This window comes from Sciurus vulgaris, assembly GCF_902686455.1.
Source record: "Sciurus vulgaris genome assembly, chromosome: 7".
NCBI lineage: Eukaryota > Metazoa > Chordata > Mammalia > Rodentia > Sciuridae > Sciurus > Sciurus vulgaris.
The window spans coordinates 143,148,199-143,436,556 of NC_136467.1; the positions used below are offsets into that span (position 1 = coordinate 143,148,199).

A 288,358-nucleotide genomic window follows, 5' to 3' on the forward strand; every position below is an offset into this window, starting at 1 on the left:
ATCAGTTCTTTTTATGTTTTTCACCTTTGTTTCTCAGAATTAGTCATCACCTCCAATTTATGGAGGTGTGTAATTATGTTTGATACCTCATTCTTCATGCTGACAGTTTTGTCTGTCTACTCACAGTTCACTAACTGTGCCCCGAATTGTGTTCCTGATGAACACTTCCTTGCTGATACTGTAGCCCTTTGGACATACTAAAAGGGAATTCACAGAGCAGAACTACATGTTTGCTAGAGGAAGAGAGTGGAGCGCAGTCATTGTGTTTTCATTTCCTTACTGGATACTGCGTGACTCTAGGGCATAAAAGAGCAGTGACACAGTTTCTAGCATTTATTTCAATGTTGCCAATACCAGCTAAACGTCACATTAAAATGGTCATCAGTTTGAAAGAATAAATGAACGACTGAAGGCATCTTGGTACTAGGGGGATATTTAATTAGGTTTTTTAAAGAGTAGAATGTTCTGGGTGCTGGACTCTGTTTCACACTTATGTTATGGTGGATATATAAGGTGTAGATAATAATTACCAAAAAACTTTTAAGTAGCTGGTGAGTTTCCTGTTGTGTCAGTATTAAAGAATGATAGCTCCCCCCAAATCTGTAGTCACCTCCAATTTAATAGAAATTAATCCATGTAAAGCTATATATGTTGGGCATTATTTATTGGCACTTATGCTTCAATCTTTTCTTATTTTATAGAATTTTAAGAAATGTTCTGCTTAACTTACTTGAGAAATTTACCTAGGAGCATATTAATAGCTCACACTTGCCATGCTGTAACTCACTGGGAGAGAGTGAAGAGAAATTACTGATGCCAATAATGAAGAATCTGCAGACTAATCCTTTATTTTAAACTTTCTTTTCATGCATCCCACTTAACATAGTGCATATTTCTAAGGCCACTAAAAGATGGAAGAGAAATAGTTATTAATGCAGAATTATTTATGTGGTATAGTGTTTTTGTTCTTTTTCCTGTTTTGTTTTATTGTTTTTCTAGCTGAATCTTAACAGAACCACATCCCAATTATATTTTTAGTCTCACTGAAAGTTAGTGTTTCAGTGGGAAGTGGACTATCCTGTGGTTAATTTTCAGGTTGTGAGCATTAAAAACATACAAGTGGTAGACTCTTACCTGAACCCTCTTCAAAATGATGGTTCTGGAGTATGCCTTCTTTTTCAGAATTGATTCTAATCTCAAGGACTTGGGTAGATTGGTTTCATTTCCTTCTCAGCTAATCATTCCCACCCAGATCAGTCTTTCTCGCTTCTGAACCTTTTTGTAAAAATTGCTTGTATGGTAGCATTGTTCAGATTTAAATGCCAAAAACACTAAATATTTGTGTAGCACTGTTAAATGAGGTTTGAAATATTTACATCAAGTTAAATATAGAATGCACTCACTGGATATTCACAGGGGAAGCATTGTTATATATTGGACAGCCATTTCATAGACACGCCAGCCCATTTCTTTAGATGTAATTAGGTTTAAGAACCATTTCAAAATATTTTGTTGAAAGATTGAAAGATATAAAGTAATGGGTTCACACAACATGGCATCTTAAGACATGCTGAAAGATTGAAAGTGGTGCATTGTTCCTTTTAAGAATGACAAGTTTGAAGTCAACAGTGTAATCTTTTTAAAATTCAACCTTTCTCAATAGGTATGTTTTATTGTAACATGTAATCAATGTAGCTGTAGATTTTGACTGGTAATCTAAATGCTTATATATTTGAAGTTGACTTTAAAAGCCAAGGAGCAGTCCTCAAAGGTCATGGACTCTCAGCGACTAATAGAATAGTGTTCAGTTATGGAGTCTGGAGTTAAAGCACCTTGTGTTGTCTGCTTTTAAAGTGTCTCAGAGTTTTACATTTTTAAAGCATAAAAAGTAACATTTTATATTAAAAGTTACATTTCCCATTTGTTGGTGTACCTGTTAGCAGTTTTATGAGGAATGTTCAACATTACCTCCAAGTCAGTTCTATGCATAACCATTCACCACATACTGCTGCTGTGGTTTCTTAAAGGAGCCCTTGTTTGCTGTTGCTATGATGCATTGTCATCCTGCTGCTTGACAAATGAGCATATGAGGAAGTAGACTGTGTGTTCATAGTACCTTTGTACATACAACAAGATGTAACCTTAAAATGAGGAATGTGCATAAATGATCGCTCTGATTTTGTTTAAAAATTGGTCAGTACTCTATCTAAAGCTTCTGTGGTTTGTATGATGTTTTAACTTTAATTTTAAACTGCACAGAATAAATTAAAATGAAAACAAACAAGTTGTGTATTCATTGATAAAGAATAAGCATGAAGGGTACCTTGGATGTGAAGGGGTCTCAAAACAACCATTTTTACTAAAGGTCCACACTTCACCTTGTTTTTCAAACTCTACAAAACTAAGTGAAGAGGATAACAGTAGTATTCCGTAGTGCCATGGCAGTAATTGACTTAGAACCCAAATTAGAACTGAATCGTTACGTTTATCTTACTTAAGCCTTTTTGCTTTCTCATATCCAACACCCTCAAGATTTTTTTTTTTTAATACTCTGTTCACTGTAGATCATGTCCCACATTTTTGTGAGTGTTAACCGACCAGGCTCACTGAGAAAATCACAGACAAGTGAAAAGATCAACCTTTGAGAACCCATTTGGGACAGGAAAGCATGAATTTCAGTGACCCAAGTTGTGATTTTTCTTCAGCACTGCTCAGCTGTTAAGAACAAGTGGATCTGCCACCATCTGGCTGTGTATGACAGGTCCTTCTGAAGACTAGGGTCATTTAGAGATTGCTGGGGATTGGCCCTGGGATTGGGCTGGCTAGTAAGAAGAATCAGAACATGAGGCTCTGGTGAACTGGGTGAAAGGGAGAGGGGTAGGGATTGAAAATAAAATGCGTGCAATGTATGATTGGTAGAATAGGAAGCTTGCGGGGGGGACATAAGGACTCCAGAGGGGACACAGTTCTGAGCAGAGGTGTAAATAGAGCCACAGAAGTGGGGAGGTTGAGAATGGTGACTTATTCTCGGGTCCTATGTGAATCATAGCCACTGTGTGACAAATGAGCATATGAGGAATGGCCACTGACACTTCCACAGGATGGCTAGAGTTGGGTTGGAGATGACCATGAACTGGGGGCTAGGTCAGGGCCTTGGAAGACTGACCTCAAGTTCTGGGGTGTTAGCTGGCTCTTAAAGGAGTTTACTGAAAGCGTAAGAGGAGTTGGAGAAGCTGCGGGGTTGCTCACACCGGGCAGCTCTGCAGGCGTGTACAGGCATGAATTCTAATGAACTCTAAAAATAACAGTTTATGGAGAACTGGGGGCGGGGAGTTGGTGACAGCAAAAGCTTCACTGAGGATCTTGGAGGGAGGAGTAGGAGCTTTCCAGGTAGAGGGGGTGAGGATTTCAGAGAGAAGGAAGAGTGTGTGTGAAGGCAGTCACTGAGTGGAGAACTAGACAGGTTAGAGAACTAGATAGGTTGGAATAGAGAGTGCAAATGGGGACACTCCTTTGAGGCTAGAGAAGTAGGAAAGACCTTGTACGCAACGGCAAAGGCCTTGAAGTCCAAGCCATATGTAATATAGAGTACTGCAGTATTTTAAGTTGCAATATTTTAAACTGATTCACTTTTTTAATATGTGGAGTAATTAACTACTCTTTCAGGCACTTGGACCGGGTGCAAGTGGCTTAGCTTCTGCTACCTGCAGTGAGGATAGGTTGGAGGCACGATGGAAACAGGATGTCTTTTAAGTAGTTCAAGCAAGAAAAGCAACTAGTAGCAAACTGCAAGGGGAATAACCATGGGGAGTTTGAGGATGAAGACTGAGTAGGACTGAGATTGAAAGGCGAGGGCAGGTGAAGGAGAGGGAGCAGCAGAGGAAGATTCCAGCATGTACGTCTGAGGTTGGGAACATCGACCCATGCCCGTAGGAGGAGCAGGTGTGAGACTGGGCCTAGGGAAATGGAAGGTGGGAGTCCAGTTTGGGGCATACATACTTGATTTTGAGGTGCTTTTGGCAATTAGGTAGACAGGCTGAAGGGTATGAGTTGGCACAGACTCGTATGTGGATGCGGTTGAAGCAATACACAACAATAGGGTCCTTTACCATGCCTGCGAAAGGTGGAAGAAGAGACCCAAGGAGTGACTCTGCTGTGGTGGGAATGTTTTCTTCCCCTCTGAAGTGTGTGTGTTGTGAACTTCATCCCGAATGTGGCGGGGATGGGTGGCGGGGTCTTTTGGGGAGGTGTCCAGGTCACGAGAACTCTACTCTCATGGATTAATGCCTCTCTACAAGGGGCTGCAGGAGTGGATTTGCTCTCTTCTGCCATGTGAGGACATTGTTCCTCTCCAGAGGGCACAGCCAAGAAGAATTACTTTTTTTTTTTTTTAAACCCAGTTAGGGATTTTTAACCCAATCCTGGAGATTGAACCCAAGGACCCTCTAAAACTGAACCAAATACCCATTCCTTTAAAAAATTATTTGGAATCAAGGTCTTGCTAAGTTACCTAGTCTGGCCTTAAACTTAACATTTCTCCTGCCTCTGCCTTCTGAGTAGCTGGAATTACAGGCGTGTGCTGTGGTGGCTGGCAGGAGGCAACATCTTGAAACCAGACATGGAATCTGCCAGTACCTTGGTCTTACACTTCCTATCCTCCAGAACTGTGAGAATCAAGTTTCTGTTCTTCATAAATTACCCAGTCTCAAGTATTCTGTAATAGTAGTACAAGCATTCTAAGGTCACTAAAAAATACCAATGTTTGAGAGACTGATAAAAGAAAGAAATTCATTAGGTACTGTTAAATGTACCAATAGTAATGTACCAATAGAAGAGCAATGCACTAGAACTAAAATGAAGAAAGAACTTTTAAGAGCAAGTATTCAATGATGTTGCTCAGATCCAACTATTAAAATTGTGGTAATGGTAAATTACTATAGTAGTCCCTGCAAAAGGTGATAGGAATCAGTACAAGGCTGGTACTATGGTGGAGACACATTAAAGAGATTTTTGATGGGAGTCCATGTGACAGGATATGGTGATTGATGAGTGTGGGAGGTGAGGGACAGGGATGAGTCAATGCGCATCACTGGTGGAGGACACAGGGCAGAATATGTTTGACAGGACAGTTTGGAGATAAGCCCAGTTGCATGTAGAGCAGTGGAGTTGACCAATCTGGATCTCAGGATAAAGATCAAGAGAAAAGGGATTCTGTCCAAACTTGGGAGTTGGCGATTATTTAATCTGTCCGTTTCCTGTTCTCCAAATGAGAATGATAATATCTATCTTATAGGGATGATATTTAAAAAATACCCATTAAGCATTTCAATATATAGGAAGCAACCAGTAATTTAACCACTGTCTTCCTTTTTCCTATTCACCTTTGTATCTGTAGAAGCTTTCTTAATGACACCTTAGCCCAGGAGTTTCTGAGCTCATTGGAAAATGTCAGTTGAAAGTTGGAGTCACAAAAACGTGCACGTTCATCCTACATGAATGGTAAGACCGAGGCTTTTTTCTTTTTTCACAGAATAAAAACGCACTAGAGTTGTATCTCTTCTTTGCAAAAAGCCAGACATAATTCTGTGACTAATGGTGGTGTTCTTCCAAAATTAGAACAAGAATAGGAACTTGCAGAGCAAAGATTTTTACTATTTTTATCATCCATGGTACTAGAGTTCCTTTTTATAATACGGCTAATATAGTACCGTTTTACAGTATTACAGCACGTGTATTTTATAGTTAATCATTGTAAAGTAGGTGTGTATTTGCAGTTGCCTCACTGTGTGCCTAGGATGGGTAGGATCTTTAGCAACTTACCTTTATCAGTTTTTCCCAAAGTATTGAACTGAGTTTTCCTAGAAATAGCAACCCTCATTTCACATGCATTATTTCATTGTAATATTTAATTATATAATTATGACATCAGAGACATTTGGAATAAACAGGGGTGGGAACAGTTTTGGTTAAACATAGAAGTCATTTGGTGAGAACAGAACCCTGTGAGCATACGAGACACTAATCCTGCCTTTGACCGGGCACCCCATTCTGGCAGGGACTGGACATCTTACGTCTGAGCCAATGGACACCTGAGCCTGGCATCTGCTTCCCCTTGTGTGGTGTGTTCACACCTGTCCGTATCTGTTCCCCGTCTCCTTCCCTTCTGGTATGTGAGAACAGACCCCTCTGCCTATCTGAAATGAATCTCTCCTGTGCTTTGGATCTCATCTCCCCCCAACTTTTCAGCCATTGACACCATCAATGATTTCTTCTCCTATATATCCAGTCACTCCCTGACGGTTGGATAGTTCCCTTCAACACTTAAGTATATTCATTAAACATATTCTATTTTGAGAGAATGAAGGAAAGGCCTCCTTCTCTCCCCTCTCCATTTCATGCCAGACCCCCAAAATAGTAATATCTGTGACTCCTCAACACTGAATCTGAAGGACATTTTCTGGTCCTCAGCTTTGCCTGACCATTCGTTATGGTTGCTCATTCCTTCCTGGAAATGTTCTTTTCCTTGGTTTTTGTGACACTCAATTCTCCTGGCTTTACTGATTTTATTCCTGTCCATCTGGTCATACCTCCACCTCATGCTTATCTTACAACTAAGTGTCAGAATTTTCTGAGCCTAAATTCTAGCCTTTCCTCCTTCTGTGCTGTCCCCTCAGGCCATTCTATTTGTGACTTCGGCTATCATCTCTTCACCAGTGGGGCCCACATTTCTCTCTTGAGCCAACTGTCTTCTCAGTATCTCAGCTGTCTTCAATGCTGATCAAGTTCAGCATCTGCAAGGTCAAATCTGTGACCCTGCAAACCTGGTGTTCTTCCAGCGTCCTTACGTAATTGCATAACTCAGCAGCCTAGGTATCATCCTTGACATCTCCCTGTGTGGTGTCCTGTGTCCAGCACATTATCAGGCCTTGTTGATTTACTTCTGAAATAGCTCTTGAAATCATATACTTTTCTCCATTTTCTTATTACTCTCTGCCAGTGATGTAGTGTAGGAGTTTTATAATAATGGTATACATATTTTGGGGTTTTGTCAGGATTACATGAGCCAGTACATTTAGAGTGCCAAGTATTCTCAGCCATTCTGTGCTCACCATTGACTGTGGCAGCTGTGGCTGTCTCAAATCATTGTAGTCCACCTTCAGTCTTTTCTTCTTGTCACCAAGATGACTCTTTTGAAACTCAAATTCGTTGTGTCCTTGCTTATAGCATGTGAATGGTTTCCCACTTGTGTTAGAAAAAAGGTTGGGCATCTTAACACGCCCCGTGACTCGCTGCATGTACATACTGCCAGCCTCTCCTGCATCAGCTCACATCCACTGTGCACATTGACAGCTGAGTCATCTGTTATAAATATGTGGTCCTCATTCCGACACTCACCCTCCATCACTGGGTCCTTCTGCTGGCTGAGAACACTCTCCTCCCTCTCCTTATCTCCTAGTCATTCCTCAGACTTCCACTCACAAATCACTGTCTGAGGAAGCTTTCTTGAACACCCCACCCACCCTTTCCAACCAGTTCCTCTGTTACATGTCCTCATGGAATAGTCTTCCTCTCCTTCAGCAGCCTGATCCCAGACAAGGGTTAGACATTTGCTGATGGGTTTGTGCAATTAAAGGCTATCGTCCCCACTCTGTCAAATCAATCACTATTTCAATAATAGATAGCACTTACATGAAACAACATTTTAATCCGCAAGCTGCCTGTTTTCCATCTTCTTGTTGGAATCTGAGAATCTAAAATCAAAGGCTTGATTTTCACCAGCATCTCCTGGAAATGACTGCCACTTTGTTTTTCAACAAACTCAAAAGGGTGTGATAATGAGATGCTTATTTTGAAAGCCTCTCATCCTTTCTGAATCTTCTGGTTTACTTTACTCCTTACCTCTTAGGTCAAGGTCAAGGGATCCTGTCTGATGTCAAAGCAGCAAACTTTGACCACAAGGTGGCGACAGTTTTCAAGAGTTGCCAGGTCTGTACATTTCCTATGCTGGTCCAGTGTGAGGAGTATGCACTTCTGAACAGTCAGATGGGGTGCATGCCTGTAGTGGCTGGGGAGGCTATGGCAGGAGGATCACAAGTTCAAGGCCAGCCTCAGCAACTTAGCAAGGCCCTGTATACCTTCTTTCAAAGTAGAACAATTAAGTGAAGAAGAACCAGAACTGTTCTGACCACATATGAATGTCTTTTGTCCCCATCTAAAGCTGAGGTAAGTCAGGTGACACTTTATAATCCTGACTTCCACTCCTGAGGGGTTGAGGTCTGAGAAACAGAAGTGCTCCCAAATAGCACTTGAACTTCAGCTCTGAACTTCAGCTCCTAGTGCCGGGCGCCAGAAACTAGACAATTTCAGGAAGTGAAAGGTGAACGGGTGATCCACCCACACGCCCACACGCCTGCTTGTGAGAGTGTTGTGGAAACACTCAGGCTTCGTGTTGAGCAGCGCCTTCAGTTTGCAAAAAAAAAATTTTCATGTATTGTCTCCATCCAAACCTGCAACTTCGTGGTGGATACGGAAGGAGGGAAAGTACTATCCTCTATAGGTAAGGAACTTGAGGTTCCAAGAGGTAGAGTAACTTGACCTTGTTCACAGTCACGGCCAGACCCTGGGCTTCTGCCTTGTTGCTTAGAGAAGGGAAAAACATTTTCTTTTTTATCGGAGGCTTCCCAGTCACTTCATATCATTCAGCACAAAGGAAAACAAATAAATATTCAAATGCAAACACAAGATGAAGCCATATTTCTACGCACATACATGGCAGGATACACTACCGGAGAGAGTCGGCTGTTGATTTCGTTTTGTTTACCCCCAGTCTGTAAACAGAGGAAACAGCTTCTGTGTCCTCCAGCGCGTCTTTGCTTCACTTCACAGGGACTCGACAAGTTCGGGCTCATGGGGATTTTAAATCTGAACTGTCCAGCAAGGGGAAGGACTTGCAGAGGGCTGGGAGAGAAGAGGCATTTAGAGAGACTGAAGCAGTGAACGGTGGGCTGTGGGCTTGGATTCTCGGGTTGATAGCAGGAACCTGCACCCTGCTCACATGGCACTGGAAGGTGGCAGGTCTCTGGTGGGCCCGAGCGCTAACTTCCACCTTGGGAGATGCAATGGGCCTGGGAGTTTTGCTGAGAGGAGGAAGCTAAGCTCCAAGTGACTCTCCGGGAGCCGAATGGTGGCCCTCATGGTGGCATCTCTGGTGGCCCAAGAGCAAAGGCTTTCACTGAGTTTTCTGGGTTGTATAGGATCCTTTCAGCTCATTCTTTGAAGAAATGACTAACATCAAATGTCTCACCAACCCTGGTGCGTAGACTCAGACTCACATTTAATTTGATTCAGAAACCAAACAAAATACATACCAAATCTTGTTCTGAATGTTTTCAAGTTAATTCTTGTGCATTAATGATTACATGTAAAAATAAGTCCTTAGTGATCCTCGCAGAGCGGAAAGTGAAACAGAAAGAAGGCCAGGACCCAGCCAGCTTCCTCCTACCCCACTCCACTAGTCCCTGGCGTTGCTGAGCACCAGGCCCCAGATGCTGGCAAATGCCGTCACCTCTTACCTTCAACTCAGGAGCCACCTCTTCCCTGCAGCCTTCCTTGCACCCTGTGAACCTGTGGCCTCCTGTTGGGATCTCTAGGAAACCACTTTCCATTTGTCTTTCCTGCCAAACACATGTTCTCAATGTAGAGTCCCCCAGGGGCTCGCCAATTGCAGGGGCCTGGCCCTTGTTTCGGTTCACTGAGGCAGCATCTTGGGATGTCAGAGCTGAGAGGCTGTATTTCCAACACATCTCGCCCCTGGTGATGACTATCCTTTCTTTACCTCCTGTGCTGACTGACGTGAAGAGTGTCTCTCCACAACAAGGATCGACAGGGACTGTAACATGCAAGCAGAATTCTCATTTGCAAGCAGAATCTTTGCAGATGTGATCACATTAAGATGAGGGCATATTGACGAGTGTCCTTATCAGAAGAGGGAACATCAAACTCAGGGACCCAGAGCAGCAGCACCACGTGAAGGCAGAGGCAGAGGTTGGGGTGATGTGGCCAGGAGCTGAGGAACCACCAGATTCCAGGAGGAGGCCTGGAACCCATTCCCACCCTGAGCCTCCAAGAGGAATGGAGCCTTCTGACACCCGACTCTGAGCCGTGTCTCCAGACTGTAGAGGATACAGTGTGTGGCACTGAGCCACCAAGTTTGTGGAACTTCGTCATTGAAGCCCTAGGACATAAAAATATCCCTCTTCTCTCTTTTTCTGACTTCTACTGTTTATTTCCCCTTTTCCTCTAGAGCAAGTTATACTTTCTATTTAAATCATTTTAATGAGATGGTGGACACGTGTCAGTTCTTTTGGCAGACCAGTGGACTATCTCTCTGGGGACATTTTCTACCTCATCTCGAAGAGGAGCCTATGTCTCAGTAAAAGTGAGAGAATCCCAGACCTTTGTTTTCCATACCTGCAGTTCCGTAACTGGGCAAGCATATCACCTGTCACCTGTCACAATTTACATATCCCACAGCAATGTCCAAAGCTACTCTTTTCCTTGAATCACAATAAAAAGTAGATATGAATATTTTTAATATTTGCCAGTCTGATCTGTAGAATTACTCACTCTAAATTTTTTTCTTTTGTTGGTACCAGTGATTGAATCCAGGGGTGCTTTACAACTGAGCCATATTCCCAGAACTTTTTATTTTTTATTAGAGACAGTGTCTTACTAAGTTGCTTAGAGCCTCACTAAGTTGCTGAGGCTGGCACTGAACTTGTGATCCTCCTGCCTCAGCCTCCCCAGTCACTGGGATTACTATTGTGCATCACCACACCCAACCACTCTAAATTTGATTTGTGTTTTCTTAAATAATTGCCCATCTTTTCATATATTTGTTGGCAATATGAATTTTTGGCTTCTGTGAGTTATCTTCACATCTGTCAATTTTCTAATTTTTCTTCTCTTCAATGAATAAGGAATACTTGTATATTCCAGATATGAATCCTTTCTCTGCATTGATACTTTTCTGAAACTCTTTTGGCTATTAGTTTTGTTTATGGTATCTTTTTCCATAAGGCATTTTAAAAGGTTCTTTGAGAGTCAAATATTACTCACTGTTTATTAATTGCTCCTCGCTTTCCAGTCTTGATTAAGAAGGTCTATTTCACCCTAAGACTGAATGCATAGCTACCTAGGTTTTCTATATGGAATGCAGGATTTTATTTTTATTTTCATATTTAAGTTCTTCATTCATTTTGAGTTTTTTTTATATTTGAGTTTGTATTCTTTCACATTCACCTATGACAGATAACTGAGACTTTTATTTTAGGTGGGGGTAATTTTCCTGTCATTTCAGTCCCTGCACAGAAGACTACATTTCTTGCCTCTTTCCTGGGCCAGTGTGTGGAAATTGCTAGGCTTTCTTTCATAAGTGGAGGTCCGTGATGCCTACCAGGGTGTGGTTCCAGTTCCTGTGCCTCCTGGAGTTGGAGGTGGCATCTCCTGTCCGTGTGGGATCTTACTACTCCATACCCCAGGGCCTTTGTCAGTCCCCCAACCTCGGTGGACCCCAGTGCCCTCTTACGGCCTTGGTTTGGCCTGTGCCTGCGTGCCCGGCTCCTCACCATCTCCCTCCTCCTTTGGTTAGCTTGGTCATGAAAACGCGGCTCCTGCACCGGGGTGGCTCCAGCCGTCCTGGGTTACTGTAGGAGGGAAGGCCTGTCTGCATCACCGTAGTCTGGTGTCGCCTGGAGAGCTCCCCGAGAATGGGCATGCATTTCTGCACACTGGAAAGCAAATATACAGCCCCACCGGGCCTTGCATGAAGTGGGTGCCCCGACCCGTCACCCCCAGGTGCTCTGCTGCCGTCAGGTGCTGCTCAGCACTGCCAGTTCCCATTAAATGTCAAACCCCGTTCCAGTTACATTAGCCAACCTCCTGCCCAAGGGACTCCTAATCTTCAGGGTAGTTGCTTTTTGAACTGGAACAAAAGTAGGTAGTGTGGGTTCCTAAGTGCTGCTGTTAACCCTATGAGGCACGCCTGGGTGAGATTAACGTGCGTGACAGACGTCGCGCCGGAAACTGGGCGAAGCCACCAAAACTGTGGCCCTGCCGCCGTTCACATCACATCGAGTTGGCTGTTTGCTGTTTTCCTTCTTCTTCTCTCTTGCTCTCTATTTGTGTGTTTATGAAATTTACTTAGATTCAAATCAAAGAATTGCTTTGCATTTTTCAAGGAGAGAGTTGTATTTTTTTTTAAATTTATTTTTATTTTTATTTTTTTTTAAAGAATAACGTTTTCTGAGCCAGAAGGCAAGACTCAGGAAGCTAGATAATGTGTAAATTGGTTAAATTGTAAAACGTGACTATAAATTCATGCTACCTTAGGGGACTCATTATGCAGCAAATTTTATTTATTGTTTAGTCATATGAATTTCCTGTTGTTAGCTGTTTGTAGAAAAAATACCTATTTCTAAAGGTAGTCCAGACACATCTGGAAATCCTTCAAATTTTGAAAAAATGTCACGTCAAACGGTCTGCTTTGGGCTCTGGTTGTGTCTTAGTGGTAGAACTCTTGCTGAGCATGTGTGAGGCACTGAGTTCAATCCTCAGCACACATAAAATTAAATAAATAACATAAAGATATTGGGTCTATCTACAACTAAACATAAAAACAAATAAAAAAAGTAAAGAAGAAATTCAAAAAATTTTTTTAAAGTTCTGCTTTCCCAGGTGCTTAACCACTGAGCCATGTCCCCAGCCCTATTTTGTATTTTATTTAGAGACAGGGTCTCACAGTTGCTTAGCGCCTCACTTTTGCTGAGGCTGGCTTATGAACTTGTGATACTCTTGCCTCAGCCTCCTGATCCACTGGAATAGAGGTGTGTGCCACTGCACCCAGCTAGAGTTTCACCCCACCCCACCATGCTAGGGATTGAACCCAGGGCCTTGTGCTTTCATGACAAGCACTCTACCAACTGAGCTATATCCCCAGCCCTTAGAGTTCCACCTTTTGAAAAAGTAGGAATAGGTACTGCAGACCAACTTGCTTGCTAAAGATAATTAGTAAAGCTAGATAAAATGTAATAAAGTTTTAAAATAATTAAGATAGTGCCCCTGGTTGAGGCACCTGGTGGGAGGGGCAGAAAGAAAGAGTGAGGATGAAGGGTGGGTCCAACTACCTGGAAAGAGACTGATCATTGGGGCTCCAAGTTTGTCTCAAGGCCGAGATTCTCAGAATCAGGCAAGGTGCTGGGCAGGGGCTTTATAGTGCTTCTACTTGGAGGGCAAAGATGATAATTCCCTTCCTGCCCCTTGATACATCCCTAGCCCAGGCCCTAAGTTACCAGAAGTGGCACTTAGGACCTCAGCAGTTGGATTTAATATGCTAGAACAGTCCGGCCCAGCCCAGCCATGCCTGACTCACAAGCGAAGTATTTCCCCTCTTCTCTCTCCCTGCGAGTCATCCCCACAAGTTTAAAGCAGGCAAGGGGCTTCACGGGAGCTGGAAGGCCCCCTGTGCTTCTGACTTTCCAGGGCTTTTAGGGGCCATGATGGTGCTTAGCCCAGAAGAAAGAGTAGGATAGTCAGAATGACCAGAGAGGGAAAGAAACTAAGGACTAAAAAGGTCAGGAGGATTTACAGACCACTATCTGACAGAGACCAAGAGAGTGAACATAGTACTGGGGGCTACTTTTGTCCTGGGAAACATTTTCAGATCTTGAAAGGGCATCTGAAAGATTGAACTGTACTTTTCAAAACCCTTTGGGGCTAGAAAGAAAAAGCGTGGTCCAGGACCTGCCAGGATAGGAGGTATTGGGAGTACCCCACAATTTTGGACCCCTGAAGAGTTGCCCCTTAAAGCAAGGGTGGACTAGAACTAAATTAACCTCCATGTGGACCACAGCCGCTCTTCAAGTGATTCAACAAGCCTAAAAATCTAAAATTCCAAATTCAAATCTAAATTGGAATGGGACAAATCTGGGTGTCAACAGTGTCCCCAGGGTCATGGCATACATAGGGAGAATCCTCTCTTGGGGCAAGATGTATCATCTGAGGCCTCAAATCATTTCTACAAATAATATTTCAAAAACAAATATCTGGAATGCAATTAGGAAAAATAGCATGGTGCTACTTTAACCTTAAAAAGTGTGTGTGTGTGTGTGTGTGTGTGTGTGTGTGTGTCTGTATGTATGTGTGTATCTGTCAATCCAAATGCTAACCTCATACTTAATTTTCCCATGTCAAACCCTGTAACATTTTCCTACACTCAGGAATAAGACAAGGATGTCCACTATCTCTAGTTATTTTACATTGCATTGGAATGTTAGCTAAAGCAGTTAAATAAGAGAAAACAATTAGAAGCATAAAAATCAGAAAGGAAGAGGCAGACTGTCTTCTTTTCAGAAAATACGATTGTATATCTGGAAGCTCTCAACAGAGTCAATGGAAAAGTATTAGATAATAAAATAGGAAAATAGCAGCATATGTAATAAGTTATTGAAATCAATAACCTTCATATATACAAACTGTTTTAAGAGAGGACCCTGTTTATAGTAACAAAATTTAAATACACATAAGCCTAATAAGATAGGCAACAAATAATGCAAAGACTAAAATATTCTTGAAAGACTTCAGAATTATTTTGAAGGAATCGAGATGCATACTGTGCTATTGAGTAGGAAAACTCAACATTATAAAGATGTTTTTCTCCCTACATTAGTTATAGATTCAATGTACCATTAACAAAAACTTCTAGACAAGTTGATTACAAAGTTATATAGAAGAATAAACAAGGAGATACTTGGAAAACAGGAAATACTTGGAAAGAACACCAATGTAGTGCATGGGTAATCCTATCAGAATACAGTAAAACAATGATTTAAAAAAAAGACTCGTATATCACTGCATCAGAATAAGACATCCAGAAATATGTCTAAGGAAAATTTAGTATCATTCAAAGCAAACACTGAAGCCAGAGGATTTTAAATAGTACTGAGGCACCTGGATAGCTGTAAGCAAAAGGTAAATTGGAGTTTTTTCTCAGTGTTTTCCAGGATAAATTACAAATGTATTAGTATTTGAAAAACAAACAAATATTATAATAAAACACAAGTGAATCTTATTTTTATAATCCAAGATTGGAGAATTCTAAATCTGATTAAAAAAATCTAGGTTAATAAGAGATTGATAAATTTGATAGCATTGAGAAAAACAATGTAAGTAAAGTCTTAGTATAATTACCAATTGCAAAAATATACAACTTTTACCACAAAGCATTAGTGAACTTCATGTCATAAGGATTTCCTAAGAATTGAGAAGGAAAAGACCACCCCCCTACCACAATAGCTAAAGGTATGACTAGAGAGGTCACAAAAGAAGTATGCTAATGGCCCTCATTCACAGAGCAGACAGGCATGTCAAAACTCTGAGATACTATCTCAGAAAAAATTCCCAATGTTTGACAATGTAAATTATTAGTGAACTTATGGGAAAACAGTCATTTTATATGTGAGTGAGGATACAAAGTGGTGCAATTTCATGAAAGAAAACTGCGATTTCTGGCAAAATTACTCATGCATTTGCCACTTAATCCAGTCATCATCTTCTAAGATTAGATAGAGCTGAAGAGAGAATTGTAAACTGAACAATAAGTCAGAAGAAGGAAACACAGAGAGAAAAAAGAAATAACTGCAGGGAGTAAGAGACATACATGTCGAGTGAAAACATCTAACTTACATTTAATTCCACAGAAAGGGAAGAGTGGGTGGGGGAGAGAAGAGGGCATAGCAATATTTTAAAAAAGAAATTGTCTGGAAGGTCATGTGTATCCTTGGGGGCTGAGGCTGGCATTTTGGATAAGCACGATGGACCCTACATTAGTAGGTGAGTTAGTGGACTTTTTGAGGACAAAGAATGAATCACGTCAGGACTGTGCCTCCTCCCAGAGGGACAGAGGTAGAGACTTCAAGGCAGTAGCTGGCTCTCTTGTATCCTGGAATTTCAAGTCCTAATTCTAGTACCTTGTGATGTCCACCTCTATTTCCTAACCTTTGGTTTTCTGAATCTGTATACTAAATTCCTCTTTACTTAAGCTTACTTTTTAAATTGTTTTAAGTATTTGGGGGTAATTTATACTAACAGATTCACTGCCATCATACTAGCTTTGCCAAAGTGGAATAAACTTTACTTGGTTATGGCATATTACTCTTGTAGTGCCCTATAGGTACATTCTTCTTTTCATTTACTAGTATTCTCTTTAGAACCTTTGTATTTTTCATTAGATTAGGCAGTATTTTTTTCTTTCTCATGTTTTGATGTCAAGACTATGCAGTCATTGTAAGTTGAAGTAGAAGCTTGATATTTTTCTGTATTCTGGGATAGTTTAACTCATAGAGGGACTAGTCATATCTTCCAAAGGGCTTTGATAAAACTATCTTTAAAATCCATCTGAATCTACTATTTCATTTTTGGGGTAGTTCTTTGAAAACATTTTCATTTTTTTCTCCTAGCGATTGTTTTCCAGGTGGGTTCCTGTTTCCTTCTGATATTGCTCTGATGACTGACTGTTCTAGGAACGATCTCATTTCCTCTTTTCATTCAGATTTGAAGACACTGTGATCACATCTTCAAGTTACAGATTCACAGGGGTGGTGTTATTGTTTCTCTTTCTCTCTGCACACATTTGCCAAGGGTTTTTTTTTTTTTTTTTTTTTAAATCTTATTTTATTTTATTGGACTTTTAAAGGAAAATATCTTGACATTACCCATTGATTCTGAATTTTTATTTTTAAAAATTCATTATTTTCTGCTTTTATCTCTACTAATCTATTGCACTTCATTTTGGTTTATTTTGTTTTCCTTTTCTTACTTTTGAGGGAAAATTAATTTGTTTTGTTTAGTTCCTTAATTTCCAATTGATTTTTTGGGGGTGTTGGTCTAAATTTCTAAATATGACATTAGATGCCTTCTTAAGAAACTTGAAAACATTATTTTCAGATTTCAGACATGGCACTGAATTAATTATATTATTCTAGTCAAGGAATCAATTTGAGATAATGCACATTAAAATATGAAGTTAGATCTGCAAGAGAGAATAGAAAACTGTAGTTAGTCTTGTAAAAAAAAGATGTCTTTCTATAAAAATATTAAAAAAATGTGATGACCTGTTTCTCTTTTGTTATTTCTACTTGAGCTTAGGACCATTCAAATTCCATTTCCTAAACTTGCTAATTCAAAAAAAGTACGTGCCCTGAAGGAACATCTTTCTTTTAAAGACTTCCCACTTTTCCAAAATCTTTCTTATTAAAACCACTTGCCAGCCCTCATTCCTTTCTAACCAACCAGTTTTCCAAGTTCCACCAACGTGTTTAGAAGCATTTAAAATTTTTTATTAATGTGGAAAAGGGATTCATTTCCATTGAAGAGAACTGGCTCAGAATTTCCAAAATGAAACTTGAGCTTGGACAAAGAAAGCTTCAGACAGAAAGGCTAATTTTTCATAAGCTACTGAAAACAGGGGACATAAAATGAAAGTCTGTCTATGACCTTCGCCTCCGTGGTTCCTGCCACGGGACTGAATGACCATTCTTCATTGTTGTTCTGTGACTCAGCCCTTGTGCATGAATCTGGTAGGAGACAGAGCCCACAGCAGGGCGATTCTCCACTAGTTTAAATTGTTTATGGTTCCTTTTGTGCCTGTAATTCACAATTTAAACATTCCTCTGTGTGCATTTGTTCATGTGTCACTCAGGCTTCACACTGGGGCTTTTGAGAAAGTTATGCACGAATACTCTATGAGATGGCTCCTAACCATGGAACAGAAGTGGGACTGGGGATGGGAATATGACCTTCTGCCCTGACAACATGTGCAAAGAACCCAGGGTGACTGTGGGAATCTGGGGAAAGAAGCCATTCCTCCCACGACTGAATGAGACGTAGCAAACAGGTGCTCCAGTATTGGGTAGAGTGTGCAGGAGCTAAGAGTTAGGAATAAGAAGACAGGGCGGGAGGTGATCCATGAATGCAGAGGCAGAATCAGGCCAGTGGGGAAAATGGTAATTATGTGCCAGGTGGAGAATCAGGAGGAGCAAGCCGGGACCGTGTGGAGAGGTTGATGTGTAACAGGGGTGCACACAAGACTGAAGCAAGCAGAGGCAGGACCGATGCAGGAGATGGGCTCTGGCCGAGGAGGGCTTTGTGTGCCACGCCACAGAGGGCATTGGTGGTACCCCTGAGGGGCAGATCGTCACATGGGAATTGGGGTGGGAAAGGGTGGGCTTCCTGGGATCAGGGAGGGCAGTTAGGAGGCCTTGGCAGTTGTCCAGTTGACAACAGTTGTAACGGGCATTCGAAAATTTGCCATGGTGGCGATGAAAAGTGAAAAGATTCTGGGATATTAGAGGCCAACTCCATTACTCTTGGTCGTGGGAGGGATATGGGGCCTGAAGGAATAGAAGGATTTAGGTTTCTGGCTTTGCCAACTGGTATTGCCCTTTGCTAAGCCAGATCATGTAAGTAGAAGTTGTCTGCAAAATGCTAGCAGAGTGGTTACCTGCTGGGAGGCCCAAGAAGAGTGGGTGTGGCTTGAGACGGCCACATAGGAAATGGCAAGCTGACCCTAGATGGGTCAAGAGCACCTGGGTCAGCTGAGGGTGGGGGGCATGTGTGGCAGAGGCTGCGTGCTGTGTGATTTTTGCCCCTGGCTTTGAGAGAGGTGGCTGTTAATGATACCCTGGCTGGAGTAGGTGTCCCTTGGATCGGAGGGGGATGCCCTTAGGTGCCAAAGAGCCCCATCCAATAAGAGTTGGAAGATGGAAATAATCCAAATGTCTATCAGTGAGTGGAGGGATAAACAAAATGCGGTGTGCCCACACCATGGAACCCAGCCCGCAGCTAAGGACATTCTGACGCATGCTGTGAGACTGGCTCCTGGGGGACCCGATGGTAAGTGCAATAAGTCAATCGCGAGAGGAGAAATCCTTTATGACTTCACTCATACAGGCACCTGGATGAGTCAGGTTCACGGAAACAAAGTAAAATGGTGTTTGCCCCTGACACTACCACCCTGGCCACTTAAAAATGGTGGCGATGGTTAACATTTATGTTATGTGTTTTTACCCGGTTAGATTTTCCTTTAAAAATTAAAAAAGACACATTATAGGCAAAAATGATTCTTAGCTTGACTTATAATTAAAAGCCTGCTAATGCAGCCGAGTGGGAGGGTCTCATTTCCCTCTCACCTTATGTCTCTGCTGGTCCTGAGGCAGGCTCAGCCTGGGACCTGTGGTCCTGACAGCAGGGGGAGGGGGGCGGAGGGGGGAGAGACTGACTTTGGTCATGACCTTGGGATTCGCTTGATGGTCCCTGTGGCCTGCCAGCCCTGCCTCAGGTGGGGCGGGCATCTGGTTTTGCTTTGACCAGCTCTTGGTTGGTGGAGAACACAGGGAGCTGATTTCTCTCGTTCTGCACACAAGTCTATTTTGTACAGCTTGACAGAAGTTCACTTGTTTTACGTGTCACACTACATTGTAGGGCTGAGAAGGTCCCCATGATGCATTTAGCTGTGCTGTGCTTTGACTGTGGTTTGTCCCCCAAGGGTTCATGTGTGGGAGCCGGGTGCTCAGGGCCGTGGTCGTGGGAGGTGGTGTGGAAACTCGAAAAGATGGGGGGTCTAAAGAGAGGTCCTTAAGTGGTTGGAGTGTGCCCTTGGGATGGAAAGCTCCTGGGGGACCCCGAAGTGGTTCTTATAAGACGGTTATTATAAAGAAACAAGCCTGGCCCCTCCACAGCCTTTCCGGCTTCCTATGCCCACGTGATTGCTGTCTCCCATTTGTCTCTGTGAAGCCATTCATCATAAGGTCCTCACGAGAGCTGAGCCAATACTGGTGCCATGTCCTCGAACCTTAAAAATGGTAAGCTAACTAAACATCTTTTCTTTACAAGTTGCCCAGGGGGTGGGGCCATAGCTCACAGCTATAGTCCTTGTCTAGTTTGAGCAAGATCCTGGGTTCAATCTCTAGCATAGGAAAAAATAAGTTACCCAGCCTCAGTTATTTTGTTACAATAACAAACAGTGGACAAATATAAGTTCTCTTACAGTGAGTGAAACAGCTCGAGAGGAACATAGCAGAGAAACACAAGGTAGGGCCAGAGCTAAGGATGGCTCTCTCAAACTCATATCGTCTGTACAAGTATGAGAAGTGAGCCCACCTTGACCGTGAATGTCCCAGGGAACACAGCCATCAGAACACCCATGTTACAAGGTCTACCATGTTCCTGGAGGCTCATTCCATAGCCACTGGTTAGCACATATCCTACCTCAGGCAGTATTTTGGCTGTGACAACCCAGCCATGAATAAGATAGGCAAGCATTGCTTCTCACATGGGAGTCATATTTTAGGGGCAAGTAGAAAGAGAAATAAGGTAAGAAATAAGGATTTTGAGAGGACCAGGAAAGGGGAATGCAGCAGAAGGAGGCTGGGGTGGGCGGTGGCTGTGGATTGGGAGTTGAAAGCTGCTGGGTTCTGGGTGTCAATAAAAAGAGCCTGGGCCTGAGGATTTGGGAAGGGACTTTCAGGGCAGGGGCGTCGCCGATACACAGGTTGAGAGTAGTGACTTCAGAGAAGTCGCCCCTGCGGTTGGAACACGCGTGGGAGGCAAAGCGGAGCGTCAGAGGTCAGAGGTCAGTATGATAATGAGGGGCGAAGCAAGACAAGGTTCAGCTCAAAGAGTAAAGAAGAAGAGCAGCAAGCGCCCAGCCAGATGTGCAGAAGCTTTCCAAAGGTCCTTCTCTGGGAGAAGAGAAGGGGCCAGAGCTCTGGGCCCTGCAGTATCGTAGTGGCTGTGCAGAACAACTTAGCTGTTCTCTTTTTAATTGACACGTGACAATGGTGTGCATTTATGGGGCATAGCATGATAAGTCAGTATGTGAATAAATTGTATGATGATCAAGTCAGGGAGATTGGCATGGCCCTCTCTTTAAACATGTATCATTTCTTTGAGTTGGGAAGCTTCAAACTCCTTTCTTCAAGTTCTTTATAAGAGATTCATAAATGGTTGTGAACCGTAGTGCACAATCAGCTCTCTCGCAGCTGATGCCTTCTCTGTTTTGATGCCTACTGTCCAATCTCTCTCTCCTCTCCTCACCCCCTTTCCAGCCTCTAGCCACCCAAGGTCTACTCTCTTCTTCTACAAGGTCAACTATTTTTTAATGAAAAATGAGTGAGAACTTCTGGTATTTGTCTTTCTGTGCTCATTTCACTTAACACAACATTCTCCAATTTCATTTATATTGTTACGAATGACAGAATTTCATTCTTTTTATGACTGAACTATATTCCATTGTGTTTCAATACCACCTTTTCTTCGACCATTCATTCATTCATTCATTGATGTGCACGTCAAAGAAGTCCCTGTCTTGGCCATTGTAAATAGTAGAGCTTTGCTTTTCTTGGTTCTGAGGTCCAAGAGAAATTTCTCAGGATGGGGAGAGATCTTTATGAAGGGACACTCATGTACATTAGAATACTTACAGAAAAATGCCACTACCTTCTGCCTTGTCCTCCACCAACCCCTCTCCACCCCTCCTGAGCCTGCTAGGTCAGACATGGCACCTCTTTTATGTCATGGCAACTGGGGAGTCTCCAGCCCTCACTTATTTTGATGCAAAACCCAAGGAAGAAATGGAGAGAGAATAGAGGGCGAAGGAAATGGAGAGATGTTGGTCAACGGGAACAGTCTCCCTTTGTGATTGCCGACTGCACAGGAAGAGTAAATTCTGGAGATGTACTGGACGGTATGCATGAAGACTACTGCTAATCATAGAGCACTGTATTCTTGAGATTTGCCAAGATGGCAGTTCTTAAGTATTCTCATCACACACACACACACACACACACACACACACACAAATTAGGTGAAGTGGTGTAGATATGTTTAATTAGCTTTATTGTGATAACCATTTTCCAAAACATCACATAGTACTTCACAAATATACAACTTTTATTTGTCAATTGTATCTCAAGTAAACTGGGAGAAAAAGCAACCAAGGAAGGGTCAAGACTGGGAAGAATGATCAGATTAAAAGAAGGTAGGGCAGGATTGTTCTGTTGAAGATCCAGAAGCCAGAATCATAGGAACTGAATAAAACTCAATCTGAATGCCAGGGCACTGAAGCAGATCAGAGTCCAGTTTTTTGATTTTTGGGTTTTGTTTCTGGTACCAGGAATTGAACCCAGGGGCACTTAACCTCTGAACCAAATCTCCAGTCCTTTTTTGTATTTTATTAGAGACAGAGTCTTGCTGAGTTGCTTAGGACCTCACTAAGTTGTTGAGGCTGGCTTTGAAATATTGATCCTCCTGCCTCAGCCTCCTGAGCTGCTGGGATTATAGGTGTGTGCCACTACATCCAGCTCCAGAGTCCAGTCTGATAGGCAGATATATCAGCTTTTCATCACTGTGACCGAAATAACTGACAGGAACTACTACTTAGAGGAGGAAAAGTTTATTTGGGCCTCACAGTGTCAGAGGTTCAGTTCATGGACAGTTGACTCTATTATCTGTGGGCCTGAGGTGAGGCAGAACATCATGGCGGAAGGGTATGGCAGACAAAAGCTTCTCAGCTCATGGCAACTGGGAAGCAGAAAAAGAACTCAAGGAACCAAGGACGAAATATATAATTCCCAAGGCATGCCCCTGTGACCTACTTCCTCCAGCTACACTCTACCTGCCTACAGTTACCACTAAGTAACCCATTTAAATTATTAATCCATTCAATGGATTAATCCACTGATGATGCTGTAGCTCTCATAATCTAATTAACTCACCTCCTGCTTTAACAGAATCTTTTGGGGGACACCTCATTTCCACACCATAATATTAGATAATCAAGGAAACCTGCACATTTGGAAACAAAGTATGAAGCAAACCCCAAGAAAACAGTTAGAAAACCATCAGTGGATTCCCCTGCATCCTGACTGTATATGTGATTTTCTCTATTCTGTCATTTCCCCTCCAACTTTCCTTCCTGGTACATAAAGAAACTGGCACATGTGAGGGGATCTTTTGTACCATTATTTTTTAACTAAATGGTCAGCAGTCTAGCTGGCTGAGAGTGAAAGGAAATGGGTGGAGAAACGCTTTCTGTAAAAAGGCCCCTTAGTGGCACGCTCATTCCACTTTTATTTTCATATGTCATCATGTCACCTCACTTTCATTGTTTGACAAATAATAGCAGCCACAATCACACAATCCTTGGCATGTCTTATTGGATTAGGGAATTTCAGTAAGTTTCAATTTCACTGTAAAACCATAGACAATTTTATGACTTTTTGTATACAGCTGTTCCAGGTAGGGCAATCCATTTTAGAGCTGGGGTAAATTTCTCAAAAATGAACAAATACTAGGGAGCTTTCCTTTCAAGTCAAGAGTCTTTTTAGATGAACTTCTTGTTTTAAAGTATTGGCAGATTGGTGAACCCATTTCTTATAACATGTCCACATGGGCAAGTCTATGATGTCAACTCAGGGCTAAAAGCAGTGTTGTGAGATGTGGGGTCAAGACAAAGGGTTTGAGGCACGTAACTTGCTAGAGACTGGCTTGATCCGGGCCAAGTGTGGCATGGCTAGAGGGACAGATGGGCAGCAGATCTTTGGGGGAACCTCTGGGAACATTCCTTACCACCCCTCCATGGTGCAGCCACCTTGACCTGCTCTCCACCTGGATGATTTTAGGTGGTCAACTTCCTGGAACTTGGGGGAACAACCTGGTGCTTTATCGAAGAGCCCTACAGCACAAGTCTGGGGTGGCTGAAGACAGTGCTTGCTCAGGCCCTGCTAACGTAAGGACTTTCTCAGCAAGAGACTTCAGGAACTCTGCAAAAAAGACTTAGCTGCCCCAGCTCTGCTGTCTTCCAGGAGAAATTAGAGCAGAGACCAAATATGTAAGTTTTTATCTTTCCTTTAGCAGATGTTTGGTAGGTAGTAAGACATTCTGTGAAATTTGAACAAACAAGTTATGGCTGTAAGAAGACTGTTTCTGATTTTCTAATTGCTTTGCATCCCAGAACAGGGTGGGCCATAAATGATATAATCCTATCCTCCACTTACTTCCTGGAAGCTCAATAGAATACCAAAAATGTGCCAGAAGAGTAATGAGTTGTCTTTTTACCTGTGCTTATTTTAACTCAATATCTGATATTTAGTACATCTCACAGCTTTTGAAAAAGCATATTTTCATGAGTAACGTAATCTCTCCCACACTCCCAGTCCTACCTGATGAACTGAACGTGACTTTGGAGGGCTGTCCAACATTTAACATACTATGTTCTTGCTGAGTCTATTAAGACATCGACTAACATTATTTTAACCAGTCAGTGGATCCTGAGAAGGAAGCTTAGATTTGGAAAACTTCTTTTCTTTTTCTTTTTTTTTTTTTAATTTCAGAATTAATGTAGAGTATTCATCAAATGTTTATATAAAGGAGAAGGGGGAATGGAGAGATGAAGATTGAAGGGCACAAAATAGCCACTAGATAGGAGGAATATGGTTTCTTAAATTCTTTGCACAGCATGGTGAATACAGTTCATAAGAGAGTATTGTACATTTCAAAATTGCTGAGAGAGTAAATTTCAACTGTTCTTACCACAAAAAGATGTTAAGCATTTGAGGCGATGGATATGTACACTAGGTTGATTTAATCATTGTACCTCATATTCATAAATCATAACATCACTTTTTACTCTGTGCATTTGTACAATTATAAATTATCAGTGCATAATAAAGAAGGAAGAAAACCCAATCCCCCCCAAAAAGTTTATATGATGATGTTTGTGAGACCCTGTCCAAAATTCTTCACCAATATTCATAAGTTTCAGTTTCAATCTTCTAATTAGTCTCTGATTCTGTTGCTGCTATACCCATTTAGCTGATAGGAAGATCAAGACTTGCAGAGAGATGGGTAGTTCAAGACCACACGGCTAAGAGGCAGAAATGAGAGTGAAACCCAGTTACTGAGGCCAAATTACTACGTGTAATATTGATGCGTTGCCGTTTTTAACTTTATAAATAATTCCGAATTTTCAGAAAAGCTGTAAGATTCAGAATGACATTCACTCTTCACTGAGATTCACTTACTAATGTATATATAATTGTTTTTGGGGTTTCTTTGGAATACAGTGGCATAACTATGTGTATTGAGGCCCTTTAGCCTGGAATACTTCAGGGCATATTAACTAAGAATAGGAACATTCTCTTGCAGAACCACACAGTATTTATCAACTTGATTACATCTAACACTGATCTAATTTATTTAATTTACCATCTGCATTTCCATGTTGACAGTTGACCCAGTGATGCCCTTAGTATTTCCTCCAGGGTGGAATCCAGTCTCAGGCCAGATATTTGTATCCAGTTGTCATGTCCCTCTGGTCTGCTTTAATGGGAAACATTTCCAAAATCTTCCTTTATCTTCTATGACAATGGTACCTTTGCAGAATATGTCCCCCACGCCCCTCCTCTTTTAAAAAATAGAACAAGTATTTGTTTGTGTGTGTCTGATGTTTCCTCAAAATCAAGTGAGGAAATGAAATACGGCATAACTAGGTGACATTGGAATGGTCTTTGGGTTTCACTTCTGGAGGCCACAGTATTTTCTGCCCCTCACTGTTGGTGTAGATCTTGACCACCCTGCACCCTGGACCCAGGGGCCAACCGATCTCCCCACTGTGTAAATGCTATTTTCTCCTTGAACCTAGCCAGCGTCTATGGGGAGACTGAAGCACAGCCGCCAGACCCAGAGAGCAGGGCATGTGCAGGGTGGGGAGAGGGGTGTGGTGACAGAAAGATTCTGAGATGTCCTAGACTTAATTAGGAAGCCTAGGGCATGGAGGAGGAAAGAGATAAGGGAAGTTAATCAGTGAGCAGCTGCAGGAAACCAACACAAGACCTGTTCACATTCCTGAGCATAGAAACCCCAAGTAAATTCCATGGACTGAAATCCTATTGTGGCAACTGCCAGGGCCACCATGTCCCTGCCAGGACCACCAGGCCTCCATCCAACCCAGAAGCAACAAGTACTTCTCCTTGTGGACTGGCCTCCTGTTCCAAACCTTGACCTGCTTCGCCTCATCCTACCCTTTTTATCTATAACCAATGTAATTTTAATGTAGACAACTTGTGTTCTCCTTCCTCAAATTGTTGTGATAAAATACTCTTAGTTCTAGGTCCTGTGGACATTTCCCAGCTGCCATCTGTCCTTGCTCCTGGAAGTTGTGGAGACTTGTCCTGGGATCTAATGCTTTTTCTGGCTAGCATCTGCAAAGGCTAGATGGAGAAATGTCTGTGTCTCATGAGTTTTGGTTTCACCTGCAATTGGGAAGTTTGCATGCCCTTTAGTTGTCATTATATTTTGGATCTGGAATGTTCCCCAAAGGCTCATGTGTTGAAGACTTGTCCTCCAGCTGGTGGCAGATTGGGGAATGGTGGAACCTTAGCTCCCAGTGGGGTCTAGTTGGAGTATTTTAGTTAGCTTTGCATTGCTGTGACCAAAAGACCCAACAAGAACAATTTAGAGGAGGGAAAGTTCATTGGGGCTCACTGTTTCAGAGGTCTCAGTTCATAGATGACCAGCTTCATTGCTCTGGGCTCTACATGAGGCAGAACATCATGGTGGAAGAGTGTGGTGGAGGAAAGCAGCACAGGACATGATACCAGGAAGGGAGAGAGTTCCTCACCAGGGACAAAATAGCACACCCCCAGTGACCCACCTCCTCCAGCCACACGCTACCTACCTATAGTTATCCTCTATCAGGGGATCAATGCACTGATTAGGTTAAAGTTCTCATAACCTAATCATTTCACATCTAAACTTTCTTGCATTGTCTCATACACGAGCTTTTGGGGAACACCTAATATCTAAACCATAATATGGAGGAAGTAGGTCATTGAGTTGTTACCTTGAATGGTATATTGGGTCCTGGCCCTGGCCTTTCCTCTTTCTCTGTCTCTCTGTCTCTCTGTCTTTGTCTGTCTCTGCTTACAGATTGAAACCTCTGAAACTGTGAGCCCAAATAAATCTTTCCTTCTTTAAGTTGCTTTCCTCAGGTATTTTGTCACAACAGTGGAGAGCTTCTCACACAGTCACGAAGTCCTACTGATGTGCAGGCATTTCGGTTAAGCTTAGGCATTGCTCTAGGCAGAACATTTGCGGCTTCAGCATTTCTAGCTCCAATGAGTCAAGCTTGCACCTGTGATATTAGAAAGTAGCAGAGTCACCTCCTGACTCTGAAAGAAAAAGGAATGGACTCTTAACTCTTAAAGCTATATATGAGGGTCAAATATATTAGCATGTGTCTGATTCAGGAAAAAGCATTTGTGCCCTGAGGGGAGATTGGCAGAGGGAAGTCTGGTTGGTATCATTCCAGAGGCTGGAAGAAGTCGCAAGGAAATGTTGATGGAAATACAAGAGAAGTAGACAACAGAAGAACTTGTTCTACCTAGTTTGCTCAGGGCAAGTATACATAGGAGAGAACTGTCTGTGAGCTGCAGTGCTTGGGGCTGGGAGTGTTTATTACAGAACAATTTGACTCAGCATGAAGGCCCGTGCTTCCTGACACACGCAGGGAACATCTGAACTCCTCCATGTGTTCATTGCATGTGACCAACAATAGAAGGTTAAAAAGAAAGGATGGAATAATCTATGTAGAAAAGATGGGAGGAAGAAAACATTGATCCAGATGTTCAAGCTTTACTATTTAGTAATTGACACTGGGCATTGAATTTGCATTTGACCTTCCTATTAGCAGAGTAAAAAAAAAACAAACAGAAAAATGATCAGTTAATGATCAGTTTCTAATTTCCATGAGAAAGAGCTCATCAATTACTTAGGAAAAACAAACATTGCCTGATGGTTAAATATGCAAGCAACTGCCTCTAATGTGCTATTGGTAATAAAACTTTTCTTCCAGTCAGGATCTTGTCAATTTTCTTTGTAATTATTTTACCTGTTGGCACCATGATTTAAAGGTCTGTCAATGCTGTAATGAGGGGAAGACTGGAGTCTGAGGATGGAGAAGTATCAGATATGCCATGTCATGTTGCGAGTGATTAACCTCAGCATTATCCAAAACCATGGATTCTAAATCCAGGGGCAGGGTTTGGTCTGATTCCACTAACTCTGCAAAAGAGTGCATCGAGTTTATAGGGTGCTATAAAACATGAAATCCACCCTCAGAAACTTACAGAAGAGAAATCATGTAGTTGTCCAACAACAACAGAAGAGACTGAAGTAAAAAATGGAAAATTACTTATATTAAAGGAAATGATGCGACAATAGCTTATGGACACTTTAAATCCTGTCCTTAGGAGGCATTTTAGTTTTTCTTTAAGGATCCTGCAAAGTCCTTTTTGCTTTAAAGGGCTCCATCGGTGTGCTAATTGTGTGGGATAGGTAGCAGGTGGATTTATTTATTTGGTTAGTGAGTCGACAAACATAAAATGAGCCCCTGTGTGAGCCAGGCCACGAGATGGAGATGAACTCCTGGTCCGAGATGCCCTAGTTCGGAAATGGAATAGAGACATGCGCAGTCCAGGAAATAGTAATATTGTTTGGAGAACACTGAAAAAATTTTTTAAAACCTTGTTTTCACAGTATTGAGCCAGGTCATTATTAGTATGGCTATTTCCCAGGCAGATAAGTGGAATCCTTTATAAAAGCCAAATTTGTCCTCCTCACCTGACCACAAGGGGGAGCTGTGTGTAGCAGCCCCAAGAAGGGATCCAATCGAACATGGCTGTAGACCAGCCAAGTGCTGGATACTAAAGGAAAAGCTTCAAAGCATCCTAGGTAGAGCCGGAAGACCTTGTTACTGGGCAGTTGAAAGCTTGTCATTTGCACTGGTAGGACAATAAAGGACTCTTGGGGGCTCCCTTCCAACTAGGGCAGCCATCTGGAAGGAGTTAACGCCCAGAAGTTTAGCTCCCTTTGCAAGAAACAGGGGACATGATAATTTGTCTCCGGCAGGCTTTCCACTGCACAACAGGTCCCTGCAAGTCCTCTTCTCATTATTCCTCGCAGATCTGATGTTTTCTTGCTTGTTGATTTTCCTTTTGCAAACAGGACTGGAGGACCTATTATTCAACTAAAACCTTTTGTCAAATCTGAGACCCTTTCTAGTGTTGACTGGACGTCTAGACAGACAGGTAGAAATAATTGCAAGGACAACCCTGCACTCAGCTGTCCCTTTACATTTTTATATCCTCCTAAAACACGCCCACACCGGTCCTTTGTCTGGCTGTTTCAACATTGTACAAGACTCTGAAATAAGTTGCTTCTCCACCAACGTTTAAAATCTCCCATTTGCTACCATTGTTTTAGAGACCGCAACCTCTTTAATAGGTATTTAAGTTACAGAGGGCTCAGATGGTTCTGGAAAACTCTTGCTATGCTGCTGGGGTCATAAAGGAGACTCATAAACTGCTTTTGGACGATGATGTTGGGGGAGGGAGAGCTGGTGTCTTGTGTCTGCTGGTATCTTGACTGCCAGGCAGGCCGGAGAAAATTAGGGGTATGTTTTCATTTAACATCATTCTTTGCTGACTCTCGTCTCCCTGGAAAATTGTCCGTGAGGAGACAAAATAAGGTGCCCTTTCTGTTAACTCAGTTTTCTTTAATTATAGTCATTGGGAGATGACTTAAATCATGTTGTGAGGTATGGAGGTGATTTTTTTTCTACCTCCCAGACTGCAGAGGAATTTGTTTTAGAGACTGGCGTTGGTAAACGCGGAGATAAAAGTCTCTGTGTTAAATTTTTTCAGTTGTTCTTTTTAGAATTTTCTCCCCTGCCTGCTGGCCTCTCTACTCATTAAAACCCTTTCAAAGTTGTTTTTTTTTCTTAAAAAAAAAAAAATCGCCAGAGGATCAGCATGTGCTTTACATGTCACAACCTGGGAGAAGTAAGGCGAGTTGAACTTGGTCTTCTCCTGACACTCTGGGGTTCCTTGCTCAATGTTTTGCCCTCTCTGTGCTCAGTGTGGGGCAGAGACCGTCAGTGAGGACTGTACCCCAGGCTGGCCCATGGAGGTAGACGCATCCTGGCTCATCAATGGATCTGCGTCTGTGCGGATGCCCAAGCCAGAAACCCTTGTCCACGTGCGCCCCTGCAGATGGCCACCACTCCTGTGGCTCTTCCTCCCACGTCTCCAGGACCTTCCTCTTCTCTGCATTACTACCCCTCCATTCCAATCCAAGAGCTTGCGTTTCTCCTGTAGCGGATTTGGTGGCCTTGGAGCTGAGGTCCTGGGCTTCTCCGCAGGGTCCCTCCTTGCCACTCTCCGAGCTGCCAGAGCGCTATTTTCATTACAAAAGTTTGCTCTCACTCATCACACCCCTATTTTAAGCCTTTCAGTTGCTCTCGGGATAGAACTGAAATCCTTCCTGAGGCTTCTAAGGCCCTGCCTGTCCCAGCACCTGCCACCGCTCAGGCTCACCCCTCGTCATCCTCCCTTCCCTGCTGAGCTCCCAGCACACTGGCGGCTTCCCGGTTCTTGAACATGGCAGGGTCCTGGCATCCTCAGACCTTTGCCCTAGTCATCCCTCCACTTAGAATATTCTTTCCTTCTATGCCTAAATAAAGCATTGACTCATCTGATCTCAGATCCAACACCTTTTCCAAAAGGAAGCCGTCCCTGTCCTGTCCCTCCCCTGTCCCTCCAGGTTAGGTCTTAGCATTCCATACAGTTGCAGTTTTCCGTATGCTTTTTTGATTTTTAAAACACACACATATATATGTATATATATATTAGGGAATGTTGGCCGGTGTTCATTTTATGGAGACCTGTGAATCGTGTAATTGATCTCATTTCCTTTATGTCATTGGCTTTCCAGGAAGCTCCAGGCCAAGGTGCACAGGCAGCCCCTCATTGGCTTCACCGACTACATCCGCTACTGACTCAGGTGTCTTTCTTGCCGCTTCTCTCCCTCTCTCTCTCTCCTCTCCCCAGCTTCACTTCTTCTGACTTTGTAAAAATGCAAAGGTGTCATTGTAGCCGGTCCCCTCCCCCTCCCCAGTCACCTCTCATGCCCATTCCTGACCACCAGCCTCGGGCAGCCCTGCAGGTTTCCTCTTCTATCCAGTGACAGCGTCCTCTGTGATCCATCTCTTGGACTCCGCCCTCTGTGTGTGGCTATTTCCACCCAGCCCAGATCACTTTGATTTTTCTCATTCTCTGTACCCTGAAAAGTTTTCCCCTGTAGCTTTCAGGTAGACTTGTGTCTATAATCAGCCTTACATTGTCTAAAGGCCATGTTTACTTTGTGTCTCAAAGAGAGCAGAAACCAGGTCTTCCCTTTCTTTTCTGTTCCTTTGGTCCCAGCCCATGGCCGGCTGGGGGCTGGAAGGCTCCTCTGCCAGGGACATTTTGTGTCTTATTGGTAGGGAGTAGTTGCCTGCTGTGAATCCTTGTTGCTTTTTATGTTGTCTGGTGAATGACAATATTTCTTTTGTCACAATTTCTCAAAAAAGTGAAGACTATAGATATAGTTTATGATCCCTCCCCAATTAACTGTTACTCATGAGGGATTAGGGAAACACATTTGTCTTCATGGTGAGTCGTGAACTACTAGGGAAATACATTTGTCTTCATGGTGGGTTGTCAACTACCTCAGTATTGCCTCTAAAGCAAGAACCTATTGTGGATTCAGAAAGCTGAACTTTCCAACTGGACCTTTTCTTATGGAATTTTCAATGTTCCTGTGAATTGATGATAATATTGATTTTAAAATACTGGAATATTAAAGTTAATTGGCAAATGCTTTACCTCTTTTAAAAATAAACTGTGTTCAAGGAATACAAGAAAATATACCTCTTTTGGTAGGTGCATTGGCTCACACCTGAAATCCCAGCAGCTCTGGAGGCTGAGGCAGGAGGATCACAAGTTCAAAGCTAGCTTCAGCAACTTAATGAGACCCTAAGCAACTCAGCGAGACCCTGTCTCTAAATAAAATATAAAAAAGGGCTGGGGATGTGGCTCGGTGGTTAAGCACCCCTCGGTTCAATCCCTGGTACCACAAAAAGAAAATATACCTACTTAAGCATGTATTTTGGTAAGTTTTGACAAATTTATGCTTTCACATAGTTACCATAACAATCAGGATATGGACACTGTGTTGTCCAATATGGCAGCCACTAACTACACCTGGCTATTTAAATTCAAATGAACTAAAGCTCATTAAAATGAAAAATAGGTCTTCAGTTATACTAGTCACATTTCAAATGTTTGATAGCATTTGAATTATGTGATTATTTGACTGTGCGACTATTGCTTACCATACTGCGCTGTGCAAATTATAAGACACTTCCGTTATTGTAAAGGTTCTGCAGTGTTGGACAATGCTGATATAAAATATGTCCATCACACAAGAGAGTTCCTCTGTGCTCTTTCCCAGGTCATCCTCAGCCCCGTACGCTGGCCTCAGAAATCACAGATCTGAAGTCTGTCTACACAAATTAGGTTTGTGTTTCCTGGAACTCCGTTTGGCTACTTTTGCTCAGCCTGGTTGTGGAGGTTAGTTCACTCCTGCTCTTACCTGCATACCTAGGTCACTCCTCCCTAGTGCTGAACAGCATTCCATTTTATGGATATGCCACCACTTATCCATGATGACATTTGGGCTGTTTTCACTTTGGTATGATTATGAATAAAGCCACTAGCCTCTTGATGACATTTGGGCTGTTTTCACTTTGGTATGAGTATGAATAAAGCAGCTAGATTTGGTGTGCATGTTTTCTTTTTTGGGGGGAAGGGGGGGTGAATGAATGTGACTGGAACTGCTAGGTTGTCTGGAAATTATATTTTTGACTTTATAAAGATCATCAAACTTCACAATAGGTAAGCTATGGAACCAATTTAGGTGCCCTTCAACAGAGGAATGAGTGAATAAAAAAATGTACTACATATACACAATAGAATACTACTCAGACATAAAGAAGAATGAAATTATGGCATTTGCCAGTAAATGGATGGAACTGGAGACTACCATGCTAAGTGAAATAAGCCAATCCTTAAAAAAACAGAGGCTGAATGTTCTCTCTGTTATGCAGATACTGATCCCCAATGTCCAATTTATCAGTTTATTATTAATTAGATTTTTTTTGTTGTTGTTCTACGTATGAAACTTTTGTCTGCTTAAGATCAAGAAGATTTTCTCCTATGTTTTCTTCTAGAAGTTTTAGAATTTTTTGTTTTACATTTAGGTCTATGATCCATTTGAGTTAACTTTTGCGTAGAATGAAAGGTAAATATTCATTGTTTTACCCATAGAGAGATCTAGTTATTTTAGCACCATTTTTTTCAAAAGACATTCCATTCCCCTATTGAAGGGCTTTGACATATTTGTCAAAAATCAATTAATGCATATATGCATGGGCAAAATGATACAAAGTATATGCAAATACTTTTCATTAAATCCCAGTGGGATACATGAATAAAAGAGTGGGTCAGGCAGTAAAAGTAATTTACATGATATTAACCTTTTTTTAATTCAAATATGGTTTGCTTTTAATTATTTATGTCTACTCTAGAAAGAATAGAACTATTTCCTTTGATTGTGAAACTGCATGAATGGTAATATCCGTACCACAAAAGCAGAGGTCCTCCAACTTATCATAGAGCACATAGGCTTTCTGGTGAAGAGAGGCCTCATTTCAGATATTTGAATTTGGTAATGTACACAGGTTTCAGAATTTTCTTCAGATGAAATGCATTCTGAAGTGATCTCGGTCTCTCTGTCTCTCTCTCTCTCTCCCTCTCACATACACAAACTCCTTAATTTTCCTAAAAAAAAAAAAAAAGGATCTATAGTATTGATAAAATGATCATAATTTAACTTTCTGTAGTAGGAGGGCCCAGAACAATCAATATTTAATTCCGTGACAAAGAGAGAAACTATGGAAAAGAAAACCCAATGGCTATGAAAACAGAGATCTAAAAATTTAATGATTTAAAAATAGCTCTACATATAAAATGGTGAAGAGAATAATACAGATTGAACGTTTTGGTTTTGAAAACGTGAAATGTCACCACTTCACTTAGGACAAGTCTGTCATCTGCTAAGAAATACACACCATACAATTGAAATCTACAAGGACACACTAACTTCCTCAAGTGTTAATGTCCAGCAACCCCCTTTCTCCCTACCCATTTCCTCGTCACACGACGACACAGCTTTTAATCTTCCGTTGGCAGCATAGAGCATTGAGAATCACAAATAGTGGTTGTTTTGAAAAGCACCTTCCATATTTATTTCCATTGATGCTTTATCACACTAAAATCGTGCATTCCTCTTAAATCATTTCCTGTTCCGGTAATTTGGTTGTTTAAAACAAAGCAAGCTTAATTTGGTCAAGGCATATATTGCAAAAGAAAATACGTTTCCAAGTAAGCCGGAATAAAATAATTTCTATGGACCCTTTAAAAGACTGTAGAAAACACGCTTCTTGAGTTGGCAATGCTTGGATACATTTACCCACCAGGTAGGGTGCATTCCACTCACCAGGGATACATCTGATGGCTGTGGTGACCCCTCTGTGTCTACACCAGCAGTTATAAGGATGGACTAAGGCCTAGATGCTGTGACTCAGTTGGTGATGGGGTGAATATACAAGGTCATCAGCCACACAGAGTTGTGAAGATCAGATGCATCGTCTGCAGCTGCTGGAAGTGTTGGGTCTGTACCCTGTGAGTTTTAAGAAGGGTGAGAGACCAAGGACATGGCCTGGTGGCTCTAAGGGGCAGTGACCAAGGAACTGGCCAGTTTCCCTCAGGTAATAAGGGAATGTGAAGAGTCAGAAAGTTCTGCTCAGCACTGGCTGATGGAATCATCCCTTCTTTTTGTGAACTATCTCAGTCTGATGCATCTTCATGGATTCCTGCTTCAAATAATGTGGTTTTTTTCTTTTTTCTTTTTTTGCTTTGTTTTTTTACAACTCTAAAAACATTCTTTGGAAAACCTCATGGTTGAATCACTCACAAATGCAGAAGATCAAATAGCCTCGGGGAAACAAGTGTTATCCTTTAATTGTAGCTTCCTCTCAATGTTGGAACAACCCAGTCCCAGCTATGGACATGGCCTCCTAACACAGTACACAGGTCTCTCCTCTCTCCAGCACCTGAAATCTTGGAGCTTGGATTAGCATATATTTCTGAAACTTGCTTTCCAAGAGGGCTTTTCCAACTGGAATGGGAGCATTTTGCCATAATGTGTTCCAGACAGACAATTTTGAAAGAGGCTTCAAAACAAGAATAAAACATACCATGTCTTATGAGATGGTGTGTGGGAGGTGAACACTTGCAAATACACTAGATTTGGGTGTGCCAGGCTCAGAATAATCACTAGTACACATAGAACAATATTACAACCAGTCAATACATTTTCAAAAAAACCCCAAATGCAGCATTAGGAGGTGCCGACTAAGGTGCTTCTTAATTCATGTTGTTGTTGTTGTTTTTTAATGGAATGTATCAGACAAACATCTACAAACAAACATGAATGCAAAGTGATACACAGCACTGGACAAGTTTCTGTACAACTTATGTCTTAGATACTTATATGCATACATAAGAACCACACAGGGAAGAAAAATTTCCCTCTCCAGCTCCCTGAATTTCTGAAAGTTGTCTAACTCATAAAATGTTAAAATATTTCATTTCCATATAAAATATATACAAAAATAGATCATATTTACAAAAACCAGACAGTATTTCCAGTTTTGCTTAGTAACAGTTCACTCAGTTCCCTCCTCCTCCCCTTCCTCTCAGAAAGTTGCCATCTCCAGCAAAGAGCGCTTGAAGAGCTGGGCGTTTCTGGACAGGTCTGTAACTTGGTGGACCATCTCCTGCAGGGCGGTAGTGCTGGGGTAATGCAGGGCCGCCATCTTGGTGGCCATCACTATTGTCTTGAGCTGTTCACAGAGCTGGTTGCTGGAGTTCATGACTTTGTTGCGAATGTCCTGGGCAGACACCTGCCTCGTCAGCGTGTCTCCGATGAACACCAGTTTGTGTGCGCTGAGGATGACAAACTTGCTGTGTGCCACGAAGATCCGCGGTGGCTGGGCCGAGCTGACACAGCTGAAGAGGGCGTCGATGGCATTGAGGAGGGAGATGAAATGGGTCTCACACTGGTCGTAGTAGAAGCAGAGCAGCTGCCGATCCTGAGCACCCGCACCACTGTTTGTGGCTGGGAGGCTCTGAGAGGGCTTCCACTTGGAGATGTCATTCTCCACCGGCTTTGTAATTTCTTGTTCCAACAGCTGGAACTGACTCAGCTGAAAAGAAGACAAAAGCAGGTTTCATTAAGGGGAAGGCATTGCAATGGAAACCACCCTGGATGGAAACAAAAGACAGGGGGTTCAATCCCTGGTAAGGGTCAGACGCCTATAGGCTGGGAGGCCTCGTCTAGTCACCTTGCTTCCCCAGCTGTGCCAGTGGCTCTGGGGAAAGGTGACCTCTGAGGAATCCTCCTGCTCAAACTTGGTACGACTGGACCACCAGTCTCTTCTGCCTCTGGCTGGAAGGCAGCTTAGGGTGTAAACCCTACCCTTGTCCCCTATACCTTTAGGAAGGTTAAGTGGGTTAATATTTAAAAAGTGCTCAGAAGAGTGTCTGGTAGATCCAGGGCCCTGTGTGAATGTTGATTACATGTTGAGTGGCTGCAAGGGGAAATCAAATGTAGGGGTTTTTTTGTCACTTAAATCACCCACGGTTTGTCCTTCTTGGGGAAAGCCTTGGCTCTCTGAGAGAAGCTTAGGCGGAGTAACGATTCATGATTATTGTGTTTCTCCTACTCTTTCTGCCAAGATGTACAGATATATTATACTCCAGCACTAGAGACGCCTAATGCAGACACACTTAGGGAGAAGAACACAGCTAAGGAGACCTGTACGCTAACTGTGCATCACGGTGGTAACAGCCCCAGTGCTGTTAAAAGGGCCTTGGGTAAAGTGGGGTTAGCTTTCTTGGTTTTCTCATTTTCTCCAGCTGGTATATTATTTAAGTTGCAATTGAAATACTTTCTAGCTATTCTTCCAAGATTCCAAAGAGATCTCTCTTTTGTAGGTAAGGACTATTTACGACCTAACTTTAGGACTTGGTTAAACTCTCGTCCTGGTGTAGGAATGAATCAGAGCAGTGATGACCTCATCCAGCTTCTCCCCCAAGAAATGCACAGCCAGCTTGCCCACGGAATCTGCTTACTTCTTAGGAATCACTATGGTTTCAGCAAATTCCCTAAACCCCCACTATCTTCCTTGGTCAAATGCCAATGCAAACATAAACAGATACAGGGTGATGTTCTGAGGCTTTTAATAATGAATTCTATTTTACATAGCTGAGGCTTTTGCAAACATGTTCATCAATATGCTCTCTCATTTAGAAGGGGGGATACTTTTCTGAGTTTTGAGAACTAACTGAAGTTCAGGAGGTTACAAGACTTGCCTAAGGTTACACAGTTGATCAGAAAGCAAGGACTAGAACCCAGGTTTCCCAAAGACTGCATGGCATTTCAGGTCACTTCTCTTAAGAAGGATTATAAATCTTCGATCCATTTCATTTTTTAAAAATGCCCTTATCCTAGTAGTACCCATCATTATCTGACTTACTTTTGAATGTATGCATCTCCCCCAAGGTCCTAGGTAAAATGGTTAGGGTGTATTTTAAAAACACCGAGTCCTACCTTCTTGCCCTTAGATTGGACCATGCATGGCCAAGACATAGGTTGTGTTGCTGGGAAACAGGTAGAGACAGGTGGAGAGACTGCGGTTGGGGAGAAAGACAGTATGAGGTTCAGACTTGCCTAGGAGTTGGATGAACCGCAGAAGAAAGCTGCCATCCGCGGAGGAGGCAGAGGTCTAATGCCATCTCTAGAAAGAATTCAAGTGGCCATTTATAGGATCTGCAAAGAGGCAGAGGGCACTAGTTGAGCGGGTAGGTGGAGGAAATGTCAGAAAATAGGAGAGAATGAAGCAGACATAGAGAGACTCAAAGGAAGTTATACAGTCCTAGTTTTCATGAGCGTGACTGTATCTTCCTTTTCTGTGCTTTAATTCCCTGTGGATGGCCTCAATATAAACCCCATTTGTTTGGGCAAGCTTAAGTGGGCCTTGTGTCTTGAGACCGAAAGTCTTAACCCAAATAGTCCTAATATGCTATATATTAATTGACTTAGCCTTGAAAAATTGTCATTTGGATGTAATCCAGGTGTGCCCAGCTGTACTAGCAAGGCCTTACGCCTTCTCTCTGTCCCTATGCCCTATTGTATGCCCTGGGGCTTATTTATGCCAGCATACTGATAGGATCCAAATCAGAGTCTTTTGAAGTTGTACTTTCTCTGCTAGGTGGGAAACCTGGTCACCACCCAGGAGTGTTTGTTCGAATTGAACTGACCTGGTGGTGTTCCAGCTGCATCTTGTTCTGCTTGATGATATTCTCTTTCTCTAGCAGCTCCTTCTGTTGCCGCTCAAACTCCTCCTTACCCTGTCATTGTTCAAAAAAAGAACACGTTACGTCACTGCTCCCATTCACGCATGCTAATGCTTTCACTGACAAGCACATACGTACTCTTTCATTTTCCACCACTCTGGCCACTTTTGAATGCCCAATTAGGCCCTGAGAACCCCAGATGGGGGTGGCAGGCTCCTTGGCCAGACATCTAGAGTCGCTGTGGAGGGCGAGGTGGAAAACCACAGCAAGGGGTGCCTTGCTCTCTGCTGTTTTACCCTTTTTAGGCAGCTTCCCATGATCCACTTCAAACCTCCTTAAGAAGTCCTGTTTTTCTTGGTTCTTCTTTGACAGATTATATGTGAACCCCTAGATCTCCAAACGCAAGTCTCAATGTGGTCTGCATTTCACTTCCAGTGTTTGTGAATCACTTATATCTCCCTCCTCCAAGATGCAGAGTTGGATGACCAGTGAGGTGCATGTTAAATTCCTCCCTCTCCCCCTCCCTCTGCCCTTCCTAAGCACCAGGTGGCTCTGTTGACATTCCCCTTCTCTCTTGAGTAGTTTAATAATTTTCAGTATCATTCATGGTTCTCAGTCAAATTAAAAATTCAGATAGTAAGCCAATTCTAAATGATGGATGTTGGTAGAGTGTCTTAATCCCTCAAAATGGAAGGGTAAGCTGTTAGGGTACCAGGGCAACTCGGAACTTGGTGGAAATTCCTCCTGTGGGAGGCAGGCTGTGATGGCAGTTTTCCTAATGCCAGGTAAGCTCTAGGCCAATTTCAAATGCCCAGTTGCAGCCAGGTGCCATCCTGGTTGTAATCCCAGTGGCTAAGGAGGCTGAGGCAGGAGGATTGCAAGTTCAAAGCCAGTCTCAGCAACTTCGTGAGACTGTCTCAAAATAAAAAATAAAAAAGGACTGGGGATGTAGCTCAGTGGTAAAGCACCCCTGGGTTCAATACTCAGTACCAACAAAACCAAATGAAATAACCTCGAATGCCCATTCATCTTCTAGGTAAGTCTGAGGTGGGGTCGAGCATCTCTGTGAATAATTAAACACACCCTCCACCCTCACACAAACACACCATAGATTCTAGAAGGGACTATAGAAATTCTCTGTTTAAAGGGGTTTCAATTTTTTTTAACAGTGAATACTTTTTTCCCCAAATAAATATTTATGAAACTGTATCAAAAAATACAAAGAGAAATAGAGTTGGTATGATTATCAGAAGACCTGCAGTCCTATTTGGAGACGCATATCAGTGGGATCTAATCTAGTCCTGTAGGTCATTCATTTTACAAATGACATTAAGGCCCAGGGAGGTTAAAAAATTGGGCATGCAATTAGTGTCAGAGAAAGATCGGATCAGGAAGTCTGAACACTCCCATCCAACATTCTTTTTTGGGGAGTGGGGTACAGGGATTGAACTCAGGGCACTTGACCACTGAGCCACATCCCCAGTCCTATTTTTTGCATTTTATTTAGAGACAGGGTCTCACTGAGTTAGTGCCTTACTTTTGCAGAGGCTGGCTTTGAACTCACAATCCTCCTGCCTCAGCCTCCCAAGCCGCAGGGATTCCGGGCGTGCGCCACGGAGCTTGGTTCCATCCCGCATTCTTTCTGCTGTACAACAGTCCTCCAGTTTTCAAACCAATTGGATAAACACGAATCACATTTGCTCCTTTGGTAACCCAGCGTAACGACCTTGCAGCCTTAGTCCCAGGCTGCCTGTACGCGATTGCAGGTGGTTCATGAGTTCGGTTTCCTTACCTGAAGGTGGACGTAATCATAATCATCCATCCAGCTCCTTTCGGAGCCATCACTGCTGCTACAGTCAGGAGGCTGGTCCTTTCCCAGGGTGGGGGGCAGTGGCTTGCTGTGGGCCTGGGCCTTGCCATCACCAGGATGCAGCAGCTGCACTGGGGAGCCAGAGTGTGGATACTCTGCAGAGTTCATGATGCTGTCGGGCCCGTTCTTCAAAAGGGAACTTCCGGGGCCTGGTCTGAAGAGGGTCTCTGCGTTGGTGTTGATGGTGGTGGTCAGCTGCTTGGCATCGTCGGGCACGGTCTTGGCCACCATCACAAACCTGTCCAGATCATCGCATTTGTTTTGAGGCTTATTGATGGCCAGGACATTCAGGGACCAGCTGCACTCATTCAGGTCATGGCTGGTCTGGCTTAGAATCTGGTGGGAGTCTTCCACTCTTTGGAGCTCTCGCTTCATCTTGTGGTGGAGGACCAGTTCTGGGAGGTAGGAGGCATTGGCTACCGCCCCCTTGGCAAAATGGAGGTACTCCCTCAGAAACAGCTCCACCTTGTCCACCGCGGTGCGGATCGCATTGATGTGTCTCTCCATGTACCTGTAGCACCGCCAGTCGGTGGTGACCAGCGCCATCAGGCTGCAGACTCCCACCTCCAGGGCCTGCTGGAGCCGATGGAGCCTCTCGATGGCTGTGTCCGGATCCAGTAAGAGCCTTTTGTCCTGAGATGGGGAGACCGACAAGGAGGACTCCTTGGAGGAGGTGGAGGAGGTGGACATGTTGCTCCGGGTGCTGCCCGTGCTGGAGAAGGACAACCGGTTGATGCCGTCTACCACGTCCCGAGAGCCCTTAGCATCCGGCGCGTTGTGCAGAGGGACATCATAAACACCGTCTCTTTCTTCGGGGTTTGCTTTCTCGCCGGTTTCTGCTGGTGGCTCCAGAAACTGAACTCCCCGGGGGACGTCATATGCGTCGTTCTGAATGGCCAGGGCCTGTCCCAGCTGCGGGGGCGGGCGGTGCAGGGAAAGGCTTTGGTGCCTTCGCGCCACGGCTTCCGCTGCGCCAGGGGCATCGCAGGTGTATTTCATGAGAAGGTCCTTCCCCACGGGCTTGGTGCTGTTTGGGGGGATGTCATACACCCCCTCGGGTCTGATGTCTGGCCTTGCAGTTTGCTTCACCAGAGGCGGGAAGTCATATTCCTTTTCCCTATGCCCAGCTTCGTCCCGGCACGTGGAGGGTGGAATGGCATAGACCTGTAAAGTGAGGAAAAGGCAAAACTCTGTTCGCTTGGCTCATGGGAGCATCAAGAAATGGACGGCCGTGGAAACTGCCCAGAATTCTCAGGCCCGCCTGCCGGCTCCGCTCCCTGCATCCCTTGCTGGGTATTTCCCACGATGCTGCTGTCCTCACTTGGACAGAGGCATCCATTCCCTGGTCTCAGTGCTGACTCGTCTGTGGAGCCCTCCTGGTCCACAGGCCCTGAGTTGCTTGCCCCTGGGCCCCAGTCCTGGTATCCCTCCCAGCTGACCCACGCCGTGGGGCTGATGATACACTAACATGCTGGCCGAGGGTCAGATGATCGCGGTCTCTTCCTGGTCCCCCTGGTCATCACACAACTGGGTGACTCTGGCAAGCCCCCCGAGTGGCCTGAGGCACAGTTCCCTTATCTGTGAAGCAGGGATACCTGGAATTCCAGTGCAGGTGCACCCCAAAGGGCAACTCCTACCTGTGCACTGCATAAGCTGCAGTCTATAAAGATGAGACCTATTAAACCTTGCCAGTCTGAACTGATTATCTTCCCTTCCAGTCTCCTCTCCTTATTGTTTTCCGCATTTTTAAGGGAGCTTCTAAGTGTGGAACCCCCGATGTCATCTTTAATTATTGCCCTGCCCACAGTCCCTCTTTCCTTCTTTCCTTCCTTTCTTCCCTCACCCAACTCGATTTTCCCCTTTTGGGTCTGCCCTTCTTGTTTTATCCTAATGAACTCACACACACACACACACACACACACACACACACACACACGTCTTGCGGGCTGTTGTGTGTGTGCAGCCTACTCACCCCTTTAGTGGGAGGGATGTCATACACCCCCTGAGGTTTTATCTCTCCCACCGGAACTGAGAACACAGGGCCTTTCACAGAAGAGGGAGGGATGTCATATACCTGAAGAGAAACGCTTGAGTCACCAGGATGGAAATGTCCTGTATTGATCATTTTTTATGCTGCTGTTATTATGGGTTTATTTCCAGGTCGGGTACAGGCTTGATCTTTGGTAGCATTCCATGACATATGGGGCCAGTGGAATTTTTCTTTAGCCACATTGTGCTCTTGGACTTGGGTTGAATATGCACGCAAACTTAAGTGAAATAGCTACACTCTCTAAACTTGAAATTATGATTTGAAATTTGTCCTACCTGAAATGAACTGATAAACTGATAAAGCAACATGAGCTTTCTCAGGAAAAAACTAAGATTTCCTCCTAAGGCAAATCCAGAAAACATAATTTAAAAAACATTGGTTAAGATTGCTCCGAGGCAGACAACCCAAACAAAGCTTCAGGTAAAATGTACATAATTTGTGAATTTCCTTGGCTGAAAGAATGCTACCCCCCATAGCTGCTCCTTCCTGGTGACCACATTCCTGGCACGTACCCCTTGAGTCGTGTGGGAAGGAGGGACATCGTAGACGTCCTTGTGGCACCAGGGTGGGTCCTCGTACACATAGCCGTGGGCTGTCCTCACGGGCGTGATCACCTGTGGGCAGGAACACACAAAGGGGTGAGATTCTAAACCGAGTCCTCCGCAGGGCTCCTGAACTCCCAACCACTTAGCCCTCCTCTCTCCCTTGAAAGAGAAAAAAGAAAGGCAGGGAAGAAAGGAGGAAGAGAGAAAAGGAAAGAGACAATAAGACACCAGGTCAGGAAACTTTTAAATCTCTCCCGGATTCCAAATCATATTGGCAGATCCTGGAAATCTCTATTCTCCTCAAGGTAACAAAATCATCTCCAAGTTCATCACGTAATCTCAATTCCCAATATATACTTGAAGGGAGGTTCAAGTTCTGATGAAAGTCTTTCCTGATCACTTTGGAGAGACCCAAGGCACAGCATGCAGAATTTATTTTTTGGGGGGGGGGCTCTAAAACTTTTGTAAAGTAAATAATGTAAATAGTTTGGCCACTTAAAATTCCTTTCATACCCCTTCCCAGCATGCCTCTTCATCTGACATTATTATTATGATTATAACTAAAATTCCATGGGTCAAGAGACCAAAAAGCCAAGGCTCAACAGTGTGGCCCTTAGAACTTCTAGAGCTTTTTAATTTAACTTATGAAGGAGAGGAAAACAGGGTCCCTCAGTACACACATGGATTGGTTTCAGGACCCCTCGCAGATAGAAAAATGATGGATGCTCAAGTCCCTTATATAAAATGCTAAATAATTGGCATAGAACCTGTGTTCATCATCCGGTATACCTTAAATCACCTCTAGATGACTTAAAGTACCTAATAAATGCAAATGCTACGTCAATAGTTGTTATGCTGACTTGTTAGGGACTAATGACAAGAGTCTAAACATGTTCAGTACAGATACAATTTTTTTTCCTGAATATTTTTGATTTGCAGCTGGTTGACTCCTCAGACACCTAACCTGGGAAGCAGGTCTGACATTGATTCAGGGAGCCACCACCAACAGAGTGCAGGTCTCATGACCTCTGATCTTTCATCATTTTCCCATTTCCACCAGGAAAGCAAACATCCCTGACAGTTTCTGTGTCCAAGGGATGTTACAAATCAAACACACTCATCACAACTCTGCCATCTGGAGCAGTGCCAAAAAATGAATCTCTCAATCTCCTATTTTTATACTACATACTGCATTGATATCCCAAGTTGGGATAGAAGCATTATTTGGGTAGAAGCATTATTTGAACTGAATTCATTCTGAAATATATTTAATCCTCTCAGGGCTTCTAAGTTGCCAGGGTCTTGTTTTTGCCCAACCCCCACACCCAGAATCATGAACAGTGTCCACTTTTAAGCATTGCCCGTGACGTCTTGGGGAACAGACATTGCAAATTAGGAAGAGTTGGTTGTTCCCCAGGAAACCCTCACTCTTTTTCCTTTCTCCAATGTGAAAACTGGCGTCAGGCTGCCTACAAACTATGTGAAAAATGCTCCAAGTCTGTCTTAGGCTGAAATGGGTGGAACACAGCCAAATGTACCAATACCCTTCTCCCTGGGGGCTCAAAAATACCAGAGTTCAATTTTTAAAATCCCTGGTGCTTACAACTGATTATTTCTTGCTGTGAAGGTATCAGAGATTAGTATGCAGTTAACATTTCCATTAAGTCTCTCTGCTCACTTGGGTTTAAAAAGGAACCTATTGCTGTAAGCTTTTTTGGCATGGAGCAAACAGAACCATTTTATACAGTGGCCACTGAATTGTGGACAGCAAAACTTCCCCTTTAAAGCAGACTGCCCTTTGCTAAAGCAAAACATACTGTGGTTCTTTGCATAGCTACAGATTTAGCTATCTACCCCTCTAGATTGTGCTCACCATTGTCCAGGAGAGAAATGAAGATTTTTCTCCCAATCTTCTCATCAGCTCCTCTATTATAAAGCCTCGTTTGGCTTCCTAACAGAACCTGCTCACGTCGCAGCTTTCTTGGGTCTAAAAGTTTCTAAGAGTGGATTCTCTCCAAGCTTGCCCATTTTGGAATAATGCTAATGGACAACCAAGGCTGGTTATGTGGGAGTCCAGCTGGATGTTCATTTTTTTCTTTAATAAAAGGGAGGGGATGGCGCTGGTGTCTGAAAATGGTATGAAATATGAACACAGGGCATGACCCTCAGAAGGGGTCACGGACGAAGCCAGTCCTCGCCTCTGCAGACCTTCCCTGGCTGAGTGTGTGCATGCTTCTCCGCACTTAGCATTTCACTTCCTGACAAATGTCACAGAACCCCAACTTGCTCTCCTTTTCTCATTTAGAGGATGCCTGTGGTCATCTGGTTTTGAAAAACGTCGCATTCCAAACCAGTCATTTTCCTTGTTTATGCATTCAAAGAAACAGATGGTGAAAACCACAGGGGGGGAAGGCCAACAGAACAGCACAGCCCCTGGTTCCAGCTGCCCGATGGTACAATCTGATTCACACTGGTCCACAGTGGCATCTAAGTGGGACCAGCGTTTCCTCATCTGGTCGGACACGGCCGGGATATTTAGTGATTCGCGTTGCGCCATCTGAAAGATCCAAGCGCTGAATGTCTACTTTTGGACATTCTCTGCCTGGACCACTGGGGTCCCTCTGGTGCCAACTGTGTGTTCTCTTCTCAGAGCGAAGTGCTGACGGAGCTGTCCCTTACAAAGTCTCCAGTTTTGTGGTTCATTAAGGCTTTTTCTTCCTGCTTGACTGGAATACACAAAAACCTTCCTACTCTCCCTCCATCTCCCAGAACTACTGAACCTTAGCCTGAGCGGCGCACCCATGTCTGGTGAAGGGAACCTCCAGTTTGGGAGAATGTGCCTGGGCATTTGTGGGGTCAGGTAGGAGTCGCTACACAGCATTTTAGAGCTACCCGTCTCAATGAAATGAAGTCAGGTTTTTCATTTCCTTTTTCTCTTGTGTGTTTTTCTTCTCTGCATTCCTTTCATGCTACGTATTTATTTATAGTTACAAGGGCTTAGCCTTAGGAATTACAAACTGACCTCTTAATTCGTTCGTGTTGCCTCAAAGGGGGCTAAATTGTGAGGTTCCCTGTGGCCTTAGGATCAAATGCTACTGCAATTGCTTCCCTGATTACCGGGGCAGAGAATTTACACTTTCAGATGTGCGTTTTTTTTGTCTCTGCCTCAATGAGGAATCCAACCTTGCTGAGAGGTTAGGACCATTATTGTCAACTAACAGGAGAGTCCCAAGAAAGAGACTTTGGGAAGAACTAAGAAGCAGAGAAGAGGAGCAGACCGCAAGCATTTTTTTTTATATTATTAACTCATGAATAGTACATATTCAATGTGATATTTTCATGCATGAGTATAATATGGTGTGTATTGACTGTAAGCATTTAGAAAAGGAAGAGTTCTAATTTAATAAATATCCAAGGTCAGGCCCTGGAAAGGTAGGATCAAAAGACCAAAGACTGGGGTTATGTTAGTTCTCTAATCTGTTTCCATAAAAACAAGGAAACAACCTCAGCTTGTTGGTGAAAACACTCTAATGGTGTTTGCTTCATGCCATTTTGAGCCTCAGGTCCTGGCTGTATGAGCTGGTTTTGGAGATGTTTTGAATAGAGTTGGCCCTCTGTATCCTTATGTTCTGCACCCTTGGAGTCAACCAACCTTGGATCAAGAATATATGAAAAAGAAAGTCCATCTGTACTGAATATGTGTGAATGCTTTATTAAGTCTTTATTGCCTTAACAACACAGTATAACTATTTACATAGCATTTACCCCGTATGAGGAACTATAAGTCACCTAGAGATAGGTTATATGTAAATATCTAGCATTATCTATAAGGAACTCAAGCACCTGTGGATTTTATAAGCTTAAGGGTCCTGAAACCAATCCCCAGAGTTCAGAGCGATGACTGTACTTTCATGTCTCAGATTTTGAAAGCCATGCATACTGATATTTGTAGGAGAGAGGTTGTGTTTGGATAGTGGGGGCCTGGGGTACCCTGGGCAACAAAGTGTTTGAGAGATAGCAGGTTGGAAGGGAAGTCGGTCGGGTTCCTCACTGATGTGTCCGTGTTTTATCAGCCTGGGCTTGTACTCCCAGCAGAGCAAGGGCCCTGTACTTGGATGCTTGCAGGGCCCAGCAAATAGAGCGTAGGGCAGAAACAGATGGGTTTTTGTGTTGGGGAAACAACTCACATCCTACTAAAGGAGGCAGTTATGCCTCTGTTCCTGCCTACTGTTGTCCTAGCTTTCAAAATTTCAGAAGCCAGAAATCTGGATTTTTATGCGAGATCTGGTTTTCAGAATTGGTTCAAATATTAAAACGGTGTCATGGCCAGATTAAACCTATCTCTGGCCCCAGGCTGCCACTCTTCATCTTCGCCTTCATCTAGGTATTTCTGCCTTCCTTCCTCAGGACCTTGAAAGCCCCAAGGGCAGAGCCCCAAGCTCTCACCAATTCCGTCCCTTGGCTAGACTCCATCTTTCTCCCATGCCCTGCACTGCCATTCCTCTGAGCTTTGATTCATTCTGAATCTTTGTGTAGGATTCTCTTCATTCTTTCTGAATATTAAAATTTTACTCTATTTTCGAGGCCAAGTGGAATGCCTGTCTCCCATGAAGCCTTTCCCAGATTGATCGACTCTCTCCCCTGGAGCTCCCTGGGTAAGTAATACACACATCTCTGACTGTACTCCCACTTGGGATTTGACCATTTCAGTACAGCTCTTCTCTTAGCATTTTAGAATCAGAGACCATTTTTATCCAGTTAGATATAAACACCAGGGCTTACCACTGTGCCTTGAATATACTAGATCTTAGATAAATATATCCACTGAACGCATGAATGAATCAAAGGAAAACACAAGGCTTTTCTTAAGCAAGATGGTGGGGCTAGAGAGGATGCTGAACAGTGGCTGCCTGTTAGAATACACTGGGTACCCAAGTAAGCCAGTTCTAGGTCAGGGACAGTGGGATTAAGGGTAGAACCCTGTCCTATCAGTGAAGGAGCCAAGACAGTAGATGGAAGGGGAGGTAAGGATGAGAAATCAGAAACCATGGGAGGACGCACCTCATGAGAGGCCAAGGAGGGCCTGCAGATGGTTCTCTTCCCCTCAGTTGGGCTTGCATGTGACATGAACACTTGGGTTCTTCCCAGTCAAGCCAGAAACACAAAGGGGAGTGTTTTGGAAAAAGGAAACCCCAACAAACCCTGCTTCCTGCCTTGACATTAGAAAGGAAATGCAATTTAAAGGAATAGGCATCATGCTTGCTATAGTTCTGAGAACATATGACAGCCTCATGTCACAAGAAGCTGGGTACCAATGACCTCAGTCCCATGGGGACTTTGGTTCACTGGAAGAATTAGATCTGAAGGAGAATGGGGGACAGTGTAAGCAGGACTCAGTCAGAGCTAGATCCAACGCCTGGCTTTACTCTTAGCAGCAATGAGAACCCAACCCACAAACTTATTCATGCCAAGCCCGTTTTCTCATTAGTCAAATAGAAACAATAATACTTACCTCCTAGGCTATTATGAGTTTTAAATGGGATCAAGTACATAAGGTTCCTGGTATTAAGTAAATCCTTAACCTCAGCTATCGTTATGGTAATTGTCACCTACTTTATACAGGTTGAACATTTGAACTTTGCCTTCCAGATATCATGGGACTTGGTAATTTAGACTAATCATTCTGCTGAAGACAATTTAAAAAATGTAAAGATAGAGGAAAAAATTTTTGCAGTGCTGGAGATAGCATGCCAGACAAATGGTCTACCACTGAGCCACAACCCAGATCCCCAAGTATTCTTAGGAGCAGCAGCGTTAGAAGATAGTAAAGAATTACTAGGTCAAAATTTGAAGAAGAAATTCATGGTGGCAAGGCATTTTTGTTTTTTTTTGTTTTTTGCCTGTGGGCATCTGCTGGCCTGAAGCAGGGGTCTGAGAAGCTATGTTGTGTTTCTTCTGGTCTTTTGCAAGGAGGGGGACCAAGCCAGGGACCAAGCCAGGACACCAAGCCAGGGACCGTGCTGAATCATCCCCATTTGGGGCTGGAACCCTAAGGACACAGCATCCAAAGGCAAGAATTCTCTGGAAGTAAGCCCACCCCTGCCCAGGTGGTGTGGCCAGGCTTCAGGTCATGAGGGTTGCCCAGAACACCTAGAAGCATGGAATTAGATTTATGTGTGCTTATGAGGCTGACAGAAGAAAATGGAATCCTCTTTGGAGATTGAGAACATTTTCATAGGCCTCAAATCATTTTTACAAATTAAAACAAAAAATAACAATGTCCAACACACAATCAAAGATAACCAGGAACACAGGAGACCAGATAATAGGGATAGAACAAACAACAGACAATTCTTGCTTGCTACATGATAAGGAGTTTGTATCTCAGTAATCACGAATCTCAAGGCTGTTTGCTTTCAAAATGTTTCTTGATTAAACCATAAAAGAAAACAAAATTTAATCATTCTTCAAGTCAGACAGAAAGAAGTTAATCTTCACAAATGCATGAAGGGTTGAAAGTGAGGTCTGAGGGGCACTAGGAATTTCAAATCAAAGCAATAAATGACAAGAGACTTTGGTCCTTGATAAGCATTTGTAGATTTACTTGGGTTATTATTTTATAGTGCTCATATTCATGCCACTATTTTCACAGTTATCGCCATCAAAGTTTAAGATACGCCAGTGGAAAACCCCAGGGGAAAATGTGCTCTGAGACAAAACCATTTACCCAGGAGAAAGATGGCGAGGCTCACACTCAGAATGCCGTTGAAATTCTCGTCAGATGATGCCTTTCCAGTGGAAAACCACAAGCTTCCTCTGTCAACAGGATCTCACCAACAACCAGGACACATACCATCTCCCTGGAATGTGTAGAAGAAAAGCATTTTCTCCTGAAGACAACCTCTGCTCACATGGAGTCACTTGTGCCAGAGTCTCAGCAAGTCTACTTAAGGGCACGTCTTGCTCCGGCGTCCACTTCACCTCCCGAGTGCAGAACTGGCTGGGTGCCTGGGGTCTGGGCAGCACAGCAGCAGCAGGGGCCATGAGGTTAGGAAAACTTTAGCTTCTAGGTTGCAGCTGCCAGCTCAATGGAGCCCTGGGGGAGACTGAACCCTAGCAGCCTTCGGCCATTCACAAAGGCAAATCCCCCTCACTCCCAGGAATACTCAATGCCGCCATGTTTCGCTGTACCTCCTCCTGATGCAATGGCTCATCTACTTATCACAGCTTCTCATCTCTTTTCTCCAACACTCTTCCATTTCAACTCCTTCCCTCCTTTCACAAGATGGTAGCAGCCAGAAGGAAGAACAAATTAGTGGAAGCTAACAATATTGATCTCACAGAACTAGAGAGTAGTGTTGACCACAGGCTGGGAAGGGTTGAGAGACTGGGACTGGGAGGATGCCGGGAAGATGGTTAATGACTACTAGGGTGCAGCTGGATGGGAAGAATAATTTCTAATGTTCTATAGCACAGTAAGGTAACTGTGGTTGACAATTAATTATGTATTATTGTTTTTCTTTTTTGGTACTGGGGATTGAACCCAGGGGCACTTAACCACTGAGTCACATCCCCAGCCATTTAAATTTTTTTTTTTTATTTAGAGACAGGGTCTCACTAAATTGCTGAGGCTGGCTTTGAACTTGTGATCCTCCTGCCTCAGCCTCCCACGCTGCTGGAATTACAGGTGTGCACCACCATGCCCAGCAATTAATTATATATTTCAAAATGGCTTGTAGAGATGATTTCAAATGCTCCCAGCACAAAGAAATAATAAGTGTTTGAGCTGACGGATATGCCAGTTATACTGATTTGATCAATGCACACTGCATACAAAAAGTGAATTAGTGCACTGTACCCCATGAGTATGTACAATTTTTATAGGGGAAGAGTGGACAAAAGATGCAGAGATGGGATGAGAGTGATATAGCAGACTTCAGTAGCATTGCTCTAGTGTCTTGATAGTTCCACTTCATCTTTGTGCATATCAAAAAATGAAAAAAATATAACCTGGTATAATTTTAGCAAAATTAAAAAAAATAATAAGGAATCCCATTTAGAAAAGTTTTCTTCCCATAGAATCATGGTACATAAAAATTAGAACAGTTACAACCTAACTTTTGTAACCATTCTAGTTTTGTCACTAGTCTCTGTGTCCCATGTTTCTCTACATCCAAATCTCTACAATTCAAAGCAACAGGAAGACTGGCTGGTCTTGTGCAATCCTGTCTTTGATATTTAGCAAATGCCTCCATTACTAGCCAGTGGAGCTTGCTCATGGATCCAGCAAAACCAGAATGTGGTATCCAGCTGCTGGGGTTTGGCCTTCTGGCCTGGTCAGGAACTGGGCAACCCAAGTAGGGCTCAGGAAATACAATGTGTAATTGATGAAAGGTTAAAACATGCCGTTGTGCCATATACTGATTACAGCATGCATTTTTAGCCTTGTCCTTCATGGGACCTGAGATTGTCTAAATTCACAAGTATGTTTCACTGATTAGCAGTCTATTTGCTTTTTCTTGGCATATGTGGAAAGTCAAATCAGACTGCTTCCTGTCTACCTCTAACCACACCCCCACCCCTGGCTCTCTGATTTATTTATACTATCTCTCTTTGGGTTTTATACATAAGCAAGAATATTTAGATTTCCAAAACTGCCTATTAGAAATGCCCTTACGAAGCATTAATGGAGCCACCACAGTATTTATTAGGTTTTATAATAACGTCGTTGTCTTAAATGAACTACTTGACCCCTTCCCTTTAAAGAAAGCCCTAGAAGAGAAACATCACCATGATCATTGCCTGCCCATTAGGACTGGGAACTAATTTTTAGAAACTGCCGATTTACAGAGGTTCGTCTGTTTAAAATCCAAGATTACTACTTGCTTTTCTATGACCAGAGGAAAAGCCACATGTTGCCTAGACTGGATTTATTAATTCTCTATAAATTCTCTCTGCCCAGCTTGGGTGTAGCAGTGAGCTCATTTATTTACTTGCATAGCAACGATATAATGAAAACTGAGTCTGGCCTTAAAAATACATCCTCCCCAGCCACGTCCATGGTTAACCCTTCCTAGGGCTGCTCTTGTGCTCTTGAAGATTCTTTTCCTCTATTTTGGGGAGGTGATTTGCTTTCCTTCAAAGACATGTGGATGCCTGGTTTTATGCTAGAGCTGAGGCATCTGCTAGTCACGTTTAAATCCCAGCCAGCCTCTTTCCCCCAGTGAGGAAAAAGTTGCTACTGAAAGCCTGCAAGTGGAACGGGGCTCCTGGGTCACTTTCGTCAGATGCAGCATTGTGTGGCAAACACTCCGTGGAAACAGTGCCCTGATTGTTAGGCCCCCAGCCATCCCCATGCTGCTTTCCGGAAGCTCTTCATGTGGCAAGTGCTAAAGCAATATTTAGTTGTGGAGTGACCAAGCACCCAGGAGCAGCTAGAAGCATTTAACGTGAAAGAATATGCTGGGAAGTGACGTCTGGGCTCAAGCGGTCGAGGTCTCTCTCAGGACAAAGCTGAATACAGCCTGTGACCGCTGGATACAAAAAAGCCATTTTAAAAATATCCTAATGGACTGAAATGCTCTTTTGAATGAACACTAGAAAGGCACATGCATTGGGGCTCTTTTGATGTCCAAATAAATTCAACGGGACACTGAGCACTAAATCTAGATTTTGAAACGGATTTCAGAAAGATGCATACAGAGTGCCTTGAGGGGAGTGTGGTTATGGAAAGGAGGTAAGGGATGAGAATTTGGGGACCCAAATAACTGTTGGTATTGAGACCTCTCGGGGCAGATGCACGGCTGATGGAGCAAATGCTCAGAGAGCAGAACTAAGTGCCAGCTCCAAAGCTGGCTGTTGTGTCAAGAGGCCGAGAGCCGTAAAGGGCCTCTGCCAAGTCCAGGAGGGTTAGATGGGGGAAATGGCAGAAATCCCTAAGTCCCAGGATGACATGCTTTCTTAGCTCTTGATCTCTGGAAGTTTCCCTGGGTACAGGACCCCGGGGCCGCTGCAGCCTGATCCTCCCTGGCTAGGTACACCCTGACCCTCCCGTGTCCCTGCCTGCTCTTGCGGTGTTTGGGAACAGCTCTGCCATCTGAAGGACACTGTGTTTCTGAATGGAAAGGTGGGCTGGACCCTAAAGGAATGGTAGGAAGGACGTGAAAAATCTTAGGAGTCAAGCTGAATTTTTTTTGGAAAGGCTCATGAGTTCAGGTCATTTTATAAAACTTTTCAAGTGATTCTGGGACAGAATCAGATAAGGATGTATGGATCATAAAATGTTAGCCAAGGCCATCTGAGTAAACCCAGCATGGCTTGCCATTTCGCAGTTGGAGGAACTAAAGGTATGGGGAGCTTCTGCAGGCTGTAATAACAAGTGAATGGGGACCTCATTTTGCTGGGTGCTTTCCTCCGTGCCCTGTTGCTACACCAGAACACACACTAGACACTCACTAGACAGTCACCGCTTTCTAAATTTCACAAACACTCTCAGAGAAAGTTACTTCCATCTCTGCGAAACACAACTTGGAAACTAGGTATTGTGATTTTGGGGGTGTCCTTTCATAAACCAGCCGCTTCAAGGAGATTTCACTACGTCTGATTAAACGAAGTAATTCATTTGGAGAAACTCGAAGTCATCTGAGAAGATGTTGTTTCCATATGGTAGAAAAAGCAAACATAGACATGTTCTCAGTGGTATCCCAGCCCTGACATTCCCCAAGTGACCCACCTAGGACTTCTGGATCAGTCAGTTCTCAAACTGACCCCTGAAGCTGGCGGGCAGAAACTTCCACATGCCTCAAGTCTACTCTCTGGATCTGAGGTGAGAACCTTCTGTAGCAACTTTAATTTCTCCTGGCCAACAGAATGCTTTTCAATGCCCAGGATTCTGGAGAGCTGGAATTGCTAATGAAGTGTCTAAATATGTCCTCTTAGTATAGGGCTTGGCGACACCTACCACTAGTTAGGATGTTAAAATCATTAGTGTTGGAATCAGACAGACATGGATTCAGACATCAATCCTGCCTCTTGCTAGAAGCAGCAAGTTAACTTCAGCAGTTAACTTCCTTCTGAGCTCTCAGAATCTTCCTCTAAAAAGGGAAGACTGTAATGCACCTCACAAAGCTGATGAGAAGATCAGATGATATCATGTGTATAATGTCCCTAACATGGAGCGAAGGCTCAGAGGCATTTTAAGGTCACACCTATACTCTAGTTCTGAAACCATCTTGCAGGACAACGTGGGAGACTTGAGTAACTAACAACACGGCTAAAGGTCACATAGTCAATTGCTGGCAAATTTGGAAACAAAAATGATTCCCATACGTAACTGGTTTAAGCATACCATGCTTTAAGAAGACCAAATATCTGACTGGCACTGACTAATGAATATCACAGGTGCACACCTGTAATCCCAGCTAACAGGGAGGTGGAGGCAGAAGGCTGGGCCACTTAGCAAGACCCCGTCTCAAAAAAAAAAAAAAAGCAAAAAGGGCTGGGCATGTAGCTCAGTGGTACAGTTCCCTAATACAAAAAAGAAAAAAAAATAAATAAATAAATAAATAAAAAAGAAAACAATAGTATAAGAATTATTCAAATAAATCAGATGTCACTATGGCATTGCTAAATGCTTCCTTGCCTCCAAAATGGGTGTATTGTGGAGAACCTTTAAAGAGTGGCCTCCTCAGGTCTCTTCTAATGTCACTAGAGTCACATCCTGTCCTACATGTGTCCCACAGGTACTCTTTATCCAGGTGTGGCATATCTCTCCAGACATTACCTTGAAAACAAGGTTCTTTAGAACCAAGTGCTTTAGATTTCTGATGTTTCTCTATTTCTGCGTTTTGCACAATGCACTCAGACAAGTCTGCTTTAAAAGATGTGTTCAACCAATATTAAGTCTCAGCTTTATCATTGAGCAAAAGAAGCAGATTCATTCTTTACTTCGCAAATCGAGCGTCAACCACTCAGTCAGATATCATACTGTGGGTGGTGTCTTACTCCTCACTGTGATAGGCCTGGTCACTTGGCATGTAGTCATTCAAGAAGGAAGATTAGCCTCTATTTGCCTCGGTTGGGGTTTGTCAGGTGTTACGAATGCACTCTTAGAAACAGGCATTATCTATGAGCTTTAGGACAAAGTGCAACTGAGTTTGAAGCTTTTGGCCTTGACCAAACAAGAAAGACCTTTGTCCAGTCCTAACACGGTGTTAGACCATCTCATCCCACTGGCGTGGGTGGCTTGTCTGGGGAGGAACCCTTCTCTTCTTCAGCATGAGGTCATGGTTTGCTTTTGACTGCACAAGGACCTCCAATTTTATGTAAGATTTAAAATGCATCTCAATTCTTCAGGGAAGAAAGTTTAGATGAAATTTGAGTTCTCTGCACAGCCCCTGCAATCTGTGTACGGAGGAAAAAAATTTTTCCAACTGGGTTTATCTTTACATAGAAATGTACAATGCTGGAACCGTAGTTGTACTTTACTGAGTTTATAGGCAGAGAAACTGAAGGTGCCCTCTGCCCTGGAAGTATTTTTTGAGCTCTGTGTGTGTAGGCAGGGAACAGAAGAAAGTGAGATGAAGTCAGAGTTTATCTTCTCCAGGAGTTGTTACTTCCTCTAAATCTATTTTTTACTTGTTAGTGGACAAATCCTACTGCTTAATATATATGGCAGTTAATTGGCTGGTATCTGAGTGTTGCTCTGGGCAACCAGATTTCACAGTGCCTCCAATTTCAATAAGGGAAGTTCTTGTTCCTTAGCCAATGGTTTGGGTGTCTGTGTGTGTGCATGGGAGTCTGTGTGTAATCTGTGATGACTCAGTGTCTAAGAAGGTACAGACATTGTAACTAATGTATTTCTGATTCTTATATTACCTTTCAGGAATGAGCTTAGGAGACCTGGCTAACACCTTTGAATCATTTCCTGGCAACATTTGTTTGTGTCCTATTTTGGAAGGCAGGAAATACTCCATAAAGATGATGCCATGGAGTCCTGGTAAATCTTTGTAATGCTTGAATTTTCGGTGTGTCCTCTCAAAGCAGCCTTTGCCTCTGTCTAGGCCACCAAACACAATAGCAGGCCATTGCATTTTTTAATGATTCCATGAGCTGCCTTGAGAACAGTGAAGTGTTCTGTACATTTTGGGACCAGAGAGGAGGAAAAGAGCTGCTGGGTTGCAGAGGGAAAGTTGCAGAGAGGAGATGAACGTGACAAGGGTTTTAAAGGATGCGTAGGAGTTCACAGGTAGAATAGCTGGGTAGGGCATTCTAGGTAAACCACACCAAATGCAAAGGAAGATCTGAGGCTCAGAAGAAAAAAATATTTTTCCAATTTAAGTATTTTTTCTCTTTAAGTGACTATAAAAAAGACTCAACCAATCTGGCTGTGTATATAGGGAAAAAATGCATAAAATACATCCCCTCAGACAACCCTGACCTTACATCAATTGTACTTTGCTGGTACAATTGTTTGAAGAAGCTGGGTAGTGACTTTCTCAAAGGTCCCTCTGGTAGGAAACCACAGTATATAATCTGATGTGTGTCATACCATGTGATAAAGAGTTGGAGGCTGAGATCTGCATGTGTCACAGCGGGTGGGTGATATGGCCTGAACCACCTTCCCACCTACGCTTGCAGATTAGCTTAAATTTAATACTTGACACTATTTACCTTGCTGGTTCATTCTTGTTGGCCACTGTGTGCTGATACTTTGCTAGGTGACCAGCCCCTGCCTTTTGACCCCAAACTGATCTTCAGAAGGAGGCAAAGTGAATCTAATTCCACCAGTTAGAATTAAAACAACAGGTTCATGGAAAAATCAGAGAAACACATATAACTCCCTATGTAGATCAAGCATGAAATGTGAAATGGGTACACTCTGGTTCAATTTTACTGATCTCTGAAGCTGAAAAATGAGGGTATTTTATACTCTTGTCAGCATTTTCATTTAAGGGCATGTAGAGGCTCCAATCTAAACCGAATACCAAGATTAGGTAGAATTTTTTTCTTTTAAAAGATTGAAAACTTTTTTTCTTTTTTTGTAAACCAACTTTTCAAATGACTGGACTCTCATTTAATTTAGAATTGCCTATGAGTTCCTGGCAATCACGATGCATATTTAGAAATTTTTGCAAAGTGAGAAAAATCTAACTTACAAATTGTTTTCAAATGTAATGGAATAGTCATGAGCCCTAAATATAACAATTAATGAGGCTGACATGATGCTATGTCCTAGACATTTGTCTAAATGTTTATTTCTACTTTGCAGTTTTTGCATTTCATGTTTTGGAGACAAAAATTTATTTTATCTACTCCTTTTTCTTCTTATTTTTATTTTGTTTAAATCAGTTCTTAAACATTCTTGGAGGCCCTGGGCACTCTGCCCACAAGGCCTAAGGGATAAAATGGCACTGATTACAAAACCCAGAGTGAAAAGGACCAATGAAATTAAGTAAAGGTGTCAGCGTTATGATCTTCAGATAACTTGGGGAGTTCTTTTCCACACTCCACAGAATTCCTGCAGAACCTTGTGCTCAAAGGACACAGCATATATACTAGCAATTAGGTGTACGTTCAGTATCTGCAAAGAAGCACGAGACTGACACAGTTTAAGAAGAACTCTGAGAAAAGGGAGGGGGACTCATTTTTAGGTCCCTGCTCTGCTCAGCACTGTGCCCAGGGCTTTCTGGGTATCATCCCATTGACTTCTCACAACAGCCCCTTGAGATAAACACGATTATGCCCATTTTACAGATGAAGGAACCAAAGCTGAGGAAAAGAAGAAACACAGCCAGGAGTGGGGACCCACCCTAGCGAGACCCAGGCTCCTCCTTAGCACTCACGCTGCCCTGTGCGTCATGAAAGGTGGGATGACAGGACTTCCCCTCTCCCACTCCACACTGATGTAATGAGGGATGAATGTGGGGGGATGCAGGAGGGCGGGTAGGGTCTGGGGTTTCCCACAGAGCCACGCTGCAGGGGCAGAAGGCAGAATTCATTGTCTTTTTTTTTTTTTTTTTTCCCTTCAGTGATTCATTGGTACAAAAAACTGTGGTGGGTAAAACTTCTGAAGCCCACGGTCTGTGGCAACACTGAGGGAATTTTGAACTATGGAAAGTCCCGCATCTCAATCAGATTGGAACCTATCCAAGCTCCTGTGTCCTCCCTTTATAGTGTTTCTCAAAGTGTAGTCCTGGGCCACCCCCCACAGAACAATGCAAGGAGTACCATACAGTGCAGATTCCTGGGCCCCCACCTACACCCACCGCCTGGATGGGGCTCTCTGAGGGGAAGGGCCTGGAATCTGCACTTGAACCCACCTCCCCCACCTCTCTGGGTGACTCTATGTTCACTGACATTTTGAAGTGATATTTGTGTGATTCAAAACAAGATGCCAGCTAGGCAGGGTGGTGCACGCTGTAATCCCTGTGACTAGGAAGGCTGAAGCAGAAGGATCACAAGTTTGAGGCCAGCCTCAGCAACTTAGCAAGGCCCTGAGCAACTTAGTGGAACTCTGCCTCAAAATAAAAAAATAAAAAGGGCTGGGGATCTAGCTCAGTGGTAAAGTGCCTCCGGGTTCAATCCCCAGTACAAAGGAAAAACAAAGCAAAACAAGATTCCACTGCGTACTCATTTTCTTGTTGAATGACTCTTACGGACCATGGCTTAAGCTACGAGGAACAACTAGTTCTAGGTTTATCACCATTTCACAGATGGGAAGTTAGAAGAAAAAAATGAGCCAGTGAGCAAGGTTAATGTTAAAAGAGAAAATAAGCAAACTGCTTTATTAGCAAGTTAGTCAAACAACTGAAATAAGACCTCTAAAGCAAAGCAAAGCAGAAGGAAAAACCGCACCTGATCCCCAGGGCAAGGAGATGACCCTTGGGGCCTTGACCAAAGCCACCCCCTGAGAAGGCACAAGGACAGGGAGGATGCTGGCAGAAGGTTTTTAAGGCAGCTCCTTTTACCTGGAAGGTGAAGATCACCTCTTAGCTGCTGAACTTTCCCTACTAGGAGAGGAAAGAAGAGAGGGAGGGAGGGAGGAGGTCGGGGGTGGGACGGCAGGAAGGAAAGAGGGAAAGGAGGAGAGGAAGGAAAAGAAAGGGGAGAGAATTAGAGGAAGAGGTGCGGGGAGAAGGAGAGAGAAGGAGGCAGAGTGGGGGCGGGAAGGGAAGGGAGCAGAGGTCAGCTCACCCCTGGGTGGTGGGAGCCGTGGTCTCTGCGACAGTGTGTGGGGTCAGGCATCCTGAAGATCCAGGGACACTGAGCTGCTTCAGGGGGAGGTCAGGGCATCTCAGGGGTGCTTGGTATTTGGCAGGGATGAAGCCAGGACCTCTCCTCCCGCCCTTCCTGTCCTGGCCACCATCTCATCCCAGCGCCCAAGTGCACGGGGCTCCTGCGCATTCCGCAGGCATCAGCTCCCCCTGTCCCTGAAGGGCTGGCTGGCGGAGGTCCCTTTCATGAGCTGAAGTGCTGGTACAGGACCCCCTACCTTTGGCTAAACACACAACGTTCCACCGAATGTAGAATTAACAAAACAGCAGCACATGGAGTGAGTGCCGGAGAGTCAGCCCAGCCCCGTGGCCCCTGGACATCAACCCAAGGGAAGGCGAGTCACAGCCTCTAGCCTTGGAGAGGCCGCACACCCTGGAGAAATCACGCGCAGTCATGGCGCATGCAAAGAGAAGCCTGAGCTCTCGGACCTCTCAGACTTGGAACTCAAAAGGTTGAGTCTAAAAAGGAAAACACGTCACCTTCCTGCCAAGATAAACTGTGATGAAAGTTCGGGTCCATCACCTTTGAAGCACTTCCCGTCCTGGCCTCGCCGTCTGCCTCCAACCAGCTCCGAGGATGGAGAGCTATTTTTAAGGTGCAAGCAACCAAGACTAAGAATGAGAGAAGCTAGTTATTTATAGTCACACCTTTCAACTGTTCTTTTTCCTGAGAGAGAGAGAGAGAGACACACACACACACACACACACACATGCCAGACCTGGCTTTTCCTTTGCATCCCAAATCACTGGGGCCAGAAGGACTTGGAAAGGTCAAGGTCCTCTGTGGCCCTGGCCATTGATCGAGGTCCTGGGGAATGCAAATGGGAAGTCAGGCACCAGCGTCCTCGAGAATTCCTCCTCGAGGACGCACACTCAGATCTCGTGCGCTTGAGAAGTGTTTTGTCAGAACATACTTTTTGCATCAAAGGTGCTTAGAAAATGCATCCGTGGTTCTGTTATCTAGAGGAAGTGCGAAATGAATCCAACCCAATCACGCTATGCACATGCATAAATATACCTCTGTGAAGTCCACCTCTATGGATATGCACAGCAGCAGTCAACAATAAATAAACGGATGAATGGAAAGAAGATCAGCAGAGAATAGCGAGAGGGAGGAGGGGCAGGTGAGGGGGTCACAGGGGACTGAAAGGGACTAAATCAAATTCCACGCATGTATGATGTTGTCAAAATGAACCCAACTATTATGTATGACTATAATACTCTAATAAAAAAGGTTATATAGATGAAAAAATGAAAGAGGAATCCAACAGTAAGCCTCCCCTCCCCCCGTTTTTCAACAGAAGATTCCAGACACATGCAAGTAGATATTCCCTAATTTACATGGGTTTGAAAATTTACATCTATAACATCTATATTCAGTTTTCTAAGAGCCAATGTGCTCTTTCTGGCATCTAATTCCATCATCCCTTTATAATCTGGAGATATTTTCTTGTTGTATTACATTAGTCCATTCTTAATACCAAAGCTCGGACAGCCCGCTGGAATTTGCTGGTAAATGGAAGAGAAGCTCCCTCCCTGGTAATGCACATGAAAGCACCAGCCTGCTTTGGGCTCTTGTCACCACAAGTCCCCCAACATCTTCACAGCACATGTACCCACCTGGCATTATTGTACTTTACAGTTTCCCTCACTACAGCGTAGATACCACAAGGGCTTTTTCACCCTTTAATTCACGAGCATCAAAAATACACCAGGGGCTGGGGTTGTGGCTCAGTGGTGGAGTACTTGCCTAGCATGTGTGAGGCACTGGGTTTGATTCTCTGCACTGCACATAAATAAATGAATAAAATAAAGGTCTATCAATATCTTAAAAAATATACCAAATGTTCATCATTTGTCTTCAGTTAGCACATTTCTATTTATTTCAAATTGTTGTGGTATGTGGAATTATAAAGGGTGTTGAAAAGCTCCCCACCTGCTATAGTTTGGGTGTGATCTGAGTGTCCCACAAGGGTCCACTGTGATTAAAGTCTTGATCTTCAGTGTGTGAAGTGATGGAAACTTTGGAAGGGGTCCACTAGGAGGTCCTCGGTCCCTGGAGGAGGGTCCTCTGAAGGACTGTGGGACATCATTCTCTCTCTAGCTTCCAGTTTGGCGACATAGACTCTTCCACACAAATGGGCCTGATGTGGCTGCAGCTGAGAGGGACCTCACCAGATCCCAGCCAGTGCCAGTGTCATGCCCTTGATCCTCCCAAATTCCAAGCTTAATAAATGTTTTTCTCTTTATAAAGTTAGCTGCCTCTGATATTTAGTTACAGTACTGACATGCTGATTAATGCATCATTCCTTTCTTGTATATATATTTTTTTACTTGATGTCTTCCCAAATCTCTAGGCTCCACTCTTTTTACCCCCTGGTGTTATTAACAGGAATAACTTCAAGGATGTGGGGATGGCTTCTTTCCAAATCCACTAGTATTTGTGTATTTTAAATGACTCCAACTTCAAGCCAACATCCCTAAAGAATGAGCTGGTGGGTGTGATCTACTTCTGGCTTTTTCTCTTCCTCTACTTCCTTGGGGGGTTCTTTGTTTAGTCAGATCCAGCTTTGGGTCAAGGGAGGATCATTACTCAATCTTAATATTTGGTGCTTTGTGTCCCTCAAAGAAGACATAGAAAAGACTGGAAACTATTTGAGTGCAGAATCCAGGTGTAGAAGCAGATCTATCAGCAAGATGGAGAGAAATAATTCTGTGATCCAGTATGATCCAGAATGACACAGGAATTTATAATGGCTGTGGATCAATACCATTTGGCCCATGGTAGTTCAAGAAAGTTCTGTTGACTGATGAATGGTGAAATGATACAAAAATAAAAGATGTCTGGGTTGAGGCATTTGGCATATTTACTTTTGGGTAGTTTTCATTTATTATTTTTGGAACATTTCTGTCGCTCCAGATGCAATGGAAAAAAAAAAAAAAATAAGTAGGAACAAAAATTCCAGTCAGTCACTTACCTTTTTACTTAAGTGGGGGCCGTTGGTGCCTCCTAAGCTTCTCTGTCCTGAAGGTGGCACTTGATATACGTCCTGCTCTTGGGTGCCATGACCAGTGGGCACTTGGTAAATTCCCTGACTCTGGTAGGAAGGTGGCACTTGGTAGATGGTGTCGCGAGCTGCCGCCTGTGAGTTGGGCACCTGGTAGACTTTCTGTTGCGCAAAGCCCTGGTGCACGGGTCCAGGCTGGTCGTGACTGGGCGGGGCCTCCTGCACAGGACCAATCAGAAGCTTCACGCGGTTGCCAGGGACGATGCCTTGGCGTCCATGGAGGGAGCACAGCCACCATCCTTCCAGGCCCCCGGTGTTCTGCTCTATGACAGTCAGGATGTCCCCCTTGCGAAAGGCCAGCTCCTCAGCACACTCCGGGACATTGTCATATAAGGCCCTTGCCATAAGATTCTAGGAAGAGAAAACAAAACAACAGGGAAATCAGGTTAGAATGTTCACTCAGTCCCTTTTATACCTACAGCCCAAGCTCTGAGGGAGAAGCACACTTCCTGGAAAAAGAGAAGAAGGAATCTGAACAATAGCCCGTGAGGAGAAAAACAGATGGGGCAGACATAAGACAGATACACAGGCCGCGGCTGCCACCAATGACATCAGACTACCTCCTCTGAAAAGCTCAAGACACCGGGAGAGCTCTTCCCTCTAGTTGGAGAAGCTGTGCCAAGGAATCATGAGGCCCGCTGTTGCTGAGTCAGAGAACGATTCACTGAGCAAGACGGTCTCCTTCCTTTTTACAATAAGCTCAAGGGCAAAAAACAAAACTACTCCAAGCCATTTAGATGGACCACAATGGACACTTCTCAATTTTTAAATATACAGTGGAGGAATAAAGTCAAAGAAAATCCTATATAACACACTATAAAAGGCATGGCATCTGTATTCAGTGTTGGAATGTAAACAAAAGTAGTCTCACATGTGCCTTGTCAGGCCCCCCCAAAAATCCTACCCAGAGATGCTCAAGAGGAGCTTGGATATGGGGAGAATCTCAGCAGGGCGGAGGGAGTGCTTGGGGAGTCTAGCAGCAGTCCGCTCTATCTCCCGCTGTGACAGGCGACAAGGAATGTGTTCACAGGCGCAGAGAAGCCAAGGCTTTCCTCCTTCCGTCTTCTGCTCAGACCTCTCCTGAGGGCCCTTCCCCATCCTGCCTTCATCACCTACTTCTTGGATCTTGCCATTCCCATCTGAGAGCTGCGCTCTCCCCTCTCCTGGGCCCACACACTCCCTGCCTTTGCACGAAGGTCCCTCTGGCTCGCTCAGGACCCAGCAGACAGCCCAAGTAGGCAGCGGGCAGGCAGCCTGTGCTCACATTCCTGGAAGCCGTTCAAAGGCTCTGAAGATCTCATTCCTTGGCGTCAGTCACGTTCCCCAGCACACTGGCAGCCAGGACTGCGTGCCTGTCCCCTTCCAGGCACACGGAGAAGTCGGGGAACGCCGTAAATTCATTGCAGGCACTCCAAAAATTAAAAGTGATCCCGAGTGCTTCGTTAAATTGTTTGGACGCACTTAATGTCATTGTGGTGGGGATCATTTATGGAAGAAAGGACTTCTGATGGCTGGGGCATTCTTGTGACTGGCTTTCATAGCGGAACGTATTTGTGGAATTTGGGGCTGTTTTGGGGGGACTTTTACTCACTTTTCTAAAAATGTGGACTTGAGCCTTCAGCCTCGTGCTTTTCATTTCTTTAAAACAGACATACGTTAACCGTCTCCCTGGTACCGTGCCTGTAAGCTCAGGACTCACATATGTGCGTCTGCTGCAGAGTGGCGCTGGATGCAAGGGACCTGCCCTCTGCTCAGTAGTAGGAAGGGATCCAATTCTGCTACCGACAGCCACGCTCCTTTTAGCCAGCACAGCTACTTAAGGAAGGGCGATAAAGCCACAGATGTCAGTCCCCAGGACGCTCTGTGGTGGTCTTGGGAACTGAAATCCTTACGCTTCTGAGAACCAGGAATCCCGTGACCTAGACAGATGAGCTAGCTGCAAGGGAAGTTAAAGGGAAACCGAAGAGTTTGTGTTGCAGATGAAAGTTTTGCTTGGTATATATTCCAGGAAACACTGGGTTCCTTCTAACAATGAGAAGTTCAAATACAAAAAGATAAAATCAGGTCATAGTCTATCCAAGTTTGTGGAACTATTTAAGCAGGTGTCATAATTCTAAAATCTCCTCTGTCTCTCTTCTTTCATCTTTAGGGTGTTTTATAATTAAAAAGAAAAATCATCAGGTTACAGAGGACAAGATGCTGGTGCTTTGTACCAAATGGTCTCAGGGAAGCGACTCCACCAGAGTTATGTTGTGTTGATAGAGCCACAAGGGAGCTGGCCACTTTGTCTCTGTCCCTTTCTCCTGGGCCCATTCAACAACTGGGAATGGCTGGTAAAGAAGCCCCTAGATGAAATCAGAAGTAATGGAACTGGGGCCAGTTGATAGTTGTGCAATTATAGAAGAGAAACAGAAGACAGCAGAAAGGCAAAGTCCCACAGAACTAATCAGCATAATCAGCAGGAGACTCAGCGTTGGGTCACTTCCAACTCTATGGAACACCCTGAGGCACCAAGGAGAATACTGGCATGGCTTGATTAGAGGCAGATAGAAACCCCTTGTGAGAGTTGGATTAGATGCTGTTTCCTGTCCCGGTAGCCTTCCCACCACCTGGTGAGCAGCATGGTGAGCTACAAGACATGGAGAGCTGGTCCTAGGGTAGCTTCAGAGTTCCCTACTCTGTGCTAAGCTGGCACTGTGGGGGAGCTTTCCTGACTGGTTACTTATGACTTCCCTCCAGTCTTCCCACTGCCCACAGAGATTAGGGTTCAGAGCCGACCCAGCTGTTGGCGTCAGGGGCCCTAGTTCCATCCTGACACCTGTCCATACACCGACAGACATTCTCAGTGCTGGCTGAGAGGAGTGTGAGCTATTTAACCTCTGTGCAAGCTTTGGAGAGCCCGTGTCACACCCAGCCACTTTCCTGCACAAAAGGTTACAGCCGTGAAAACCTCCGAGCCCAACAGAGCCCTATACTCTTGTTTCACAGGTGAGGACACAGGTCTGGGGAGCCAGTTCATCATTTGCCTGAGGCCTGTTGGTGTCAGAAATGGAAATAGAACTGGGGTCTAGAAGGCTAAGCTGTCTTAGCTCTTACCTCAGTGTCCTAGCTGGGCTCAATTCCATTGTTGATCCATCGAATCATTATTGATCTAATAGAATTAATGCCTATGGAATAAATGGATTCTTGGTTTGGGGATCCTGTGTTTCCGGGGCTGATTACATCTCTCCTTTGTGTCTTGGCCTCCTCATCCACCCAGTGAGAATGAGGACCATAGATAGTGCCTATCCTGTGGGTTTATTATGAGGATTTTTTTTTTTTTTTTTTTTTTTTTTTTTTTTTGGTACTGGGGATTGAACCTGGGGGTGCTTGACTATTAAGTCACCTATCCAGACCATTTTATTATTTTTATTTTGAGACAGGGTTTTGCTAAGTTGCTTATGGCCTCACTAAGTTTCTGAAGCTGACCTCAAACTTGCAATCCTTCTGCCTCAGCCTCCCGAGCCACTAGGATTACAGACGTGGACCACCAAGCCCAGTTACTATAGGGATTCAAGTGAGTTAACTCCAGGAAAGTACTTCAGAATTGCCCAAGACTTAGCAAGCTATTATGACTTTTTATTGAATTTGCTTGATGGTACTTTGGCCTCAGGAATCTTTCTTTACCCCCTCTCAGTTCTCAAGCAAAAGTTGGTCCTATTCTAAGGGGGCTATTACATATATTTGTGTACCTATCTGGTATTTCTCTTGTTCTCCATGACATTTTGGAAGAACTATATCTCAAAGCAACATTTCTCTGAATTTATCGTGAGTTCTGGTCACTGCTATATCTTTCATGGCATATTGCTCTACAAATGGCAATAATGACACCATGGGGTGCCTTCAGAAGGCCCTCAGAGACAAAATAATAATAGTAAAAATCATAAAATGATATTACTTGATAAAGTACAGATAAATGTCACCAGATCCCAGCAGAATACAATACATTATTAGACAGTAGGGAAAGCCGCTGGTAAAGAGCTTGGTTTCTATGTGCTGTATTTGGTGTTGGAGAAAGAGGTCCGCAGGAAGACGGAAGCCAGATTAACTTCAGCTGGAACACGCCTGAGCAGATATCATTCAAAAGTGGCTAACTCACAAGGCGGTAAATCAAGAGTTAATTCTTCTATAAGAAGGTGTGACTGCTTGAGGCTGTAAAGTCAGAAGCTGATTATCTGAACATCTTAGAAAAACTCCAGAAAGGCAGTTTGTCTCTTCAAGAGCTAATCTTTCTCAACCCCCAGCTCCTTGGATATTTATCTCCAGGGAGGGAAGGTCAACACAGAAACAAATCAGGGAGCGATAAGACAGCCCGAGTAATTCTATACCAGCTGGATGGGAGCCGCCAGAGACTGGCAGAAAGGCAGCCATTGCTGGGCCACGCACCAAGACGGTTATGGCTGGACACCGAGCTTGAAAGCCGGAAGGCACTCACACAGTTAGAGTCCAACTCTTTCACTTTACAAATGAGAAGGAGGAGGTGCAAGAAGTTAACGATTTGCCAAGTCACCTGGCACGAAGGTCTTAGGACTGGGATAGGAGCCGACCACTTGCCTCAAGGTCCAGAATTAGGACAGTATGTAATGAAGTCCAAGGCACGTGCTGCAAAAGTGGCGGCTCTTCCCGGGATTGGAACTGGCATTTAGGGTCCTAAACGCCAGCCGGGGGAAGCCTACTTGCAGTGGCTTCTGACAATGACACCAACTCCAGTCTTTCTTGAAACTCCTCTGCCTTCCATGATACCGCCTCCTGGTTCTTCCTCCTCTCCTGACCGCTCACCTCCTCTTCTGTCAGGTCCACTTCCCCCCATCTCTTAAGTGGTCATGCTCCAAAAGGATCACTCCTTTGCACTTCCTTCTGTATTCCCTGGTTCTGAAGTGAAATCTCATCTTGGGGTGGCATCTGAGCACACAGATCAATACCCAAATCCGCAACACCAGGTTAGGTCTTTCTTCTGACCCTATCTCCCCAGTCATCGAAGGAGCATCTTCATCTCTAACTCATCAGGTACAAAACCCTTTTTTCTCCTGCTTTACCTCTCTTGGGTGACACAGGATGTACCCAGATGCCAAAGGTGGGAACCCAATGGTTGCCGAGTCTCTTCACAACCTGGAAGCCAATCAGCAGGCCCTGTTTACCTCCCCGCCTCTCCGAGTTCTGGTCCTCAGTGACTCTCCAATTCTTTTTCTGGAAGCACAGGAAATTGCTTTCCACTCGATTCTCCTGCATGCAATCTCTTCCCACCTTAAAACTCATCTTCCATATAACCAGAATCTTTCCCAAACCCAGCAGATTCCCTTCCATTTCTCTATCTTTACAGGATAGCTTGTATCATCCCCCTTCAAACTCCTGAAGCGCATTTCCAGAACTTCAGCCCACTATCTGAAATAAAATGCACGCCCATTCAATGTTTGCTATATTGAAGTCTGTTTTCTGGCGTCTGATTTCCTGGTTCTCCTTAGGGAGGGCAAAATTGCTTTTCTAGAGAATTCAGCAAGATATTTGGTTAAAAATTCTCAGATGGAAGAGTGGAAGGAAGATGACCCAAGCAAAAAGACAAATGGTGTGTCCAAGTCACTCAAGCCTGACATCCAGAGAATATTGGAGACAGCAAGCAGGAAAGTGCCTGCCCCTCCCTATTTAAACAGGACAATGACGCACATGGGGAGTCTGACCCCCCTGAACCTTGCGTTCGCAACTACTGAGCAAACAGGAAGGCCAAGAGGAACTGACCATCCCCGCGAGATGAAATACAATGGTCTCTTTAAAGAGGCTTTTCTCCCTGTAGCGTAGCAATCTGCATCTGGGGGTAGGTGACAGAGCACCATTGAAACACTTGGCCAGAAAGTCTGGGTTCTCCTGTTCCTGGTTCCCAAGCTGTGCCTGAGGAGGGGGAAGAGAATACTTTGCAGCTGGCCAGAACTGCCAGTACCAAGAGCTCAGGTCACGTGACAGCATCTCCCACTCCACTCCCCCAACCCCTCCCTGCGTGCCCTCGCCCACTGCTATCAAAATGTCAAGAAAGCTTATTGCTCCGACTGCCAGGGAAATGATCTGCTTTTCCCAATACAGAGAGGTGTGACGTGTAATTTCCATGACCATTCATACTGGCTCTTTGAACCTAAATGAGACACAATGGCTGGTGTGTCACTAAGACTGATAGCATCATCAATGGCTCCGCTTCCTCTTATTATTTTTACTTCATTCTATATTTATGCAGGAGATCCTGCCGAAGCCTCCGGGCTGCCACATTCTTCACAGCGCGTCTTTTCTGCACCCCTCCCCTACAGACTTCAGTCCTGGGCTCTGGTGGACTCACATGCATGGGCCACAGGCACACAGAGGGCAGGCCCTGAGAAGCTGACCCACTAAAGGAAATGGCCATTGTCAAGGAAATCAGTCTTAAAGGAAGCCGCTGAGGGATGAACAGCATCCAGGTCAACCTCTGTGCACACTGGGGAGGAGAGAGAAAGGCTCTAGTGCTTTTGTGGGACCTGACAAAAATCAGCTTTGGCTAAGGACTGGAAAATCACTTGGGTCGTGTTTCTCCTCTCCCTCCCATCTTCACCTTTGGGAAAGAAGGGGATGTAGGCTTCCCCCCAAAGAAGGAAGCAGCCATGCTCAGAACCCATGATATCTACGAGTATCAGGATTTGGATTCTTGGAATACTTGGTTCACAGCTAGGTTCTGGAATGTTGAATTTTGGGGGTTGGGTCCTCTTGATGTTCCTAAGTAGCAGTCACGAAACTTTCAAGTACAGGAATTAGAAGACAGGGTATGATATGGATACGACCTGTGTGTTTCCCGGTACTAGCCGTCAATTGCATTTTGACATACTTTCCAGTAGGTGATCTGAACGAGCACACAGACAGGCAACAGCAGGCTCCGCCAGGTCATACTTCTGACTCTGGGGAGGCGTGATCCCTATTTCCCACCAAAGATTCCTCTGGCACCTGAAATGAGTTTCAACCAATGATTTTTATTTTTAGGAAAATGATTGCAGAGCTTAATGAGGATCTTGGATGCTCCCTGAATCTTCATGGCATCCACTCTGCCACACACACTCAAGTTTTCTTTGATTTCCCAGCCTTGTGAACTTTAGTTACAACATTATCTTTTGAGCCTTTCCTAGTGGGAGGTGCTTTAAGAAATGTGACATTAGACATCTGCCTTCCAAGGTAACCTTTGACAGGGCATGAGACACCATGCATACTCTCTGCACTGCGGGGCAGCTCCCTGTGTGCGGTTGCGCATGGACTCCTGGGTTCAGGAACCTTAGCATTCTTCCACTGACCTATTCCTAGTTGGTGAGGAATCACCAAGAACCCAGCATTATTGTGATAGCTCATATACAAAAGTGATGGTATTTCTTGAGACCTGGTGGAAAGATCCAATGCTCATGGCGAATTGAATATTTGAATCTCTGAAAGAAATTTCAGACTGACATTTAGTAATATGATATGAACAGCATAGCTGAGAGATTAGGCAGCATTTCCTCAAATGGCAGGCTCTTCTTTGCTGCCTTTGAAAGACTCCACCTGTCCTCCTTCGATTTAAGACTGACAGAGGACAGCAAGGTCCACATGCTGAGGTCTGTTGACCACGAAACCAACAAAAGCCTAGAGGAGATCCTTTGCTTGGTATAAGAAACTTTACAAACTGGTTGACAGGTAGGTTGTGCAACTGCACAGCTAACTTTTACTATTTCCTAACTCATGGTGGAGGATTAATCTTGAGCAAAATAAATTAACTTCTCCTTACAAGTCTGATTGATGATCATAAATTATTACATATATTTATATATGTTATATATAAATTATATATATGATATATAATATATTATATTACATATTATATTAGATAATATATATTATGTATATACTATATATAGTATATATGATATATAATATGTTGCTCTATATATGTACATATATATATATATTTGAAGAGTTTAATTCTCTGCTCATCTGTGGTCTTTGAGATTTACCTAAGCAGTTTCTAAGGATCTTAAAGAAGGTGGAAGAGTACCCAGGTTCCTATGGGTATTAGAACCAGAAGTTGCCCAGAGTTGACCAGAACTGACTACAGTAGAATTTTAGAGCAAGAAGGGACCATTTTAATCCTGTCTCTTTGTTTTACAGCCCAGAGGGTCTTAGATTAGTAGTAGAGCCAGAGATAGCATCTGGTTCCCCTTCTCATCTAGGGTTTCCCCCCTCCCGGACCAGGATGCCCTTCATGAGAATCTTTTCCATCTTGGAATTTAGCACTATTGCTATTAAGCCCTGGAATTTATAAGCATTTGTCCCAGGTTGCCTGGTTTTGATAACTTTCAGTACAGCATATTGGCAAGGGATCAAAAACGCGGGGCAGGCACAAACTCTTTTCAGGTTTTGTCCCTAGATAAATCTGACAGGCGCCATATAATGATGAAGGCCTGACACCCACTCACCCAAAAGATAGGTTTTTATTAACAATAAAACAACCACCTGGATTCCAGCCAACATTACGATGCTGGCACCAGATCACATCTATCTGCCTGTCTAGACAAATCCCTCTAACACACAGGTACTTGGGGGAAAGAAATGAAAATTAAGTTATAAAGGAGTAGGAGACGCCAATCTACTCTGTTGTGATTTCCAAAAAATGATATCACTTCTCAAAAGTCAAAATTCACAAGTTATGACATCTAATAAAGGATCTGAAAGAAGGAACATTCTCACGTTCCATCTACTCCTCAATGCCAACGTGAGCACCTACTGGCAAGCTTTGTCCACCTCCCAGGATTCAGTTGGTGAGACAGGGATGCCACCTTTGATGAACCTGTTTTACATGTCACCTGACCTGGGTTTGGTGCCTGATTGCTAATACCTACTCACCCTGCGAGGTCCTCAAAAGTGTTTTAAAACATGGATTCACACTCTTGGCTGAGGGGTGTGTGGTCATATTCTGTTAGCATTACTGCTGCAGAGCTATCTCCAGGAAAAACCTTCAGAAGCTGCAGCTTCTCAGTTAGATGAGAGGAAAGACGACAGGAGCAAACGGGGCAGAAGAAAACCTGAGTGGAACTGTTCAATGCCTAGGCGTGTGGACAAGCTCCTACACGACATACGCCAGCTTAGGAGATAAAATAGCTTTCTTAAAGGGCCAGTGCTAGCTGCATGTTCCAAGATTAGATATATATGCAGAGGAAGACTTTGGAGAATGTGTTACCTTCCAGATGGTTTGGGGGTTTTACACTTGGCCTTGGGAAGACCTTGTGCTTCTTAGTATTTCGTGGTATTCACATGAACACATTGGAGCTAAGCCTCAAAGAGGAAGTTGCTTTTTGCTTGAGACCTGTTACATTAAGCTCAACCTCAGTCATGATAAAATTATAGTGAACACTTGCATGGGGGTAGTTTTATGCTTCCATTACGTAAAACCTGTAAGGCACTTATTTTTAAGCAGAAGAAAGCAAGAGAAATGAGAGCAGTGGTTCTCAGCCCATAGAGGGTTTGTCCAGCCAGATGCATTTGGTAACGTTTGGAGACATGTTTTGGATGTCACAGTGAGAGTGTGTGTGTGTGTGTTGGGGGGTGGGCATCTGGTGGAGAGACACCTGGGATGCTATTAAACTCTACAATGCCCAGGACAGCCTCCCTACACCCACCCCAAAGTATTATCCAACTCTAAATGTCAATTGTGCCAAGGCTGAGAAACCCTGGATGGAGACATGGGCACTGGACTGAATTAGGAGTATCTGGTCTCAGTCCTCACATTGCAAGACCAGTGACAAAGAAATGCCTGCCTTTTATGCCTGTTTTACCCTCTGCAAAGTGGGGATACTAAATATGCTCTTTATAAAAATATCACAAGGATTCATGGAATTATATAGGTGAAACACTCTGATTCCTTCAGAAGAAAAAGTCTCTATAAAATCAGAGCACAGTTATTATTCCCGCATTATGATGAGCTCATGAAATGGTGTCTTAAGAACCATATTCCTCCCCCTCAAAAAAAAAATTCCTCCGGGAAAAGAAAACAAACCAGAAATGATCTCATCATAATTGCACCTGCCACACCAAAAGGCAGACACAGTTCAGAGGAACAAAATTCCTTCCCTTCAGCAATGAAGGGAGTTGCGTCTGTAATTAAGATCTTAATAAGGGAGGCAGGAGGCTTGATGTGGACGCTGCAGGCTACAAGCAGGGAGCCACCTCGCCAGGTTTACAGCAGGAACAACTGAAATACAATCCCCTTCGGCACCTCACACTCTCAGGTGTTCCCAAAGAGTCCCTATTTCAAAATGCGCCTGCTTTCATTTCTAAAGATGTCTATTTTTCTAAAGGAAAAATGAAAGGAGAAACTTATTATTCATAAGCAAATATTATTTATGATTCTCTACAAAGAATTCACCTAAATCTACTTTTTTTTTTAAAGACCTTTAGATAATTTCCTGCAAAAGCCTGCCATAGGGAGATGGGGTGATGCCTTCCATGGTTGATTGATCTCTGGAGCAGCTTGTGCTGACTGTCTATGGAGTGACCATGTGTTCCTGAACTTTCTACGACAGTCCCTGGTTTCAAATATCCTTTCCATGGTCAGACCATATGTCTCATTGTTTGTAAAACATGGTTACATTCCCACAGAAATTACATATATTCTAAATAAAGACCAAGGACAGGCATACAAGTGTTTCTTGCTTGTGGATTTGCCTTGGTTGAATTTAGGATTTGAGAGAAAACAAGACAGGTACTGGTAAAAGTCTGCGGTCCAGGCATTGATTGACAAGATGATCTTTATAAGGAAATGAGATATATGCCCAGGACCTCTGGGCCTCTGGGAGGTTGTCAGGAAGTCCTGCCTCATAGTGAATGGGGTTATGAAGAGAAAGAAGCCCATGGGCTACATAGTTCCGTTTAAAGGCTCATCACACTGAGTTCTGAGCAAAGAGGATCTGCGATTCAAAGACCACTAAAGGGAAAGAGGGCTTTACAGTTTTGCTCTTCCTGTGTGGTTGTGCCAATATAGCAATACTGCTGATCCACAACTAGCAATGAGAACAGTGAACATACTTGACACGTGATTGATGTATCCTGACAACTAAAGACAACGAACTCCAGGAAGCCTCTAGTGTCTATATGTCCATCAACTGCCATTCTCTGTATGCTGCCTGTCCATGTTATGATTATTTAGGGAGGGGGAGGTTGGTATGGCGGCAGAGAAGCCCAGTTCATTATCAGTGGAGTGCAGAGCCTCGGGGACACAGAAGCACGGAGGAGCCTGCAGCCACCTCATCTGTGGGCTGAGGTGCTCAGTTAAGGCAAAAAAACCCAACAACCAGGAATCGATGAGACTAAGGCTAACTCATAAGAGAGAGCATACAGTTTCTGCTTAACGAAAAGGAATTAGGAAAAATATTAATGACATATCATACTTTCTACATACCTATTGCCTTAATACATGATCCAATCTTAACCTTTTATGTGTTTTGGTTACTGCAACTTACTATCAAACTTCACAGATAACTCGCCGCTCACAAGAGTATAGAAAGGAATGAAAATTAATTTCAAAAGGAGCTAGCACATATTTTTGTGGTTTGCGGTGCTTGCACTTTTACATATTCATGGTGGCTCCATGATTTTTCTGGTGAGCATAAACATCAACATGTCACGTAAGGAACATTTTTGGTAACATCTTATAACTATTACCTTGACGTAGTAGAACTATCAGGAGGATTTGAATTTGGAAGACCAAGAAGATTTGCCAAGAAATGTGACTCCTGTAAATCACTGCACCCAGCCTTTGAATAAGGGTCTGGAACTACCTACTTAGACACCATTTAAACACCATTAATGGCTGGGGAAAAGGGGCTAGCTGTTTCTTTTTCTATTTTTTTAAATAAACTTGTATTTGGTAGTCCATGGTGGGGTCCATCCATACACACTGGAAAACTTTCCATTGGCAATTTTAGTATCTCATGATCACCTGCTCCCACTGGTCACCTCAGCCATCCACAAAGCTGTCACACAACGTCACCATCCATGAGTTCTGGTGCCAGTTCCACCTTTATCCAATGATATACCTTGATCCACCTAGATTGCCTGTTTACTAAAGTGCCTTCCGAAAGATTCGCCCTTTCCAGCTGGGGACGGTAAGGTCACCCTTAGGGCCGTTGATCTTAAAATGAAGATTCCTCAGGAGGAATCTGAAGCCAGGCTGCGGTGTTCCCCAGCGAGGAGAGTCCTCATTAGCCAGTAAGAATCACCACAGGGAGATGCCTGGAATGTTCAGAATAAATAAGATGCAAGGCGATGGGGTTGACGAAGTATAAACAGGGCTTTGGGGTTTTTGTCTTCTATCCAGACCCCTGCTCTTTGCCATCATCTATTGCCTAGGAAACCGGCAGCTATACTCTGGCATTTTAAGTTGGAAATATTGTATTTCTTCCCAATGGCCCTGCTGCGTTTGTCTTGGCAGGGAGAGCTGGTAATTAAGGCTATATGTTACTGCCGAGGAGTGGAGGCCCAGGACGCTGGCATTCCAAACCAATTTGTCTAGGTTTCTTTCTAACCCTAAAGTGATCTAAAAATAGAGATTCGAGACCTCTTTCTTTACATTGACGTCACTCTGACTGCAGTAGGCTGGGGGCAGACTTTACCCTGAATTTCTCCTGCTCCTCCCAACGCATCCTCCTGCTACGGTACCTCTGCTTCTCTAAAACGGATGGCTATCTCTTTTCCTCACTGATGTTTTTGTCATGGTGAACAATTCTAGTGAAGGCTCCCGCTGAAACCTGTAGCTATAGAATGCTTCCATATTTATGTGCCTGCATATCTGTGTATGCATCCATCTATCTATCTATCTATCTATCTATCTATCTATCTATCTATCTATCTATCTATCTATCCATCCATCCATCCATCTATCTATCTATCTACCTATCTATCTATCTATCTATGGATACCTGCATGATCAGCGACTTCTAGTCATCTCGGTGACCATGAAAAATTGTTGTCACACGCCATCACTATCTCTGTGTGTGTGTGTGTGGTTTATAACACCACATAATATCTGCCATTTGTCAAAGGCCTACTATGTGCTAGAAACTATTGACTGTTACATACTAAATATCTAATAAGGCAGGCATCATTACTCCTATTTATTAGTAAGGAAATGGAGGTCTGAAGTAGCTTGCTGAAAGTGATGTTGTTCGAAAGAAACAAAAGTGGGCTTTGAAACAAAACCCTGTTTCTTTCTACTGTGTCATACGGTGTTAGAACCCTTCTAAGCGGCTTTTTACCTGGCTATTTGTGTATAGACTTTATGTACTTCAGCACTGAATTAATATTTAATATTTTAAATATTAAATATTTAAATGAATATTTAAATAAATATTAAATTTAAATATTTAAATATTAACATTTTAATATTTAATATTAATATTTAATATTTGCTGAGTACCCATTATGAGCAAGGGCCTGTAATTTCAGGAATATCAGGTCTTATTAGCAACAATGAAGTAACCAAATCAACGGTGTGTTAGGAAGGGGGCCACGGGCCACAGGCATGCCATGCGGCTCCGCACCTGCCATCTGCCTTTCCACAATGCACATCCAGTCAACAATCTGTGCAGGGCATAGTCAACAATCCTCAACTACCTGAGCCTAGTGACCAGGATGTGGACATAATCCTGCCACCAAGTCCATACTACTCTCCCAACCTCTAAGGAGCATTTATTATTGTCTGAGGACAGCTGAGCTGGCTGGCATGGCCTGATTACCCGTTGCCACTGTGTGAATTTTACATTCACTTATTATCTCAGGCCTTAGAACAATAGTAAGAGGCTGTTCCTGTTACCCCTGTTTTACAGGTAAAACTGAGGCCATCAGCCTAACTTGCCCAAGGTCACAGAGCTTTAAGCCACAAGAAGCAAACACCTTTCTCCAAAGCCCACACTTTATCTTTTCTCTAACACAGAGCATATAAAATTAAGTCCCCACCCCTTTGAGGCTTAAACAATCCTAGATCACACTTCAAATTCAAGGACTTTTCTGTCAATCTGCCTCTACATACAATCAAAGCACAATGTGGCTGACTTAAAATGGGACAGCCCAGCAGGCAACCTGAGTTAGTTACAGGTATCCTTTAGGTAGTGATATGATGAAAGGAGTTAATAAGTAAGGTATTGCTAACAGAGTAGGGCAAAGGTAAAAAAACATAAAGCCTATTTAAGAGATTATATAGGACAATCCAGGAGACAAAGGTGTAGGCTTTTGATCGCTTTATACAGGGGATAGATGAGGAGACTTTATTAGAAGGAAGTGACAAGCCACTCAAGTCACGTACACACAGGTCCCGGGGGGGTCAATGAATGGGAACGGTGTGGGAACAGGACTTCCCATAGCAGAGTCCAAGGAGAGGGCAAGATGAGGGCCACATAAAGGGCATATCCGTGTGGGTGGGGAGGTGGGCCTGCAGAAGTCTGGTATCAGAGAAGCAAAGGAAAGGCTTGAAGGAGAAAAAGAGAGATGTTACAAAGACCCCAAGGGGGGAGGGAATTTGCAAAGGAACTTGAAAAGTAGAAGACAGGGGCTGGGGGAAGATAGGAAGCCACTGAAAAATTCTGGGAACAGAACTGAGATGTATTCCAGCAAGAAAAGGATGCTAAAGGAATTCCTGGTATGTTACACACTGCAACTTGCTAAATTTGGTATTACCAGAACACCTACAGTTCTACAAAGACTTCTGTCTCTATGTAAGTCATTTAGCTCTGAAAATGGGTTTGCTAAGTAAATAAATACATCAATGATGAAGTTAATATTTTTCAAAATGTCTTCTGGTGCTTTTACATGCATTGATCTAATGTGAGATTTTAAAAGAAGTGGGAGGGAGGGAACAGGAGTGCCACTTTGGATTGAGTGCAATAAAGCACTTAGAGAAAAACAAAGAATTTAAAGCCACGATATCAAAGTGGAGAAAGAACTAAGAATTCTAAGGGATATAAGTGACCATATTGGGTATACTAAAGATCCTCTATCCTTTTTTCCTCAGGCTAGCTTGAGAAAATAAAAATATGTCAAAGTTCCCCCTCAAAAGCTTTTTATTGATATGAAAAATGGTGGAATGAGACAGACATCATTACCCTATGTACACGTATGACTACACAAATGGTATGAATCTACATGGTGCACAACCAGAGAATGGAAATGATGTACCCATTTGTGTACAATGAATCAAAATATAGTCTGTAAAAGAAAAAGAAAAGAAAAAGCTTTTTATTATACACATTTTCTCCTATCCTTGACCTATTTGGCCCCTAGTCAACCAGAACACAAGAATCTGAAGTTCAGATTGTAGCTTTCTTAATGGTACTGTAAATTCCATCTGTACTTTTTCTTCAGTAAAAAATGTTAAAGAATAGATGTGTTGTACGACGGACTAGATAAATAATTTACAATGTACTTAGGCGCATAAGGGCTCAGAAATTTGGCAAAGCCACAAAAATTGCTGGGGCTTTAGAGTCAGACAGGCAGCCAGGGCCTCCTGAGCACCTTCCAGCTCTGGGGACAAGTGGGCGGGGCCTCAGGGCTGGCCTGCAGGGAGTGGGCGGGGCCTGGAGCTCTGTATCTTAAGAACAAAACAAGTGAATGTTGGTTGTTCACTAGTTGTGATCCCTGAAGTGGCCAAACCAGATCATCTGGTTAACAACAGCAAAACACGTTTTAGGGCCTTATTTATAAATCTCTCAACGAACATTTTTAAGTCTGTATAGTTTATAGAGCAACATAGTGTTTAAGAGGTAATACCTGACTCCTGAATTTTACAATCTCATAATTATCTGGGTTTATTACCTGAGCTGCTCAAATTAATTAACTGCCAAACATGCATTTCACTTTGTTTTGTAGAGTTACTGTCTGAAAAAATAGAATAGGAATACTAGGAATGAAATCATCTTGAACTTTCTGGGAGAAGACAACACTAGTCAGGAGGATATTTTGGGGAGGCCAAAGATGGTTCCTTCTCTTAATAGTGGATAAATCATGAGTTCTGAAGCCAGATTGTCACAGTTCAAATCCAATGCCCACCAGCAGTGTGCCACTGGATAAATTACTTAGCCTCTCTGTGCCACTTCAAATTTCCACATTTAAAGTACATGTAAAAAGAATGCTTCATTGAGTTATGGGGAAAGTTAAATATGACAATCTCTCTACTAAAATGTAGTTTTATTTGTATTTGGCAGAGTGTCCAACATGGGTAAGAACCAGCAAAGACTCCAATGTTCCCCAGGAAAGCCAGTTCCAATTTACATCATCGATCACCATGATATTTTCTTTTTGTAAAGAGTAAAGGTAAACATGATGAGGTCACTGAATAAAAGTGACTTTAGACTGTCACTTTTGTCACCTTCTAGAATACAGCACTTGAAATTAATTTCAGTCATTTAACTTTCCAATAATAAATACATGAACACAACTTCTCTTTTTTCTGCAAGCCCATTTTTATTCAGCAACAGGGAGAGGAAGAGTCAAAAATCACTACAGGCTGAATAACATCTAGTCCTATCACCACTCTAAGTAAGGAAACTCTGGAAAGATGGAGTAAAGAAGTTCAAGAAAGAGAACTTGCCTGCCAGGTAGAAGGATTTGTTCTGTTTGCACCCTGAAGACAAATATTAGCAGTCCTCAAGATCATCCTCTCCCCTGATCTTCCCTACTGATGCAGATAATGGCAAGTTAATAGTATCAGGATAACTGATACCTGTGTCTTCAGACAGTTGTAACCTTTTCAAAAACTATAACACAGGCATCACAGTAATGACGTTTTGGCATTTAGATTTAGAGCTTTTGAACAAGATTTACAGCTATTGAACAAAAGATTTATCACTGAGGTTAGCCAGTGGCTGTTAGCTAGAGCAGGTATTTACAACCTTACATCAAGAAAGGATGGACCAGAAGCTAGATAATATTGAAAGAAAGCAAAATAACCCACAGCTAGCATAATCCAGAAGATGAGCTATTACAAATTGTCAATACAAACGCATAGCCACTTTAATAAAATTCATTTTAATAACAGCACTGTTTAAAAGCACTAGGACTCATATCTGCTCATCATTCAAAAGAAAAAGAGAAGAATTTATGCTCAATTCATTGCAATCTCCTGCTACTGTATTGGGTTCCCTGGAAGTTGCTTGCTTCCTTAGAAGGAATATGCTGAGCAAGTCCTAATTTTTTTTTTTTCCAAGAATGAACACACAAACCGTGATGCAAACGCACTGGAAAATAATGCCTGGAAGTATTATGACTCTGACACTCCAAGTTTCAGACACGATAAGTTGGCTGGAGTCTCTCTGCCTATACACCCCCCTCCCCCAAAAGTGTTCCCGAGAAATGACTAATACTTATTTATTCTTACATCCAATACCATCTAAGGATGTCAGAATTCTCCATCATCAGTCATATAATAGTATCTGGGCTTTTAATTTCTTCCACCAGAAGTACGTATGGCAAACTACTTCTCAGTTCAAATGTTTAAGGCAAAGGCTGAAAAACCTTGCTTTAAGAATCAGTTGAAGAGACTCAGCAGTTCTGAGACCTCTTACTACGACTCCCCAGGGCAGCGGAGGCCAGGCCGCCGGGAGCTGCTGAGACTTGAGCTAATGCGCGCTGCGATTCAGCGAGACACCCTCTAATCTGCAGTGGCTGCTGGCAAGCGGCTCTGTCTAACTTCTCACCACGTCATTTCCACCCCCTCCCGCAACTCTCAGAGCGGCAAGACTGGGATGGACTGTGCACTGCCGGCGTGAGTCTCAAAGACCCGAGTCTCTGCTTGCTTGCCAACCTGCGTGGCTGAGACCCAGCTCAGAACCCTCCCAGGCAGAGATGGGGTCCGGGCAGAATAGCTGTCATAGTGAGAATCATGCACACACATTCAGGCATAGCCTCCAACGTCCAAAGAAACGTTAAGTAAAAAGGAACTCTTACCTTATACTTCATTTCGGCAGCGTTGAATGGAGCCCTTTTCCTACTCTAGTTAGACAGCATTGAGCTTTGGAGAGTCCGCCCCTCCATTGAGCGCAGTGCTAGAGACAAGTGAGAAGGATCCCGGAGTAGAGTCGCCGCGCGCCTTCCCCAGCGTCTGAGCGCACTGTTTTGATTGAGGCAAGCAGATCACAGACTCATTTGCATACCTCCCCACCATTGGCTAGTAGGGGAGGTACCGCCTACGCCCCGCCTACCTTTAACTTGTGAAAAACTCCCGACAAAGGACTTGTAATGTGATCATTTCTTTCTACAAGATCAAGACGGGTGGAAAATAGAAAGTGGGGACCCGTCCCGAACTTCTGCATCCCTCTCCACATACAAAATAAAAAAAATTAAAACGGAAAAGAAAGAGAAAGCAGGAGAGGGGACACATTCCTTTTAAGATTAACCTAACTATTAAAGAATCCGAATGCACAAAGCGGTCTGACAGTCGCGCTTCCTGTGACCTAGCAACTAGTTCATAAACCCATTTCATTTCAAAGCCATTCACCTCGCAATCTCTACATGAAACAAACTCTGGGAACAAAAGGTTTTCTGTCTCCAGGCCCCTTTTTACTAACCACCCCTGCTGATATCGCTGTCTCTTTCTCTTTCCCCTTCCCCCTCCCTTTTCTGTGGCTGTTTGCTTTTTTTGTTCTTTTCAATGTTCAAAGTACTTTGCAACGTCAGTCTGCAAGGAGCTGGAATACAATTCTCCCTCAGTGAGAAGGAGCTCCCTAGCACAGGCACCAGGGGTTCCCTGGACAGCTTCTCTTCAGACCTCCCAGAGTTAAGTGTCAGACACATTGAGCGACCTTCGCTGTCTTTGCGGAGGATAAAGGTTAGATGTGACCCCTGGGATGGGGCGGGTGAGTGCACGCCCTATACATCATCACCGTCCACTGAGCTCTGTGTTCTTTGATGGCCAGCACCACTAGCTCCAGCTTTGAACGTTGGGGATTTTTCCTTCTGACCTCTCTCCCCAAATGACCCATTAACCCAGCAACACTTATTATCCGGGGAAACAACACAAAAGCCTCCCTGGTTGAAAAGACCTCTCTCCAGTGAAGCACAGCAAGTGATTTGCCAGGACAGGACAGAAATGGTCCCCTTCCATGAGGTGAAAGACCCTTCTTATGGGCCTCAGGATGGAGACTGTGTGAATCCAAATGATATCTCTCCCTGGATGGGATCAACCCCAAGCAGACCACAGGATTCAGATGGAAAATCAACCTTTATTTTTAATTTTCCTGACTGAGTTGGATAAGAATCAGTTTGATTTTTTTTCCCTCTCCAAATTCCCAATGTATTTAAACTCTACTTTTATGATCTAAACAAAAGGAGCAGGGAACAACTGTCCTATGAAAGAGATTTGTGCACATGGACAGTGCAGTGGTGGTCACAGTTTAATGTGGCACCTATTCACTGGACATGATACTCTGGCAGTCATAATGAGGTTGACACACCTGTTCTGGCTTCCTCTAGGGCTTGCTCTTTTCTTGTTTGACTTTAAAGCAAATATAAGCCTGAGTGATTTTGTAATTTCTTTCTGAACACAAATTAGGATGCAGTATTGCAAGGATCTTCGCTAATTTGCAGGAAGTTGTTTTTGGTGTCTGCTTGGATAAGGGAGGACTTTGAGTCAGAGACCTTTCTATCTGTAAGATGAGTCCTGGGCTTCCAGGAGATCTAGATAACATTCCTTTGGCCTCCTAAGTGGCCAAGCTGAATCCTCTTTCTGTTTTGTTTGATGAGTACCACCGAGTAAGTGAACACCAACTATCCCACCCCATTGTAATGTTTCAAAACAGTGTCCCAAAGCCCACACTAGGACTTTTAGAAATCTCATTCTCTAGCGTAGAAAACTTGATTCCTACCAAGTGACTTCCTGGTTTTCCTATTTCTCTCCTGTACAGTAAGACACTGTGGTATAGGTTGGTGTATAGTTAGTTGCATAAAGGAAAACACAAGGTTATTGGAATCAGGTAAACTCATTTTGGAATCTCAACAGATTTCTCAACTTCTTCATTTTAGTACTCTTAAGTGTAAAACAGAAAGAATAATAGTACCTCCCTCTAAGGTTATAATGAGATTTAAAGGAAATAATGTGAATAGAAATGAATAGCCAATGATACTTGAAAGACCTTCATCAATAGTTGCGTATTATTACTCTTTTATTATTTTAATATTAATATTAATTTTGTATTATTCTGTTGTCATGTGACATTGTTGTTATAGTATATTATGTAACTAGCATTCATATTTAATCATATTAATCATATGATTCCTAACATTAGGCTGTTGTTGGTATTGTAAGTGTGGCAGGCATTCATGAACAGGTGGAGGAGTCCCGCATCTGTGTGTGGTTCTTTTACAGGTAGAGTTCTAATTTTAACAAATATTACTTGGGCACCAACCATCAGGTACCTTTCTAAATGGGAAGGAGATGATGGCATCCCAGATAGGCATAATTTCTGCTCTCGTGTGGAGCTTAGAGGTGAAAGTAGAGGAAAGTAATAAGTAAATGTACAATACAATTTGCAGAGACAAATACTATGAAGAAAAATGAAGCAGGAAAAATTGCTAGAGGAAAACAGACGTGTGTGTGTGTGTGTGTGTGTGTGTGTGTGTGTGTGTGTTCTTTGGATGTAGTGAACAGGGAAACCCCTCTAAGGAGCAGATACTTAATCAGAAATGTGAATAAAATGAGGATCTCACCACTCACAGATCTGGGAAGAGAATATTCCAGATAGAAGGAGTTACCTGTGGACAGGGCGTGTTGGGGGCATGTTTTAAGGCTGGTGAGCAGCCCGGTGTGGTGAGCGTGGCCTACACATATGGGACAGATGGGGAAAGCGGGCGTGGAGAAGTAGGTGGAAAGCAGCTTGGATTTTTTCCTGAGCGTGACAGGAAGCCATCGGCGTGTTTTGAGTAGGGGATGATCTCTTTCTCTGTTTCCACCCTTTGTTTAAACACTCAAGGACAGCAGGCTATCAGCTCAAACGCTGAGCTCTGGTTTTAATGTGACTTAAGCAAAGCAGATAGTTGTTACTTCATTACTGTCATTCAGTGTGTTTCTTAAAACTCTTTGGGGAAACACAGGTCTCTCAATAAATCTGTGGTCTGAGCTGTTGGGCGTTACAGTGAAGTTTAAACCGGACTGTGTAATTGGTGTCTGCCACAGGCACCTTGGACCCCACTCCTGTGCTCTCCAGCACTGTCCTTAGCGGGTGTATCTGCCCGTCAGCCTTGCCGCCTGCTTGTCTGCCAGGGCCTCTGTGTCCCCAGACCAGCTCCTGTAGGCAGGAGCGAGGGAGGTGAACCCCGGCCATCCAAGTGACTTTCCAGCTGCCATTGTGCATTGGCAGGAATCCAGAACAAAATCAAGAGAATGCTGGAAGGAGGAGATGCTTCAGTCCACAGCTCGGAAGAAGCCTACATGGTTGTTCTCTAAGGGCAAAGTCACAGACCCAGAGCTTGCAAGCCAGGGTGGGGAGCAGCCTTGGAACTCATCTAGCCAGTCTCTCACTGGGGATGAAGCTGGGGGATCCTTGCATGCACCCACCACCAGCTTGAGTCGAGAGGACTTAGCTCGGTCTCTTGAATCTCTTTCTGAGCTATTCTAATGATCTCTTCTTAGTTTCCCCACCCCAAATGACTCCTGCCCCATCTGTGTTCCACGTCTCTACCTGCTTGATCCTGGAGCCTGAGTGGATCATGTTATCATAAACAGCACATCATGTTTCAAACCCTCTAGTGACACTTTAATGGACTGTCCTCTGAGCCCCACCTCCCTTTCTGGCCTCATCTTTCTTCCTCCCTCCTCCTGTTCTACCCTCTAGCCACATGGGGCTGGGGGTGGGGGACTCACTGATTCCAGGACAGGTTTGCACTGTCCTGAATTTGCACAGATGGGTCCCACTGCCTTGAGTGCCCCAGCTCCGGCCTTCTGCTCTGAGCAAGGCCAACACTAAGGCTTTTGTGTATCTTTGTCAACACCCCCACCCTGCCCACCTCGCCCTTTCAGAGCTAATTCCTCCCTCCCTTTACTATGCCACCATTGTGCTCAGAACACGGCTCCATTATGAGGGCTTTTACACATCAGATCATGATTTGTTGATTTGTTGATGTCTGTCTCCCCGGCTTGAATGTAGGCATGATCCAGGGGGCTGGGGTGATGTCTTCTTGGTGGCTGGGTCCCCCTACACCTTACAGATGCTTAAGTGTTTGCTGAATGAATAAGAAGATAAATGGAACTTCCAAGAACCCACTTGTTTGTTTGTTTGTGGTACTGGGGTTTGGACCCAGGGCCTAGCAAGTACTAGGCAAGCACTTCACCACTGAGCTGCTATATCCTCATCCAAAGAACATATGTTGACTCTGAGTTCTGCTTAGTGTCCAGGAAGGGAATGAGGAAAAGACATGAGTTTGTGGGAAACTGTGCAGGTAACATTTATTACCCAAAAGGACCTAGGATGCATCCTTCAGAATCAACACAGGGCCTATTGCCAGTTTCTGTATTCATGAGTTAAGAACAGATTTTACATTTTTAAATGGCTGGAAGGAGAAAAAAAAAATCCAGAAGAAGAATAATTCCTCAGAAGTGAAAATTATTCAAAATTCAAATTTCTGTGTTTATAAAGTTCATTTGTTTGCTCAGGTACTGGTGATTGAACCTAGGGGCACTGTATCACTGAACTACATCCCCAGCTCAATTTTTAATTTTATTTTGAGACAGGGTCTAAGTTGCCGAGGCCTAGAACTTGCAATACTCCTGCCTCAGCCTCCTGAGTCATTGGGATTACCGGTGTGTGCCACTACTCCCAGCTACAAATAAAGCTTATTGGGATGAAGTCACACCTATTCATTTACATGTTGTCTTCTGTACGGTAATGGCAAATTTGAGTGGTTGCCTCAGAAATGACAAAGCCCGCAAAACCAAAAAATATGATCTGACCCTCTACAGAAAAAATGTGCCAACCTTTGTTCTAGAATAACGCAAATTATATCTGGACTGAGTTCAAATTAAAGTATAGATCCTTCCACATCCACAGAGGGATGGTTTAACAGCTTGAATAGCAGAGGAAACAAGCCCGGATCCAAAAAAGCTAAGCATGCTAGGACCATGTTTTACCATGTCTAGTTTGGTATTAATTTTTAAAAAGCAATCTACATATTGCAAAATTATTTAAAAAATAATTGGAGGCAGCAACTTCTCTATTCTCTCACAAGTTTTCAGAAATCTCTCAAACAAAGAGCAGCCAGTGAGAATTTTCTCCAATTCCATATGGGCTTATTCGCCCTTGATAGAAACCCTCCCAGGTGCCAGGCCCTGGACTAGATATTTGCAAACATGATTTCATTTAATATTCACCTCATGTACCAATCCTACAGAGTAGGTCATAGAAGTTCTGTGGCACGTGCAAAGTCAGATGCACCACAGGTCCAGTATATAAACCCAAACTTTCTTTCTTTTTTTTTTTTTTATTGTAAACAAATGGGATACATGTTGTTTCTCTGTTTGTAAAGAATGATAAAATTATGGTATTTGCAGGCAAATGGATGAAATTGGAGAATATCCTGCTAAGTGAGATAAGCCAATCTCAAAAAACCAAAGGACGAATGATCTCGCTATAAACCCAGCCTTTCTCATTCCCAAGTCTCTTGGCACCTGCTGGGTTTCCTCAGGTTGCACTTCCTTCTCGGAGGCCCCCGTTTGTCAGTTCCCTAGGGTTGAGTCTCCCACAAGTGGACCTGGGCCTGGCTGAGATGCAGGCATTGCTCCCAAGCTGTGAAGCTAGCTGGTTAATTGAACGTGAACACACAGATGCTTGTCCCCCCTTTCCAGCTTGCTTCCTCACTCATCTTTCTCCTTACCTCCGCCCCGTCTCGCCCCCGGCTTACTCGTCTCCTTCATGGAATGTTTCCTAGAAAACCTCTCCATCCCCGCTCTCACCTCCTGACATCCTCCTCTGTGCTCTGGACTCTCCCATGGCCCGCGGCCACAGTTAGTGCTCCCACAATCCAGCTTCACCTGAGAAGCAGCCACGACCGCCTCGTCTTCTGCCCTGCACGTGGGATTCAGTGGGCTGAGTGTGAGGCTTTGAACTCCACTCATTTGAAAAGGGCCTTGTGGGATCCATAGTCCACAGGTGCCTTCAGCTCACCATTGAGTGCCTAGTTACTGCCTCCTGTGGTTCATTCATGAGGGTCTCCTCTACAATGAGATTGAAAGCCACTGAGGGAGGATCCTGTCCTGTCTGTGGTCTCCCCTTCTGCACCCATGAGTCTTTTGAAGCCCTATACACAGTCTTCGTGGAATTCAACAGGGAGAAAAATGAAAAACACAAATAAGTCACTTCCCAGCAGGCAAAGGAACGAGCTCCTGTCACTTCCAGGCAATAGCCTCTCCTATCTGTTGCACTGGGCAAGTTCTTGGAATAAATGAGAGTATGCTATTAGAGCAAAGCTCCAAGGACAGTCTTTAGCTTTGAGTTTTTCCTTTTTTCTTGACTGAGGGCTGGAAACTTCACTCACTTTTCCCCCACTAATATTTTGACACAAGAGACCTCACCCCCACTTCCTCTGTTGGCAACTGTGTCCTGGGAAGAAATTACATTTTGTGCAAGAGTTGGTCAGGCAATATTTTTAAACAGTGTTTCTGCAGATAGACGGTGGTGTTTACCAAACAGGCTTGTTGGCTCTTGGCCCCTGCCTTGCTTCTGATTCGATTCCTCCTTATTTCTTTGTTCTCTCTCAGGGACAAGCCACCTGGGGCCTGGTGGGTCTCTAAACATCAAAGAATGGAAATGGCTACTCTAGAGGCTCTGGATCAGTGCGTGACACAGTGGGCGCCACACTGTGAGACGTGGTGGGATCCCACTGCCCCTTAAGACTCACAAGCGTAAGCAGTGCGGCACTGTACAGTCCTTTAAAAACTCCACCCAACCTCAATTCTGGCAGCTGCGTCCTTCATGTTGGATTCCTTGAGGTTGCTTTTTAGTTACCCGAGGGTGGAGTGCTGAAATGGAGTGTCCTGGGTCCCTCTCAGTCCTGATAAACCAGGAAAGAACCAGAAGGTCCCACGACGTCACATCCAGGCGTCCACAAACCCAGGTAGCCCCCTGGAAGGGGGCAAATGACGGGCGATACCTTGACTTGCCTTTTGAAAACCTGTGTGACTGTCAAGTTTTGTTTAGTGTTATTTTAGCTTTGGAATACTCAACGACTACCCCCCAGAACTGTTCACTCAAGTCCAGTGAAAGATGACAAGCCATGTGAAGCTCCTTTTAGCATTCAGTATTTCTTTCTTTGAAAAAGATTTGGAGGAATTCACTTTGGGGTGAAATTATGAGGAAAATTAGCAACACATAATAAAGATTTAGGTTTGTTCATTTCCTTACGTGTGCAAAGGTTTGCATATCTGCCTGGGCGAAGGCCCAGGGTTACGTGGAACAGAGGAGTTTTAATAGTAAAATCGTGCCTGCTGTCTTCTCTTGCTGGGAGGAGCTCTGTATTGCATGCTTTAGTTTGTCCAAATAAACAACTTGTTACATGAAGCTGTCAAGGAAACTGCTTCTGCTGGTAGAAGCTTTAGACTGTGGAGTTTTACAAAGGGTCAAGGTGATCTGCCAAGACCAAATACCCAGGAATCCCACGACTGTGTGGAGACTGATCTCTGCCCAACACAATAATAAATAGGTGCAGAAAACTCACCGGATGAGAAGGGACCAAGGCCCCCGCATCTGCTTCTTGCTAACCCTTCATATAGATTTAGCTTTGCAAATTCTTCTTTTATACATTCTTACATTGAAAAGTCTCCCTGACATCCCCTTGTACTCGGATTGCCACTCTGCAGATGAAATGACGTGATAGGCAAGACCCAATGCCATCATTCGACATGGCATGGCATGCGCAGCCATGAGGAGACTTCCCAGCTCCCTCCCTCCCTCCCTCTCTAGCCTATTGCCCCCGTCCGGCTAAGCAGAACAGGCTATGAACTGAGGGTCCCGATTCCCGGATGGGGCTGGAGGTTCTGCTTCTGGTTTACTTCCGTGATTTGCCATCGCTGATGCCTGAAAGTCATGTTCCACATCTGGCATCCAGCGTGACTCCCTGGGCAGAGATGAGATAGAATAGGGACGTGGTCACCAAACGGCCACTTTCCTAGAGGCACAGGGTGGATCATTTCTTTAGGGCTTGGGCATACATTTTTCCCTCTTGTGCCCTAAGAGAGCCCAACCAATCCAGTCCTCAAAGAAAGCCTCTTCCCTCCTGGGCTGCAAACATCATGCAGGCCTGGTTAAAGCCTTGGGCCTCTCTGACCAGCCCAGGCTGCCGCCAGCTGGCGCTGAGGAGTGAGAAGAAGGAATCCAAGCCATGGGGGGCCTGCTGGAGGAGGGCAAGAGGAGAGGAATGTGGTGGGGGGCCCAGCACACCCTGCACGGTTCCTGTCAAACTTTTGAAGAGTTTGGTTCATTTTAGAAAGCAAACGGAGGGCTCCAGCTATCAGCAATCTTTTATTTGGTCTGCTGAAAGAATGCCTTTCCAGCCTGGGCTTGGGACTGGGTGGTGGGGGGAGGACACCAGTGTCCAGCCTCGGCCTGCCGGGTGGAGTGTGGTCGCCACATTCCTTTCTGCCCACTGATGCTGAGAAACGAAGGGCGTTTTCTCCTCCTCGTACGAAATGCCAAAGGGGCCTGGCTAATGAGGACGCCCAAGACGCACGTTCCTGCTCACTCCACCGCTGAGGTTTTCAGATGTTAAGTATACGTTCCCTTAATTTGCTCAAGTCTTGACACCCTGTGATTTCAGACTTGAAGATGTAGACGAGGGCGTGTTGCAAGGTTTTCTGAAGTTCAGTGCCTGTGGTTCTTGTGACTCATGTGCTAGGCTTGCTTCTGGTCTTAGCAAGGGCAGAGTGTAGCAGCAAGAAGCTGGGCCACGTCCCTGCTGACCCTGGAACACGGAGAACACAGCTTTTCAGGTTTGCTGTCACCATGTCACTCTCCCAAGTTGTCCCTTCGCATTCATGGGAGATAGGTTCTAGGACCTCACATGGATGCTCGAGACCCTGATGTGAAATCGTATCTGTGCCGAAGCTAGGCAGATCCTCCCGTGAACTTTAAATCATCTCTAGATTCCTCTCCTCCTGCACAATGTAAATGGGGTGTGCACAGTTGTTACACTGAACTGTTGATGGAGTCATGAGAACAAAGTCTGCATGTGTCTAGCACAGAGGCAATTTTCCCCCTCCAAGTGTGTCTAATGGACAATGGATTGGATCCAAGCACGAGAGTACCCACGGATCCAGAGCCCTGCCAGCACATTCCAATGCCACCACCTGGATGGGTCTGGTCACTGGAAAAATAGTCCCTCCTCCTGATTCTGGCACCTCTGTTTCTCTTCTTCTCTCGCAAGTCTCTAATCATCCCTTTCTCCTCTCCCTCTAAGCTTTCACACCCTGAGCGAGTAAGTTCAAGTCTTTCTGGTCCTAACTACAGATTTCTCTCTCCTTTTTTAAATCCCTGGGAGCCAGATGAAAGGAGATATTCGGAATGCTTTAGACCATGGAAGAGATTTAGAGGATATCCCACGTATTGCAGAACGCTCCCGTGGAATCTGGGTCTGCCTCCCGCAGCAGGTTCATTCATGACCCGGCAGTCAAATGTACGGAGTCTTACCAAGTGGGACAAATGACAAAAGCATGTCACCTCGGGCCAGTTGACCAGGTCTTGCTGCCAAGTGAGGCATGTCAATTCTCTGGATTTTCACATTGTGTAACTGTGGACGGGTGAACCCTGGTGGTGGATACAGTCCCGGGGGCTTCAGGGTCTCTCCTTTGTCATCTCTCCTTCCCTGGCGCTGACCAAGCCCTCTCTCTTTCTCACTGGCTGAGGTCAGAGGGGGAATGGCCCCAAGACTGGGCCTCCTCTCCATCCCTTACCTCTGCCTCCCTCCCACAACCAGCCAAGCCAGTGGCCACAGTGCTAGGGTTTAAGCTGCCGGAAAAACGAAATGAGAAAGACTTACAAATCCCACGCTTTGGGGACAATGATGACGCTGAATGAATGTGAAACGAGTCCCTGACCCTCACTTCACTGTGGGTCTGTCCAGCGTGTGGCCCGGTGTGGGTGCGCATGTCACATTTTAAGAAGCTCCGTGCCAGGGGGACCCCAGCCTCCAATGCCAAAGCTGGGGCTCCTCTCCTTCTGCCAACTCCTGTGCTTGCCCCTCACTCCCCATGGCCCTCCTTCAGCGGGTGCCTCCCGCCTCCTTCTCGGCCCGTGTTTTCCAGTCTTCTTTTCAGGCAGGCTTTCCCTTGGTTTCCCTCCTCAGCATTGAGCCTCTGTATTTTCTCCTTTCTCTATCACATCCTCTCCAGCGGCTTCTACACTGACGACAATCACATCTCAAGACTTGGGTTCCAGGTTTCAAACTGCTTCAGATCCGTCTTCACCCAGAGGTTCCAAGGTCTTCTCATTCACGGGTCATGATGGTTAATTCCATGTGTCAATTTGGCTAGGCTCTGGTGCCAGGGTACGTAGTCTAGGCCTGGCTATGAAGAGATTTTTTTAGATGAGATTAACATTTACATCAGTAGCCTGAGTAAAGCAAATGGCTTTTTGTAATGCTGGTGGGCCTCATCCAATCAGTCGAAGACCTTAAGAGAAAAGAGACGGAGGTTCTTGAGGAAGAAGGAATCCTGCTTGGGACTGATCATAGCCTGTGCCTACTCGGCAGAATTTGAATCTGTGAGCCAAGTCCTGGAAACAAATCTCTCTTTCTCCACACACACATGCATACCCGTGTGCGTGTGTGTGCACACACATACACACGCTGCTAAGATTTGGATACGTGTCCCCCAAAGGCCCACGTGTTAAAGGCTTGGCTCCCAGCCCATGGAGCTCTTGGGAGATGACGCGATCTTTAGGATGAGGGGCCTCGTGGGAGGAAGTTAGGTCATCGAAGGGGATTGTGAGATACTGATCTCTTCTCTCTCTTTTGTGTACCGACCATGAGGTGAGCAGCTTCCTCTATCATGTGTTCCTTTCACGATGTGTGACCTCACCATGGTCCCTGAAGCAATGGAGGCTCTAGACTGAAACCTCCCAAAGTGTGAGCCGAGATCAACCTTTCTTGTATCAAGTTAATTATCTTAGGTACTTTCTTATAGTAATGGAAAGCTTACTAACACACACACACGTGTGCACGCACACACACACACACACACACACACACACACACACACACCCTGCTGATTCTGTTCCTCTGGAGAACTCTAACACACATGTAAAGGCTCCTTGAACAGCATCTGCTTCAAACTATTGTTTCTAGTTTTGGCACTACCATTGTCCTGGGTACCTAGATTTAAAGTCTGATCTTTCTCCCTCCCTACTTCCCACATCCAATCAGTTGCCAAGCTAGGTCAATTCCATACCCCTGATATTTATGGCACCAATCCCTTGAATTCCATTCATCCACTGAGTCCCAGTGGCCACTCAGACTTGGTTGGCCATAAAACGCACCCCCCTGTCCACAGTGATTGATCGAAGAACTTGGCATGTGACTCAGAGACAGTCAGTCTGAGACCTTTTTTTGAGATTGTTATATGAAGCCTGGGAAAGGGAGACAGCCTTGTTCCTCTTTGGATCTTAGACTAGAAACACATTCAGCCAAGAACATCTTTTCCTCTTCATAGAAAGCATCTATAGCAAGAAAGAATGAGTCCACATATGAAAAGAAGCAGAGACATTTAGGGTAGAGGGATGGAGAGATCCTGGTTCTGGTACTGTGCCTCTGGATCCAGTCATGCCTGCAGTCCACCCTAAGGCAATAAACATACTTCTCTGCCTCACCTCATTTAAGTCAGGTGTCTTTCACTTAGAACTACAGTTTTCAGCTAACCTGCTACCAGGAAGTATTCTCCTGGAAGGAGAAGAGTGCACCTTGTTCATTTTCCCTCCTTGTGGATCCTTAGAGAAGATCTTTTAGATTACAGGTACTCAGTCGATGTGTAGTATTGAGCATCCAGCGTGACTTAAGTTTCAAGCCACACCGTGAAATTGTATGTGAGAGGAGAGGAAGGGAGGACGGCACTGAGCATTGTTTGGGCTACTGAGAAACAGGATGGAGACTTATGTTTTAGGAAGACTCCAAGGTGATGGTAGTTTGGAGCTTGGTGACTTCACAGAGAAGCAGATCTCACCTTAAATTTCAAAGTCATCGATTTAGATACATGACTTTCACATTGGAAGGAAAAGCAGGTTGTGTGTTTCTATGCTGTGTGGGGTGGTGGTGTTTTGTCTACCTGTGGGTCATCACGATACTGTGTTACATTTCCTTCCCAATTAGCTTGGGCTTCGTCGACACTGAGATTTCGTCCCCACTGTCCACCAATACTGACTGATTTCCCAGCGTAATGCCAGGCACTGGGGAGTTGCAAAGATGAGTGATCCCCAGACTCTGCCCTTCTGTCTTAAATACCTGTTACAGTAGCAGCCAAAGCAGCTTCATGAAGATAAACTGTGCAGGGGGTGGAGGGGGAGTTACACCGTCCAGTTATGTAAGTTTCTATTTTAAAATCATCTGGTTCTAATTTACTAAATTTAATGCTTTAGAGACAATGCCAAAGTGCTACATTTGATTTATGGAAATACTTTCGCACATTTTTCCATGGTGCTCTTGTACAATATATTTACCGCCTTTTTGTTATGGTTAGAAAGATTATGGACCTAAAAAAAATCCTGCTGTATAAGCTTGCTGATATTTTATTATAAAATGCCATAAGATGGAATAAGAAGTCTAGTAAACAATAATATTCACTTAGGCGCATTCCACAGAGTTTAGCTTCTTTTTTTTAATTTTTTTTTTTTTTTTTTTTTTTTGTTTAACAAAGAGATCCATCTGGAAAATAGATGTTTAAATGTTCACTATGCCAAACCATTTCTTTTCAGGGCAGACTGTGCTTTTTTTTTTTTTTTTTTTTTTTTTTGATGGCGGGGAGCAGGAGCAGATATTTAAATAGGGGTCATACTCTGCTTCACTGCTCACCAAAAGACACTGCTGGTACCAAAGGCTTAGAGGGTGGTGTAGACCCAGATTTCCATCACAGCAAAGAGGGAGCTTACAAAATATGCCAGTAAGACGGAATGACATAAGGACCGTTGGTGTTGGAAGCCCAGAGGGTGGGCACAGGCCCCTGGGTGAGTTAGTGGCACCACCCGCCTCAGAAAGAGGGGCCCAGCTGCTTTCCTGTCTCCCAACCCTGAGGTGCTCACCCCACAGGGATCCTGGTCCCACTGAGAGGCCAGAGCAGATCCACCCCGGGCCCAGGATGCACCACCTCACTGCTGAGCTCCGCCGGCGGGCCTGGCATGGCAGTTTGTCCCCCTCCCTATGGCATTTTACAGGGTCGAGAGCCTGGGTCGGCATTTGTGAGGGCCCCCGGATGTGCTGTGGCTTAGCCAGCAAAGCCTCCCTGAATCGTCAGGCTGGCGTTGAAGCCCGAGTCTGCACTCATCCTGTTCCTGCTTGGCGGGCTTTGCTGGGCTTGTGGGTCGTGAAGTTTCTCACTTCACACCCACGCAAAGCAAGATGGCTGCCCTCGGCCTCACAGCCTTCTGTTTCTTGAAAATTAAAAAAAAAAAATCTCATTTCTCCAACATGAAAGGCTGCAAAGGTCTGGCCAGTCAGAATGCTGGCTTTCCAGCAAGTTCTGTTTGCCCAAGTGCGAAGGCCCAGGACGCAGGAGGAGTTCAGATGCTCCAGAATGAATGACATGTGAACCCAGCATGGCCTGTGGGCCTCTGCTACTGTGCAGGGTGGCCCTTCCCTGCCCAGCCAAGATGGATTCTCCCAACTCCGCCGTCCCAGAGACCAGTGCTGGGCTTGGGAGATGGTTGGTCCCCAGCAAGACTCATGCTGAGCTTTGGTTCCCAGTGTGGTGGGACAGGTTGGGGCTGGTGGGACCTGCAAGAGGCACTTAGGGCCCTGAAGTGTCACCCTCATGAATGGATTGATGTTTCCCCTGCAGGGAATGTGTTAGCTAATGCTCTTTCTTCCCCTGCTCCCACTTTCCTTTCTGCTGTTTTCCAGGCTAGGATGCAGCTGAGGCCTTCACCAGAAGCCAGGCAGGTGCATCCGCCCAACCCTGGTATTCCAGAACCAAGAGCCAAAGAAAACCTCTTTTCCTTGTAACCACTCAGTCTCAGGCATCCTGTTTTAATAACAGAAAGCCAACTAAGACAACCAGTCCTCCTGTCTCCTCTTGGAGATACTGCATAAGAAATGAAAAACTTAAAACAATGACAAGAAAGTAAAGGGAACACCATGATCTCTCCCTCCTTCTGGATTCTTCTTTGGAATGTCTGTTTCTTACCACCTCTTCTGGTTCATCCATTCCTCCCTGGAGCCTTGGCTCAAGTTTTACCTCCTTTAAATTTACCCCAGCCTCTGCTGATGCATCCTCTTCCGTCACGGTGGGATGTCCTAGCCAATTCCACCTACTGTAACTCTGGGGCATGGCCATTAAGTACCACTGTTAACACCAACAATACCCTGTACGCAGGCAAGTGCCTCATCTTCGTGTAACAGTTGACTTTAGAAGTAAGCAATCCCCTACTTGATCCAGGCAATAGCAATTTGATTTTACTGGGATGTAATTCACACACACAAAATTCACCATGTGGAAGTGTGCTACTTAGTGATTTTTAGTATGTTCACAGAGTTGTACTAACATCATCACTATCTAATGCTAGAACATTTGCCTCATCCCCAAAAGACGCCCCATGCCCGTGAGGGTCCCCCCTCATCCCTGTCCACTAAGCCCCTGGCAAATCACTAATTTTCAACAGCATCAATTTATAATATTTTAATCTTCAACCTAATTTTAAAGCGTAACATCAACACGAGACTGGTTATTAACATTTTTGAATTTATCTAGAAGTATTACTTCAGTGGCATGAACACAGGTATCCTTCAACACCTGTGATGGAACCTGAGGTGATAGCAGCCCTGACGTGATAATAAAGAACAGAAAAGGGAAACAAAATTTGGGGGGCAATGATTGAGACAATGATTGAGAGGATTTTTAGAAAGAGAGGAGAAAAAAATTCCAACAGAGACAGTGAGATTATTCTAGCGTGTTCTATGGAGAGGTCATGGCCAGCTATATACAGTAAGCGATCTGATCTCTATAATTAATCATCAGGGAGGGGTTAGCAACCCCAGCTAAAAACAAGGAGCCTCATGCCCAGAGAGGTGACTGTCTTGCCCAGGATCACAGAGCCAGAATTTCACCAAACCTTATCTGACTTTAAATTCCATGGTCAAACAGGAAAGGGGCTTGACTCACGTTCCTGGTCTCTATGGTTCTCTATTCTTCTTTTGGAGGGAGAGGATGGTTAAACTCTTTATTAAAAATTAGAGACTCCATTGGGGACTGAAATGGAATCAATTAAATTTCCATGCATGTATTATTATGCCAAAATGAACCCAACCATTTTGTACAACTATAATGCACCAATGAAAACAATAAGAGATTCTCAGATTGAGTCTCATATACATAATTGCGTACTCATCTAATTATATGTTATTTGTGAGATCTACATGTAACACAAAAGATCTACTAAAATTAAATATAAAAGTATGCGTAAAATATTTCAGGACAATCTAAACAAAAGTGAAATCAGGATTTATATTATTCATATCCAAGGAATGCAAGTAATAATTATATAATTTTGTATCTAAAACATCCAAATGTGTAAGGAAAAATTATCAGAAAGGGAAAAGATGGACAAAACTACAGTCTAGTGTTCGCTGTAGAAACTGAAGGTGCCTTTGGCCTGCCTGGTGCCTAAGTTCAGTCCTGTCTGGGAGCAGGATGGCCGGGCTCTGGTTGGCAGTAAGCCTCCCTGCATGCCGGCTCTGCTCCGATGTCCCCGGGCTCAGGTAACTTATTCAGTGGGAGCCTGAGGCCCCGCCTGGTCCTGGGTGACCTTGCTGCAGTACCTGGCTGCCCACGGTGTGCTGGTCTCTGAGGACTTGGTCAGATTTCTTCTCCTCTCTTGGCTTTACCTACTTCTCCTCCCCTGACCTTTACCTAGGGATGCTCTGCCTTTCCCTCAGTTCTTCCAGGTCAAGCCATCCCCTGGGGATACTTCCACAGCCAGCCACCCACATGCCAGGGACACCCTGGTCCTCATCCCCATGACAATTAATTGGTGAGTCAATGTGCCTGGGCCATGTTGGCCTGGTATTTGGTGGAGCGTTATTCTGGATATTTCGGTGACAGTGTGCTTTAGGATGAGATTTTTCATTTAGTCTGTGAACTTTGAGTCAAGCAGATGGCTCTCCATGGTGTGGGCGGGCCTCGTCCACAGAGCAGAAGGTTTGGATTGGACTGCGAGTGACAGAAAAGCGCTACAAGAAGGGGCTTAAAGAAGATACAAGTTTGTTTTCTTCTCATTTATTAGAAGTCCGAGGCTGCCAGATTCTGCTGGAATAAGGTAAGGCAGGTTTCTCCAGTGGGGACATCTCTGTATGTCCTTTCCCGTCTTTCTGGTTATACAAGTAGCTCGCCCCCATTGTAAGGCAGACACTCTGAACCATCTTTGGTCTGGAGGGCTGCCTCATTCTAGAACCTTTGTCTTGCTCAAGTTCACATTGGCAAATTGAACTGACCCTGGTTTTTATACTCTGCATGAACACATGTACAAATGGACAGATGTGGAAAGGCAGAGTCAATATCCACCCTGAAAGTAGAAATTACGGACCGAGGAGGAGCCCGGGCCACCCTCCCTCCCAGCTGGCCCTGGTCCCTGGAGGTCACATTCGGTTGTAAGGTTTTGTGAGATGTTGGCCCTGGATGAGAGGAAGGGCCTCAAAACAAACACAGCAGCCGAAGCCTAAATCTAATTCAACACACCATGAAAATGAAGCGGTTGTTCGCTGACTTTGCTGGAGTCCCCACATGTCACCCTCTGTTAGTGTCGCTCTCAGGGTGGCTTCCGAGATATCTTCTTTTCCCAGTATCATAAATGCTAAGGAAAACATCCTGAGTGTCCTTAAGACTCACAGGAACAGAGAGGCTGCCAGATGTCCACAATCAGACTCTGAATCTACCTAAGAGGGCTTCTGTGGACAGAGAGTTCACATCCTGGTAGGCTGTTCTCTGGTGACATTAGCCCAAAGGGAATGACTCCTCCCCAGTTCCCAGGACAGATCTGTTAGCTGGGTCCAGTCATCATTTTTGAGCAACTGTTCCAGAATGGTTCATTCACACTGTTCCAGTGAATGTTCTAGAACCATTCTCAGATCGCCTGGGGATTCTGGAAGTAAGAAGGTACATCTGCCCACATCCCAACTTTTGTTCCAGTAAACCTTACCCTTCTAGGATGTTTTGAAATTCTCATTTGCCAATCAATTTAACAAGAGCCCAGGTAGCACTTAGTTAACAGCATTAAAAATGGTCCTTTTTATTGGAGTAGGGTGTAAAACCACACACCTGTGAATTCCTTACTGCTGTCAGGAATGCACTTTGGACTAGTGTGTGTGCCATCATTTAATCTCTCCAGGTTCTGTGCTGGAGATTTCCCAGGTGTGAACACGTCTGTTGAGTTTTCCTGCTGTAAGGGGACTCACAGAGAGGACAGGGCATGTGATAAGTGGGTGTTTAATTTGGATTTTTTAAAAATATAATTTAAAATGGAACCAGTAAATTCAATCCTAAAAAAATAAAGTTGCATAAAAACTGGTTGGCTATTATTATATTCTCTTGATCCTAATTCTCTCAACATGGAAAAATTAGCTCAAAGGTAACTAATACAGTCAGCCCCAGGCTGACACTTCAGAAAAGATAATGAATGGTTTTAGGGACCAGTGAAGGTGTTTTTGTTTAAATCACCTTCCTGTGTCTCTTGCTCTCCACTCATTGGCTCCTTCTGTTGGGGGACATTCCAGAAGGCTTAGCTTTAAACAATTTTGGATATTGAAATCCAAGGTAGTTAAATAAGGAGCTCAAATCCATATTGCAGAGGAAAATATCAACTTTCCTTATGCAAATGTTATATCCGGATGCATCTTTATGTCTCATGGTTCACTCTTGCCCCCTAAGGTAGGCAAGATGGGAATCATGGTTCAAATATGAGGTGTCCCCTGAACTTTCCTGTGTTGATGCAAAATGTTCAGAGGTGAAATGATCAGTGGATTAATCCATTTGATGGATTAATGCTTTGGAAGGACTATCACACTGGGTGGTAACTGTTGTGGGCGGGGCATGGCTAGAGGGCACTGGGGACATGCGCTGGGGGTGATATCTTGTCCCCATCCCCACCCTACTCCCTGCTTCCTGGCTACCATGAGCTGAGCAGCTTCCCTCCACCATGCCCTTCCGCCATGATGTTCTGCCACATTTGGACCCAGAGCAATGGAGTCAGCCGACCATAGACTGAACCCCTGAAGCACTTTTCCTCCTCTAAGTTGTTCTTGTCAAGTATTTTGGTCACAGTAACAAAAAGCTGACTAACACATCTAGTTCGGTGGTTGAAAAATTTTGGCCCACTCATCTGCTCCAGAAGGGTTGCGCCTGCCAAGACAACAGAGCCAGTTCAGACCCCACTCCAGGTGTCCCTGCTGGGGGATCCTGTTCCCTTCTTTTCACTAGGCCCTTTTCCAATGACCCACAGAGCTGCCTCAGGCAGGTTAGGAACAGTGCTAATGGGGATGCAAGCAAAGAACAGGAGAGACAACCTGAGGGTATGGCCCCTTCCCTGGTGTGGCTCAGTGCCTGATGCCACACTGATCCACACCTCGGTATGAGTGTTTGAGGGGCAAAATTCTCCCCTCAACCCTGCTTGCTCTTCACATCAAAATGCGAGGCAGATCAGTGTGCCCCTGCCGCACCCCAGGATCTGCCCGGGTGCTATTTGCCACCTGTCCAGAGCAGATTGTATTTTGTTGTCTGTGCGGACTGCAGCTCTTGTCTTCCATCCTGGGTCCCGCCGTGCTCTCTTGGCTAACTCCTGGTTTCAGATCTGCCCCAGGACTCATGCCAGGGGAGGCCTGAGATGACTGGGATTCTCATTTTCTACCAGCCTGAGCATGTCACAGACTTTCCAGGCCACTGGCAACCGGGAAAACACACCAACACAAAACCCAAAAAGGACTCTCAGAGGCTCTGCTGGGGTGTCCGTCAAGCAAAGGAGCAGCAGTTTCCTATGGAAATATCCGAGCCAGCTCCCACGTCCCTACGTCATTACTCATTTATTTGCTGTGAGTATTTTAGTGTCTCTCCAAGTCCATGTCCATTTAATTCTCTGGTGCCTGAGTGGGCTCTACTTTTCCTTTAAGGGGAGCAAAATAAATGACACCACCCACAGGTGTCTTCTCCACACTCTGATACACAGTCACGGATGCACATTAAAAGATGATTCCTTGCAAATTGGCATTAAAGATCCTGGACATGATGGTTGACCAGTTGACCTTTTCCCATGCCTCCTGGAAATACCCCTTTCCTGGTCAAAAGAATCCCTACAGAGATCAGAGAGGAGGTGGTAGGAAGCAGACATGCTAGTTTCACGTCACACTGTTTGATCACCGCTCAAGCTTTCTGCACAAGCAGAGCATCATTATCTTAATATGCAAATTTGTAAATGACAGAGCAAATGAATTCCTACAGTTCCATTTTCTCAGGAAATGAAAAATGTCTGTCTTTTAAATTAAGATTTATTTTGTGAGTAAATTGGTTTGGTAACCCAAGGTCTAACCATTCTGAGAAACAAAACCTACTGTGACTATTCTGAAAACAAATAAATAAAAGAATAAATAAAAGAGAGAGAAGTGATACATATATATGTATGTATATATATATATACATTTTTTTCCCCCTTTAATTTCCACTAAGAAACCTTTCCTTTGGGGAAACTGGGCTCATGTCGTGTGGATGTTTTTAGTGCTTTACTGATGGTCGCCTAGGAACAAAACATTATCATTTGTGGAGGCAAGAGGGACACGAGAGTGTTTGAGTTTGTTTTCATGAATTCAGAATCTTGCAAACAGTTGAGTCATGAGGAAGCAGGTCTCCTCCTTTCCAGGACCTCTGGACAAGGATCAGGTTATGTGCTAAAGAAAAGGCAAGGATTTAGTCCTCATAGGCTCTCATCTCGTCGCCACGTGGATGGATAGGTGCGATCACTCAGCTTTCAGAAACCTGTCCATCCGATTGAGTTTTCGACCTTGTTGTTGGCAAAACAGGACAACCTTGCAGGATTGCAAGGCAGGGAAAGATACCCTGACTCAGGCAAGGCCTCCCACCTGTAGGACCCTGGCCCCTCCTCCGAGGCCGCAGGGTGTGAGGGTACAGTAAGGTGACTCCAGGGAGTGCGTCTCACTTTCCACTTCAATGCCACCTTGCTTGAAAAGTCTCCAGGCAAATTACTGGGGCATACATACTTTTCTTTCTCCATACCTGAACTTTCCTGTTCATAGATTTAAAATGTTCAAAATGGCTTTCTGCTTTTCTATTTTATAGCTTGTTTTTGCTGTTTGGATGTAAGATTTTCAGCGTGGGAAACTATGGTATTATTATGGAATTCAAGTCTTCTGTGGGAGCGTTGAAAAAGCCATTACCAAGTCCATTCTTTCTTCCTGGACAGAACATGCAACAATACACGTGTGCTTTAAAAGCACGTGTGCGGGCAACAATGTTCCAAAGATTCTAGAACGAGATAAAAAACGTCCAGCACCTGCCCTTTAAGACAGCAAAGATCCAGGCAGCGATATTATGGGCATATAGGCAGACAAGTAAATGGCGAGGAAGCGTTGCCATATATCGATAAGCTTTTACGGGTATTTGTATTCTTGATGTCATTTGGAACTACCAGTAAATGTGGCATGTTCAGCATATGTTAAAGGCAAGTGGTTAAGGTTGTCAGATAATATGCAAGTGGCCACTTAGGATTGAATTTCAGATAAATCATGAATGATTTTTTATTTTATGGCACTGGGGATTGAACCCAGGGGTGCTTCCACTGAGCCATCTCCCCAGTCCTTTCTATTTTTTTTTTTTTTTTTTTTTTGAGACAGGGTCTTGCTGAGTTGCCTAGGGCTGGTCTTGAACTTGCAATCCTCCTGCTTTAGCCTTTCAAGATGCTGGGATTACAGGCGTGCACCACCACACCCAGCCATGAATGATTTTTTCAGTTTCAGTATAACCTATGAAATATTTGGGACCTATTTATACAAAGGATTACTTGTTGTTTATCTGAAATTTGGATTTAACTGGGAATCTTGTATTTTTATTTGCTAAATCTGACCACCTTACGTGTGGAGAAACAGCTACCGCCATGACAGATTTCTGGAACAAGAGGAGAAATCCCCGTGGACCCCAAAGATGGTGGGTAACCTACTGCTAAATAGGAAGCTTTTTGCCAAATTTCTGGCAAGAAAGAGAACACCTTTCCCGCCTGCATTCTGCATCTTCTCTTTGAAGCCCGCGTTGGTGGCATGTCACTGTTGGAATTGCCACTGGAGGACATTCTGATCACCTGAACTTTCACTAGTGGCATTTCAGTTTAACAAGTATTTACTAAGCATGTGCTGCTTTGCAAAACAGTGTGCTGGGTCAAGTAGTTTACAATCCAAAAGGGCAGACTTGACATGACCGTAGCTGATGCTAAGTTGAGGCCACATGTGAAAAGATTCATGTAAAATGCTGCAGGGTCACAGAGAGGGACCCCTACCTTCTGGGAGGAGTGGCAGGTGAGAGAAGAGTTTGTGGAGGTCCAGGTGTGGTGGCATGTGCCTGTAACCCCAGTGAGTTGGGAGACTGGGGCAGGAGGATCACAGGTCGGAGGCTAGCCTCAGCATCTTAGCCAGGCCCTAAGCAACTTACCATGATCCTGTCTCATAATAAAAATTAAAAAAGGCTGGCATGTGGCTCACAGTAGAGTGCCCTTGGTACCACACACACCCACACACACACACACACACACACACACACGCGCACATACACACACACGCACGCACACACAGAAGAAAGAGTTCATGGAGGAAAGGGAATGACAGCCGCGAGCCAGGGAAGGAAGATTCTCGTGGACAGAGATACAAGTGCAGAGCTTCCATGCTAAGAGGGTGGAACTACCCAAGAGACAGAAACAGGAACGTGTGGTCAGAGAGAGTCACGATTCATCCCCTGCAGGGGATGATTCATTTGTGTGCTTATTGGGTAGATATCGCTTAAACTTCCATGCACAAATTAATGTAAAATTGCAGTTGTGGAAAGAGAATGAAAGAGGACCATGTGTGAGAGAGAACTAAGGGGCCACAAAGGGTGGTAATGAGGAATGATCTAATGAGGAAGATGAACGATCCTCCGTGAGGGAAGCAGTGACTGAGTCCGGCTCTCAAGGGGGAGGAGTATTAACCAGGTAACAAGGGGTGATGCGGGCCTGGGAGGAAGAGAATATGAGGCAGATGAAACAGCATATGCAAAGGCCCTGTGGCAGAAGGGAGCAGGAGCATCCAGCAAACTGAAGGAAAGCCAGCATGCCTGAAGCACAGCGAGGGTGGGTAACCTACTGCTAAATACAAAGCAGTGAGGTATGCATTCAAGTCCTTTTGAGATTGGTTAAGAAACTTGTATCTCAATCTTCAGAGCACCATAAGGAGCCAGCCATTTCATGCATTTAGGCAGAAGAGTAAGGTAATTAGCTTTGAGTGGGAAAGAATCACTCTGGCTGCAGTGGTTGATGATAGAAAGGGAACCAAACGGCCGCGAGGAGACCTTTAGGAGGCCACTGCAGAAATTGGGGCAGAAGTTGAGGGGAACCTGTGTTCTCCACTCTCCTCTAATATTTTCTGCCACATTTGCAGAGGTCCCTGGGAGGGAGACCTCCGCTCAGCATGCCCAGAGAGCGCCTGGGGCTCGATCCGGCAAAGCAAGAAGAACGCCGTGGGCCATGTGTGTTTGTGTGGGGGTGTAGGGCATATGGTATTGGAACTGACCGCCACGTTCAGCAGGGTCCTGAGGGGCTACATCACGCCTCGGAGGGGAACGTGGGCCAGCTCACAAGCTGACTGGCCCTTCAGAACGTCCTCTCCCACGCCGAGCGCCTGAGGAACAGCCCCCTCTGCTCAGGCTGGGATCTGCCCGAGGGCCTCCCCTTGGTTCCTCTGCTCCAGCTGTACCTACAGCAGGTGGGCAGAACAGCACCGTAACCCTTGGCAGACTTGGAAGCTCGGCTTCCAAGGGCTCCTCCACCCCTGTTGGCTCTTCACCATGTGGTGACTAAGAAGCGTGGGTGGAATTCTTCCTGAGCACTCTTGATACCAACTTCTTACATTAGGTACTTATTGCAAACTCTGGGTTTGGCAGAGCCTTTGCTGTGGACTGTTAGCATCAACAAATAGGAGTCTGTTTAGGTGACATTTTCTATCCTCTGTGCGAACTCAGAGAAGTCCCGTGCACAGGGCGTCTTTGCTGACTGGTTCCCTCTCCTGCACCTTCTAACTGTATGGCCTAGCCTCCCTCCGAGTAGCGCTGGTCAACCTCTAGGTCTGTTGGAAATGTGCTCATGCATGCCAGGAAATATGGCAAAGTTTATAAGCAAAATGGGTCACGTTGGCTCCAAAAAAAAATGCAGAGTCTGGCCACTGGACTCTCGGTTGCTGACTGATATACTTTTGGGGGGCTCTGAGCCTGCTGACTCTTTTTCTTTCTTTCTTTTTTTTTTTTTTTGGTACTTGGGATTGAACACAGAGTCACTTAACCACTGAGCCACATGCCCAGTCCTTTTTATGTTTTATTTTGAGACAAGATGTTTCTAAGTTGCTCAGGGCCTCACTAAGTTGCTGAGGCTAGCTTCAAATTCACGATCCTCTTGCCTCAGCCTCCTAGATCTCTGGGATTACAGGTGTGCGCCACAGTGCCCGGCCCCCTGAATCTTATTAGATATCAACAGACCCTTCAAATGGTTTAGCCCACGATTTCTCAACTTTGGCACTACTGATATTCTGAGCCAGATAACTCTTTGTTGTATGTTGGTGGAGAGTAGGATGTATTCTGTGCATTTTAGGAAGTTTTGCGACACCTCTGGTCTCTACACATTAGGTGCCAGTGACAACTCATCTCAGTCAGGTTTGACAACCGAACATGTATTTAGACATTGGCAAATATGCCTGGGGACAAAACTGCCCCCCACTGGGAAACTGGGTGTAGCCTAACTTCCTCTTCTTTTTTCTTAGATACTTTTGTTGTTGTTGATGGACCTTTATTTTATTTATTTACATGCGTTGCTGAGAATCGAACCCAGTGCCTCACACATGCTAGGCAAGCGCTCTACCACTGAGCCACCACCCCAGTCCCCGACCTTCCTCTTGATCTGATGGGAAAACCAAGGTGGAGGAGCACGGGAGGCTTCCTCAGGACCCACAGTTGCTGGGCGGCGACTCTGGCATTGGCCCTGGCTCCCAGGAAGCCTGGTTAAGGTCTGCCTCCACAGCCCCTCAAATGGAGCGTCTTTCTGATCTTGGCTTCTTTCTGTCGATGTCCCCACTCTGAACAGTGTTCCTTCCTTCTTCCTTTTGTTCTAACTCCTTCTTGGGTCCCCAGGCTCCTGAGGTCAACCTGGAAGGGTGAAGGGCTTGGCAAAGACGCATTCCAACTCGGCAGAAGAGTGCTTCTCAGGCAGAACTCTCGACAGTGAGCACCAAGGCTTCTTGTATCTTCTTGCAGCCCAGCACCGCCCGGAGCCTCCCATCCTTGTAAATGAACTTGCTACAACCAAAGACCGCCTTGAGAATAGGCAAACTCAATCTCCCACAGCAGCCCCGTCAGACGCAAGAGTCGATTGCCTGGCCTCACTGCCTTTTTATAGGGCTCAGAGCTGCAGGATGCTCTGAGGGTGGCGTTTGCTGACCAGGCAAGCTCAGGACTTGCCAGGCCACCATGGCTATTTGCTGATGGCTTCAGCATCCGCATTTTTCTTGAGAACAATGGTGAAAACGGGGCCCCAGCACCTTGGCTGGCCCCTCTGTAGAAGGTGTGAACGTTCTTCTCTGAACTGGGCTCAGAGTGGGCCTCACTGAACGCTCTCACATGTTTGATATCAAGAATTTGAAGGGAAGTGGTTTTGTGGGCGCTTTTTTGCTTTTTTTTGAGTGTGTTTTCTTTTACATTTGAGTTTTGAGTCACCCAGATATCAGTTTGAAGAAGCTTTTATTTTTATTTTTATTTTATTTTTTCCTGCCTTACTGTTTTGGAACCTGGTTCACCTCTTGAGGTCTCCTGGACTAAAGGTTGCAGGTTCTGAATCACTTGAAGCCATGCAAGTTGTGAGTCAGCAATGGTGACCAGGCTGGCACTACACTGAGCAAGTGTGAAGCTCACGGAGGTCATTAAACCCCAGAGGGTTATGGCTATCGGGTTGGAGGACACCTCTTGCCTGAAGCAAGACGATGCTTGTCCTCGGTTGGGGGAAAGGTTATTTATTACTCCATAGGTTTCTGGCATTGCAGATGGTGTTTATGGCAGAAGAGGAACCGGAAGAGCTCACAGTGAAACCGGAACATTCTCTCCATGGGCACGCTGGGCAACTGGCTTTTTCTTGGGGATCCAATGGAGGTGCTTTCAGCAGGATTGAGGGGTCAAGCTCTGGGCAGTCCCTGGGAAGAAGCAGGACCCAGTTGCAAGGTCAGGAGGGAATCAGGCTTGGCCTCCATGCTGATCAGGTAAAACATACCTCTCCTTTCCCCACCCGGTGGGTTGGGGCAATTCAGGACCCTCTGCAGGCAGGAGGACGCCTTCCTGTGTCTCCTCTCTGTTTCACAGGTGAAGGTAGCTTGGAAGGTGCTTTACCTGCCACCTGGATACCCAGCAACATGCTCCAGTTCACCTCTGCAGGAAGCCTTTCACTTCCAAAGGTCCACACAGAAGAGGGGCGGAAATAGTGAATCCCAAATTTTTAGAATTAGAATTCCTATAAATTAAGCATCACATGGGATTCTTGAAAAACAGCAGGACCCTACAAGAGTAGGATGTGAAAGAGAGGATTTTGAGGATGAGTTTTAGGCCTGTCCCCAGTGCCAGTACCATGAAGGAATACCATGGTGTGTCATTTTATTGGTTTATATAATAATTAAATCTTAGAGCTCTTGGCATATATTCTTATTAGCAAAATCAAGTGCTTCCACAATGGAATTTTGTCTCAGTTCAAAGAAAAAGCAAAAGCTTAGGTATCCAACAAATAAAAATAACATATAGATGCATGCGTTCTGAAGCATTCTTTCACCCCAGCAAAATGACTGAGATCTTCAGGAATAATCCACACAGCACACAATTTCTGATTCTCCTAATAACAGAGGTAGATATTATTTTAAGATAGACTGATCAGATACTAATATTAATTAGTCATTTATAAATCTAGGGCAAGGGAATTGAGAGTGATGTCAACAAAGTCAAAGCCTTTGAGAAGTTAGATATAGTGTTACTTGTGTGGTGATTATCCCCCTACACACACACACACACACACACACACACATCCCTCCGAGGCAAAGCTCCTTTCCCATCTGCTTGCCTCAGTCAGAAATTGTAGCATTAGGAATACATTCACTTGGCCTCTAGCATGCAACTTTTTAAAAATCAGATAATCTTAGAAAAGCAAACTAAATCATCATCAGTCCCTTACATTACAGAAATAATCTTCATATCCCACCAGATGTGGTATTGCTGACTACATTTGGAAATGGGTTAAAAAAATGTACGTAAGTAGACTGTCAGGAGTTAACAGAGGGTGCGCCTTGAGCAGCTCCCAGGGGTGCCTCTTCCTCCCTGCAGATCTCTACCCAGCAGGACAACAATTCCTGTGATAGAAGAACTTGAGGAGGCCACAGAAGAAGGTGGTTGAAGATAAAGATCTTCAGAATCAAGTGGATTTGATCATTTGGCTTCATACCCAGACTCTGCTTTGGGAAAATGACCCAATTGTTCTGAGTCTCAATTTACCCAACTGTAACATTCATTCCAAATCGAGTTGTCAAGATGGAGAGAGACAGGTATGTAATAAAGCCACATGGTAAGTGTTCACTGAAGGATTAGGATCAGAAGGTGGAGGATAAAGGAGATAATGGGGACTCACCCCGCTCACTGCCGCCCCAGTCCTGGGCATCGAGTGAATGGGCCCCGGGTCAACAGAAAGGGTAGAGGTTTAGGAAGAACCACGGTCCTAAATAATTTGAGGATTATTGGCATCTGGGGACAGGGACAGACTTGAAGAGGAAGAAGACACAGAAAGTTCATTAGCCACAGAACACAAATTATTTCTCCCTTTTTTTCTGGGAGTGGGTTTTTGTACCTATCATCAAACATTCTCAGTGCTGAAATGAGGCCTAGTATCGGTGTGTGTATGTTGCAAAAGAATCCTGGGGTGGGTACCCTGTTGTTCCCAAGTGTGATCATGCCTTCGGTGGCTCACTGTGGGGACAAAGCAGGAAATGTTATGAATTACTTTTTAATTACTATAAAAACTAAACCATTTTGAAAAGCAAGCTCAGATGTGGCGTGCCATCGTGGTAGCTTCTTAGCAGTTTGCTTTTTGGCAGGATCCGGGATGGCTGGGCTCCCAGAACACTGGAGAAGTGATGATTTGTAATAATGATCATCAAGATAGAAATTTCCATTTGTGTGCATCCTTTCAGTTTACCCAGCATTGTGCATTCCAGTGGGTTCATATAAAAACTCTGTAACCTAAGCTAAGTATGAGAAGTCATTATCCCCATTTTATAGATGGCCAAACTGAGTTATTAAGCTTCCTAAGGTTTAATAACTTTCCTAATGGTGCTCTGCAGAGCCAAGATTAAAACCCAAGTCTGCATTCTTTGGTTATGATAAAAATCAGTAATACCAATAAAGCAATACAACTTAAAATAATTGTTATCTTCCCAAATTTCTCTTGATTTTCTTTAGCACCAACGCACAAACATGCGTCCAGTTCTTTTATTTGCTATATGTCATACAAGGCATTAGAAATACAAAGATGAGCTTGACATAATCATCACCCTCCAGGGACAATAAAGTGGCACCTTGTCTTTTGCAAACTATACCTAGTCTATAAGTTTAACTTTCCTAATTAAAAACTAAGGCACACAACCTGGCCTTTATGAGTATCACCAGAGTGATTATATGAGCTTGGATCGTGGAAAACGCAGGATATATGGTTGTCATTGATAACTTGGACCTCATTGTGTCTGCTTCTCTTTGTTCTTGCTCCACTAGAATCTCCAAACCAGTAAAGTCTATGCAGTGAAAGATCACGCAGGCCCAGTGGCCAAGTTTGCAGACTGTCCCACAGTCATTACTGCTGCCATGTGTTAGATTTTTGTCCTATGCTGAGGATTTTGTCTTATGCTGAGATTTTTGTGCTATGCTGAGGATGTCAAATCTGGAACTCAATTTAAAATTACGCCTCATGCAAACCTCCACCTTAAACATTTCTCAATGTCCTCAACTCTGATTTTAGAGCATTTCTTTTAAAGAAAAAGGCAAGTCGAAAATCATCAGTGTTCTGGAATGTTCCTCTTGTGGAATATTAGTGCTGAACCTGTGTCCAGACAGATTTGCAAAGGTCTGTGGTATAAGGAGACACTTTGTTTTGCAGCTCACTGGCCCAGTTCTATTTGCTGGGAGTTGGTGATGCATGAATTCCAGCTGTCAGATCGCCTGGGAAGCACAGGCGGAAATTAGCAAGAAACCCCTGAAAAGACAGCACTGAGAGGCTCTGCCTTAAGGACTTACTTTTTCCACACCTTGAAACTTTTGGCAGGCATGTCAGTGACAGATTGGTGGCAACCTTCTACTGGCCTCGCTCAATATTTACTCTCCCTCCCTTTCAGTTCGTGTGATCCAAGCTTATGGGTCTCCATTCCCTCCCTGCCCTCGGAGCACAGAAGGAAAGCGCAGGCTTTCTTCCCTTCCCACATTCTCGGCTTGAAGCAAGTTTAGGAATTTATATGTGGTTGGAATGGGGAACTAGGACTATTCCCAAATCTGGAGAGCAGCATGGATCCACATTTCCAATTTGGCTCCGATGGTCATCCCAGGATGAGGTTCTGAGAGGAAAGCATTTCCATGCACAGAGCCCAGAACCAAAATAGAAAACTCAAGTTAAGCACAGTATAGATTCGTTAAAAGAATAAAATCTGTTAAAGCGTAGGAAATACTGTACACGGAAAATAGGTAGGTGGATGAGCAAAGAGGAGAAGCAACTGTGGACTGCAGAAAGGCGTGGTTTCATAAACCATGACATCTGTTCTATGGGACGGGCACAAATAAGACCAGATGACATTCCAAATGCAAAATCGTACATTTAAGTGTAAACTCCAGGCCAAATTCTCACTCAATAAAATTTGGTGGAAACTGTCTTCTAAAAGATTTTTTCCCATTAGTTTTCCTGATGGTGAAAACATGGGGTGACCTGTGTTTTAACAGGGAATCTAAAGGAAATGAACAAATAAGTCCTTGGCTAATTTTTAATTCTGATTTCATGATATGGTAGTAATTGCAGCTTTGGTTTTTGTCTGAGTCCATCTCAGAGCTTTTAAATGCATGTTCAATGTGAGGTATATATTCCAGGTAAATCATTGCTTAAATGTTAAAAATAATTTAAATCAGATAACCAGGCAGGATTTTGTAGCTTTTTATTTTTTTGGAAGGGGAAGGATTTTGATTAAATGCAAAATGATTCAAAGAGGTTCAAGAGTCTGGTCTGCATGATTAATAGTCTGTAGCAGATATTAGAAATCCAGACAGACTGAGAGCAAAATGCCTTCTCGGAGTAGACAGACTGTATTCTAACCTCCAAGGACTCTGCATATTTAGTCACTTTCTCAGTGCAACTGTCTTTGCCAGCCCAGGCTTCATTGGATTAGAAAGTAGTGGAAAAATCCCTCCCCGGTGTATTTGGATCAAATTCCCTGAGTGTTTAATCTGTCTGGCACAGGGATGGCCCCCTTGAGCTGCAGAGCCTTCTTGGGCTGGCTGGCTGGCTGGCACTTGGAAAGTGAAAGCAAGCTGTTATTTTCACCTCCCCAATCACATTCCTGGCCTTTGACATCATGAGGTCATGGTTTGGTTGGAAGAGTGCTAAGGTCACAAATGGATAGGTGCCATTTTTGTCTGACATTTACACAAAGAGAGAGAGTTCGTAACCTCTCTTGGTAGATAGGACCCTATCGCTTTCCAAAAAGGAAGCTCATATTTAGTCTTCACCCAGATTTTAATGAATGCTTTGGTAAGCTTATATCCTTGCAAACCATGGTGAAGATGGACCACATTCCATTTCCCTCATGATAGTCCATGGTGATGACTCCTAGTCCAGATGCTGTCCCAGAGCATGTCCTAAGTGACAGATTCAAGTCCAGACTTTACCACTCATTAGCTGTATGGCTCTGGGGCAAATTCCTTAACTCCTCTGTATCTCAGTGTCCTCATCTTTAAAACAGGGACAATAATAGTGCCTTTTCCCTAGGGTCATTACATGGTTGAACAAGATCACTTATACAAACCACTTTTAGCCATGCTGTTCACAGGGCCCCTTAGTTAACATTAATTATTATAGTCACATGCCTCAAAACAATGTTTTGGTCAAGGAGGAACTGAATATACAATTGGGCATCCCGTAAAATTATGTTGCCATAGCCATCTTAGTTTGGATATACGTACTCCATGACGTTCACACAAAATCACCTAACAACATATTTCTTGAACCGTATCTCCAATGTTAAGTGATGCCTGGTTGTGTTATTAAAATCTTATCTTGATCCTTCATTAATTTTTGGTATACCCTTATATGTCCTTTTCCCTTGAGCACTGGAACACACTAACAGAATTCTCAGTACATCCCCTTTGTTGACAAATATTTATTGAATACTGCCACGTGTAGGGAATTCTGTTTTGAGATGATTCTTGGAAACAATCTAAAAGTGATAGCTGCTCATAGAGACTGACCTTTCTATATGCTAAGATGTATAAAGCAGACTAAAAATACAATCAACATTTAGAGAGGTGAGGATAGGGAAGAGCAAATTGGATGATACATTTGAAGAGGCCGGAGATTTCCCTGCCTAGAAGGAAAGTACTTCCTCCTCCATATCAATAAGTCTATATGGAATCATTGGTTACTTCATACATACTTATTTTGAATGAGTGAAGATATTAAGTATGCAGAAAGACCTCTTTAGTACCCAGTACAGTCACCAGGAGCCCCCAAAAGACAGAACTAAATTGCAGATCCCGAATGGGAAACAGGCAGAAAGAAGATGGGAGAAGATAGAAATGGTGGCCTCTTTGGGGAAAAGGGATGAAGTGACTTTACTGAGCCTTCTAGACCCTGTGGGAAGAGAGTGGAAGAAAGGAAGACGGCTATCAAAGTCCCCTGTGGAAGAGGGACTGGGTGAGGAATAAGGATCTGCTCCTGTCGCCATCTTGAGAAGTGAAGAGGTAGTTTTGCATGTGGCCCCAGGGGCTGGGCCTAGAGAAGAAGGGGACCCACCCCAGAGGTACATCACTGTCATCTCCTTTTGTGGCCTTGAGGTGATCTGAGCAAGCCAAGGCTATAGCCTCAGTAAGATGATGATCCTGAGAGGTGGAGTCAGGGAGGCAGGGAAAGCCACAATGCCCAGCATCCTGTGTAGGTTTGGAGGTCACCACAGTAGGAACTGGCCAGTGACAGGGAAAGTGTGGTGTCTGTAAAGCTTGAGAGAAAGAAATGGTCACCAGGAATCTGATATCCAGCCAAGTTGTCTTTTGAGTAAGAAAGTAGGGGGCAGATATTATCAAGTATTCACAAACTCATGAAATAGAGCATCTATGGGTCTTCCTTGCAAATAAATATGTGTCTTGAATATCAATCTAGGCAAACAAACAAACAAACAAAGTAAAAATAAAGAATGCAGGACCTGAAAGGCTGTGGATTCATTTAAAACAGAACAGAGACCAAACAAATGTGGAAAATAAGGCTAAAAAAAGAGGATTGAAAGGTCACATATGAATGCAGACAGTGCCAACTTGCAGTGGTTCGCCCTTTGATTTTTTGACTCTACGATGGTGTGAAATGGATACAAAGGCAGTAGAAGCCCTGCTTAGAATTTTGAATTTGGATCTTTTCCCAGGATCGCTAGTGATCCTACAAGCAGTTGGATTCTCTCTGGCGACACCTGGTAGCGTCGCCACTACCAGGTGTTGCAGAAAGCAACTGCAGCTCCCTGTCAGCCCCAAGGTAACGAGGGGACACAATCAACAATCTAAAATACAGAGTGCTGCTAAGCTAGGATAGTTGGCAGATTAGATGCAGGAAATGCACTTTCAACTTACAGTGTTTTTCATTTATGATGAGTTTATTGGGGTGAGGAGCATGTCTGTCACTAATCACATTAGTCACATTAGCAATGAAAAGAAGAGAGATATGAAGCTACCCAACTTCCTCATCTTTCCCATCGAGGAGTTGACAGATGCCATCTAACATTGAAAGGGACAGTTTAAAAATAGTGACAATTTCAGCTCAATTTTTGCCAAAGCATTTCCTTAATTTAGGAGACCTTTTGAGAAGTAATACTCCTAGCAGTGGAAAAACATCTGAAATTCATCAGTTTCTTCAGTTGTCAGCTTCTCTCTCTCTTTTTGAAGACAGGGTCTCAAAAGTGGACTCAAAAGTGTCTCCCAGGTGGACTTAAACTTTGGGGCTAATTCATCCTCCCAACTCTGCCTCCTGAGTAGCTGGGACTACAGGCACGTACCACCTGGTCCAATCATTTTTCATTTGTTAATTCACAGAAAATTAAATCCAATATGGTAATTTTAGTTTGAAATTGTGTGAGTACAATCTCATGGTAAATGTCCATATGGATTCATGCACTAATTCATCTTTCATTTTTCTCTGTAGAAGTTCTAGGTATCTACCAGGATTTATACTTGGATTCAGGCACAGAGAAATATCTGGAAAAATGTTTACCAAATACCAGTAATGGTTATTTCCTGTGTGGTGAAATAACTGTTAAGTGATTTGAAATATTCTTTTCTTCCCTGACTTTATTACTTGACATTTTCTATATTATTTCCTGGACTTATTTTATTCTTCCAACAGATCTATGCTTTACGTTTTCAATTCTAGTTTTCCAGGATTTGTGGATGGAAATACTGTTCTCTAAGAATTACGTCCTGGAATAACAATTGAATCAATCAGTGTGTTGTCTTTAGGACCAGGGTGATATTGGTGGGAAGCCCATTTAAAGCTGTTCACCTTTTGACAGAACAAGAGGCAATTCCTTTGGAAGACTTGGGCCTGAGGAGTTGAGGAAGAGGCATCCTTGGTAGAGAAGAACTGTGTTTATTTAAATAACGCTGCAAACCATTGTTTCTCCACAGGGGTTGATTTTGTGAACCCTCCTTCCTTGGGGATCTTTGGCAATGTCTGGTGGATTTTGTTTTGTTTTGTTTCTGTGCTGACAATTGAACCCAGGGCCTCACACACGATAGGGAAGTGCTTCCACACTGAACTTCACTTCCAGCCTATGGAGATTGGAGATATTTTTGAATTGAATAACTGGAGGCTGGCGTGTGTATGGGTAAAGCTACCCATAGCTAATATCCTCTTTCACTTTCAGGACCATCAATCACTGTGAATCAGGAGCAAAGCACCAAGAGAAAGGAGAGGTTATTGCTTTGGTTTGAGTAGAGATTTTGCTCTCAGCCCAATAGTTTTTACAGCACCATGCCAAAGAAAACTGCACACACTGGAAGTACCTGTCTGGCTTATGATTGCAAACAGACCTCATATGAAAATCTCAGGGCTCCTAGCTGCTGACTTTGACTATACTTTTTGAAATCGGTATCCCTTGATGTCAATTATTTTATTTCAGCCACAGCCATTTCTCTTAGGCAGTGCTTCCTGCAAATGGGTCTTTTCAAGAAAACTTAGGCTGGAAATGGCTTGTGACATACCATCTGATTTTACCATGCAAAGGACAAATGACTCTTGTGTCTATGGGGTGCCAGATGCACTGAATTCATAGTCCACATCTTTGACAAGGTCAGAAGACTTTGCAAATATAAGAAGCCACCACTTGCTTGGCTACAAGAAAGTCGTTCCTAAATATCTTTTCACAATGTCTTAAGAACCATACTTTGATTTATTATATATAGCTTAGGAAATATATGTAACTTAAAAGATGACATTATAGGAAGAGAGAATACTTTGATATTGGAGGAGAGAGTGAGGCTTCTAGGATGTGAGAAGCACTGGTTTTCAACCAACTATAGTGATTACTGCATTTATACCAATTGGCAACAAAGATCCTAGAGGTAAAGATGGGGGATGGGTAATTCAGCAGATATTTAGATCCATTTCCATTATCCTCAATGTCCTGTTTAGCCCTCAAAGAAATATTAGTTGATGTAAAGCATTATAATATTTGAAACCTCAGGTGTCTTATGTTATGATAACACCCACTTGAATGACACTATATGGTTTACAAAGCATGTTCGTACGAAGGCCTTTTTTTGATCTGATTCAGTGTAAGGGTACAGGAAGTCAAGTGGGGAGGATAGAATAGCCCCCTCATTTCCCCCATCAGTCCTGGTGTTTATATGTGGGCAAACACACCTGCCCTTGGATTAGGTGGTCTTGTCATTCGAGGGCTGTCCCTAGGCAGCTGGGAGAAAAGCAATCACACAGCAGCTTTGAAGTCCTTTTCAGCAAGTGTGAGCCTCTGGAGGCTATAGAAATAAGTATTCTTAGAAGCGTTCTGCATCTTGATCTTATTTAACTCTCAAGTAGCAATCTCATTTTTTTGATTTACAAATTATTCTAGGGCACCTTCCAGAAGCTTCTACATACTTGAGACATAGCCAATATGTCAGTTTACTGATATACAACAGATTTAGTCCTTCTAGGTGAATTGTTCACTCTTTGGGGAACCCCATTTCCAGAGCAGGGTGTGCAGGGGGCAGAACTGGGACTGTGTATGGAATTAGGGAAAATGGACTTGAATTCAGGCTTTGGTCTAAGTCTTAGAAAATTTTGATGGAAAATTCTTGAGTCGACAATGTACGTTTCCATTGCAAAAATCACCTGCAGGAGAATCTACAGCTCCCAGCATAGGCCTTGGGACGATGTTCCATTAGTATCATGGATGTAGAGAAAGGAGAGGTAGAGATATTGATCTCATGGACAGTGTACATCAAAACACTACCTAGGGGAAAGACAGCCTGGACTTGAGCCTTGTGGACTTTCCATTTTTAAGGAAGTCCATAATGCAGAAGTAGCTGAAGAGAACAGTGGAGTCTTTGGACTCTGTTTATGACATGGCGGGCGAGACTATTCTTGTCCTTCGATGGCTCCTTAAACTCTTTTGACTCAACCTGTTCATGTTCTCTTCATGTAAGTCTCTTGCCCTGATTCTAGAAGCACATTCTCCCTCGGGTTCTTCCACAGGTTTTTTTTTGGTGAAAATTACTATGGAATTCCTGCACGCTGTCTCTTATGACAATAGCCAGGACACATCAATAAAGTGGTTTCTGATTATGATATCAATTCCAGGGAGTTAGTCATGATCGCATATCCCAGTCCACTGTATTTTGAATAAATTAGACATTCTGCAGGATACCCGAAGCATATCACCATTTTGGTTGATGTGACTGTTGGACAGAGATAACATGTTTCTGGAATTTCAAGGCAAAACACCAGTTGCTGGAGTATGACTACCTTCCAGAAGCACCATCCTGGGCTCTACTAGGTTTCTTAGATTTCCTGAAATCTTTCTCATCTGATTTCTACAAGTTGCCCATTAGTCTCTCATGGATTTGGTTCATTGGAATCCCTTCCAAAGAGTGTGATTAGCTCTGGGAACAAGGATTAAATTTATTTCTGTTTTGGATTTCCTAGAAACATGTCCAGAATGTGTTGACCGCACCTGAAACTGGAGTCTAAGGTTTCTCCACCTCCAGGGATTCCCACGTATCTTCACACTGTGCTGATTTAAAGAGTCTCCCCGTCCCTTCAGTAGCATCTCTATTTCTGTGACTCTAATCAAAACATGGGGCAAATTTAAAAAATGAGAAGGCAAATTTTCTGGAATACGGATAGCAATGGAAGAAGTAGTTGTTCTTGTGTTTGGTGAAGTGTGGTAGAATATTAAAGAAGAACTTTCATTAATTTATATTGGATTATTCCAGGACTTATAAACTATCTGCTAGCAATTTTAATATGGAATATCTGAGAATCAAGGTAAACAATAGAGTCAAGGTACTTAGAAAAGGCACTTACTGAAAACACAAGAGGAATAAAAGAGCCAATAGATAAAATAAGACTCAGTTTAAGTTGTTGGTTCTTAAAAAAAGGAACTAGCCAGTATTTGGGAAAAAGGACTAAAATTGTATTTATTTCAACAGTCTAAAGTGGGAGCTCTTTATTATAACTCATGCTTTTAACCTTATTTCAGAGATATTTAAATCTGCTTGAAATTGGGAAAAAAAATTTCCTGATTATAAAAAATTTTGGTAAAGGTGAAAATTGAAAAATTAGAATTTGTGAATTTTGGGAAATTCCTTAGCATGCAAAATTGGCATTTTCTTCTAGTTTTAAAACCCAAGCACGTGCATTCTAAGGACAACTCAGTGTGTGCAAGCCTATTATTCACTATAAACTGAGTATCTGTTAAAAGTTTGGGACTGAGGAAGAAAGTTTAGTGTCGGTATCTGGGACAGACCCTTGCTGCCCATGACAAATCTTCTTTGGAACCTCCCCTCTTACTAGAGTCCTGTTTGGGACTCTGTCTGGTTAGGTAATAGGGAATTCTTGCTGCCATGAACAATTTCAACAGTTGTTGACCTTCTCTGGTGTCTTGGGTTATTTAGAGATCTGCTGAAAATTTTGGAGTGAGGCTGGAGAGACTGGACTTGTTCCACTTGTTCCAATCTATTTTTATTCCTTCCCAGAGATAAATTCGACTTATGATGGTAAAATGGGTCACTTATTAGTTGATTTGTGACAGCTGAAGTCCTGAGATAAGGCTTGACGCAAGTCTTTGGACTTTCCCCCTCAAGGACTTTCTTAAGATGAGTCTCTAACTTCCTTGGAATTAGATTCAGGTGAACCCATTAAAAAGAAATAAACACACACTTACTGATAAACAAAGGCAAACACTCTCATGGAAGGGGTCTGCCAGGGCTCTTGTGAGCATTCTGTCACCTTCAATTTACAGACCAAGCTGCAGTGTTCATTACCCTTAGGTGACAAAATAGCAAGCAGTGATTAGCTACAATTACAGCATCTCCAAAGGGACACTAAGTGGTTTCTCCATCCTCACTTCTTTGGGTGCCAGGGATTCCCACATATCTTCACACTGTGCTGATTTAGAGAGTCTCTAGCCTCTAGCATTTCCTCCCCCTCAAGAATAATAGCAACATTTATCTAAAATAAACAGTCAGAGGCTTTCAGAACAGCTGAGACCTTGAACGAACTTGGCTTATCAGCTACCAGTGACGTAGCTGGAAAAGCAAGGAAACTGCTGGGTGGTGAACTTCAGCATGAATAACGGCATCACCAGAGTGTCACGTCTGCATACAGGCGCTGGGGACCTAGAGGGCAGCTGCTCCAATGCTGCCCTCTGACTCTGCGAGGTGCGGTCACCCTGCTAACGAGGTACCTGGGTGCAGGCCACTTGCCCTCAGTGCTGTTCCCCATTCCTCTGGTTGGTGGCTTACATTCGGCCTAACTGCATAGATGCACCAAAAGAGGGAAGTCAAAGAAAGCATTGCTTGAGGATTTCAGGCAGGCTCAGGATCAACCACGCTCCCTTTTGCACACTTGGGGAGTGTGCAATGAAGTGTGAAAAGGACAAAACCAGAAAGAAGGAATGGCACTTCTTACTGCAGCTCCCAGCGTGTCTCTCTCCCACTTGGGGACTCCTCTCAGTCCAGCTCTGTGAGCTCTGCCCCTGGATCACACACCTGGAGGACTGGGGAAGGGAGGAAGCAGAGGCACTTGGGGTGGGAGGCCGGGCATTCCCAGGCAAGGTGACAGCACAGACCAAGGCCTGTTGATAAATGGCAATTGAGTAGACCCAATCCTAAGAGTTTGGCTTCCTTTACTGCTCTGTTCTTTAGCAGGGTCGCAAAACCTGCACCCGTGGCTTTGATCATCCTGCTGCAGAGGGATTTGGTAGCAAAGCTGGATCAGGTCTTAGCCGTTAGCAGGTACAGCCCGAGCTCTTGTGATTCTTGGAGGGAAACAATCCAGGAAGGGACAACAGGTGCATTCTAAGGAATTACAAAGCAGCACACAGAAAAAATGGGGGCAGGGTGGGTAGGGGATCAACAGGCTTGAAGATATCAAGGCAAAAATCCTCTGATCTCGTCTGCGCCATTTCCCGGTCCACTCCTCCTTCTTCTGTTTGGAGGAGAAAATGTTCTCAGGACCCTGTGACACCAGTTCTATGGGATGGGATCCCCATCTTCTTTTATCACGGAAGTGTAGCTCATCCTTTCTGTTGGCTGGACTCCTTCTCTCCCTCCACTCCATCCTTCCCAATCTTACTTGGCTCTTTTCTCCAGCTGTTGCTGGTAAGACAAGATAAACATGCATGCAGCTGCAGCACGGCTGTGTTATATGGAGCGGCATTCGAGTCCTGCGGTGTAGACGAGGCTCCTGGATTGAAAACCAGAGCAGGACCAGGAGGCGGCCCTGCCCTTGAGGCACCTGCCCTGGTATGGTTCTGGTATGGAGATAATTCCCCAGAACACTTCTCAGGTGGTCCCACCACAGGGGGCAGATGCCCTTTTGAAGGACAGGCCCATGCAGAACTGGCATGCCGAGTCAGGAGGCTGCTTTCTCCCACGGGTCTGGGCCTCGAACTCGGTTTACCATTTCTCCCAAACCTGAAGATGAGGGTCTCCGTAAGTTAAGGATTACAGGTCATGTGCAGAAAATAAATTGGTCTTGCACTTTCTCCAAATCTTTCCTTCATCAGTCACAAACTATGGTTCCTCCCATGTGCCAAACCTCGTAGAGCAAAGGAGAGATTGGGTGCAAGATGTAAGAGTAGCATTCAACACTTGATGGGTATTATCATGCTTTAAAAAAATTCAGGCTGGGTGCAGTGGGGCACGCCTGTAATCCCAGAGGCTCTGAGGCTGAGGCAGGAGGATTGTGAGTTGAAAGCCAGCCTCAGCCAATTAGTGAGGCCCTAAGCAACTCAGCAAGTCCCTGTCTCAAAATATAAAATAAAAAGGGCTGGGGATGTGGCTCAGTGGTTAAGAGCCCCTGGGTTCATTCCCCAGTTTAAAAAAAAAAAAAAAAAAAAAAAATTCAGACATCACAAAACAATCTCCTCCTACTTTTAGCTTCTGGCTGCATGCTCAATTGAATGCAGATTGGCAGATTTGCTGCCTTGGTTTGTCTTTCATGGCAATGTTTTAAATGACAATAGTAGGCTGTATCAGCCAAAGGAGGGGCCAAATTGATGAATTTATCTCAGAATGGTACACTGAGAAAATTCGGACTTTTCACCAACAACAGACAGTGTTTCCTTTTTGTCTGCCTGACCTTAGGTTGCTTGTGTGCTTGCCTCCCCTTCCTGCAAGGGTGCGAGCCCACAGTACTGGACTGCAGAGGCGTCTCCAAGTGGGAGAGAGACCTGGGAGCGGCAGCAAGAAGTGCCTTTCTTCACACTTCATTGCACACTCCCCAAGTGTGCAAAAGGGAGCCATGTGGATCATACGGATATGGGATTGTTATTCTTCTTTTCCTGTTTTTATAACTGTTGGCTTGATTTTTCCTTCTCTTCTTCCCAGTTTGATGAATCCCTTCTCTCTTGACCCTGAACCGATCAGTCTGTCCACGGCAAAACAGCCTCCCACAGTGAGCGGGCCTGGGGAACAGTACCATCGCCGGGGCTGCTTGCTTCTTTGTCTTCATTATTAGCAGATCATCAAAGGGACAATGGGCTTGGTCCTGGCCAAGGAAAAAAGACATAGCTTAACTATTGCCTAATTTAACTCAGTGGAGGGAGTGGTTTCTTAGCAGGCAAGGTGAAGGTGTACTGAAAGAAGCGCCCCAAATGACAATGACATGAACTAGCCACGGGATTGCCTGTCTGCCTTTCCCTCTGTAAGGCTGCTTTACCCAACAGACACATTCCTGAAAATGTGTGTGTAAGTTGACATTTTAAGAAACTGAATTTGCCTCAAGCCTGGGCAACCTGGATGGGGACAAAGCCACACACCGTGCGCTTGTCTTGCAGAGAGGCTGAGGAATAAAGGGCGCGGGCACCGCCCGTCACCCGCCGGCTCCCTCTGCCCTGCACGCAGCCTCCGCCTGTGGCCAAACGCGCGGCTCTATTTCTGGCTGGCAGAGCCCGTCCTGCTGGTGACTCAGAATGACTTCATTTATTTGAGGGTTTTGAGTCAATGTTATCAGGATCCAAATGACCCGAGGCATTGTTCTTACAACTGAAGGCAGAAATGGACGCTGAGGACCTGCAGGGTCCCTGTGCGTTCTTCTCAGTGCGCTCACTGGGCCTGTGCCCGGATCGTTACTCCATCCACGCAGACAGCCTGGCCTCCAGGCGGGTGACTCTGGTGTCAGGATTAGAGAAAGCGACTATGTGGGCGGTAGCCACAGCGAAGGGCCCCACTTCTTCCGTGTGACCAGTTTCCTCTTCGTTAGCCAAGAGACGCTGCCCTCCTGAAGAGCCAAATGCGCTTCTCCTGATCTAAGGGTGGCACCCAGCCAGGGGCTCCCGGGAGGTCAGAAAACACAGTGGGGGTTATGGTCCTTGACAGTTTCCTTGAAATAATTTCCAAGCAAAACCAAATGGTTCTTTTGAGACCAGATTCTTCTTTCACCTTCTTTCTGTGTCAGGTCTGAGAACCAGGTTTGAATTTCTTACAAGTTTTTTTTTTTTTCTTTTTTTTTTTTTAAATCCCTAGTGGTGCCACTGCAGCTGGGGTCACATGCTGGGCCCTTTTACCAGGGAAGATTCTGGGCACTGGAGAGAGCCCTCGCTTTCTTGCAGTTATTCCTAGGTCTGTCTGTGCTCTCTGGGAGGATTCATGCCTCTGACTTCCTGTTAAACAGTCACTTGATTGACTCCTTAACCTACCCTTCCCTGGGCCTGCTGGGCGCAGAGCACCGGGCTCCATGTGGGGAATGCCAGGTGGAGCAATGCCTACTGTACCATGATGCTCTCACTACACACCTGTCAGATGGCTGTTATCAAAAAGAGAAGAAAGCAAAGGCTGGCAATGACCTGAAGAAAGGACAGCGTGGGTGGGAATGCAAACTGGTAAGGTCATATGGGAAGCAGAATGGAACTTTCTCAAAACATGAAAAATGGGATCTAATAATCCCACCATCGGGTGTCCATCCAGAGGAAATGCATTCAGCGCACCAACAAGATATCTGTATCCCCCTGTCCGTTGCAGGATCTCTCACAACAGATAGGATACAGAAACCAACCGAGTGTCCGTCGATGATGAATTGATAAATGTGGCACACGCACGGAAGTGGAATAGACTCATCCTTAAAAAAGGAGGGAATTCTGTCATCTGTGACTGCACAGATGAACCTGAAGGACATTAGGCTAAGTGAGATAAACTGGCACAGAAAGACAGATATAGATGAGCTCACTTATATTTGAAATCTGGAAAATCAGAGAGTAGAAGGCAGGTCACCATGGGCGGGGGAATGGAGAAATATTGGTGAGAGAATACAAAGCAAAAGGAAGAGGTACTGAGATGCATTGTATATCTGGTGACCATGGTTAACACCAATATATGGAATCCTGGGACATTGCCAAAACGGGTGGGTGTTGAGTCCTCATCACACAAAATGATCAGTATGATAATGTGAGGTCACAGATTTGTTAATTAACTTGATTTAATCCTTTTGTAATGCATATGTATTTCAAAGCATCATGTTGTAAACCATATATATATGTACATATATATATATATGACATTTCTACTTGTCAAAGTTAAGTAAATAGATAAATAATTTAAAAAATATGAGGCACAAGAACTGTCTGTTCTTATGAGTACATGGTCTACAGAGGTGATAGATGTGATCACAGGCTGCAGGTTCAGCTCTCATCAAATATGCTAGGACAGACACAAGGACTGAGGGGCAGGCAAACAGAATAGTTGTCACTATGGCAAGTTCACGGTGGACTTGTATTCATGTTCATTGGAACAGGCTGGGAGTGGAGATGTTCCTCAAAATTCTTCACCAGATTTTGCTTTTTTTTTTTTTTTTTTTCCTAGTGGCACAGGTGACCCAAAGGGGAGAATGTTCTTGGAGTCACTGGCTTTGCTGAAGTAGCAAGCCCCCTCCCCCCTTGCAAAAAATGAGAATTGAAGATTGGAAGCACCTACTTCAACCTCCACAAACAGGGAGAAAGTCAGAGAATTTCTACTTTGAGATACTTGCATCATAAGAAGACCTGACCTCAGACATGGTTGGGTCCTTCTTTTGTGGATTTGTGGATACCTCATAAATTCAAAATGTCAAGAAATACACAAGATTTGGAGGTAGGAGAAATCTTTCAGCCACCCAAATTATACATATGGAAATAGAGATAGATTAAGAAATCTTGTAAAACCTCCACAGAGACCAACAGAAATGGAAATCACCTGCATAGGAAATGAATCTTGATTAAGGGAAATGTCAGATTCTTTCAAACACAATTTAACTATTATTATTTATGTCCCACTCACTTGGCATTTATCCTATGCATGCCTGCATTATTGGTGTGTGTGTGTGTGTGTGTGTGTGTGTGTGTGTGTGTGTGTGTGTGTGTATGTGTCTCCTCTCTTCTTATGTAAAATGAAAGTTCAGCACAGGGATCTGCAGGCCCCGGGGGGCTTGGTGGGTTCTGCGGCACCTGTGACTGAAACTTCTGGCACGACTCCAACCCAAATCACTGGTTAGCATCCTCCCTAGTCAGATTTCCCCAGACATCCTTTAACTTCAGTCCCCAGCTCCTCCGGGGGGTCTTGGTTGTCTGATTATGAAGCTGAAGTCACCTCGGTACTGAAAGGGCAGAGAAGCCGTGTCATCCTTCTTTACCCAGAAACGCTCTGCAATGGTTGCTGGGCTTCTAAGGGTGACAGAGCAGAATAGGACTGTCACAGAGCACCATGCTCATGGGGGGAGGCTGTGGATCCAAAGGAATTTGGATGGAACATAATGGGATTACAGGAAGAATAGTCCAATTAAATCTGTAAAGAAATACCTGGTATTTGATTTGGAAAAAGCCGTAATGTTGGAATGAAGATAGGGTCCCTGCTGGGTTTCCAGTGAACCAAGTGTATGTATCTGCACAAAACGAGACGGGGCTGACGCATCCGGGCAAGAATCTGAGCGTCACGATGTTTGCTTGTCATATAGCACAGAAGCAAAACCTGCAGAGGAGCTGGTGGGTGTCTACTGGAAAAGCCACCTGTCACACTGAGTGCCTTCTCTCCACCCTTATGCTTAGCATGGAAGCTTCTGGAAGATGGGCTTCTACCTCTGCTTACACCGCTTGGTACTTGATCTTGGAACCTTGGAGCGTGGCTTTGCAGAGCAAATGAAGCACAGGCAAGAATGGCCATTAAGTCGCTGGCGGGATGTTGGAAGACTGAAGTGTCTGCTGGACCAAAGGTCAGCATTCATGAGTGGAAGGACAAAGGTGGCATTTGAGGGTGGGGGAGCCGCAGAGGAGGACATTCCAGAGCTGCTGCAGGTCAGGCTCAGGCATGTGTTTCCACCAACACAGCTTGGAGGTCCGGGTTGTGTGGTGCAGGGGTCGGGGTGGAGAGAGACCAGGGAGCAGGGGCGGAGAGGGCTCCAGGGGAGCAGGAGCTGGTCCGCAGCCATGAGGCGCTCTCCCCAGAGCCCCAGGTCCCAGGGAGCTCGGGTTTTTTAAAAATGGAACATTTGACCCACAGCTGAGCCCTCTCAGCTTGGTGCTAAGGTCTGCGGGGGAGGCACCTCTCTCCCAGAATGAGTGTGGCTCGAGGGGCAATTCTCTTTCAGATTCCACAGCTGACGTGCAAAGTTTGCCCACACCAGGGCAACCGGGACTTTTTCTGGTGACTTCCCAGCCCTGGGGACTCATGAAAAGCTGCTCATTGTGCTGGTTATTCTCTGCCTCCCACCCACTTGATTCGTTCTCTGCCTTCCTTGCTTTGCTCTGTGCCCTGAGAGCCTGTCCCTGCAGGCTGCTTCCCTGGCTCTCCAGTTCAGCAGTGGAGGCTGTATTGGGAGACTGGAGGCTAGCATGAGGGAGGAGTAGAGGCTGGGCTCCACGACTTACACCCTCTCCTGCTGCTGCTGCTGCATCTCTCCACAATCTCAGTTTTTCCTGAGTTAAACACTATTTCTTCTCCTTCTGGAGACACAGCTTCCAACTGTCACCAGTCTCTGTGTCCCATGACACCCTGGATTGTGGTTTTATTCCTTCCTGTCCACACCTGTCTGTCTCTCCATCTTAGCTATCAGAAGCAGATTCTGTTCTTGACAGCCCCTATGTTCAGTCCTCTCTTTACACTAACTCATTTAATCCTTCTACTACTTCTCTGATGAGGCTGAGGCACAGAAAGGTTAAGACACTTGCCCAAGGTCACACAGTAAGTGACAGAGTCAAGGTCTGAACCCAGATAACTGAGCTCTAGACTCCAAGCACCTCACCACTGATACTGTCTGCCTCTCTCCTAGCTTGAGGCCACATCCCTGGAACACAGCAGGAACAAGAAAGTAAGACCCAAAGAAGTCTAAAACATGATGAGAAGCTCATACATTATTTGTAGGAAAACCTCTGAGATCATATTAACTCTTATTTTATGCACAGTTTTCACAGATATCTGCTGTCCTTTTCCAGCGGTTCTCAGCCCTTGACAGCACAACAGAATCATCTTGTAGGGGCGGGGGCAGTAAACTGTCCCAAAGCCCAGGCCTTAACCCAGGCTAATGAAATCACAACTCTGGAGCTGGGACCCAGGCACAAATAATATTTTTTTAAGTTTCCAGGAGATATCAGTATACTTCTCCCATGGCACCATTACCAGGAGGGAGGGATTACCAGGAGGGAGGACAGGCCTGGTGATGAGTGACAGCTGATCCCCACGGGAATGGAGGATAAAGGAGAGCTTCGAGAGTGGGCCGGAACTGGAAAACATCAACAGGACAACACGAAGCAACGGTTAGGAACTGGGTTCACTTAATGCCCGAGCAAACTGCTCCCAGGTCTGTGGGTAACTTACTACTTCACTTTTTAAAGTACAGTCATTGTCCTGAGTCACTTAAAATAGAATCATTGTCCATATACCCGGTGGAAGCAAAGGAAATGGATAGCTGTTTAGAAAGTTTCTCTCTCCCCAAGGATCATGGTGTCAAGGTCCTCCTTCAGCAGGGTAAACTTGAGGTGTCTGGAAGGTTCACATAAAATACAAAGTTTCCAGTGGATCTGGAGATGCCAAAAAAAAAAAAAAAAAAAAAATGATGAACTGCCCTGTGTCAGGGCAGCAAATATTTGTCAAAATACTTACACCAGCTGACCTTCAGCAGAGCTGAAGTTCAGCTGCTCTTGATTCATGGCCGCAGATGACATTTCCATATTTTTTGGTCCTAGTACGGCTGCTTGGATAGACGAGAGCTCAGCAGGCCATGGCGAAGGTGCAGGATGAGCCAGTGGATTGGACTCTTGGAGTTGGTCCCCGGCACCAGGCAGACGAGGCTTCGTGAATCCAGGTGCGGGCACGGTCCCTAGTGGTGGCGGTTGGTCGGTCGTTCCCTTTGGACAGGGCTGTCGCGTTCAGCGATCTGTTCTCGACCGCAGGCCGAACGACTCTCCTTTCTGTCTTCTGCTTCTCAGGGCTGACCTTCTGGTTTGTATGCTTGATTGCAAGAAGCTGACGCGGTGATGTGACAGTGGTCCCAGAGCCCCCGGTGGGGCCTGCTCTCTGCTCCCTGCTCAGCCACCCTGAGCTCCACAGCCAGGGCACTGGGCAAGGGGAAATCCAGTGGTCCCCATACCTAGTTCAGACAAGTAGCTGCCTGCTTCACGCCCTGGCCCTGAAATGCTACTCCTGCAAGTTCCTTCCCTCCCTGTTCTTAACAGGATCAAGGATGTTTTGAGTCACTCACCCCAAAATCAAAGCTGTCATCTGGGTGTGGGGGGAGCCTGGAGTGGGCTCCTGGGGAGGTTTCTCGGCCTTGCACTGTTGGGGTTGGATCATTCCCTGTGGTGGAAACTCCCGTTCATGATAAGAATTCTGGTGACATCCCTGGTGTCTACCCACGACACCTCAGCAAGAGTGAGGTGCTAATAACTCAGTGAGACCCTGTCTCTAAATAAAATACAAAATGGGGCTGGGGATGTGGCTCAGGGATCGAGTGCCCCTGAGTTCAATCCCCAGTACCAAAAAAAAAAAAGAAAAACCAAGTTGTTAGTTTATGGAAACAGGTTTATGTGTGTTTCTAGGGCACAAAGCACACAGATCCTCTCTAGACGCACAGGCAAAAACACCAAAAAAAAAAAAAAAGCTCAGAGACCAGAGATCAGGCTCTTGTGTTTCTAGGTAATATTTGCAAAACATTTTCTATTTCAAATTTACATAGACTTGTACCTATTTATGGGGTGCAGCGTGACACTTCCATACAGGTATAATTGGCAGATCTGTCCCTCAGGCATTGGTCATTTCTTCATGTTGAGAACATTAGAAATCCTCTCGACTAGCTGTTTGGAAATACGCAATGAACTGTTTTCAACCCGAGTTTCCTACTGTGCTGTAGAACTTCAGAAGTCGTCCTCTTACCCAGGTGCACCTCTGTCCCCACTAACCACCCACTCTCCACGGCTCCCTCCCCCCTACCATCTCTGGTCTGATAACCATTGTTCTCTCCTGATAGGAGATCAGCTTTTTACCTTCCACACAGAAGTGAGGATATGCAGTTCTTCTCTTCCTCTCCCCGACTGACTTCACTTAACATCCTGTCCTCTAGTTCTACCCACCGTGCTGCAAATGACAGGATTTTGTTCTTTTTCATGGTTGAATAGTCTTCCACTGTGTGTCTTAGGTCATCTGCTTTCACCACTATTCACTGACCTTTATTGACTATCTGGCATATTCCTACATGAACTTGTGTAATGAGTCTTTTGACTCCATTTCTCACTTCAACAGGGTTTGAGTGAAATCCAATGCCTAAAATACACAAGATTCCAGACAGAGTTGGGGCTGGGTGAAGAATACGGAGGAGAAAGGACAAGGCTAAGATGCTAACCCGTCGCCCAGCAGGTGAGAGGTGCAATTTAACCTTCCGCCTTCTGGAAGCTGAATTTGGTAATGAGCTGTCACAGTATTTATCACCTAACAATTACTGCAACTGGAGAATGTGTGCAAAAACCTGGAACACATCATCCTGTCGACTCCTGGTATCTCGGATGAAGCTGTGCGTGGTGGGGTCCTGGATACAACCGAATAACAGCGCGTGGCCTGCTGAAATTTGTTCTGCAGACCATGTCTGGCCTACAATATGGCATTTATTGTCAGACACCAAACGCATTCGCATTATTTGAACGTCCTGATCTTGACTTTCTATATGTTCCAGTCAAAATAACCTGGGGCTGGGTCAGCAGCAGTTCAAGGGGGTGGAGTGAGGGCGGAGGTCTTACAGGGCAAACTTCTGCCTGCCCAGGTGCCTCCCATAGAGGGGCATTTACCTGGAAGAGTACTGCTGGCACAGCTTGAAATACTGCTGTCGTGATGAGCCTCTCTTGTCCACAACAGGGGTTCAGTATTCTATCAGGGGAACCATCACGCTTTGGGCAACACTGTTAAGACTGTCCTTCCTAGCTACTTCCAGGTCAATGGGCTCTGCCATCCAGAGGGCCACTATGACCCTCTAGTTCTCTCTTTTTACTGCTTCCTTGGTAACTAATTCCTGTTCACACCACCTTCGTGCAGTCAGGCAGCCACCTGGCTTTTTGCTTCCCGACTTGCACCCCACATTGTCCTCATTACTTCACCCAGATCGGTAGGTCCGAAGTTGGGGGTGCTCCACACCAAACTCTCTTTAACGTATAGATGGATGATATTCATAGCAGGCTAATTGTATCCACTTCGTTTTACCAGTGTGTATGTATCTCATGCGTGTAAGTCTGAAAGTTACCTCTTCTTGATTCTTTGGAGGTGTCTAACTGACCAGCTTCCTCTTCCTGCTCGCTGTACTGACCACTGATTTGAGCCCAGCCTTTGCCGTAAACTAACCAAACCCATTCATCTTATTGACTTCAATGGCTGTCAATAAAATGGGCACAGCCTTTCTCCAACTGACACGGGTAAGCATATGTTTTTAAAAGAGAGGGAAAAGTTAGCTTGGAAATGAAGACACCTGTCATTGGCTTTTGTCGTTTTACCATGTTTTGCATATGATCCATAAAATCTAGAGAATGTGATTATTTTGGAGGGGGAGGGGGAAAGGGGCAACTAAATCAAGCATTTAATTCTGGTACTTCTATAAATTTATTTTCTATTATTGTTATTAAATCTTATTTTAAAAATGTTTAAGTTAAATCAACACCATATTTAGTAGCCAAGTGGTAGATACTCCTTTATTTCTTTTTCCCTCTGAGCTGGTATGGGTGGGTCAGAGTATTAAAATATTTGTCCTTGCTCCTTAAAAACAGAAGCACTAACGTGCAGTCTTCAACTAGTTCATGCCAGATTTCCAGAGGAAAGTGAAAACATTCAAGCAAAAGATCCTGTTCGTGTATAAATTCTGTGATGGCAAAATCAGAATTTTTAAAGATAGGTCTGTAACCAACTGCCCAGCGAGCATGATGTAGACAGAGGTGATGCAAAATTATATGCAGAATTTCTAAACTGTAAAGGAGTGGTCTCCACTGGTGGAATCTTACCCTCCCAGGCAGGTTTCGGTGCCCACCAGGGAGACCTCGCTTGCCTGTGCCCATTTCCTCAGCTTTATCCGGGATTTTCTAAGCTTCTGTTACCCCTCACATTTGATCCCAACTGAGGACAAGCCTTCTAGATGCATTGCCTTTCAGCCAACCCGGGTGCTGCAAAGCAGGCTGACACCTTCCAGAACTTCTTTCCCCACCAACACTGTCTCCATTCTCTAAAAGTTATCTTGACACAATCAAGTACAAAACCCAAGACTTTGTAGGTGATATTTGGCCTCTGAATGAAACATCACAGGGTGTTCTGTTTCTGCTTTCCTTGACTCTTCCCGAAGTAATTTTATGTCTCTTAGGAGCCAAGAAGCATTTCCCATAATTAGGGTTTACTACTGGCCCTTGCTCCCTGAAACACTCCTCAGCCTGGCTCTCAGACCCAGAGGCTCTGCCTCAGAACTTTGGGTTTCAGAGCAGGATGGCCATGTCCCTCCTTATCCTGGAGTACTGGATAGAAAGGTCTGGAAACTAATCTCCAATCATATTTGGCACTTTTTGAATGCTTTTACACGTTAATAATAATTAATAGGAATGGGTAGGCGGGGGTCCTTGGCAAATACCAGCAAGCAGAGCTGTCTCTGATTAGCTGTACATAACTTAAATGTTCTCTGGGTCTGAGTTGCCTCAACTAAAATATCTTAAAGAAGTGGAAAGAAAAGGACCTTTAAATTCTCTCTGAGGCTACCAGTATTGTCATCTGTGCACTCTCTCAGCATTTCTCTGCCTTATTTGAGTTTATATTGATCATACAACTGAGTTCTTACCAACAGAAGGCTAGGGAAATGATTCATTCTACTTTCCAGACTGCTACCTAAAATGTCTCACACCACTCTCATTTACACTGTGGAAGTGAAGGACTTGTAGATGCTGAAGTCACAGGATGGAAGAAACCCAGATTCCTGAGGATAGCTACCCAGGAGAGTGATGGGCTGTCCCACAAGGGAGAACTCACTTGTATTGTATAGAGCCACTGAGATTATAGGGCTTACTTGTTACTGCAGCTTCCTGGAGTACTATCCTGACTAATATGCCTTTAAGTTCTGAAATTCTGTGCATCTAACAAATGACACAGTACAGGGCAGAGGCAGAAAGAGATTAGAACATGGGCAAGAAGCACTCGTCAACTATATACTCAAAGATGGTTCTCTAAAATGAGCCTGTAAAAAACCAAGAGGGCTCTGGATAATACTTAAAGGACAGGGGATGCATACTTCTTTTTAATGTAATGGTGAGTTCATGTGGGTTATGACACCCTGGCCAAAACTGAAGAAAGAGTTTTTAAAGAGAATGAAGGAAAACTGTGGAGAAACAATAATGAAAATCTCAATAAGAAGAGCACTCAGAATAGGTCTTGGTATTGGCAGTGCTAGTCTAAGGACCAAAGAAAGGACTCAGCTCTGCCTTTGTAATGTCTGGATGGAGACGGCAAGAAAGGTCACCCAAGGGTTCTCAGTGATGGAAAGATTTTTGTTGTGCTGCTTCCAGAATTTTCTTTTCCCTGCTATGGAAAGCGGTTAGGTCTGGGTGGCTGCTGATCAGCGGGGGAGAGTAGATTGTTTCTGTGATGCTCTTACTTTAATCTTTATGCAGAATGGATTCCCACGGACAGAGTTTTCATCTTTATTTTTACTGAGTGAAAGTACCATTTTCAAGAAACCTCCAAAGCTGCATATCTTAGAATAAATGAAGCCTATTTGTGGGAAAAGAAAGCCACAGAAGACACTGAAAAACCACTGTCCCAGTGTCCAATCAGGAAGTGTCTGGCAGGAACAGGAAAGCCCGCCTGAGCTTTGGGGTCACTTTGTGCATTGCAGCTCCCGTTTACTTCTGGGACATTGGTCAGTGTCTTCTTGGCAGTCTGCAATACAGCTGGGCTTTGTGACCCATAAACAAACACAGAGAGCCGTCAGCAATCCCATCTGGAGGAGTTGCTGTCCTTCATCAAAATGGGACGGTGAAGTCTCCCTCCAGATGCGCCTCTTTGCAGGCTTAGCCACTCTGGCACCTGCATCTTCGAATATGCTTCTCATTTTCCAGGCAAGCCCAGGGGATCTGCATCCCCCATAAGAAACCTGTCTGCACTAGATTGCCTTTTAGTGCTGATTTATATCTTAATAAAACTACATGTCAAAAAGGAGAACTGGTTTGACTGACATGATTTACGCAGGTTTGAGTTTTGGAATATGCAGTATTTGTGAAGAGGGAGAGGTTTTGGCAACGTGACGTGATGTGACGATCCACGTCCAAAGACCTCATGACAACGAGGCGGAAAGGTCCACAAGCATCCCCTAAGCACAGGACCACCCGAACTTTGGCATGAAGAGTACTTCTAGGAGATGGGCATCCGCAGCTTCAAGCAGGAAGCCTCAAGATTTTCTGGGTATCAGGAACCCCCATGGAACCTGCTAAGATGATACATATTGCACCCCACCCTAGACTCTCTAGTTAGATTTGCTGAGAATGAGCAACTTGTATTTGAGCAACCTTCGTAGGTGACTCTGAGCACAAAGGATTCATGAAGCACTCTCCTTCAAACTAGGAAATAAAACCTCTATTTCTCTCTCGTTGTAACTATTTACCACCAATGAACTATGGGCTGCAAAGAAGAAAAGGGAACTAATGAGTTTTTGGATGCACTTACGTGTTTCTATGTGTGTGTGTGTGTGTGTGTGTGTATGTGAAGAATCATGCTAAACATGATGATATATTTTAAAAATATTTTTTACTTGTAGATGGGCACATTATTTTATTTATTTATTTTTATGTGGTGCTGAGGATCGAACCCAAGTCCTCACATGTGCAAAGCAAGCGCTCTACCCCAGGCCACGTGATGATACTTTGAGTCTAAGTGTCAAGATACTTCTTGTTTAAATCTTGTAACAGTCCGACAAACTTGGGGTTATCCTTATTTTGCAAAAGATAAGGATAATAATTGGCGATTGTGGATAATGCTGCCAGGGACATGGGTATACAAAAGAGAAATTGGAAGTTCAGAGAGATCAGAGAGATCCCGGGATGTAAGATTAGTAAGTAGCAGGGCAGAGATTTGCATCCAACTCTCTTTGGATCTACCTTTCCTACTAAGCCACATGGGCTGACCTGCCACCTGGCCACTCTTCTATGTGCCTGGTGTTGGGCCGAATATTTTAGGGTTCATAATAGGTTATACTTTCATCTACTGAGACTTTATGAGAAATTCTTCGCCTCAGTTTTCTTGAAGCATAACTGGCAAATAAAAATTGTGTATATGTAAGGTGTATACATGATATTTTGATGTACACATCAATATATATCAGCCTTTTGAGACATATATATATATGTGTGTGTATGTATACATGCACACACATATCCTTTTTTTGAAAGGCTGAATGGGATTCCACTGTATGCATGGGTATGTATACATATGCCACCGTTTCTTCATCTATTCCTGTGTCCATGGACACATAGGTGGTTTAAATTTCTCCGTGATTGCAGATAATGCTGCCATGAACAGATGTCTCTTTAACATACAGATTTCTATTCCTTTGGATATATGCACAGAAGTGGGTTTCTGGGTCATGTGGTGGTAATTCCATTTTTACTTTTTTGGGGAAACCTCCATGGTTTTCCATAATTGCTGTACCAGTTAACTTTCCCACTAAGAGTGCGGGAAAGGGGCCCCTTGTCTGCATATCCTCGCCCACACATCTTACCTTTTGACTAAAATCCTTCCTAACCGGTGTGGGGCGATGTCCCATGATGGCTTTGATTTGCATTTCCCTGATGATTAGTGATGTCTATTTGGATCTTTTGCCCATTTTAAAATCCAGGCTATTTTCTTGCTACTAAGTTGTATGAGTCACTTATAAATTTTGGATATTAAATGTTTATTAGAATTCTGATTTGCAAATATCTGTTCTCATTGCATAGATTGTGAAAATTTCCGAAGAAAATAATATTTCACTTGGGGAAAATTCACTGGGGAAAAGTAAACTTCCTACTTGTAGTGACCAGACCAGAGAACTCACTTCAGACTGCACGGCCATTCACTCTGCCAGCTACTGTAGGGTTGGCAACTAGCAACCTGCAGAGCTTCCCCTACCAAGGAGGAGAACTGCTTCCTGCACACCGTGCCTCCTCCTGGGGCTGCTCACATCCATCTTCCTGTCCAGGCAGAGCATAAAGTCCCGCCCCCTTACATCACTTCTGGACAAGTTAAAGGACTGACCAGTCAGCTCCAGAGGGCCCTTGTGATGAGCTGTGGCCTTTATTTTGACTTTGATGTCTCTCTCTGTCTAATCCTGCTCATTTTGCTACCTTAACAGTGAGGACTCTTCATAAACCACCTGCATTCCTGTTCCTGTCTCCATCCCAGAACTTGACTGGGGATGTGATTAGATGGAGTTGCCCTGTGGATGCCTTAGGCTCCCGTTTAGGCAGGGTGAACTGGGCCTGCGGTTCTCGTGCTCAAGTGTGCACCTGTACCAGCTTAGAATGCCGCTGAATTTGGAGACCGGGTCTTAAAGGAAGTAATCAAGCTCAAGCGAGGAGGTTGGGCTCTAATCCAGATGACTAGTGTCCTTCTGAAAAGATGAAGATAGGACCCAGCCACGTGCAGAGGGGAGACCACATGAAGACACAGCATCTAAAAACCATCTTTTAGAGAAAGCCTCAGGAGAAAACAACCCTGCCAAAACCTTGATCTTGGACTTCCAGCCTCCAGAACGGCCAGAAAATAGATCTGTTGTGCAAGCCACCCAGGCTGCGGTCCCTTGTTACAGTAGCCTGGGCACAAATACAGGCAGATTCAGGGGTGCTTCTTCATTTTGATTCCTACTCTTTCATCTTCACTCTTAAGGAAGCACCTAGAAATCCAAACAAGTTAAATTATCTTTTAAGCATAATGATGCACAGTGGTAATTTTCACTAGGTAGAGTTTTCATAGTCCTTAAAAGATGTCAGAATAATCATATTTTAAAGGGGTAATTAGAGGGTGTGCGAATTACCCCTCTTCATCGCATCTCCCTTTTAGGACATTTACCACAGACCCATGGAAGATGTAGATTCACAGTGTAGATGACTACTTGGACCTGTGTTTAACCCGTATTTAGTTGGGGGAGGTAAAATTCTCAAATTCTCAATCAACAATTTTTGGTCTTTTGTGAAGCAAGAGTTCAATTCGGCTGTTTTTTTTTTTTTTTTTTTTTTTTTTTAATAAACCAAAACACAACATGCCCAATGGCCAGCTTCCTGCCCTAGGAGAGGATAAAGGGAAAGAATACTAGAGAAAAAGGTTTGCAGTTTAAAAGATTCTTTCTGGAAGCCTCCAGTCTCTCCAAGCCAGCCTCCTCCTCCTGGCCAGTGTGGCCTTGGACAATGTTTAACTTGGGCTCTCTGCAGAGGGCAAACCAAACAGCTCGGGTGGGACGTGGGGGACCCCCCCTCAGCACCCCCGAGTGGCCTGCAGGTGTGGGCGCCACCTTTCCCGCCTCTGCCCACATTTGTATTTGCACAGTGGCCTCAGGGCTGGCTTCTTTTGTTTTCTGAGGGTTTTCATAGGGAACTCACTTTTAAGAGAATTTATGGGTTAAGCACGGTTTTCCCAAGGGTCAACCCGGCAGTGCCTGCACCTGCAGGTCTTCAGTGTTGCTTCTGGAACCAGGAACCGGCAGCTCAGGAGTCACCCAGTGTAACCTGCACCTGTGCACCAGGTTCCCAGGGCCTGTCCCTCACCAGGACTTCCGTGCACCCTGCTTCTCCTGGCGTTTCCTGTCAGTGATTTCTGTGAGCTGCTAGGGTGGAAGCCAGGGCTTCATGCATGCCAGGCAAGCCCTGTACCCAGTTCACCAATCCCTGATTGTACCTCTCATGTGCTGCCTATGTAACTCAGGGTGTCCCTGGAAGGATCTATTGAGGCTTAGTAGGTGGGGATGACATTCTAAATAATTTACGTATTTAATCATCACAACTTAAAGTGGGTGCTATTCTCACACTCATTTTATGGGTAAAGGAACCCAGGCCCAGAGAGGTTAAGGTACCTTGTTTGAGGTCTTACTACCTGTTAGAGGCAGGGCTGGCTTTGAGTCAAGCAATATGGCTTCCCTTCTGTATTCTTGAGCTGTATGCTGCTCCCGCCCCTAAAGTATCAGAAATATATCTTTAGGAAGCACTAATGACAGAAATAAATGTCCTTGTTCATTAGGTGATAATGAAAGCGACTAGATATTTGCATTCTACTTTGACTAGTATGGTGTGTGTGTGTGTGCGTCTGTGTATACACTGAATGAAGTTCAATGATGAGGGGAAAATACACAGAAGTCCCGATATTACAGAGCTCAAGGGACATTCCCACTCTGCTCATAGATAATTTGAAACTAACTTAAGATTTCAGGAGGTGGAGTTGTCTGGTGTTTAGATCTTGAGCGCTAAACATTGAGAACCAACATGTGTTAGAAATAACTCCTTGCTAGTGTTCATTGCAGGGACTCAGATGGAATGAAACAGGGGCTTCCAGCAGAGAATACTTGTTTTTTTTTTGTCTGTTTTTGTCTATATTTAACAAAGCTGGCTGAGTAGGTTTTAACAAATGAGAAGAGATGACTTTATCTCACTATCGACACAAAGAAATGAATATTTATGTTGAATGGCTTGGAGAGTCACAGATCAATGTAATTAATTCCACTTCGAATTAGTAATTTGGTTACTGAAGCATCCAATTCTGTGACAGAATTTTGTCCCAGAATTCTAGGACTGAAGGAGGTTTTTAAAAAGAATTTTTATTTTTATAGACTGCATTTTGATTCATTGTACACAAATGGGGTACAACTTTTTTGTTTCTATGGCTGTACATGATGTAGACTCACACCATTTATGTTATCATACATGTACATAAGGTAATGATGTTTTTCTACCATTTTTCATACCCCCTGAAGGAGATTTGTTTTTTTGAAGGAGATTTTTAAGAGATCAATTACTTTAACTTAAGACATCACAGTAATGTGAAAATTGAACTTTAAAAAAATTACTTTCAGGGGAATCTTTTAATTATTTATCAAAATGTTTAAAGAAAACATTTGTTATTATATTGAACTTACAGCTTTTTTCCTGCAAATAAAATAAAGCTTTCTTTGGAAGTCTTCTTTTGGCTTCTCAGTACTTTATTTTTATTTTTTTCCTTTTTTTTTTTTTTTTTTTTTTTTTTACTGGTTTATTTGTGTGTGTGCGTGCGTGTGTGTGTGTGTGTGTGTGTGTGTAATTGATGGTTGTTTCTCTCTGTGATACATACAATAGATTATCAATCTCAGTGCATATAGGAATTAACCTTTTTCTTTTGAGCATGTTACTTTAAGTACATTTTCTCATTTCATCCTCTAAACAATCTTCCTATCACCATTTTATAAATGTAGAAACAGACTCAAAAGGTCAAGTAACAGGATGATGGCCAACCTTACTACCAAGGGTAAGAGCGAGGACATAAATCCATACCTCCATGATTCCCAATGCCACCACATCATGCCATGATGCCTGTCTCCCTTGGAAACCAATTAATAGGTCCAGTTGCATGTATTTTTCCATTTAATTTTCATAAAACCTTTAAGAAACTGTAGTTACGTAGGGGAATTGACTATTTTTAACTCTAACTTCTATCTCAGGCCAAGTCAATTTTCTTGTGGAATGGTAAAATGGAAGTCCAGTAGCTTAAGGTGATTGATTGGCAGAAAAAAGAGGACTCAAGGACAGGCTGAGCCTTAATTGGGTGATCAGCTTCTGCATAGTTCATGAACATAACTTCAGACTCACTCAGGCATTAGATACACTATAAGTGTCATGTTCCACCAGTATCCCAGAAGATGCCCTCCCCAGAGATTTCTGGATGAAACAGGATTCCTTGTGACCACCAGCCTATCCATGTTAATAATTCACCTAATGGCAAAATCTCATAGCCTAAAATTAATGTACTTTTATGACAATGGAACACCATTCATATTGTTGTTTTAGAAGAATTAGTCCACATGGGGAGGAAAGGGGGTCAGAAAATGTACATTTTTTTCTGCCCCTTCTTACCCTTGACCACATTTTCTCCCAATGGATGTTGGAGTTCTGGAACTCAAGGAGGGCAATTCCAGTGTATCAGTCTGCTGACCAGTTTCCTCCTCTTCATAACTCTGCTTGAAGAATACGGGATGCGCTCCTGCCAGTGTCTCATGATATGGAACTCACAGCTCACTGAATCTGAAAATAGAAGTTAGAAAGAGCAAGGTGGGTAAACTCTGGAAGGGTTAAGGCCAATTCATTATTTAAGAATTGTATCATAGCAGTCGTGAAAGTCAAATCCATAGACTCATGAATGGAACCCAACATTCATTCAATATGGAAACCATATCTGGCGCTTTCGCTATGTGAGCTTGAGCTTCAAAGAGGTCTAAAGTATGGTCCTGCCCACATGAAGCCCAGAGTCAAGTTGGGCAAACTAAAGAAATGCAGCACCAAAAAATGATACCACTACTCTGGTCAGATATGCCTAAGGTCCGGTTAAAGCACAGAGGGAGATGATTGACATTAGGTTGAGTCTTGAATGATGAGTGGATGTTTCTAGATGTCCCTCATCACGAGTGCAGGTGAGGAGGATTCTTCATTGGCTGCCTCTAAAGCTTTGGTCATTGATTTAGCTTGTTTTTTAGCTTGTTTTCAGCTCTGAGTCTCATTAGCCCCCTTTAATCCATTTGAATATGTTGCTGCTTTTATCAATTTGAAGAGACCAAATCCACCTGACTCTACCTCTCAGAAGTCACTTCTGAAGATCACTTGAACTATAAGCTTTCATGGTTTCCAAAAAAGGAGGAAAACTGGTATTTTGGAAATGTGACTTTCAAATAGCTAAAAGCCCAGAATTTGATTTTTTGGAAGGAAAATCAACTGGACTTTTGGTTGGCTAGTACTGGTCAATTTGTGCTTTCTATTTCATCTTCTTACATCTGTTAAGAGTCAGTTTTGAAGTGGTGTGTGTTTGTGTGTGCGCGTGTGCACATGTACATGTGTGTATTTGTGCACTATCGGTGAAATATATATTCTTAGAACATATGAACCTGATCTTTAAATGACTTGGGATACATGGAAATCTGTTTGAGTATTGGTTATCTGAATCTTTGCATAAGCAGTGTTTTTCCTATCAAGAATGAAAAATCAAAACTACGTGGGATGGTAGAGCAGAAAAATAAGGAGCATGTCTGGTACACAGTAGATGCTCAGCCAACTGTTTCATGAACCCACCCAGCTGCCCTTATGAGGAGGAAAAGAAGCCTTCCTAGAACTGCATTCCAAACAGAGGGTAATTGGGACTGGTCTCCTTTTGCTTCTACTGGGATGGGAAGAGTCTTCTGTAATTTTGGTTTGATAAACATAGTATTTATAATCTTGGCAAAGAGGAGGGAAAGGAATTTTCCTCTGAGGCACTTGCCGTGGTAAGAGTACATGGGCCCATGACTCATTTGCTCTGCCTGAATCCATGCACAGCTACCCAAGCATCCTCACCCCAGATGGGCAGAGGACCAGCAGGAGGGTCACTGTCCCCAGCAATCTATTGGTTTCCCCTAGGTGCTCACGCCATGAGGGAGTTTACTGTCCAAGTCGTCTGCACTTGTAAGTGCACTCAGAGCTGATTTTTCTTTGGGGATCCCATCTTCTACAGCACCAGGAAACACACAGGTGTGCATGTGTGCACACACACATTTCACACATTTCATTAATTCTTTACTGGGAGATATAATATGCATCAAGAAACTGCTTAATAAAGTGCTATAAATGTACCTGCCACTCAGATAAAGACACAAATTTCTGCCAGGACCCCAGAAGCCTTCTGAGCGCTCCCTCCAATATAATCCCTCTTTTTCCCTTAAAGGAAGCACTGTCCTTAGCCCCATGCAAGGGGAACCCTAGGCCCTGAGGCCTTGGACTCTGGGAACTTCTGGCTTTCTTTCAGCCATATACCTTCTCGATGGGAGAGGAGTCTGGAGTCAAGAGTCTGTGTGCGCCTGAAACCCACATCTCCCTTTGTGTACAGTGCACCAAGCCCTGGGACATTGGGACTCTCTATTCAAATGATTCTAAACCCACTTCCGGGTCTTCATGGACATTTCTCTTGGGCTATAGGGTGGGAAGTGAAGGTGGATGCCTGGGCTTGAGAGCCAGTTCTGCTTGTGTTACGAACTCCAGCGAGAAACTCCAAGGGGTCCAAGAGTTCAGAGGTGCAACATGGCCTCCCAGGTGCATGAAGAGATGGGCGTCCAGGTAGGAGGAGAGAACACTTTTATTTAACAGCTTCTTAGCATGAGTGACAATTCCTAAAATTTAGGCCCATAATATGCAGTTCTCCATTTGCACTTTTACCTTAATTTCCATATTTATTCTCTTGGTTAATGCTTCTGTAAATTCTGAAATTTTATTATATGGAAGAATATCAGATAGTAATCCTTTATAGCCCATAATAGAGATCAGAAAAAGGTGAAACAGAAACAAAAAGAAAACATTAATTACATATAAGACCAAATACTGAGTTTAATTTACATATAATCCAATAGACCTAAAAGCATATTTATGGGTACACCATTAATAAATGTGGCAATTTTCTGCCTAAATTTTCTGTCAGGGGTGGGTCTGCTGAAAGGTAACTACACTAACTTATGGTTTTCTCTTCCTTGCTTTTCTGTATACTTTGTCCCATAAGTCTGCACACCTATATAATCATTTTTTTTCTGTTTTGAATTTGGTATAAACAGATCTGACAGTATGTGGCTTCTGCTCAGCATTATGTTCATGAAATTCATCTATGTTGTAGCCTATAGCTATAGCTTAACATTTTCATTGTTATGTGGTATTCCATTTTATGGATAGACCAGCATTTACCCATCCATATTTACACTGATGGACAATGGAGTTGTTTCTAGTGCTAGACGATGATTAATAATGCTGCTATAGAGATCTTTACCTAATTTTTTTGTGTGTACTTGGGAATAGAATTGCTCTTTCATACATGTGCACAGTTTCAACCTTAGAGGAAAATACCAAGCCATTTTCCAAAGCGGTATAAATGAATTTATATTCTCAACAGCACAGTATAATAGTTCCTGTGAATTCTGATAATTTTGATATTTCATTTAGTTTAACCATTTTTTTTTTTTTTAGTATGGCTTGACCCTCTAAAACATTTCTGGGTTCAATGCAATCTCTATCCAAATACTAATGATATTTTTCACAGAACTAGAAAAAAAAATCCTAAAATTCATTTGGAAGAATAAAAGACCCAGAATAGTCAAAGGAATTCTAAGCCAAAAAAGCAATACTGGAGGAATCACAGTATCTGACTTCAAATTACACTACAGACCTGTAGTAACACAAACTGCATGGTACTGATATAAAACAGACACATAGATCAATGGTACAGAATGGAAGGCACAGAGACAAACCCACACAGATACAGTCATCTGATCCTTGACAGAGGTGTGGAAAATATGCTGGAGAAAAGGTGACCTCTTTAATAAATGTGCCGGAAAAACTGGTCATCCATACGTAGAAGAATGAAACTAGACCCTTAGCTCTCACTCTGAACAAATACCAACTCCAAATGGACCAAAGACATAGGAATTAGATCAGAAACTATGAAACTCCAATAAGAAAACACAGGATCAATACTTCATCATATAGAAACAGGGAGATCCAAGATGGCGGTCTAGAGGGAGGCTGCGTTCCTCGTCGCTCGGCAACGCCGGATTCAAGCAGAGGATATCTGTTTCTCGGTGAGGCAGTTTTTGCTGCTTATCAATCCCCTGCTCTTCACCCCATTTGTCTGCTGTGATCACCTGCAATCTGCCAACATATTGACGCCTTTTTTGAGAGCAGATGCTCACTGTCAGGCGTTTGTCATCTGCCATTTGCCTGCCTCTCACCGGTCCATCACCTGCCTTACCCCTATCCATCACCCAACGCTCGAGGTTCACCTCCCGATCGTCCGACAGCTGCCAGCAGATTGACCGCAGACCGCCAGTGGAGAACCAGCTGCCTGCTGCTGCCTGGAAGTTCACTTTTACAGTACCTGCAGGATTCCTCAGCCCGACCGATCACTCCCTGCCTCTGGGGCCCTCACATCAACTGACTACTCCCTGCCACCAGGACCCCCAGACCAACTGACTGTGCCCTATCACCAGGAACCCAGATCAACTGATTGAACCCGGCCTCCTGGATCCCACAACCACACCAAACACACCTGACTTCCAGGACCACTGCAGGACCAACTGCATCCTGTCTCCAGGACCTCCAGCTGACCACGTCCACCCCTGAGCTGCAGCTCCCCATTTGCCAACACATTTGGAAGCCAGAGCAGCCATCTTAGATAATCCTGGAAGCCGTAGCCCCGATCTTCGGGTGGGGCAAATCCCATCTTGGGACGCCTGCTGGAGGCTTGAAGCCCATTGTCAGGTACCTCTCATACATCAGGAGGTTTCATTAGTATATGACTGTTATACAGTAGATTTTCTTTTTTCTCCTTTTTAAAAAAAAATTTAAGTTTTTATTTCTTTACGTTTCTTGCTTTCTTTTCCTTCTGTTTACCTGTTCCCTCAGAGTCACTTTCTCCCTTATTTACATGATGTTATTGTCCCCATAGGGGCTATTTGGTCTAGGATTGCATAGTGTCTGATTTGGGTACTGCTAATATTGATCTCCCCTTAAAGAAAGGGTTTTGGACACCTATAGGGCCACTATAAGCCTATAGGGGGAAATTTGCAATACCCCAGATCTGCAGCGCTAGAGGGGAAGATACATGAACAACATGAAAAAACAAGGGAAGAAAATGATCAGAAGAAATGTCAGAAAAGGACTTCAGATTATACATGATTAAGATGATTCGCGAAGCAAAGGATGAGATAAGTGAGCAAATGCAGGCAATGAATGATAATACCAATAAGCTGAAAGAACACCTGCAGGAAGCAAAAGATCATTTCAAAAAAGAGATAGCGATTCTCAAAAAAAAAAAAACAGAAATCCTTGAAATGAAGGAGACAAAAAACCAAATAAAAAACTCAATGGAAAGCATCACCAACAGACTAGACCACTTGGAAGACAGAACCTCAGACAATGAAGACAAAATATTTAATCTTGAAAATAAAGTCACCCAAACAGAGAAGATGGTAAGAAATCATGAACAGAATCTCCAAGAACTATGGGACATCATGAAAAGACCAAATTTAAGAATTATTGGGATTGAGGAAGGCACAGAGATACAAACCAAAGGAATGAACAACCTATTTAATGAAATAATATCAGAAAATTTCCCAAACCTGAAGAATGAAATGGAAAATCAAATACAAGAGGCTTACAGAACACCAAATGCACAGAATCACAACAGATCCACACCAAGGCACATTATAATGAAAATGCCTAACATTCAAAATAAAGATAGGATTTTGAAGGCCGCGAGAGAAAAGCATCAGATTACATATAGGGGGAGACCAATACAGATAGCAGCATCATATAGGCACAGGTAACCACTTTCTCAATAGGACTCCTAAAACTCAGAACATATTGTCAAGAGTTAGTAAATGATATGGCATCAAGTTAAAAAGCTTCTGCAAAGGAAACAGTTAAGAATATAAAGAGAAAAGCTACTCTTCTGACAGAAGATTACTGTCTAAAACATATAAAGAACTTAAAAATCTTTTTAGCATAAAAACAAATAACCCAATTAATAAATGGGCATGTGATACTTCTCAAAGTAAGAAAAACAAATAGCCAATAAATTCAAGAAAAAATATTCAACATCATTATCAATCAGCCAAGTGTAAATCAAAGTGACACTGACATCTCATCTCACTCTAGTCAGAATGGCAGCCATCAAGAATACAAGCGATACACATGCTGGAGAGAATGTGGAGAAAAAGAAACACTTCTACACTGTTGGTGGAATTGTCCATTAGTATAATCACTGTGGAAATCAGTGTTGAGGTTCCTCAAAAGACTAGGTATGGAACCACCGTAGGACCTAGTTATACCATTCTTTGGTATTTATCCTAGAGAACCAAAGTCAGCATACTACAGAGCTACGTGCATACCCGTGTTCAAAGCAGCACAATTCACAATAACCAAACTGTAGAACCAGTCTGTGTTTGTCAGTGGATGAATGGATCAAGAAAATATGGTACATATTAACAATGAAATTTTATTCAGTCATAAAGGAGAATGAAATCATAGCATTTGCAGGAAAATGGAAGGAACTTGAGAACATTATGTTAAGCGAAATAAGCCAAACTCAGAAAGTGAAGGTTCGTATGTTTTTTCTCATCTGTGGAAGCGAGAGAGTAAAAGGGAAAAGAAAAGGTGGGGAGAGGGCAGATCTCATGAAAATTAAAGGGAGACCTGCACAGTAGAGGAAAGGGATCAGGAAGTGAGGAGGGAAATACTAGGGAATGACATGGGTCAAATCATATTGTTAATATTGCACGCTTGTATGAACATGTAACATGAATTCCACCATTATGTACAATTTTAATGCACCCCCCCCAAATATGGGAAAAATAAAAGTGAGATGTTTCTGGGTTTCCCCACATGATGTGTCCATGAAGACACCAACATGATCATAGTAATTAGGAGTTCCAAGTTCACCGTTTATAATATCAGTATAGGTACATAACGATCATAACAATAATATTGTACTAAGGACCGTAGGTTTCATCTTAAATATGGAATTTTAGGGAAGGTCTGTAACCTTAGAAAATCTGTCGTAATAAAATTCAAGAGTTAAACAGACTTGGCCAGTATGCTAATGTAAAGCACCACAGAGACTGGCAGATGAACCTGGGGTAAGCCGTCATGCCAACTGGGCAAGCCAACCTCATCTTCTCTGGGCCAGTTTGGATTTGGACGTCCCCCTCAAAGGCTCATGTGTTGATGGCTTGGTCCCCACAGTGACACCACTAGACATAGCGGGCGGAAGCTTTTGGAGGTGGGGCCTTGTGGGAATTCCTTCGGTCATTGAGGGTATGCTCTCAAAGGGGACTGTGGAATTTGGGTCTCTTCCGCTTCCTGGCAAGAGATGTGCACTCCCTCTGACAGGGCTCCTGCCTGAGAGGCTGATTTCATCAGAGGCTCAAATAGCAGAGTCTCCTATTCTTGGACTTGAACCTCCCAAACTGTGTACCAAGTAAAAATTGTTTTTCTTCACAGGTAGCTTGTCTAAGGTATTTTGCTGCAGTGCTGTGGAGCTGACTGGTGTATCACAGGGATAGTCGCGGCAGAGCTGGACACAAATTGCTGAATTTGTCCAGCACACTGTGGAGGAGGAAGAGCAGCTGGGGAGCCCAACAGCTTGCAGCTCGTGAGCATGGCACATCTGGCAGCATCTGTTCCTTCTGGAGATAACAATTACCACGTGCTCTGGCTGCTTGGGTGTGAGGACACAAACCAGCCTCTGTAGCAGAAACAGGCACAGCCTCCTCATCTGCCCTCTTCCGTCTCTACCTGCTCAAGTCCCTGAGCTTCCTCAACTCGCTTCCGCTTGCCAATGTGTTCCTCCTCCTCGCCCCTTTGCCCTCTCAATGCATTCACCTGGCTGAAGCCCAGCCTGGGAGAAACCCAGTTGTTTACTTTCTCTACATCAACTGCCCAGCTGTTGAGCATTGCTGGAAAAACCGCACACTCTGCAGATGGTGCCACTATAAACCCAGTCACTAACATCATCTGGGCCCTTGATACTGCCAAGCAGTCCTTCCCTAGTCCCTGGCCAGCTCCCTTCCATCTATTTTTCTATTAAACTCCTAATAGATCTTCTTTTATAGTGATCAAGTGTCTGCTCTAGACATAGCGGGCTGCTGCAATTTAGAGTCGGTGGCTATTTCAGACTTTCCCCTCTCTCCTCAGAATTTTTGATTTATTGTCTGTGTCTCTCTTGAACCGCGATCCCAGATCCCACGGCTAGATCCCTCAGTAGCCAGTCTCCTTCCTGCTTCAAGAAGACAGCAGGAACGGTCTGAAGGGGACTTCCACAGCTTCCCTCCTCCACGTCTGCAGATTCACTTTGCATCCAAACTCATCCCCACCCACTTCTCTTGACAATATTGGAAGTGTCTTCCCCTGTGCCCAAGTGAATTCCTCCACCTGTCCCTGGATGCCATCTCCTGTACTTCTGAGGGACATTGCTCTCCTAAATTCTTCCCACAGAGGTCAAGTTGGCTTGTAGCTCTCCCTTAGGAACTTGGAGTCAGGTGCTTCCCTCAGTAGGCAAATCCTTCTGCTCACATGGCCTTTGCCCAAGCAGGGCACCAGGTAGTGTTATGGGTTGAAACATATTGGAGTCCTAACCCCCAGGACATCAGATTGGATCTTATTTGGACGCAGGGCCATTACAGATGGATTAGTTAAGATGAGGTGGTATCTCAGTGGGATGGGCCTCTTAGCAACCATGTAATTTTATAAAAGGAGAATTTGAACACAGATGTAGGGAAATGGATGAAGAGTAACAGAAAGAAGATGGTCATCTATAAGCCAAGGAGAGAAGGCTGGGACAACTTCTTTCCTCACAACCCTTGCAGGAACCAATCCTTCCTACACCTCAAGCCCAGATTTCCAGTCTCTGGATCTCGGAGAGCGTAAGAGAGTAAGTTTCTGTGGTTTAAGCCACCCAGTCTGTGCTACTTTATCACTGTATCCCTAGGAGACTGCATTGTGATGTTTTGTTCAGTAACTTTATGAACTGCTACCTCGGGCAAGTGAGTTTATACACACTGCCAAGCTTTAGTTTCTTTGTCTATAAAAGGGATACAGGAGCAGGTGCCTCATGAGATCTTTGTGAATATTGAAGAAAAAGAAGCAGAAAACATACTGATCCCAGGGTCCAGCTATATTAGTTTGCTAGGGCTAACACAAGGAAGTACAACAGACCATGTGGCTAAACAACAGACGATTATATCTCACACTCTGGAATTTGGAAGTTCAAGGTCAAAGTTCCAGCAGGTAGGTTTCACTTAAGGTCCCTTCTCTTGGCTGTAGGTGGCTATCATCCTTCTGTGTCCACATGACCCTTCTTGAGCGCATGCTCTCAGCAGGTGAAGGCAGGGGGAGAAGGAGAAAGAGATTTCTGGTGTCTTTGATGAGGACACTAATCCTGTTAGATCAGACCCTCATCCTTATGACCCCATTCAATCACAACGATGTTTTTAGAGGACTTATCTTCACATACAGCTAGCCTGGAGGATAGGGATTCAACCCAAGACTTACAGGGTGAAGGGAAGTTTTGGTCTGCAACATTGGTAGATGCTAAGGGCCCAACACTGTTATTCTGGAAAGTCCTGCGGGAACTCTGCTCTTCCCTCAGCTTTGCTTTAGCTCTCTCCTCCCCTTCATAGCCAAGTTCACCCAAGTTTACACCCCAGGTTCTCTTCCCCTCTTAGGACAGGCTGGTGTTCACCCTCCCTCTCGCCAAGGTGGCTCTCCCTGACATCTTCGAAATCCTTGCTCCTGAATCCAGCAGGTCTCTTCCAAGTCTTCCTTCACTGGGGAACATTTGCCACCATTGAAAACTTCTGCTTTTTCGAATCTGCTCTTTCCTTGGGGTGATCTGTCTGGGTGTTCCTCCTGCCTCTGTCTCTGCCTCCCCTCATGGCGTCGGGGTGGGGTCCCCCCTCAGCCTCCTCTGCTCTGACTGCACACAGGCTTCCTGGACGCCCACTTGCCATACCAACCTCATTTCCCCTGGGAGACCTTTTCAGGAGCCCCCCATCTTACCCTCCACCTGGCCCAGAGACAGGGAATGGGCTCTCAGTGGATGGCCCCACCACCCAGGCGACAGGCTGGGTGTCCTCCCATGCCTTCCACTGCTCATCTTCCCCTTGGGTCTCTCACTGTGTTCCCTCAGTGACACTCCCGTGCTCTTGTCCCGCTCTCTTCCTCTCTGTCCTTACTGCTGTCCTCTTAGTCCAGGCCACCTGCCTTCTCATCTGGATTGCTGAGTTGGCCCTTGACACTTGGGTCCCCTTGTCTCTCTATATTCCCTCTGTGCCTTAGGGAGAAGTAAAGTCTCGGAAACAGAAAATCACAGGAGCTCTTGATGGAAAGATATTTTTTAATTCAAAAAAATTTTAAAAATTTGTTCTAATTAGTTATACATGACAGTAGAATGCATTTATGCATTTTGATAAAGCATACATAATGGAGAAATTATTTCTCATTTTTCTTATTGTACATATTGCAGTATCACATCGGCCATGCAGTCATAGCATCTGCATATCAGAGAAAATATTTAGCCTAAAGTTTTTTAATTGGAAAAATATTGCATGTTAAGAAATTATTGCAAAATGCTGTTATGAAATGCATTAGACATGGTAATGGTATCATGTGTGGGGGGTGATATTTGTGTGTATCTATGTATGTATATGAGTATTTCTGGAGATACTAAACATACACAGGGGAATAACCGAGTGGGCTAGAGAAAGTGAAACAAAACTTTTCATGTACTGATAATTGTTAAAGTCAGTCGATTGATCAATATCCTGTCCACTTTTGGTAATTTCTATAACAAGATGTTTTTTAAAAGTGAATCTCCAAATTCAAGCCAAAGAATAACAACAACAAAACAAAAACAAAAACACTACAATGTGAAAGAAAAAGAAAAGCTTTTCTTGTTAAGACTTAAGATGACTCATAAGACCCTTCATGAACTGGCCTTTGCTTACCTTTCTTCTAAGTGCAGGATGCTCCTAAGCTCAGTTCTTCCTGATGGATGGATGGATGGATGAATGGATAGATGGATGGATGGATGGATAGATGGATGGATGGATGGATGGATGGATGGATGGATAGATGGATGGATGGATGGATGGATGGATGGATGGATGGATGAATGGATAGATGGATGGATGGATGGATAGATGGATGGATGGATGGATGGATGGATGGATGGATGAATGGATAGATGGATGGATGGATGGATGGATGGATGGATGGATGGATGGATGAATGGATAGATGGATGGATGGATGGATAGATGGATGGATGGATGGATGGATGGATGGATGGATAGATGGATGGATGGATGGATGGATGGATGGATGGATGGATGGATGGATGGAGAGACGGATGAATAGATGGCTGAATGGAGAATAGGGAAGTAGTCTCAGAAAGCCTATATTCTCACTCACATTTTGTAAGTAACTTTCCCTGAGACCTGTGATCTCTCACTTCCTCTCTTTGGGTCTCAGTTGCCTCATCTTCAACATGGGGAGCAGACAAGTCATTATTTTGGGGGCAAGTTCCAAGTTCCATGAGGAGTGGAGGCAGAGGGATGGGGGTGGTGGTGAGAGGAGGGCCTCCCAGCTCCCCAACCTCTCCTTTGCCCAAAGCAGCTTCACAGTTTTAATGGTTTTGTATTTTGGAATTCTTGGTAATATTTGTTTTTAAAATGTTTCATTGTTTAAAAAATAAAAGAAAAATTTCAAATCTGGGTTGGGTGATATCTCAGATTCTTTCCAAATGCAATAGACTATGCTTATGAGGAGGTTTTACAAGATAAAACATATGGGTTTGGTGAAAATGTAGCACATACTTTCCTCCAAAAAGCCTGATTTAATAAAATTTATTTCTTTCCAGTAAAGGAAATTTGTCATAGGACTTACTAATGCAATTTAATTTGTAAGCCTTTAAAGACTTATATATAGAACATTCACAAATTAGAAAAGCAGTCTCTTGTTGGACCACATGTTGAGATTTGGGGTTTTGAAGTATGCTCACTGTCCACGTGGGGCTGTGAGACCCTGGAGCCAATTACTGTGGGTGCCCCCTCTTTATTTTCCCCAGGAATAGCTTGGCACCTGGAGTATAGTAAGTGCTCAGTAAATGTTTATTGAAAGAAGACCTAAGGTGAAGTAGACTCTCACTGGGCCTGTGTCAGAATTCTTGGTGATAGGAAAAGAAAAGAGCTTCCTTTCAAAGAAAGGGTGGATAGAGAAGAATTCAGAAATACAGATTAAGAGCTGACAGTACTCTTGGCTTAGGGGTGGGTAAAAATGGCAGGGCTTGTCTGTAGAATTGTTCTCTGTAGGTTAGAATGAGCAGGATTGAGGAAAGTAGTTCTTATGGCCCTCCCAGGCAGGCTGTCTAAATTTCAGGTCTCCTGGCAAGCCACTTCATTCCCCTCACTGAAGCTGGTGGGTTATCAAATCTACTTTTCCCCCTCTCTTCTTGGAGGCCTCTCTAGTCTGGTATCTGATCCTTATATTTAAGGTATTTGATGGGAAGGAACATAGGTAACCACTGAGGTGAACCATGTTCTCCAGCCTTCTAGAATTCCCTTCCAGACACATGCAGCTGGCACCTGTGAGGATATTCACAGTAGGAGCCACCAGACATGCCATCTAGGAGACCCAGGCCCCAGTCCCAGACCTCAGGCAACTCAGCTATTTCTGGCCTCATGTTAAATAAAGGAATCAGACAAAAATACATACTCAATTCTGTTTCTTATTTAGGTTATTCCATTGAAATAGAATTGGGGGGACCCCAGGAGTGACCCACAGACACTTGTGCCTGTGTGGTAAGGTCCTGGAGGAGGCCTTGGAGAACTCCCAACACCTTCAGCTCAAAGCACAAAGTGAGACACCTATCAGCCATGAACGTTGCTTTAGTCAGCTTTTTTGCCATGGTGACCAAAAGACCTGACAAGAGCCACTGGAGGAGAAAAAGTTTATTTGGGGGCTCACAGTTTCAGAGGTCTCAATTTACAGAGGGCTGATTCCATTCCTTGGGGCATAGGATGAGGTGAGGCAGAACATCAGAGCAGAAGAGTGGGTTGGAGGAAGAGAGCTAGGAACATGGCACCCAGGAAGCAGAGAGAGCTCCTCACCATGATAAAATATAAACCCGAAGGCATGCCCTCAGTGACCCACCTCCTCCAGCCACACCCCACCTGCCTACAGTTACCACTCGGTTAATCCCTATCAGGGGATTAATTCACCCATTGGGTTAAGGCTGTCATAACCTAATCATCTCACCTCTAAACCTTGCTTTGCCTCACACATGAGCTTTCAGAGGGACACCGCATGTCCAAACCGTAACAAAATCATCAGTATAGTGCCGCTCTCTGCTAGACTGTCCTAAGGAAATGGAGACTGACCCACGTCAGATTTATGGAGAAAGGTGTCAGAAAGACCCTGATGGGTGCAGACAATGTTCACGTAGGACAGAAGGAGAAGCAGAACGCAGGGCTGAAACTAACTCTGTCCCATGTATGGTTCTGCCTGAGGGCAGTTCTGGGCCCAGGAACAGAGCTAAACACACTTCTCGAGTGCCCTGAAGTAGATGTCTCTTGAACTATAGACTCACTACCTTTTCTTCCTTAGCAATTTCACTTCTCCAGACTGCAGAACCCGACTAAGGTTTTGCTTGTGCATTGATGGTGGAATCCTTCTACCATGTTGGGATTTACTTTGGTGGGTGACTAAGACAGAACGAAGTAATTAAACCCTTCATAAAACAGTCCATCAGCCACCTGCATGCAGAGCAAAGAGTCAGAGTTTGGCTGCTTTTTGGCAAGAAAGGTTGAGTTCTTCGGCTTTCCCGTGGGTCCCTTACAGGCTTCTAGCCAAATTACCTGTGAAAACTTCTTGGTTGTGGTATCATTTTTTCCATTTGTATAAAAACAATAAGTACTGTTGGTCTTGTCAGGCCATGCCAAAGAAGAATTTGTTGAGGATTTAAGACCCTAATTGCACCAGACACACTTGAATTTGGCTGAACAGTCAAATCGGATGGGTTGGCTCAATTTAACCAGTTCAAATGTGGTGTGTAGCTCTTACAGAAAGATTCTTGGAAGGGATTGGCCTTTAAGTGGATTGGCAATCCTCAGGTGTGTTTTCAACATCTACAAAATAAGGCTTTCCTTTGTTTTAAATGGGTAAGACTCAAGGAGAGAGATGAAAAGAGATATTAGTTCATCTATTTGGGCATCCAATGTGTGCCCTGGAGGCATAGCAACAAAATAATTCACGTTTTAACGTTTTCTATGAACAGCAAAATATTCCAACTGACGACCAATAATCTGACCAAGGAAAAAACACATGTTCGTGAATAAATGAAAATCAGAATTTTACATCCTCTAAGTCCTTCTGCACTTGGGTGACATAGGGTAGGTGCGTAGCTCTGATTCTTCCCCTGGCTTTTCAGGAATCTACTGGCAGAGAAAGGAACCGCTTGTGGCACCTTCTACTCCTGTGGAGTTCTTGGATGGTGACTTACAACTGTCTCCTTTGCCCATCTGGTTCTCATTTTTATTTCTTCTTTACAAGGTCTCTGACTCATCTCCACCCAGACCTTTGGGTTTCCTGAAGGCCTTGCTTCTCCAGACGTGTGCCCCACCCAGGTATCTCAACTTGCTGTTGCCCATCGCAGGGAAGGGCAGAGAGAGTGGGACCACAATTCACACAACCAACTGAGCAAGGCACAAAAAGCTTTTTCTTCATCCTCTTTGACTTTAACACCCATAGCTATCAGTCCTGGGGTTTTGCCCTTTCAAGCCCGCTAGGATCTCCCAGGGGCTTCCTCCACCTCTCCACCACTGTTGCCACTGTCTGAGCTCCTTCTCTTTCCTGGACTATCGTAACCAGCTTCACACTGTCTCCTGAAGGCACTGGGGGAAGATCTGGAAGAATTTTCATTGGAAAGTAACTCAATTGTATTCTTTTTGCCAGAAAAATAATACCCAACCCAGTAGAGGAGTCCAAAGATGGCAGGAGGGGTAATGGAGAGAAATCCATTACTAAGCTTTGTTAGTTCAGTGGTTCTCCCTTATCTATGGTTTTAGCTAAAATATGAAATGGAAAAATCCAGAAATAAACAATTCATGAATTTTAAATAACTTTATAACAGTGTGAAAATTTTATTATTAGTTATCATCAATTTACTCTTTCTATTTTATAAACTGAACTTTATCAGAGGATGCATGTGTGTTCAGGAAAAGCATAGTATGTATAGGGTTTGGTACTAGCCATGGTTTCAGGAGTCCACTGGGGGCCTTGGAATATATCCCCCATAGATAAGAGGGGGACCGCTGTAATCCAGATGAGAAACACGAAGGGTTTGGATTAAGCTGGTGACAGAGACAATGAAAGGAAGAGGAGATGGGTATTCAGCAAGTAGAATAGAAAGCATATAGTCACTGAAGAGAAATGGAAGGTGAGGGAGAGGGAACAATTTGGAATGAAAGTCTTCCAGTTAGAATCTCAGGAGACTGGGTGAGGGGCTAGAGTTATTCTGAGAAAGAGCAAATTAAAAAATCAGTCTGGGAAAATGATGACTTTAATGGGACATGTCAAAGTCTAGGTTCACGTGGGGAAAGTCATATGGTGAGAGAATCCAACCAGTTATGTTTACTGATAGTTCCTGAGTAACCAGCAAACCAGCCAAGCTAGGGAAGCCCACTTACACAGCACAGCCAGTCTGAAGGCTAATACAGAGGTGAACCTGGAGGATACAGATCGTGAAGTCACGAGGTTAGAGATTGTGATGCCAAAGCAAGAGTGCTTCTGATGTCAGCTGAACAGAGCCCGTTAAATAAGAGGGAAATGGCAGGACCTGGGGACAACCACGCCTTGGAGGGCACGGGAGAAGAAAAGGCCAGAGGAGTAGGAGGAAATTCAGGGAGGTGTGGTGTTACAGAAAGCAAGAGAGGAAAGAACGGGACAGTTAGGAGACTGGTTTCAGTGGAATGATGGGGACACATGGCAGAGGCCACTGGGGTGAACAGTGAATGAACAGCACAGGACGGAAGAGAAAAGAAGGGAATCAAAAGCAAGGAATGAAGGGAGAAAGGAGGGTGTGTGGAGCTGCAGCCCACGTGTTTTGACAACCGGAGAGCAGGCGGGTCGCTGTCTGTATCTCTGACGACAGTGATGAGTCACCGGCTTATGTAATTAGAATTAGCCTACAGACTTCGCTGTCCTGTAGAAGTGGGGCTTCCTAGTTTGGCTCGTTTGCTGGTAACTCGGGAGCTGTTCCTACATAAGGTCATACTTATAAAACCGAACCCTCAATAAGATTACTCAGAGACTTGGCTGCTTCCTCCCTGACCATTTTGTCCTTAAGTTGAAAAAAGAAACAGCTCACTCTTCTAAAATAACATTATACATCACTTTGAAATATGTCCTGTAGGTCAGCCTTGAAATCTAGTCTTTCTGAATACCCATGAAAGAAAAGCTTTTATATTAAAAAACATAAAAAAGAAAATTCTTTTCTTTAGAATCTCAGGAGGGTGAGATTCTAAAAAAGAAAATTCTTGGTTTCCCCTCAAAAGCTTTGGTGTTTAGAAACCTACCTGCCGAAAGGGAACAACAGCAGAGGTGACAATTCATCCAGTTCACACCTGATTTATCTCTGCTGTGGTGATACGACAACTTCAAGAATCACTGGTGTTCTTTAAAGGAGAGATTTATTGGGCACTTAGACTTTAGTTTCTGCTCTGTTTTTATAATCCGTTTTGTTATCATATTAAAGTGACAAAGATAAACCCACTTATCTGTGGTTGCACAGGCACCATTTGGAATATCTACTCAGCTCAAAAACATTCCAGTGTGCTCTCCTCGCTGAGAGCAGCAGAGCCTGCGTTTCAGTTTGGACAATCGGGTCAAACTCTCTTGTTCCAGGCTCCCCAGACCAGGGGTGGATGCCTGACCCCAAGGTCAGGGCTGACGCTTTTCTCTAGGAACAGGGAACTAAGGCAGAGAGGTACGAGTGTCTCTTCATTCCCTCTCCAAGTGTGAATTGGGCTGTAGTAAGCAGATGTCTCTTACTAGTGTGAAGGCCGAGCAGAAGAGAGAAAAAAAGACTTTCAGTAAAGAAGATTGAAATGGAAGTGGTGATGGGTGACAGGGAAGAGCATTTCATGACTTTCTGGCTCCTGGATGCTGTCCCTTCTAGAAGCAAGACCCTGTGCCTGCTCTGGCACATTGGGATGTGTTCTTGTCCTTATAGTGACCAGCTCAGCTTTGAAACGTTGTAGCAACTCCAGATAGCACCACACTGGGGACTGAGTCAAGGTTCACGTGGACATTGGGGAGACACTCCAGACCCAAACTATAGCAACTTCTTAAGAGGTTTAAAAAATGTTAGAGTGTGTGTTGCCTACTATGAGAGAGAGAGAGAGAGAGAGAGAGAGGGAGGGAGAGGAGGCAGGCGAGGAAGGTGAAGAGGAGGGAGGAGAAGAAGAAGAATGAATCAAGGAAACTGGGAAGGGAGCAAATCAGAAGCTATCACCAAACATGACACCGTCATTGTATCAGAATCTTAGTGGGTTATTAGTAAAGAAACTATTGACACTGCTTTTTTCTGCAGCCACAGGTATTGCTGTGGCCAGGGTGTCCTGACCATCACTCCTTTCCTCACTCCCCGAGAGTTCCTGAAGTGTGAGGAGTCAGGCAGAACTAGGAGCTGGGCTTCTCCAGCTGCATCGACCATGGCCAGCAGTAATCTCCCCCTTGAGGGAGGAGGGGCACCGAAGCCTCTATGGAGCATGACAGACGTGAGACTGGAAATTCCTTCCCTGGGGATAACGCCTCTTATTCCTCATATTCTGCAAAGGACAACAATGTCACCATATCTAAGAGAGAAAACAGGGACTTGAAACTCACACTAAGGTACAAAAACTGCAATTGCTATTTTCCTTGGAATAGATTTCCAAGAAATAGATTCCCCCCTCTCATCACCAAAGACAGAACCTGAAGGGGACAATTTACAAATTACTTGCCCCCCATTAGTGTTGACAGATAAAACACAGGGCACCCAGCAAATTTGAATTTCAGATAAACAACAAGAAATCTGCATATTAAGATACATATTAAATTGTTAAAATGGCCATACTATCACAAGTAATATACAGATTTAATGCAATCCCCATCAAAATACCAATGACATTCTTCAGAGAGCTAGAAACAAAAAACAGTCCTTGTTATGGTTTGGAGGTGAGGTGTCCTCCAAAAGCTCATGATTGAGACAATGCAAGAAGGTTTAGAGGAGAAATGATTGGGTTATGAGAGTCTAAACCCAATCAGTGAATTAATCCCCTGACAGGGATTAACTGAGTGGTAACTGAAGGCAAGAAGGGTGTGGCTGGAGGAGGTGGGCACTAGGGGTGGGTGTGCTGCCATTGGGGCATTTATTTGGTATCTGGTGAATGGAATCTCTCTCTGCTCCTTGGTTGTTTTGTGAGCCACTTCCCTCCCCACAATCTTCCGCCATGATGTTCCGCCTCACCTAGAGCCCCAAGGAATGGAGCCTGCTGCCTCATGGACTGAAACCTCTGAAACTATGGGCACCTATGTAAACTTTTCCTCCTCTCCAATTGTCTGGTTGGGTCTTATAATCATGACAGTGAAAAATCTGACTAAAACAGTCCTAAAATTCATCTGGAAGAATAAAAGACCCAGAATAACCAAAGTAATTTTAAGCCAAAAAAAACCCCCATACAATACCAGAGGTATCACAATACCTGACTTCAAATTCTACTACAGAGCTAGAGTAACACAAACTGCATGGTACTGGCAGAAACATAGATACATAGGCCAATGGAACAGAACAGAAGACAGAGACACACCCACACAGATACAGTCATCTGATCCTCGACAAAGGTGCCAAAAACATACACTGGAGAAAAGACAGCCTTTCTAACAAATGGTGCTGGGAAAACTGGTTATCCATATGTAGAAGAATGAAACTAGACCCTTATCTCACACCCTGCACAAAAGTCGACACAAAATGCTTCAAATACCTAGGCATTAGATCTGAAACGATGCAACTTCTAGAAGAAAATGTAGGGTCAACACTCCACCATGTAGGCAAGGGCAATGAGTTTCTTGATAGACACCTAAAGCTCAGGAAATAATGTCCAGAGTTAATAAATGGTATGACATCAAATTAAAAAGCTTCTGCACAGCAAAGGAAACAATTAGGAATGTGAAGAATGAACCCTCAGATTGGGAGAAAATCTTTGTTAGCTACTCTTCTGATAGAAGATTAATGTCTAGAATACATGAAAAACTCAAAAAACTTCACAAAAATCAAATAACCCAGTTTAATAAATGGGTAAAGGAACTAAACAGATACTACTCAAAAGAAGAAATATAAATGGTCAACAGGTATTTGAAAAAATGTTCAACATAGTTAGCAATTAGGGAAATGCAAATCAAAACGACACTGAGATTTCATCTAACACCAGTCAGAAGGGCAGTCATCAAGAATACAAACAATAATAAGTGCTGGAGAGGATGTGGAGGAAAAGGAACACTTTTACACTGTTTATGGAATTGTAAATTAGTACAACCACTATGGAAATCAGTATTGAGGTTCCTCAAAAGACAAGGCATAGAACCACCATGTGACCCAAATATACCACTCCTCGGTATTTATCCTAAAGAATTAAAGTCAGCATGCTATAGTGATACATGCATATCCATGTTTATAGCAGCACAATTCACAATAGCCAAACCATGCAACCAGCCTACTTGTCTGTCAGTGGATGATGGATAAAGAAAATGTGTTATATATTCTCAATGAAGTTTTATTCAGCCATAAAGAAAAATGAAATTATGTCATTTGAAGGAAAATGGATGGAGCTAGAGACCATTTATGTTAAGTGAAATAGGTCAATTAAGAAATTCAATGGTTGTATGTTTTCTCTCCTACAAAGAGACGCTATAGAGGAAAAGGGAAAATAAGGGGGGACAGGGATCTCTTGAAAATTAGAGGGAGATCAATAGAGGAAAGGGGCCAGAGGGTGGGAGGAGGAGAGGGAGGGCAAGTGCTAGGGAGTGAGTTAGCCATATTATAATGTCACACCGTGTGCGTGTATGAATGTGCGACAACAAACTCCATCATTATGTACGGCTAAAATGCACTGATGAAAATGTGGAAAGAGAAAAAAGTACACACATATTTTGCTAAATCAGGCAACTCCGGCCCCAGGGACTGACCTGCCAGAGTAGGAGGTTTGGCCTCCAAGGTTTATGTCACAAGTGTGCAGACCCATTTGTCCCCATCATTCCCATGGAAGCACGACCACCATGCACCCTTCCCTCCAAAGGTCAGTCCAATGCCCTGGATGGAGGCTCCCAGCATGGAGATCACTATCAACTTATCTGCTGAGTCTGGTCCTAACAATGAACATCATTCAGTCCTAGGCTGCTGCTCCAATCCCAGAGGGAAAACATGAGTGTCCCCTTCTCTACGAGCACAAGATGCCTACTGCCCTGCCCCTGGAAGGACATTTGTTTGACCCTGTGTTTCTGACGTGGAATATGGATATGTGCTGCTCTACCAAACTTCCTCACCCAGTCTTCCCATTCTCTGGACTTGAAAATACACAATAGTGTATCGAGTCAAGAACTCCCCTTCTGCTAACCAGAATGTGGCCCAAGACTGCCCCGTCTAGGTGTCAAGATACATGGCAGCCTGAGAGGGTGGAGAGTGAACTGTTGTGAACTGTGTGCAGTGGGGGAGGGCCTCTGAGAAACATTCCCCCCACCACAGACACCATCTTTCTGGTTATAAAGTAGCTAGCACAGGTGACGGCCACGACCTTGGTCAGAGCATGAGAGCAAGGCTGACTCCAGAGATAAGTCAGTCCTAAATCCACCCGACATCAATTTAAGACTCAGATCATATGCATGAATATTGCTCAGGCTTCCCCTTTGGTGCCTTGGAAGGATGCTCTTGGGATACATGAGCCTACAGTGTGCAGCTGGCTCTGTGGTGGCAACACACCCAACAACCAGCGGCGTAGCGACAGAGAGCAGGGTTCCCAGCGCCCCACCTCCCAGGGACAGAGGAGATGTGCCACCATCTGTGGCACCGTCCTGTCTGAACGTCCTCTGTTTACAGCTCTGAGTGGGGCAAGAGCCTCCCTTTCATCTGAATGGTCAGGTTAGAGACCCAGTCATGGAAGGTCTGGAAGAGATGAAATCACGGAAGAACAATTAAGGACAACAGCTGCGCTAGAATCTGGGCCACAGGAGTTGGCTCTTCCTGAAGCTGTGGCTCCCTAAATAAAAGACAGAGTCACCAGCAGCAATGGCTTGAGCAGGGAGGAAAGACGAAATCATGAGTCAGAGGCACTGAATTCCCTGCAGACGGTGCTGGTGAAAACCTGGGTGTGTTACATTACAGAGCCCTCGTTACCAGTGCCAGGGCCAGCGAGGTTTGTAGGGCAGACCGACAATGGCTTGCTCACAGATGGCAGACACAATGGGCAGCGCTTGGGGTTTCTCTGCGGGTTTTCTTTTACATCTCTCCAGGGAACAGGGAGAAACTCAGGTCTGAAAGTCAAACCCGTTTCAGCCCTTCTCTTCCCTTCAGCTAGATCTGACCCTTAGGAGGGTCTCTGGATTATTGGCTGAATTCTAATGGGAACGGAATCCTCCAAATATCATCGTCATATCCTGAGAATAGTTTCAGTGGAAAGCACTTCTATCCGGGGTGTCTTATACCCCTTGACGTGTCATGCTATTTCAAAGCTAAGGTGACCGGGTATCTAATTTCAGAGTTTTAAAAACTTAGCCTGAGAAGAAAAGATTCCACGAAAAATCTCTAGGGAAGGCCAAGGATTTTTGAAAGTTTCTGTGGACAAACAAATGTACCGTCTCAGGGCTACTTGCCATAACTGAACCAAGCTGATAAAAGTGTTCAGTGAATTACTGTCAGGCAGGCTGGTGATGGCCTGGGTCCTGGCACCCATGCCCTGAGCTGGGGGAACCTGCCAACTGTCCAAATGCTCCTGCTTCTGTGCAGTGGAGGTCAAGGTGCATCTAACTAGGAGTGAATTTTTGGATACCATATTGTCATTGTCAAACACATAGCTGAGGCTTCTTCTCTTAATTCCATGCCCAGAATTCCCTCCATCTCCCAACCCGCCTCCCCTGAACTCTTTCCTCTTCTTTTTGCAATAACTCACTGGGGACCACAGCCTAAGGATGAAGTTCAGGGTGTTCCTAGTAACAACCACAGGCCACCAGAATCAGAATCGCCAGATGTGCTTATTTGAAACCCTTTTTCTTGGGAGCTGCCCTAGACCTGCTACCCTGCCTCTAGACTGAGGCTTGGGGACCTGCACTGCGCACAAACACCCCTGGTGAGTCCCACACACACTCCTTTCAAGAAGCCTTGGTAGAAGTGAGGGGGTCTTAGATGAGCAGCCAAAAAACTGTTTCTACCTGGGTGGTCTTGGGCAAGTTCCTGATTAACATCCAGTCTCATTTTCCCATCTGTAAAAATGGATGTTCTGTTTTATAGAATTTTTTTTTCTCTTTGAGGATTTAATCAGACAAGACATATAACACAGTGGCAGACACTGAACTACTGCTAAATATCCGTACACAGTACCCCAGGGAGTCAGAGAAGGGATGGTGTACTTATGTAGGCCTCGAGATACATATACTGTGCTGTAATTTCAAAGGTTGACATAATTCTCTTTGGGTGGACAGAAAGCTTGGAGACCTACCACCAGTGGCTTTACTGCCCATGGAGGACTTACATGTTCAGGAATCAGGGCTGCAGGACTCTGAGGAAGACCAGGCCATAAAGAGACCTTTCAGAAAAGCAGACACTGGCTAGTATAATAGGTAAACAATAAATCCATCTAAAATCACATGGCAAAAGTGGGATCCCAGATATCTTGTTAGAGGGGACACACGCTTCTGTCATTGGTTCTTACCTAGGGTGACTAGGTCCCCCAGGGAACATTTGGCAATGTCTGGAGACACTGGATGATCACACAGTGGGCTGAAGGGGTTGCTACTGGTATATAGTAAGCAGAGGCCACAGATGCTACCAAGTGTCCTATAGGGCATAGGACAGTCTCTCACAACACAGAATTATCTGGCCCCAAATGTCAACGGTGCCTCAGATGAGGTAACTTGTTTCCAGGTGGCTAAGCACCTCTCCAGGAGGCTCCTGCTGTTATGTTGCTGTCCTATGGGGTTGACACTGAGGAGCTGTGTGTGTGCCATGCAATGTACCTCGAAGCTCACAAGGATGCTGCAGAGAGCCAGCGTTCATTGTGGTACCAAATGCAAATGGCTATTGGTTTTTGATAACTATTTGCCATAGTTATATGTTATATAGGCTGGGAATCTCCATTTCAAAAATCCAAAATCCAAAAATGCTTCAAGATCCAAAATCTTTTCAGTGCCAACCTGATGCCACAAGTGGAAAATTTGACACCATGAATCTCTGTTTCATGCACAAAATTATTGAAAACTATCACATAAAATTATCTTCAGGTTCTGGGTATAAGGTATATATGAAACACAGATGAGTTTCCTGTTTACACTTGGGTTTCATCCCCAAGTTATCATACGGAACTCTTCCAGAATTTGAAATTAAAAATCTGAAACACTTGGTTTTAAGCATTTTGCATAAGGGATACTCAACCCATATCCCTTTCTGTGATCCTCGTCTTCATTTCATGGTTCCTCCTGATACTTCCAGTTTAGAGTCTTGGTTAACCAGTTGCCTGGTTCTTCCTCTTTCTATTTTGATCTCCTCGTCTCCCTACTCACCCGCTTTCCCAGTAGGGCTAGCACTTTGGGGCTGTACCTCTGCTAATAAATCTCACTGGTTGCCCTGGAGCTCAGCTCTCCTGTGTGACAGTCTGGCTCTCAGCGTTCTTCCTCAGTGCACCTTCCACATACCCTGGGATCTCTGGCATTTTCTTGTCTGCTGCCATCCCATGTACAAGGCCAGCTTCTTGGCGTGTCACTTATGTGGTCACCTAGGACCACATGCTCAAGGGCCCCGGGATGGGGTCAATGCTCTGCTACTACCAGGTTAAATTTCTTATAATTTTCGGTTTGAACTTGAATTTGGTAAGTGAATTCTGATGGACCCAATCACACATGTGCAAGAACAGAAGACACGTGAACAATTTTCATGTCCATCCATTCCTGCTGTTCCATTTGCATGGAGTGATTGTCATGAGCACAGAATTCTGGCATGTCCTTGACATGTGGGAGTTCAAGGAAATTCAGAATGAATAAAAAATAAGAGTGTTTTGTCTACAGTGGAGTAAGCTGGGGAGGGGAAGGGATGCCCACAGCCTCAGGAGGCCTCCCTTTCCACTGGGGAATGAAAACTTGCTTCAAACATAAAGAAGATGGTGGCATTCTGAGAAACACAAATGACTGAGGAACTCTGTCTTGTTCTTTCTTACTCATGACTTTGGCCTGAAAAATGAAGACACAGCAGGGAACTGTGGTTCCTTTCCTTAGAATTTTTCCCCACTCATCAGTCAGCCCGTGGTATGGAACGTTGGTAGAATGTGCATGTGTCAGGAAGCAAAATCAAAGCAGGCAGATTAGGTTTTGTGTAGTGTTTCCACTGTGGCAGGAGTGAGCTATGCAAATTTTGGCCATTTAGCACATGGGTTCAGTATTCTTTGCATTTAAAGCTGATTACTGCACAATATGTAGATGAAAGGTGAGTTTCATGGTGATACTTAAAATTTTTAATTTTCCTTTAGAATGTCATGAAATAGCAAATAACAATAATTTTTTAAACCATATGACAGGTCAAGAGACTATGGAAGAAAAGGAGAAGATTTCATTTTAGAGCCTCTTGAGGCACATTTTTCCTTCTTTTATGAAAAAAAAAATGACATCCACATTTTATTTTGCCCTGGCCCTGGCTGCGTGTCAACCACTGTTGACATAGAGAGAAACTGTGTATCTTGTTGGCACCTGGTTCTTGGTTAGATGAGGCCACTTGCCTAGGTGCTCAGAGAATAGGTGTGCCAAGGAGCTGATGCTGCCCGGGAGCTGGGCTGCACTAAAGACTAAGGGACTTGGAGGTCCAATACTGCAGCTCCTGTCTTACTCACCAGGACAGCCCTGAAATGTGGCCGACATGGACTCCACACTCCCTCATGGGGTCAGCTCCAAGTCACCTTCCATGCAACGATGTTTGCAAGGCCTTCTTTTCTTTTCTCACCTCCCTCATCCCAACTCCCCACTCCTGGACCTATTTCCTAAACAACCACTTTCACTCAACCTAAAGTCCAATGTCTATGTGTCCAGAGATTTGTGGAGGTGTTCAAGTGGTGCTGTGGACAAGCTCACCTGTCCTTTCCAGTTCTGTGACCCCTCTATGTCCAGGTCATTGTTTTTATGAAGAGTCAACCTCAATGAGATCAAAAATCAATGAAAGAACAGTCCCAAAGGAGTCATCTATGCAAGTTGAATTTCAAGACTTAGGGATGAAACTTTTGATAGAAAAATCTTGCCAGGACGATCAGAGGGAATTTGGAGAGCAGTGTGAAGAGCTGGTTCATTATGGGCAATATTCTTGGCAGATCTTGGCCAGTCCTCAAACGAGCAAATGGCCAGTGTCTTGGACCTCAGGAAAGTGGACTTAATTTACTTAAGAGGCCCCCTGATACCAGTGTCCCCAGCTCTACTTGTTTTTATAGAGGAAGTGAAAATTAAACTAACAAACAACAAACATTGTTTTACCATTTAAAGTTAGTCATAATTTGTTCTGCAAGAACCAGAGTTATGGTTTAGATGTGAGGTGTCCCCAAGAGCTCATGTGTGAGAAAATGCAAGAAGGTTTAGAGGAGAAATGATTGGGTTATAAGAGCCTTAACCCAGTCAGTGAACTAATCCCCTGATGGGGATTAACTGAGTGATAACTGAAGGTCGGTAGGGTGTAGCTGGAGGAGGTAGGCATTGGGGGTGTGCCTTTGGGGTATATATTCTGGATCTGGCAAGTAGAGATCTCTCTCTCACTCTTCTACCTGATCATCATGTGAGCTGCTTCCCTCCATCACAATCTTCTGCCATGATGTTCTGCTTCACCTTGAGCCCTGAGGAATGGAGCCTGCTGTCTATGGATCAAGACCTCTGAAACCGTGAGCCCCCAAATAAACTTTTCCTCCTCTATAACTGTTCTTGTCAGGTCTTTTAGTCACAGCAGGGGGAAAATCTGACTAAAACAACCAGGCTGGGATGAAAACCAGGTCATATCATCTTTTCCACGCATCCAGGTAGTTGGTTACTCAACCTGAGTAATCTCGGAATGCCTTTCACCTTCTCTACCTGGAAAGTTTTTATTCACTCTTCAAAACTCAGCATAAACACTAATTGCTAAGAACAGTCCATACCATCTCTCCAAGGATAGTCTCTCTTTCCTATGCTGCATAAAATTCCTGTATAAATATTTGTCTGTGTCTTTGCTACTTTCCTTAGTCTGTAAGATCCTGAAGTAAAAATTTTTGTCTTTTCACTTTTGAAGCCCACTGCCTTGTGCAATACTGATCTCAAAGTATTTGATTAAATAATAACAATGGCTGTTGGTATGAGCCAGACACAGTATTGGACACTTCATATGTGTTATTTGACTTTCCTTTTCACCACAACACAGTGGTATCTGCAAAGTGAGCACCAGTATCTTCATTTTATAATTGGAGCAACTGAGACTAAGGAAGGTTCAGTAACTTGCCCAAGACCTCACATCCTCCCTGCCAGTAGAACGGACTCAAAGCCAGGTTTGCTGGCGCCAGAATCTGTGTTGTTAACTTACTGATGTCGGTGAATTGATGCTTCCAAGGCTGTCAGGAAGAGTGCTCATTAGACAGACTCATCTGTACAACACCTTTTAATTAAGCAGCATCGCAAAGTTCCTTTTGTTAAAAAGAACTTATTTTTATCTCCCAATTCTACATGGAACCAATTTTCTTCTTAACAAGTTTCTCTCATGTCCATCGGACTTTATTATCAGGTCTTGTGACACACGTATTAGCTCTGGTGCAAGTTAAAAATAATACAGGGACCATGCACAGCTGCAGAGCTAGGCCCACACCCGCCCCCTGCCCTGCCCTAGACTCCTGATTACAGTTTGCACTGGACTCCACCAAAGTTATATTGCATGTTTTTGGCATGTAAGAAATCCTCTAGAGCAGTACTGGTATACCAAAGACACTAAGATGTTCTGCCTCATGGGACAGAAAAGGAAAACTGTTTTCACTTTGTTATGGGAAACTCTTTCTTATGCAGAGCTTTCATTGTTCACAGAGGATTTCACAGTATTATCTAAGTCTATGAACCCCATACTGAGTCATCTGGATATATGGGAGGGACTTTCATAGCCCAAATGGGTGCTATTTTAAGTTATTTTTTTCTTTTCAATTCAGTGTGGATTCATTCTTTAAAAATCAGAATTTGCCATCTTCCCTGCCCCCTACCCATCCTGGTCTTTGTCACAGAACACAGGAACATGTGGGTGGCTGTCTAAGGCACGATGGAGGCTGTGGGCTTGCTTGGTGACCCGCTGATCCTACCCCTCTGCTCTCTTCCTTCCTCCTCTTCTTGAGAACAAAAGGCCCATAGTTCAGGCAGTCTGGATTTGGAGTTGTCATTTACAGTCACCAAAACTTTGAGGATGACTAAATTGCCAAAGCATAAGAGATGAAATCAGATAGGAGGAACCGTTTTGAGAACCACAAAAGAGGGGGGTGGGCAGAGTTGTGTAATGGCAAAAGTGACGAATTGGCAGTTAGGAGACTTGGGTTTTAGATAGCATGACATAAAAGTCCTTGTCCAACATGGAACTCCTTTGAGAGTGATAAAAATTGCTATTGATAATTATGCTGGGATGACAGGTACCCCCTGGGACTGTCCTGGTCTTGTCACCATGGGTCTAGGACACTCACTAACCTTTAGCAAGTCACCTAATGCATCTGGGTCTCAACCTCTTTATTTTATTTTTTTTTCATTTTATTTATTTTTTATTTTTATTTTTTATATTGAAATTTTAAATTTGTTCTGATTAGTTATACATGATATGGATTGCATTTATGCATTTTGATAAATCATACATAAATGGAGTATAATTTCTCATTTTTCAGATTGTACATATTGTAGGATCACGTCAGTTGTGCAGTCGTATATGTACATGAGCTGATCTCAACCCCTTTTGAAGAGAGGAACAACTGGAAGTTTCTCCAGGTTCACCATCCAGGACCTCATTGAGTTTCTCCCTATAGTCTCCATGTTTTCAAAATGATCATTTCAAGTAATACTGAGTCACATATCATGAGAAGATCTGTCAATCAATCTTTTGCCAACCTGAAATAATGCAGTTTTAGGCAAAAGAAAAACAGGAAATATTTTTTGACATTTTAATATAACTATGATTTTTAATTAAAGGAAACCTAAGAGTTCTGGTATCATTTTTGAAAATGGCAAGAGCTTTTGGGACCCATTCAATATCAATAGACCTCTAAGTATGGGGGTTGAAAAGCACCTGACTGGATGCCCCAACAATCCCATGTGCTTCTGACCTTCTCTTATCATCTGACAACTCTGGAGCCTCTCTCTATGACCTATGGACAGAGAGAGGAGGTGGACTGTGCAACAGGGCATCTGGGAGTTGGAATCTGTTGGCATTAATGTGGGTCTGGAAGGGACTCATATAAGGATGTTAGTTGGGGATTGAAGCCTTCATCTGAGGGCCCTGCAGAGAGGTCCTACAGGGATAGAAGAGGGCTAATCTCCTTCCCTCAGAAGGCTTCTTGCTCCACACTGGGAGAATCCATAGGGTACATTCCCAACATTAGGAAATAAAATAACTGGACAGTTGGTCATTCCTGCCTCACCTCTTCCATGCATGATCTCAGTCTTAGGGAAGGAAAGGGGAGTCAGTACCCTCCCATTCAGATTCATCTGCAGAATCACATAGAAAAATAAATAAAGGACAGGCCTGCTGCCTAAATGTCTCATGGGAGTACTGACATTTCATTTCTAAGGCAATAATCTTGTGATGTGCTACCCACCCAGTGGGAAATGTGTGTGTTGGTGCGTGATGGTTGTGACAATGACTGGACATAGACACCTTTATCACCCTCTTCCTGGGATCTGGGGATGCTAAGTGCCCTGCCATGTGCTGGAGACCCTCCCAAAAGATGAATCATCCCTTCCAATATGTCAAGAGCACCTCCACTGAATCCAAGGATTGCTTTTTAATTCTTAGATATACAGAACTACTTGCATCCTCTAAGATGGTTCTGGTCACACTGGACAACTTCTTACGGTGCCAGATCAATGGCAGAACTTTCCAATGGAGCATGTTGATTCTAACAGCTCTTAGATAAGAGGAAAGAGTAGGAGTCATCTTAGAAGGGACCAGGAAATCATTCCCACCACAAGCTAAAGTACATGAAGTATTTTGTCGGTGGCTTCTCTTGCCTCTCAATGTTGACAGAATCGCTGAATCATTGTCTTTTTGTGCTTATGAGATAATTGGCATTGTCCCTCAAAGCAGAAGAACAACTTGAGCTAAATTCAGGCACCAAGCCACAGGGTGGGCCCTCCTCTCTGCTTTGCCTTCCATGGTAAACTTAAACGTATCCTGAGTTCAGTTCCATTCACTTTCAGCTACAAGTGTGTGGCGAATAAACTTTTCACCAGTCTTCCTCTGGAATGGATGACTGAGCTCTGCTGTGAGTTAGTGGTCCCAGCGGGGAGCAGGCCAGGGGCTCCTTCTCCACAGATGCCTCCTAAAAAGAAAGAGGTCACCGACAACTCACAAAGGAAGCTGTGACCATAAATATTTCAGAATTGGGTTTCCTTAAGATCTTAAATAATGAGAAACATTTGCTTGTTTAAGACTCTCAAGGCCTCCATCCTTGGTATTCGGCCCTCGGTGCCTTGTTTTGGAATTCCGTGGCAGGGAAGGAACATGACATCATGTGAAGGAGGGAGGCAGAGCACAGGAAGTCTGGTCTGGGTCAGAGGGAAGTGCTAAGCTCTGAAGAGGGCCCTAGGACGGATACCCGCATGTGGCCCAGCAATGCCAAAGACCCGCGCAAGGGCAAATGTCTTTATGACTGTAGTCCTGGGAAGAGAGACCCCCGACCCCCAGTCTGGTATTTGAATTTATAGTCAAGAAGCTGCTGATGGAGCGGTAATGGCCATTTAGTGTGTGAATGGCCTCTTTGGGAACTGGGAGCTTAGCACACCAGGCTAGAAATCGCAGAGAGAAGCCCAGGACCAGCCCCCTTCGCCTTTGCTGGAATAAGTTAACACGCCCCACAATCTGTCCCTTGGGCATTTTCTCTGCATTGCTTTGGATTTACAACCTTCCCAGCAGTTCTTTATAGCTTTGACGCACATGACAATTTGGCATCAAGGGATTCCCATAGTCAGGGGAAGAATATCTTTCCTGGCTATAAACACCACCTAAAATTCTTCTCATCTGTTCTAAGAGCACTTATACTGTGTCTAACCTGCCCCCTGCATTGTCCCCACCCTCTGAGAGTTTACAAGTCTCTGAACTCATTTTGCTTATAAGCTTGTCTACAAATGTCCTCTCTGACCTCCAAAGTTTCTGTGATCTTTAGTGCAGAGATTCTAAATTGGGGTCACTTTATCTCCTAGAGGACACTTGGCAATGTCTGGAGACATTTCTGATGGCCACAACTGGGTGGGTGGGGAATCTCATTACTGGTATGTAGGGGATTGAGCCAGGTATGCTTCCTAGTACCTTCCAATGACAGGACAGCATCCCAAAACAGCAAAGAAAGATCTAGTTCAAAAATGCCAATAATGCCAAAGTTGAGAAACACCTCCCTAGGGCAAGGGGTAGGCCTGGCTTCTGCACAGGTCAAGAAGGTAACTGTGTAGATGTGCTCTCTCCACTGGAATGTTCCGTGATGTGCTCCATACTGGTGCTGTCCAATATGGTCACCACTGGACACATGGTAACTTAGCCCTTCAAAGTGACCAGTGTGACTAAAGAACTGAGTGTTAAATTTTATGTGATTTTAAGTAATTAAGTTTTAATTGTGTCATGTAACCAGTAGCTACCATATTGGACAGTGCAAGTCCATATAATGGGAGCCTAGGAGCACTGAGCAGCTCGCCCCTGGTCAGCTGTCTCTTCTGTTGGTTTATAACTGAAATTCAACAGTAGACACCATTTTTTTAGCTAAAATTTTTATTCATATCAATATGACATATCCCTGGGAGAGAGATAACCTCTGAATTATAAAGAGTTGCTGCTACTCTAATATGACTAATGAACCAGGAAGATATTTTGATAGGAGCAGAGAGCACTGGAGGCCTGGAGATGAAAGAGGGAATAAAATGATCAGGGGCCAGACTTCGGGGGGTTATCTAGAATAAACCGGAGGAGGTGGAGACATGGTCTGGAGATAGCAAAGGCAAGCTGGGCTTACTTTAATCATGCAAAGTCTGGTGAGAACAGAAGCCAAATACCCAGCATTCCCATTCAGACACAGGTCTATGCAAACCAGAGCCAAAGAGAGGAGAAAAGGCAAGGTGTAGTGCAGAGGAGAGTCTGTTTCCTAGCTCCTCTCTACCTGCCTACGGCTCTCAGGCCAAGTCCTTACACACTGAAATATAATGACTTCCCCTCCCACATATAAGCACAAATAGAAGCAATACTAAACCACGAAACACAATGTGTGTTTTTGCATTCGTTGATTATAAAATGCTGGATAAATCCACCAAAGCCTTATTCTGATTTTCTTTCCCCAGTGCTGGGGATGGTATCCAGGGCCTTGCATGTGCTCGGTAGACACTCTAACCATTGAGCTACATCCCCAGACCCACTGTTCTGATTTTTCTTGGTGCCCTAAGCAAATATATGTCTCTTTGTTAACCTTGCACAGTGTTAAGATCTGAGTGTGAGGGTTTATTTTCTTCCAAACTCATTGTATAGCTATCCTATTGTACAATTTTTAATAGGTAGAATATTGGGAAGATTTCTAGAGTGGAAATCACCCTAAGCTCACTGGGTAAGACATAGCTACCCACTTTACTAAGTCAAATGGCAGTATAAGCCCTCTCTTCCTAAATGTTCTATAGGGTTCACATTGGAGCTCCTGGTGGCATTAGTTTTACTGACTGCCAAGGATGATGGTGGTTGAACGGAAAGAGTGAACAACCAAAATGGCAGAGCAAAATGGTAGCACACTGTGATATGTGGTATACGGAATCTTATACAACAATTTTTTTTTTTTTTTTTTTTTTTTGCCAGAAAGACCAAGTTGGGAGAGATGTAGATAGAGAATGATAGTTATGAGCATTTATTCACTCACAAATCACATGGCAAGGGTGAAGAGGTTGGCGAGGGCAAAGTAGGTAAACGTGGGACTATAAAAGAAAGTATTGAAACGATTTCTGACTTAGGATTTCTGACTTAATGATTTCTTGACTTTCTGATGGGACAAAAACTAACATGCATTCAGTTGAAAGCACAGTTGGATTTTGAATTTGGATCTGTTTTTCTGTACTGGCAACATGAAGTCTGATCCTCTCTTGGGATTTTGAGTGGCAGTTGGAACTGCAGCTCACTTGGTAGTGTAGGAGTATTCCGTGTACTTTCAAATGAAGATATTTTCAACTTAGTCTGGCTTTTCTGGAATGCAAGGCCATTGGAAGTTGAGGAGCATCTGTACTTCATACAGTGTGGTGGTAGTGGTAAAAATATGCTAAGGAGTTGGAATGTTTAAATGAGTGGTGACAAATCTGTAGTGAATTATGGACTGGTGAAAATCAGGATGTTTAAGGAATTCTTGAAAGCAGGAGAGAGAGGTATTTCACTTTCTTCCTAAAGTGAGTCTCTATGCAAGTCTCTGACATGGGATGCTAGGTCAGCCTGACCACACGCCTTTTGGTTAATTGCATATGGCGACTCTCGCTGTGCAATGTGGGGCTGTTCTTGTGGGACAGTTTGCAATTTACTGATATCTGACATAAGCAGCTTTCACATGTTGATGCTAAAACAGCCCAAGAAACACAATACCTCTCTGGGTAGAACTGAGAGACTTCCCGTGACAGAAGCAAGCCCAGACACCTGGGGCAGGGGCTGCAGTTCACATGCAGTAATAGCTGTTTTTAAAACGTTCTGTTCTAAGTCTTTGAGTGCAATGACTGATTATTGGGTCAACAAACATGAAAAGCTTTGTTATCAGCCCAAGTTTGAACCAGAAGCAACATGTCTTTCATGAGCATTTAGGATGAAAGATGTAAAGAGTTTTTAAAAAGTTGATGTTAGTGAGTAACATTTGAGGGTCTTCATTATGTGTGTTTTGCCCTAAGAGAAAAGTAAGGCAGGAAGATCTGTGAAATACTACCCTTGATCTTTCTTCAACCTCAAGTTGGAATCCCTGCATTTATCTTCATGTCTCCATTGCAAGAGGGGAGGCTGGGTTTCCAATAAGACTTTCAAATCATAGATTAATAAGCCTGGATATGATGTTGTAGAGTGGATATGGCTCAAGGAATACTTTTTTGAGTGATTTTGACTACATCCTCCCCTTTCCTAAAGTCCTTAAAATTCAGCAATTCCTCATTACCTCTGGAATAGGCAGTCTCCTTGTCAGGACATACAGTGCTCATGTCCACCTCTGCTACTGGCACTTTGAGCTACTTCCAGTTCTCTGAATGCTCCTCTCTCTCTCTCTCTCTCTCTCTCTCTCTCTCTCTCTCTCTCTCTCTCTCTCTCTCTCTCTCTCTCTCTCTCTCTCCCCGCCCCCTCTCCCTCCTTCAGCACCAGGGATTTAACACAGGGTTGCTTAACCACACAGCCAGTCCTTTTTTATTTAGAGACAAGATCTCACTAAGTTGCTTAGGGCCTTGCTAAGTTATTGAGGCTGGCTTTGAACTCTCAATCCTCCTGCCTCAGCCTCCGGAGCCGCTAGGATTACAGGCGTGTGCCACCTTGCCCAGCTCCACATTCTCTTATAATGCCACACCCTGGCAATGCTGTTTCCTCATTTTGGAACAGTATGTACCTCTCTGAGACACCACCCTCAACAATCTTTGGATCAGATTCTCCTCTGCCCTCTCTGCTTGACTTTATTGTAGCACACCTCATGTCCTATTTAAGTGACCTCCCAACTGATCTCTGAGATCCCAGAGGTGAGGAGGCAGGTGCTCTGTCATAAGCATCCCCGAGTTCACAGCACGTAGCCCCATACCAGCCACACGTTTAGTAATGTGTAGATGATTGCTTAATGACTGAATGGATGAGATTCACTGGACAGTGAAGGACAGGGAATTTTTCAGCAAAGGAACATCCTATATTTTCTCTGCCACAAGATAAATGCTGCCTAGAAGCAGTTAATGGTCCCTTTATAACAGATCTACATAAAGATATATATAGTCAGTCCTCTGGTCCCTGGTTTCCATGCCCACTAATTCAATCAACTGTGGATGAAAAACGTATATTTTAAAATTACTTATCAAACATAGACATTTTTAGTCATTATTTGATCATTTTATGAATATTATATAAATATTTGGTCATTATATTATATAAATAATATAGTGTAACAGCTATTTATATTTGTATACATTTACATTGTATTGAGTTTTATAAGTAATCTAGAGATGATTTAAAGTGTATGGGGGTGTTCATGCATTATATGTAAATACAGCACCATTCTGTATAAGGAACTTGGGCATCCGAGGGTTTTGGTTTCCATGAGGGGGCCTCCTCAGATACAGGGGTACAACGATTCTAAACCCCATGGTTTTCTTTAAGACAAATGAAAAGAAAAAGTAAGATCAGAAGTAGTTCATACACTTCAGAAAAAGGAAGGGAGGGAGAGAGAGAGAAGGAAAGGAGGAAGGGGAAGATTTTCAGCTGGAAGTCTACTTCAGGTGAAAGGGAGAGATGTTTGATGTTTTGTTCTGAGGCTTGGTCCATAAGCAAAAAGAAGAAAGTGACTGGAGCTTATGGCGGGTGGTGAAAAGGAACATTCTTTAGTCCCCAGTCAGTCACAAGACAAGATCTGTGTTTCCTCCAGAAACCTTTTGAAGAGGCTCAGGGCGTTGGAGAGCTGCATTAGTCAATGGAAACCAAACCGAACCCAACACGGAGGGCCTGATTAATTAGTCAGTTTATTTCCCAACACCTCCCCAACACTGCCTTTTGATTTTTTAGAAATGAATAAGCTTTCTTATTCACGTCAGATGGACTTAATGTGCTGCACAGGTTGATGCCTCTCTTGGAAAACATCCCTTTTCTGTTTCCTCCCATTGCTGTGGAAAGATCTGGAACGAGGAACATGAGGCCCAGAGGCCTCCCAGGATGTGGGGGAGACATCAGGTGAGTGGCAGGTGGAGAGGCCTCGGCCAGGGCCTCCCAGCTGGGAGAGCGTTCCCTCCTGACAGGGCAGGCTGTCTCTACTTGCTTCTCCCTGAGATTGCTCATCAAGCGCGGCTGGGGATTTTGGCAACCTGCAGCTGTGTTTAAGAGTGCATTTGCTTTATCTCCCACATCCTTTGAGGATTTCATCACAGGCCATTTTATCTACTTTAATGAATGCTCTGGCAGTTTCTGAACACGGGCTGTGTCTGCATGCTCTGAATGGGATCACTGTCCCCATTGTTGGGGTTGAATACATATATCCATATATCTCCACTTATCCATTTGCCATGTCTTTTCCTAGCCTGGGTTTTCTACTTGTTCTCCAAACAAGGAAGAGAAAAAATTATAGAGAGAAGTGCTAAACATCAAATTTTACAAAATTACTTAACGGACTAGGAAAATAAGGTATATAAAGTACGACAACCTGGTAGCACAACAGTTTGAACAAATTACTACATATGCACATGAATATGATTTGGAAAAGAAATTAATCAGATGCATACTTATTGTTGATCATATTGATGCCTAGAGTGGAATGAAGAGGCATTTTTGTTGTATTTCTCACCTCCAACTGGTCTCTATCCCTGGTAACCAGAAGTCTGTTTGGGCTCTGCTCTGAACATGATATGCCCTAGGATCCAACCCCTCTGCTCTTCCCCCATCCTGATAAATACATTCACAAACAGTCCAGAGACCTCAACGTCAAATCCAAGGATGGACATCCATAAACAGACCAAAGATAACTAAACGGAAACAGTCCAGATAGCTAAAATTCTAGGACATACAGCCACATGTTGGAATTGTAGTTGTTTCCCCTAGTGACCTCATGGCTGACTGCGGCTACAGTTTGCTGCTGCTGCTCTGTCCAGGGGAGAGAGGATCACACTGTCCAGGGCTGGACTGAGAAGTCAGTCCCCTGCCAGCTCCCCAGTTCCCCTCCGCAGAGGCAACCTACTTTATCCACGCGCACATGTACATTTCCTTCTTTACATAAACGGTCCTATTCTGTAAGGGTGGTTCTCCTGTGATTTTTCTCCCTTTGTTACAGATGTCGAAGATGATTCCCCATTAGAATATACAAACCTGCTTCATTCATTTTGAGGACTGTGTGGTATTTCTTTCATGGATGTATTTTTTCTGCCCACTTTTAGTAAATTCTCAGGCAACTTCCTCAATCAAAACCATTCCCAGAGTAATCCCTTCACAGCCTGCATGGGACTGAGCCTGTCCATTGCTCTTGATCTCATTTCTTTGCTACTTAATGTTGTAAGACATGTTTTAAACTTGGTGAAAACCTGCCTGTCCTCATTTTTCGTAGGAGTGTCTAAAGCAGAATAGCCTATGTTTGGTGTGGGATCTACCCCTTCTGGCTAATTGGGTTGAGCCCAAATAGTTGATAAACTATTTTCTCAAGTTTTTCTCCTCTAGTGAGCTAAGCTAGAAATGATCGATTGGATGCAGGTTGGACCAGAGGAAATGTGAGATGACCCGTGTCAATCAAACACTTGCTGTAGATAGCTATTCCCTGTCTGTGGCCATGTCTGAATTCACTGCCTAAATGCTGTGGCACTGGATTTCACTTCAGATCTTCCTTCTTGCACTTGCCTTTCTTAAATTCTTGCCGGGACAACAGGGAAATGCTTTTTTTGAACTTTTTTTTTTTTTTTTTTTTGGTGCTGGGGATCGAACCCATGGCCTTGTGCTTGCAAGGCAAGCACTCTACCAACTGAGCTATATCCCTAGCCCGGAAATGCTTTTTTTGAAAAAAAAAAAAAGACCATATTTACATTCCTAGTCTAATTTTCAAAAACTAGCTCATAAATCCATTCAGCTGTAACAGAATTATATCCCACCTAGTTCATACAGCTCATTCTGACTAGGAGCCTAAGGAGGTAACAAACATGTCTAACTCACAATTTTTCACTTTGAATCTAAGAAGTTCTTTAAATATTAGCTCTGGCCACAAGTTCAGGGCTTCTTCAGAAGCCACACTCATGTAGAACATCATTTGTAGTAGGTCTATAGTTTTCAAATGGGCCAGGAAGCACATGTCGTGATATGAATCTCCTTCTCTTTTCAGAGTGCTGTGTCTTATGCATTCTTCAAACTCTGATTTCCTCTAAATAGTGTTCAACAATCTCCCCTGTTTGCATGAATATCTTTCCTTCCTTCTTCAAGAGCTGGCAATCTGTACCTCTGCTTAGCTCCTATTTCCTTTGGCGTTATTTTAAGATATTGCTTCTGTGCCAGCTTCCTTTACTAAGACACCTTGGGAACAATAACTGAGTGTCTGGAACCCTCATTCACAGAGTAGAAGATCAGTCAATGTCTATAGGGTAAAGAAATAATCATCAGACATTCAGATTCTCAGAGAGTTAATTATAGTGTTTACTATGTGTATATCAACACCATCTAGAGAATTTTACATGAATTATCCCATATTGTTACAATACCTTTAGGTGAGAGGCATTGTTTTCATGCCCATTTCATAGAAATAAAGACACAAAATAAATCTAGCTTCAGATGACATATTCTTACACACTAAGGTAGCACTTCTTAATAAGGTCCAAACTCTTAAAATTGATAAAAACCCAATCATCAACATTGAAGTTTAATTAATTTGCAAGGTAGATGATGTCAACAGCTTACTAACTGGGCTCCTTTGGGGTCTGTTTCAATAACCAGAGGAATCTTATTAAAACCCAATCAGTTCTTGGTCCAAAACTTTCTGGTGGGTTCTCATCTCACGAGTAAAAGTCGGAGTTCTTTGAATAACCCATAAAGCTAAGCAGTATCTTCCTCCAGCCGCACCCCTCTCTGACCTTCATCCTCCCCTCTGTTCTTTCTTCACTGAACTCCAGCCATGTTCTTCTAAAAAGTTGGGCATGCTTCTGCCTCCTGACTCTTTCCATTGGTCTTTCCCTTGTTTGGAACTCTTTCTACAGATGCTTTTCATTTTCTTCATATTGTTTTTTAAAAGGACTCCTCCAAGTCTGCTGTCCATGAGGGGTTTGTGTCAGACTAGCCCATCCCCTGTAGCAAGTAGAAAACTAGACTGGATATGTGAAGGTAAGATAGTCTCAGGCAATGGAAAACATGGGAGAGGTGGGCTTGAGGTTGTCCAGATGTGAACCTGGAGGTCTGTTCCACAGAGCACCGTAAAACTACTGAGCCAAGAAGTCAGGGACTAGAGTTTGTGGCAACTGAAATGACTGGAACTTGTGCAGACAGAAGGCCCTCAGTCTGCGTATGGGTGTGGGGCCTCCTCTCTGAGTTCACAAGCAGGTCACCCAAGACTATCCCCATGCCAGCTGCTATCGGGTCGAGATTGAAATAGATAAAATAGACATTGAGTAGTTTGGAGGGTAAATATATGAGTGTTTAAATTTAAATTGACAAAAATAAGCAAAACTCAAAATTCTTGTCATGCTGATCACACCCAAGTGTTCAAAAGCTACATGTGAGTAGTGGCAGCCCTACTGGACATAGAACACCTTCCTCACAGTGGGAGGTCCTGTTGAGCAGTGTCCAGCATTCAATCATAAATCACTAGACATGTCAACCAACAGACCAGGATAATAAAAAATAAGAGAATTCAAAAGAGAAAAAACAAACCCAAACCAACATTAGACCTATAACAGATCAAATGTTGGACTTTGGAAATAAAAGACTATAAAACCTACATGTTTTGTTCAAGTAATTGGAACATATTCACTAATTAAAGATGATCCTAACGTGCAAATAGATAAGGCATTTTTTAGCAGAGAAATGGGAACCATAAAAAGAAACAAATGGAAATTCTAGAATTGCACAATTCCCCAAGTGAATCATTCACTGGAGGAGCTCACTAGCAGAGTGGAGATGTGGGAGATAGTGAAGTTGGAGACAGATCAGTAGAAATGATCAAAGCTGAGGAACAGAGAGAAAAAATATTAAGGAAAAATGAACAGGGGGTTGAAGAATTGCAGAACAATATCAAACAATCTAACATATGTGTGATTGGTGTTCCAGAAAGAGAAGAAAGTGAGAGCAGAAAAAGCATTTGAAGAAATATTAGCCAAGAATTTCCCACATTCTTACACCAATGGTTTAAAATTCAAGAAGCTCAAGCAGGATGGAGATAAAGAACACTCTATTTAGGTCTATCAGAACTGAGCTAATGAATACCCCAGGTGAAGGCAAAATCCTGAGAGCAGTCAGAGAAGAAAGACTGTGTAGTCAAGGCCAGACATGGTGAAACAACATCTCTCAAGGGTTGAATCAGACATAGAATTCTGCACTGAGCAAAAGTCATCTTCCAATTGAAGGCAAAATGAAGACATTTTCAGATAAGCAAAACCTGAGATGATTCATGACCAGCAGATCTGAACTATAAGAAGAGCTAAAGGAAGTTTTTCTTTTAGCAAATAATACCAGCTAGAAACCACAGAAAAGATAGAGGAGAAATAATAAATAACAGAATAAATAAATTACAGTATATTCATACAATGGACTACTGCTCAGTTATTAAAAAAATGTAGCTGATGATAGATGTGATAATAAGGCTCAAGGTGACTACAAGAAGGCATACAAGTCCTGTAGGATTCCATTTGTGTGGAATTCTCAAACAGGAGGTACTAATCTATAGTGAAGTAAATCGTAACTTTGGTAGCTTGGGTTGGGAGTGAGAGACTGAGTATAAAAGAGCAAGGGGAGCTTTCTGGGGAGATGGAAATTTTCTATAGATTGATCAAAGTAGTGAATGCATACATATGTCAAAAGTCATGTACTAGCGGGGTGTGGTAGCACATGCCTGTAATCCCAGGGGTTAGGGAGGTGGAAGCAGAAGGATAGAAAGTTCAAAGTCAGCCTTAGCAACTGAGCAACTTAGTAAGACCCTGTTTCAAAATAAAAAAAATAAAAAGGGCTGGGGATGTGGCCCAGTGGTTAGCCCCTGGGTTCAATCCCTGGTACCAAAAAAAAAAAAAAGAGTCATTTACCTGTGCACTTCGAATGTGTAAATTTTACATCAGATAAATTACAATAATGTTTTTATAAAACCTGAAAGAAGTTAACTTCTCAGTGAGTCTCCCCCTAAGTAGCCTATTTAAAGCTATACCCCAACACTACTTATCTTTAATCTCTCTCTAACACATATTTTCTAGCACACTAGATGTTTATCTTTCCTCCTAGAATGAGCCTTCCATGTAAGCAAGTATTTTATTTTTACCTATAATGCTCACTGCTGTGAACCTTATCACATGCCTGGTACATAGTATGTGCTCAACAGATCTTATGTGAGTACATAAATGAATTTGCTTTCTCTAAGACTGAGTGGACAAGCTAAAATGACACAATGCTAACATGTTGTGAAAGTTGAGACACCAAACTTTAGTCTCACTCAGGCCAGAAACTTGAGTAAAAAAGACATTGGTCATGAACTAGACACGGGGGCCAGTAGCTGGCATCTGTGTTAGCCATATCTGCAAGGCTCTGAGATGAACTGTAGATGTTTACTATCAATATACTTACTCATTTAAAATAGGGGCATACAAGGGATTTGGGGTAGACGAGAGGAGAGAAGGGGGACTGGCTGGTAGGAGATGGGGTGAGCTGTCGGCTGTCCATCATCTAGCAACCTACCACTCCAAAGCTCCATTTGGATTCTTCCAGGGAATTAGTAAATATAAACTCTTGAGAAGAGTGATCTCATGACACTCAAGGCTAGCTACAAAAATGTCTGAGGTGCACTTGTAATAGACAATATTTAATTATGAATTTGGCCTCAGAGTGAGGTGTCACATTTAGCATCAGATTACAGACAGTTAAAAAAAAAATCCACCTGATTCCCTCCATCGGAAGAGCCACCGTACTGGAAGTGTCTATCTCGGAGAGGGAGGGCACAGCCAGAGGCTCAGCAGGTAAACAGGAGAGCAGCAGCAGCATGGGAACACGCTTCCGAGTGCCACACCTTTCCAAAGGGAAGAGCCATCAGAATTCCTGGTTCCAGGTGACAGAACGTCTACTCCCAGAAAACAGTTGATGAAATAAGATTCCAGCCTACAAAGCCATGTGGATGACTGGAGAGTGCCACCTCCATGTCACTTCCTCCCAGGAAACCTCTGATCTCTTCTGCATTGGGATGGCTTAGCTCACATTCCAACATGCACCCCTTCTGCCTGGGACTGTGCCCCGGCGCCTAGCCAGGCCTAGCCCTCATCTCCTTAACACGATGGTGACTATCAGCCCACGGAGTTCTGAAATTCAGAAAAAGATACCCTATCTCTTTATTTTTACTATTATAAAAACAACAACGTGTTTTTCATCCTCCTTTGCTTTCCACTATTTTCCACTATTTCCCCCCCTGCCCCGCCCCCGCCATTGGAGTCCGTATTCCAAAAAAAAAAAAAAAAAAAAAAACCTGAGAATTTGAGAATTGGGTCACAGAGTGGGAGTGTTCATACTTCTCATTCCAAGTCCTTCTGGCTTCTAGAATTATACATGCCCTAAGTCAGCCCTTTCAGCGCAAAGAAAAGGAATCTGGGGGAATTTTTGTGGAAGGAGAGAAGATACTAACAAGGAAAGATATTTTCATAAAAGATCTTCTTGTCAGGAATAGGGTGACTAAGAAGGAGGCTTGGAAAGAGGAGGCAGGGCCAGCAGGATGGGAAGGGGTTAGGGAGGTGGACTGGCTGCTAGGGGGAAGGGGGTGAGAGTGAGTTTATAGAAACTGGAAAATTTTGAGGGAAGAGAGAGGGAGAAGCAATCCACCCCTGAGAACATTTCAGATTTCATAGGCAGGAACTGGGAGGAGGAGGGATGGAGAAGACGGGCTGATTAATACTTTGAACCTGAGCTAAGAAAATTAAGTAAGGAGAGACCATGGCATTTGTGACTTATTTTGCATGTAGATTGTATATAGCTTTGGACAGCGAGAGGGAATTTCAGGGTTTCAAATTACTTGGGTATGCAGCTATCTTGATGTCCGAGGATGAGATGGAGCATCGAATACCAAGGTAGTAGATGTGGTGTGTGAGGTGTGTGTGTGCACACGTGCGTGCGTGTGTGAGTGCTGCATCTGGAGACCTCCTCCTGCCAACTTCAGCTCCTCCTGTGGAGCCAAGGTCTGTCCCCTCCCTGATGTCAAGCAACACTGGACTGCGGCTGCCTTTCCAGCTGAACCTCAGATCATCCCAGATGGATCCTGCTCTTAGTCCTGTCCTCCAGTTCCAGAGACTTCCTGAAGGAGGGATTATCTTCTCATCAACAGGCCTTTCCTCTGAGTAGAAAGCCACAGAGTGACATGCATTGTGCTGTAAATCTCAGTAGGGAATAAATGGAGCAGCATTAGTGAAAGGGATTTTTAGCTGAGATCACAAGGCCAGGTAGTGTGACAGAAGGGTTGTCAACAATTAGCAGAGTCATCTCACAGTACCTTCCCCGGGTTCATGCCCTGCAGTTTCGCTGGCCTCCTTGCTATTCCCCAAACACTTTCTGCACCTGCCTGAAGGCTCTGGCCCTGTACCTCTAGGGACTTGGAGATCTCCTTATCTCAATTGTCTCCTGCACCACAACTTTAATCTTTTTTATGGCGTTTATTATTACCTGACCCAATCTGGTGCATCTTTTGTATTTCCTACAAGGGAGTTTTCTGCCTCAGCTCTACTATTCTATGACCAAGAGGAGAGCCTTTAAAACAGCAAAGAATGAGGGAGATCAGTTTCAACAAAGACCCGCCCCAGAAGAGCAGAGCTTTTTATTAAGGAAGTAAATATCCGAGGGTTTGCTTTTGTTGTGTGATTCTAAGAAGGCTCAGAGGCCCCCAGGTGAGTTCAAAGTCCCCTCTGTTTACCGGGTAGAATAAATCTTATTATAATGGACACACTAGAATTAGCAGACAGAGAGGGCTTGGCTCCCTCTTTGACCCATCTCCATAGAGATGGTCATCTGTGTGCAGCTGGCCTGGACTCTGGTGGGGGTCAGGGCTGGGTGCACTGGAGTTAAGACACTTCCAAGGCTCCCTGGTTTGCTTTGATCACTGGCCAGCAGCTGCTGCAGGTGGCAGCCCTGAGTTTGTGCTCAGCAGGGTCCCAGCTCTGGGGTGCCCAGGTGGAGAGGGTGTGGGAACATTTTTCTGTGGAACCCAGGTTCAGACAGCAGCCAGCCTGGAGGTGTTCCTTAGTCAGGGCCAGGCCCATGGCCTCAATGGGGCGGCTCTGCCCACTTCCCCTGTGTCAGCTCCTCACCACCAGCTCCATGTCCACGCCCAGGCCCTGCCCCTTCACCTTTCTGCACCCCAGTGCGCCTGAGGACTCTCCTGGCACGGCTCACCCTGCCTCCTCTGCTCAGTCCCCATTTCCCAACTCCTCAGCTTCATCCTGGGGCCCTCTTGCTTCCAGAAGAACAGCAGCCAGGACCACTGGATACCAAGATTTGATGCCAGGCCACTTATCTTTATGAGCTACAATTTTGGGCAAGTCACTTCTCGATACTCCATTTCTGTATTTGTAAATATTGGATAAATTCCCCAGTTCAGCTCAGAGCATCTCTTGGTTTCAAAAAGACAATGAACTGTGTATACGCTGGTCTCACAAATCATCAATTCCCAGTTCTTTGGGAGCTAGTCCAGGCAATACAATTTGACCAAACCGATAGCAGACTTGTTGTCAATCATTCCACAGCTAAAGTATCCAAGGGGTCCACCATTTAGCAATAGGACTTCATTCACATCCAAGCTTTGCCTATATCCAGTCTTAAATTGTTGACGAAGAGACTGTTGGCGTCAGGCTGAGCTCTAGAGCAATACTTTGAGGGAAAAAAAAACTTTTGAACACTCAAACCACAATTTTGACAATTTTCCCCTTGTCCCATGCATGCTGGCCCAATTATATACAAAGTCTCATAATCTGGGTGTGGCCAAATGCGGCCCCAGAGGCTACCATCACTGTTACACAACTAATTATTTTGCAAGTCTTGCCTCATCAAAACTATGTTTTTCTCTTTGTTTTGTCTTTCAAGCACCCCTATTACAAATTGCAGACCTGGGCAACCCCAAACAGAGGGTTCAGCAGCTGACTTTGGCAATTTCCTCTCTGACTAACTGTGGGAACAGAAAAGTAGACCCACAGGTGCAGGGTAGATGGGATCTTGGAGGTCAGGGGACTTAGCCTTCCATCCCCATCAGGGTCCTCAGCCAGTCAACATGATCATTGGCTTAGAATTTCCTACTTGGTGTCAGATGCTATAGTGGGTGCTGGAGGGGACTTGGTCAAGACGCTGAGCAAGACACTGTCTCTAATTTCACAGAGGCATGTCAATAAGCAAAAGGGCTGCATCTGTGAATATAGTCTGGTTGTACACTTAGGGGTCCTAGGGACCCAGGGAGGGAATGTTACCTAGGGTTGGGGGGGTGCTCAAAAGGCTTCTTGGGAGAGGTGAACTCTTTCTTCCAGCCCCATCTTTCCTGAGGTATAACTGACAAAAATATTCTGCATACTTAAGGTGCACAACTTGATGTACTGATGTACCTACACATTGTGGAACGATCGCCACTATGGAGGTAATTAGCATATCTATCACTGCTTGATTTTGAGAAGTGGAGTTTCTCAGGGAAAAAGGAGTGAGTTAGAAGGAAGATGTTCCAGGAAAAGCTCACAACGTGTTGGGAGAGTGGGAGGCCAGAAAGGAAGGATAGGAAAAAGGAAGGGAAGGGCAAGTAAGGGAGCCGGCCAGGGTCAGGGGAGGTACTTGTGCTCAGTGTTTATTTAGAGAACTGCCAGGAGTCTCCAGCCTGCAGTAAGAAGTTCAAGGTGAGGGGTGGTAGGAGTGAGGCTGGAGCAGGAAGCAGGGTCCAGCCAGGAGGAGCCTCGCTATGGAGTTGGGACTTCCTCCTGATGGGGTTCAGGATGCGCCACTTCCAAACACGGCACCCGGCCTTTAAGAAAACAGCAGAAGCAGGAAGGCTGCTCTCACCATCCCCAACTTTGAAGCAGGTCCTGAGATCCTCACATGGGAGGTGCCCTGCTTGAACTTGGAGGAGAAAAACATCCTTATCTCTGAAGACCCAGGGACACAGAGAAGTCTGAACAGTAGACATTGCTGAGATCCCCAAGTTCACTGCCATCGGATCCCACTGCTTGGTCCACGCATGCTCCTCGGTGCCTCTCCACTCTTCTCCACAGTGAAGCATGAACATACACAAGTTTTCCTATTTCCTTTTGGAAAACTTGCATCAAATAACTTACATGCCTTTTCCTTGCGGCTGTCTTTTGTCCTCGGGACCTCAGGCAAAAACCTAGCAAGGAGTGAAGAAACGAGATTTTTCCTGCGCTGGGCTCCCCAAGACAACAAGGAGATGCTGCCCGCGGCAAAAGCACGGCCGTCGGAGGACTCTGGGTGAGTCCTCCGGTTTCTTCCGGGGTCCCATGGCAGGCAGTTTGTTCCACCGTGATGCAGGCCAGGTTGTCGGCAAAATGTGCGTTCAAACGAAGCCCAAAACTGCCTCCGAGAGGACAGGCGGTTCCAAGAGCAGCGTTCTCCATGTCTGAAGACCCTCCCGGCCCATCCCACTTTCTCTTCTTCAGGCGTGAGCAGCCCCCTCTCCCACTTCTCCCTGGATGCAGGAGGGCTTCTCCTGGGAAGCATGGGATTTGGAAAATCCAGGTTCTCCCTCTTACCTCTCCTCTAGAGAAGCGAGCTGTCTGCACCACCGGGGTTCCACTGGGGTAGGGAGCTCAGATGGGCCCACCTTGCTCTGCCTCTTCACCATTGTCTCTGGCATTTGCCTTGGTGAGTGTCCTTTCCTGCTGCCTCTTAGTTGCCCAAACACTTCCTCTCTGCTCTTGCCTGTTCCCCCAGGAGCATCCTCTTTCCATCTTGTGTGTTGTGCTAAGCTTCAAGTCCAGTTACCGGGGTTCTTTTTACAACACCTTGCTCTGAACCCACGTAAATCTTAAGTCAAACTGGCAACAGGATAAGAAGAGCGTCCAGAGTCACAAAGATCTGGACTGGAAATGTGGCTCAGGTGATGACCATCTGTGTGACTTCAGGTAAGTGACTTCCCTTCTCTGAGCTTCTGTTTTCTTCATATGTTTAATGCTTACAATTCCTGGCTTTCCAGGCTGTGAAGCTCTTCAGTAATGTCTTTAGTATTGTGGGAAGTTCAAACTTTCCCACTAAAGGTTTAATATTGATCCTGGCGATAGGCAGGTTAAAGGAGTAAAGCATGATACGTTTGTTGAATCATAGCTTTATGGGACCCCGGAGCCTTCAGACTGAAAGGCCCAGAGTGAACTATCCAGGTTTATGTGTAGTTTTGACAAAGCATGAGTAGCCATGTAAAAATGTGTTTGGACAGAAGAGGTAGGTTCTCCTGCTAACGGAGTGAGGCGGGTGATCCCGTGAAGCACATCTGTTCAGATTCTTCTCGGCCTTGCAGGTAAGGGGCAGGACCCTTTCTAGAACCAGGATCTTATGACCTATAATTAAATATGCTATGTCAAAGGACTTCTCTCTGGTAAGATTTTCACAGAAAGGTGGGGGAAGGTCATAGTAATATTTTTAGGTTTTTATGATTGGCTTTGGGGGAGATGGAGTCTGGTTTCTCTGACCCACCTTGGGGAAGAGAAATTCTAATACCTGAGGCTTACCTCAGGGAGAATGGGAAGTGAGAGACAGGAGGGCAGGAGAAAGAGAGAAATTTCAAGTCACTTCCCAGGCTACTTCTGAGACCATCACTAGAGTTACCATTTTCTGAGCCCCCAACAGTAAATGGCAGGTCCACATCGATGACTGTGAAATTGACCGTGGTGGTCACGATGGTGATCTTGCTCTTTTATACACCTCCTGTGTGATCTGGCTCTGACTGCTTACTAGGAGCCTCGGTTTCCTCATCTGCTTAGACCAGTAACAAGGATTTGCAGAGCTATTTAAAATCCAAGCATACAGTAGATGGTGAAGCACATTTACTTTCTTTCTTATTTTTTAAATATTTCTTTTAGATGTTGATAGACCTCATTTTATTCATTTATTCGTATGTGGTGTTGAGAATCGAACCCAGTGCCTCACACATGCCAGGCAAGTGTTCTACCACTGAGCCACAACCACAACCCCAGCCCCAATGTTTACTTTCTTGCCTCCCACCTCCAGTGAATCCCTGGCCGCTAGAGGCCCCTTCCTTCTATCTCGAGATGTTCCTATCAGGGTCCCAAATCTCTCTGGGTAAACATCCTGGGAGAACACGAGGATCTTCCTTTTGGCTGTCGAGGATCAAAGTGTCACACCCTGCTCCTGTTTTATCTCTTGTTCTCTTTTCTTGCTGCTATGGGCTAAATCATGTCCACCCACCCCCACCCCAACACACATACACACCAAAAAGGAATGTGGAAGCCCCAGTCCCCAGTTCCTGTGAAGGGGAAAAAACGGTCACCGTGGACATCATCAAGTTAAGATGAAGTCCAGTCTAACCGCTATCCTTGTAAGAGAAGACAAAAACATACAGAGACAGAGACACAGGGAGAAGAGGGTCATGTGAAGATGGGGGCAGATGGAAGTCATGCTGCCACAAGCCAAGGAACTCCTGTGGCCATCGGCATCTTTTTCTAGAAGCTTCCAAGGGAGCACGGCTCTGCACACAATGATGTCAGACTTCTGGCCTCCAAAACTGTAGGTCTTTGCTACAGAAAACTAATGCACAGCCTCCATGACTAGTTAGAGTCCAAGTGGCAGAAAGTTTTATTAATTGATCAAGTAAACATTCCTAAAGTCCCCTTTTAAAATGACCAGCTGGTTACCCGAATTAGGATTTAGGAATACATTATGGTGAGTATGTATAAGATAAAATGAATGTGGGCTGGGGGTATAGCTCAGGGGTAAAGCACTCACCTAGTGTGTCTAAGACCCTGGGACCCATCCCAAGCAACACACACACACACACACACACACACACACACACACACAGTGTAGATGGAAAAGGGTCAGAGTGATCAAAAAGGAAAGAAAACTGCTTAAGTAGGTTTAAAACACTGCCTCTTAATGGATAAGAGAAAGCAACTTGTAAAAGTTGGAACAGTCTTCAATGAATGTCAGGGCAGCAAGAATAATACAGGGCCATAATTCAGGGGTCTTGGGGGGCTGGCATTTTTGTGCTGATTTAATCTAAGATTTCAGCTTTAACAAGGGATAAGGTTTACAGTCCAAAAATTAGCCACAAGGTATAACTTTACTCCTGACTTAACAGGGAACTTGAAGAATAAAGCAAGCAGCTCTGTCAGAACTTGCCGAGCAACTGCAGAACACTGTGTTTGAACAAAGCAGAGTTGGCCTGCCTGTGAGTTCCAGGAAGAAAGGAAGGCAGAAAAAGAAAGAGCTCAAGGGCTATTTATTCTTTTTCTATGGGATGCATTGAAGAAAAGGCCAAATCACAAGTCACAGACCCAGCTGGAAAACATAGAACCGACCCAAGCACAGGGTCACGGTCACCATCCCACCTTTCAGAAGCCCCGCATCTGGGAGCACATTCAAAGGCACAATTCTGATGGAGTCCCCTTGGATCTGGGCTTCTGAAAGATTCATTCAAAAATCATGTGTGTCTTAAAAACCAGAACTGACAGGGATGGCTTGGAGTCATGCAGCCTCGTGTTTCAGGGTGAAAGAGTACTCAGATCTCTGCTGGTGGGAATGGAGAAAGAATTGGGGCCATGCACAGTGGACAGAACCCCAACCCAATTCTGTTGAAGTGGATCATGGCTCCCTTTAAGGACCTTTAAGACTACCTGGACATCTGCTGTTTTCACCACCCACCATCAGTTCCTCCCCTGCTTTGAGGAACCATGGTCTGACTTCCTCTTGGGGACTCGGCTTTCCTTATTCTTGGTCCCTGGTTGTAGGTGACCACAGCCTGGCCAATTAGGGTATTCCATTGTCCTGGAGGTAGGTAGTAATTGGTTTAGGGAAGGCACATGACCACAGCCTGGCCAATCAGAGTATTTCATTGTCCTGGTAGCAATCGTTGATTTAGGGATGGGCAAATGTTATAAGTCAGCCCAAAGAGGTTTTGTTAAGGAGGAAAAAATATAATAAAATGGAGTAGAATTGGTTCAGGGGACTTAGAAAAGAGTTTTAAATCTATGTCTGAAGCTGAACCTTTGAATTGGGCCAAAGACACGTGGACTCTGACCTTTGAAACAACACTAATCTCTGCTGGCCTTGTGTACAGCAGACCCCTTGTCCCACACTACCCAGAGACTGAGGCTATACCTAATCCTTTTCTTAGAAACCAGTGTCACTTCTGCCAGCACCAATCATAATTCCTGACCAACAAATGATGTCATTACCAGCCCCCTTGTAGCTTAAAGCTATAATCACAGCTGCCATCTTGCAAAACCTCAGAGCACATTCTCAAGACTGCTGGAATCTGTGTTTGCCTGCACTGTGATCCTACTAAGCCCAATCTCAGGCCATCTTCTTTTTTCTTGACTAGACTGACTCCATCTTGGCTCACAGGTTGATCCTAAGAACTTCTGCAGAAGCTGTTGGGAATGAGATGAAGGTAGCTGGGATGCTGAGGGGACCAGGGGGCATGTGGAGCTGCTGGCCATCTTGCCTTCACAGGAGAAGGGGTGAGTTGAGGGAGAAGTAGCAATGAGACTGAGCCCTTGTATTCAGATACAATGGAAGCTTTTTCCTGTTATATGAACTGATATACTTCCTCCTTTGGTTTACTTAAGCCTTTGGAAGTTCAGTATCTTTTACTGGCAACTTAAAGAGTTATAACACACAGATCTTAAGATGGTAAGGTGCAATGGCAACTGTCACGGAGAGCAGACAGAGAAGACGTGTGCTTTATATGCATCTGGCATGGAGGATCTGAAGGCTTGTAAGATAGAGATGACATGAACAAGGGAATACAGTACTAAGAAGATTTGGAAAACAAAATAATGGTATGATTCCTTTAAGTCCTTCTGGAGTGAGGGAATAGAAACAAAGTCGTTGAAAGAAAACGACAGTAATCTGATTCTTCTTGCAGTGATAAGGCATCATAAAGACCTGCCCCCAAAGCAAGAACTGTGAGTGAGTATAGACTCCGAACTAGGGAGACCAACTCTTCCTAGTTCCTGTTTTAATACTGAATGTCCCTTGTCTTGGGAACCCCTTTGTCCCTGGCAAACCTGGATGTCATTCATGTGCTTTTCTCACCTGATCAGGTCACTTTCGTTTTCTGAACCTCAGTAAATAGGGTGTATGTGGCAGGGGAGTGGGTGGTGGTGGAACCAGCTGTGGTTTTCAAGTCATGTTTTGGGGAACTGCAGGTTTTTGTGAAGGGCCACCACAGCTGCTCCAGAAGGGGAAGGCACCCTCTTCTGCTGCTGTCAGAGGAATTTTTCTGCATGTTTTAAAAATAAGGCTCTCCCTAAGATTGTCTGGGGGTGGGGGCTGCCTACCGGGGAATATGAATTCCATGGTTTCTTTTCTTTCTTAAGAGGCAAATGGCTCTTATAGACCAGTGTTCATGCACCTGGCTGTTCCTAAGAGCCACCAAGGAGCTTTAAAACTGTGTACATTCCTGGCTACCGCACCTGGAGGTTTTGGCTCCACTGGAATTGAGTGGAGCTTGGGACCTGTTATTTTTTTTTTTTTAAATCTTTGCAGGTGACATATATATAAATTATTCACAAATGTCAATATGTTAACTATAATTAATAATAAATTACTTTCCACACACCTCACAAACGGCCAAGACACATCATTGTACCAGAACATCTTGAACTTGCCCTGCATCAGGAAATCTCCTTCAAACACCGACCTGTGGGCCCCATCTCCAGGGTTTCTATTACAGAAGGAACTAGAAGGGCCCAGAAATTTGCATTTCTAAAGCGCCCCCAGGAAGGTATCAGCTACCTTCAGTAGCATCATTTTGTGCCACCAACTTGAATAACTTGCCCGGTCTCTTTAAATTCTGTCATGGCTGAACCATCCCTCTTTCACCTCCCCCCAGCACAGCACTTAGCAAATTACTGATGAATAAATGAGTGGATAAGGGCTTTATAGGCTTCAGGGATGGCTGACTTTCTTTTTTTATTTTTTAGAATAAAATTTAAATAAAAGTTTTAATTGCTAAGTAACGATCACGTGTATTTGTGGGGTACAGTGTGGTATTTCAATGCATGTATACAATATAAAATGATCTGATCAGCGTAGTTGGTATGTCCATCGCCTCAAACATTTATTATTTCTTTTCAACTGACTTTCTAAAGAACCTTGGGACCTACACCCTTTAGCATGTGAGACAGATTTCTACAGGCTCTCTACAGGATATTGTCTCCTGGAACTGTGGTTGAGGACATGGGTGGGAACAACAGGATTTCCTGCTCTCGGCTTTAGGGACTTTGTGCTAAATACACAGAAGCAACTGCTTCAGTCTGTCCTGGAGCCTTCAGCCAAGTCCACTGGGCTTTCTCAAAGACTCCATTTTGCTTTGTTTTTCACTAAGGCCAGAAGACTTAATTTTAACTACCAATTCCTTTCTGGCTATCTTTAGCTTGTTGTTGTATTTAAGTTTTTAAATCAATTCGCTGGGACGTTATGCAAGCAATTCTTGTTGCTCCAACTCTCTATTCCTGTGGCTAAGCTTGTCACGATTCCTCTGGAAGCTCTAAATGACCACTCTGGTCTCTGCTCCGACTCTACCAGGGTCCCCCATCATCCTGCATCCACCACTTTGTTCTGGGGCTCTGTTGGGGCTGGAACAGCTGTGGGCAGCTTGGCACTATCTTTCCACCCATCATTAGTACAAGAAATGTTTCTTGGACTCCAGAACCTACTCATGGCCACATCCCAGACCTCAAGGCCAGACACACCCCATATAAAGTTAGAAAGGAAGAGAAACCACTGACCATCATTAACCACTAAATAGGGGGTGTTCCGTCCAAGTTCTGGAGGAACATTCAGATGGTTAAGTGGCTTTACAGCTTTTATGTAACTGCTGGAAATAAGAAACAGCATTCAGAAAATAAACACAAATAACAATAATAGAATTGAAAGAGAGATTCCCTCTATTTCAGATCCTGCTTCTGTGATCGTGACACAGACAGCCGATTCACTGGCATAAGGTCCCATGATCGCCAGGAAAATAAGATTGTGCCAAACAGGCAGGAAATAGAGGACCTTCCCAACTCCTTCCTGGAGAGAGGGATTGCTTGTGGCCAGAACCTGTGCTTATGGAGAAATAATCCCTTCTAAATAAGTTCTATAAAATCCACCTAACTGAATGGCCAGGTCTATGGTGAAGTGCAAAAGCAGTTTTCTCTACCATCCTGCTCAGGGGCCCCTAGGTCCCTTCTCCAGAGTGACTGTCCAACATCAGCAGCAGTTGCCCAGCTATTGCCCAGTGGTAGTTGGCAGCCCTGCAGGAACTGTGCATTTGCCCCGATGCCATGTGTGGCAGAGACACCTGCTAGAGAGGACTTGTACCCTGGTGCACACTGGTCTAGGAGGCTTGGCCACATGTGCTTTAGAAACTTCCAAAACCTTCTTTGTGTTGTGTTAATGACATTTTTGTTTCAGGAAACACCTTTGAATCTTGCTGACAGGAAACTGTCTTGCTAGATAATTATACGATGGAGGATTCAAAAAGTTTCCCACTTAGAAGCCTTGTGCCGAGGTGAGCCACTCCATACTTTTCTTGTAGGGAGTCTATTCAGTTTTCACAGCATGGTAAGGGGTGGAGGGCAGGGCACCTGGAGGAGGGAGGGAGAGTGACCTGTGTGTCACTCTTGACAATTGCCACTGATCCTGGAATTGGGACATTTTTTTTCTTTTTTTCTGATTTACAAAATGTATGTAAAGATTGTGTAATCAGGGGAAAGAGTTACTGCAAGGAGAGATTGAAACCCATTCTTGCCATTTGTAGAGACAGAGGAGATTCAAATACTGAGAGAGAAAGGCCAAGTTCACACCCTTGCAGGCAACAGAGAATGGGAAAGGCAGACTTTTTGTGGCCCCAGATGCACATTCTTGCTATGAGGGGGAGACTCGGTGGTCTTCAGAGTTCATCTTTCTAATGGTGGGTTGGAAAAGAAAACTTTGTAAGAAACACGTTGAGTTAAAAAAACTTAGAGAGCGTGAGAGAATCCCTGTATGTGGGGAGAGAAGAGAAAGTTCCCACTGCATGGGGCAGCAGCCCCTAGGAGTCTGAAGGTCAGATCCATTAGGGAGAGAGAGCTAGCAGGGGAAAGGGGTGTTGAGAGGAGGATCCATGTTTACCTCTTCAAAGGAAAATTGCTGGAGAAACAAGCCAGAGCTTTCCATAAAGACTTCCTGTTTACACTTGGAAGAATCCAGAAGCAAATCCAATTTTGCCCAGGAGTTTACAGGTGCCAATTGCTATGTTTGGATTTCTTCAAGGAAGAAAGGCCAAGTCTGCCTAATGTTCTGGCACCATGAAGACACACCCAACCAACCTAGAGAGAAAAGACCACCAGTTCCTATTTGACAGGATTGGCTAGTTTTTTTTTTTTTTTTTAATTTTTTGGTAAATTCACATTGACAGAAAGTAACTATGTATCTAACAGTTTAAAGTGACCTAGAAGTTCTTTTCATTCTCTGTGCGAATTTTACTTTTGCCCCATGTCCTTCTAGACATCCTCCTCTATGCTGATGGTTGGATTCATTTCAGCGGTTCCTCAAGAGGTGCTTCAGTCACTGTGAGGCAGAGTTGAAAGTTCTTCTCTTTCATAATGTCCCAAAGAAGTTGCCACGTGGAGCCCAGTTCTCAAGGAGATCCAGCAAATAAGGTTGGCGTCCCATCCACTGAACATTGTCCTTGTCGGGAAGATATTCTCTGGTTGAGACCCCTTGATATGTGGGTGTTTCCTTTGGTCATCAGATCCCAGTCTCCTGAGAGTCGTCTCATGCCTTCGAGAGGTAAACCATATCTTGAAGCACTCTGGTTGACAGCAGTGTCAAAATAATTATCAAACAGTGTTCTATAATCTCTGCCTGTATCATGACAGGAGGATGTTGTCTTCTTAGCAGAGGTCAATGTGGAAATCACAGCTGAACCTAAATGGTGGCAGAATTCCATAGGCTTTAGTTGATAGCAGGTCACTCAGTGGAGGGAGACTAGTCCTTCCCATCTCTGATTCTGTGATTCCAGGGCACTGCCAATGGAACAAGACTCAGTCTCCAAAACCACAAAAAGGGAACGTGTAGATACATTAAAAAAGAAATTGGAAGGAGAGAAATGGATTCATCTTGAGTTGTACCCACCATGGTTCCCCCAGGGTGGCTGTAATTTTTCCTGCACAGTTTCCCAGCAAACTATAAATAAAGCAAACCATTAGAATGGTATATGGAGCTTTATAAGTGGACCCTGGCACCAGGAATGTGCCTGACTCTTTGACATTTTCATAAGACAAAAAAGGTATAGATTGACTAAGATAAAGTCATTTACACACACACACACACACACACACACACACACACACACACACACACACACACATTTCTTTTTTCTTCTCAGCCACATTGCAGGGATCCACTTGGACTTCGTTCCTGCCACCCAGCACAGTGCTTCTCATTAAGGCCCCCAGTAAGTTGCACTCTGTGCCGTCCTGGCTCTGTCTGCCTCTTCGGTCTCCTGGGCCAGTTCTCACTCCCTGGGACCAGGTTGCTCCAGAACATCCCCTTAGGACAAGGAAGGTATGACACACGAGGAAGGAGAAAGCATCGAGGCTGGAGTGAGCTGGAGTGTTCAAGAGAAGATGTCGGGAAGATGCGGGAATGTGAGCTAAGTCTGGTACCGCAGGTGGGAGAGAAATCATTCTGAGCAATGCAGAGGCACGGATAGCCAGGGTGCATTAGGAAACAAAAATGTTTTAATGAATTATGTTATGCTGGCTGCAAGGACCTGAAGGCTTCTGTATGCACCAAATTTGCACATTGGAACTTAACCCCCAGTGGAGCATTATTGGAACCTTCAGAAGGTGACTGGATCATGAGGTAGAGCCCTCATGGATGGGGACCTCAAAAAGCGACCTCACAGAGCTTCCTTGCCCCCTTTTCTGCCATGCAAGGATACAGTCAGTGACAAGGCGGGCCTGGAAGAGGGATCTCACTAGAACTCAACCAAGCTGGCACCCTGATCTTGGACTTCCAGTCTCCAGAACTGTGAGAAATAAATTTGTTGTTGGTAAGCCACACAGACTTGGGTCCTTTGTTAGAGCAGTGGAACTAAGACCCCAGCCTCACACCATCTGCATCTCTCATCTCTTACTTTTTCTCTCTTTCTGGTATGTTCTGCTTCTTGCACATCTTAAGTCATTAGTAGTGACTAGAGGTCCAGCCACTAGCAACCAGCGCTTTGACCTCCATGTCCCATGAAATTCATGGAGTGTTTCATTTAGATTCCATTAATTGCTCTTCAAAGGATATCAAACAACCCAATTCACTTGTGTTTTCATTTTAGTTCCCTTCTCTTGCTTAATTTTCTCACTGGAAGAAGAAATGTGTGTAGGTGTCAAGTTTTGGCCTTATGTTGGTGGCAGCCATCCAAGAAATACCCACCTACTCACTTGGGATTCGTCCTAATCCACCAAGCTCAGAGATGGATCTCTATCCTTTATATAAATGTACTAGGATTGGGTGTTCATGGGACAGACCTTTATTGAACATCTACCATGTGTGAGCTCTATGCTAGGCTCTATGGCACTAGAACCAAGACATTTTCACAAAATCTTCATTTACTGGAATAGACAGAGCATAATAACTAATCATGTTAACATTGAAATAAACTATTGCTCTAAAATGTTTTGCACTGTGCTCTGTGTCCACATGGCAATCCGCATTGATGATGCATCTTTTATCAAATTTATCTCAAATTCAAAGGATTCTTCTAGTCCTGGTCCCGTTTCTAAATCCCCCTCAACACATTTTTTTTTAACTAAAATATTTTCTTTAATTGGTTATAAAAATGAATTAATGGGTTTCTATGGGAGGAGGTGGGTAGGAGAAATTTTTTTCTGGAAAATTTTTAAGCCTAAAAATGATTTATAGTTGAATGGTTTCAGTTGTCATGTGAAATTTACTATCTAGCTCTTACAAAAGAAAATTCTTGGGAGCACTATGGATACATATCCTAAAAAATAAAAGGATTGTCCTAAATCCAAAACATATTCATGTGAGGCACTGAGGCACTAGAACATGAATATACTCTAAGAATTGCTTTAACACTCAAACATTGCTGGTGGGGTTGCAAAAATTAGTGCAGCCACTCTGGAAAGCAGTGTGGAGATTCCTCAGAAAGCTTGGAATGGAACCACCATTTGACCCAGCTATTCCACTCCTTGGCCTATACCCAAAGGACTTAAAATCAGCATACTACAGAGATACAGCCACATCAATGTTCATAGCTGCTCAATTCACAATAGCCAGATTGTGGAACCAACCTAGATGTCCTTCAATTGATGAATGGATAAAGAAACTGTGGTATATATATACAATGGAATATTACTCAGCTATAAAGAATAATAAAATTATGGCATTTGAGGCAAATGGATGAAATTGGAGAATATCATGCTAAGTGAGATAAGCCAATCTCAAAAATCCAAAAGGCGAATGATCTCACTGATAAGCGGATGATGACATATAATGGGGGGTGAGAGGGGGGCAAGAATGGAGGAAGGAGGGACTGTATAGAGGGAAAAGAGAGGTGGGAGGGGTGGGAGGAAGGAAAAAATAACAGAATGAATCAAACACCATTACCCTATGTAGATGTATGATTACACAAATGGTATGCCTCTACTTCATGTACAAACAGAAACAACGTGTATCTCATTTGTTTACAATAAAAATAAATTTAAAAAAAAGAATTGCTTTAATCAGTGAGGATCCTTTACCATTTAGTGTGATATGGCTATGATTTGAGGAGATACGTATTCAGCATAGTCAAACCGTAGGGAAAGCTTCCACCCACTGCGAACCTGAGAATAGAGGAATACACCATTCCCATTATCCAGTCATGGTTTAAGGGGACCATTTTGAGGAATGGCCAAGTGTGTGGTACTGTTGTAAGCAATGGATACATATTACTCATCTAATTTCACAATCCAGTAAGACAGTGTGCAGAAAAGAGTTAACATGGGGGCCTGAGACTGCTGTCCTTAGAAGATCTGCTTGCATGGTTGGCCCTTGCTGGCATCAGGGAACTCGTAGAGCATCCCCATTATTCCATGAGATGCTCCATGTTGAAACTGTGTGCCTAAGATGTAGTTTATGCTGAGCACCTGCTTCCCTTCCTGGAGTCTGGAATTTGGGTATTTGATAGACAGAGGGTGTCTAAATAACCAGCTCCCAACTCAAGCTCTGATGAGTTTCCCAGGTTGACATTTCACACTTGTCATAATTCATTGTTGGAGGAGATTCATGCATCCAGTGTGACCCCATGGGGACAGGGCTCGTGGTAGCTCACGCCTGGGTTCTTGCACATGCCTTTCCCTTTGTTGGTCTTGATGAATGCCCTTTTGATGTAATGGAACTTAGCTGTGGGTATGACTATATGCTGAACCCTTGTGGGTCCTCCCACTGACTCACTGGGCCTGAGGATGATCTTGGGAATCCCCCCCTGACAGGTGTGTGGCATTATCCTTATCTTCATTTTAAATATGAGGAGGCTGATTCATGGAAAGTTTAAGTAACTATCCCAAGGCCACACAGCAGGTCCACGGCACAATCAGGACTTGAACCCAAGTAGGCTGGCTGCACAGCCCTAGCTTCTTACCTCTGTGGAGGATCAAAAATTCTATTAATTCCCTCATTGGGAGGCTGTGAATCAGAGGAGGCAGGTTTGCTCAGAACATACTAGGTACTCAACAAAATATATTTGTCCTATTATTATATTATTATGCAGAACCCTGATCCTTTCTACCTACTAAGAAAACCTACCAGATATTTTTTATTTTACAATTTTATCTGTTATGATACCTTTTCTTTATAAGATAAATGAAGTCCCTGTATCACTGCCTCCTATGTGGCCTCCTGGCCTCCAGCTGGGGGGAGCTACTAGGTGTAGTAGGTGATGGTGATAAAGTGTACAGTGGGCTGGGTGTTTAGAAGAACCGATGGGGACAGAGATAGGAGAGGTGACTGGATTCTGGGGAGCCCCACTCATTACAGGGCCACAATGTGTACAACCCATCTCCTAACTGGGGACACTTTAGTTAATGCTCTGTTTGCTGCAATTATTTATTTCTCTATCATCTTCATCTCTTCCTACCTTCCCAGGCTTCTGATTAATGCAGAAATGCCTTGTATCTTTTCACCGAGGAAACCAAATGAGCCCAGCGTTCCATAGATGTTCTTGCATTTCTTTCAAAGAAACACAGCTCTCCCTGCTGAATGCCTGCTGGTGATATCTCATAACTTGGAAGATCAAGATGTCCCAGGTAGAGGTGAGCTGGTGAAAGCACAGTGCATCTTGGGTAGAATTGGGTGGCATTTGGGGGGTAAAATAAAAAGAAACCCCTTCATTTAAAACTTCACCATCTGCATCTGTTTCTTGAAATGTTCTTCACTAGAGAAGCGATCTCCTTGTTCACAGTATAAAATAGGATTTAAACAGGAAATAGCAGGGGTGAGGTGGCATGCAGGTCCACCAACCAATCAATGAGAGCGAACCCTTCCTTGCAAGCCCAGTTTTGATGATGTTAAGATTGGAGGGAACCTATAGATATTAGGGACTTGAAAAGGGGGCTTGATCCTGATAAGTGCTTAAAAAAAAAAAAAAAAAAAAGGAAAGAAAAGGAAAGGGAAGGAAAGTGGAATATTTAGGATGGAAAAATAGTGGTATCAAAGGATTAGTTATATGATGCATTTTCCATGGGATTACCCTGCTGCATGTGAGAGGTAGAAATAAAAAGAAAACCTCCTGTCTTTAAAAGGTTTCAGTCTGAGGAAAACTGGTGTCTTCACATCAGATGGGAAAGTTGCAAGGATCTGCAGCAAGGAGCCCCCAGAGACCGAAGACCTTTAAGCAGATGACCCAGGCAGGAGACCTGGGTTTTGGTCCCAAGTGCATCACTTGGTCAGTTGTCCTGTCTTAGCGAAGTCACCTCATCATTCCTCTGCGGGCACCTCCATGTCATGACTTGCAGAGTGGGACATATAATAAAAACTCCCTAAGCCAGTCCCCCAAAAGCAAAGGCTGAATGTTCTCCCTGATATGTGGATGCTAACCCACAGGGGAAGAACAGCAGTTCATTGGATTCGACATAGGGGAATGAAGGGACGTGGGGGAGGGGAAGAGGAAAGACAGTGGAATGAATCGGACGCAACTTTCCTATGTTCATACATGAATATACGACCAGTGAAAGTCCACATCATGTAGAACTTCAAGAATGGGATCCTAATTAGAATAAGTTATTCTCCATGTATGTATACTATGTCAAACTACACTCTACTGTCATGTCTATACAAAAATAACAACAACAAGACCCCTCTCTGGGATCTTTGTGAAAATTAAATAGGATGGTATGGTTTACAGTGCCAAGTGAATTATAAATTAATATCTAAATGTTGGCTATTAATATTTTGACTCCATGATGTTTATTAGCACCAAGATTGAAGAGAAAAAACAGATGACAAATAAGAACCTAGTATCAAACATCAAGCAAGGAGGGCCACCGAATCAGGAGAGTCTTCTACAGCTAAATTACAGGTGGAAGGCAGACTCACTGTATGATGGCTTTATGATGTTAGCCTTTTCCTGTTACAGAAAGCTCACCCCCTCCTCCTGGGCTTGTCTGGCTAAACTCACACACCGTGGTCCAAACAGACAGTGGACATCAATTAAGATTTAGGTCGAAGTCTCCGAAGTAGCCAGTGATTTAGTTTCTGGGATTAAGAAAGACAAAACCAAAGCGATGGCTGGATAAGAACATTCCTTTCTATTGTGATCATCCTACATCAAGGAAATGTTTGAACTTTGGGCAGCAGAGTGTGATGTGCCTGTTAAAGTTATTATACGGCTGAACTTCTGAAAAGCACCCCAGCATGAATGTGTTTTAACCATCTCTGCTGTGGGTAAGAATCTTGGAGGAAGGACATTTGACAGATCTCCTGACGCAGTTGGCTCCTGAACAGATCACCCTCTTAAAGGGCCCCTGGGGACTGCTGGATTCAGAGTTTTCAGATCTCTGCTAGGAGCTTCCTCACCTACAACCATCAGCCATCATTAGAACCTTATGATTTCCTTTTTTTTTTTTTTTTTCTTTTTGTAAATACTACAGACTGTTATTAGATTTAGAGTAAGCTGCAATTAGCAAGTCTCTCTGCTTCTCTTAGAAGAAAATTATTTTGGGGTGAAAATTTGTGTAATGGTTCCTGTCTGATTTTTAACTCTTCTGCAGAGACCAGACTCCCAGCTCAGTCCTTTGATACATGATTCCAAGAGTGAAGGGTTCCGCCTTTGAACCAACTGACGACTATAACGTCTGAAATTTAGCTGCTAGCCTTCTGGCACCTTCTGCAAGACTTTCCTTGCAAATAAATCCTGCAGTGCCCTGAGATTCTGGTTTTCTGTTTGAACACTCAGGGGTTAACAGGACTGAGCCTTGGCTCTCACAAGGGCTGTTCACTGTGGTCCGGGTAGTAAGCAAAAGCCTCAGAGTCACAGGGACCTGGCCACATTTATTATAACTGGTGAGACTGGCAAGATATTTGCCAAGGTCGACCAGCTGAATTACCAAGGTCAGCTTAGAACATATCATGGGCAGCCTGACCCTCAGCTCTTCTTCTCCCCTCATTCTCTGATGACCCTTTGCATGTTGAGAGGGAGAGATGGGGATGGAGGATAATCAGAAATCCAAGCAGATGGAGGAAGGATTTAAACTTAAAAAGCAAAACAGTGAAGATTTGTTGAATTTACAGATGAAATAAGCATAATTGAATCTATCAACTTTATCCTGTGATTCTCCATTAGCATAGAAAATGAAGAACTGTCCATGTCTTAGGGTACTATCGTGGTTTTTTTCTTTTTCCAAGTTATTACTGAGTTAGATTGAGGCAACTGTCGCAGCCCCCGGGTACTTTGCAAGTCATCAAATGAACCCAATAGTTTTCTGACATGCAGTCCACTTGAAAAAGTTCATGCTGGTGGGCACGACATGTGTCTTGGTCCCAGGAATATCTAGAACTCGGGAGGGACTCAGTACTTCTTTGGTGACCAACAACTGATAGGCAGACTGGGCGACGTGAGACCAAACAAAAGCTACTTTAAAACATCCTCTTCAATTTCATTGTAATGCTTGGACCCATCTGTTCCTGTTTATCACCTAGTTAATAAAATGTCATTTTGACTTTCTTTACAGAGGTCAAGCTGAACTGAACTGGATGGTCACATTCATCTTAGAAGCATTTGGGTTTTGCTTTTGGTTTTCCACGTTCTCTTCTGAAATCCTACTTATTCTTTCTCATGTATGAAACCATATTCTTTGTGCTTCTCTCCTCCTACGAGGGAATAGGAACCGAGCACTTACTGTATCAGATCCAGCTGACAGCACTTCCTGCACATTGACTCACTCGGCCCTCCAACCACCTATGGACTCATAAAAGCTTCGGATCTGCCCAGGGAGGTAGGCGTCTCCTCCTCTCCTTTGTGCAGGTGAGGAAGTCGCTGGCTGCAGAGCCCATAGCTGGTGGGTGGCTCTGGACCCAGACAGCTGGCCCCAGAACCAGTTACTCTGGCCCTCTGGGATCTGCCCAGTGCCCGAATTCCAGTGACCACGTCTCCCATGTAGGTTGCTTGCTAATTGCTTCGCGCCTGTTCCCACGCAGCAGAGAGAGGATCTCCTTAGATGGAATGCACGTTACTGCTTCTTACAGTGCTTAGAAATTATTCTCACTTTACTGTTTATTTTTGGCAATTACTTAGAAACGAATGAACCGGGTGACCCAACAAACCTGGACAGAAACAACCAGGAGATGAGCCTGATTGTAAGTTGAAACTATTATTTTGTATTGTTTTGTGGGGGAGGGTACTAGGGATTGAACCCTTGGTCACTTTACTGCTGAGCTACACTTCCAGACCCTTTCATTTCTTGAGACAGGGTCTCGCTAAATTGTTGAGGCTGGCCTTGAACTTGTGATCCTCCTTCTCAGCCTCTTAAGGTCCTGGGATTATAGGTGTGTGCCACGGTGCCCCGCTTAAACTGCCTGAGCACATTCCTAATATCACACACTCACTTGCACATAAATGTACATGCATGTGCACATTCATACTCGTACCTCAATATAGGATTAAAAGGTGATTTAACCTATTTTTAATCACAAAAGCAATTTAAACTTATTTGGAAGCATTCAAAGGCTGACATTTCTACTGTAAAAAGTGGGCCTGCTTAATAATCCTAGCTCAAGAGAAATATATTAAAATAATTCAGTGTCTATATTTTCCTCGACTTTTGTTTCATGTGGAGATACACAAAGGTAATCATTTTGTTTATAGTGGACTTATGTTGTATGTACTGTTATCTCCATTGCTTTAAATTTGGTATACATCTTTGCCTATCTCTGTGTATAGATCCCCATTATTCCTTTTTAACAGTAGTATAGTATTCCAATGTGGATTGACAACGTGTAATATTTGTTAGGACTGTGCTGACGGTCATTCAGATCGTTGACTGTGCTGATGTTGTGCATTTCAACCTCATGCACAATTGCTCGTCACATAGACTCAAAAGAAACCCAGGCGAAGTTGAACTCAAATAGGGAGTGTTGAACCGAGTAGCTCTTCCATGGTGATAGAAAGAAATCATTGAGCAGAGATACAAGTTGACATAGCAGAGGCCCATACTTCTCAAACTGGGTGTTTGGGGAATATCATTGCTGGGGATGTTAAGTTAAAGACTCATTTCTCCAGGAAACACAGTTTACGAAACAGATACATTTCCCTGCTAAATTGTCCTCCCAAGAACCCAGGAGGCCTAGCCCTGAATCACAGGCCTGCCTAGAGTAAGAAACTACCCAAAAGCATTACTGAAGTTTTCCTCTGGCTGAAGCAAGCAGTCTGTAGCATTTTCTTTGAAAAATGCTCAAGCCAAAAACATTCTTTGCTCTCCTATGTCAAGTAGAGCTCTGTTTTTCAACCAGGCTGTTATTCAGATTCTGGAACAGATCCAGATTTCTTTCCTGAGGAAAAGTCTGTCTTCATCCGCTTCGGGAGGGGTAGGTTCGCCTCTCACCGTGACAGCCAGGCTGTTGGTCCTCCTGTCCAGGGAGCTGGATGGATGGCTCCCCCCTTTGTCCCCCCACAGTCCTCCCTCCAGACAGGATCCTCTTCCAAGCCCCAAAGTGCGCCCACCTCTGTTCAAGCCGCCCTTCTTCCCTTCCCCATCTCCTGGCACCTTCCTGGGTCCACCCTACTCTGGCAAAGCCGTCCTGAGCCGCCCTCTCCTGAGCAGGCCTAGGGAGCCCCTCTTCCCCCTACGAGGCTCTAGTCCCTACTACCCACTCCCTTGCTTGCTCATTCCTACAGACGGTGGCCTCCCATGTGCCAGATGTGCAGCAAAGCCCGAGGCTCAGGAAGCTGACAGTCCAGGTGAGGAAACAGAGCACAAGGAGAGAGACAGGTCTGATTTACCTCGTTGGTGGTGCTAAGCACAGGTAGCAGGCAGAGTGAGCGAGGCGGGGCCGGGCCTGGCACCGTGAGGGAGGGCAGCCATGGTAAGGTATCACGTGGCCACAGAACTGACTGAGGAAGGGGAGGGAGCCCTTCAGGTGTCTCTCGAAGGTCCTTCCAGAGGGGACCACAGATGTCAAAGTCCTGATTAGGCACATTTTTGGTCTCATGGGAAAACATCAAAGAGGTCCCTTAGCTTATTTTTAAGACTTTATTTTTTGAGAAGTTTTAGGCTCTCAGCAAAATTAAGAGGAAGGTGCAGAGATTCCCATATACCTCAGCCCCACCTCTGTACCGCCTCCCTCGCTACCCTCCGTCTGTACCGGAGGAGTCGTTCGTACAGCTGATGAGCCTTAGTGACCCCCGGCTCTCACCCTAGAGCCCCAGGGTACATGAGGGGTCACTTTGGTGCTGAACCTTCTGTGGGTCTGAACAGAGGGACAGTGGTCTGTGGCCACCACTGTGGTAGCACATGGAATAGTGTCACCGACCCAGAAGTCCTCTGTGTTCCACTGTCCATTCTCCTTCCACACTAACCACTGGCCACCACTGAAACCTCTGCTCCACCATAACTGTACCTTTTCTAGAATGTCACATATTCATTCCATGGGCACCCTTTTCAGATTGACTTCTTCCATCTGGCCACATACTTAAGATACACTTTTTGAATGTGATTTTTGTTTTGCAAACGTGTGCTCTCTCCTCAGCTCAAATGTAGGATTCTTGAGTGGGGGCTGCATGCTGGAGACAACAGGGATACAGGGTGACAATGTTGGTTTAATAAAATTCCCCTTTCTGAAGCCACGCCAAGATGGAGTGTGCCTCCCTGGGTTTACCCCAGTCCTTACTGAAAATGGGATGATGTGTTCATCTGCTTTCTGTCTCTATGACAAAATACCTGAGGTCACCAACTTTTAAAGAGGAAAGGTTGATATGGGCTCATGGTTTCAAAGGTTCCACTCCACGATCACTTGGCCCTGTTGCTTTGGACCTGTTGCAAGGCAGCGCGTCATGACGGGACTGTGTAAAGCTGTTCCTTGTAAAGCTGCTCACTCATGGCCAGGAAGCAAAAGAGGAAGGAAAGGGGGCTGGGTCCTCATATCCTCTTCAAGGGCATGCCTCAGTGACCTCACTTCCTCCCCCGAAGCCCCACCTCCTAAAAGCTCCACCACTTCCCAATAGACCACAGGCTGGGCCCCAAGCCTCCAACCTGCAAGACTTTGGGGGACACTTATCCAAGCCAGAACAGATGATCACCTGCAGCTTGTGACACTCAGATATTCTAAAAAAGACTGGTGCTCTTTTGGTAGACTCCTATGCCAGGGGCCATGAATACCACTTCCCATTAAGCTGGCACAGAAATGAACATTTTAAGAAAACAAACTCTTAGTTCTCAACAACATAAACTCATGTCTGATGCCCACAATTTTTTCAGACAACAGCAACAAAACCACATGCACCATGAAATAAAAAAGAGGCCAATAAAGCAACACTGTGAACAAAGAACCAAACGCACACCATCAAGTCATTCTAAGCCTCCCTGAATTAACCCTTCTGAAATCACAACACCATGCAGTGGTTTGTTCAAGTGTTCTGCCAGAAGAAGGAGGAGGAGGAGGAGGAGGAGGAGAAGATGAATTCATATGAACCAAAGTCCTTAGCCCTTTTAATTGAAATGTGATGGTATGCAATTTGTTCATCTTCCTGTCCCTTGTAACTGAATTACAGGTGCTTTTAAAAGCTGTGTAACAGATAGCACATTGTCTCTAATTGTAGAATGTGTTTATAGTTACCATATATTTTAGATCCAAGGTTCCTGAGTAGACAATAAAGTCCCCAAACTCATAATCTTTCTTCCTCTTACCAAATCCCAATACCATATTTAGAAGGGAAAATTAGGTTTGATTGACTTGAGTTGTGTCTGCAGTGCTTCTTGAAGGCATAAAACCGACATACTTTAAATTTTTAATGAGAATTTTTAATTACCTGCACCCTCACCTTCCTGTGTGAGCATGTGAAGACGGGCCTTGTCTGCAGCTGGTGACACTCAGATATTCTAAGAAAGACTGGCGCTCTTTTTTTGAACTCCAGCCCCTGGCATGTGGCCTGGCCCATGCTGGACCCTTAACAAACACTGGATTAATAACTACTAAATTATTTTCTGAAATGAGATACAGAATCTGTGATGGTTAATTTTATGCATCACCTTGGCCAGGCCAAGATACCTGGATAATATTGTTCAGTCAAAAATTATTCTGGATGTTATTGCTGTGGAGTTATTTTATTTTACATTTTGGGGGATGGGCAGCAGGGGTGCTGGCGATTGAACCTGGGGCTCCTGCATGCTACACACGCTCTCTACCACCAAGTCACACTGTGCCCTAGCCCTTTTTATATTTTTATTTTAAGACAGGTTCTCGTGAACTTGCCAGAATTGACCTTGAACCTATGGTCTTCCTGCCTCAGTCTCTGGAGCAGCTGAGATTACAGGTGCATCTCACCAAATTTGGTTTTATTTTACCTTCCTTTGTCTATTTTTTAGATGATTTTTTAACATTTAAATCAGTGAACTCTGAGCAAAATACATGACGGTCCATAATGTGGCTGGTCCTTGTCCAATCAGGCAAAAGCCTTAACAGAAAAAAGACTGACCTCTCTGAGCAAGAAGGAATTCTGTCAGCAAATGGCTTTCAGACTTGAACTGCAACATCCTCTCTTCCCTGGGTCTCCAGCCTGCTGATTTGAGACTTGTCAGCCACCATACTTGTGTGAGTCAATTCTATACACACACACACACCCACCCACACACACACCTGTATATATAAGATGGTCCCTAACTAACAATGGTTTTTAACTTAGGACTTTTCAGCTTTACAATGGTGTGAAATTATTACACATTTAGCACTTTAAATTTGAAATTTGTATCTTTTTCCCAGCTAGTGACATGTGGTCCCATCCTCTCTTTAGATGCTGGGCAGGAGTGGACAGTCACAGCTTCCACTCAGCCATGTGATCATAGGGGAAAACCAGACCATTGTACAGTGTGCTGTGTGCTACCATGGTCTGCAGCTCAAGAGAGAATCAAATGCATTATTGACTTAATGTATTTTCAGCTTATGTTGGGTCTATCAGGACATAACCCTGGCATAGTCAAGACACACACACTCACACACACACACACACCCTATTGGGTCTGTCTGTCTGAAGAACCCTGACTAATAGACTATTCCTCATTTATTTCTTCCCAGTTTGTGTCTCATATCTCCTGTGGTGCACAGCACCTGCATGAGAAATGGGCTGGAGAGGGCATCCTACCTGCCAAAGCCACGCCATGCTGTGTGCCACGGGCAACGGCTCACTGCCTTCTCATTTCCCATGGTGATGCTGAACTGCTGATGGTCTCACTTCCTCTAAATATTTCCACTCAGTACAAGTGAGGCTGTGGGTGGGGAATCAGAGTCATGGAAACGAGTCCAAAGTTTATGTGTGGTTCACAGACACGACCATTTGAGGACTGTGTGGTAGCTAAATGGTCCCCTACACTGTAAGGAGGAGGTGACTGTAGAAAATACGTCACTAGGAAGCTGATGGGGTGGGGGGGGGCAGCACAGGAAGTGCTTTATTGAACATCAAGCAAAGTGATTGACACTTGTGGAACCCATTGCTAGTCTGGGGGTTGTGCTTCCGTAAACCGAGTACTCATATAGATCCTTCCCCAGGGCCCATGAGGAGAGGAAGTGCACTGGATGCTGAGAGTGAAAGTCTAAACTCGCCCCCAAGGGCTGACCCAGGGACAGTTTTATCTCTTCTTATTTCTGGGAGTCACTTGCATCTCGGGGAGTCTTTCAATCTCTTCCTTCCCAGTCCATTTAAGGCCCCACCCCTCCTGTGATGTCCCCCTCCACTTGGCTCTTGGGTTGCTAATTCATTCCTCTCTGACCCCCAGTTCAAACACGTTCCTATCTTGACCTTAAGCTTCACGTCTCCACTGGTGGTATTGTGTACAAGAGAGAGGGAGAAATTTGAGACCCACTGTGCTTTCCCAAACTCATAATTCTGGGCCCTTGTCCTTAACAGTTACTTAATGCTGTCATTTGATAGCAAGATCCATTGTCATATATTCATGGAACAGAACGCTACACAGCATGAGAACAAATCATCAACCCCTCCGCCCCTCTTGTTGCGTGAGGGATGGAGCCCAGGACCTCGCACATGCTAGGCAGCTGCTCACCTGCTCATCTCCTCCTCCAGCTCCTCACTGGTACCTCTCCATCCAGATGGAAGCCCTCGCATAGTGTTGAATCAAACAGCAAGTCGTGGAGGAGTGCATAGGTAAGATCGCATTTATTTACAGTTCCCACCCAGGCGAAAACAAAACCAAACAAAACCAGACACACACACATGCACACACACACACAACTGTATGTAAATTGTTATATCATATGCATAAATGTACATGCATACGCAAAGACGTGACGCCCAGGTGTTTCCAGATCAGGCCAGAGTCAGAGGACCAAAAGAGAAAAAGGGGAAATGTTACTCTCTCTAACTCAGGTGAATTAATGCCCTATCAATGCATCTTGAACCATGTAAAATTATCCTATTTATGCCCACATTTTGGAAATTTGGATCAACTCAGCTGGGGGGAGACAGTTACGTAGGGCAAGGTAGAGGTCATTTACTGCACAATGCCCTTCATGCCCTGCAGTTTCCTGGGGAGACTTGTTGCATCTAGAAGGAAGTATGCTAGGGCTGTGTGCTTCTCCAAGCTGAGGTCAGAGGGGATGAGAACTCCCCACCCCATACACTATGCCCTGGAATGAATATAGGGGATATCAATGCACAGATGTCTAAGGTCAAGGGCAGTTGATCATTGGAGAGCAGAGGACTAAACTACAGGGATGTGCTGCATACCAACTTGGTCAGTGATGGGCTGCATATACAATAAGATCACAGTGGAGCTGAAAACTTCCTGTTGCTTAGTGATGTCCTATTTGTCACCTCGCCATAGCACAGCAGGTTACTCAGGTGTGGACAAACTTACTGCACTGCCAGTCAGACAAAAGCACAACACATCCAATTAGGTACAGTACATGGTACTTGCTAAATCTAATAAGTGACTAAGTTAACGTTTATGCACTTACTATACTAGACTTTTTATCATTATTTTAGAGTGATGATTTGCTGTAAAACAACCTGCTATGTGACGCCAACAGCAGCCTCACACATCTCTGGTGCATCTCTTGATGGCATTATTTTCTCTCATGCTTGATTTAATCTTGCATTGTTCTGTTCAGCCTGGCCCCCAGAGCAATAGGCTCGAGCAGGCTGCACCGTCTAGGTTTGTGTAAGTGGGTAAGAGTGCTACAATGGCCACACCGTGAAACTGCCTAATGATACACTTCTCAGAATACTCCCTGTCATTAGGCAAGACATGGCTGTATTTGAATATCCACGGCATCATGACTCTTAGGTCGGGTTCCTCCTGAAGTGGATTCTGATTCAGGATTCAAGGGCTGTTGTTTAAGAAACTGTTCTGGCCAGATGTGGTGATGCATCTGGCCTGGAAGCCCAGTGGCTGGAGGTTGAAGCAGGAGGATCACAAGTTCAAAGCCAGCTTCAGCAACTTGGCAAGACCCGAAGCAACAAGCAACTTAATAAGACCCAATCTCTAAATAAGTTATTTAAAATGGCTGGGGATGTGGTTCAGTGGTTGAGTGCCCTTGGGTTCAATCCCCAGTACAGAAAGAAAGAAAGAAAGAAAGAAAGAAAGAAAGAAAGAAAGAAAGAAAGAAAGAAAGAAAGAAAATTAATTCTAAGAAATATTCATGGAGAATGAGGGACTGGAGGGTGAAAAGAGAAGGGAAGGAAGCTATAAAGGGCATTAGCCCTGTGAGCCACTGCAGGTAAACGCTTGTGAAACTTTGGGCAAAGGTAAGACATAGACCTTAGTGCTAGTCCACTCGGGAATGAGCAAGTGGGGAAATTAATTCTGGGGCATTTTTACTGGTCTTTGGGCAACTGCAGTTGGCTTTAGTTGGCTTGGGGAAAGCCCTGAGGTCAGGAGATAAAAATTCATGCTGTTAGAGGTCAGCACAGTCACCGTGCATGCGCAAGGCACTGATTGCTTCTAGACACCAGCTCTGTGCTAGAAGCTTCAAGCCTGTGGTATCGACTTTAACCCTCCCTAGTCCTTCCTTTCCCCTTATTTACATGTAGAGGAAGAGGCCTTTCGTTTTAACAAAGTCATGCAGTCTGTCGCCTTCTACACTGCTGGTTACTCCTGCCTAATCTTCTCTCCCCAGCACGTTTTCCAAATACCAAGCTGAAATCCATGGAATATAAAATTAACCATTGAAAAGAACAATTCCATGACATTCCATTTACACACAATGTTACACAAGTGCCACCTCTGGAACATTTTTATCTCCCCAGAAAGAAATGGGGAACCACAGCTCCCCATTTTCCCCTGCCCACAACCCCTGGTAACCACCAATCTGCATTCTGTCTCTGTGGATTTACCTCTCTGGGGCATTTGATATAAATGAGATCATGTGACATGTTGTGACTGGCTTCTTTCACTTTTATACCTGTTTTCCAGGTTCGTCCATGTCATGGCAGGTCTCAGTACTTTATTCCTTATGACGGATGAGTGATATTTCATTATATGGATATTCTGCTATTTGTTGATCCATTCATCTGTTGATGGACATTTAAGCCATTTCTATTTGGGGGCTATTATAAATAGTGCACCTATGAAAATGGAGGTGCATACACTTGAATCCCTGTCTTCAATTCTTTTGGATATATATGTGTGTCTTGGTATCCATGAGGAACTGGCTCCAGGACCCAAACACGTGGATGCTCAGGTCTCTTATATAAATGACATAGTATTTGCATAGAATCCTGTGCACATCTTCCTGTATGCTTTGTCATCTCTAGATTACTTACAACACCTAACCCAATGCAAACGCCAGGTAAATAGTTGTTCTACTGCATTGTTTAGGAAACAATAAGGAGAAAAAAGTTTGTACATGTTTAGCGTGGATGCAATTTCCCCCTCAATGATCAAATCCTCAGGTGCAAAACCAGCAGATGGAATTGCTAGATTGTATGTTAATTCTGTGTCTAACTTTTTGATGAGCCATCTTAGACTTCTTGGGGAGTTCATTTCCCTCTGCCTCTATTGAAATGTTAGCATGTTTTGCGTTCAGTCCCAGGCCACTCCCTTTTTTCCCACTTGAAATCTCTGTTCCAAAGCCTATCATCCATACCCATGGCTTGAATTACCACGAACATGCCACAGGTCTGCACCAACTGACAAGTTGACTCTAGACCAGTTTGTCAACTGCCTGGCTGACATCTGTCCTCGGATGTCTACCAGACCCTCCGAAATCACTCATCCAGAGCTGGTCACCAGCTTTGTCGGTCTCCGATGGGCAGGCAGCACTGCCATCTGTTTGGACACCCCATTGGGAAACTGGGGGCCATCTTTGACTCCCTCCTCATTCTTTTTTCCTGTCCACCACTAAGTCCTGTTTACTTTCCTTCTAGATGACCCTTCAGTTTGTCCACATCTGTCTCTACCACCCTCATCCTTGTACACCCATGGCTACCTCACTTGAAGGAGCTGCATCAAACTTCTTCTGGTCTCCCTAAGAGATGGTTCCCTCTGATCCTTCCTCTGCACCATAGTAAAAAGGATTCCTTACAAATGCAGATCAGATCACAACATACCTAGCATCTCCATGATGAGAACGCTTAGCGGCTCAATGCCAGCTCACACTTCCCCTCTCTAGGCTACCTTAAGTCACTCTCCTCTTCACTCTGGCTGCATGCCTAACTTTTCCAGATGATGTCCCACCTCAGAGCTCAGTAGGCCTGTGCCCTGTGCCTGGAACTCCAGCCAGCCCATTGCCTCACGAACCCTTCAGCCCTTTGGGTTCTAATCTCCATCTTCTTTATGGAATCTCCTGACTCCAAGACACAGTCAGAGGTTCCCACTATGTATTCTGGTCCTTATCGCATTTATGTAATTATCAGTGGTGTTCAGAACCCGACACCCCCACATATGACCACAGGAAGCCAAAGTACGCCACCCCAAAATATACCTCTATCACTGGTTATTTTGAAAAACCACAGACACAGAAGCAGAAGCTCTAAAAGTTGCTTGTCTGGAGGGGAAATATACATCTGTCAAAGGAGTTGCCATTTGTAAGCTTTCTCTCTCTCTCTCTCTCTCTCTCTCTCTCTCTCTCTCTCCACCAGAAGGAGGATGGCTAAATGAACAGATTCCAGATCAAATGGAGAAGGCACCATGTCAATCTGCCTCAAGACCTTCCCCCTCCCCTACCAGGCTTCTCTGGCCATCTAGGCATAACCAGGTCTTTCCCTTCACCATCCCATAATTTGCCTCCACCAGCCTCTAGATTCATGGATTCCCTAATTCCTCTCTGCAGTTCAGGATATTGTATAAGCCGCAATGATCTGGGCACCTCCTTGAATTCCATGATTTTAGTACATATGTAATTAAATGGGTTTGCTCTGATTCATGTCTTACGTCAATTTCATTCATAGACCAGTTGGTCAAAGAACCTAGAAGGGTAAAAAAAGAAATTTTCCTCCTCTGTATTTATTAAGGTCTGCTTCTCCTTTGGACTGTAACCCTTTGGGCACAGGGCAAGGCCAGTTTTTTCCCTCTTCTGTAGTTCTGCCTAACAAAGTGAGTACTCTCTAGAGTACTCACTAGAGAGTTGAGTACTCTCTAGAGAGTTGTTAAGTGGATCAACTCATTAACGAGAAATGGCGGAGCTCTAATTCCAAACTGATTTCACAACCTTCCCTTTCCATGGTACCACATTTCCCCATCCTTGGAATGGGTGTGTCCTTGAAAACAACCGAGCTTGGAAGGAAACAGATGTGAGGAGGAAAACCATTTGGCTAGGTCCCAGAATCCTGCCACTCAGTTCTGGGTGGGAAACCAACTTCTGGAGGGGAAGAAGGGGCGTCCCCCCGCAGGAGGTGGAAAGATCAGAGCACCACCCTCACACGCCTTGCTAGCGCAGGGACAGGCTGCTCAGCCATCTCCATGTAGCTTGATGCCATCTTAGGACCCTTGCAGAATGGCTTTCCCCTTTATGTGTTCTCCATTTGGAAGTCATTTTGGCAAGGAGAAAAACTTCCTCAAATCCTTTCTGGAAGAAGCAATTGAATGAATGAAAGGACGAATGAGTTAAATGAATAAATCAATAGAAAGAAAAGTAAGCAGCTCTGAGGTTGGCCCTGTGTGGAGGCAGAGCACAGTTTGATTGGTCCCCAGCCCCTCCGAGGTGATGCTGGTGACGGATGGAGCTGGCCCGACACACAGCCCCATTCTCAGTCACCATTTCTTGCCCTCAGAAGCCATCCCCCAGGAGGCTGAAAACAAGGTGGATGTAAATGACTACAATCCACACTCTGAAGTACTGAAATAGTGTAGGAAAATAAAAGCTTAGCTCCTGGCCTTAAGGTCTCTGAGGACAGCAGGAAGAGAGGAGGAGCCAGGTACCTCCACACCAGGAAGCATCTACCCAGATGATTTCAAAAGTAGAAATGGGGCTTAAGATGTACGAAGGCCACAGCCTCCAGGTCAACGCAAAGAAGAACAGGGGTCACTCATTCCTCCTTCAGGGCACGTCGAGCCCTCCCAGCCCCAGCTAAGGGTGTCAGGAGTGGGGGACAGTGCCCCATGTCTGACATCAACTCAGGAAGTAGGAGTCTGAGCAAGCGGCACCCCTGCCCGCACCCCAGGCTCCAGCGAGGGGCTGAGACTCACCCAAGGGTGCACCACTGCCGATGGATCCTGCAGGGCCCTGGCCTTCCTGCCCTCTCAGGGCTGGGCGGTCAGGGAGGAGGTGACCGCTATTCCCTCTGCATGCTTAGGCTTCTCTTTCTCGCTGCAGCACCCAGACTTGCTTCTATAGGCAGCTGTAAGCTTCTCTCTGCTGGGCAACCACACACGTAGGATGTGATGGCGTGAGGGGGGTTTCCTTCCGGTTGCTGTGAAGTGAGGTTGTCTCGGTTCATTTCCTCTCTGGGCCTCTTCTTTTTTTCCTCTCTCAAAACTTCAGATGGGCTGAGGACACTTTGTAGTGTGGGGACAGGTAAGAAATCTAGTTCTTAGGGGACCCATTTGCTTTTATTAGATCTTTAAATTAGCTTGACAATGAAGTTCTGTGGGACTTCTTTTTCTCAGTGGTATAAACTTTCTAGGCTGCATTAAGGCAAATTACGGGCAATTTAAAAGTCAACTGAATTGGGATTTTGTGTTTTTTTGGGCTCAATTTGTTCTAGAAGTTTCCACTGTAAACTGATGTGAAACATTCTCTCATATGACAAGTATATATTGAACTTATCTACTAGAATAGGCTCCATGCTAAGGACTACATACCCAAACAGAGAATCTCCCTGGGGTTGTAGCTCAGTGTATCTAGCATGTGCAAGGTCCTGGGTTCAAATCCTAGGACTAGAAAAAAACAAAACCAAGCACATGAAGAATCTCCTATTTAAAATGTTGTATAGAAGATTAGATTTGTGTGTGTGGAAGGGAATTTTAAAGTCACCCAGCACCAACCTTTTGACCTCTTCTGTGCTTTTGAGTGGTGAACAAGTCCACTCTCAGAACATTTCCTTCTTTTTGTGGCTCAGAGTTCCTCATCTGTGAAATGGGAACAACCAGAGGAGTGTTGTGAGAACTAAATGAATTAGTGTCTGGCACAAATAAAAAGAGCACTAAATAAGCGTTTGCTATTATCATCAATGGCAAATTCGTATTACTATCAGTGGAGGCCCTTGTTTTTTTCCCTACCCTTCCTCATTTTCCACTCCTTGCTGGTGACTAGAAAGTGACTTGGCAACATAGCAGGTTGAGAACAAAAAGAAAGAGGGTTTGAAAGACAAATGATCCCAAAATAACCCAGAGGTGCTGGCTGCTCCTGCTTCAGCTCCTGCTTGCTCTATCGTCAATTCCAGGAAGGGGCTGCCTTGGTCCTGCCTACCTGGGTCCTGTCCATCACACTCAGCTCATGGTGGATGCTAAATTCTTGTGACTTCTCCTCCTCCTCCTTCTCCTCTTCCTCCTTCTTCTTCTTTGTGGCACTGGGGATCAAATCCAGAGCCTTGCACAGGCTAAGCAGGCACTCTATCATGGAGCTACATCCCAAGATCCTATTTGGTTATTTTGTTTTAATTTTGTAAGACTTGGCTAAAATTCAGATTTATATAATTTATCTTAAATGTTTGAGCTGGCAAGAATCTTGCTAAAGAATATTCCACCCATAAAAAGATGCTTCTTTGAGCAAATAAAGAAATAATACTTGGCTCAAGACCTGTGCGGTTGGGACTTATCAATATACCAATAACAAGAACATCCGTACCAATGGTCAGACATGTCCGTCTCTCATAGGAAACTTCCAGTATACATCAAGGCACTGTGTCCTATTTCTCACTTCCTCTTCCTCTCACAAAACCACTCTAGAGTACATGCCATGTGTCAGGAGCTCTTCCAGATCCCAGGTAGAAGTATTCTGTTCCCAAATTTTTATTTTATATTGCAGACTCATCTTAATACATTGATGAGGGAGAGGAAAAATCCAGTTTCATATCAAAATATCCCTCTATGTATTTCCTGTTATACATTTATCTATATGCCATTATTTTCTTCATCAGGCATTTATGCTTGGTATATGATTTAAATGTATAAATTTTAGTAAATATAATCTATGATTTCATGGCATACCGTACCATGGGTATTGATACCCATTAGATTGCCTCTGTAAGTCAACGACCCCAGATAGGCCTGGAAAGCTCAGCTCAGTTTCTTTTTATGTAAAGTTCTTGTGTCTTACAATTTGATTCTCCTTAACTCTCTTCTTCCTGCTTCCTGGTTTCTTTTCCCACTTTGAGCTGTCTGAATCTCTCACTGTTGAATTTTTCAGAATGAGGCTAGAACAGTGTTTTAAGTCAAACTAAGGAACTAAGACTCTGACCAAAAACGGATCAGTTATTTTAGAAAGACAAGTGAAATGTTTTTCTATTTGGAAAGATATAAGGTTTCTATGTCCATTTTCTTATTTATAATCTTAGGTATGTCTTCTTCTCCTTTGATATCTTTTCTTCCTTCCTTCCATTCTTCCTTCTTTCCTTCCTTCCTCCATTCCTTCCTTCCTTTCTCTATTTGACTTGTGACAGGTTAGGTTGCATGTCAAAACTTTGACAAACCCCAGATGGTTCTGACAAAAACCAAGCAGCTGTAATTGCTAATCACTGTATCCAATGAGGACAGCATTTCCATTCCCATTTTCATTTGGACAGTCTCCTTGACTGCTTTAATTAGCTTCTTCATGCCATCTCAGTGAGCTGGAATCTCTGCTTGCACCACAAAATGGTTTATAACTACCTGTTAAGCAGTAGCCAAACCCCCAGCGACTGCTTTGAATTTGCCACGATGTTTGGTCTAAGGTGTGCCTGCTGCGTGGAGCAGAGGAGAAGGGGCAGGAGAAGGAGAAGTAGGGAAATTTAAGGTTAAAAGTTTGAAGTCCATGGCCAAGGTGTATGTGTGTTTATGATTCCATTCGGTTGACTCATTTCCTTCCATGATTGAAGCCAGTGTTAGCCATGGGGAATCAGCTGCCCACTAAGGAATTTAAATGAGTATGCTCAAGAGTTGATTTGGCAAGTTTTAAGAGCAAAATTCCCCAGCATTTTAAAGCCTGCCTCATTCCTGCTTGGGAATACAGTGGGTCTTGTGATTTTCATTTTTAGATGAGGAGATCAGAACTCAAAGAAAGATCTCGTCTGATTGTTCATTTGGTAACTATGTGACCCTGTGAACTCCCTTGAGCTTTCCCGGGCATTTCTGATATAGCATTTGATAAGATACAGACACTCCCTCAAGCAACTCATTTCATGAGGAGATAACCTAGGAAGAAAACTGTTCCCGTTAATGGGTTCACTCCCGATTTACAAGCACTTATTTAACAGGCACTGTGATAAATGAAAAAAAAAAAAAAAAACGGAGGTGTAGGTTAGGGGAATGAGAATCCACTTCTTCCTAAGAAAGGTTACAGTGTACAACTGTCAGGATTGGGATGTGTCACCTGGAATTCATGTTTCGGAAACTTAATCCCTAAATTCCTGTTAACGGTATTTGGGGGCAGAGCCTCTGGGAGGTAGTTAGGATTAGATGAGGTCATGAGGGTAGGCCCCATGATGTCATTAGTGGCTTTACATGAAGAAGAGAGACCCAGACTAACACTCTTGCTCTGCCTTATCATGTGATCCCCTCCGCCATGTTATGAAGCAGCAAAAAAAGTCTTCACAGAAGCCAGACTTTCCAGCCTCCAGATCTGAGCCTAATAAACTTCTATTTTTCATAAAATACTTGATGTCAACTGTGTGTGTGTGCTTTTTTTTTTTTTTTTTTTTTTTTACACAGCAGTTGAAAATGGACTACAACTAATAGGCACGGCAGAATGAATCTCCTCCACCTTTCTCTTCTGTTCTCTTACCACCCACAATCCTCTGTTCCCCTCTTCTGTAACACAGCATCTTGGTCATTTGCCACTTCTGGTCTCCCAGTCCATCAGCAGAACCCTGGAGTCCCTGGGCCTCACATTGCCAGACCCATGACCAACTATTTTGGCAGCACATGGAGTGTTGGTTTCCTCGTTCTTGTTCTGGATGTTGACCTTGCCCATTTGCTGCCTTGCGTAGAGGATCAATCCACCTCCTTTTATTCTCCAGAGCTACTCAGACTCACGGGGGAAAGTGAACTAAGGCCTATTTGTTCCCTTGCAAACTGTCCTCCAAAGACCTCAACTGAGGCCCTTTTGCTGTTAAGAATCTTCTTCCTTATCTCTCAGTGACTACCTGTCAGAACTTCCAGAGCATCCTTCCCAAACTTTTCTGTCTCCAGAAGTTCTGGCTCAGCCCTCACCTCCTAAGCCTAGGCGTGGATAAGCACTGCTGACTCAGCTCTTTGAGGATCCCTCGTGGTCCCCGCAGGATTTCACTCTTCCTGATACCCTGTTCCCATCCTCTGCTCGTTCTTCAGTCCTTTGAATTATAGCTTCAACCATTACCACTGAGCTCATAATGGTAATAATAGCTACCATTTTTTAAAATGTGCATCATTAACCTTTAGAAAGATGAAAAAACTTTCCATTCTTCTAACTTACAGAACAGCGCTTTGAAAAAACACGATCACCTAGAAGAGTGAAAGGAAGGAAGCCAGCTTTTAAGAGACAACTGGTGATGGCAAATTTAAGATTCCGTTGAAGGGGAGCATTCTTTATACGCTGGCATCTGGCGAGGACAGATTTCTGCATATTCTATTCACCTCTCCCTCTTTTTGGTTGATTGCTTTTTAAGAACATCAACATTTATTTAACACAATAAAAAAAGCAGTGGGATATGAACATTTGTGCTTAAATCATAACAAGTAGTCTTTAACACATTACGATGCTCATTGAATAACCCACACACAATGAACATAATCCCATTTGCACTCCAGTTAAGTACTGGATTAAAAACCTGCTCATTAATGTGCATATCCATTCCAATGAAGGGTAAGCCTATTACTTCAAAATACCAGGCTGGGGAGATAGCTCAGTTGGTAGAGTGCTTGCCTTGCAAGCACGAGGCCCTGGGTTTGATCCCCAGTACCACACACAAAAAAAAAAAAAAAAAAAAAAAAGAGACAAAATACCTACACTTTTTAAAAAAAATAAAATCACCCACTTTTTTTTTAACTGGATGATAACCATCTTTAATTTCCCAAAAATATGATTGGGAGAATCTTGTTACTATTGATTTTTGTATGATTTTCAAAATCTAAAATAATAAATGTGTCTTGTCAAAAATTGACATTGCAGGTAAAGCTTATTTAACTACCTACTGATCATCCGCCCTGATTTTGGTTCCCTTCCCTGTTTTTCCCACAGTGAACCCTGTTTTGGGGTATATTCTATCAAGACAGTCTCTTGGCATCAATAGAAATGTACGCAACCGCTGTCAAGTTGCAGTCGTGCGCATGCGCAGTCTTGCCCTGGGGGGTGCATGTGCACAGAGCAATCGCCTGCGACCATTACGCTCGATTTCAGCGGGAACTGTATAAACTGCCGTTCTGCTTTCACATGAAACAGTAACTTGAAAACAACATCTGATTCATGAGAACATAAAAAACAAAACTGCATTACTGCTTCCAGCGGTGGAAAAGGTTAGACGACTCCTCAGTGTACTTGATTTTGCTCAAGTGTTTTCTGAATACTCAGAAATGTGGCTTTACATCCAGCTGGTTTACCTCGGAGTAGAGATACCCAGATCAAACACCAAAGGCCCATCAGCATTTGAAAAAGTGATTGTCTGGCTTTCCCTTTTTTGCCTCCGTGACCTGAAAACTCAAGTCGAATCCAGCCTCTCCTTGGATACAGTGGCCCTGACCATCACAGGGAGGGACCACCAGGTGCTGTGATCCTTTGTGTCCACACTGGCTGATCAGTTACCTCTCCTTTTCTTAGCCATTTGCCTCCCTCTGACTCCTACCGCAGTTCCACATCGAGGGGTTAGTTCTTCCTAAATTGAGGTTTTTTTTTTTTTCTTTTTACTGATCCCCAGGAGTTGAAGCCATTGCAATGTCCGTTTATTCCCTTCAGTTTTTATGTAATGATTTGACTCTAGATAGTAGCAATTTAAAACTGAAATAAAACTCCTCTGTTTTCAGCTTAACTTTTCCTATCATATGATAGAAGCCTGGGGTCTACATTTTCATGGGGGCCCTGACTCATTCCTTGGTTCCATTTACCTTTCTAACTTTACCTTCTTTTCTTCCTTTCATATCCAAGTGACCTAAAAGAGCAGTGAACACTCAGTGCCTCCACTTCTACAGCTTCCAGGCCCCCTTTCCTCGCTGCATTTCTTCTGCCCTGGTATCTGGCTCCTGTCCACAGCTCTCCACTGACATTGTCCTTGGTAATGTCATTCTCATAATGGAGATGTTGGAGCCTGCAGATGTGGTGGTGCACACCTATAATCCCAGCTGTTCAGGAGGCTGAGGCAGGAGAATTGCAAGTTCAAGGCCAGCCTCGGCAATTTAGTGAGACCCTGACTCAAAATAAAGAATAAAAAGACTGGGGATGGAGCTCAGTAGCAGAGCCCTGGGTTCCATCCCAGGTACCACAATCAGTCATTCAATCAATACAAGTTGATCACTTCTCTCATACCCCTCCTTTCTTCCTTGGAGGATACCGTTCAACCTTGGGGCACCTCCCCCTTATTCAATGCACCTTCTCCACTATTGCTACTCAAGTCTCACAGACCTCACATGTTTTTACTCTGCTGTGGTCTCTGGGTGAGCCAGCCCATTTAGATTAGGGGCAAACCTTCTCTTTGTGCACGCTCCCATTTACATTAGTACCGTATACTTAGTCTTTCATTGCCCCCAAATATTGCAAAACTTCTCCCAACACTGCTCTTAAATCCAACCAGTCACCAATTTCTCTTTATAAGAAGCATTAAATCTCAAATCCTGTTGATTCATTTATTTTCTACTGTGCATGTCCCCTGCCACTACCTGAGTTCAGATGTTCATTGCTTGGATTGTTAAGATTCCTAACTGTGACAATCCTCTTCTAACCTCTAATGCTTAAAGGGGCACATGGCAGGGACACAGACGTTTATGTTCTTCCAAAATTCCCATTCTGAAATCTAACCTCCAGTGGGATCATGGTATGAGGTGGGACCTCAGGGAGGTGACCAGGTCATGAGGGCTCTACTCTCAGAATTGGAATTAGCGTCCTTATAAAAGAGATCTGAAGGAAGTTATTTGCCTCTCCCACCACGTGACTACACAGTAGGAAGGCACCGTCCATGAGGACACTGAATCTGTCAGCCCCCTGACCTTTGACTTTCCTCCAGAACTGTGAGTCACTGTGAGCATTTATCATGTAAAAACACAATGGCGTTTCTTCTTCCCCTGAACTTCAAGGCACTGAGAGCAAGGAAGTGTGGCTTATTCCTTCTGGGGACCAAACTAAACATTTCATGAAGTGGTCTTTGGAGTCCCTATGAGGTTGGTTAATATAGACTCCAAGGTCTCATCTGTGAACTGCTGAATCCTTATTTATCTGGGGAGTGGAATATTTCTAAATCTCCTCTTCTCTCCTCTCCTCTCCTCTTCTCTTTCTTCCTCCTCCTCCTCCTCCTCCTCCTCCTCCTCCTCCTCTTCTTCTTCTTCTTCTTCTTCTTCTCTCTCTCTCTCTCTCTCTCTCTTTCTCTCTCCTGCAGTACTAGGGTAGAACCCAGAGTCTCACACATGCTAAGCAAGGACTCTACCACTGAGCAACCCTCCCAGCCCTAGATAATGTTACATAATACATCCAGAATGTCCAACAAACATTTGATGACTAGCAAAACGATGAAAACTACTGAGATCTCTAATCTTGCTCTATTTCCTTCTTTCCTTCATTCATTCCTTTTGGGTGCAGTTTAGCTGGGGACAGGCCCAGGGTTTTGGCTCAGCATACGTCAAAGTAACCTAATGGGAAACAGCTTAGCATTATTCTCTAACCAAGTCATGCAAAGTACCTATTGTCCTGTCCAAATGCCCAAATTACATTTGGGGTCATTCAGAGTCCAGAAGATGGTTGGCTGTGATAAGTACTAAGACATTCTTGCTCAAGTGGGAACTGGTATTTGCGAGCATATTCTGCATTATTAACTCACCAAAGCCAAGTTCTTAAGTTGAAGTGGCTCACAAGTGTCTTCTAATGAGCTAAATAAACTCTTCCACTTACAGTGTGGGTAACTCTCCTATCAGTTAACAACCATCTCTTGTTGACGTTGGGTGGACTGCAAATGTGCCTTGAAAGATTTTAGCCGTTAAGTGAGGTTGATAAACCATTGCGAAGACTGGCAAGCTTTATGTTGGTCACAAGGTCTCTTAAAGGTCCTTTTTAATATCTTTAAGTTTTGAACTTTATCAACATAATCTTGAGATCTGTTCTAAAGCATCACACAAAACCTAACTAAAACTTTACTAGGTATGCACTCCCTGAAAGCTCTCAGGAGCACACAAATTACATATACTATAAAAAAAATTGGATTTATTTTACCAAAGAAGGAAGTGCTTTTAAAGGTACATATAGATTCAGCAGTCCCACTTCTGGGTATATATCCTAAGGACATAATATCATTATCTTGTATTCCTGCACTCATGGCAATATTGCCTACAATTGCTAAAATATGGAATCTCCCTAAATGTCCATCGACAGATGAATGGATAGAGAAAATGTAGTTTAGATACACAATGGATACTATTCAGACTGAAAGGAGAAGGAGATTCTTCCATTTGGGACAACGTGGATGGACATGGAGGACATTATGCTAAATAAAATGAGGTGCTTTCTTACTTAAATGTAGAGTCTAAAACCATGGAACTTACAGATGCAGAGAGAAGGGTGATCACCAGGGGCTGGATGGTAGGGAAATGGGGAGACGGAAAGATGTTGGTCAAAGAGCAGAAAGTTGCAGTTAGGGAGAATAAATGATAAGCATTTAAGGTGAGAGATGTATCCATCAGTTTGACTAGACCATTCCAGACTTTACACATTTACCAAAACATCATCATGTATTCCCATGATCATGTATGACTATAAATTGTCAGAAAATAAGAGAAAAAAAAAGGTGCATATAACAGAAGTCTATGCTGATACCATATATAGGTAAATGCAAATGTATATACCCAAGAGGCAAAAAAGAAAGACAGCAGGAGTGATGTGAAATTACTCTTTGTGGCTCTTTGTAGAGTAGTTGAGGACTTGGTATAGCTTCCAAGAGGCAAGACACAGACTGGTAACTAAGCCACCTCCCAGATGGTTCATATGATGCCTCTGTGGGGCATGGCATTAGAAGTCATCTCTTCTATTTTAGTGGACATTATTTCTTTTCTAATACTTCCATATTTCATACCTGAACAACACATACTCATTGTTTACACTAGAAAAACAGTAATAAAAGTGATGTAACTCATGGCACATTGGAATTCTTGTGGACACTTTCCTATGAATATGAGCTGTGATCTAGTGTAGTGTTTTAGTGTTCAACTGCTGCTATGTCAAATTATTACAAAAACAACAGTTTCAAACAACACCAGTGTATCCTCTGACAGTTCTACTGGCCAGGAGTCCAACACTGTCTAACTGAGCTTAATTAGGAGGTCCGCAGGGCTGTGTTCCTCTTCTCTGGGTTGGGGAGGATCGTCTCCCTGTCTTCTGGCACTGGAGGCTGCCCACATTCCCTGGTCCACAGTCCCCTTCTTTTGTCTTCAAAGCCAGCAACTTTGCCTCTGTTCATGCTTTCCCACCCGCATCTCCCCTTTACTCTAACTGGGAAGAGTTCTTTCTTATTTTAAGGACTCATGTAACTAGACTTGACCTCACATCCATAAAGTCCCCTTTGTCACCTAAGGCACATAGTCCTGCAAATCAGGAAAAGGACATGTTGGGGTCATTATCTCCCTATCTCATATGGAAACCAAACAGCTAATGTCCATAGAAGTTAAGTGACTTACCCACGGTCACAAAGCTGGTAAATCTTGGATCTATTTGCAAGCACTTTTGGATTATAAGCTCTGAATCAATGAGATTTTTGACTAATGAAAATGTATGATAAAAAGGAAGTAAGGAAGAACTGCAAAGAACTCAGATGGACTTAGAATGGATCCTTCCAGAGATGGGGACTTTATTCTTGGTCTGCGGACACCATGATCTTGTGTATCTCTCAATAGCAGGCATCCGTGGCAGCAGACAAGACCACTGACTGTTCCTTCTGCCACTTGTGACACTTTTCATATCCTTACCAGCTTTTCCCAACGTCTCTCTTTTACTACTTGACATGACTCATGGCTTCCATCTCCTCCCTCTCCCTTAGTGTCTTGACTAATGGGCACTGTTGCCTCTCTGTGGGTCACCTTCAAGCTTCCTAAAGGAAAATGTCCTTGGCATAGTCTGTGGTGGCTACAGGGCACTGGACATTCCTGTCATGTAGAAATAACCCATCAGGTTATCTCACTAGTCAGTCAGCTTATGGATGGCTATCGTCCATCAGCCAGGATCACGGGATCAAACATAACCATCTGCTTGTAAGGAACAGAGAAGTAGCTATACTTATGTCAGTTGAAACGGACTTCAGATTAAAAACCATAAAAGGAGATACAGAAGTTCATCATCTAATGAGAAAGGGGTCAACTCAACAAGAGGCTATAACAATCATAAATATATATCCACCCAAGATCAGGGCACCTAAACAGAAACATCAAATATTAGCAGGTCTAAAGGAAGAGATGGACTGTGATAGAACAGCAGGACAGTTCGGCACCCCCGTTACAGCAAGGACTGGTCACCCAGATCACCCATACCGTAGACAAGCATCCTATTGAACTGCACTCAGAACAAGGGGATGAATTGTGTAGATCTGCGCATGAGAGGTCTGCTTCCCCTGGAGCAGGGCTGTGAGCAAGGACTTTCTTCCCAACATGTTCCTGCATGGGCTGAAGAGGTACCTTAGCTGGGTTGCACAACCAGAATGATCTAGCTGAGTGAAGGAGCGGAGAGAATGACCCAGAGCTAATACTGAATATGGGCATTTTGGAAACAGTTTAGGTAATTGCCTTCAGTACTTCCAAGACTATTTACTGGTCTTTAACGAAGAGGCCACACAGGCTTATGAAAGTTCTAAAATTATATCATTTTTATCAGCAACCAGGACCTCAAGTTACCCCCACAAACCACATAGAATTTCGCAACAAGGCTTTGGAAAGAGCTCTATGCTCCCAAATCGTGCTCTCATTGGTTCCTGCAGCTGCATTTGCTCTGACCAGGGAGTTGGCACGGGGAGGACGTGGTCTCATTAACTGAGAAAGAATGAATGTCAACAAGTTTCAGAAGAAAACTCCCTGGGGGACCCTGATCTCTGCCCCTACCATGCCCACCTTCCTCGGGAAAGAATATTGCCGTAAACATTTCATCTGGTATTTCCCACAAAAATGTGTGCTGTGGTCACAGCTCAGAGATGTCAACCCAAATCTCAAACAGCCCCTCCTGATTGAGAATACATTCTGGGCTGTTTATAGTTTGAACTTTGGTAACCAGGGACAAAACCTGATTTTAATTTTAATTAATTATGTGGGGGGAGGGGCAATGGACATCTGAGAGAGTCACAGTACATAATGTCCCTGGTGGCACAGTGTCACAGTGTTGAGCAGTACTGGATATATGTTCAGGGATTTTCCACTGTGGTATGCAACTTTTTCTCCTGGTTTTTTTTTTTTTTTTTAATTAATTAATTTTGTGGTTCTAGGGTCTTGTGCCTGCTAGGCAAGTGCTATACCACCGGGTGCTCTCTGCCTCCAAACCCCCATTAGGCTTTTATAGAGAATTCCGATGGTGTGTTATCGTCCGGACCTCCTATACTTTGTAATAATTAGTGGAATTTATTCATTTTTTATTTTGATATATGCAGCAGCCTTCCTGTAATCAAAGTATATTTTCTGAGCATTTATCACTGTAAGAAGTAAGAATAAAGTGTGATTAAAAACATATAGTATGGCATGTAAGTTAGATATTCTGACTCCAAATAATGTAAAAATAACACTTATAAAGGATTGAATAATAGACAGAGAGGGGACATGATCTCAGAGAGCAGCAAGGAGAGGTCAGGGGAGATCGTGTGGGTAATGTTAGGGTTTAACTGCTTTCAGTGGAATGGGATTCATGTCACTGAGTGATGTGATCTGACGGATGCTTTTAGAGGTCATTGCAATAATCAAGGTCAGAGAGGGTGAAGATCTGGGTCAGGGTGATAGCAGTGGAATAGCAAAAAATGGAGGAATGTAAACATTCATCGTGTGATCAACAGGGTCTTCTGCTGGGTTTGAGAAGTAAGAGAAAGAAATCAAGATTGAGTGCAAAGAATTTTTTTTGTCCTTTTCAGAGTTGAAGAAGACCAAACAGGAGCTGGTGGGGAATGGAACACAGAATTAGATTTGAAGAAGGAGGTTGAATGTTCAAAGGTGGAGTTTGGGGAAGACGCGTGGGCTAGAGATGGGACTTTGAGAGTCATCAGTGTCTAGATGACCTTCAAGGCAGGGATGCTGGATGAGATCACCAAGAGCCCATAGTGCAGAGAAGCAGACTGAGGATTGGGCAGGTCAATATGGAGAAGGTGGGGAAAGGAGAGGAACCAGCCAAGGAAACTGGAAAGAAGTGATCTCAGGGGAAGGAGAACAACCACGAGTCATGGGAGTCTCGGAGGAGGTGAAAAATGTATCATCTGCAGACAGGAAGTGTGATGGGGCTCTGTGGTTTGAGTGTGTGCCCCAGAAGTTCATGCGTTGGAAACCTAATCCTCGAGATCACATGGTAAGGACATTGGGAGGTGGAGCCCTTGGGAGGTGAGTAGGATCAGATGACATTGTGAGGGTGGAGCCCCTATGATGGCATTAGTGGCTTTATAAGAAGAGGAAGAGAGATGTGACTAGCACACATACTCTGTCTGGCCATGTGGTGCCCTCTGCCATAACAAAACAGCAAGAAGGTCCTCATCAGATGCTGGCACCATGCTCTTGAACTTCCAAGCTTCCAGACAGAGCCAGGAGATGAATAAACATTTATTGTTTGTAAATTTCCTGGTTTCTGGTACTTTGTTATAGCAACAGAAAATGGATAATGATGGGGCTGAGTACAGAATGATAGACTGAGTCATCAGTGACCTGGACAAAGAAGTTATAGTAGCAGGGACAAGGGAGAATGGGAACAGAGGAGTTGAAGGCAGCACTGTAAACAACCCTTGTAGGAACTTTCTTGTAAATGGGAGCAGCAGAATGGAGTGCTAGCCAAAGGAGGGTATGGAGGCAAAGAAGACTTTTTTTTTTTTAAGATAAAAGATCTAATATACTCAAATAATAATTAAACTGCATGCTCTTTGCCACTTAGCTATACCCCCAGAAACTGGCATTCTATTGATGCAGCAGAAAAGGGATAGAATTATTGGAATCCTCCGGAAGAGGGGAAAGAATAGGACACAGGAAACTAGCAAGAAATGTTGACTTCAATTCAGGAGAAAGGCCAGACCTCAAGGGTGGGTGTGTGAGTTCACGTACATTCTCTCCAAACAGCGCTTTTCCCAGGAAATAAGAAACAAGTGATCAGGTACGGCTGAAGCTGTGCCAGAGGAGATGCAGGCTCAAGGAGGGAGAACGGGAGTGGACTGGCCACTTGGAGGGTGAGCAGGTGGGGGGCTGGGAAGCGTGCTAGGATCGCTGCCAGTGGACAGGGAGACCACGTGGCTACTGGGGTAACCCCACAGTCTGTCTTCTGATATCTGATCTTTCCCAAGTTCCAAGCTTAGTCTCCCCTCACCCCGGTTCAGAGAATGTCACCCCTTGCACCTAATTTCCAAAGCAGAAAGCTGGGAGTCTACCCTGATCCCTCCCTGGGCCCCATTCTGTCATTCCTACCTCCTTGGCCTCTCTTAACTTTCCTCCCAAGTTCAGAACTGCACGATTTTTCACTGGGTTGATTAACTAGACTCTCACACTGCTGTTGCTTGGACCATCTCCCGCAGCAGGTTATAAGCTTTTAGAATTCAGCTCGACAAACATTAAGGCCATGAAAATGAGGTAAATAATCAAGAATTCCTTTGTGCCTTTGAATAACTCACAACCTAGTATAAGACAGTAGTTCTCATTTTCTGAGAATGAAAATACTAGAAAAGAATCATGCTTTTTGGATGAACATTATTAGTTCAGTTTTCAACATCATCGACTTGAGTTGCCAGTGAGAGATTTAATCAAGGATGTTCAATAATTTGGCTGGTACATATTAGGTGGCTATGTGGCCTGATGTTACTCTTCTGGCAGTTATGAGGTGTGGATATGGCTCAGTGTGCATTCGATTTATCCTGGACTCTTGTTAAAATACAGAACATGATTCAGCAGGCCAAGTGCCAGGATGCATATTTTATAGTTTAACAAACTTCCAAGTGATGCTAATTAATACTGATCCACAAATTTCATCTTGAGGATAACAGGTTAGAAGACAGGCCCATTCAGAAAATTTAGTGTGCTAATTGTTATAATAACAAGGGAGCTACATCAACTTAGGTCAGGAAATGGATTAAGGCAAAGCCACGCAGATGGTTCACTCAGCAGGACAAGGAACATGTACTTGATTCTGAAAATGAAATAGGACCCTGGGAGGATTTTAACAGAGAGATGACTTGGTTTTGTGCTAAATGCGTATTGAAAGCCGACAAGGTCTCAACCACTGTTTAGGCAGCGGAGATACAGCAGAAAGTAGAGAACAAGAAAACTAAGGAGTTCAGTCCTGGAGGGGGTTGGACAGGTGATAGCAAGAAAGCAAGTGAACTAAGTAATTTTAGTTTATAGAAGCACTATAAATAAATAGTAATGTGATTGAGCACAAGGGCTTGCTCAAGTGGGAGATGATTTTTGAGCCAAGAACTAACTAGGCAATGGAGGCAGTCATATAAGAATCTGGGGAAGAACATTCTGGAAACAGGAGAGCAGAAGGCAGCAGGCAGGAATTCTTTCAGGATCAAAGTCAGTGTGATTGGAGTCTAGGGAGCAAGAAGAGAAAATGCTCATAAATCCAGCAGGGGCCAAGTCATGGAAAGGCTTTGAAAGTTGCCATGGCGTTTGCATTTCCATTTAAATGTGAGAACAAAGTTAAAAAAAAAAAAAAAAAAAACAATTAATTGCATTTTTAAAATGCAACTGAGTGAAGATAGGATGGGGAGTGTGGATTCCTGGGCATGCTCAGAACTGTTCCCCAGAAAGATGAATCTGTCAGCAGCATGAAAAATGACTGGGAGAAAAGAGAAGTTCTTTTGCAATGCTGTGATTGACAGCTAAGAGTGCACAGTGGGGAAGTCAGACTCACCCTTCACAGGAGCTACGAGGAAGTGAGACCAAGATTCAAATCATACCTAACTCTCCTGAGCCCAGCTGTGGAAAGCAGGAGCCTCTCCTTTTAATCTTGTCCATAATCCCGGAATGCTTGTAACAAAAGCCAGTTTCCCAGGTGATAATGCAGAAAGGGACATCCTGTGACATACGATTGTCAATATATAAATACTTTGGGTGATTTTCAAAGTCAAGAGAGGCTGGGATGACCAAGAATGTCTCCACCTCCCTCTTGCCAAACCCAGTGAAGATGCTTGCCAGTTTTTGAGGACCAGTATAACCCTCCCTGAGTTTTTGCATCTTTTAAAAAGATGCTGCTGAGTAGTTGACAACTCAGGTCATGAGATTTCAGGAATTTCCGGATGAATCTGCCTTTCAAAACACCAACTAGCAAGGCCAGGGTACCTTCCCTGGAAGCTCTGAAAGTCCTTGCTGCCATGGGCTGGAAACTTAGCTGTGAAAGTTAGAGCAACCCTAGAGGTGAGCACACTTTCAGCTGGAGAACCTCATTTGTATTTTCGTAAATGAGTTTCAGATCCTTCTCTGGAGAGAAGACAGTGCCTGAGAAACAATGGATGCTTGGGTCCCAGAGTCAGGGCAAAGGGCTGGGGTGGGGGAGGGGGGCAGAATGGGGAAGGGGAAAGGGGAAGAGGTGGCAGAGGCACTGTCCTTGGCTCCCTTCACACATGCACCCAGGGCCAGTCTGCAGCCTCCCACCCTCTTCCTGAGCAGAGTGCACTAAAATTGCTGAATGACAGCAAAGAAGAAAATCTGATTTCACGACTTTGCATCATCTGAACTCGATGGGATTCTGCTGTGCATCTGGATGGCTGCCTGAAAAGTATGTATTTCTTTCCAAGGGAAACTCTTTGATCTGCATTTTGGACCATTTTCCCTTGTAGCTGCTGGGCTGTGTTCAGCCATGTCCAGATCAGAGAAGGGTTTGAAGGTCCAGGGAAGCTACACGGTACAGCAGGGAGAATTGTGCACTTCACATCCAATTTCTTTTCTTTTTTTTAAATTTACTTTATTTGTTCTGTTTAGATATACATGACAGGAGAATGTATTTTGGCACCTTATACGTATAGGGAGTATGACTTATTCTCGTTAGGATCCATTCTCGTGGTCGTACATGATGTGGATTTACTGGGTCCTGTGGGAAAGATACGTCCAATTCATTCTATTGTCCTTGTTCTTCTCCTCCCCCGCTTCCCTTCATTCCCCTTTGTTGAATCCAATGGACTTCTATTCTTCCCTTGCTGTGGATTAGCATCCACATATCAGAGAGAATATTTGGCCTTTGGTTTTTTGGGATTGACTCATTTCACTTAGCACGATATCCTCCAGTTCCATCCATTTAATGGCAAACGCCATAATTATATTCTTCTTTATGGCTGAGTAATATTCAATTGTGTGTATAGACCACATTTTCTTTACCCATTCATCTGTTGAAGGATACAAAGACTTAAAATCAACATACTAACAGTAATGCAGCCACATCAACATTTATAGCAGCTCAGTTCACAATAGCCAAGCCATGGAACCAACCAAGGTGCCCTTCAACAGATCCAATTTCTTAGAGATAAGGAGATGACAGAAGTGGAAAGAGTCATCACTTATTGGGCACCAATGATGTGCTCCACTCTGCTTGGCCATCTCTCCTGTAGGTTCTCTCAGAGGCTCCTGATCTTCCTGGGGTTCTCCTTGGAATCTTTAGGGCTGTTCATGGGCCCAAAGAGTGAACACACCTTCTGCCAAGGCATGTGTGCGGGCAGGGTGATACCTAATACGTGTTGTCTTGCCACACATCCCAGGTGCTTCACCAGGATTCCCTTAGTAACACTCCCAACACCTCAAGAAATGGGATCCCCCGAATCTTCATTTTCAGTGAAAATAACTGACCCTTAGAGATGCAAAGTGATTTGTCCAGAATCAACAGTGTCATGATCAAAACCAGGCCAATGAGTCTAGAGATCACGTTGGGCCATTATGTGATATCGTCTTTTACTTTAAGAAGGCATAGAATTACACCTGCTCTGGGTAAAATTTTGCCATGAATTTGTTTGAGGTCTTTGGGTTCCTCAATGTTTGCTGCTTTTTCTTCCTCTTTAAAAGCATTTTTAATTTTTAAGTGCCTTAAAAGCATTTTTTTCTCTTTTAAAAGCTGGGTGCAGTGGCACGTACCTGTTATCCCAGTGGCTGGGGAAGCTGAGACAAGGGGATCTCGTGTTCAAAGCCAGCCTCAGCAACAGTGAGGCGCTAAGCAACTCAGTGAGACCCTGTCTCTAAATAAAATACAAAAAAGGGCTGGGGATGTGGCTCAGTGGTCGAGTGCCCCTAGTTCAATCCCTGGTACCAAAAAAACAAAACAAAACAAAAAAAAGCATTAAGTAACTTCAGTGAAAACTGGGTAGGTCTCATCCCTTTTTATCCTTTTCCTTCCTCTTCCTTTCTCACTTTTCTAACACCACTTTGTCCCAAGTCTCCCAGATTTCCTGAATCGACACTCTCCCTGCCTGCTTGGAGCCATTTGGACCCATTTGGGACCTCCCTATTCCATTTTTTTCTAGTGGGTGATCATCATATCTAGCCCTGCATATGCCAGCCAGGAAACCCGTGGCTCAGTGGCCCCTTATTTCAGATAGAAAGGCGACTCCACACAACGTGGAATGTTGCACTCAGGTTGTCAAAATGTGAAGCTTCTCCCCACCAATATCTAGTTCTCCAGGGGACACTAACAAGGTGTCCTCTAGCTCAACTCAATCTGGATGCTATCTACCTGGAGAGAGCATCAGGTCCCACAGGTTAAGGGGCCAGCCCCACTGGACAGCCCCCACATCAGATGCCAGTTAACAGCTCCAGGTTGCAGATTGAGCTTCTGATCAAATGAGCCATAAATCACGGCTCCCATAACTCCTTTCTTGGGTTTGATTTACTGTCCAGAGCAGCTCACAGAACTTAGGGACACTTTACTTACATTCACTGACTTATGAGAAAGGATATTACAAAGGATGCATGGGAACAGCCAGAGGGAAGAGATGCTCAGAGCAAGGCCTAGGAAGAGACCCAGAACTTCCATGCCCCTTCCAGCACGCCTCCTCCAGGAACTCTAATATGTTCAGCAGCCAGAAGGCTCTCCAAACCCTATCCCTTTGAGTTTTCATGGAGACCTCATTATGTAGGAATAACTGATTAAAACATTGGCCATTGACAATCAACTCAACCTTCATTCTCTCTCCCCTTCACAGAGGTTGGGAATGTGGCTCAAAGTCCAAACCCTATAATCATGCCTTGGTCTTTCTGGTGATCAATCCCATCCTGAAGCTACCTAAAGACTCCTGATCACCACCAAATCATTAGCATGCAAAAATCGCTCTCCATGGCTCCAGAGAGTCCAAGGATTTTAGGAGCTGTGTGACAAGAACCAGAGCCAGAGACCAAATATATATATTTCTCATTGTATCACAGTATCACCCTCATTTTTCTTGGCCATCAACCTTGGGTCATTCCAAACACATAAGATTAGGGGCAGCAGTAAGAACAGGAAGTAGTTGATGGTCAAGTTCACGGTCTGCTAATGAACTCAGGTTGTCCCTTTGCCAATATTTATTTTGCACCTGATATCTGCCAGGAATAGAGATATGGAAAGAAAAAGCAGGTACTTTCTGTATAGATTAAAACAAACAAACAAAAACAAAACCTATAAATTCCTTTTATTTTTCTTGTCTTTGTGGACTTTATATTCTAATGAAGGAGACAGAAAAAAAAAAGTTGTAAATTTCCAAAGGTAAGAATCTCTTTTATTTTCTTTATGTCTCTGATATTGAACTCGCTTTTTCACACAAGGTGAACACAAATATTTGTGAAATAAAAGGGTGAACTTATATTTTGACAGACAAGTCAGGCAAATAGGGAGCTATACTAAAATGGGATCACCTTTTATTCAGTAAATATTGGTTGAGAACCTACTAAGTGAAAGGTCCTATGTCAAGTTAACCAGATGTAGTCCTTGCTCTTTATGACCTTTACAGTCAGAATTTGCACAAATAAGTATTAGAGTTGTGATAAGTAACATAGATACATAAGAAGCTCCTGACGAGAGGTCTCCCTGGCTCACGTGAAAATCTGGTGGCCTCCAAAAAGTCAAATCACTTTTGAAAAGCTGAAAGGCTGATACAGTTTAAATGTTCTGAGTGAGAGGAAAGGAAGAGCAGGGAAAGGTAAGGAGAGGAGACAAAGCATAAATCAGGACCAGGGGAAAGATTCAGGGTTTAAGAGCAATGGAAGCTTTTCTAAGGTGGTTTTTTGTTTGTTTTGTTTTGTTTTGTTTTTGCTTTTTTTTTAGTATCAGGGATTGAACTCAGGGACACTCAACCACTGAGCCACATCCCCAGTCCTATTTTGTATTTTATTTAGAGACAGGGTCTCCCTGAGTTGCTTAGTGCTTCGCTTTTGCTGAGCCTGGCTTTGAACTCACGATCCTCCTGCCTCAGCCTCCTGAGCTGCTGGGATTACAGGCATGCGCCACTGCACCTGGCTTTTCTGAGGTTTTAAGCAAGATCAAAGTATGGTAAGTTTTTATTTTTAGGAAATCACTCTGCTTTGAGGATAAAAACTGTGAAGGGATCAAGAGGGAGTGGACAGATCAACCTGAAAGCTCTTGCAGTAGTCTAGGTATGAGAGGCCATCGACTTGAACTGTAAGGGTGTTCTCGGGAAGAAAGAAGTGAACAGATCTAAAACAGATCTCACAGGATGCACAGGCTATGATAATAGGTTGATGGGCGGGTAGGTGTTAACAGCAAGGGAGACTGTCGAATATGACTCTTAAGTGTGTGGCCTGAGTATTTCATAAATGCTATCATTTTCTGGGATTAAAGGTAGAGTCGTTTAAAAGATATAATACCATGTATTAATTGTGCACATCATTGGGGTTCATTGTGATAATTCTACGTGTGCAAAAAGTGGGCACTGATCAGATCTAAGCACCCTTTTCCACCCTCCCAATCCCAATCTCTGTTAGTCGCTATTTTACTTCATAGATGCTTTTTTTTTCAATCTTCCACATATGAGAGAGAACGCGTAGCCCTTGTCTTTCTGTGTCTGACTTTCTTCACTTAACAGTGTCCTCCTGTTCCATCCATTTTGATGCAAATGACAGGATTTCACTCTTCCCTGTGGCTGGTAACACTCTGCTGTGTTTGTATGCCACACTTTTTGTGCCCATTCACCTGTCGAAGGGCACCTAGGCTGATTGTGTAGCTCAGCTGTTGTGAATAGCGCTGCCGTGAACACGCCCGCGCAGGCATCTCTTTGGTATGCCAACCTCGTTTCCTACAGCTCTGTATTCAGAAGTGGGGTGGCTGGATCGTATGGTTGATCCATTTTTAGTTTCTCGAGGGAACTCCATCCTGCCAACCTGCATCACAGCTGTGATAATTTACATTCCCACCACCAGCATCTAGAAGTCCATTTTTCTCCACATCCTCATCAGTGTTTATTACTATGATTTTTCAGAATAGTCACTCTAACTGGGCTAATATAGTATCTTATTGTAGTTTTGATTTGCATTTCTCTGATGCCAAGAATCATGTTTCTTGAAGGAATAGTAGAGGTTAGGTTTTAGACACGACCAACTGGCTATACTTGTAAGAGATCATCAGATGAATGCCTGACCCGAGATTATTCCTCTAGTAATTATGAAGTGCGTGTATGACCCAATACAAATCAGTTCCAATATCCTGACCCCCAAAGGACAGGGGCTGATTCAAGAAAATCCACATGAGCCTTGCTGGACCAATCAAATTCCTTTTCTTAATCTGAATGGGGGGGAAGAGAGATTTTTTATACTCTGGCAGAGCTGGGAGCCTATAAATTCAGGGTTGTTGATGAATATGTCTCCTCTTATAGGGATCATGTTGGCTAGAAAGAATGAAGATGATAGACTGAGAAAGAAGAGAGAAAGAAAGCATCCTGAGAATACCAGTGCTTCCTCTGCTCTGCCTCTGGTTTGGTTTCACAAGCTTAGAGTCAGTATTTTTAGTGAAATTTTATCATGTACAATCATGACAGTGCTATTAACACAGATAAGCGGTTGGATTGACAATCTAGAACTCAGAGAGGGGGGGGGGAGGAAAAGAGAGGGAGGGAGGGAGAGAGAGAGAGAGAGAGAGAGAGAGAGAGAGAGAGAGATTTTTCCTATAGACTTATGGTTGAGGTAGATAAAGAATTTGAAGCCAGGGAGTGGACAAGATAACCAAAGCAAAACAAAAAGCAACTGTTGAAGCCGAAGCTCTGAGGAACTCTAAAGATCCAGGAGAGGAGGATGAACTCCCAAGGAGATTGAGGGAAATGCTTCTGGTGCATTTCTCTTCTTGGTTTCTGGAAAACCAAGAGAGCGTGGTGTCCTAGAAGCCAAGTGGCCAGCTCGGGAGAGGACAAGTACATTCAGAACTGAAGCAGCCAGTGGAACGGGCAGCATCGAAGTCATTGCTGTCTTTACCACAAACAATTTCAGTAAAGTAGAGGGGACAGAAGTCAGCTGGACGGAATTCAAGAGTAAATGGAAGTGAGGAAGTAAAAACTGAGTAGGAAAACAATTCTTTTGAAACACTTAGCTATAAAAGGGAGAAAATGGAAAGGAAAATGGCTGGAGACAGTTCATGAAAGGATTTGGTTTTCTGGGGGGGTTTGCTTGTTTGTTTGTTTGTTTGTTTTTGAGGACGAAAAGGACTAAAACAAAGTTATATTTAAAGATCAATTAGGACACAGAGCAAGAAGGAGCTAACTCTGCCTGCTTGAATAGAGAAAGGTTTCCCCAGGAACATGACTTTGAGGTCTTGAATAGTGGAGTAAAATTTTTCCAACTGAGGAAAGCATTACATGCAAAAGGAAAGCTGTAAGCAAAGACATGGTGGTGTGTTTGGAGGATCATGAATAGCTCATAGGGAAAACTTTGGCGTAGAGAAAACTTCAGCTCTGGACGTGACTACTACAGAAAAAGGAAGAGAGAACTTTCTGTACCTTTTATCTTTGTTCTCAATTCCATCTTTAAAATAATTTGATTGGGCCAGATTATCTTTAAGGCCTATTTCAATACCTAAATCCATAGCTAATGGTGATCTGTCTTGAATGTTTTGTTATATTAACACAAACACTCCCCCAAATGAATAATCCAACATAGACATTTCCTGAAACTTTACTTTATAATGTATGGTGAGAGGCTTCCAAGAGATTAGAGGCTCAGCCCAAAGTGGCCCACTTAGGAAAAGATAACCATAAAATGTCTTTGCTTTAAAAGTCTATGTGTTTTACCTAAAAAGGTCATATGCATTTCATTTTGTAATGTATTTGACAAGGTTTTATTATCGTTTTATTAGCATTTATCTGTGCACCAGAAAATAGGCCAGTTTCACCTTCTAGACTTAGGTATTTCCTGGTGCCTGCAGAAACTGGGAGCAAGGATGATGGTCCATGCCTGATGCCTCCTCCCTGGTCTCTAGGTGTCTTCCCTGGCCCTTCTACTGCTGTCTTCACAGAGGTAGAATCTGAGCAACAGCTCTCTGCAGCAAGTGAAATATGGTGGAACCTGGGTAGAGACAGGAAGAGAGCATTAAGAGGAGCTTCGCTGAGTTAATGGGTCTTTACAAATGTCCTGGGCTTCAGGGAATTAAGTAACAGCATTAGGAGACTTAACATCTCAGTTTCTCACATATCATATTATTCATATCCATTCAGCTGCATGAATATTCTATATAAAAGAATGAGAGATAGAAAAAAACCACATAAAATTGCCTGAAAGAAAAAAGCAACACATATTAATTGGATTCTTGGCAAAAGACTGAAAAAATGTCCCAGAACTGATGAAACAGCTATTTTTTAGAAAACTTCACTCTAAAATATACCAGTTCCTCTGTGAATGAGTTCATACACATGCCACAAACTACTTTGGCCTGATCCTTTTGGTGGGGGGGAACCCTTCATTTTTCCCTTCTATTATGTAATAAAATAAAATGAACCCCTTTCCCAGAGCTGTTTTGAAAGCACTCCTCAATGGACAGCCGTTTTTCATCCACATCTGTCCACGTGTTTGCTTTCCCATGAGTCCTCTGCTCTACTTTTTGTAACCTAAAGACCCTAATAGAAAGAAATAGAAGTTCTTTCCACCATTCATTAGTATTTTAGTCGTTCCCATTTTTAACCCGTGAGCTCACCCTCATGATTCATCAGATTTCCGATACTACAACCCTCTGCTATTTTTTTTTTTTTTGGGGGGGGGGATGGAAAAAAAAAAAGTGTTAGCAGAGGACTAACACTTAATATGGTATTGGGAGGTAGGAAGGATTAAGCCACTGGAAGTTACAGAATTCTGACTTTGTGATAAGAGATTGGCCAGTGATTAGAAGACCTCACCTAGTTTGTCTTAAAATGGAATTAGTCCAAATGGTGCCAGTGGGATTTAAGGGACTGCATGGTCCCAGAGCAAACACAATACCTGTCTTTTGGATGCTGTTAATCTCAGGGGTAAATGAGGGAAATGGGGTTTAGGAGTCCCAGCAACACATTCCCCAGTGATTATAGTGCTAAATACTGGTGACTTGAGATGACTATGCATCAGATAGGAGAAAGGTCTCCTAAATCATTAAAGGATTATAAAGTCTGCTTGAGAATCCCTTGTCATTGAAATTAACAGGCATTTTAAAGTCATTTGCGCATATTTCTGAGACTTTATCTACTGAGGTTTCTAATAGTCTTTGTTTTGTAGATCTATTTATCTCTCTCTTGGAAGCAAAGGCAAGTTTTCTTTTAGAAAGCAAGACATGCATACAGATGTTTCCTTTGTGTCTTGTGTATTTTGCTTGTAGAAACACTCCTGTGCACATCCTGGACAAATTTTAGGGACTATTTTAAGCAAGCAACCTATAGGTCTTACTTTTTTATGTCTCTACTAGTCTCAATTTAACATCAGGGTTAAAGTAGATTCTTGGTAAATGTACTCCTGTTAGGGACTAGGAAAATCCAGAGGCCCTCTGTTCTCACAAGATCTTATCCCCTGAATTATTCTCTATAGAATTGTCCGATTGCAAAAATGATTAATCCCAGACTTTAGCTTTAAACTTGATTCTGGTGAAGTGCATATCAACTGATTGAAATGTTCAGTGTGTGTGTGTGTGTGTTATTATCAATCCCCTTGCCTTAATGTGAATGAAGGTTCTCAGGTTTCAACATGGAGTAGTGGAGAAGAATGCTAAGGCTTCTGAGTTGCTGTGCCTAAGATGGCCTGGTTCTCACTCATGAAATGAGTGCATTTTCTTCAAAGGACAGAAACTTCCAAACTTTTACACACTGTTTCTGCAAATAGGAATGGAGTATACAGTGTTATGGAGGAAGCTGTGAACAGCTCCCATTTCTAGAGGTTTCTTCTCATTGACTTGCATCAAAATGCGTCCATGTGGGCAAATTGAAATGGCCACCATGAAGAGGTTTTAGGTGTCTGCCTCTATTGCCCAGTCTACATGATTAACTCTCTTGACTTTCAAGGCGGAATGATGCGAAAACTTGGCATCACATCCTACAGTTTACATGTAGTTTTCCTTTCTTGTGATATTTTTGACTGGTTTAGTATTGAGTAATACTGGTTTCATTGAATAAGTCTCCTCTTATTTTTGGCAAAGCTTAGAAAAGAGTGGCATTCTTTTAAAAATATTTGGTAGAATTTACCAGTGAAGGCACTTGAACATGAACTTTTCAATGTGGGAAAAATGTTTATTAGTACATGAATAGAGAAAAATGACCTGTAAGTAGTGACTGCCTAGTGATGGCTAAGGATCACATGACTTCTTCTTCCTATTTTTGCAGGGGCGGGGGGTACCAGTACTCAACCACTGAGCCACATTCCTGGCCCTTTTTTAAGAATGTGTTTTATTTAGAGACAGGGTCTCCCTAAGTTGCTTAGGGCCTCACTAAGTTGCTGAAGCGGGTTTGAACTTGCAATCCTCCTGCCTCAGCCTCTCAAGCAGCTGGGATTATAGACATGTGCCACTGTTCCTGGGTTCACATGACTTCTTTTGGGAGTAATGAAAATATTTTATAATTAGACCATGGTGATGGTTGAACAACTATGTGAATATACCAAAAAGACTGAGTTGTTCTTGTTAAATCACTATCTTGCTTTTCTGGTCCACGCACTTGGTCCATGTAAATGCTCATCTGGTTTTCAGTCTGTTTCTATCATTTTACTTATTTATTTCATGCATTATCTGTCATTCTTGTTTGAAGCAGAAAAGGTATGCAGAGCTTGTATTTACTAATCTTGATGCTTCCTTACAATGAGTCTTTCTAAAATAGAATTTACAAGGTGCTTTAAAATTTCTTTGGGATCCTATGAATTAAACATTTTCTCTGTCAGCATAGGATGTTTCAGTGCCTGTTTTCCCACAGAAACACCAATTTGAACAACTGCCCATGCATGAAAATATCTTCACAAGAGCTAAGGATACCAGGAGAGAGATCAGAGATCCTGTATGTGGGATAGACATAATAGGTATATTGTAAACAGTAGGAAGGACAGTTTGACACTGTTTAGCCATTTCTCCCCAAACCCCAGATAATGCACAGTGCAGAAAGACACCCTGCACTTGAGGGAAGAACCTGGGGCTGCACATGTGACATTGCCTCAACTCCCAACACTGGATCTGGTTCAGTAAACTTCAGTGCTGACCAGACCCCCACAGCCTCAGACTTCAAGCTGGTACCCGAGGACTGAGCCTCCAGGTCCGCTCCAGTGCCAGGACGGATCTCACAACCCCAAGCTCCAGTCCTGCCCAATAGGTTCAGCCAACAGTTCTGTTCTACCATCAGCCAAAGCCAGTAGCCTTGGGCTCTAGATTAGCCACAGTGACCTTGGGCTTTGGACCTACCCCAGAGCAAGAGCAGGCCCCATAGACTCAGTGGTCAGGCCCTCCCAAAGACCAGACCAGACCAGTAGACCCCAGTACCAGGCTGGCTCCCATGGTCCCAGGCTTCATGCTTGCCCCAGTACCAGGCTGGACCTTCCAGTACTAGCCATCAATTTGGAACCCCCACCACAGAATCCAGTTGTACCCTATGTATATATACTCTAGGCCTATCCCAGGACTGGACAGTCCCAGGTTCCAGATCAACCCAGAGCCAGGTTGGTCACATAACCCCAGGCCATAGGCCCATTCAGAGCCAGGATGATACCCCTGGCCCCAGCCACTAAGCAGCACCCATGTACACAGGCTCTAGGCACCTGCCCACTAACAGGCCAGCCTAAGCTCCAAGTCAGCCCTGTGACCCTAGGTTCCAGTGGACTCAGGGTCTAGGCCTGCACCAGCATACCCAGAGCCAAGGTTTACCCCTATAGATCCAGAATATAGGCCATTCACCATAAACCCCCAGGCTCCAGTGTGTACAGGGTCTAAGACTGCTCCAGAATAACTAAGGCCAAGGACTACCCTACCCAAGATCCAGGAGAGTCCCTATAAACTAGGATCGCAGCCTATGTACATGGACTTAGAGTCAGACCTGACTCAGTGCCAGACCGATCTCTATGGACTCAGGTCTAGTGGATCCATGCGTCAGACCCATCTCAGCACCCAGCCAACCCCTATACACTCACGATCAAGGCCTACCCAAAACCAGATAAGTCCCTATGAACTCAAACTTCAGATCAGCCTCAGGTGGATTATAGGCTCTACTTGTGCAGACCCAGACTCCAGGTTTCAGGTTGATCCACATTTCAGGCCCATCTCATGGACCCAGGCACCATGCCTGCCTGAGGACTCCAACAGCAAACCTGACCATGGACCTGGTATGGCGACCTGCCAAGAATCTCTGAAGACACTGACTAATGAAGAGCTTTCATAGACAAAGTCAGTCTGCGAAGAATGGAATAAATTCCTACTTATTCAAATAAGCATACACCAACGTTCAACCACAAGAACCAAGAGGAATCAGGGAAATATCCCTACCAAAGAAACAAAATAAAGCACCAGCTACCAACCCTAAGAAAATAGACGTTCATGACCCTTCTTACAAAGAATTCAAAATACTAGCTTTAAGGAAGCTCAGCAAACTTCAACAAAATATGGATAAACAATTTGACAGTATCTGAAAAAGAATAAATGGCCAAAGTGAAAAATGTAATAGAGATTTAAATTTTTTTTTAAAGTCTAAGAGGAACCGGGGTGTGTAACTCAGTGACAGAGCACATGATTAACATGAGCTAGGTTCTGGGTTCGATTCCTAACATTCACACATGCATGTGCACACACAAGTCAAACAGAAATTGTGGAGCTGAAATATAAAATGAAAATGGAAAAATGCAATGGAGAGTGTCAATAGGAAAAATGATTAAGCAGAGAGAATTTGTGAATTTTAAAAAGTAGATTATTTAAAAATACTGTCAGAGGGGGAAAACAACCAAAAAAAAAAAAAAAAAGAAAAGAAAAAGAAAAAAAGAAATGAAGGAAACTTATGAGATTAATAAGAGCATGAAAAGAGTAAATATTTCAGTTATAGAAGTTTAAGAAGTAGAAGAGAGAAAACAAAGAGATGGAAAGCTTGAAGAAATAATTGCAGAAATCTTTCTAAATCTGAGGAAAGTTAAAAATATCCATACACAAGAAGGTTCAAGGCCTCTAATCATATTTTATCCAAATCAGACTATATCAAGACGTTATAATCAAACTGTCAATAATCAAAGAAGGGATCCTAATAGTAGCAAGAAAAGAGAAGTGCATCCCATATAAGAGAGTTTCAGTAAGGCTACAGTCAGATTTCTCAGCCTAAACCCTATAGGCCAGGAGAGAGTAAAATAATATATTCAAAATGTTGAAGGCAAAAAATCCTCAAACAAACAGAAACTTCCAATCAAGAATACTGTACCCTGCCAAGCTGTCCTTCAGAAATGAAGGAAAAATAAAGACTTTCCAAGACAACAAAAACTGAAGGAGTTCATCACTATTAGATGTATCTTAAAAAAAATTTCTGAAGGGAGTCAAAAGGTAAGGATGTTAATTAGTGACAGAAAAACATACAACAGTGTAAAACTCATTAGTGAAAGTAAGATCACAGTTTAGTTACTCTAAAGCTGTAATGTTGTACAAATCACATGTCTTTAGTACAAAGGTTAAGACAAAACAATTAGAAGTAATAAGATCTACAACAATTTGTTAAGGGATATGCAACATGTAAAGATATAAATGGTGACATCCAAGACATAAATTGTGGGGGTGGTGGAGTAAAAGTGTAATGTTTTATGGGCTCCAAGATAAGTTGTTATCAGCTTACAGCACCCCAGTATATAAGCCTCATGCTAACCACAAAGAAAAGATCTATGTAGATAACAAAAGAGTTTTAAAAATTAAGGAGTCAAGCATAACACTAGACAAAATCATCTAATCACCAAAGAAGAGAGCAGATGAGGAAGAAAGAAACAAAAGATTTGAGAATAACCAGAAAACAGTTAACAAAATGGTAGCAGTAAGTACTGATCTATCAGTAATTACTGTGAATGTAAATGGATTAAATTTTCTAATCAAAAGACATAGAGTGGTTAAATGGATAAAAAAATCAAGACCCAAGTATATCCTGACTGTTAGAGAATCACTTCACCTTTAAGACATACATAGACTGAAAGTGAAAGGATGGAAAAAAATTATCTATGCTAATGGAAACCAAAACATAGCAGAAGTAGCTATTTTTACATAAAATAGGTTTTAGGTGAAGCACACTTTTTTTGTACTTTCTTGTGTTTGAGAACAATACAGGCAAATCGAAAGGAAATGCAAGTTACATATATATTTTAACTATTCTAACAGCTCCACTAGAAATATAAAAAGGAACAGGCAAAATTAACTTTAGTAAACTATTTTATTTAATCCAATATTGCCCACATATTACCATTACCAAATGTAATCAATATGGAAATTATTAAGATACTTTTAATTATCTTTTTATACTGTCATTAGAATCTGATATGCACTTTATAGCACATCTGGATTCAGAGCAGGGACCTTTCAAATGTTCAGTAGCCACCTATGACCAGTGACATCTCTGTTGGATGATGGAGATTTCGAGTTTTCATAAAACAAGAGCAAATTTAATCATTACTATCACCAATTTGGATCTTTTTGGATTTTTAAAAATAATTTCACTAGGAAATTAAGATAAAAAGAGCAAAATTAAGACAGTCTCAATAGTTGTGTTTTACTCTGTGTTATGTGTATAATTACAATTACTCTGGTTGACATGGGGAACTCACCTTGGCTTCTCTTTCTGAATTAAGGAAAAAATGTGAAAAGTCTTAGGTATACAAGCTTATGTAGAAATAAGACCACTTCTATTTTTAATTCTGAAAAACCAGCTTCTGCAAAATTAAAGTTTTAGTTTCTCCCAAGTGACATGGAATGGAAATATATAAGATTTGAAATGGTCAGGACATTAATTGCTTAATAAATTAATTAAGGATTTAAATTTACTTTCTATCAAAAAACATCTTGAAGTGCTGGAAATACCTAGAAGGGAGTAAAATACAATAGAGTTTTATGGGTTGATATGAAATCAATTTGACTTAGGTTCACTCTCAGTTCCCTCTGGACAAAGAAATTTGGTTCTGCGAGGGTTCTAACATGATTTTGGTAGATTGTTTACAGTCTGATGTCCCAGGTACCTTAGGAAGCCAGGTAGACCCATTTGGATGGGGAACTTCTGTTCTCTAGCTACTAGTAACAAACCTTGCTACTTATGGGGAAAGTGATCATTTCCAAAATGCATTGTTCTGATCTTAGATCACTTGTTTTCTAAAGCAGGGGGCCCTCTTCTTGCTAGATCTCTAAACCATACTATTTACAAAACTGTCTGTTTATATAGCTTAGAAACATCGATAGTTCCTCAACCTCCTGATTTTGTGGCCGGTCTTTGGACATGCTAATTTGTCACATCCTTTGAAACTCCAATTGTTCATTGGTAGTGGTTTTACCCGATAATTCCCAATCATGTCATAGTTAATGAAAACAAAACCAGTAATCAGTTGGGTACATAGTCCTTTCCTCGTGGGAATCTCCAAATGGATTCCAGATTGGTGGGGTCTGTTTCCAAAACCTCCTTGTGAGCAAGAAGGAGAGGGGATCCCTTTCCAATCAAGGAGGGAGGGACGAAGGCTGGCAGGATTAAGTCATCACCTGGGTCATCAGCCGAGGGCGCCCTGACCCTGCCATTCTGACTGCATGTCCGAAAAGCTGAAGCACAGGACCTATTGGCCAGGGGCTGCTCTTGGGCTGGCGGGGGAGCCGTCATATGGTCATCCCAGCTGGCTGTGGCGGGTTCCAGGGTTTAGAAATTGTTCTTGACGTGGTGGCAAGCATTTTTAATGTCCTGTCACCAGACACGCATTATTTCCTGGTAAGTAGTACTGCCCCACCCCCAGCTCTTGCTATCTAATTTCATGGGTTTTTTTTTCCCCCTGTGACACTTGCTATGGTTTAGAGGTTGAGTGTTCCCCAGAGGCCCCTTTGTTAATGGCTTGGTCCCCAGCTGCTGGGGGGCGGTGCTGTTGAGAGGTGGTGGAACCACCAGTAGGCGGGGCCGACTAATGGAGGAGACTGGGTGCTGGTCCTTGAAGGGGTTTATGGGACCCTGGTCTCTTCCTCTTTTGCTTCCTGGCCTTGAGGTGAGCAGTTTGCTGGGCCACATGCTCCTGCAGTCTGGTACCCCCACCAGAAGCCTAAAAGCAGTGAGTCCACCTGATTATGGACTGGAACCTCCAAAACTATGAGTCAAAATCTACCTTTTCTCTCTATAAGTTAATTATCTTGGGTGTTTTATTATAGTGACAGATCCCTGACTAACCTAACACTTACCAGCACATAGCATGCTATATATTTGTGAAATCTCCTGTCTCTAACCACCAGCATGTCACCTCCACAAAACCATAGCTTGGTTTATTCACAGGTGGGTTTTCAGCCCCAAGAACTTAAAAGGAACTCAGTTAACATTTATTGAAGGAACAAATTTACATACGAGAAGCATACTTTCCTTCAAATAGGTTAAGTGGAGTTAGAGAAATCCAGATAAACATTGCAGTGCTGTGGATTACCAGCTGCAGGAGCTTGAATAAGTTGCTGAAGCTCTCAGGTTTTCAGGTGTCTCAAATGTGAACCAGACCAATAATGTGCACCCTGTAGGGTTAGGATTAGATGATGTCAAATGTTCAGCCATGCCTAGGGCTTGGCTTACACTAGGCAATCATGTATTTGAGGGACTGGGATGTAGCCAAGTGGGTAGAGCACCTGCCTAGCATGCACAAGGCCCTGGGTTCCATCCTCAGTACCACCAAAATAAAAAAAGTACTTGACAATATGCTTTACTACTCCAGTGGTTCCTTACCTGGAAAGTTGTAGTTGCTCTTTAACTGGAGGGTTCGGCTCCAGGCTGGTCACAGAGACCTGGACATGGGCAAGAGTTAAGAGCTTTGAGGGGCAGTGGGCACATGCCCAGCAGCCTCGCAGCAAATCTAAACACAACCTTCCAGGATACCTTGCCGAGCACACAGGGGACACAGGCCTGCTTCTAATCATAGCCCAGAAGGACAGTTTCTGAGAAAGGAGGGCATGCTCAAGCTACCCCACAGCATGTGACTTTCAACAAACAGAAGGGAAGAATGTGGGTTCAGCCCTAGCAGGGGGTTGTGAGTTGGAGGTACCTAATGATGCTTTTTCCTTATTTGGATGAGGTGGGAAGTCGGAGGGGGTGGTTGCATTCCTAGACCCCTGATTACCAGTTCTTTCCCACCCAGAGTGTTGAAATAGAAGATTTAGAGTGAAAACAGCTGACTAACCCAGCCCCACCCCTGGACTTTTGAAAAAGAGATTCCAGACCATTCTCACCTCTTCTCCTCACGCATTCTGGAGGAAGTGTACTTCTGACAGCCAGTGGGCGTTCAGTGCAGAATCTTATCAGCTTCTTGGAGTACAGAAGGAATATTCTAGAAATCGCTTTAGGTAAATGGTATTTTAATAATGCAATATTAAAGTGATAAGCACTGCACACACCTCAGGGAGCGGGTATCTTAGAGTGCTTTGGATGAGCTAATGATACAACACCATCAATGAGTAAAGATATGGACACTCAGTTGTGTGCACTTTTAGGCGTGTGAGACGTTGCTGTCTTCCTAATACTCTGGCTATATTTTTCTGATTAAGGAAAGAGGGTAAAAAGATTTCAGAGGCCAGGGTGCAATTAAAGATTTCTATTCAAATGCGTGTGTAGCATGCACGCACCTTCACACGTGTTCATACACACGTGTGCAAGGCTCACGTGTTTGCAAGGCTCTTTGGACCTGACTTCTTCCTCTCTGGACTCCTGGATGAGGTGGGGGGGCGGGTCCTATGGAAGTCCTGACCCCAAAACTGATTTCCCAGCACTGGCCTTTGCTGACACTTCACTCTGGAACGCTAGGAATGCCCTCCCTCCCTTTCCCTGCTCGCTGCCCACCTGCTCAAATCCTGCTCAATTCTGGGCTCCAACTCTAGTGCCCAGGGACTCCCAAAGCATATCACAGTAACCTACCCTCTACCTTCTCCAAACTTCTGGAAAGAGTTGGTGCTACCCTGTTTTTATAATTAGTGGTTTGCATTGTACCTGAAGAGTTGGGTAAACCAACGCCTCTCGCTGCACTCCTCGCTGCCCCCACCTTCAGCGAGGTTGGGAACGGGGTGCTTCTTGCAGGGAAGGGTTATAAATTCCTATACTCCCTCTTCCTCTAGAAGAAAGAAAGTCTCTGAGATGTCTCCCTAAGAAAGTGACGTACCCGACAGAAAAGCAGTCTTCAAAAACTTCCACGGGGTCTTGGGTGCCCTCTCTGGTTCTCACTGACCATGAGTTTTTAACCTGGAGTTTGGGGAAGGAGTCCAGAGGACAGCATGGAGTCCCCAAGAGGGGAAGCAGACTTGGGGTTGGAGTGGAAGGAGAGGGGGAGACACTGGCATCTTTCATGACAAGAATGTAATGCATGAACTCCTTACATGAGAATTCTTAGCAAGGCATAGATTATGCTACATTAAGATGCTTCTTTAGCTGGACATCGTGATACATGCCTGTAATCCCAGAGACTCAGGAGGCTGAGGCAGGAAGATGGGAAGTTCGAAGCCAGCCTTAGCAACTTAGCAAGGCCCCAAGCAACTTAGTGAGACCCTGTCTCCAAATAATAAAAAATAAAAAATTTAAAGGGTTGGGGATGTGACTTGGCAGTTAAGCATCCCTGGGTTCAGACACAGTTTCTAGTACCAAACAACAACAACAAACCAACTTATTCCTTGATATTGAAATATACCACACGATTTCAAAACATGATAGCTGTTTTCTGGAAGGGTGTGTGTGTGTGTTTGTATGTATACACACACATGTGATTCCATAGTTGTTTGTGGGATAATGAGCAAGTCCATCTTCTGTAGCTTATGCTGGTAGGTAGACCCCCAAGGATACTGCACTTCTGAGTCCTTCTTGGCCAAAATTCTGTTTAGTCCCTACTCTGTGCCAAGCGATGTTCTTGTAAATGAATCAGTTTCTGTCCTCCAGGAAGCCACAACTCACCCAAGACAAGAGAAATTGACAAAGGTCAAGACCTGGGGATGCTCAGTGTGGTGGGTGCTGGTCATTCCAATGGAGATGAACAACACAATTATGACATCCATGTGAAGGTTAATTATAGAACAACATCTCTCTCCTGACTGTAGTATCAACAATTTCCTGTAAGTATCTCATTGAGAAATCTAATCTCATGAGGTTCTATGGCCAGCTTTTGACAAGATCTTTGTGATTGTCAAGCTTTGCTGAAGATCCTGTAGTTCCACAGAGATGGAAAGAGAAGACTGAACTCTGAGTTCGCAGAGGCTGCTGGGGAGAGACGTAGCATAGTCTGGGTGCCATACTGCTTTTGCTCTTACGTTACCATTGGGATGTCCAGTCCAAGTCCAGGTTCTTGGTGTCCCAAACAAAGAATTGAGCGAGACACACAGAAGTAACAGGTAGAGTACAGATTTACTGAAGGTGAAGATAGCTCTTTGTTAGGTAGAACAGTGGGGGGTCAAGCCAGAGACAGAGAGAGAGAGAGGTGCTCAAGGCCCCAAATTAGGGTCTTATATCCTGAACTGTGGGGCCTTCTCTTCCCTATATGGTCCTGATTGAAGACTTTACCCCATTTCTCCCATTAGTTATCTTATGATACCTGATCAGACTGTTTTCCAATTTCCTCCCACCATTGGTTACTTTAGAAAACCAAATTAGAATACTTCCCACTTTACCCCCACTAGGCATTTTAAAATTTGAACCTGTGGCAGGATTTGTCATGGTGATAAGTCCTCGGTGGCGGGAGTTACCATGGTGACGGGACTTATCCTAAACAGGGACAGAACTCCTTTCCTTCTCTTGTCCTCTGGCGGCTTCTTTCTGATACCCTATCTCTGCAATCCTGGTGTCTCGGAACTCCTACCTAACAATTAGAGGGGCCAAAAATCTTTCTCTTTCTCCCTGTGGAGAATTGGTTTAAGTCTGAGAATAAACTGGGAGAAGACAGATTAACAGGAGAAAAAGTTTGCAAATTAATTTTTGCACAGAGACCTCATGGGAAGGTGGGCACCTAACAGCCCAGTAAGATTCAGAAGCTCAAATACCCTTCTTTATAGGGGAGAGGGAGGCGGGGGATGTAGATCATATAGTGCCTGGGACACAGTTCCTCAGGGCTCTGAGTATGACATTTGAGTTTCGGTATCGTGCTCTGTGAGAAGAGTGTACTTTTTCTTGGTTAATAAAATTTCAGTGGGAGAAGCCGAGGCCATTATGGAAGGATCTGGTCTTTAGGAGAGAAGGGACCTTCAGGGGAAGCCTTCCGGCATTCCATGCCCCCCAGTGCTCTCAGTGTGACGTCCAAGGGGTCATGTTTGGGGGTGTCGTTTTCTCAGCCCCAAACTCTTCCTCAAACCCTTTTGGTGCCCAGACATCATCCCTTCTCTCCCTCTCTCTCTCTCTCTCTCTCTCTCTCTCTCTCTCTCTCTCTCTCTCTCTCTCTCTCTCTCTCCCTCCCTGTAAAGCTCTCACATTGTGAGGCCCTACAGCACAATGCTCTGTGCCTAGCCAGGCATAGTGGTGCACACCTATAATCCTAGCAACTTGGGAGGCTGAGGCAGGAGGTTCGCAAGTTCAAAGCCAGCCTTGGCAACTTAGTGAGCCCTAAGCAACTTAGCAAGATCCTGTCTCAAAATAAAATTAAAAAGGGCTGGGGACGTGGCTCAGGGGTTAAGCACCCCTGGGTTCAATCCCCAGTACCAAAAAAAAAAAAAGTTCTGTGCCTATCAGGTGCCAGGCACCCCTCAGGCTTCCATCTCATGACGTGACCAAAAAGAAAGAGCATGTGGGGCGCCGTTTCTTCCTCCAGCAACTCCCCACTTGTTTTTGGTTAGGAGCACCCTCCTGGGAGGGGGTACCAGAACATGGTCTTCCTACTCATATTTTGACATCAAGATTGGCTGTGAACATATGACCCTATGATTGAGAAAAGTACATAGGAAGTCAGGGGTTTTCAAATATCTTTTCTAGGGGTTAAAAGTAAGGCAGGAAGGAGCAGGGCAGACTACCCTCGATGCTGCAGCTGGGTCTCCCCCCAGGTCTCCCAGGTTTCCCGCGTCCTTCTCCTTGGCCACATCTCTCCTTAGTTCTCTTTTATCAACTACAGGTGAAGTCAATCTGGAGGTGGTTTCGGATGCCCTCGTCACCCTGCCCACTCTTTCCTGGCCTGTCCGACTTCAGTCCACCTTTCTCAGCCTTTCTCCCTTCTTGCCCGCCTCTTCTATTCCAGCCTGTCTCCTGAGAATGTTCGCTGGCTGGACTCGCCCTCACCCGAATCACCCCTTCCCCGTCTCTCTCCAGCTGCTGCCTGGACTCTTAGCCTTCCTGAAAGCAGTGTTAAAATTCCAGCTTCTCATCCCAGTGGCTCAGGAGGCAGGAGCATCGCAAGTGCGAGGCCAGCCTGAGCAACTTAGCAAGAGTGCCTGTGGGTTCAATCCCTGGTATAAAAAAAGAAAAAGGGAAAAGAAAAAAGAAGAAAAAAATATGCAGCTCCTTTCCTACTTACCTCAGCCAGGAGTGTCCCTTCTTGGCTTGAAAAGGACTTGCTGTTCTTGTGAGAGTTTGATCTTAATCATGTATTTGACAAATGTTTGCTGAACACCTAGAATTTACTAAATAAACTCTGTGAGGTGTGGGTGATAGAGTGATGAAGGCAATACCATGAATAAACTTTCTGGGCCTGGTCGTAGGATCTTTGTAGAGTCAAACTGGGTTTCATGGTTTTTTGTAACCCCCAGAAGATAGTTAAATTTTTCAATAGAATTAACTGGTCTGGTTGATTAATGAATGAATGCTTTATTCTTTTCCATGCAGAGTTTGAATCAAAACTCTAAACGGCCTTTCTAAATAACTAAGGTTGCATGTGGAAAGAAGAGAAAAACATTTAGTTCCTATTATAAATATCAAGTGATTGTTTTCTGCATCAAATTTAGAATTCTGCTTTTACCAAACACATAGAGAAACACCCCAGCCCCCAAACCAGACAGCAGTTGTAAACATCTCTTTTTCCTGTTTAGAGACAGTGCTGAATTCCAGAGGCTGATCTAGGAAATACCAGCTCTTCTCTCCCTCTTGTCGGGTGGAAGCTAAGCTCAAGTGTATGTGTGTATTTAGCCCCTGGCCGTGCCTGGTGCTGGCCCAGTGGTTGGCTCACCCACAAACCACGAGGGGAGGATTGAGAACACAACAGATGGGCTCAAAGCAAAGGAACACAGTTGCTCAGTGGCCCAAATATCTCCATCCTACAAGCCAACTGGTGGTCAACTCCATCACTTTGGTACTGACCTTGCTCTTTGGTACAGATTTTATTACTTGTACACTGTGTCTTTTCCTTTTCCTACTCAGCCTCCTCTTTCCCACCAACATGGGTTATGCTAAAAGATGACAAATGGTGCATAAAACTGGTATTTTCCAAGGGTTTAAGATACAGTCAAGGTTCTGGATGACTTAAAAGAAAAACAAATGACATCAGTGACTTCTATCCTAATAGCCATACTATTTTAAAGGAGCACTGAGATTTTATTTATAAAAATACACTGATAATTATGTAACCAATGAGATCTATATTTCCACTGTATTTTGTTGAGACTCAATTGAAATTTTCAACCCTTGAAGTTTTGCACTTCCTTGAAGGGCAGATGCACCCTTGATTTGAAGGCATCAGGGGATGACGACTTCTCTTCGAGGCAAAGAAGGCAGCATGAGGAGGGGTAGGTTTCCTCGCTTAAATTAGCATTAGGTCATAGGCTTGTGGGGGTGGGGATTCCATGAATCACAGGACAGCAGGGAAGAAAGCCAACAGTTCTCTAAAGTCTAGTGGTGACTGTTAACAGCCATGCTGAGGAAGCCGTGTCTTCAGTCTATAGCCCTGAACTGGGCAGGAGGTAAGTTTCTGGAGAAGCCTCAGTTTGCATGACTAAATGATAAATTACGGTCTTAGATAGGTTTACACTTACATTGTATGACCAGCCATTATCAGGGGCCTGTTAACTAATCACAGAGAAGCCTTGTGATTTCCAGGGATCCATTCCATGAGCATCCAGGGAGGGCCTTAGCTTGCTGCTCTTCACTGCTCCTCTTAATAACAATGAAAACTGCAATGGACTGAATATTTCTGCCCCCTTGCCCACTTCTCCAATCCACATATTGAAGCCCTAATCACCAATGCAATGATATTTGGAGGTGGGTCATGGGGGTGGAGCCCACCTGGTGAGATTAGTGTTCTTGTAGGAAGAGGAAGAGATAAGAGTTCTTGTTCTCTCTGGGGACAGAGAACAAACCAGGAAGTGAGTCCTTACCAGTGGCCAAATCTGCCACTACCTTGATCTCAGACTCCACAGGTTCTAAAAGTGTGATAAATAAATGTCTGTTGTTTAAACTACTCAGTCTGTGGTTGTTTTGTTATAGCAGCCTGATCTAACGAGACCTGTCAAAAACAAAACTATTCATACCAATTCTTTTAAACACAGAATCCTCTCTTCTCCTTATTTACTTTAATTCACGTAGAATTTTTAGTATTTAGTTAGCATCTTTTTATCTATCTCCGTATAGCTTATTCCTTTACTCACCTTCTGCACTTTTCTATCATTACCTGGGTAAGTCCTACCGCATCAGCTCAGATGTCGCCTCTTACAGGAAGCCCTCCCTGCCCTTCTCCTCACCCAACCTGGATTTGGAGTTGATTCTATGCATGCCCAGCGCACCTGTCTCAGTCCTACTAACACCTCCATTCGTCTGTGACTCCTCGTCACTGTTCTTCACTGAATGGTTGGGATGTGTGCTGGGCTGCAGGAAGTAGAACTTACAGCAGAAGGTACAATAGATGTTTATTGTATGAAAACTTTTTGTCAGTGAGCCTAGAAGCTCAGATCATTGATACCATGAAGTGTCTGCCCAGAAAATGACTAGAGTAAAGAAGGCAAGGGCAAGGGCCAGGAGTTTAGCATGGACTTTGAAGTCAAAATGGAATCCCAAATGCTCCTGGAATAGTTGAGACAAAGTCAGTGAAGTAGCAGTGGATCAGGGCTGAACTGGGTGGTATCAGAGATTGTAAGATATAAGACCATCTTTCTCTCCCATGATAGGAATTTCCCACCTCCCAACGACCTGTCAATCTGCGTTTCCCCGCCTCTCACATTACAGGAATTTCCGGCTTACGTCGCTTCCTGCCTGTCCCACTATGTCATTGGCCCATCAGTCAGTCTGTAAGAATTCTCCTCCGATTGGTTCCTCTCAGTCCGCGAAGTTCCTATTTCCCAGACGAGCCCTCCGCCATCTCTCTCTCTCTGCTTTTTCTCCCGTCCCCCATGCAGACGTGAATTCATCTGCACAATAAATGGTTCCTTGTATGAGACCTGCATCTGTGGAGCGTTTCTGGGAGCTAGCAGCGAACCATATGGTGCGCCTCTTTTTCCAAGCTAACAGAGATGAAGTTCAATACAGAAGATTAGAGACTACAAATATTTCTCTATTTGAACAACAAGAGTTGTGCCCCTAACATAAGAGTCCCTGTGTCTGTGAGCATGGCCTTATTTGGAAGTAGGGTCTTTGCAGAGGATGGAGTTAAGAAGAGGTGACAAGAGTCGGCCCTAGTCCAGCATGACTGGAGTCATGCACGAAGAGGAGAGTTGGACATATAGACACACATGTGCAGAGAGAAGAGGCTGTGAAGTCCCAGGGAGAAGGCCGTCTACAAGCTGCTAGACGCCGGGAGAGAGGAATGGAAGGACTCTTCTCTCACAGACCTCAGAAGGAACTAACCCCGTCCATACTTTGGACTTTCAGTCTCCAGACCTGTAAAGCAACACATTTCTGTTGTTTAAACCACTCTGTCTGTGGCACTTTGCTATGGCAACTCTAGAAGACTAACACCCCCTCCTCCACTGGACTCAATCACCCGTGGGCAAAGGGGCTTGACCACTCATGCTGGGACCTCCAGCCCCTGGCAGCGCACCCTCAATAGAAGTCTGTGGGAGACTGAGGATTAACATGCGATCCAGTGCTGCTCAGACTTCAGTCGGGGCAGGAGCCATAGTGGGTAGAAAACTAGGAGGCTGGAATTGGTACATTCCAGGATTTCGCTGAGCAATTATTTTCTCCCTGTCTCCTCCCCACCCCAGATCATGATGTCTCCTTCTCCTCTGGGTAGGGAAGCCCCAGCAAAGCTCCGATACTCAAGAAGGCCACTTGTGTGCAAAATCCTCTGCTAATGGGATGATTGAGAACACCATGTCCTCACCCTGAGTCACACGGCTCCCTACCCTGGGGTTTAGCTACCCCACAATTTCGTAGGGAACGCTTGTTTCTTATTATCTAAAGGTTAACTTGAAATTCATTTCTGATGAAAAAAGTATGAAAACTATGGAGAGCTGAGTTTGGGTGAATGTTCTACCTTAGGTTAGTTTCCAATTCCAGAAATTTTGCAAACTATAAATCTGAAATGATGGATTTATGTGGTTCCCTGACCAATACAGATATTTGTAATAGTAATAATAATAGAGGCAAAGATAGCACAGCCTCAGAATTTTTTCCCTTTACTCAGCTGAAAATTAAACCAGACAGGCAATTACTAAGGTTTTGCCATAATATATAATATGCGTACACCACATTTGTGGCACATTACATATTACATGGTTATTATTCTGCATTTTTCATCCAATCATCTTATTAGTCCTGGTATTTTTATGTGGTGAATGACTATAAGCAAAGTCAAGTGAGAAAGGCATTCGTAGAAAATAAAGTACAGATTCAATAAAGTCAGACCTATTAAAGCATGACCACCACTACAGTGGACCACAGTGGGGGGCGTTGGCAATGAACCCTTGAATACTGGAAAAGCACTAAGGTAAGAGCCGTCCTCCATAGCAGGGTGACTGCCTGACTCGTTCTGTAAGTCATTCTACTATCATGCTGCAGTCACACCTCATCTCTCTCAAACGCCATGACTGGACAGCTTCATGAGTGCTTTTGGGTCACACTTTGTACTTAACTATGAAAAATAATCACAAGTGAGCACCACATTAAAATAGAATTCACTCTAATTCTAAATATATCTGGGGGCCCCTGGAGAATATCATTGTATATTCTGACTTATTATTAGCAGAAAAGGAAACAGCCCTATTAATAACTTGGGTCCCTTGTGACAGCCCATTCAACTGATTTTCTAAGTTGTGAGTCACTTGTTGCTTTTGGTGTTTGCTGTCATTTGCTTGGAACTAAATGGAATATCCTATTTTGGTTATGCCAGCGAAACTTGATACTAAATCGGACTGTTGGCCAGCGTTTCTCTTTTTTAGTAATAAGTCTTTTTTCCTCTTCTTTCCTTTTCCCTTCTTTCCCTAATATCCCCCTCTGTCTTTTCATTTGGAGCTAATGTTTTGGTTCCTTTATTTATTTCTTACTTCCTACAACACCCCCTTTTCTCTTTTGGGGAGAATGTAAAAGTTCACCACTGAGGAGTCTGAATTTTCCAGCCTCAAATCGAGTTCTGCTGCTCAGCTGAGCAGCTCTCAGGGAACATCATACCCTAAAGTTTTAGAGAGAAACTTGGTAGCTTTTTCCCCCAATGAGATGGACGACCACATAATGTATATTAAAACTGAAGGGTCTAAGTACAGCTTTATAATACAGTAACTTATTTGTAAGTTATCATTTATCGTAATTATATATTAGACCATATATTCTGACTTTGAGAACTAAAAATCAGTCTGCAAATATTATGAGCAATTATGTTCTGACCCATCCAAGATCTGTAAATGAGAAAGCAATCTGTTGAAATATATAACTTTTCTGCAATTGCTAGGTATCATAAGCTAGTTAAACTCGGGTTATAAGGCCAATTATATCTGCAGTATAAGTAAATATGTACTTTACAGTGAGGCTTCAAAGGTAGCACTGAACTAAACCATCAGAGTAAAATGACAGTCAATATCAAGTGTGTAACTGCCTGTTGGAATAGATTTCTGTCTGCTCTGTGCTCCCCTTCTGTCTTGGGAGTGTCCTAGGGTCTAGCTAATCCTCCCATTGGGGTTCCTGCTGATTGACTACTGATTTTGGTTCCAATGTAATATTCTAAAGGCAGTGAACATGTTTCCTGCTTCTTGGTGTCCTCTATAGTGCCAAGTGGCCAAGCAGGGTGCTTTGCAACAGCAGATGGTCAGGAAATAGTTGCCGAATTGGAAAAATAAAGAAAAAACAATTAGGATGAGTTTTGAGGGGTGGTGGGCGTCACTCTTTGCTTTACGGTTCTGGAATGTGGCAATCGGTTATAGAGCCCTGGTTGTGTTCCCAGTAGCCCAAGACTTATTTCAAGAATGCATACTCCTGAAGCTACGAAGTGCCACCAGGAATTCCTGGTGACCTTGGAGTAGCTTGATGGAGAGCCTAAGCACTTGATTGTGGTCCTTCATTTTCTTATCACTTACTGTAAACACTAAAGAAATCGCTGGCTCTGTGTTGTCTGAGCAAACAGAGCTTACGTACACACCCTGTCATGGGAGGTCAACAAAACCCACTGAGCTCACGGTAGCTGCTATGTCAGTCAGACTAACATGGTGGACCAGAAGGGATTTTAGGGAGTCACTTTGATTTTGCCAAAAACACATGCATTTTGGGGCATGAAATAATGTATAGCTAAAGCCATCAATTGGATTATTCCACCATCTCTTCTATAGTGCAATGCACTGTGTTGGAACCTCTTGGCCGGAATTCTTTCTTTTTTTCTTTTTTTAATTTATTTTTATTGTAAACAAATGGGATACATGTTGTTTCTGATTGTACATGGAGGAACAGCATACCATTTGTGTAATCATACATTCACATAGGGTAATGATGTTTGATTCATTCTGTTATTTTTTCCTTCCCCCCACCCCTCCCACCCCTCTTTTCCCTCTATACAGTCCCTCCTTCCTCCATTCTGGCCCACCTCCCACCCCCCATTATGTGTCATCATCCGCTTATCAGTGAGATCATTCGCCTTTTGGATTTTTGAGATTGGCTTATCTCACTTAGCATGATATTCTCCAATTTCATCCATTTGCCTGCAAATTTGGCGGGAATTCTCGAACCTCAAGGAATGGCCAGGGCACTGGACTCCTGGTTGTTAGGAGATCCTGACTGTTTGTAGGAGTCCAGGGATGGGGTGGGAGGGGCAGGAGTCCAATTCAAGCAGATGGTTTATAATAGGTGGTTCAATGCTTCTGATCACATCAGAATCAAAGTGACCCCTCCAGGTCACAGTCCTGTTTGAACACTGCTCTTTTTGGGCTACTTTGGTGAAAATAGAACTGCCTAGATCCTACTCGAATATTAAAGAGCATGGAATTTAGAGGCAGCCAGACTTGTCTAAAAATTCTGGCTTCAATGTATACTAACTATGTGACCTTGACTGACTTACTTTAAGCATTGGTTTCCTCATCTATGAATTGGAAATTGTATGTATCTTGCAAGTTGTTTTTGTTTTAGATTACATGAGATTCTGCAAAAATGTTTATATCATAATTCATGACATTCAGCAAGCACCAAATAAAAGAGAGCTCTTCCTCCTCTTCCTCTTATTTTTACTTGTATTCCTATTCTTCTTCCTTCTAATCTGTCTCCATAACTGGGGAATTACTCCAGCATGGAAAGGTGCACCCATTCTGCATTGAACCGGGTGTGGTTAGGCACTGACTAGGCTTCCTCTGGGCTGTGCGTGTGGGCATGCATGGGCACACGTGGACATATACACAGGTGTGTGTACGCAAAGGAAAGAAAATGGTTTGAGGGAGAGGGGGAAATGGTGTCGACTCTTAAAGCCAAGAACATCCTCTCAGTCAGCTCAGCACCTGAATCGCCCTCCTCACCTTCATTCCCCCGCCCCACCAGCTCACACTCCTTGAGAATGGAGTTGACGATGCTTTGTGTGTGACTGTGACTTCTGCTGTCTCCTCAAGTCCTGTGTCCTGGAGTGTGTATATGGGTTGGGGGAGGGGGAGTGTCAGTTTTCATTGCTCTGAACAAAGTACCTGACAAGAACAACTTAGAGAAAGGATTTACTTGGGCTTATGGTTTTAGAAGCTTCCATGATGGTGGAAGAAAGCTTTCAGTTCATGGCAGCTGGGAAGGAGAGAGAGAAAGAGAGTGCACACACAGGGACAAGATACGGTCTCCAAGACCAACACCCCCAGTAACCTACTTCCTTCAGCCACACCTACCTGCCTAGAGTTACCACCCAGTAATCCATTCAAATTATCAATCCATCAAATGGATTAACCCACTGAGGAGATTACAGTTCTTATCATTCAATCTTTTCACCCATGAACATTGCTGCTCTTCCTAACACATAAGTTTTCAGGAGACATTAAAGACCCACACCATGACAGGGGACAGAAAGAGAGAGGCCGCATGTTTTCAGCGAATAGTTCTGCATCCTGGTGAAGTCAGCTATGAGTTACTACAACGAAATATCCAAAGAAGCTAACTTTATAAAGAAAAAAGTATTTAGCTCACAGTTTTGGAGGCTAAAAGTCCAAATGACACAGTGCAGGTTGGGTTGTCACTCCTCCTCTGTATCACCTCATAATGTGGCTGACAATGCAGCTGCATGTGTGGAAAGTAAGCCAGTGACAACATATTAAGACAGGAGAGAAAGAGTGAGCCCAGGGTCCCACGATCCTCTTTAAGGTCCTTCTCCCAATAACACGAGGAACTCCCACCAGCCACCCCCGCACAGGTTCACCACATCCCTGTAGTGCCAACCAAGAACCAGGCCTTTACCACATGGGTTTTTGGGGTCATTTAACATCTAAACCACAACAACCACCCTCAAGTTTGGGGCCTTCAGAAAAGTGCTGCCCCAGCATCTCCACCTGACTCCAGTCCCCTATAATCCCACTCCAGCAACTGTACCCATGGGTGTTCTAAGTCCCAAACGACATCAAATCTTCCTCTTGGTCACTTCACTGGGGCAAGGAAAGGTCAAGAGAAAACAGGAGGAATTAATGATGTAGACACCGATGGAAAGAAAACCAGTCTCCTAGGCACACCAGCCCTCTGGGTCACCAAACTTAAGTTCAAAAGAAGAGGGAGATAAATGCAAAGTTAGAGGAGAAAATACTCCTCCCATTCATTCTCTATTCATTCAGTTAAGATTATTAATTACATTTCTGCTATGTAATGGTCATGGGGCTGATCGCTGAAGTTATAATGGTAAACAGTGGCTGCTCTCATGCTTTACAGTTTTTATCACCTAGATGAATAAGCATCCAACTATCTAATAATATTTCAGTTCCTGGTGCTGGGTAACAAATTATCCCCAAACTTAGCAGCTTGGACCAACCATGTGTATTATGCTCATGACTTTGAATCTTCCAACCTGCAGGGGGCACAGGATTCCATGATGTCTGGGCCTCAACTGGGAGACGCAAGGCCTGGAAGTGACCTGATGACTGGGGCCTGGGTTTTTCTGGAGATGTCCTCATTCATTGGCTGAGTTCTTGCAGACTGTCACCTGGGAGCCCTTCTGAGGTGCTGCTGGGAACACCTACAGCATGTGACCACCATGATGGCCTTAGGTAACTAGAATTCTAAAAAGGTGGCTGGCTTCCCTCTGAGCTAGCCTTTCAATGGAAGCAGACAAGAGCTGCATTTCTTTCTCTGATTCCGTCTTGGAAATCATGGACCACTGGGTGGCCCCTCCCCCATTCTGGTGGTGAGTAAAGACCAGTCTGGGATCCAGGGGAGGGAGAACAAGAGACCTCCAATCTCTGTCTCCAATTCTTGATGAGCGGCAAGGTAGGAGTATGTGGGATGGGCGATACAGCTGTGGGCATCTTTGAAAATAAGATCCGCCAAAAGACAGTGGAATACGTGTTACGAAAGGCAAGGCCCTAGGAGAGGAACACATGAGGAGACTTAATCCTCACTGGCAGAGCCAATCAGGAATTTTTCTAAGAAAGTGGCCACTAAGCTGAGCATCAGTGGAAGTTAGCCAAAGACCGTGTGTGCAATGGTATTTTAAGCAAACGGAACATGGCAAAGGCCCAGAGTCTATTGGAAGCCCAGACCAGATTTAGTACTGAAATACTTTCCATATGGCTCTTTTGTAGGTTGTGAGTGTGGTACCAGCTGGATACAGCCTATGTGGGGACTGGCCCTGACCCCTACACCCCACGTGTGCTGTGTTGATATGTCGCACTGACCACCTAGAACTTGGGCATACTTTCTCTCAACCTACCAATTAGAACTTCCCTCAGGAAACCTGCTTAGGTAACATCCTGGACCCCAAGAACAGCTTCAGTCCACAGGTGACCACTCCCTTCTCTCTCTCTCTTTGCTCCCCGCCTGCAGGTTGAACAGGCATGTTCTGAACAACTTCCCTTTGTCCTTGGCCCCACGAGGCACCTGCCCTCTTCTCTCTGGGATCTATGAGTAATAAACTCCCTCTGGTATTTCCTGTGTTCCCCTGTGCTGCCTCTTCCGTGCCTCACCTGGCTAACACACCCGAACCTGATTTCTTTCCTGGTCAGGGCCCGCCTAGGGAGTGGGTATTTTGATAGGAGTAAACTGGACACAGGTCAGACAAGAGCCACAAAAGCATCTGCCAGTACAAACAGGTTTCTGTGAGAAGGACACCTAGGCATTAGGCTGTCTGCCAGGATAAAAAAAGTCACGTTATAAACAGTCATGACCAAATATCCTGGAGTCCCATCATGGCAGAGCGAGAGTTTAAAGCCACAGTCCAGAGGGGTTCCTCAAGACCAAATCAGAGAAAAGTACAACGTGTGTGAATGTTTGCATGTTTCTGGAGGACAAAGAAATGTAGACATAAACAAGAGCTCAATTATGAAGGTCCTGGTGAAAAGCACCAGGGATTTGAACAATAGCGGGAGGCAGAAGGAAAACGTCATCTGTGTTTAGAAAGGACATGACAGGCGGCATAAAAATGAGGACAGAATTCAAATGGAGTCAGCCCTTCATTTTCCAAATTCCAAATTCTGCAAAAGGCAATGATGCTCGGCAGTGGGGAAAAAAAAAAAGTAGGTGGTGTTTGTCTCTTTTATTTTTATTTTAAAAATTTAAATGGAGATTCCTCTTCATTATCCCACAGAAATATACACAAGGCTCTTAGACTCAGGCATCACTGCATTTCCCTCGACTTCTCAACCTACAAGAGTCACACAGAAGAGATCTTTTTCTGAGTCCTCTCAAGAGCAGCAGCATTACCTGAAATACTAACCCAAGGTCTTCTGTTAGGAATCATTCGTCGCTACTAATATTGTTCATAAACAGAGAAAATCTCTCCTAGAGAACATGTAAATCCCCAGTCACCAATTTCTTCTCGGGAATGAACCAAACTTTCCTCAGGAAGGGACGATGCTGAGCAGGAGATGGCATCCCGGTAAGACATTTGATGACAGTGTGGTCTGCGTGGCCAATAGCCATTTAGACGAAACCGTTCATTTCCTGTGGTGTGGTTCCCAAGTGTTTGCCTTCTTGGAACAATGATGGGAACTTTCCGAACATCAGAAGGATCATGAGGCCAGCTCCAGTTAGGCGACATTACTCTTCCTGGTCTTGGAAAATGTCCCATTGTACTTCATGCATTAGCCGGATCTAAAATAAGCAAGAAGTCTAGACAGTGGCAAGCATATATAAGCCCTTTGGTTTTCCCTCCACTACTTAGTAAAGTACAATGGAAGTCACTCAGTAATCTCCCCTCTGATCAAAGAGTTGCAGGAGTGTGTAAGTATAAAATATATATGGAAGGTCATTCATCTTTGGCTGTTTTCCTAGATCATTATTAGCTACTTCAAGTCTTTTAGAAGTGGGTGGGATAAAAATAACGTGTCAGTGAATGGATTTGCTTTTATGAAGTTTAAGAGCAGCTTGTTTCTAACAGGACTTCAACATTCAAGCCTCATCACTGCCCAGATGATTTTATTACACCCAGCAGATATTGATTGGGCTTTGTCTGGTATTTTCCAGTCCATATGGTGGGATTGATCTGTTTTGATCCCACGTGGATCTATTTTGTCTTTTACTACGTCCTAACACACAAGTGTTTTATACCCTTTCTTTTTGAAAACTTAACTGTTAGCCTTCTTTTTCTCTATCCTTACCCCCACTTCTTATGCTTGACATCTCAAGATCAAATACTGGTGATTGAGTTTATTCTTCTTTGCTTTGGATTTTCTAGAACATTTGCATTTCCAGATGAATTTTAGAAGCAGCTTTCATTTTTCTACCAAAAAGAAAGAAACATGAAAGACAGACAGCAGACAGACAGAAAGGAAAAGAAAGCCTCTGGGATTTGGATTGTATTTGTATTGATACTAAGGAGAAATTTGGGGAATTGATAACTTGATAATATTGAAACCCTGAACTCATGAGCAAAGGGGATTTCTCCATTTATTCTGAACCTCTAATTTCTAATTTCTCTCAGCAAAATTTGATAGTTTTCATTATACATTCCTTGTCAGATTTCTCCCTAAGCATTTCATATTTTTCATGCTATTGTAAATGGTATTGATTTCCTAATTTTCAGTTTCTAGTTGTCCATTGCTAGCTTATAGAAATAGAATCAATTTTTGCATATTGAGCTTGGACCTTTCAAACTTGAGAAACTGACTTATGAGTTCTAGTAGCTTTCTTATGGGTTACACTGAATTTTTTAATAGGGATCACCAGACCGTACTTTGTTTCCTTTCTAATTTCAAAACGTAACCAGAGGCCCACAGCACAGAAAATATGAGTTCTGCATATTTAGCTTTTTCAAATTGCAGAGCTATGTGCCAGGGGTCTGTCCTCTGGCCACAGAGAGACTTTGACTTTGATGTAGAGCTTTTTCGTACTTTAGGTCAAGCATGTTTTCAAACAGAGCATATTAGTTTTTTTGTATCAAATAGCAAATCATAAAGTATTTTCCTGATTTCCTAAGCAGCTCTCAGTGGTCAAGGATGCGACACTATATGGAGTCAGAGGGTATATGTGGGGGATTGCTGCTCATGATGTATTTAGATGAATGGAAGTGGGGGAAATTGAGTGGGTGATAAAATAATCCTTAGAGAAAAGGATCCTGTTTGATGGGCAGAGTCCTAAGTATAAATGAAAGAAGTCAGACCTCGCCATAATAAAGATTTATTATTTTCAGCTTCATGATTTCAGCTGGAGCTTTTGATCTTGCTGTGAAAGACCCTGCAAATATTTTAAAGGCAAAACGTTTCATGTAATCGATTGTCCAGACTTCAGTGAACCTGGAGTGGTGGCTACAGGGCCTTTAAAGTGTGCCATCGACGTAAAGTTCACACTTGATTTTAAGGGCTTAATATGAAGAAAGGAGAATGATACATGTTAATGAAGACATTTTGCATACATTGGGTTAAATGTTATTAAAATTAATTTTATCAGTTTCTTTTTACTTATTTCCTGGGACAACTAGCACATTTGAAATTGCTTACGTGACTTGCCTTTGTGGCTCACATTGCATTGCTGTTCTCACTGGTTTAAAACCCACTTTGTTTTTTTGATACAAAGTAGATTTGGTATTCTCAGATATAGTCTCATCCCCAAGATCCAAGGCATCGGCACAGTTCTAGCATGTTCCAGAGCAAGTCATATGTACACTGGAGAAAGACCCTAGCCCAAACCGCACGTTCTCGCCTCTGCCCCTCCAGAGCTGTCTCCTGCACGTGCCTTGGGCGAGGGAAGAATCGTTTTATTTCTTTGAGGAAGAGAACTCTCAACCAAGTTGGGGTTCCCAACCATTTTTTGGAAAAACTAAAATTGAGGAAAGAGTAAGGAGTGAAGGGCCAAATTGGGCAGAGTCTTTTTTTTTTTTTAATTATTTTTTAATTTGTTCTAATTAGTTATACATGACAGTAGAATGCATTTACACATTTTGGTAGATCATACATAAACAGAGTGTAATCTCTCATTTTTCTGATTGTGTCTATCGCAGGATCACATGGCTCATGCAGTCATACATGTACATGAGGTGATCATGTCTGTTTCACTCTATCATCCCCTCCCTGTACCCCTTCCCCTCCCTTCACTCCCCTCTACCTAAAATAAAGTAACTCTATTCTTCCCCATCCCCCCCATTGTGAATTAGCCTCTGCATATCAGAAAAAACACAGAGCTTTTCTTTATTAATGAGTTTATCATTCACGCTGTAAATAAATAAGTGACTGAAAGCCTTCCCAAATGCGTTGGCAGAGCAGAAAATACTAATGAAGGAAGAGTGGCAACTTTGGCAAAAGCAAGATTTCTGCTAGGCTGTCATTCATAACAAGGCAGCTAATTTTTAATGTGATGAAAATCACAGAAAATATTTGGTTCTCTGAGCTCAGGAGACACTTATTTAATGGATATAAAACTTCCTCGGTTACTGGAAGCCAAAAGGCAGAGAAAAGAGAGAGGGGGAGATGAAGGGAGCGATAAGAGGCATGAGAATACATTTTGCAGGATTTTATTAATTATGTATGCTAAGGACGTGTGTGTGTGTGTGTGTGTGTGTGTGTGTGTGTGTGTGTGTAGAGCGAGAGGAAAAAAATATGCCTTAACTTTTCATTTTCCAAATCAAGCATTTTCAATTTGGTAGCTAGTTAATGAATAAATAGTAGGTGTAGTTTTTCAATATTTTGAGTATTTAAAATTTATTTGAGGGACTGGGGTTGTGGCTCAGGGGTACAGCTCTTGCCTGGCATGTGTGAAGCACTGGGTTCAATTCTCAGCACCACATATAAATAAATAAAGGTCCATCAACAACTAAAAAGTATATATTTAAAATACTCATTTGATGTTATATTGAACAAAAAATATATAAAAGGGTATATACTCAATTTTTACTATTAATTATATTAAATAACGTTCAAGTATTGGACTTGATTTGAGCTCATAAATTAAAGCATTCTATCATGTGCAAAAGTTTTGGAGTCATACTTTTCTGCAGTCATATTATCTAAGCATAAAAATCCTTAAAATTTTATTTTTAATTTGATGTTTCTAGAAAGTTGTTATTTGATTAGTTTTTTTTCCTAAACAGATTTAGAAACTTTGGATACATCTTGAATTCTTTTTTAATAAACCCATTTTTTTTTGTTTTTTAATAAACCCATTTGTTGCTATAGAACACTCTGATATTCTTAAAATATAAGTATATAAAAAAAACTAACATCTTTGTGGAAACTGCTTCTCTTGTGTAGTTACTTTATTGTGTCTGGGAACAGTCATAGATTTTTATGGATGTTATCCAAATGTCTTTACCAGTGTTTAACATTATAATAGGAGTCAAGTCTTTTTTTCCATTATAATTTCAACTCTTGAATGTGCTCCAGAATAAATGTCGTGCACGATTTGTCATGGCAATGAAAGACATGGGTCATGCAGGTCCCACCCCTCCTGAGAGTTAATACCAGGAATTACAGAAAGCCGAGGAAATACGGGAACCTGTTTCCTGACCTCGTTCATGGTCTACTTGACAGCATCTGAAATAACTACCAAGAAATACTGTTGTTATTTATCTTAATGCTGCTAACGTGAATGTGATAATTGTATTGCTCTACTAGGTAAACCAACTATTTAGAATATAAGCCTAGATTGAATCCTGCTTCCTTTAATCTATTTGATGTGTCTTTAACATCGAATCAGTATTACAGTTTTGGTTATCACTGCTGCACTATAACCTCAGCTTTAGTATCAGATTCATATCTGATCGTGTGGGTGACAGCTCTCCACGTTGAGGGCTGCTATTGGCTAAAACTTTGGTTTTCTCTCTGGGGACTTTCTTTCTGGCCACTGAAGCATGAATGTTCTGGCCACACAGAGGCCAAGTCAAAGAGGCAAAACCCTCAGAAATAGCTCACGACCAATGCCAAATGGGGACCTGGACAAGTACACAGTTCTCTTGTCTTTTCATCTGATTAACTTTGAGACATTCTCCAAACAGTACTTAACAAATGATATCATTTGGGGATTCTGTTAAAAATGTACATTCTGATTCAGTGGATCTGAGATGAGCTTGAGATCTCCCAGTCTCTGGGTTTCGGTCCACCATCAGTTGCTTGGAGCAAGGCAGATCATCATGGTCATGCACTGTAAGTTCTATGCAGTTGCCCAGAATGCCCCAGTGAGATTTAGCTAGGCGATAACTTAGGTGATCATTCTCCTTTGCCTAGTTATCTTCACTTCCTGTTTCTGTATTCCTTCACTTCTCTGTTCCTCTACCAGTTTTCTATTTACGTATGAATTCTTATCTCATCATACTTCTGGGGAAACCCAAAACTAGAATGAATATCCATTCATCCATCAATCCATCCAGACCATAACAACATAGCGCAGCCTCTTAAAGAATCCAGCAAATTGAAGATCTGGAAGAGAAAAAGTGAAGGCAAGGAGTGGGTTGGGGGAGAGGAGGCAAAATGATGACAATCAGCTGAGCCAACTTTTCCTTCCTCCTTATGGAATTCTTGGAAGGACTAGATATTGTGGAGCTCTGGTGAAAGAGGGAACCAAGCAGTTGGTCACGATGAGGAATTCCCAGAGACACAGCCATTCTACCAGGAAAGATGGGGAAGGATCTTAAGCTTCATTGTTATTTCATGCACATGGTTGGTTGGGAACATTGGCCAGCATGGGTACTATGAGAGGTGCAGGTCAAATGTTAATCTTGGAAAGGACAGAAATTAAGGAAAGGGACACTGTATGAGTTAAAGTGGGGGAATGTCACCCTTCTCCAGATTGTAAATCAAAATGTAAAGGAGAGAAAAATTAGTGAATGGGCTTTGGAGATGGTTACCCAGGATTTTTGAGTGACTTTGTGCAGCTGGTGTGATGTGTGCCACTTATCTTGTGGGAGCAAAGCTCTGGAATCTCCCAGTTCAAACCCAACTCTGCCACTTCCTGATTGTGCTACCTAGCATGTTATTCAATCCCTTTAAGTATCAGTCTTCCCATCTGTATAGTGGGGATGAAATGCCTATCTTATGACATCATAACAAAAATTAAATGAGATGTTGTATTAGTCAGCTTTCTGTCAGAGTGACAAAACACCTGAGGAAATCAATTTAAATGGATGAAAGATTTATTTTGCCTCATAGTCTCAAAGGTCAGCCCATCGTCTGTTGTTTTCATTACTTTTGGGCCTGTAGAGAGGCAGAGCATCATGGTGGGGAGCACGTGGTGGAGGAAATGACTCACCTCAGGGTACCTGGAAGCAAAACCGAGGGAGGAAAAGCCAGGGACCCAATGTCCCTTTAAGAGCATAGCCCAAATGGTCCCACTCCTTCCACCAGGCCCCACCTCCCAAATGTGCCACAGGTTGGGGACCAAGCTTTTAGCACATGGCCTTTGGCAGACAATCAGATCCAAACCATAAGAGATGATGTGTAGAAAGCGTTTCTGTTATTATAACCAGAGGATAGGAGAGTTATCCTGATACTGCAAATATTTCCAAGAATGCTGTGGAAATGGGCTGTCCTTTTGCTTGATTCCAAAGTTGGGAACACACACAACATACACACACACACTCATATACACACTCAATATACGTGTCCAAAGCTTCTGGAGTGATCTTATAAAGCAAGCAAACAAACAGAAACCCCCATGATTGCTCTCAGCTATGCCTGAAATTGCCCCTGTGAAATTTCTCCTTGAGTAAAGCAAACACCTGTTCATGGTGGAACTTAAAAGGGAAACCCCATTTGAAGCTCCTGCTTCCCCTTCTCATGAAAACTGAAATAGCTCCTGCCAAGGGCCCTTCCGGTTTCTTCAGCTCAGTTGCCTGAGATCCAACCCTGATTCTCCTAGCGAAGGCTCCGTCTCAGGAGTGTCCTATCATACCTGTGAGGCTGGTGTCTGAAATTGCTTTATTTTTGTCATCCAGACCCACTGGTCACATCCCATGGTCTCACCTGCTGTGGTTTCTCTCCAGGTGCTTGACAGGTTGATTTTCTGGAAGTAACATTTGAAAAGGTCAAGGACAGGTCATTTCTTAGAACTGTGCGTAGAGAATCCGCCATTGCCTAAGCCGTTGATTCCAGTGTTCCTTTCATCTGTCTTTTGAAAGCAGCTTCCTCACTTAACCGACATCTGCCCGGGCTCTTCGTGGAAGGTGGTGGGCGCTGATGGGAATCACAGATGTGGCCCAAACTCCCCAGTGACAGTCAGGTCAGAGGTCACTTGGCCCCACTCCAGTAACAGGTGGCACTTGATCTTTAGAGTGGCCTCTCCTTTTCATGAGGGTTTGAATCATGAGACGGGCAGGGTAAAAACTGTCACTATGCATTTTGATTTCTGTAATCACCAATGAGCTATTTGATAGCTGTGTTTTAAAAGTAACAGTGTAATAACAGGTGTAATAGGTATCAGGGCAAAGTGTCCACTCTTTCAACTGCAAGCACTGCTGTTATTTCAAATTACATTTTATTTTACAACATAGTAGGTGCACTACACACAGGCTATTTCACACACACTCAACATATCTATGCATGTATCAATGTATCAGTGGTCACAGAGGGAAGAACAAAGAATTTATGCAAATGTATAAATAAAGCAATAGCTATTAGTAAAATAAATAGATTCCTATTTACACTACGTTACTATTTTGAAGAATAATCATTTGTTAATTAACTGGTATGCTGGACTTGAAGGTGGCTCTCGTTTGTGTTGAAACTCAGACTGTTTGTCTTCTCTCCTTCTTTCTCCAGCCTAGAAAAAAAAAAAAATCACAGTTATTCAATCCACACCCCTGTGAAGTTCAAACACACCTTAGAAGAATTCATTGGCAGCAACTTTAACCTGAAGGGTTGAAACCAGAAATCGAAGTAAATTCCATTCTCAAAAGGGCTCATTCATTTCCTGCTAAGCCCTGAGTTATAAACTGCAAACTTGACTTTCGCATACCAGGAAAATACATGCATGCAAAAACTGACCGCTGGGATACCGCCTAGAGTTCCAACAATGTCATCAAGAACAAAAACACCGCATCTGACAACCGTGAGATTCAGCACAACTGCCCTATGATGAAGACTTCAGCGCTCAACTCCCATATGCACAGGGCTCCAGCAGGGCAGCCCCTCGGGGTGCGCACACGTATGTTCCCCACACACAGCGCTTCATTCACGGGTCAGATTTGTAGCTCCCCTGGGACAGAATCAAAGGCCAAGGGTGGGTGGCCCAGACTCTTGTTTGGATTGGAGAGCAGAGACCACATCTGCAGCACATCACCAGACCTGGCTGCTGACAGGGAGAGGCACTGATAATTCCTTCAGATCCTACAGATCAGTCACAGCAGGACACCTCCTGCTAATTGGTGGCCCCCAGGGCAGCCTCCAGTTGATTTGATTGAAATCAGCATTTTAAAGATTTTTAATCATAGCAGAATACTTATAACATGAAATTCACCATCTTAACCATTTTTTAAATGTGTACTTCAGTAATGTTAAGGACAATGATATCTCTGGGTAACTCATCTCTAAATATTTTTCATCTTGTAAAACTCTGTAACCATTAAACAGCTCGTCACCGCCCTCAGATCCTGATGGTCACCAGCTTACTTATTTTTCTGTGAGTTTTATGAGTCCCTCCTACATGCAGACTCAGCCGGTGTTTGTCCTTTTGTGACAGTCCCTCAGGTTCATCCACCATTCAGCACGGGTCAGAATCTCCTCCTTTTAAAAGCTGAACCCTATTCTGTTCTATGTCTGTATCACATTCCATTTATTCTTTCACCAGACACTCGTTGATGTACTTTTGAGTAATTTCCACCTCTTGGCTATTGTGAATAATGCTACAAAGAACGTGAGGGTCTCCAACTAGAATTTTTAATTACAAGATAAAAGGATCACATCCCATTTCATGACTGAACTACTCCCTGATTCTCAATAAGTCATGTATTTTACAGAGCATACACATATATTTCTAATTTGGGAATCGTGAATGACCCATGATAGTCATTATGTTGGGATTAGGGAATGGAGCAAAAATGAAACTACCTGCTTTTGGTAGACCTACATTTGAATGTTGGCCTCCTTGGCACTAAGTTTTCATTGCCTAAACTTTTCGGGCCAAGGAACCCTGAACAAACAATATTACTCAAAAATTGTACCCTTATTGATATGTCAGTTAGGACTAATATTTGCACAATATTTAAAATATCCCTGACACCAGTTTTTATTTTACTGTTAAAATTTTAGTTGATTTTTATTCTAAAGCAAGAAAATGATATGACAATTTAAAGATCTTAATTGGCTTTATTTCTAATTCAAGATGGGGACAACACTTCACTTTAAAAAACTGAGTAACCATTCCTGAGCTCTGATATGAACACTGTTAGTGTAACTTTTACAAAAGAGAAACTGAGTCACAGAGTGCCTGGGCATCTTGTCCACTGGGCAGTCAGGGTTAGTATTTGGGTTTCATTCCAGAGTTCCTGCACTTGGCCATCGAGGTGTGGACAGGTGTGTATGTGCGGGGTGGAGTAGTAGTATTTTTTGGCAATCAGCAACAAGAGGAGACATTAAAACCCCACATTGATATTGCTAGAAAATGGCGCAATCACATATTATGGGAAGAACTCTATTTTTTAACTCTTCACGACTAAGTCTAGGAAATGCTGTTATTGTCTCCGTTTTCAGATTAAGAAACTGAAGCTTAATCAGTTCAAGAATAAAAACACTTCAGTCCGTGTTACTGGAATCTGGTGGCAGATTTGGGATTTAAAAATGTTGGGTACAATGACAAAACCAAATTTAAAAATGTTGGGTACAATGACAAAAACAAATTTTAAAATGTTGGGTACAATGACAAAACCAAATTTAAAAATGTTGGGTACAATGACAAAAACAAATTTTAAAATGTTGGGTACAATGACAAAACCAACATTTTTAAATCCCAAATCTGCCACCAACTTCCAGTAATGCGGACTGAAGGGTTTTTATTCTTGAACTGATTTTCAGTTTCTTAATCTGAAAAAAGGAGACAATAACAGCATTTCCTAGACTTAGTCGTGAAGAGTTAAAAAAAATAATTCCTGTGAGTTACTTAACTCGTGGTAAGCGTTCAATACACAGTTTTTCCGATTCTTATCAGGCAAGAAAAGAATGTAATCTCACAAAGGTATGAGCCTCCATGAAGGCATGGGGTGCACAAACACACTCATTACCACTCTGTTTTTCTTGTGTACGGAGGCACTTGGCGCTTTCTTTTGCAGTCTTCCCATTCTTCAGAGTCTATTCATAAATACCAGAGACGTGGTATGCTGGAATCCAGACTGTGAAACCAACCTTGTATTTACCTTGAGTGGAGAAGGCTCTCCAAATGCCAGGACTGGGGACACTATTGATGGCCTACATGGGTCCCCTTTTCTTTTAGCTCCATAATCTCACAGTTTTGAGATCCTAAGTCAGCCCAGGAAACGCTCTCTCCATCTTGACCCCAGATCATCACTGGGTAACGAGTCAGTGGCAGCCACACTGAAGTCTTGCCTCATCCCTGGATCTGTTTTTTAATGGTGAAGCAACTTGATGAATGGGAAATGCCCTAATTCCAGAGTTTTATTAATAAAACAATTCTTGCAGGGAAGCCTGGAGATTATTAGTCCACTTCGCTGTGCTGATTTGAGAATGATCCTCATGAACTCTGTCGATTCAAGAGATCATGCTTAGTGTGACAGTGTCACCCAAGGGAAAATGTCTCCTGCTGCCCCAGCACTCTTTGCTTTGAAGATGTGCACAGGGAGTTACCACGTGCAGCAAAGAGAGATACTTTCAAATCCAGTCCTCCCACTCCAGGGAAGGCAGAGAAGGATTTTCCACCTGGTGACTGAAGGACAGCTTGCGCCCTTACGTGGATATACTTGTGTCTGTACAGAGGTACAGAAAACAAACATTTCCATGTGGTTTGCCACTATCCCCTTGACTTCCTTTGTAATGCTCTCTTTGAGCAAAAAATCTTCATTCCTCGATTTGTTTTCCTTGCATGAGGCTTAATCATGCATTAATGATAAGACACTTCATATCAAATGAAAGATGAGTACAAACAAGCCTAAGAAGCTTTGCAACTTCCTGTAAGATGGACTGTATTCTCACTCATGAACCAGATACCTTGTCAAACACTTTACTGGACCCTCCAACCTACAGACAGGCGGGAATAGAGGTGAGACTCTTTCTTGTTTATTTCCTGAGATGAAGAAATGAAGTTAGTTAAGCTTCATGGGAGACTCATGTTTTCCTGAACAGAAGTGTTAACTGGAGACACTGACCTTACCTGGAAATAAATCATTCTGTGGCTCTGAAGATGTGCCTGGCAGATCTTTTTTGTGTGTTGAGGTAGTTTTGCTTTCAGATATCTTTTCTTGAATAAGCAATTCCCTCCTTGGAAGTGGGTGCAAGTCTCCTGATGTTTGGGTCAGATCATATTTTCCTTTGGACCAACCAACTCTGCAGTTGCTCTCAAATTTTTCCATTATTGCTGTTGAATATTCTTCATGAATTCTAAAATGGAACTACTAAGCATTCGCATCTCTAAGTTTCCAGGTCCACTTTTCTTAATTATCATGCACTCTGTAATATTCAGATATATTCTTATTTCAGAGAAGGAACCAAGTGTGCTAGGGTACTGACTGGTTGAGAAGTGAGTGGCGAATTGTGGTTCGAGGTGAGACTTCACAGACCTTGCTCCATTGAGCCATGTTTCCCATATCCGTGAAGCAGTTGCTGTGAATTGAAACTCAAAAAATATTCTCAGCAAAGTGGAAGATTGTTAAAGAACTCTAATCTCCCTTGGCCTGTCTTCTCTTGATATAAGAATCTGCCCCATTCTTCACATCTACCAGTCCTTGTTGGCTTGGGGACCCTGTGCTGGGCACCTCCCAAGCAGCTCATCCCAGATCTCAATACCTCTTCTTGACCAAAGGTGTCCCCTTTGTTGGGGAGAATCCTGTGTCCTTAAGAGTCTAGTTCTTGGTTCTTGATACTTGGCCAGAATTTGGGGACAAATATTTTCACAAATCATTTTTTTAATGGGAAAATTTTCTTTCGTTTATTCATTTGTTTGCTTGTTTTGGGTATGGGGGATTTACTTTTTATTTTGAGACAGGTTTTCTCTAAGTTGCTGAGGCTGGCCTCAAACTGATGATCCTCCTGCCTCAACCTCCAGAGTTGCTGGGATTACGGGTGTGAAAAAGTTTTGCTCCTTAGTAGTTAGTTGATGGAACTTGAAGTTACTCCTAGAGTTTGTGAATCAGCTTAGTTCCTTGTGTCTCAGGTATCATCCTGGTGCTTACTAACCCATGTCATTTTCTAACCCACGTCATTTTCTTCTATTGTCACCGTGGTGTCTTCCTTCTCTAGGAACAGCCATCTCTTCGCAGCCATGGGGCTGTGGGTCCAGGAGCCCCTGAGGATACCAGACTCCTCAGAGACTCTGATTAAAGCAGCATAGCACTTGCATAGGACCTGTCTACGTTCATGTTCCCCTACACTTTAAATCACCTCTAGATGACTTACGATACCTCGTACTATGGAAATGCTACGTGAATAGTTGTTACACTGTATTGTTTGGGAAATAACATCAAGAAAAAAGAGGTCAGGAAATGTTCAGAACAGATGCAATTAAAACAATTTTCCATCAATGATCTGTGGAATCATGTGTGCTGAGCCTGCCGATGCAGAGGGCAACTGTATATTTCTATCTTCTTCTCGTCTTTCATTTATATTTCTTCCTGGACTGTTTTTTTTTTTTTTTTTTTTTTTTAACTTCTCTCTTTGCCTTTATGTACTTTTTGACTTATTTAAGGAGGGAGGGAGGTACAAAAGGGGTGCCGGGGTGTCCTGAAAGTCTATGCCCTTTAAGGAAATCAGCTCTGCTGTAGAATCTGGAGCCTTTCTTTCAAACTATAATAGACATCGGTGCTATTTTTCCTGGCTTTGTTTTATGTTCCTTGTAGTTAACTGAAGAAGAAAGAGAAAAGTAAATATGCCGTATTTCATATGGTAGAGAAGAAAAAGGTAATCTAAGTGGGTTTATTTTTTTACCTTTCTGTGACACTCAATGGATTTTATGCCTTTGATGTCACTAGGACTTAGCTGAAAAGAACAATTTCTTTGTGTCCACATCATTCCCTTTTCTGAAGGTAGGAATAGGGTTTATGTGCTCCAGAGATTCTTTGGCTCACCTCTCTCCTCGTAAGCCACGCCATGTTGCTGGCTTGTGTTCAGACACCTGGTGGTCTTAGGAGTATGAAATCAGTGATCCTCAAAGGTGATTCTGCACCAGAATCACCTGCAGGGCTTGTTCCGCACCTGCTTCTGGATCCTTTCCCCAGGGTTTCGGATGCATCAAGCCTGGGCAGGTGCCTGAGAATTTACATTCCTGACGATCCCAGGGTGACAGGGTACTGCTGTCCTGGAACCACCGCGGGGGAATCGCTGCATGGAACTTGACTTTGAATATGCCAGAGCCAATTCTGCTGCCAGGGGATTGGTGCACATCTCTTCTCCCATCCTTCTTTTGTCCTTGTTCAGAACAATGAATCTTAATACATTTGTTATGGTTTGGATACAGAGTGTCCCCCCAGAAGTTCATGTGTTGGAAACAAGATATCCAGGGTGGAATGTTCGCAGGTGAGACTATTAGATTCTCAGTTGTAACCTCATCCGTGGATTAACCCATTTGATGGATTAATTTTTGAATGGACTACTGGGTAGTAACTCTGGGCAGGTGGGCATGGCTGGAGGAAGTAGGTCACTGGGGGTGAGCTTTTGGGCACTGTGTCTTGTTTCTGGTGCCTCTCTCTCCCGCTCCCTCTCTCTCCCTCCCTCTGTCTCTCTCTCCCTCCCTCTGTCTCTCTCTCCCCCCTCTGTCTCTCTCTCTCCCTCCCTCCCTCTCTGTCTCTGCATCCCCTGCATCCCAGCCAGCATGAGCTGAGCAGCTTTCCTCCCCCACACACTTCCGCCATGATGCTCTGCCTGACCTCCAGCCCAGAGCGATGGAGTTGGCCAACCATGCACTGAACCTCTGAAACCACGAGCCAAAATAAACCTTCCTTCCTCTAAGTTGTTCTTGTTGGGTATTTTAATCAGAGGGACCAAAAGATGACTAACACACTGTTGAATGACAACACTATTTAACACACTGTTCTTAGTAGATATTTTTCTGCGAGTGAAGACAGTGAAGATTGTTCTCCAAGGTCTCAGGGCTTCCAGGCTTGGCACGAGTCCAGAGGGCAGGAGGACCCCTCCTGGACCCTCCTCTTGGTCTGCAAGCCTCTCCCCAGCGGTAGTGTGCACTGCTGGGGAGGTTTCAGGGCGACTCTGAGGACACTGTTTTTCTAACCAAAGGAGTAAAACCAGCAGCGTGACTCAGATTATTAAATGTTGACTTTAAAGGTCTCCTGCTCTCACTGTCTTTGTCATTTGAAGACATCTAATCTTCAACTGCCCGGCTGTGGCTCTCCCTGACATCATGTTTGCTTGAGCTTTGGATTCAATATTAAGACCATGATTTAAAAGAAAAAGAAAATAGCCATTTGAAAAGCCAGAGTTTCTTTTAGCGCCAGGCTGGGGAGAGCTCAGCTGGGTGGCAAACGTGTACCTCCCCACAAAGCTCCTGCGTGCGGGAGTGAGGGACAGCCCTGGGGCCACCTAACTCACAGAGGGTACCCATGCTTAAAGGTGGAAGAACCCTGAGGGTCAGACGGACAGGGGGACTGGATGACTCAAGGAAGACAATTAGAAGTTTAAAATTTCTCCCAGATGTTTGAACGTTATTTACTATATTTAAACCTCCAGGAAGACAGGCTCATTAACTCCCTGGTTTCCTGTCTGTCACACTTCTGTCACAGAGGTTGTCAAATGAGAACCTGTTTGATTTCTTGAGACAAAACATAAGCCATTACGATATTTTTCAATTCAAACCATCAAAGAGAATTTATTGTGCGTATTAGGAGTTTTTCACTTATAGCTACGCTTTGCTTATTTAGTTTTTTAGCAGACTTAACCTTCGGGTCCCAATGTGTGGGCGGAGAGAACTCTTGACTTCCACTCATCTGGTGCCTTCCACATATCCGCAGGACATGGTGGAAACTTCCTGAGGCGCTGCTCTGACTGGGAAGCAGAAGAGCTCTTCCCCCAACTCCGTTCTATGTACGGAGCGATTTCCCCAGAGGGGACCGGGGAAGATGGCTTTTTAGCATCTCCTTCATTCTTTCAAAGAAACACAGCTTTTCTGGGACATGGACAGAGACCCCAGAGACAATGGAGCCAATCAAGAGGGTAGATCTTTGTCCTCGAATCAGGTTAACCCAGAAAAAAGTCAGCCATACTCTCACTGTGCACTGCCTGCGGCCTCTTTAAATAAATGGATCCATCTACACTGCAGCACACCGCTGTGACCCTCAGCAAGGGGGAAGTTAACTGCCTGTGTGTCTCATCCCCGGGGAGACTTCCTGCTGGGCCACACGGTAAAGACCAACCTACTCCTCTTCTCCCCTCCCTCCCTCCCTTCCTTCCTTTCTCTCTCTTTCTCCTTCCTTCTCTTTCCTTCCTTCCTTGCTTCCTTGCTTCCTTCCTTCCTTCCTTCCTTCCTTCCTTCCTTCCTTCCTTCCTTCCTTCTTCCCTTTTCTTGATACAAATAGTGTTTTATGTTGATTTATTTTTTATTTTTGACAGAGCTGGGCATGGCGCACTGACCAGTGCTCTACCGCTGAACTCCATCCCCAGCCACAAACAGTGTTTTCTTAAAATCCTTTTTAGTTCTACGTACCAGGAGGATACATTTTGACAGAATCACAAAAGCATGGACCATAATTTGCTCCAACTCAGCACTTTTCCCCCTCCCTGACCCCTCCCTCTACTCTGCTGCTCTTTCTGCAATTTATTTAAAGTATCTTTTAAAATTAGTGCCTTGTGGATACACTTGATGTTGGGATTTGCTGTGCTAAATTCATGTAGGAACACATGAAAGTTCAGTCAGAGTCATTCCACCGTCTTCCCTTCCCTGTTCCTCCTTCCTGCCTCTCAATTCCCTCGTCTACTCTCCTGATCTTTCTTCTGTTTTGTTGAAATTTCCTCTCCCTTTCATTCCTTTTTCTTTCTTTCTCTGTGCACCAACACCCCCATTGTGGATTACCTTCAGCCTTTGACTTTTGGGGACTGGCTTATTTTACTTAGCACAGTAGTCTCTAGTTCCATCCATTTACCCACAAATGCCATAATTCCATTCTTCTTTATGACTGAGTAATATTCCATTGTGTCTGTGTACCACATTTTCTTTATTCATGTGTTGAAGGGCACCTTGTTTGGTTCCATAGCTTAGCTATTGTGAATTGTGCTACTGTAAACATGGATGTGGCCACATCACTGTAGTATGCTGGTTGTAGATCTTTTAGAAATATATCAAGGAGTGGAATAGCTGATCATATGGTGGATCCATTCTTAGTTCTTGAGGAGTCTCTGTACTGCTTTCCAGAGTGGTTACATCCATTCACAGTCCCACCAACAATGTTCTGGATTCCATACTATTTCTATGTTGTGATTTCACTAAGCCCCAGTTCTGCTGCCCCAGTTGGCAAAGGTTAAAGATACCAGGGAAATTTTATTTTGATTTGTTCTTTTCTCTGTGTAGTTTTTCATGCACCAACCATAGCAACATCGCTAGCTCTCCTTTGCCATTATTAAGATAAATGCTCCCTAGGGGAGTGAACAGAGACAAGACAGAGATGGCAAATCCACAGTTAGGGATTGGGGAAACAGCTCTAAAAGAATGACTTAAGACCAGAGAAAGATGAGAAGAGACTGTCCCCAGCGAGCAGATGAGCATCCAGGGACTGGAGAATCACCTGGGGAGAACCAAGCCAAAAATCAGATGAGGATTCCTAAAGCCAGAGCTGAAGGGAGGCCAGTCAGGTGGTGCACAGAGCTGGCCCGGGAGCCAGACTCCTTGGGGCTTTGGAAAAATACCAATTCCTGGAGAGACACCTGCCTTTTATAAACAAAGATAAATACTAGATGATTTAGGCACCTATGCACTTACACAGATGTAATAAAATGATTTTCAAATGAAGATGAAAGTTTCAGTATACAGTGGTCATCTCTGGTGTAGGCAGATGGACTCGAGGAAGGTCACATAGCAGCAAGCGGCTTTTAATACTTGGACCCTTAAATCAGGTGGTGGCTCACGGGGATTTGTTACACTGTGAAGATTCAGTTGAAAGAGGGACACCGGCATGGTCGGTGATGACAGGGTGCGGGAAACAAGACTTGAACTTACTGAAGTCAAAGCACTTGAGATCTGATTTAGACAATTATTAATGACGCGCGCCCATCAGGATGGCTACTATCTGAAAAAAAATTTAGAGTGAATACCAAGTGTGGAGGAAATGGGGAAATCAGAGCACAGGTGCCCCGTGGATGGGGTGAAATGGCAAAGATGCTTCGGAAAACAGCATGGTGAGTCCTCAAAAAATCAAATGGAGAATTAATGTATCCAGCAATTCTAGTTCTGGTAGAGCATATCTAAAAGAATTAAAAGCTGTTGAAGAACAGATATTTGTGCACTCATCTTCATAACACTATTATTTCACAATAGCTAAAGTATGAAAGCAACCTAAGTGTGCATTGATGGAGAAATGGAAAAACAAAAGTGGTATGTAAGATAATGGAGTACTACTCAGCCTTCAAAAGGAAGGAAATTCTGATGCATTACAAACATGAATGAGGCTGGAGGACAGTGGGCTGAGTGAAATGATCCAGTCACACACAGATACTCATGATTCCACTTACATAAGGCATTTAACATAGTTAGAATCGTAGAGACGGAAAGCAGAATGGTGGCTTCCAGGCAGGGGGAAGTGAATAGGAGTTGTTCCCTGGGTACAGAGTTTCAGTTTTGCAAGAAGGAACGAGTTCTGGAGATGGAGTCACAACTTACAGATACATTTGATACTACTGAACTGTACACTTAAAAATGGCTAAGACAGTAAATTTTATGTTTTGCGAATTTCACCATCAAAGATATTTGAAAAAGAAATTACCCATACACAGGGCTTACGCTCAGATGCTCTGCTATAAGACGTGGGAGGCAAGGCCCAGGTATCAATATCTTCTCAAAACTTCTCAGTTGATTCTGGTGCCCAGCCAGGTTTTGGAACCATTCTGGTCTACAGACTCAGAGAGGAGAGTGACTCATTTCCTAAGGGGCAGGAAAGACCCAGGTTTGGGGAACTGCATGGAGACGGTAGCATTGGAGCTGGAGGTAGATGCACGGATGGGACTTCGGCAAATGCACAAGGCATTCCAGGGACAGGGGGAAACCACAGTGAGCCCTGGCAGCTGCAAGAACTCAGGGCATCTGTGCGCGGAGCGGCAGCCTTTGGTAGCTGCCTGTGCCGACATCAGAGGACGGATGGGGAAGGCATAGGGAAGAAACGAGCTAGAAAAGCAGACGGGGAGCCGATCACGCGCTGCCTGAGTGCCAGATAAGAAATTGCAATTTTGGTGCAGGCGGTGGAAAACCATCACCAATTTTAAATGAAGAAAGAGATCTTCTCAGCAATGATCTGTATTCCAGAAATATCATTTATGGCATAGCATGGGAGCAAAAGTATTGTGAAGGAAGTCGAAAGCAGGACCTTCTGAAGAGCCTGCCTAATGAACCCGAGAAGAGGCAGGCAGGTCTGGTTTCACAAAGTGGCAGAGAAAATGAGTGACAGGCTTGGGATTCAATGTGCAGGAGGAATGTACGGGACCAACAAAGGGAGGAAATTAAGATAGTGTCATTTTTTGGGGCATGATTGACTGAAGTCAAGGACTAAGGATGAGAATCTGGCTTAGAGGTGCTGAGTCGGAGGCTAGGGTGGAGAGGCCCAGTGCAAGTGAGACGAATGCAGGCAGGGACTCTGGAAGGGACTGGCGAAGCTGGGGAAAGAGCCCAAGGGAGCTCTCAGTGCGTCAGGAAGGCTCGCACATGGAAGACCTGGGATCACGAGTCTGTAAAGGGCTGGCAGAGGAGGAGGAGCTTATGCGAGGAAGAGGTGAACGTGGAAAGAGCCACTGGAGAGCTGGGCAGGTAAGGGACTCGAGGGAGGAGAGCTGGAGAAGGAAGGGAAGGAGGTTGGCTTCCCCGGGAAGCCACGGAGGTGGTTTAGCGTCCTTGTTTTTAGGAGGGTGAGGATCTGAATGGCAAAGAAGGTCAGGACGCAGAGGGGAGAGGAGACCCTTCCCAGAGGCGGCCTGGAAAGAGGATGGACAAAGACCACACGTTGCTAAACTCACAGCTACGTTAGAAATATGGGGAAAACCCCGAAATGCATAAAACGGAGGAAGGTGGGAGTATCAAGGAGTTGGTTGAGCCAGGGAGATATTTTTTTCTCTCTTAAATTTTTCTATCATTGCTTTAGAATATTTTTGCCATTCCTTTTTAAAAAATTTGTTCTAATTATACATGACAGTAGAATGCATTTTGACACATCATACATAAGTGGAGTAAAACTTCTCATTCTTCTGGTTGCACATGATGTAGAATCACAGGGGCCATGTAATCGTATATGCACATAGGGTCATAATGTCTGATTCATTCTACTATCCTTCCTCCCTACTTCTCCTCTCCCTTCACTTCCCTCTACCTAATCCAAAGTACCTCTATTCTTCCCTGTCCTCCCCCGCCATTGTGAATTAGAATCCTCATATCATAGAAAACATCTGGCCTTTGGTTTGGGGGAATTGACTTATTTCATTTAGCATGGTATTCTCCAACTCCAGTCATTTATTAGCAAATGTTGTAATTTCATTCTTCTTTAAGACTGAGTAATAGTCCATCTCATATGTATACCACACTTTATCTATTCACCTGTTAAAGAGCACCTAGGTTGGTTCCATGGTTTAGCTATTGTAAGTTGAGCTGCTATAAACATTGATGGGACCGAATCACAGTAGCATGCTGATTTTAAGACCTCTGGGTATAAACCAAGGAGTGGGATAACTGCGTCAAATGGTGGGTCCATTCCAAGTTTTCTGAGGAATCTTCCATACTGCTTTCCATAGTGGATGCACCAATCTGAAGTCCCACCAGCAATGTATGAGTGTACCTTTTCCCCCACATCCTCGCCAGCACTTATTATTGCTTGTATTCTTGATCATTGCCATTCTGACTGCAGTGAGATGAAATCTTAGCATTTTGATTTGCATTTCTCTAGTTGCTAGAGATGATGAACATTTTTTCATACATTTGTTGATTGATTGCATTTCTTCTTCTGCTATTCTTTTACCTCACTTTCATATTGGAAGACGAAGCTGATTTTTAAGAGCCACGTGAGGTGTTTGCTTGAGAAGAGAGCAGACACCTTTCTATGAGATAGGAAGAAAGGCGTTAAGATTATTTACAGCTTGAAATGACTTAGGGATTAAGAGGAAGGGACTTTAAGAAGTTTATCCCAGGTTGTCTTTTTTTCCCCACATATTTTAATCAGTGCATTGTAGCTATACACAGCAGAGGGCATAATCACACGTGCGTGAAACAGAGCTTGTTCCACTTCAGTCTCCTCCTTCCTGCCCTTTCTTTCCCCATCCCCTCCCCCTTTCTCCACTCCCCTGACCCTCCCCCACCTATATATTATTTTTATACCTTGGTACTTTACAGAAATACATAAAGGTGGAATTCACACAGGCTCGCAGCAAAATTCGGTCACCCTGAGTTTGATGTTCCTCCCCTTTCTTGTCCCTGGCCCCTCACCCCCAACCCCTCTTCATTTCTTTGATCTCCCCTCCACTTCGCAGAGTCCCCCCTGCGGCTTCCCCACAGGTTCCCTTTAAAAAAAACTATTAATGATATAATGTTTTTTACTGACAAATCATAATTGTACACTTTTAGGGAGCCCCATAGGTTGAGAAAATAGTGTGACATGATTATGTGGAGCTAATTGACATCTCTATCACCTGGCTTACCCATCACTTCTATATCAATACATTTTAATACCTCAGGTGGTCTTCATGTGGCTTTTCCTGCCTTTCCAGGTGGAGCTGATGACCTCTCCCCCAACCCACCCCCCACCTTTGCCCCTTGGGTACCCTTCTTGGCTTTGTGCCTGTCTTCCTCTACCAAGCCATGAATGCCTCCAGGGTAAAGATGACATTGTATTTGTCTTTATATTCCAGGGTCTTAACAATTCTTGTGTGTGTGTGTGTGTGTGTGTGTGTGTGTGTGTGTGTGTGTGTGTGCGCGCGTGTGTGCGTGTGGTGTTGGGCATTGAACCCGCACACTCTACCATGCCCTGAAACACTTTGTATTTTTCATTGTGAGACAGGGTCTGGTCAAGTGTCCAGCCTGGCCTTAACTTGCGCTCCTCCTCCTGCCTCGGCCTCCCGTGTCACTGGACGATGGGCGTGTGCCTGGTACCCAGCTGCTTCGCACAGTTCTTGCTTCGTATTTGGTGTGCTATAAATTCCTGTTGAACGTACAAGTCTTTTCTTGGGGCAGGGAGACACTCGATCATTTTCTGAGGGTAAGAGGATGAGAACCGGAGAAAAGAAGTCAAATTCTGAAAGAAGCGTTGTGGGAAATGGGGAGGTGGTTGTCTAAGGATCTATCGAAAGATTTTGTTGGGGAAAAACGTACAGTGGAGGAGACAGGGGGTTTATCACATTGGTTCAAGAGCAGCAATAGCCACAGTAAGTGAACTGATGGAGCCCTGGTCTTATAAAGCAAAGACTCCAAATTGAGACTTTCAGGGCGATTTGAGAGTCATCAAGCAAGTCTCCCAGGACAGACGCCCAGACACAGGTGGACGCAGAGCTCAGAGGCAAGGGCCCCTCTGGCCCTCCCTCAGCCAAGCAGACGTTTTTAGTGTGTCAAAGAATGTGACACATGTGCTGTGTCTGCTTCCCAGGCACCTGGCACAGGAATACTCAGAAAGTCCCCTCTGCTGGGAGAAGGTCATGGTCCAAGATTGCAGGTAAAGCCAAGGTCAGACAAGGATGCCAACTGGCTGCAGCGTATCAGGAGATTTCTCACATTCCCTCAGCCAAGCCTCCTGTTTTGTAACAGTTCAGTCAAGGGTGTTACTGGAGTAGACAAGCATGAAATGAATTTTCCAGAGAAGTTTCTGAAGTGGGGGAAAGTTCATGGCTCAAAGGCACCGGTGGGTAATGGAACGAGACTGCAAGCTTTGTGTTTTTTCTTTAGAAAGAGAGTTTCCTAATTTTAAAAAATCTGAATCTAAAACCTGAGCTGTATTGTCAGCTCCCAATCCATCTTTGCTTTCTAACCCTGGAGCTGCAAGTTTATTTCATGAGGCTTCTAAATTGCCCAAGTGGGTGACCCTATTCCTCTTAGCCCAAGGATCTGGCTTAGAACCCCGGGGATCCCTCTGCTCTGGAGACCTCTGGTCAGTCTCGAGTTTGAAGTCACAGCTACCTGAAGAACACACTGAGAGCAAACTTAGTGGAAGACACTTGCTTTAACCAGCTGGCAGTTGCTCATTATCAGTCTTTTTTAGTCTTGTTTCCTATCAGGAACTCACCTTTCATTTATCTCAAACCAAACATTTAGTTTTAAGGATGGAAAACAAAACTGGTTATTGCCTGCTGTTTCAGTGCTAGCTGCTCAGCACTTGTCTTTGACAAATAATCATGCACAAATCAACCTTAGGTTCCCAGGCCCGGTAGCAAAAAGCACACTAAAAATGCAAATGCAGCTTTGCAAAGTAAAGAAATGAGAACACTTTGATTCATCTTACTCCACCACCCACTCAACCTGCCAGTTCTTAACCTTGGTTCCACTGTCTGATCTTATTTAATAAGTCACTAAGCTCCATTATCTCTAAATTGGAAAAATAATACATTTCGGAAAGGCTGTCATGAGAATTAAGTACGATAACATATGTGAAGCAAGAAACTTACAAAATTTGATCGATTTCTGATTCCATTCCCTTAAAACTGCCTCTTGGAATTACTCCTTTATCTCTATTAATATTACCACCCTCAGAGTGCAGATCTTTATTACATCTTACAGCCTCATTGCGGGAATAGCATTATGGAATGCCTCTACTGTGTTAGCTTTCTGTTGCTATGACAAAGTACCTGAGATAAACAACTTATTGGAAGGAAAGTTTTATTTTCTAAGTTCATAGTTTCTGAGGCTTATTTCAAGGTCCTTTGTCTCCATTGCTCTTGGGCCTGCGATGAGGTAGAACATCAAGGCAAGAGTGCATGGTAGAGCAAAGTCACTCACCTCCATGGTGTCCAGGAAGTGATAGAGGGACAGGAAGGGTCCAGAGTCCCAATACCTCCTTCAAGGACACATCCCCAGTGGCCTCACTTCCTTCTATGAGGCTGTCCCTCATACATCTCCCACCACCTCCCTATCACTCCTTAGGCTGGGATCAAGCCTTAACACACGGGTCTTTGGAGAACATTCATGATCCAAACTTACCTCCTTGCAACAGGACCGATGCCAACAAGTATTTCCCTCCCTAAAACATCATCCATAATACCACCCTTTCTTCAGGTTTCCAGTTGCTTCTATGCCTACCCACCTGCAGCCTAACAGGCAAAACCCACCTTGGCATCATCTCATTAAATTTCTGTGACTGTATCACATGTTCCATTTCAATCAGGAAACCTTTTATAAAGCCTTTTTTTACCCTGGAGGCGAGGAAATCTAATTTGTTTCTTCTAACTTCTTTTTGCTTGTGTGCATGTCTCTCTCTTCATGCTCTTTTCTCGCTGCTCCTATCTTTCTGTATCAAACCCCTTGTGCATCCAGCAAGTTTAACTGAAGTCCTGTTCTTTCCAAGAGGTGGACCTGAGCCCCTGCTGGCAACATGACCTTTAGTCTCTTGCTGAGCTCTCATTGCCTTTTCCAGGTTTGCTTGCTGCTTTTTTGTGGTTGAAGCATGCTGTAAAGCATAAAAGCCCAGAGTAAATAGTTACTCAACACCAACCACTATGTTCCTAATTATGAAGCTTGAAGGTTGACTTCAGACACTTATACTAGCTCAGGCATGGCACCCCTTTCTCTTCCCCTTTCCTTCTTTTCTTCCAATAAAATTGCTTTCCATTGGATCATTCGTCTTGATCAGAAATGTTTTATATTTGACCTATTTTTTCCCCTAAGATGTTTTAAAAGTACTTCTTTTCCATGTTCTAGACTGTTCCATGTGCTTTCCTAATCTGTCAGCTCTTGCAGGCATTTCCTCAAATCAGGATTTAAGATTGCTGAGTTGTGGTTTGAAGCCACACACCTGTTAGTTGCAATATTTTTTTCTCTAAAATGATATGAAAAATATCTTCATGATATAAAATGCCACAAAATGATTTTATATCCATTTATATTATGAGCTCATAGCATTACATCAGTGTTTTATAGATACAATTTCATATCTTAAGACACTGTAGCAATGAATTCCTTATCACCATCTTTATTTTGTAATTCTTGAGAATAAGAAGAGTTAGCATGACATAGTCTTGGAACCTATGTATTTAAACTAAACAAAAATGTTAATTTTGTAGCATTTCTAGAATGTCCACAATTGAAAATTACATCCAAGCAACAGCTTCCATAGTGATGACTACATTCTAAATTCAGATTAAATATAATTCACAAAAGGACTAGAAAATAGAAAAGGTTAGAAAATGTTTGCTAGTGAAAGTCTGATGGCTTTCATAAATTACTGTTTGATCATTTGTTGCCATGAAGATACGTATACTACTCAAAAGCTAAGGCAGAACAACAATCTCCCTCTAGTATGTTTAAATTGTGTCCTCTTTGCACACATGTTTAAGTTGAAAACGAAACATGTTCCTTCCTCTTATGGCTGGATACTTTACTGAGCAGTAGAGTGTCAGACAATCAAGGAGAAACAAAGAGCTTAAATAATCTGAAAATGATACATCTATTCACTAAACAAATACTTACTGAACATCTAATGTGGACCAGCAGTGTTTGAGGCCACAGTGAGTAAGAACAAACAGGTCTCTGCTTCTCAGAGCTCACGGTTTTGTGGGGGAAGGAATGGCAATACATGAGAAGGCAAACACGCCCATAATCACAGCTGATGGGTAGCGCTAGGGGAACGGGATGGGGCTTGTGATGAGAACAGTAGCCCCCTTTGAAAGAGGATTTTGCTCTAAGGGGCCAGAAATATCAAAAATGCAAATCTGACACATGAGGAGGAAACTCCAAGGCAAAGGGACAGTGTGGAGCCAGAGGCAAGGACCAGGAGGTGGAAAGCATCGTGGCATATCAAGGAACAAAATCATGGCCAAAAAAGGTAGGGTCTAGGAAGTAGGGAGAAAAAGGTCCAAGGTGAGATGGGGTTCATCAAGTAGCCTCGAAAGTTGGGGAAAATGGTGCATTTTATTCTTAGTGCTTTTGAAAAGAAAATAACTGGATGGTTTTAAGCATGAGAATGACATGATCCAATTTGTATTTTTAAAACCACTTCTCTGGCTGCTGCTTAGGAATGGATGGGGGTGGGGGAACAGTCAGTGGTTATGCACAGAGGTGAGAGTGGTCATCCAAGTAAATGGCGAGTGTGGCTTAGAGAGATTAGTTTGATGGGAATAGAGATGGTTGAAGTGGATGGATATGAAATGTATTTGGAAGGTGGAGCCACCAGACTCACTGATGACTTAGAAAAAAGGAATCAAGACTTGAGTTTCTGGGTGGGGAGTCAATGCTGTTATCTAAGACTGGGACAACTAGGGAAGAAACAGGTTGGATGATAGGAGAAAATTGATTTGTATTTGAAATATCATTGGAGAGTCAAATAGAAATATTGAATATCAAAATTGGCTATTGAAGTCTACAGCTTACAAGACAGGTGAGAAATGAAATCCCAGCTACTTGGAAGGCTGAGGCAGGAGGATCACAAGTTCAAGGCCAACCTGGGCAGCTTAGTGAGACCTTGTCTCAAAATGAAATCATTTTTATAAAGGGCTGGGATTGTGACTTAGTGGTAGAGTGCTTGCCTAGTATGTTTGTTGAGGACCTGGATTCAATTGCCAGTACCACACACACACACACACACACACATACACACACACACACACACAGAAGAAGACAAAGAAAAGGAGGAGAAGAGGAGAATCAGGTCACTGCTTGCATATCGAATACTTCTCAAACCTACAGAAGTGACTATTTCCCTAGGGGACAGTGTAGGTGGAGAAGAGGTGCTGGCACGGCAGAGGCTGGGGACACTCCAATAAATCAAAGATTTTGCTAAAGAGGAGACCCCAGCAGCAGAAACTAAAGAACTGTCAGAGAGCAGAGAGGTAAGAGAAAATCCAGGGGACTCTAAAATAAAGAAGGAGGTTCGATAAAGGAGCGGAGGGCTGTGCTGAAAGGTGCTGAGGGGTGCCTGGGAGGAGGGGTGGATAGCTTGCAGTCATGGGCGGCCAAGGAGGCTTGGGTCAACAGCCGGCGACTGGTGGTCCCATGAGAGTATAGCAGAGCTTGAAAATCCCCGCCGCCTGGTGATGTGGCAGCCGGGTGACCTCACAGCACGATCCATTACTCACATGTCCGTCTTGATGCCGTTGCAAACAATCCTACTGCGCTACCACTTGTGTAAGAGCACAGCGCACATAATCATGCATAGTGTTCAACACTTGCTAATGAACAACTCTGTTTCTGGTTTACGTATTTACTGTGATATACTTTCTAATCATTATTTTATTATTTATTTGTTTATTTTACTTTTTCCAGTATGGGGACTGGAACTCCGGGTATCACGCGTGTTAGGCAAGCGCTCCACCCCTGAGTCCAGCCACAGCCCCCTGTCATTATTTTAGGGTATGCTCCTTCTGGACATAAAAGGAAAGTGCACTGTGGAGCAGTCAGCTGGGTGACCCCAGCAGCAGCCTTGAACATCCTGTGTTTGCCACATGTCTTGGGCATATGGACAGACGCGGTGGAAGGAGGTGACCTATATCATCCAGGGTTGACGTGCATGTGACCTCTACCGTGTTTGCAAGATGGCCTGCCTGTGTAATATTGCCCTTCTCGGGGGCACAGGCTGTCAGTGGACTTGACAGCGTGGCAGTTACTTGGGATGTGGGTGAGGATGTCTCAGAGAGGCCCTGGGCAACGGAAGCCCTACTGTGCTGGGTGAGGCAGTGAACACAGACCACAGCACACTGTTGGGAATCGTGTAGGAAAAGGGAGACACGGGCAGTCGTGGAGGAGCCATAGGGTCAGAGGGTTTCCACTTGTATGTGTGTTTCATTCTGTCTTAAACTGAGCAAGAGTGAAGTACATCGGGATGCTGGGGACAGGGTCCAGGAGGGCTGCCAGCCGGACGAGGCGGGGGCAAGAAGGGGTGTTATCATGCAAGTGTGGCACTCCCCAAGTGCAAGCAAGGGCTCACCGGCCTCCACAGAGTTCAAGCTTGACACTCGAGTGCCAGGCTTCTCAAGTGACACAAAGATGTAATATCTGAATGGAAGTGCTACGATTTGTCTTCTGCAATTCCTAAACTTCAGAGCTGTGTGTAGACGGTTAACACTCCTATATAGGAGCCTGTTCCTGTTCCCCTGCTTGGTAACTGCTCTTTAGCAGACGAGAATCTAAAACTCACTAGAGCATTTTCAAAGCTTAATCCTGCTCAAAGGAGGAAGCACATCCCCTATGTCCCAGACTCCCACCCTGTAAAGAGTTCATTTTTTTTTAAAGAAATGACTCTAAGTTTAGAGAATGATTAATTAGATACTAACCTAGTTGAGGAAACAGATGCACAAAAGTCCCATACTAAAAGTCAGCCTCTATTAATTCCTCCCTCGCACTTACTATAAATTTTCACCTCTATCTTCTCTCCTTCTCCTTCATAAACATCACATCTATCACATCTTATACTACTTCTGTTCCCTCACTTTCCATCATTTGAAATGGTTTACCTTTCTAGTAAACTTACTGTTTATATTGTAGATAATAATTGAACACTTCATTTCTGTTTATTACAACAAAACTGTGGACACCTTAATAGGAGCCTTAATTGGTTTAGGGTGGTATATTGTTTGCATTGGATACTATTAATATTGGTCTCCCCTTAAAGGTGAGGTACTGGAGGCCTTCAGGGACACTATAAGACTACAGGGTAGAATCTGTATTGCCTCAGATCCATACTGCTAGATGAGAAGACACACAAACAACATGAAAAAACATGGGAACAAAGTGCCTCAAACAAACCAAGATGACAACACAGTAGAAATGTCAGAGAAGGAGTTTAGAAAATACATAGTTAGATTGCTTTTCAAAAGAAAAGATAGTTTTGAAGAGAAAATGCAGGAAGTGAAAGATCACTTCAATGAAGTGGCAGAGATCATACAAAGGAATCAAGGAGAAATCCTTGAAATGAAGGAAATAATAAGCCAAATTAAAAATTCCATGGAAAGTATTACCAGCAGACTAGACCACTTGGAAGACAGAACCTCAGACTATGAAGCAAAATACATATTCGTGAAAATAAAGTTGACCACAGAGAGAAGATGGTAAGAAACTATGAACAGAACTTTTAAGAAATATGGGATAACATGATAAGACCAAATTTAAGATTTATCAGAATAGACAAAGGCATGGAGATACAAAGGAATGTGCATGTGCATTCAAAGGAATGCACAATCTTTTCAATGACATAATGTCATAAAACTTTCTGAATGCAAAGAATGAAATAGAAAATCAAATACAAGAAACTTACAGGAAGTCAAATGTGCAAAATGACAGCAGACCCACACCAAGGTACATTATAATGAGAATGACTAACATACAGAACAAGGATAGAGTTTTAAAGCCTGTGAGAGAAAAAAATCAAGTCACATAGAGGAAAACCAATTCAGATTTCAGTTGATTTCTCAACCTAGACCCTCAATGCCAGGTGGTCCTGGAATAACATATATCAAGCTCTGAGAGAAAATGGATGCCAACTGAGAATTTTATGTCCAGCAAAGTTAAGCTTCAGATTTTAAAATGAAATAAAACCCTCCATGATAAAGAAAAGTCGAAAGAATTCACAACTAGAAAGACGGCACTACAGAATATTCTCAGCAAAATATTCCACGAGGAGGAAATTTAAAAAACTAAAACCGGCAAAGGGAGGAACTACACTAAAGGAAAGATCAATCAAACAAGAAACTAAGTCAAGTTAAAAACCAAAAATAAACCAAAATGATCAGGAATACAAATCATATCTCAGTAATAACCCTGAATGTTAATGGCCTAAACTCATCAATCAAAAGACATAGACAGGAAGATTGGATTTTAAAAAAAGACCCAACAATATGTTGTCTTCAAGAGACTCACCTCCTAGGAAAAGACATCCACAGACTGAAGGGGAAAGGTTGGGAAAAGCATATCACTCACATGGATTGCATAAACAAGCAGGGGTTTCCACCCTCGTATTAGACAAAGAGAACTTCAAACCAAAGTTAGTCAGAAGGGGTAAAGAAGGACATTTCATACTGCTTGAAGGAATCATACACTGACAAGACATAACAATCATAAATATATATGCCCCAAACAATGGAGTATCTACATACATCAAACAAACCCTTCTCAATTTCAAGAATCAAATAGACTACAACACAATAATAGTAGGTGACTTTAACACACTTCTCTCACAACTGGATAGATCTTCCAAACAACAACTAAACAAAGAAATTATAGAGTTAAATAATATAATCAATGATTTAGACTTAATGGACATATATAGAGTATTTTATCCATCATTGAGCAAATATACTTTCTTCTCAGCAGCATGTGGATACTTCTCTAAAATAGACCATATGTTATGCCACAAAGCAACACTCAGCATATACAAAAAAAAAAAATAGAAATACTACCCTGCATTCTATCAGATCATAATGGAATAAAACTAGAAATCAATGATAAAACAAAAAATAGAAGCTACCCTAACACCTGGAGACTAAAGAGCATACTATTGGATGATGAATGGATAAAAGAAGAAATCAGAAGTGAAATAAAAAAAAATACTTAGAAATAAATGAGAATACCAATACAACATATCAAAATCTCTGAGAAACCATGAAAGCAGAGCTAAGAGGAAAGTTCATTGTATTGAGCTCATACATTAAAAGAATAAAAAGTCAACAAATAAATGACCTAACATTACATCTCCAAGCCCTAGCAAAAGAAGAATAAATCAACACCTAAAGCAGCAGGAAATAATTAAAGTCAGAGCTGAAATCAATAAAATTGAAACAAAAGAAACAGTTGAAAAAACTGACAAAACAAAAAGTTGGTTCTCTGAAAAACTAAATAAAATTGATCAACCCTTAGCCACACTAACAAAGAGAAAGAGAGCAAAAACTCCAATTACTAAAATCTGTGATGAAAAAGGAAATATCACAACAGACACTACTGAAATACAGAAGATAATTAGAAGCTATTTTGAAAGTTTATACTCAAAAGAAATGGAAAATCTCAAAGACATTGACAGATTTCTAGAGACATAGGATCTACCCACTGAAGCAGAAGGACATACGCAATTTAAACAGTTCAATTTCAAGCAATGAAACAGTATATGCCATCAAAAGCCTACAAATGAAAAAAAAAAAAAATACCCAGGACCAGAC

General features: G+C 43.7%; 1 protein-coding gene and 1 long non-coding RNA gene across 3 annotated transcripts; one reads left to right on the plus strand and one right to left on the minus strand.

Annotated features, from left to right (window-relative positions):
- Positions 1–33,976: 33,976 nt before the first annotated feature.
- Positions 33,977–211,097, minus strand: NEDD9 (neural precursor cell expressed, developmentally down-regulated 9). 2 transcript variants are annotated; one of them, XM_079147908.1, is made up of 8 exons: positions 210,952–211,097; positions 137,369–137,536; positions 62,192–62,632; positions 42,907–43,008; positions 42,317–42,418; positions 40,267–41,508; positions 38,439–38,528; positions 33,977–36,322 (listed from the first exon to the last, which is right to left on the minus strand). In XM_079147908.1, exons 2-8 carry the CDS (start codon positions 137,378–137,380, stop codon positions 35,813–35,815), a joined length of 2,499 nt encoding a protein of 832 aa, XP_079004034.1. In that variant the 5' UTR covers positions 137,381–137,536; positions 210,952–211,097; the 3' UTR covers positions 33,977–35,812. The 2 variants fall into 2 exon arrangements, with proteins under 2 accessions (XP_079004034.1, XP_079004033.1); XM_079147907.1 differs by lacking the exons at positions 137,369–137,536; positions 210,952–211,097 and adding an exon at positions 80,285–80,450.
- A 47,376-nt stretch (positions 211,098–258,473) lies between these two features.
- LOC306665292 lies at positions 258,474–266,305 on the plus strand. Its single transcript, XR_013764960.1, has 2 exons — positions 258,474–258,545; positions 265,489–266,305. It is a non-coding gene; the product is annotated as an uncharacterized lncRNA (long non-coding RNA).
- The last annotated feature ends 22,053 nt before the right edge of the window (positions 266,306–288,358 follow it).

Excerpts from the sequence above, each read along its gene's own strand:
- NEDD9 (XM_079147908.1), bottom strand. Across the intron at positions 42,419-42,906 it reads CTTCCCACACGACTCAAGGG|GTATATGACATCCCTCCCTC; the intron begins GTACGTGCCAGG and ends GTTTCTCTTCAG. Across the intron at positions 38,529-40,266 it reads ATGATTACGTCCACCTTCAG|GGTAAGGAGGAGTTTGAGCG; the intron begins GTAAGGAAACCG and ends GAACAATGACAG.